A 277,017-nucleotide genomic window follows, 5' to 3' on the forward strand; every position below is an offset into this window, starting at 1 on the left:
TTACCAAGACAGTTGTTTCCTTTCAAGACTGGAATTTTTTTCCATTTTTTTTTCAAACATTGATTGTGGAACGTATTGCAGTTTGACTGATAGTATGTGAGATGGTAAAAAGTATTATCGGCAACGCCAACGAGAATAAGTTGGGATTTACACCTCATCAAGAAGTGATGTCACTATTGGAGATATGCGTTGTTTTATACTACGTAGAAATACTATGGTTTACTGAATATTCACTAAGCTTTAGTACAGCAATGTCGTGCTAAATTCGAAGAAGATGGTCAATGAGGGACGATAAAAATTGATGTGGAAAACTGCGACGTATTTTATTACATAATATAGCGATTTGGGTAACGTACATTTTTATTGGATTCAGTTATTATTTTATGATACCCTGTCAAATAACGCAAAAATATTGGACATTTTTTTTTCAATTTTTATTTTGTGAATTGAAGCGAGTCAAAGCTTCGTTACTTTCGAAAAACGGCTTGAAGTTTAAAAAGCGCAATTTATATTACTGCAAGATAGGAAAAGTTCCACAAATTTGGACATTTTTGCACTTAATGAAAACAGTAAAGTAATATAAGGAATATAAATAAAAAATTCATTTCATTAGAAATTTTAATACTGCGGGATGTTGGATTGATATTTGCTATTTCAGCAAAGAGTGACAGCTTTCCCTGGGTCAGCAGAATTTCTTTTTGTTTTAGCATACTTTTCTGGTGTGTCTTCTAACAAATTTCCTTGGGTTTACAAATCGAAGAGATTTTGAATTATGTCTATGATGGTCTAAAATGTTGACGAAGCGCCAAGTCTGTTTTTGATTAGTATCGTCCTTGTCATCATTTTAGCGAAGAAAACGTGTACTTACACTGGCTCGCACGGAGCTAGTAGAATATGTGCTCACAAATAAAAATATACATATGTATGCAATTTTTTTTAATCCAAACTTTCATATTCATAGAATAAACTGCTATCAATAGCAATCACTAGTATTTCTACCTAATCCGCATAAAAAACGAAAATGCGGTACTTGAGGATGTCCTTATCTTCTTTTTAAGACCCTTATATTTCAACCACCATTTAAATATTTTCTTTTAATTAGCCACATTTGTTCTTGATCGGGTTATATAGAGGAGTCAATATATAATTATGAAACGATATGGAGCTATTTTCACATGGTAGTTTGGCATCCGTCATCAAAATTCCACTAGATCGGCTCAAGAAGTGAAATCTGGGGACCGGTACCAAATTTCAACCGGGTCGAATGAAATTTGTTCATCCAAGATGTTGTGGTTCGGTTAATATGGGGACAATATATAATTATGATCCCAATTATTGCATGGTTGTTAGAATGCAAATATTGACATCACGTAGTAAATTTCAACAAATTTTTTAAAAAATTTTCTATAAGAATAAAATGTTGACAAAATTTTATATATAAATAAAATTATGACAAAATTTTATATATAAATAAAATTATGACAAAATTTTCTATAAAATTTTGATCGAAGTTCTTTAGGAAAAAAATTTCTGCAAAATTTTCTATAGAGATAACATTTTTTTTTGAGTGTTGTTGACCTATTTTATGGTTATTCTGATTATTAATTTTGTTCGGCTTGAGGTCATAGAAACAATCGATTATTGATTTGTTTTAATATTTATTTCCAATATTTCGGTTAGTGCCACTAACCATCTTCAGTGATTTTGAATGTGAGTTCGTGTGATGCTGTTCGTTGTGCTAGTCACCGTACACTGACAAAATTTCTATAGAAATAAAATTTGACAAAATTTTCTATAGAAATAAAATTTTGACAAAATTTTCTTAGAAAAAAAATTTTGAGAAAATTTTCTATAGAAATACACTTTTGAATTTGTTTTTCTAGAAATACCAATTTGAAAAAAAATCTATTCAATAAAGTTTTCAAACCAAATCTATAGAAATAAAATAAAATTTGAGAAGAATTTTTTAGAACGAAAATTAAAATTATATACATTTACCACTCAAGGCATATTTATATATGATATTGCAAATACTGAAAAAAAACTTCTAAAATAAAAAAATATATATATTTTCATACCCTGCCAACATTTTTTGAATTTGGGGACTCTTTTGAGAATCCCCACTACGTCGAAAACAATCATATACGACATCAAAAACTCGTCGGAAAAGCGCCGTCACTATTGAGAAGTTGTACCACGCCAAGTTACTACAAAAATGTTTCGCATGAGTGCAATTATTAGGTGCCTTTATAGATCAATTTAGAACGACGCCAATAAGGGACCCTCCAAACAATCAGAAAAAGTGCATTTTAAGATAGTTGTAAAAGAATCATTGTGGTCGAGTAAAACACGTTTGTTTAGATATTTATTAATTTGATTAAACAATTACAAATTCTTAAAAATATAACATTTATACCACTATCACATTACATTTAACATAATTTTTGGCATTAATGATGATGTTGAGTTACAAGTAGCGAGTTACATGTTGCTGCGTCTATCAACCAGTGTTTTTATTCCATGGAGGCAGCGTGTCTGTAAAATATCTGAAAAACAATCACTTTATTCCATTTGGAAAATCACCAAATTGTTCACCAATATACCTTTCACAATTTTAAGCGTATAATCTATGTTTTCAGAGCTTTATTTTCGTTTTTATTTAATTAAAATATAACAAGCTGGTTGCGCTTGGCGTTTCACAAAAAAAAATGGCTTTTTTAACAGTAGGGATGGCAAATTACTTGCATGTACTTTTTGATGTACCTTTTCATGATGGTTGAAGTGACATTTACGAGTCTGTGGTAACGATGAGGTTGAAATGGAACTTTGAAATGCTGGCAGGGTACTAACCTTAAATACTTAATTTTCAAAATAAGTTTTTTTTATAGATTTTTGATAAAATGTTCTTCGTTCATAGATTTCTTCGTTCTACACGCTCACAAAAAATCGCTTCTGTAACATATACTCCCAAACATATTTTGCTTCAAGCATATATATTTTTGGGTATTGCCCAAACATTTATATGTTTGATCTCTTCCAATATATAATATGTTTGAAAGCATATTGGTCTAAACAATATATGTTTGGGTAGTCTAAGTTCCAAACATTTTGTATTTTTGCATCCAAATTCAATAATGTTGTCTTCCAAAAAACAATATGTTATTAGATCCAGTCCTCTATAGTACTAGCGGCATGTGTAAAATTTCATCGAAATCGGTTCAGATGTAGATATAGCTCCCATATATATCGCCCGATTTTAAAAAAATTGCCCCTAATAACCTTATGTTTGACCATAGAGGCCTCATTTCTTAACTGATCTTACTCAAATTGTGCACAAGGTAACCCGCAAAATATAATGCAAATTGGTTCAGATTACATATATCTTCCATATATATGCATCGCTCGATTATCCCAAATTTTGCCATAATACTTTTATTTATTAACCAATGTTACTGAAAATTCAAATTTTTATGTACCAGCCGATCGTATTTATACGTACTTGTAGCTCTTACATAAGAATATTGCTACACCCTCAAAAAAAATCGCTTCTCTAACATATGTTCCAAACATATTTTGCAGGAAGCACATATATTATTGGATACCGCCGAAACATTAATATGTTTGTTTTATGTGAGCATATTATATGTTTGGAAGCATTTTGAGTCCAAAAATAGTATATGCTTGGAAGAATTCCCCAAAGAAGATTATGTTCATTCCCTCACATAATTTTCACTTCCACGAAATTTTTGAGTCCTTCGCATCTTTTTCTGCAATACAAATATGCTGTTTTTTTCAAATGTCTATTCTCTTTATTCCGAATACTCATTCTACTATTCAAATTAAATAATATTTAGACTTAAGCATACCAAATTTTTGGCCTTATTATAAAACAGTTTTCCGAAACAACATACAAGCGGTTTCACAGAAATTGCTCTCATTTCATTCTCTCGCTGTGTTATGTTGATATCTTTTTATTCCACCCTCCCGGTTTCCATCTCTATTTCTTTCTCTATACTAACTCTCTCTCACTTTGCCGCTCTCTGAATAAAGTATCACAACATATATATGTTTACTCGAAATTTGTAAATTTGTATATGTTTACATTCACACATATTATTTTTATGAAACATATATGCCCCAAACATAATATATTCTAACATATTAACATATGTGTCCCAAACATTTTGTGTTAGTTTAGGAACATTACATGTTTGCACTTAAATATATTGTGTTTAAAAATTGTGCCCGAAACACATTTTCTTTATATCGGAACATATGAAAAACATATTTTTCTAACAGTGTAGATTTTTACAAATTTGGATTTATTGCCAACACTAATTGAGCGATTTTCTCTTTTTTAATAATGGGCTCAATATTAGTGGCATACTAACCCCGTAGGTGCAATATCAACTACAGCCAGTGTTGCTACACGCTCACAAAAAATCGCTTCTGTAACATATACTCCCAAACATATTTTGCTTCAAGCATATACATTTTTGGCTATTGCCCAAACATTTATATGTTTGATCTCTACCAATATATAATATGTTTGAAAGCATATTGGTCTAAACAATATATGTTTGGGTAGTCTAAGTTCCAAACATTTTGTATTATTGCATCCATATTCAATAATGTTGTCTTCCAAAAAACAATATGTTATTATGTGACCATATAATATGTTTGGAAGCATTTTGCACCCAAAAATATTATATGCTTAAAAAAATTCTCCCAAACAATATTGTGCTCAAAATTTTATTTATTTATTTATATATTTACAATCATAATGAATTATGAAAATAAACAGGTAATATAGGTGCTAACAACATAGGTTTTCGACCTGAATGCTCAAAATTTTGTTTCTGCCCAATTGTATATTCCCCGACATCTTTCTCACTTCCACGAGATTTTTTAGTTCTTAGCACCTTTTTCTGTAATACAAACATTGTAGAAGAAATTATTCAATTTTATGATTTTTTATTATTTTAATTTTACCTTTTGCCGGACGGGGATTCGAACAGCGGACCACACAGTTTGTAAGGATCAAAGAATTAGCTGATCAATTGCCCAAGGAAAAATAAAATGTTAATTTTGTAATAACAAGCAACAACCACCAACTTAATTCAATATCGCTCCCTGTTAAATAGCGCTCCAAGCTACTAAACACATATATGTTTATAGGCTATTTCTAAATTAATATATGTTTGCATCCAAGCATATTATATTTACAAACATTTTATGTCCCAAACATAATATGTTCTGACATATTAACATATATGTTCCAAACATGTTATGCTAGTTTATGAACATTATATGCTTGCACTCAAAAATATTGTGTTTAAAAATTTGTGTTCCAAACATATAATGTTTATAGCCAAACATATGAAAAACAGTCTTTTTCATCCGTGTATGTTCTTCGTTCATAGATTATTTTTCTCGCCAGTGGCAACCGTGGTTACAAACGATATGACAAAGTTAGTATACTGGGTACTTAGTATATCCGAATACACACACTCATAGAAAAAAGTCTGCTAAAAACAGCAGTCGATGTCTTCTGTTATATTTTGAACAACAATTTATAAAATTTTTAGGTTATAAATTTTCCCCAAAGCATATTTAAGAACCAAAAGTAGTTTTTGGTATATTTTTGCACCGTAATATACTTACAAGCTCCTAAATACGATCAGCAAACATTTTGTTTGCTATTATGCCTCAATTCGATAAATATTCAGATTTTTGGTCACATACTATAGATATTCATAAAATATTGTTTTAATTATGTTAGGATAGCTCCTAAGTTGACATTTTTATTTGTTTTAGCCAAAATAAAATATGTTTTAGAGTAATCGAGCTTCAAAAATAGCAGGAAATGTTTGCTGTTTCAGCAAACAGTGACTGCTGTCCCTTTTTCAGCAGACTTTCTGCTGTTTTAGCAGACTTTTCTGCTGTCCCTACTAACAAATTTCTTTGGGTGCAGAAAAAGTTCACCAAACTATTTCAAATTTAACTGCAAACTTAATTAAAAAACAAGTAAGTAAAGTCTCAAGGCCGGCCGGGGCCAACTATATTATACGCTTCACCACTATGTAGACCAAAATTTGTGTTACCATCTCAACTCCTTCAATTTTGTTGGGAGTTGTTATGAAGGTGTATATCCTCATATACAAATACTTATATTTCAACCGATTTGGAGACAATTTTTTATACTTCTACAAATTCTCTAGAATTTAAATTTCAATCAGATAACGTCCGTCCTGCACTGAAAAAATATTGTCGTGAGGTCAAAGATTTCATGTCTTTAAAATACGAATGCAAATTTTGCTTAGCATAGAAGACGCATTTCTCTAATATAAAGTTTTTGTCCTTGTCCAAAAGTCGATAAGCTTTTCAATAAAGTCGTATTGTCCTTATAATTAAGTGATTTGACTTAAAAATGGGTATCATAAGAAAGAAAATATGTTTGGACAAAGGTCAACTTGACTGTAATAATTCAGAAAAATTCTTTACAAATAATGAAATTGTCAATTAGTGTGGGTAATAAATCCAAATTTCTAAAAATAGGGCAATATATGTAAGTGCTACATGTAAGTCAAATGTACTAATGCATGTATAAAATAAGGAACTTATGGCCAAATTTTGCAAAATCGGGTGATACATATATATGGGAGCTATATCTAAATCTGAACCGATTTCAATGAAATTTGGCACGCTTAAAGGGTGGTTAATTGGATTACTTTGTGGCAAATTTGGCGCCGATCGGGTTGTAATTGAACGCAATCTGATCCCATTTATCGAAATCGGACGATACATTTATATGGGAGCCATATAAATGTATCTTTCGATACATTTATGGGATCTAAAATCAATATTTCTGGTAGGCGCATTTTTTGGCAGATCAAAGTTATTATACCCCAGCAAAAAAAGCGTCGACAAAACAGTATGTTCTTTTTGGATCTGGAAGTGGTGCAAAATTCACGCAGAAGCGATGAATTTAACATGGGCTTGTCATAGGACGGAAGTCCTCCATTTCAACAGCCGGTGCACTGAATTTGCATCACTTTTTTAAGTGTGATCCGAATTCAATGTTTTAGATGTCAATTAAAAAATTCTGTGATATTTTGTCAAATAAATAATTTTTACAATTTTTTTATAATTTTTAATGGATTCTAATGCTTGTATGAAACGTTTCACCTCAAATATTTTCAAAAATGCACAATTTTTTCAGATTGGATATAGCATTTTTTTCGCCAAAATTTAAATAATTTGTACCATTTTATGAATTCTTAAACTGTTTTTAACCAATTTGAAACAAAAAAAGTTAAAATTACCCATTAAAAATATGAAAAAGTACACTCAAAAAAAAGTGAACTCACTATTTCACTAAAGCCAATTTAACTATATTTTAGTTCATGAACTTATTATATTTGGTGAAAGTTTCATTTACTCTAATAATTTTTTGCGTTAAATGAACTAAAAGACGGGAAAAAATTATACACAAGTTAAGGATAGAGATTTACTAAATTCGTATTTGTCATAAAATAGTTCATTATTTCTTCAAATTTGTAAATTTTACTACAAAAGCGTCCATTATGAACTTCGTATGTCACTAAAGATATTCTTGCAATTTTGAACTCCAATTTTTTCCTTAAAACTACAAAATTTTCTTTAAAAAGGGAAAAAAATTATTTATGTCTAATAAATTTTCTTGAATTTTTCGAAAAATATTTACTTATTTTTGTGATATCGGCGCGATGCCAGCGCTTGTAATACTGTTTAGTTAAAAATTTCTAAAAATATTTAAAATTTTTTAAAATTAATCAAAAGTTTTCTTCCTGGTGGGTTCACTGTTTTTTCAGTGTATGTTATAAAAAATTGAATGAAAAGAACTTCCTATGTAGTTAAAATAAAGAACATCCTTGGTAGTACATCTTCTGGAAGTGCTTTTAAATTTGTGCCTTTGGAATGTTATGTGGAAAGTTATCGTAACACACAAAACCACACCCAGAAAAAAGTGACCCCTTCTTTAAGTTAAAATGAACTCATTGTGAAGAAAGTTGAACTTCGTATAGCGCCAAAGACATTTTTATTTGTTTGAATGATGTGATTTTCGTAGAAATTACGTAGAATGCATTCCGTATATTAGTTAACATTTTCCTATATTTATGTACCACTATACTACAGAATGAAAAAATGTAACTGAATTGAATTCATATATGGAATGATTTTATTGAACTTTTTTCATTCATTTGGACAAATCTTACATATTTGTGGTAAACCTTTTACTTCAAATTTAGATCTGCTTACCTTCGTTTTTAAATACAATTTTATGTATTTATATAAGCAATTTTTTCTTCAATAAAAGACATGTTTTATTAATATATTAAATATATTTATTTAGAATCAACAGCATCGACTGGCCTTGAAATATTAAAACACATTTTTTCTTCTTGTAGTACCTTTCACTTTGAATAATTTGCTGCCTAGCAATTTTGTCAACCTTTTACAATTTCAATACCTACAAATATAAACAAAAAAATCCAAAACCAATTTTTTCACAAAAGGTTAGCGTCACTGAATATTACCTGATAATTGAAGATTCCAAAATGAAGTCGAATGAAGGGGTTGTTATTCTGGTGGTGTTTTCTTTTTTATAAACCAATTTTCAAAAAACGAAAATTTTTCTCACTAATTTAAAATAACAAATATTTTATATATTTTTATGTGATTTTCGTAGAAATTACGTAGAATGCATTCCGTATATTAGTTAACATTTTCCTATATTTATGTACCACTATACTACAGAATGAAAAAATGTAACTGAATTGAATTCATATATGGAATGATTTTATTGAACTTTTTTCATTCATTTGGACAAATCTTACATATTTGTGGTAAACCTTTTACTTCAAATTTAGATCTGCTTACCTTCGTTTTTAAATACAATTTTATGTATTTATATAAGCAATTTTTTCTTCAATAAAAGACATGTTTTATTAATATATTAAATATATTTATTTAGAATCAACAGCATCGACTGGCCTTGAAATATTAAAACACATTTTTTCTTCTTGTAGTACCTTTCACTTTGAATAATTTGCTGCCTAGCAATTTTGTCCACCTTTTACAATTTCAATACCTACAAATATAAACAAAAAAATCCAAAACCAATTTTTTCACAAAAGGTTAGCGTCACTGAATATTACCTGATAATTGAAGATTCCAAAATGAAGTCGAATGAAGGGGTTGTTATTCTGGTGGTGTTTTCTTTTTTATAAACCAATTTTCAAAAAACGAAAATTTTTCTCACTAATTTAAAATAACAAATATTTTATATATTTTATTTGTTTTTATAATATTATTTTACTATATTATTTTTTAACAATCACTCCGTATACCATAAAAACGCGATTCCAACTAAAAAAACAACCCACGCGCAAACATATCGATTACATCAAAGACAGGTATCGATTACAGGTAGATAAAAGAAATGTAGGAAATTTTCCTATATTCTAACAAGTGTGTTTCCTTAAGTTTTGAAAGGATTGAATACTTCTTAGTACGAATGAACTAAAATATTTTTCTATGCCAAGTGTTATTCGTACGTATGATAAGCTTTCTATAATAAAGGAAGTCAGTATTATCGTTTTATAAGAAATTTTACTAAATTTGAGGAAACTTGGTTTTAGTTCGGTTTTTGTTTATTTTTATGAATGCTTTGTTATCAGTGAATAAAATTTTCTTTTTCAGTAGTAAATTTTTATATCCAGCGAAGAAAACAGTATTAGTAAAATTCCAAGCCCTATTCTAGTTAATGAACAATCCCTAACTGCATTCAGTTTAGGATTTTTTTACTGAAACAAGTAAATTTTATTATTTCACACAAAATATTAACTGAGTGGAAATAAAATGACTAAACTAAATTGATGAACATTTTTTCCTTTAAGGTGAGTATTAAGTTCGAGTTTTTCGCTCAAGTGAAAACTAAATCAGTAAGAAAAATGCATGAAATTATACGTATTTGTTGCAAATTTTATTATAACTTGATGGGGAAAAGCCCAAAGCAAATTTTCACAAAGTTTGTATTCCTTAAAATGGATTATTAAAGAAAAGTAACCGTGAAAAAATGACGTTTTTAGCGGCTAAACTCGAACTTAATACCCACCTTTAGTTTCGAAGACACTTTTTTCTGGGTGCAATTAAACGATAAAAAACTAACTGATAGTTTCAATTTTGGATTAAAATAAAATAACCTCTTGGGTAAGGAGAGGAAGCGGATATTAAACGCATGCAACTCATGTTGACGACAACGGATACCCTCAAATCATAAAATTAAGCTCTTCTTTTCACACTCGAAGTTTTGTTTTTTTTTTTGTTCCCCTTTATAAAAACCACACCTTTGTAGATTTATTTATCCGTTATTCTTTTGTCAATGAGGTTGATGCTCAGTCCCACAATTCTCCCACAATTTTTTTGTGGTGAACACTGTTAAGCTATGTTGAATTGAGTTGAACGCTAGACCACAAGCAATGTATGCTCTTATTTAATGTAAGCTTGTGTGTGTGAAGAAATAAAAATCTTATTTTTTTTTCTACCCCAATAACAGCTTATGGTTGATGTTGTATTTCTAGTAAATAATGCAAAATTTCATACGCACTAGAACTACTTCCACAAAAGTACAGCACGTAAGTGATCTAACAGTTATGTATTGGACAAAATGAATTTCTCCATTAACAACAAAACAAACTTACATGTAAATAGGATTTATTCAAATTATTTGGCGAGTATGTTTGTCATGGGTATAGTTTTTAACACTGTTATACAGTCCACAAAAGAAATAAAAAAGCACACACAACACTACAAAAATAGCAAAGATTCATAACACACAACACGAACTTTACGGCACGAGCATAGCAACCGAACTGTTGGTTTAATTTTTGGATAATAATAAAATAACCTGTTGTGCAGGAGAGGAAGCGGATACTAAACGCATGCAACCAGTGGTGCCAACTGTTTTGGGCTGAAAATCGTCAATTTTTTAAATATTCTTCGTCAAAATCGTCAATTTGTCCCAAAAAATTCGTCAAAAAATCGTCACCCATAAAATAGCTGAAAAAGGAACAAATTAAAAGTTTTATTAAAAAAAACATTAATAATTCCGTTTAACCCTCTCATTAAGTCATCTAGTTTCGAGTTTTTTAAACGAAGATTAATTGAATTAAATTTTTAATTAAAAGTAATATTAGCTTTTGTTTTTTAATGGGCTTTCAAGGTCACTTTAAAATGCGAATAAAGCAAGAATTGAATTATTCCATTATTTCCATCCAACGTTTCGCTGGGATTATTTCCAGCCTCATCAGGGATGATTTATTTATTGGATCTGGCAACAACATATGGAATTACATTAGAGCTTAGCCTATATTCTGTTATTTTCCATAAAAGTTTAACTTACATTCAATTTTCGTCAATTACTTATGCAAAAAAATAATATTTCTGATTGTGACTACATGTACTACAAACAAAATTTTCTTGACAGAAAAATGTCCTATTCTCCAAGCGAATTTAAATCCTTATTACCGCATTTTAGGTTTATTTATATTGATTGCTTTGAAATTTCTTTCTACATTGGAGATGGTTGGGAACGATTTATATGTAGAAATTGTCATATTTTGAGATTAAAAAAGCTTGTTTACATTACAACTTATGAAATTCGTCAACTTATAACTACATCGCTTTGAAAAATCGTCAAATCGTCATAAAAAACGTTAAAAAGAAACACTTATGTCGAGCATTTTAAAAAATCGTCATCTCATAACTACGTTGTTTAAAATCGTCGTCAAATCGTCAAAGGCAAAATTTACCATCAAAAATCGTCAAAATGACGAAAAATCGTCAGAGTTGGCACCGCTGCATGCAACTCATATTGATGGTAACGGAAGCTCTCTCAATGTTTGTTTGTTTTCTTTTTTTTTGTCGGTAGAGAACATAAAGTTGAGCTCTACTTTTCTCACTCGCATTTTTGGGTTTTGTTCCAGTGTTGCCAGGTGATTTTTGAATCTTCCCCCCAAATCTTAAGAAAAAAAACCCCTAAATTGGTCTAGACTCAATAAACACTAACGTTTGAAAAATGCTAAATTTCAACAATTTCTCAAACATTTTTTCAAAGGATTAGGGTAATATTCAAGTTGAGAAATTGTTGAGAAAATTCTCAACAAAAAACAGACATTACCCTCAACAGTGAAATTCAACACATTACCAATAATATCTCAAGTGTTATCCTCAAATTGAAATGCATCGCTACTCAATAATTTGTCAAACAATTTTCGATGCGAGTCAAATTCAAAACTAACATCGTTGCAAATACTTTTCAACCTAAATTTGTATGAATGATATCCCCACTTCAAATTGAAAGTCAAAGCCAAAATTCTATGAATTTTGTATAATTTATTCATTTTTATCGAAATAAAATATATAATAATACACTACCCCTGCCAGCATTTCAAAGTTCCATTTCATCCTCATCGCTACCACAGACTCGTAAATGTCACCACAACCATCGCGAACTGTGATGGGGGAGCATATCAAAAAGTACAAAATGTACATGAAAGTATTTTGCCATCACTACTGTTAGAAGATCCATTTTATTTTTTGTGAAACTCCAAGCGCAACCATCTTGTTATATTTTATTTAAATAAAAACGAAAATAAAGTTCTGAAGACATAGATATTACGCTTGTGAAAGGTATATGGTGAACAATTTTCGACTTTCCAAATAGAATAAAGTGATCGTTTTTCAAATATTTTTCGAGGCACGCTGTCTCCATCGAAAATAAACAAACTGGCTGATAGACGCTGCAATATGTAACTTGCTACTTAAAACTCAACATCATTCTTTTATAAATGCAAAAAATTATGTTAAATGTGATGAGATAAACCGAAAAATGTTATATTTATAAGAAATTATAAATGTTTAATCAAATCAATAAATATCTACACAATCGTGTTTTACTTGACCACAATGATTCTTCTACAATTACCTTAAAATGCACTTTTTCTGATAGTTTGCAGGGGTTCTTATTGGCGTCCTTCGAAATTGATCTAAATAGGCACCTAATAAGTGCACTGATGAGAAACTTTTTCGTAGTAACTTGGCGTGGTACAACTTCTCAATAGTGACGGCGCTTTTCCGAAGAGTTTTTGATGTCGTATATGATTGTTTTCGACGTAGTGGGGATTCTCAGAAGCGCCCCCAAATTCAAAAAATGTTGGCAGGGACACTACATAATACACTACAATACCAATTGATAAATAATAATCTTATTAAACATATCAACAAATAAGAACAAAAAAAAAAACAAACAACAAAACTTTAAATATCTTAAACATAATTAGTAAACACTTTTGCATTGATAATTCGATTTCCTTCCTTTTGGTGTCATAAAACAGCATTAAAATTTATTAACATGCGGGCAATTTGAAATTAGGAACGTACTGGATCGCGTGTTAGAATTGATTTCCAGCAGAAGGAATTCACAAAATATCCATTTTAAACTGATAATAGCATATGAATTAAACTGACGATGGATGATGATCATCCAGAAGTTGTTGATTTCAACAATTTGTTGTTTTTAACAATTTTAATTGGTTGCACTTGTAACGTTTCTGGAAACTTTTTCTTGTCGATAAGCCACTCATTTTTCATTGGTCAGCTTCTTAATGTTTGCAAGAATGTAGCATCCAAAGATTTTAGTTTTCTGCGAAGAGATTTAAATTTTGTGACTTCTCTAAAATTATGATTTAATTTTTCATATTGACGTACCAATTATTATAAAGTATTTGAAGCAGTTCCAGTTAATTGTCCATCATTTTTTCATCGGTCAGCTTTTTAATGTTTTCAAGAACGTACAATCCATAATTTTAGTTTTCTGCAAAGAGATATACATTTAGTGACTTCCTTAAAGTTTTATTTCATTTAAAGTTTTATTTATTTTCACTTACCAATTTTTATAAACTATTTGGTTATTTGTCTAAAATTTTCCATTTTTATACCCACCACCATAGGATGGGGGGTATATTAACTTTGTCATTCCGTTTGTAACACATCGAAATATTGTTCTAAGACCCCATAAAGTATATATATTCTGGGTCGTGGTGAAATTCTGAGTCGATCTGAGCATGTCCGTCCGTCCGTCTGTTGAAATCACGCTAACTTCCGAACGAAACAAGCTATCGACTTGAAACTTGGCACAAGTAGTTGTTATTGATGTAGGTCGGATGGTATTGCAAATGGGCCATATCGGTCCACTTTTACGTATAGCCCCCATATAAACGGTCCCCAAAATTTGGCTTGCGAGGCCTCTAAGAGAAGCAAATTTCATCCGATCCGGCTGAAATTTGGTACATGGTGTTAGTATATGGTCTCTAACAACCATGCAAAAATTGGTCCACATCGGTCCATAATTATATATAGCCCCCATATAAACCGATCCCCCGATTTGGCTTGAGAGGCCCCTAAGAGAAGCAAATTTCATCCGATCCGGCTGAAATTTGGTACATGGTGTTAGTATATGGTCTCTAACAACCATGAAAAAATTGGTCCACATCGGTCCATAATTATATATAGCCCCCATATAAACCGATCCCCCGATTTGGCTTGCGAGGCCCCTAAGAGAAGCAAATTTCATCCGATCCGGCTGAAATTTGGTACATGGTGTCAGTATATGGTCTCTAACAACCATGCAAAAATTGGTCCACATCGGTCCATAATTATATATAGCCCCCATATAAACCGATCCCCCGATTTGGCTTGCGAGGCCCCTAAGAGAAGCAAATTTCATCCGATCCGGCTGAAATTTGGTACATGGTGTCAGTATATGGTCTCTAACAACCATGCAAAAATTGGTCCACATCGGTCCATAATTATATATAGCCCCCATATAAACCGATCCCCCGATTTGGCTTGCGAGGCCTCTAAGAGAAGCAAATTTCATCCGATCCGGCTGAAATTTGGTATGTGATGTTAGTATATGGTCTCTAACAACCATGCAAAAATTGGTCCACATAGGTTCATAATTATATATAGCCCCCATATAAACCGATCACCAGATTTGACCTCCGGAACCTCTTGGAAGACCAAAATTCATCTGATTCAGTTGAAATTTGGTACGTGATGTTAGTATATGGTATCCAACAACCATGCAGGAATAAGAAGTTTTAACATACCACAACCCAAGTAATTCGATTGTGGATGACAGTCTTTCGTAGAAGTTTCTACGCAATCCATGGTGGTGGGTACATAAGATTCGGCCTGGCCGAACTTGCGGCCGTATATACTTGTTTTTATTTCTTGCAATTGACCACGAACTTCGTTGCACAAATAAGTATTGAAAACCACATGGTTTTTTCGTTGCATTTTAGGGTAGTGTTTTGTCAAAGTTTTCTCATATTATCTTCAACACCTTTTCAAAGATTTCGTCAACATTTTGGCAAATTGGAAGTAATTCACAAACAATTTGAAGATGTATTGAAGATGAGCTATTTCAAGTCAAGTTGAATTTATGTTGAAAATTATATTTACCCTCAAACTGAAAAGTTGTTGCATTTGAAAAATGCTCATCCCGTGTTTATTGGGGAGTTTTTTTTTTTGAAAAACCCCCAAAAATTTAAGAATGTAAAAAAATTCGTGAAAAAAATCCTGTAGTGATACATTTTAAAAATTTAATTGAATAAAAATATATAATAATACGATATCAATTTAAAAAGCAGGTAAAACAAAAAAAATTAATGTATAAATATTTTAAATCAAATTTTAAAAATCGGTTTACAAAGTAAAAAAATAAACGAAATTCAGTAAATATATACATTATTAAAATTTTAAATCGTTTGTCGTTGCAGTCTACAAATTGTAGGTGTTAAATTATGAGACCCATACACTCAAAAAAAAGTGAACTCTCTATTTCACTAAAGCCAATTCAACTTTATTTTAGTTCATGGAATTATTATGTTTGGAGAAAGTTTCCTTTTCTCTAATAATTTTTTGCGTACTTTAGTTAAATTAACTAAAAAATGGGGAAAAAAATATACACAAATTAAGTAAAAAGTTTTACTAAATTCGTATTTCTCACAAAATAGTTCATTATTTCTTTTAATTTGTAAATTTTATTATAAATGTGCCCATCATGTCACTAAAGACATTCTTGCAATTTTGAACTCCAATTTATTCTTTCAAACTACATGAAAGTATTTTGCCATCACTACTGTTAGAAGATCCATTTTATTTTTTGTGAAACTCCAAGCGCAACCATCTTGTTATATTTTATTTAAATAAAAACGAAAATAAAGTTCTGAAGACATAGATATTACGCTTGTGAAAGGTATATGGTGAACAATTTTCGACTTTCCAAATAGAATAAAGTGATCGTTTTTCAAATATTTTTCGAGGCACGCTGTCTCCATCGAAAATAAACAAACTGGCTGATAGACGCTGCAATATGTAACTTGCTACTTAAAACTCAACATCATTCTTTTATAAATGCAAAAAATTATGTTAAATGTGATGAGATAAACCGAAAAATGTTATATTTATAAGAAATTATAAATGTTTAATCAAATCAATAAATATCTACACAATCGTGTTTTACTTGACCACAATGATTCTTCTACAATTACCTTAAAATGCACTTTTTCTGATAGTTTGCAGGGGTTCTTATTGGCGTCCTTCGAAATTGATCTAAATAGGCACCTAATAAGTGCACTGATGAGAAACTTTTTCGTAGTAACTTGGCGTGGTACAACTTCTCAATAGTGACGGCGCTTTTCCGAAGAGTTTTTGATGTCGTATATGATTGTTTTCGACGTAGTGGGGATTCTCAGAAGCGCCCCCAAATTCAAAAAATGTTGGCAGGGACACTACATAATACACTACAATACCAATTGATAAATAATAATCTTATTAAACATATCAACAAATAAGAACAAAAAAAAAAACAAACAACAAAACTTTAAATATCTTAAACATAATTAGTAAACACTTTTGCATTGATAATTCGATTTCCTTCCTTTTGGTGTCATAAAACAGCATTAAAATTTATTAACATGCGGGCAATTTGAAATTAGGAACGTACTGGATCGCGTGTTAGAATTGATTTCCAGCAGAAGGAATTCACAAAATATCCATTTTAAACTGATAATAGCATATGAATTAAACTGACGATGGATGATGATCATCCAGAAGTTGTTGATTTCAACAATTTGTTGTTTTTAACAATTTTAATTGGTTGCACTTGTAACGTTTCTGGAAACTTTTTCTTGTCGATAAGCCACTCATTTTTCATTGGTCAGCTTCTTAATGTTTGCAAGAATGTAGCATCCAAAGATTTTAGTTTTCTGCGAAGAGATTTAAATTTTGTGACTTCTCTAAAATTATGATTTAATTTTTCATATTGACGTACCAATTATTATAAAGTATTTGAAGCAGTTCCAGTTAATTGTCCATCATTTTTTCATCGGTCAGCTTTTTAATGTTTTCAAGAACGTACAATCCATAATTTTAGTTTTCTGCAAAGAGATATACATTTAGTGACTTCCTTAAAGTTTTATTTCATTTAAAGTTTTATTTATTTTCACTTACCAATTTTTATAAACTATTTGGTTATTTGTCTAAAATTTTCCATTTTTATACCCACCACCATAGGATGGGGGGTATATTAACTTTGTCATTCCGTTTGTAACACATCGAAATATTGTTCTAAGACCCCATAAAGTATATATATTCTGGGTCGTGGTGAAATTCTGAGTCGATCTGAGCATGTCCGTCCGTCCGTCTGTTGAAATCACGCTAACTTCCGAACGAAACAAGCTATCGACTTGAAACTTGGCACAAGTAGTTGTTATTGATGTAGGTCGGATGGTATTGCAAATGGGCCATATCGGTCCACTTTTACGTATAGCCCCCATATAAACGGTCCCCAAAATTTGGCTTGCGAGGCCTCTAAGAGAAGCAAATTTCATCCGATCCGGCTGAAATTTGGTACATGGTGTTAGTATATGGTCTCTAACAACCATGCAAAAATTGGTCCACATCGGTCCATAATTATATATAGCCCCCATATAAACCGATCCCCCGATTTGGCTTGCGAGGCCCCTAAGAGAAGCAAATTTCATCCGATCCGGCTGAAATTTGGTACATGGTGTCAGTATATGGTCTCTAACAACCATGCAAAAATTGGTCCACATCGGTCCATAATTATATATAGCCCCCATATAAACCGATCCCCCGATTTGGCTTGCGAGGCCTCTAAGAGAAGCAAATTTCATCCGATCCGGCTGAAATTTGGTATGTGATGTTAGTATATGGTCTCTAACAACCATGCAAAAATTGGTCCACATAGGTTCATAATTATATATAGCCCCCATATAAACCGATCACCAGATTTGACCTCCGGAACCTCTTGGAAGACCAAAATTCATCTGATTCAGTTGAAATTTGGTACGTGATGTTAGTATATGGTATCCAACAACCATGCAGGAATAAGAAGTTTTAACATACCACAACCCAAGTAATTCGATTGTGGATGACAGTCTTTCGTAGAAGTTTCTACGCAATCCATGGTGGTGGGTACATAAGATTCGGCCTGGCCGAACTTGCGGCCGTATATACTTGTTTTTATTTCTTGCAATTGACCACGAACTTCGTTGCACAAATAAGTATTGAAAACCACATGGTTTTTTCGTTGCATTTTAGGGTAGTGTTTTGTCAAAGTTTTCTCATATTATCTTCAACACCTTTTCAAAGATTTCGTCAACATTTTGGCAAATTGGAAGTAATTCACAAACAATTTGAAGATGTATTGAAGATGAGCTATTTCAAGTCAAGTTGAATTTATGTTGAAAATTATATTTACCCTCAAACTGAAAAGTTGTTGCATTTGAAAAATGCTCATCCCGTGTTTATTGGGGAGTTTTTTTTTTTGAAAAACCCCCAAAAATTTAAGAATGTAAAAAAATTCGTGAAAAAAATCCTGTAGTGATACATTTTAAAAATTTAATTGAATAAAAATATATAATAATACGATATCAATTTAAAAAGCAGGTAAAACAAAAAAAATTAATGTATAAATATTTTAAATCAAATTTTAAAAATCGGTTTACAAAGTAAAAAAATAAACGAAATTCAGTAAATATATACATTATTAAAATTTTAAATCGTTTGTCGTTGCAGTCTACAAATTGTAGGTGTTAAATTATGAGACCCATACACTCAAAAAAAAGTGAACTCTCTATTTCACTAAAGCCAATTCAACTTTATTTTAGTTCATGGAATTATTATGTTTGGAGAAAGTTTCCTTTTCTCTAATAATTTTTTGCGTACTTTAGTTAAATTAACTAAAAAATGGGGAAAAAAATATACACAAATTAAGTAAAAAGTTTTACTAAATTCGTATTTCTCACAAAATAGTTCATTATTTCTTTTAATTTGTAAATTTTATTATAAATGTGCCCATCATGTCACTAAAGACATTCTTGCAATTTTGAACTCCAATTTATTCTTTCAAACTACAAAAATTTCTTTAACAAGTGAAAAAAATTAATTATGTCTAATAAATTTTCTTGAATTTGTCGAAAAATATTTACTTATTTTTGTGATATCGGCGCGATGTCAGCGTATGTAATACTGTTTAGTTAAAATTTTCTAAAAATATTAAAAAATTTCTAAAAATAACTAAATGTTTTCTTCCTGGTGGGTTCACTGTTTTTTTCAGTGTAGGTTAGGTGGCAGCCCGATGTATCAGGCTCACTTAGACTATTCAGTCCATTGCGATACCACAGTGGTGAACTTCTCTCTTATCACTGAGTGCTGCCCTAATCCATGTCAAACTCAAAGACATGGGACCTCTTTTTTTATAGCCGAGTCCGAACGGCATTCCACATTGTAGTGAAACCACTTAGAGAAGTTTTGAAGCACTCAGAAATGTCGCCAACATTAATGAGGTGGGATAATCCAGCGCTGAACCATTGCACCACGGTGGCTCCCTAAGACCCATAATTGAATGAAAATTTAACTCTAAAAATGCTTTCAGCTGCTAAGTTAAAATACATTTATTTAACTCCCAATAAACACATGATGAGCGTTTTCAAATGCAACAACTTTTCAGTTTGAGGGTAGATGTAATTTTCAACATAAATTCAACTTGACTTGAAACAGCTCATCTTCAATACATCTTCAAATAGTTTGCGAACTACTTTCAATTTGCCAATATGTTGACGAAATCTTTGAAAAGGTGTTGAAGATAACATGAGAAAACTTTGGCAAAACACTACCCTAAAATGCAACGAAAAAACCATGTGGTTTTCAATACTTATTTGTGCAACGAAGTTCGTGGTCAATGGGAAGAAATAAAAAACGTGGAAAATTTCAGACAAATAACTGAATTTACTCCAAATAGTTTATAATACTAGGTAAGTGAAAATAAAAAATGAGATAAAACTTTAAGGAAGTCACTAAATGTATATCTATTTGCAGAAAACTTAAATTATGGATTCTACGTTCTTGAAAACATTAAAAAGCTGACCGATAAAAAAATCTTGGACAATTAAATGGAACTGCTTCAAATAGTTTATAATAATTGGTAAGTCAATATGAAAAATTAAATCAACACTTTAGAGAAGTCACTAAATTTAAATCTCTTTGCAGAAAACAAAAATCTTTGGATGCTGCATTCTTGCAAACATTAAGAAGCTGACCAATGGCTTATCGACAAGAAAAAGTTTCCAGATACGTTTTAAAGTGCAACAAATTAAAATTGTTAAAAACAGCAACTTCTGTATGAAAATCTGCATCACATTATCAATTTAATTTACATCCTATTATCAGTTCAAAATGGATATTTTGTGAATTCCTTCTGCTGGAAATCTATTCTAACACGCGGTCCAACACGTTCCTAATTTCGAATTGCCCGGATATTAATAAATTTTAATGCTGTTTTATGGCACCAACAGGAAGGAAACCGAATTATCAATGCAAAAGTGTTTACAAATAATGTTTAAGATATTTAAAGTTTTGTTCTTATTTGTTGATATGTTTTATAAGATTGTTATTTTTCAATTGGTATTGTTGTGTATTATGTTGTGTAATGTGTTATTATTTATTTTATTTTGACGAAAATGAATAAATTATACAAAATTCATAAAATTTTGGCTTTGACTTTCAATTTGAAGTGGGTATATATCACTCATACAAATTTTGGTTGAAAAGTATTTGCAGCGATGTTAATTTTTAATTTGAATCGCATCCAAAATTGTTTGTGAAGTTATTGAGTAGCGATGCATTTCAATTTGAGGATAACACTTGAGAAATTATTGCTAATGTGTTGAATTTTACTGTTGAGGGTAATGTCTGTTTTTTTTTGAGAACGCAATTTTCTCAACAATTTATCAACTTGAATATTACACTAATCCTTTGAAAAAATGTTTGAAAATTTGTTGAAATTTAGCATTTTTCAAACGTTTGTGTTTATTGGGTTGTGACAAATATTAAAAAATTAAATTAAAAAGAAGCAATTGAAAAGGATTATAAAAATAATGGTAAAGCTTACTTGCTTATATTTAGGAACTTGGGTTGATTTCCTGCATCTTTCTCCCCCAAATTCATGTCAGAATTGTTCCAAATTTGGTTGAAAATTGCTCCACTTTATTAGTCTAAAGGCGTTTTCGTTTCGCAAAAAATATGTTGCCTTGGTGTTACACTACTTTTTTCCTCATTGTATTTTTGCCCAAATGATAGTGACATTCCAAAATTATTGCATATTAATAATAATGTGAGGGATAAAATACCCAAAATCTATAACAGTGTCCTTCATATTTTGCAATAAAATTCGAGAATGTTGCACCTTTTTTCCCAATCGAAATCTCCATAAGATTTTTTTTACCCCCAAAAATCCCCCTAAATAAATGTTACCTCTAAAAATCCCCCTAAACGTGCAAACACACCCTAAAGCGATCCCTATATTTCAATTCTGGCTCTCTAATTACCGCGCGAAAGTCCATAAAATTATATACGTATGTTTTTTTTTTCAAATATAAACCACGTATGGATTAACTTAAAATTTAGAAGACGATTTTAAGAAGATACCTTGCCGTCGGCAAGTATTACCACAACCCAAGTATTCGATTGTGGATGACAGTTTTTAGTAGAAGTTTCTACGCAATCCATGATGGAGGGTACATAAGATTCGGCCTGGCCGAACTTACGGCCGTATATACTTGTTATATTTATTTTTATACCCTCCACCATAGAATGGGGGTATATTAACGTTATCATTCCGTTTGTAACACATCGAAATATTGCTCTAAGACCCCATAAAGTATATATATTCTGGGTCGTGGTGAAATTCTGAGTCGATCTGAGCATATCCGTCCGTCCGTCTGTTAAAATCACGCTAACTTCCGAACGAAACAATCTATCGACTTGAAACTTGGCACAAGTAGTTGTCATTGATGTAGGTCGGATGGTATTGCAAATGGGCCATATCGGTCCACTTTTACGTATAGCCCTCATATAAACGGACCCCCAAATTTGGCTTGCCGATCCTCTAAGATAAGCAAATTTCATCCGATCCGGCTGAAATTTGGTACATAGTGTTGGTATATGGTCTCTAACAACCATGCAAAAATTGGTCCACATCGGTCCATAATTATATATAGCCCCCATATAAACCGATCCCCAGATTTGACTTGCGGAGCCTCTAAGAGAAGCAAATTTCATCCGATCCGGCTGAAATTTAGTACATGGTGTTAATATATGGTCTCTAACAACCATGCAAAAATTGGTCGAAATCGGTCCATAATTATATATAGCCCCCATATAAACCGATCCCCAGATTTGACCTCCGGAGCCCCTTGGAAGAGCAAAATTCATCTGATTCGGTTGAAATTTGGTACGTGATGTTAGTACATGATATTTAACAACCATGCCAAAATTGGTCCATATCAGTCCATAATCATATATAGCCCCCATATAAACCGATCCCGAGATTTGGTTTTGGAGCCACTTGGAGGAGCAAACTTCATCCGAGTCAGTTGAAATTTGGTACATTGTGCTAGTATATGCCCGTTAGCAACCATGCCTAACTAGGTCCATATCGGTTTATAGTTATATATAGCCCTCAAATAAATAGATCTCCAATCACACAAAAATTGGTCTATATCAAGTTCATATTTGTATATAGCCCACATATAAGCGACCCCCATATTTCAATTCTGGCTCTCTACACGCTCACAAAAAATTGCTTCTGTAACATATACTCCCAAACATATTTTGCTTCAAGCATATACATTTTTGGGTATTGCCCAAACATTTATATGTTTGATCTCTTCCAATATATAATATGTTTGAAAGCATATTGGTCTAAACAATATATGTTTGGGTAGTCTAAGTTCCAAACATTTTGTATTTTTGCATCCAAATTCAATAATGTTGTCTTCCAAAAAACAATATGTTATTATGTGAACATATAATATGTTTGGAAGCATTTTGCACCCAAAAATATTATATGCTCAAAATTTTGTTTCTGCCCAATTGTATATTCCCCCACATCTTTCTCACTCCACGAGATTTTTTAGATCTTAGCACCTTTTTCTGTAATACAAACATTGTAGAAGAAATTATTCAATTGTATGATTTTTTTATTTTAATTTTACCTTTTGCCGGACGAGGATTCGAACAGCGGACCACACAGTTTGTAAGGATCAAAGAAGTAGCTGATCAATTGCCCAAGGAAAAATAAAATGTTAATTTTGTAATAACAAGCAACAACCACCAACTTAATTCAATATCGCTCCCTGTTAAATAGCGCTCCAAGCTACTAAACACATATATGTTTATAGGCTATTTCTAAATTAATATTTGTTTGCATCCAAGCATATTATATTTACAAACATTTTATGTCCCAAACATAATATGTTCTAACATATTAACATATATGTCCCAAACATGTTATGCTAGTTTATGAACATTATATGCTTGCACTCAAAAATATTGTGTTTAAAAATTTGTGTTCCAAACATATAATGTTTATAGCCAAACATATGAAAAACAGTCTTTTTCATCCGTGTACGTACCGTGCAAAAGGCCGTATCGATTCGTATATATTTGTACCTGTTTTGTCTAATATATACCACGCATGGACTAAATCACATTTTAGAAAACGATGTTAAGAAGCTTTAAGAATCCACAACCCAATTAATTCGATTGTGGATGACAGTCTTTCGTAGAAGTTTCTACGCAATCCATGGTGGAGGCTACATAAGATTCGGCCTGGCCGAACTTACGGTCGTATATACTTGTTATACTTTATTATGATTGTAAATCTTGTAATTAATAAATAAATGTAAGGACTATCGTAGCACATTAAAAACAATATTAAGAAAATGTCTTGTATTTGCTCAAGAATTTGAATTGTTCCTTTCTTTCAGAATTACCATATAAAGATTTCCCCTTTAAATTAAATTCGATTTTCGACTTTGGTATGCCTGGTTTAGTACATTTTTAAGTCGGCTTATCCCAAAATTCTTACTAATTATTTATTAGATTAAATTTTAGATTCTATTCGGTGTCTTACAAAGTCAGTCCTGGTGATGATGTCACACTTTTCAACAACACCAATCGACATGATAAATTTTCATATTGCATGAGATAGAAAACACAGACCCAGCAAAAAAACCGCCAACAAAATTTATTGTATGAGACAACCTCCATTGCTTGATAAACAACAAGTACACCACAAATGTGGTTTCCCTGATTTGTTAGTGATTATTTTTTAAATTATTCCGCTTTTGTTTTGAGTTTCTAAGTTTGCACATGCGATTTGTGAAAAAGATTCGTCATGTTCGTGGCAATTGATTGTTTAGTTCACGTCGTGCCTTTCCTCCGCAAAATACGCATTACCAATAGACGGACAAATTAAGGAGTGAATAGTGTTAGTTGTAATGTAATTTTTTTTTTCGGAAAATTTTTGGATTTTAATAGTGAATTCATAATTAAAAAATCCATAATAATAATATAATAATAGTCAATTATACAAAATCCTAAATGGTATAATTTGCAATAAGTACCTTAACTAATTGGGGAGTGAATTGAACTTTTTATGCCTTAGACCATGCCAATCGTTACTTGTATATAAATAAACGTACAATTTCACTTTTATATAAATAAATGTACAATTCTACTCTACTTTATTAAATTATGTATTTCACAAAAGGAGATATTTAATTCATTTTGAATAAGATATTCTCCATATAAGAACAACAAAAAATAACAGCCCCAGGTCTTCTCGCAATGTTTATCGGTATGGATATTAGAGTGAACCGAATAAACATAGAATGTGATTACTCAAACATGTACTGAAAAAAATATAGCCACAAACCAACAGATTTTATGTCCTTCAAATACGAATGCTATTGCCCAGCAAAAAATGGGAGAGAGGCAGTACCAACTGCTTACAAAACAACCGAATCAGCGCCGATTTTTGTGGGTGATGTCCCGATTTAGAGCAGCTTCTACATAGCGCTGATATAATTGCTCATTTTAATAGAAATATTGCTCCAAAATGATATATAATCTTGACTATAGCATTGTTGACGTGCATCTATCATGCATCTATACTGCATGAATTGGTTGCAATAAGGTAAACGAATCATAAACTACTTTGATTACTCGTTTACGTTATTGCCACCGATTCATGCAGTGTGGATGCACCGCCTACTTTATTGTATACCAAAAAGCGCAACTAAACTCTTACTGCTCTTTTTGCTGGGTTTGGCGATCTATGGAAGACGCATTTCTCCGATACACTCAAAAAAATGTGAAATGTCATTGAATTATTCTGTTTTGAGAAGGTTTCCTTGACTTTGATTTTTTTTGCGTACGTTAGTTAAATGAACTAAAAAATTGTGTAAAAAAGTTAATAATGCCCACCAAATTTATAAATTTTACAACAAATGTGTCCATCGTATGGTGTTAAAAACATTTTTGAAATCTTTAAACTCCAATATTTTCCTTCAAACTACGAAATTTTCTTTAACAAGTAAATAAAATTCATTTCTTATTTTTGTGATAACGGGGTGTAATCTGCGTTGTAATACAGTTAAAATTTCTAAAATTAACCTAAATTATCTAAAATTAAGTAAAATTTTTCCTTTTTGGTGGGTTGACTGTTTATTTGAGTGTACAAAAATGTTTACCCGATCAAAAGTCGATAAAAGTTTCATTGGCGGTTTTTGGTATTTTGGGTAATTACGTTTGGGTAATTCGATTTTAAAACGGTTATCTACACACAAAAAAATTTCACAAAAATTTTTCCAATTAAAATTTTAATTGAGTTTTAAAAAATATTCAATTAAAAATTTAATTGATTCAACAAATTTTTTAATTGAAACAAAAATCAATCACAAAAATAATATTATCAATTAATTTTTTAATTCGATCAATTAACTTTTTAATTGGATCAATTAACTTTTTAATTGACCTTCAATTAATTTTTTAATTGATACTATCATTTCTGTGATTGAAGACATTTCAATTAAAAATTAATTCGATCAATTAATTTCGTAATTGAATCAGAAAAAAAAATTTTTGTGTGTACTGGGTGGCTGATATGCATTGCAGCAAAGTTCAGCGCTATATTTTTTAAATTCTACACTCAACATACAGTGACCTCACCAGGAAGGAATATTTTGGATAATTTTAGAAAAATTATGTTAATTTTGGAAAAATTACAAACGTAGGTGACACGCCGATTTCATAAAAATAAGTAAATGTTTTTCGACAAATTCAAGAACATTTATTAGACATAATTATTTTTATACCCTCCACCATAGGATGGGGGTATATTAACTTTGTCATTCCGTTTGTAACACATCGAAATATTGCTCTAAGACCCCATAAAGAATATATATTCTGGGTCGTGGTGAAATTCTGAGTCGATCTGAGCATGTCCGTCCGTCTGTTGAAATCACGCTAACTTCCGAACGAAACAAGCTATAGACTTGAAACTTGGCACAAGTAGTTGTTATTGATGTAGGTCGGATGGTATTGCAAATGGGCCATATCGGTCCACTTTTACGTATAGCCCCCATATAAACGGCCAAATTTGGCTTGCGGGGACTCTAAGAGAAGCAAATTTCGTCCGCTTCGGCTGAAATTTGGAACATAGTGTAAGTATATGGTCTCTAACAACTATGCAAAAATTGGTCCACATCGGTCCATAATTATATATAAACCGATCCCACTATTTGGCGTGCGGGGCCTATAAGAGAAGCAAATTTGATCCGATCAGGCTGAAATTTGGTACATGGTGTTAGTATATGGTCTCTAATGACCATGCAAAAAATGGTCCACATCGGTCCATAATTATATATAGCCCTCATATAAACCGATCATCAGATTTGAACTCCGGAGCCTCTTGGGAGACCAAAATTCATCTGATTCAGTGGAAATTTGGTACGTGGTGTTAATATATGGCCTCAAACACCCATGCAAAAATTGGTCGAAATCGGTCCATAATTATATATAGCCCCCATATAAACCGATCCCCAGATTTGACCTCCGGAGCCCCTTGGAACAGCAAAATTCATCCGAATCGGTTGAAATTTGGTACGTGATGTTAGTATATGATATCCAACAACCATGCAGGAATTGGTTCATATCAGTCCATAATTATATGTAGCTCCCATATAAACCGATCCCCAGTGCCTTTTGGAGAAGCAAAATTCATCCGATCTGGTTGAAGTTTGTTACGTGTATGATATTTAACAGCCATACCAAAAGTGGTCCATATCAGTCCATAATCATATATAGCCCCCATATAAACGCATCCATTCCAACTAGGTCCATATCGGTCTATAGTTATATATAGCTCTCAGATAAATCGATCCCCAATCACACCCTCATATTTCAATTCTGGCTCTCTAAGTACCTTTTTTGTCTAATATGTACCACGTATAGACTAAGTCACAATTTAGAAAACGATGTTAAGAAGCTTTAAGATACCACAAACCAAGTAATTAGATTGTGGATGACAGTATTTCGTAGAAGTTTCTACGCAATCCATGGTGGAGGGTACATAAGATTCGGCCTGACCGAACTTACGGCCGTATATACTTGTTTTCTCTTGTTAAAGGAAACAATTGGAGTTCAAAATTTCAAAAACGTCTTTAGTGCCATACGAAGTACAAAATTTACAAATTTTAAGAAATTCTGAACTATTTTGTGGGAGACACGAATTTAGTAAATCTGTATGCTTCATTTGTGTACAGATTTTTTCCTCTCTTTTAGATCTTTAACGAACGCAAAAAATTTTTAAAGCCAAGGAGAATTATTAAAAACAAAATAATTCAATGAACTAAAATATTAGTAAATTGGCTTTAGTACCACATAATCGTACACACAAAAAAAATTTTTCTGATTCAATCACGAAAATAATTGTTCGAATTATTTTTTTAATTGAAATGTCTTCAATAACGAAAATGATAGTATCAATCACAGTTTTAATTGGGCATAAAAAACATATGATTGTAAAATTAACTGGTTTGATAATTTCAACTAATTTTTTAATTGATTCAATTAAAAATTTAATTGATGGTGTTTGCAAAACATAATTAATTTTTTTTAAATTAAAAACGTAACTATTTTCTAATCTGACTTTTGTTTTTAGTTTGAAATTGATTGTTTGAAATAAGTTTTTATTTAAAAATTAAAAAATTTCCATCCCTTTTTTTAAGTGACTTAGTCTTTCAAGTTTGACAAAAAAGTTAATTGTATCAATTAATTTTTCAATTAAAAATTTTAAAATTTTTAATCATTAACTTTATTAACTTAATGCTTCTATCTTGATTAAAAAGTAAATTGTATCAATTAATTTGTTAATTAAACATTTTTCAATTTTTTTCTGTGTAGGGTTCACTTTTGTTTGAGTGTACTTACGCACTCTCAAAAGCAAAATTTAAAATGTTACATGCGTCTCAATGATAAGTCACTACAATGAGGCGATTTTTCATGAGACACGAGATTTTTCGTGAGTGGGAGTCTTAAAAAGTTTTTATGCGTGAGTAGCGATACTGTTTTCGTTTGTAAGCGTGAGCGTAATTCCTACCAAAACAAGTAAGGAAAGTCTAATGTCGGGCGTGGCCGACTATATTATACCCTGCACCACTTTGTAGATCTAAATTTTCGATACCATATCACATCCGTCAAATGTGTTGGGTGCTGGACAGAATTTGATAGACTTCTACAAAATCTATAGACTCAAAATTTAAGTCGGCTAATGCACTAGGGTGGAACACAAGGTTAGTAAAAAATAAATATGGGAAACATTTAAATCTGAAGAAATTTTAAGGTAACTTCGCAAAAGTTTATTTATGATTTATCGCTCGATATATATGTATTAGAAGTTTAGGAAAGTTAGAGTCATTTTTACAACTTTTCGACTAAGCAGTGGTGATTTTACAAGGAAAATGTTAGTATTTTGACCATTTTTGTCGAAAAACATATATATAGGAGTTATATCTAAATCTGAACCGATTTCAATGCTAATTCTACTCCCTGTGCAAAATTTCAATTAATCGGAGTTAAAAATTGGCCTCTGTGGTCATATGAGTGTAAATCGGGTGAAAGCTATATATGGGAGATATATCTAAATCTGAACCGATTTCAACCAAATTTGGCACGCATCGCAACAATGCCAATTCTACTCCCTGTGCAAAATTTCAACTAAATCGGAGCAAAAAATTGGCCTCTGTGGTCATATGAGTGTAAATCGGGCGAAAGCTATATATGGGAGCTATATCTAAATCTGAACCGATTTCAACCAAATATGGCACGCATAGCTACAATGCCAATTCTAATCCCTGTGCAAAATTTCAATTAAATCGGAGTAAAAGATTGGCCACTGTGGTCATATGAGTGTAAATCGGGCGAACGATATCTAAATCTGAACCGATTTCAATAAAATTTGGCACACTTGACTATAGTACTAATTGATCTTCTTTTGCAAAATTTTAAGCAAATTAGGGTAAAACTCTGGCTTCTGGGGCCATATAAGTCCATATCGGGCGAAATATATATATGGGAGCTATATCTAAATCTGATCTGATTTCTTCCAAAATCAATAGGGATCTATTCTGAGCCAAACACATACTTGTGCCAAATTTGAAGTCGATTGGACTAAAACTGCGACCTAGACTTTGATTACAAAAATGTGTTCACGGACAGACGGACATCGCTATATCGACTCAGGAGCCCACCCTGAGCATTTTTGCCAAAGACACCATGTGTCTATCTCGTCTCCCTCTGGGTGTTGCAAACATATGCACTAACTTATAATACCCTGTTCCACAGTGTGGCGCAGGGTATAACAAGTATATACGACCGTAATTTCGGCCAGGCCGAATCTTATGTACCCTCCACCATGGATTGCGTAGAAACTTCTGCGAAAAACTGTCATCCATAATCGAAATGAATTACTTGGGTTGTGGTAATACTTACCGATGGCAAGGTATCTTAAAACTTCTTATCATCGTCTTCTAAATTGTAAGTTAGTCCATAAGTGGTATATATTAGACAATAAGAGGTATATGTAGGTAAGTCTACAAATAATTTAGAACCGTTATGGACTTTTGCGCAGTAATTAGAGAGCCAGAATTGAAATAGGGGGTTCGTTTTGTATGGGGGCTATATACAATTATGATATGGACCAATTTTTGTGTGATTTGGGATCGGTTTATCTGAGGGCTATATATAACTATAGACCGATATGGGCCTAGTTTGGCATGGTTGTTAACGGCCATATACTAACACAATGTATAAAAATTCAACTGAATCGGGTGAAATTTGCTCTTCCAAGATGCTCCGAAACCAAATCTGGGGATCGGTTTATATGTGGGCTATATTTGTTTATGAACCTATATGGACCAATTTTGGCATGGTTGTTAAAGAACATATACTAACATCACGTACCAAAATTTAACAGGATCGGATAAATGTTACTTCTTCAAAAGGCTCCGGAGGTCAAATCTGAAGATCGGTTTATATGGGGCTATATATAATTATGGACCGATGTGGACCAATTCTTGCATGGTTGTTAGAGACCATATACTAACACCACGTGCTAAATTTCAAGTGGATCGGATGAATTTTGCTCCTCCAAGTGGCTCCGGAGGTCAAATTTGGGAATCGGTTTATATGGGGGTAATATATAATTATGAACCGATATGGACCAATTTTTGCATGATTGTTAAAGAGCATATACTAACACCACTTACCAAATTTCAACCGGATCGGATGAAATTTGCTTCTCTAAAAGCCTCCGCAAGCCAAATCGGGGGGTCGGTTTATATGGGGGCTATACGTAAAAGTTTTCCAATATGGCCCATTTGCAATACCATTGCACCTACATTAATAACAACTACTTATGCCAAGTTTCAAGTTGATAGCTTGTTTCGTTCGGAAGTTAGCGTGATTTCAACAGACGGGCGGACGGATATGCTCAGATCGACTCAGAATTTCAGCACGACCCAGAATGTATATACTTTATGGGGTCTTAGGGCAATATTTAGATGTCTTACAAACGAAATGACAAAATTAATATTCCTATTGTGGATCGTAACTACATTTTGATTTTTTTTTTTGTCAACCACACCCAGAAAAAAGTGTCTTCGAAATTAAAGGAAAAAATGTTCATCAATTTAGTTTAGCCATTTTATTTCCATTCAGTTAAATTTTTTCGTCAAATAATAAAATTTACTTGTTTCAGTAAAAAAATCCTAAACTGAAAGCAGTTAGGAATAGTTCATTAACTAGAATAAGGCATGTAATGTTACTAATACTGTTTTCTTCGCTGGGTATAAGAATTTATTACACACAAAAAATATCACCAAAATATTTCCAATTAAAAAGTTAATTGAAGTTGAATGTTTTTTCAATTAATAAATTAATTGATACAATTAACTTTTTAATCAAGATAGAAACATTAAGTTAATTAACTCAATGATTGAAAATTTTAAAATTTTTAATTAAAAAATTAATTGATACAATTAACGTTTTAATCAAATTCGGAAGACAAAGTCAGTTAAAAAAAGTGATGAACATTTCTTAATCCAAATCAAAACTCTAAGCCAATTCAGAAAGTAATTGAAAATAGTTACCTTTTTAAATAAAAAATTAATTGGGGTTTGCATTCAAAATCAATTAAATTTTTAATTGAATCAATTAAAAAATTAATTGAAAATTGCTAATGACATCAATTAATTTTTTAATCAAGAATTTTTTCTATGCCCAATTAAAACTGTGATTGATACTATCATTTTCGTGATTGAAGACATTTCAATTAAAAAATTAATTGGATCAATTAATTTCGTGATTGAATCAGAAAAAAATTTTTTGTGTCTACTGAACAAGAAAATTTTATTCACTGATAACAAAGTATTCGTAAAAATAAACAAGTATATACCGCCGTAAGTTCGGCCAGGCCGAAGCTTATGTACCCTCCATCATGGATTGCGTAGAAACTTCATCTAAACACTGCCATCCACAATCGAATTACTTAAGTTGCGGTAACGCTTGCCGATGGCAAGGTATCTTAAAACCTCCTAACACCATCTTCTAAATTGTATGTAAGTCCATACGTGGTATATATTTAATCAAAAAAGATCGGTCGGTAGACATAAAATTTTGACAAAATTATCTACAGAAATAAAATTTTAACAAAATTTTCTATAGAAATAAAATTTTCACAAAATTTTCTATAAAAATACAAATTTTGACAAAATTTTCTATAGAAAGAAATTTTTGACAAAAATTTCCACAGAAATAAAATTTTAACAAAATTTTCTATAGAAATAAACTTTTGACAAAATTTTCTATAGAAATAAAATCTTGGTAGATTATTTTTGGCTCGAGTGGCAACCATGATTATGAACCGAATAAAATTTGAACAAAATTTTCTATAGAAATAAAATTTTGACAAAATTTTCTATAGATATAAAATGTTGACAATGATGAAAATTTTATTATGAACCGAATAAAATTTTAACAAAATTTTCTCTAGAAATAAAATTTTGACAAAATTTTCTATAGAAATAAAATTTTGACAATTTGAACCGGATCGGATGAATTTTGTTCCTCCAAGAGGCTCCGGAGGTCAAATCTGGAGAATGTTTTATGTGGGGGCTATATATTTATAATTATGGACCGATATGGACCAATTCTGGCACGGTTGTTAAATATCATATACTAACACCATGTTCCAAATTACAACCGGATTGGATGAAATTTGCTATGGGGGCTATATATATTTTATATTTTATATGGGGGCTATATATAATTATGAACCGATGTGAACCAATTTTTGCATGGTTGTTAGAGACCATATACCAATGCCATGTACCAAATTTCAGGCGGATCGGATGAAATTTGCTTCTCTTGGAGACTTCGCAAGCCAAATCTGGGGATCGGTTTATATGGGGGCTATATATAATTATGAACCGATGTGGACCAATTTTTGCACGGTTGTTAGAGACCATATACCAATACCATGTACCAAATTTCAGCCGGATCGGATGCAATTTGCTCCTCGTTGAGGCTTCGCAAGCCAAATCTGGAGATCGGTTCATATGGGGTCTATATATAATTATGGACCGATGTGGACCACTTTTTGCATGATTGTTAGGGACCATATACCAACACCATGTACCAAATTTCAGCCCGATCGGATGAAATATGCTTCTCTTAGGGGCTCCACAAGCCAAATCTGGGGATCGGTTTATATGGGGGCTATATATAATTAAGGACCGATATGGACCAATTTTTGCATGGTTGTTAGAGACCATATACCAACATCATGTACCAAATTTCAGCCGGATCGGATGAAATTTTCTTCTCTTTGAGGTTCCGCAAGCCAAATCTGGGGATCGGTTTATATGGGGGCTATATATAATTATGGACCGATGTGGACCACTTTTTGCATGATTGTTAGAGACCATATACCAACACCATGTACCAAATTTCAGCCGGATCGGATGAAATATGCTTCTGTTAGAGGCTCCACAAGCCAAATCTGAGGGACCCTTTATATGGGGGCTATACGTAAAAGTGGACCGATATGGCCCATTTTCAATACCATCCGACCTACATCGATAACAACTACTTGTGCCAAGTTTCAAGTCGATAGCTTGTTTCGTTCGGAAGTTAGCGTGATTTCAACAGACGGACGGACGGACGGACGGACGGACGGACATGCTTAGATCGACTCAGAATTTCACCACGACCCAGAATATATATACTTTATGGGGTCTTAGAGCAATATTTCGATGTGTTAAAACGGAATGACAAAGTTAATATACCCCCATCCTATGATGGAGGGTATAACAAAAAGCGAACTAAAACCAAGTTTCTTAAAATTTAGTAAAGTTTCTTATAAAATGATAAATTTATTTATTTACATTCCTACTATGAAGTATTCAATCCTTTCAAAACTTAAGGAAACACACTTATTAGAATATAGGAAAATTTCCTACATTTCTTTTATCTACCTGTAATCGATACCTGTCATCGATATGTTTGCGCGTGGGTTGTTTTTTAGTTGGAATCGCGTTGTTATGGTATACGGAGAGATTGTTAAAAAAAAATATAATATAATAAAAAACAAATAAAATATATAAAATATTTGTTATTTTAAATTAGTGAGAAAAAATTTCGTTTTTTGAAAATTGGTTTATAAAAAAAGAAAACACCACCCCTTCATTCGACTTCATTTTGGAATCTTCGATTATCAGGTAATATTCAGTGACGCTAACCTTTTGTGAAAAAATTGGTTTAAGATTTTTTGTTTATATTTGTAGGTATTGAAATTGTAAAAGGTGGACAAAATTGCTAGCGGCAACTTATTCAAAGTGAAAAGTACTAGAACAAGAAAAAAATGTGTTTTAATATTTTAAGGCCAGTCGATGCTGTTGATTCTAAACAAATATATTTAATATATTAATAAAACATGTCTTTTATTGAAGCAAAAATTGCCTACATAAATAAATAAAATTCTATTGAAAAACGAAGATAAACAGTTCTAATTTTGAAGTAAAAGGTTTACCACAAATATGTAAGATTTATCCAAATGAATGAAGAATGTTCAATAAAATCATTCCATATATGAATTCAATTCAGTTAAATTTTTTCATTCTGTAGTATAGTGGTACATAAATATAGGAGGATGTTAACTAATGTATGCAATGCATTCTACCTAATTTCTACGAAAATCATATCGTTCAAACAAATAAAAATGTCTTTGGCGCTATACGAAGTTCAATTTTCTTCACAATAAATTCATTTTAACTTAAAGAAGAGGTCACTTTTTTCTGGGTGCAGTGACTGATTTTCTTTTCTTCAGCAGACTTCTTCCCCATTTAGCAGTTTTTTCTGCTGTGCCAGACATGAAATTTCTTTGAGTGAACAGTTTTTGAAAATGTTTCGTCTATGGACTAAGTACTTATTGTACCACCGTCGTATTTACCATTTGCAATTCGAATTAACTTTAATGAGGCAAATATGTATACTAATGTGACTCATTGAAGTGTATGCACTTTTTTCGTGAGGTCGTGCAAGAGGCGTGGGTTGTAGCATGCATTTCTTCAGTCCAGCATGACTCACGTCACGAAAAAATCCTCTTTTGCAATAAAAATTATTCAAAAATTATTTATTTTCGCATGTAAAATAAAAATTTTAAATACTTATGTAAAAAATTTACTGATTCAAAGGTCTGATATTGACCATTTCAAATTTTTGTAGTTCGTGTCCACATGGGGTTTCCCCACTTTTCGTTATTCCCAGTAGTTGTGTTGACTTGACAAGACTTTTTAGACCAAAACATACAAAAACTTGAATGCAAACTATGACGTATCTGAACAGGCATTTCACCTCCCCATTAGCAATGACCATTGTCATGTCGGTTTGTAATTTATTGGCTTACAACATTAACTTGTATTCTTGCTGTGAATGCAAAAGAGAGCAGTTTCTCTTTTAGCCAAATTGTACTCTTTTATATAGTGGTAGCATATAGTGTAGGGTGGGTCGACCAGTACCAAAAAAATAATATAACTTGAAGGCCCGTACTAGGTTTGTTGTTCGAAGTGAATTGAATTTCGCGGTTAGTAATTAACTAAGTTTAAAGAAAATATAAAAATCTTTTTTCCTACATTAACCCTCTAATGCTCATTTCCGCCTTTAGGCGGGCTTCGTAAAATCAGGAAGCTCTTAGTAAAACACACCTTAAGACAACAAAAATGGGTAAAATAAAAAGAAAACTTAATAAAATCTGTTCAAGAGGCTTTGCAGCATATACTGAATTTTACCGCATACATTTTTCTTGTTTCGTTTTCTTGTTTTTGTGTCGTTAACATTGAAAATTTAATTAGCTGGCAAAAAAATTGGGGCATTAGAGGGTTAAAAAAGCATGACTGGTTCCAAAGAGCTTGTCTTTACACCAGCGTTGCCAATTTAGCTTTTTTCCCGCTAGATTTGGCTTTTTTTGAAGACGTTTAGCGGGGAAAAAATGCATTTAGCTTTTAGCTTTTTTTCTGGCTTTTTTTCATGACCCTTTTAGCTATTTTTGGCTTTTTTTATTTTCGACATGTTCCTATTGAAATATGGATAAAACTTCCTTTTTATCTAAGCCTTGCTGCCAGAATAACATTTCAAAGCTCAATTGAAACATTAATAATTATTCCAGCGATTAGGCGTGCATTTTTGCAGCAAATACACCTTGTTGTAAAGTTTTTTCCTCGTATTCATAAAAGTTATCGTAGACTTTAAATCTACTATTACCATACAAATTCCTTATATAAACTGTCAGTAAATTATTATGACTATTAGCATTTGACTCGTTTATCCTTTTTATGTTATTATAATATTCTAAAGTTATTATGATATTACTAAATTAAAATAGTAGATGTGAATTGATTTGTACACTGAAAAAATATTGTCGTGATGCCAAAGATTTCATGTCCTTAAAATACGAACGCGAATTTTGGTTATAATAGCATTTGTGAATTTCTCTTATATAAACTGTTTTCCTCGTCCAAAAACCGATAAAGTCGTTTTGTCCTTATAGTTAAGTGAATTAACTTAAAAATGGGTATCTTTTCATGAAAGATGGCTAGGGTCAATTCTAAAAAATTCTTAAAATTAATGAAATAGTCTTTAAATTTGTGGAGTTTTTGTATCTTGACCACAAACCAAAATAGCATTCAAAAATAAATTTTATTTTAAAAACGTATACATAGAATAATTTCTACTTAAAGTCGGAATCAATACCAAAATCATTAGTGTACAAAATCTTTGGAACCGAACATAGAAATAAATAAGGAAATAAAGTTTTGAATGTGGTATTATTTTTTTAATAATCGAAAAATGCAATAAAAAAAATTCGTAGTGATAGGATTAAAACAAATCTGCTATTTATTAATGGAATGGATTTACATTTACGAAAATTGGACAACAATAGGTTTGTTTGGGAAATTTTCGAATAAAAGTTATTCAGTATAAACTTGCAAGAAAGTTAGAATGAGTTTTATTCTCTTGGGTAATATTAGGAGAAGTGTACACGTTCACGAATTTATCATTAATTCAGTTAAAACGAAATATATTGATATTTTCTAATGCAGTTATATGTGACATTGTGCAATATATCGCACATTGGACTTGTTGATGATTAACCTGCTGATAATTGTAAGTTTATTGGGAAAAATGTTTTTACTAGGAAATATAAACGAAGGACTTCCAGTAAAAATTTGTGATAGTAAACAAAATGTATCGAGTTAGCAAACAGAGCTAATATGACTTAGATTTTCTTACAGTCTCACAGAAATGGAATTAAAATGAATACAATTAAAATTATATGCATTTTAAGTGAAATAAAGCCTTTAAGTTTGTTAAATTTCAATCAAAAATGTGACTTTTGATACAAAAAAATTTAGCTTTTTTTCTAGCTATTTTTTTTTAAATTTTTTAGCTTTTTTTGGCTCGTTTTTTTGACAAATCTAGCGGTTTTTGGTTAAACAATTCTGGCAACGCTGCTTTACACTAATAATTTTGGTATTGATTTCGAGCCAAAGAAGCGGATAATTGAAGTAAGGACAGCTTTAAGACACAAATCTCTTTTAAATTTGAGTTTTGCGTATTTGGTATAACATAAAAACTAAAAACCAATTGTTTTTCACCAGCTGCAATTTTTTTTATCAAATATTTGTTTGAAAAGATTGTTTTTTATGCACTCAACAAAAAGTGATCTCTCTATTTTACTAAAGCCAATTTAACTTTATTTTAGTTCATGGAATTATTATTTTTTTTGCGTACGTTAGTTAAATTAACTAAAAAACGGGGGGAAATTATACAAGAATTAAGTAACATATAAAGATTTACCTACTGTCCCCTAAATTCCCCAAAAAAAATTCCCCTACAATTTGCCCTACAATATTTTTCGTTAAATTTTAAACAAAATTTACAAAACAAAAATGGTTCTATGTGCTTTATTATCTTAAAATATATGAAAATGTAACGTGCATTACGTAAAAATAAATTTGTATTAACACCGCGGTTGTCACAGTTGGCAGAATAGTGGATTTTTTTCTGTTTGGTAGATTGGTAGATCAAATCTCTATAGAAATAAAATTTTGGAAAAAGTTTATATAAAAATAAAATTTTGGAAAAAGCTTCTATATATTTTTGTTTGAGAAAAAATTCTATGGAAATAAAATTTTGAGAAAAAATTCCATAGAAATAAAATTTTGAGAAAAAAATTTATAGAAATAAATTTTTGAGAAAATTTCCTATAGAAATAAAATTGTGACAAAATTTTATAGAAATAAAATTAAAAAAAAAAAAAACAATTATGTAGAAATAAAATGTTTTTTCTATAGAAATTGACCAAATTTTGTATAATAATAAATTGTTGACATAATTTTCTACAGGAATAAAATTTTGACAAAATTTTCTATAGAAATATTTGTTAGATTTTCTTCAAATTTTGGTACACTCAAAAAAAAGTGAACTCTCTATTTCACTAAAGCCAATTTAACTTTATATTAGTTCATAGAATCATTATGTTTGGAAAAAGTTTACTTTACTCAAATAATTTTTTGCGTACGTTAGTTAAATGAACTAAAACACAGGAAAAAATTATACAAAAATAAAGCATAAAGGTTTCCTAATTTCGTATTTCTCACAAAATATTTCATTATTTCCTTAAATTTGTAAATTTTACCAAAAATGTGTCCATCATGAACTTCGTATGGCACTAAAGACATTCTTGCAATTTTGAACTCCAAGATTTCTCTTAAAACTACAAAATTTTCTTTAACAAGTGCAAAAACTTAGTTATGTCTAATAAATTTTCTTGAATTTGTCGAAAAATATTTACTTATTTTTACCATATCGGAGTGATGCCAGCGCTTGTAATACTGTTTAGTTAAAATTTTCTAAAAAAAATCAAAATTTTCTAAAATTAATCGAAAGTTATCTTTCCTGGTGGGTTCACTGTTTTTTCAGTGTAGATTTTTTTGGGCACGAGCGGTTAACGTGGTGATCTCACATTGTTAAATATCAAGCATTGCATATCAAGTCGCTACATTGTGCCCCTACGTCTGTACAAGACGCTAAATATTAGAAAAAAACCTAAATGTAGGGAATTTCCATTACTTCTGCCTACACTTCTTTGATGCAAATTTGATGGGGGAATAGCCCAAAACACTTTTTCATAAAGTTTATATTCTTTAAAATGGAAAACTCAAATTCGAAAGATAATTGTGTCTTGAAAGTATCTTCAATTCTCCGTTTCTTTGGCTCGGAATAAATACCAAAATCATTAGTGTAAAGACAAAATCTTTGCTGTTTTCAGTTCATGCTTTCGCACTCACGAAATTATGAGGAAAATTCCCCTGCATTGCTTTCGGATACTATGACTCTTTTCTTATTTATGATCTATTAGTAAGTGTACGATTGTTTCAAGATCATTTACACAGCATCGTTTAGAAATTAAGAGAAATATAAAAACACAACCGTATTTTAAGAGGTCTTCTGTTTTTATTCTCTTTTTACATTCAATCGCTGAAGAATCAGTGAATCCCCAATAATGCTACAAAACGTTCTCAAAAGTAAATAGAAGGCAATCATCTCGTGGAACACAACAGAGAAGATCAGTTGTGAAAGTTGACTAATATTGGCTGTGTGGATTTTTCAATTTTCGGATAACGTAAAACGCAAAGCACATAAACAAAGAAAAATAATAGAAAAAAACATATTCACAAGCCGGGAGATGTTTGTGCAAATACCATTATAGTATATGGTTAATCAAAAAAAGAGCAACAACAAAACATTGTCTTGGCGTCTTGAAATTCATAAAATAAGAAAGTTGTTGATAAAAGATATTCTAAACAAAACGATTAATAAATAATACATTAAATTAAAAATAAAACGATATAAACTAAAATCAGCTCCAACATCTATAGATATTTTGAGAAATTTTGTATTTTGTTCTGTATCACATTGCCTGCCATTGCCCATCATCACAATCCATAAATGGAGTTAAATACAGCCAATTCAAAGGTGGACAACTTCAAAGCAGCTCAGCCACACATTACGTTAGAGATGAATGAGACCAAATCGAATTTAGAATTTGGCAATCCAACAGATACAAATCTCAATCACAAGGTAAGTCTCAATTGTATCTAATTTCAGATATTTACAAATTAATTTACAGTGTTATTGTGTCATGGGAGCATGAACAATTCTTATTTTCTATCCATTTCATATGTAATATTTGTAGAGACACTATAATGAACAATTACTTGAGGTTTTTGCTATGACTAACTGTTTGAGTTCGAGTTTCAAAACGGTACCCAAAGTTTGTTATGCTAATCTATTATTGAAAAAATATTTAATAGAAATTAAAAATTATACAGTGAGTTAATTTGCATTGGACAATACCAAATAACATTGGGGAAATCCCCTTATGAAATAGTTCACGTATGGCAGATTATTGCCAGTATTTTCCTGGCTCTTATTCCCAAATTAGAACACTTCCGCACCCAAAAATCCCCAATTTGAATTGAAATTCCTCAACAAAACAAAAAAAAAATCCCCAATAGCTCCTTGACAAGTTTTTATGAAAAAATAGATAAAAAATCTTAATAATTTAAAACATAAATTTTTTGTTATGGCAGTTTGTGAGTTACAATGAGATCAAGATTTCAAAGCAAACAAGTATAAACGGCCGTAAGTTCGGCCAGGCCGAATCTTATGTACCCTCCACCATGGATTGCGTAGAAACTTCTACGAAAGACTGTCATCCACAATCGAATTACTTGGGTTGTGGTATCTTAAATCGTTTTCTAAATTGTGAGTTAGTCCATACGTGGTATACATTAGACAAAAACAAGTAATTACGGCCGTAAGTTCGGCCAGGCCGAATCTTATGTACCCTCCACCATGGATTGCGTAGAAACTTCAACGAAAGACTGTCATCCACAATCGAAATACTTGGGTTGTGGTATCTTAAAACTTCTTAACATATGGGAGCTATATATAATTATGGGCTGATAGGAACCAATTCCTGCATGGTTGTTAGATACCATATACTAACATCACGTACCAAATTTCAACCGAATGGGAAGAATTTTGCTCTTCCAAGGGGCTCTGGAGGTCAAATCTGGGGATCGGTTTATATGGGGCCTATACATAATTATGCACCGATTTCGACCAATTTTTGCATGGGAGTTTGAAGACATATATTAACACCACGTACCAAATTTCAACTGAATCAGATGAATTTTGGTCTTCCAAGAGGCTCCGGAGGTCAAATCTGGTGATCGGTTTATATGGGGGCTATATATAATTATGGACCGATGTGGACCAATTTTTGCATGGTTGTTAGAGACCATATACTAACACCATGTACCCAATTTCAGCCGGATCGGAAGAAATTTGCTTCTCTTAGAGGCCTCGCAAGCCAAATCGGGGGATCGGTTTATATGGGGGCTATATATAATTATGGACCGATGTGGACCAATTTTTGCATGGTTGTTAGATACCATATACTAACACCATGTACCAAATTTCAGCCGGATCGGATGAATTTTGCTTCTCTTAGATTGATCGCAAGCCAAATTTGGGGGTCCGTTTATATGGGGGCTATACGTAAAAGTGGACCGATATGGACCAATTTTTGCATGGTTGTTAGAGACCATATACGAACACCATGTACCAAATTTTAGACGGATCGGATGAAATTTGCTTCTCTTAGAGCAATCACAAGCCAAATTTGGGGGTCCGTTTATATGGGGGCTATACGTAAAAGTGGACCGATATGGCCCATTTGCAATACCATCCGACCTACATAAATAACAACTACTTGTGCCAAGTTTCAAGTCGATAGCTTGTTTCGTTCGGAAGTTAGCGTGATTTCAACAGACGGACGGACGGACATGCTCAGATCGACTCAGAATTTCACCACGACCCAGAATATATGTACTTTATGGGGTCTTAGAGCAATATTTCGATGTGTTACAAACGGAATGACAAAGTTAATATACCCCCATCCTATGGTGGAGGGTATAAAAAGTATGTGTAGGTAAGTCTACAAATAATTACGAATCGATATGGACTTTTGCACGGTACGTAGGGAGCCAGAATTGAAATATGGGGGTCGCTTATATGGGGGCTATATACAATTATAAATTTGATATGGACTAATTTTTGTGTGATTGGGGATCGATTTATCTGAGGGCTATATATAACTATAGATCGATATGGACCTAGTTAGGCATGGTTGTTAACGGCCATATACTAGCACAATGTACCAAATTTCAACTGACTCGGATGAAATTTGCTCCTCCAAGAGGCTCCAAAACCAAATCTCGAGATCGGTTTATATTGGGGGCTATATATGATTATGGACTGATATGGACCACTTTTGACATGGTTGTTAAATATCATATACTACCACCACGTACAAAATTTCAACCAGATCGGATGAATTTTGCTTCTCCAAAAGACACCGGAGGTCAAATCTGAGGATCGGTTTATATGGGTGCTATATATAATTATGGACTGATATGAACCAATTCCTGCATGGTTGTTGGATACCATATACTAACATCACGTACCAAATTTCAACCGAATCGGATGAATTTTGCTCTTCCAAGGGGCTCCGGAGGTCAAATCTGGGGATCGGTTTATATGGGGGCTATGTATAATTATGGACCGATTTCGACCAATTTTTGCGTGGGGTTTGAGGCCATATATTAACACCACGTACCAAATTTCAACTGAATCAGATGAATTTTGGTCTTCCAAGAAGCTCCGGAGATCAAATCTGGTGATCGGTTTATATGGGGGCTATATATAATTATGGACCGATGTGGACCGATTTTTGCATAGTTGTTAGAGACCAAATTTCAGCCAGATCGGATGAAATTTGCTTCTCTTAGAGGCCTCGGAAGCCAAATTTGGGGGTCCATTTATATGGGGGTTATATATAATTATGGACCGATGTGGACCAATTTTTGCATGGTTGTTAGAGACCATATACTAACACCATGTACCAAATTTCAGCCGGATCGGATGAAATTTGCTTCTCTTAGAGGCCTCGCAAGCCAAATCGGGGGATCGGTTTATATGGGGGCTATATATAATTATAGACCGATGTGGACCAATTTTTGTATGGTTGTTATAGACCATATACTAACACTATGTACCAAATTTCAGCCGGATCGGATGAAATTTGCTTCTCTTAGAGGCCTCGGAAGCCAAATTTGGGGGTCCATTTATATGGGGGCTATACGTAAAAGTGGACCGATATGGCCCATTTGCAATACCTTCGACCTACATCAATAACAACTACTTGTGTCAAGTTTCAAGTCGATAGCTTGTTTCGTTCGGAAGTTAGCGTGATTTCAACAGACGGACGGACATGCTCAGATCGACTCAGAATTTCACCACGACCCAGAATATATATACTTTATGGGGTCTTAGAGCAATATATCGATGTGTTACAAACGGAATGACAAAGTTAATATACCCCCCATCCTATGGTGGAGGGTATAAAAACCAGAAAAAACGGTATACCGGTATGAAGTGAGCGTCAAGTCTCGATAGGGAACATTTGTTTTTTTATTTGTTTGATATGACATCTGTGAAAAATATTTAGTATACAACAGAAAACATCATATTTTTTCATCGTGTAAAAATGTCGAGTTTTGTACAAGAAAGTGATGATTTGCGGAAAGCATTAATTTTTTGTTTTCATTTGAAGAAAAGTGCCGTATCGAATGCTTGTCAAGGCATATGGTGATCATACTCTATCAGAAGCAAAAGATGGTTTCAACGTATCAGAACTAATGATATTGATATGAGAAATGAAGAACGTGGAAGACCACCAAAAAAGTTTGAAGACGCCGAATTGCAAAAATTTTATTTCTTTAGGAAATTTTGTCAAATTTTTTTTTCTATAGAAAATTTTACCAAAATTTTATTTCTATAGGACATATATTATTTCTATAGAAAATTTTGCAAAATTTTTATTTCTATGGGAAATTTTGTCAAAATTTTGTATCTATAGGAAATTTTGTCAAAATTTTATTTCTATAGGAAATTTTGTCAAGATTTTATTTTTATAGAAAATTTTGTCAAAATTTTATTTCTATTGAAAATTTTGCCAAAATTTTATTTCTATAGAAAATTTTGCCAAAATTTTATTTCTATAGAAAATTTTGCCAAAATTTTATTTCTATAGAAAATTTTGCCAAAATTATATAGGAAATTTTGTCAAAATTTTGTTTCTATAGAAAATTTTGTCAAAATTTTTTTTCTATACAAAATTTTGTCAAAATTTAATTTCTATAGAAAATTTTGTCCAAATGTTATTTCTATATAAAATATTGTTGAATTTTGTTTCTATAGACAAATTGTGTCAAAATTTTATTTCTATAGAAAATTATACCAAAATTTTATTTCTATAGAAAATTTTGCCAAAATTTTATTTCTATAGCAAATTTTACCAAAATTTTATTTCTATAGAAAATTTTGCCAAAATTTTATTTCTATAGAAAATTTTGTCAACATTTTATTTCTATAGAAAATTTTGCCAAAATATTATTTCTACTGAAAATTTTGCCAACACGAATTCTATCAAACAGTAAAAAATCTACCATTTTTGGTAGTATTCTACCAACTGCGGCAACCGTGGTCTGTGGTGAATATAAAAATAGGAGTGCGGTCATCATATATTTATGAACCAAAATTTATTTTTAAATACTCAAGAATGAAAATTGGGCGATCCATCAATATGAAGGCGTTGTTAAAAATGAGTCGATCTAGGGGGCAATATCTCGACCCAAGTGCTCATGAAATAACTTCACAAAGTAGAAAATTTTCGTAGCTAAGCAGAGTAAAATGCAAATTAGTGCTTGGGCCTCCAAATAAAATTCTGGGTCCGTTTCTAGTTTAAATGCTCCATTTGCTCCATATGTAGGCCGTGGAATAAAGAGGAACCTCTTTTTTAAACATCATTTGAGGGTTTGCTGTAATTGTTTAATCCCTTTTTAAGAATGTGGGAATACAGAATTTCATTTAAACCATTATTTTAAACCTGATTTATTATAATGAAAAGATTTTATAATTTCTGAAAATTCTCCATGAAATCCCCAAGTTCCAAATTTCATCCCCATCCACGAAAAAATTTCTCCAATTTGTGGAAAAATTCCCGAAATTGGTAAAACTGGTCAGGCAGATGTGACTAAGGGGAAATTTGTGTGCACAATTTGGTTCTTATTTAGAAGAAAAGCCTTTTTGTGATAAACGTTGACTCTTTTACAGAATATAAAAAAAAGTTTCAACTAAAATGAAAATAAATGCTAATTGTTAGATTTGTAGTTCGCAACGCACTTTCTTTTGAAGTGGCATCTTTTTGCAATGGCATTGTCTTTCTTATTTGACCCTAGCCGAATTAGAAGGAATGGACTCTGTAATTACACTGAAAGACGAGTTTTCTTTTCTGAGAAACGAACGATTTTAGACAAACAAAGTTTGAATGTAATAAAATACCTTTAAGGGCAAATAAAAAAGTTTTGAGACACTTGTTGCATCGTTTGCCACAGGTCTGGGTTAAATTGCTCTTACAGAAACTAATTTACATTGAAAGAGAATTTCTTTTGTCTAAAATATCGTTCTGCAGGAAAGTATTTTTTCTTTGGGTGTAAAAATTTTAATATTGAAAAACAAAAACAAAATACAAAATATTTTCTTTTACTAATGTGTCGAATATTTTTATAGCTTTCATATTAGTGATATAAAAGTCGAAAATCGGAATTTCGAATAAACGGTTTTTTGCCAAAAAATCGAAGTGAATTTTTTGTAATTTGCAAATTCTATTTTTCGACTATTTTTGAAAAACTGATTTTTGATGTTGGCAAGAGAGGTGAATAGACATTGGGTGAAGCAAATATCTCTACGGTAACTCTTGGACTATGTAATTTAGTCAAAAACTATTTAAAAAAAAAAATAAAATAATACACTGTTAGAAAAATATGTTTTTCATATGTTCCGATATAAACAAAATGTGTTTCGGGCACAATTTTTAAACACAATATATTTAAGAGGAAACATGTAATGTTCCTAAACTAACACAAAATGTTTGGGACACATATGTTAATATGTTAGAATATATTATGTTTGGGGCATGAATGTTTCATAAAAATAATATGTGTGAATGTAAACATATATAAATTTACAAATTTCGAGTAAACATATATATGTTGTGATACTTTATTCAGAGAGCGACAGAGAGAGAGTTAGCATAGAGAAATAAATAGAGATGCAAACCGGGAGGGTTGAATAAAAATATATCAACATAACACAGCGAGAGAATGAAATGAAAGCAATTTCTGTGAAACCGCTTGTATGTTGTTTCGGAAAACTGTTTCATGATAAGGCCAAAATTTTTATATGCTTAAGACTAATTACTATTTAATTTGAATATTAGAATGAGTATTCGGAATAAAGGGAATAGACGTTCGGAACCAAGAGAATAGGCATTTCAAAAAAAACAGCATATTTGTATTACAGAAAAAGATGCGAAGAACTCAAAAATTTCGTGGAAGTGAAAATTATGTGAGGGAATGAGCACAACCTTCTTTGGGGAATTCTTCCAAGCATATACTATTTTTGGACTCAAAATGCTTCCAAACATATAATATGCTCACATAAAACAAACATATTAATGTTTCTGCAGTATCCAATAATATATGTGTTTCCTGCAAAATATGTTTGGAACATATGTTAGAGAAGCGATTTTTTTTAGGGTGTATGTATAGATATAAGGTAAATATGAATGTGTAGTTATCCAGATTAATGTAGCTCAACATTGTTAATAATCGTTTTTTTCTAGTTTAATAAAAAGTCGACTTTTTGATTGTCATTGCAATCCGTAATTGCAGAGTAATGGAATGTCCATGTTGAGAATTTTATAAATAATTAATTTGAGAATATATCAGCGCTCTTCAAAACATTTGAGTTTGTCGTTAAATTCGATATTTATATTCTATTCTATTGTTGTAACAATAATTATCTATCATTATTGGTTTACAGCAATTAACATTTTTAACCTTTCCGATTGTATACAACACATATTGATTGAGCAATTTTTAGATAAGGCACACCCAGAAAAAAATGCGTTCGAAACTAAAGGAAACAAGTATATACGACCGTAAGTTCGGCCAGGCTGAATCTTATGTACCCTCCACCATGGATTGCGAAAGACTATCATCCTCAATAGAATTACTTGCGTTGTGGTTATACTTACCGATGGCAACACCCTCAAAAAAAATCGCTTCTCTAAAATATGCTCCAAACATATTTCGCAGGAAGCACATATATTATTGGATACTGCCGAAACATTAATATGTTTGTTTTATGTGAACATATTATATGTTTGGAAGCATTTTGAGCCCAAAAATATTATATGCTTGGAAGAATTTTCCCCAAAGAAGATTGTGCTCATTCCCACACAAAATTTTCACTTCCACGAAATTTTTTAGTTCTTGGCACCTTTTTCTGTAATACAAATAATTTTGAAGAAATTATTCAATTTTATAAATTTTTTAAACTTTACCCTTCGGCTGGACGGAGAATCGAACCGGGAACCATGCAATTTGTCAGCCAACACACTGTCCACTGGGCTACGTAGCTGTTATAGTCACCAGTAGTCAATTATCGTTATAAGTTACATTTATATAGCATAGTTTGCAGCGCCCACGAGCCCATGCAAACATAACATTATTTAACATAAACATACATTTGTTGGCCACGTGTGGCAGTGGTTAGCATGTCTGCCTTGCATGCAAAGGGTCGTGGGTTCAATCCCTGCTCCGACCGAACCATTTTGTTTTAATTTGCACATTTATATTTATACTATATTAAATTTTTATAATGAGACTTCGAAATGTGGGTTATTAAAGATTTACAGTCAGAAAAGAACAGTGCTTGATATAAACGAAATGGACTGAGGATTTCATTTTTACCTTTAAGGCCGGTATTAAGTTGGCATTATCGCTCAAAAATGTTTTGCCTTCATTCATTTTTTATGAAGATCCCTTTGTAATTTTTGTATATTTTCCACCGTTTTTTTTAATTTCCTTTGCCTGAATATTTTGACTTACTCCTCGTACGTTCCGATTTCTTTTAACGAACTAAGAAAAAAATTTTGCCCATAATGCCAAAATGATAAACAAAACACATGTCCACACATACATAAAATCAAAAACAATGGAAGATGAAGATGGGAAAATGGCAGCAGGGGGTATCAAACCATTGACGGCGTTCGATGCAAACGTGTCGTTTATGATTTTTTGTTCCACAAATTAAACTAAGAATAAAAAGAAATTTATATCAGGGAATGACGTAGAACAATCGGTCAAAAGTTTCTCATTATTATTTACACAAAATTTAACATCATTTGTGAGTTTTTAACAAAAAATATTGCAAATTAAAAATGAACGAACGTGTATGTATCGAACACCGTAAATGCAACTTTTGGTATGACGTCGCCCATTTTCCAATCTTCCTTTTCTATTGTTTTTGCATAAAATGCTGCTCTCAAGGCGAAAACACATGCTGTTTTTTTCAAATGTCTATTCTCTTGGTTCCGAATGTCTATTCTCTTTACTCCGAATACTCGTTCTAATATTCAAATTAAATAATATTTAGACTTAACCATATCAAATTTTTGGCCTTATCATAAAACAGTTTTCCGAAACAACATACAAGCGATTTCACAGAAATTGCTCTCTTTTGATTCTCTCGCTGTGTTATGTTGATATCTTTGCTCAACCCTCCCGGTTTCCATTTCTATTTCTTTCTCTATACTCTCTCTCTCTGTCGCTCTCTGAATAAAATATCACAACATATATACGTTTACTCGAAATTTGTAAATTTATATAGGTTTACATTCACACATATTATTTTTATGAAACATTCATGCCCCAAACATAATATATTCTAACATATTAACATATGTGTCCCAAACATTTAGTGTTAGTTTAGGAACATTACATGTTTGCACTTAAATATATTGTGTTTAAAAATTGTGCCCGAAACACATTTGGTTATATCGGAACATATGAAAACATATTTTTATAACAGTGAAAGTATCTTAAAAAAGTTATGTATAGCTAAGTCTACAAATAATTACGAATCGATATGGACTTTTGCACGGTACGTGGAGAGCCAAAATTGAAATATGGGGGTCGTTATATGGGGGCTACAATTATGAATTTGATATGGACCAATTTTTGTGTGATTGGGGATCGATTTATCTGAGGGCTATATATAACTATAGACCGATATGGACCTAGTTAGACATGGTTGTTAACGGCCGTATACTAGCACAATGTACCAAATTTCAACTGACTCGGATGAAATTTGCTCCTCCAAGAAGCTCCGGAGACCAAATCTGGTGATCGGTTTATATGGGACTGATATGGACCACTTTTGGCATGGTTGTTAATCCTTTCACTACCGATGTCCACTTAGAAGGACATTCGAAAAATACACCAAATTCTATTTTTCCACTTAGCTTCGATTTATTTCTCGATGTTATTTTAAAGTAGAGGCTTTAATCTAAATAATCTATAAATATTTTCCATATTGATGAGGTCTAAAATACATTTTTATAAACTTCTTTGGCAATAAACGGAAAGTACGAAAATTTGAGAAAATTTTTCTACTGTATGTTTCTAGTAAATGGACATTTATACAAAAACTATAGGTGATACCTTTTGGGATTCTTTTTTGTATTTCTTCCCACACTTTGAGGGATATTATAGGCCAAATTTTCGTAAGGCCATTTGGTCACAATTCAAGAATCAAGTTTTCAGAACAAGCTCATAAAGCTCTTGAAGTAATTGAGGTAGGTTTTCAAAATGGCAATTTTTGTTCTACATGCTGTTAGTAGAAGTAAAAACAGAAGAAAAATTAAAGTTTTTTAACATTAGGTTTATTTCGGTAGTGAAAGGGTTAAATATCATATACTAACACTACGTACAAAATTTCAACCAGATCGGATGAATTTTGCTTCTCCAGGAGGCTCCAAAACCAAATCTCGGGATGGGTTTATATGGGGCTAAATATAATTATGGGCTGATATGAACCAATTCCTGCATAGTTGTTGGATACCGTACCAAATTTCAGCCGAATCAGATGAATTTTGCTCCTCCAAGGGGCTCCGGAGGTCAAATCTGGGGATCGGTTTATATGGGGGCTATACAAAATTATGAACCGATTTCGACCAATTTTTGCATGGGTGTTTGAGGCCATATATTAACACCACGTACCAACGTAATTTCAACTGAATCAGATGAATTCAACTGAATCAGATGAATTTTGGTCTTGCAAGAGGCTCCGGAGGTCAAATCTGGGGATCGGTTTATGTGGGGGCTATATATAATTATGAACCGAAGTCGACCAGTTTTTGCATGATTGTTAGAGATCATATGCTTACACCATGTACCAAATTTCAGCCGGATCGGATGAAATTTGCTTCTCTTAGAGGATCCGCAAGCCAAATCTGGGGATCGGTTTATATGGGGGCTATATATAATTATGGACCGATGTGGACCAATTTTTGCATGGTTGTTAGAGATCATATGCTAACACCATGTACCAAATTTCAGCCGGATCGGATGAAATTTGCTTCTCTTAGAGGATTCGCAAGCCAAATCTGGGTGTCCGTTTATATGGGGGCTATACGTAAAAGTGGACCGAAAAGTAGCCCATTTGCAATACCATCCGACCTACATCAATAACAACTACTTGCGCCAAGTTTCAAGTCGATAGCTTGTTTCGTTCTGAAGTTAGCATGATTTCAACAGACGGACGGACGGACATGCTTTGATCGACTCAGAATTTCACCACGACCCAGAATATATATACTAGATTTCCAATTTCAGACAAATTGGATAAAAACTACGGTTTCTATAAGCCCAAGACCCCAAATCAGGAGGTCGTTTTATATGGGGACCATACCAAAACATGGACCGATACTCACCGTTTTCGGCACACCTCTTTATGACCCGAAAATACCTCTAGATTTCCAATTTCAGGCAAATAGGATAAATACTTCGGATTCTAGAAGTCCAAGAAGTAAAATCGGGAAATCGCTCTATATGGGGGCTATACCAAAATATGGACCGATACTCACAATTTTTGGCACACGTATTTGTGGTCCTACAATACCTCTAGATTTCCAATTTCAGGTAAATTGATTAAAAACTGAGGTTTCTATAAGCCCAAGAAGTAAAATCGGGAGATCGGTCTATATGGGGGCTATACCAAACTATGGACCGATACTCACAACTTTTGACACACGTATTTGTGGTCCTACAATACCTCTAGATTTCCAATTTCAGACAAATTGGATAAAAACTACGGTTTCTATAAGCCCAAGACCCCAAATCGGGAGATCGCTCTATATGGGGGCTATACCAAAATATGGACCGATACTCACAATTTTTGGCACACGTATTTGTGGTCTTACAATACCTCTAGATTTCAAATTTCAGGTAAATTGATTAAAAACTGAGGTTTCTATAAGCCCAAGAAGTAAAATCGGGAGATCGGTCTATATTTGGGGCTATACCAAACTATGGACCGATACTCACAATTTTTGGCACACGTATTTGTGGTCCTACAATACCTCTAGATTTCCAATTTCAGATAAATTGAATAAAAACTGAGGTTTCTATAAGCCCAAAAGTAAAATCGGGAGATCGGTCTTTATGGAGGCTATACCAAAATATGGACCGATACTCACCGTTTTCGGCACACCTCTTTATGACCCGAAAATACCTCTAGTTTTCCAATTTCAGGCAAATAGGATAAATACTTCGGATTCTAGAAGTCCAAGAAGTAAAATCGGGAATCGCTCTATATGGGGGCTATACCAAAATATGGACCGATACTCACAATTTTTTGGCACACGTATTTGTGGTCCTACAATATCAAAACCTGGACTATATCAAAATCTGGACCGATATAGCCCATCTTCTAGTCCCTAACCTATGGGGACTATATCAAAACCTGGACCGATATAGCCCATCTTCGAACTTGACCTGCCTGCAGACAAAAGACGAATTGTGTGTCGTCGGAGAAGAAAATACTTTCTTCAGGAACGAAATTTTAGACAAACGAAATCTCCCTTTGTTATAAAGTATTTTCTTAAAAAACAAATAAACCCGAATTTGTGACAAATGTTGCAACGATGGTATTTATTTAATGATTTTTATATATTTCGATTGTGAAATTTTCAAAATCAAGATAAAACATAGTTTGTCTAAAATTGCGTTCCTGAGAACAGAAAACGGTTCTTTCAGTACACGTTCGAGCAATTGTAGCAACTCTTTGGCTCTTACCAGTCTAAATTGATAGTAATACATATCAGCCACCCTGTATGTATTTTTTATCAAAGAAATTAATATAAAGGGTGATTTGTTAAGAGCTTGATAACTTTAAAAAAAAAAAAAAACGCATAAAATTTGCAAAATCTCATCGGTTCTTTATTTGAAACGTTAGATTGGTCCATGACATTTACTTTTTGAAGATAATTTCATTTAAATGTTGACCGCGGCTGCGTCTTAGGTGGTCCATTCGGAAAGTCCAATTTTGGGCAACTTTTTCGAGCATTTCGGCCGGAATAGCCCGAATTTCTTCGGAAATGTTGTCTTCCAAAGCTGGAATAGTTGCTGGCTTATTTCTGTAGACTTTAGACTTGACGTAGCCCCACAAAAAATAGTCTAAAGGCGTCAAATCGCATGATCTTGGTGGCCAACTTACCGGTCCATTTCTTGAGATGAATTGTTCTCCGAAGTTTTCCCTCAAAATGGCCATAGAATCGCGAGCTGTGTGGCATGTAGCGCCATCTTGTTGAAACCACATGTCAACCAAGTTCAGTTCTTCCATTTTTGGCAACAAAAAGTTTGTTAGCATCGAACGATAGCGATCGCCATTCACCGTAACGTTGCGTCCAACAGCATCTTTGAAAAAATACGGTCCAATGATTCCACCAGCGTACAAACCACACCAAACAGTGCATTTTTCGGGATGCATGGGCAGTTCTTGAACGGCTTCTGGTTGCTCTTCACTCCAAATGCGGCAATTTTGCTTATTTACGTAGCCATTCAACCAGAAATGAGCCTCATCGCTGAACAAAATTTGTCGATAAAAAAGCGGATTTTCTGCCAACTTTTCTAGGGCCCATTCACTGAAAATTCGACGTTGTGGCAGATCGTTCGTCTATTCATGATGAAATGTCAAAGCATACTGAGCATCTTTCTCTTTGACACCATGTCTGAAATCCCACGTGATCTGTCAAATACTAATGCATGAAAATCCTAACCTCAAAAGAATCACCCTTTATTTTGTTTCTATAAATATATATCGTTTTACGATATATAAACAATTTTTACGTTTCTAATTTTTACCCTTACTCTATATTAATAAATATTTACTTTAATTTGTTTATAATTACAGGCCATTGAATCTTTTCCCCCGGAGGATATTGACTTTATTGATGGTCGCGTACCAAAAATTCCCAAAGCCAGTAAGTAGCATTCAAATCTCACTATTATCCTCCCATCCCATTGCCCTTGTAATTACGCTAGCTTCTCCGTTTTTTATTACTGCACCTTAAATCCCCTTTCGCTTGGCCAGTTTCCGAAGCTGACGAAGATGAATATGATGATCGTCCTTTCGCTGTAGGTCCTCGAATGGGCGTTGATGATGGATTGTTGCCGAATGGTGGTGCACCAGATGTTAATGAGCGCATTTCCACTAAACCTTCTAGACGTCCTAGTTTTAGTTTTCCCGGCTATGATGGACCTGGTTTTGTGACCATTAATGGTGTAGAGACTCCAATACCAGACGTAAATGCCTATCAGCACAAAAAGACTTTGGCTCAAGGCATGATGGATTTGGCCCTTCTTTCGGCCAATGCCAATCAACTGCGTTATGTTTTGGAATCGTATACTCGACATCCTTATTACTATCCCAGTTTGGTATTCATATCACTGAGTATTATCTTTCAGGTGAGTATACAGATTGGAAGAAATAACTATCAAAGCTAATTAATATTCTCTCCATGTATCTAGATCGCTGTTGGAGTTGGTCTCATATTGAATAGCAAATACAATATCAAAAATGACAAGGACATTTGCCGTGCGAATAAGGTCAATAACTACACTGTTATAGGAATTTTCATAGTAACAGTGGTTAATGTTTTCATATCTGCCTTTGGTGTTGCCGAGCCATCGGAGCGAAATACTTAAACACACACACCCATGTTCGAATATCCACTTCAATTCCACTTCCACTTCCACTATTCACGTCAAATCCACGAACGTGAACATTTGGTGTTATTAATTCCACGTTCCTTTTTGAACTTTTCTGTAACCAGCTGGGCTGAACAAATCACCCAAAAATTCACTAAACCGGAAATCAAAATAAATGGAATCAATAGACTTATTTTAATTTATTATTGTTTAATTAAAAATGACGCAGTTTTAATAAAACTAATGTATTAAATCTAAAACATTTCAAATTTGTTACGCGAGTACTTGTTTTTTAGTGGAAATACATCCATCTTGGACATAATTCAACTTTCACCAAGACTTTGGCAAGTGAATTGATTTCACGGAAATTCCGGTGAAAGTGGACTGTAGACATCAAAATAGTGGAATTGATTCACATTCACCTGGAAGTGGATTTGCGAACATGGGCAACAATTCCAAATTAATTATTTTATAAGAATACTCTCTATGCCATAAGTGTATAAAATTGTGATTATTTTTCGCTTAAGTTTTAAGACAAGTATGATTTACAATTATGTTTTAAGAATCGTAATACTCTTGTAAAAGAAAAATCCCAACGATTTTTGGTAGAATCTCATTTGAATAAACGTTGCATGTGTAACGTTATAACTGTTCAATTGTATTTGTATGTATAAGGTTAAACGTTTTTATACCCTCCACCATACACAGAAAAAAATATTTTTGTCTTCAATCACGAAATTAATTGAACCAATTAATTTTTAATTGAAATGTCTTTAATCACAAAAATGATAGTATCAATCACCAATGTCAATTAAAAAATAAATTGTTCCAATTAAAAATTCAATTGATACAATTAATGTATGTGATTGATTTTTGTTTTAATTAAAAAATTTGCTAAACCAATTTTATTTTTAATTGTATATTTTAAAAAAATCAATTAAAAGTTTAATTGGAATTTTTTTTTGGTGATATTTTTTCTGTGTAGAATGGGGAGGCTATATCGGGGCTATATAAATAAAATAAATAAATAAAAACTTAGTTTAATTCGCAACGTGTCACTATTTTTTTCAAAAATATATATAATTTTTATACCCTTCGACACACTGTGGAACAGGGTATTATAAGTTAGTGCATATGCTTGCAAACCCAGAAGGAGACGAGATAGACCCATGGTGTCTTTGGCAATAATGCTCAGGGAGGGTCCCTGAGTTGATGTAGTCATTTTCGTCTGTCTGTCCGTCCTTCCTTCTGTATGTGAACTCATTTTTGTGTTAACCCTTTCACTACCGATTTCCACTACAGAGGACATTCGAAAACGACTCCAAACTCTAACTCCCTACTTAGTTTCGATTTATTTCTCGATGCTATTTTAAAGTAGAGGCTCTTAAAGGGTGATACGGTCAAAATTTGGTCAATATAAACTTGACGTATTTCTTTCAATTTTGCATTTAAAAAACCTGAACACCCCTCATTTTGAAGGTGTGTGTGTGTGTATAATGTTGTTCCTATTTTGATTTTGGAATTCACTCTTCAGTTGTCAAAATGCCGTCCAAGCAGAAGAGCAGCGTATCAAAATTTTGCTCGCGCATCGCGAAAATCCGAGCTACTCGCACGCAAAGTTCGCTAAAAAATGCCAAATCAACCGTTACAAATGTAATTAAAGTGTTTGGGGAACGTTTGTCGACAGCCAGGAAGTCTGGATCGGGGGGGAAATCGAAAACCGGAAGCCGCTGAGACGACAAAGAGAGTTGCCGGTAGTTTCAAGCGAAACCCTAACCTCTCTCTCCGAGATGCCGCAAATAAGCTGGGTGTATCGTCTACAACCGTGCATCGAGCCGGACTATCGACTTACAAGAAGGTACACAGAATATAATATTATAATTTTTGAGCTAACAATAAATTGTTGTTACAGAAAAATGTTAAGTTCAACAAAATTTTTGTTGATATAACAAAATGTTTGTTGATATAACAAAATTGGTTGCTAAAGTGACTAAAATCGTAATTGTATTTACAAATTACATTGTTAGCTCAAATTTAAACATAATTTTAATTGTATTGACAATCAAATTAATTGATATTTTTTTTGTGTAGTGACTCCAAATCGCGATGATAAACAAAATACGACGGCCAAAGCGCGATCCCGCAGGCTGTACACGACGATGCTGACGAAGTTTGACTGCGTGGTCATAAGCGTAGGAAGGCCTCTGGGGAGAGGGCTTAGACCCCCCCAGAAAAAATGTAGCCCCCCCAGAATTTGAAAACCTATTTACGATTTTACATTTTTATAAAAATTAAATAAGTATATACAACCGCACAAAGTTCCGCTAAAGACTTTCATGCACAATCGAATTACTTGGGTTGTGGTAGAAGTTGCCGATGGCAATGTTTGAAGTCTGATATTTATGAAATAGAGCTGTGATTGAACTTATGGTTTAGTTGAATAACTAACAGCCTGTTTCTGTATGTCAATCGATCGACTGAAATGCATAGAAACAGCTGTTTTTTGGTTATAAATTCAGCTGTTTGTTTCCATTTTAGTCGATCCACAGAGCTCATTCGACATACAGAAACAGGCTGTAAAGCTCCTTTATTATATTGTTTAGTCTGGTTTAGTCATCTTAATTAAAAAAAAAAATTGGTATTAAAACTATTCTTTCATAAATTAATATCTTAATAATGCTGCAAAAAAGCGTCGCCAAAAAAGAAGTGAAAATGTTCTTCTTGGGTCCGGAAGTGGTGCAAAATTGGCGGAGAAGCGATGAATGTAATAGGAACTCGTCATTGAACGAATGGCCACCGTTTCAACAGCCGTTGCAATAAATTTGCATCACTTCTTACGGTGTGATCCGAATTCAGAGTTTTGAATGTGAGTTAAAAAATTGTGTGATATTTTCCCAAATACATTTTATTTATTCGTTTTTTATTTGATTTTTGGTCGACCTTTTGTTAGAATTATATAAATATTTATAAAGACCTCGAGCTTCAAGAAACATTAATTTATAATAATTTTTATATTTTTTTATGACTTTTAATGCATTCTAACGCTAAATTATCGATTTTTTTATAATGGATTTAGCATTTTTGTGGCAAAATTTGAATAATTTTTACCATTTTATTTATTCTTACTCTTTTTTTAAACTATTTGAAAAAAGAAAACAAAAATTACGCATTAAAATATAAAAAAACTGAAGTAAAAAACTTCCTGTGTAGTTAATATAATTAACTTCTTTGTGAGGACATTTTTGGATGTGCTTTTAAAGTTTTGCCTTTAAAACAAATCCCAAATTTGTTGCTGTGAAAAGTGTGGAACTACTTTTAGTTGCTTTATTATATATTATTTTGATGTCTATTTTTGTATTCTTTTTTATGAAATAAAACAATAACTGAACCAATAAGTTCAGTCTATAAATGTTTAGCTAGGGGGGCTATAGCCCCCCCCCTAGGAAAATTGTCTAGCTACGCTAATGTGCGTGGTAATGGACGACGAAACCTACGTCAAAGCCGACTACAAGCAGCTTCCGGGACAGGAGTTTTATACGGCAAAAGGAAGGGGAAAGGTAGCACATATTTTCAAGCACATAAAACTGTCAAAGTTCGCAAATAAATATCTGGTTTGGCAAGCCATCTGTACCTGTGGCTTGAAAAGCAGCATTTTCATAGCTTCCGGGAATTTCAACCAAGAAATTTACGTGAAAGAGTTTTTGAATAAACGTCTGCTGCCTTTCCTGAAGAAACACGGTTGTTCCGTACTGTTTTGGCCGGATTTGGCATCTTGCCATTACGGTAAAAAGGCCATTGAATGGTACGCCGCCAACAACATGCAGGTGGTTCCCAAGGACAAGAACCCTCCCAACACGCAAGAGCTCCGCCCAATTGAGAAATACTGGGCTATTGTCAAGCGGAACCTAAAGAAGACCAAACAAGTATATACGGCCGTAAGTTCGGCCAGGCCGAAGCTTATGTACCCTCCATCATGGATTGCGTAGCAACTTCTTCTAAACACTGCCATCCACAATCGAATTACTTAAGTTGCGGTAACGCTTGCCGATGGCAAGGTATCTTAAAACCAAGGTATCAAAAAAGATCGATCCAATACGTATATAATTCAGTTTGACAAAGTAGACATAAAATTTTGACAAAATTTTCTACAGAAATAAAATTTTAACAAAATTTTCTATAGAAATAAAATTTTCTATAGAAATAAAAATTTTGACAAAATATTCTATAGAAAGAAAATTTTGACAAAAATTTCTACAGAAATAAAATTTTAATAAAATTTTCTATAGAAATAAACTTTTGACAAAATTTTCTATAGAAATAAAATCTTGGTAGATTATTTGTGGCTCGAGTGGCAACCATGATTATGAACCGAATAAAATTTGAACAAAATTTTCTGTAGAAATAAAATTTTGACAAAAGTTTCTATAGAATTAAAATTTTGAAAATGATGAAAATTTTATTATGAACCGAATAAAATTTTAACAAAATTTTCTCTAGAAATAAAATTTTGACAAAATTTTCTATAGAAATAAAATTTTAGTAGATTATTTTTGGCTCTAGTGGCAACAATGATTATGAACCGATATGGACCAATTTTTGTGTGATTGGACCAATTTTGGTATGGTAGTTAGCGACCATATACTAACACCACGTTCCTAATTTGAACCGGATCGGATGAATTTTGCTCCTCCAAGAGGCTCCGGAGGTCAAATCTGGAGAACGTTTTATATGGGGGCTATATATAATTATGGACCGATATGGACCAATTCTGGCACGGTTGTTAAAGATCATATACTAACACCATGTTCCAAATTTCAGCCGGATCGGATGAAATTTGCTTCTCTTTGAGGCTCCGCAAGCCAAATCTGGGGATCGGTTTATATGGGGGTTATATATAATTATGGACCGATGTGGACCAATTTTTGCATGGTTGTTAGAGACCATATACCAACATCATGTACCAAATTTCAGCCGGATCGGATGAAATTTGCTTCTCTTTGAGGCTCCGCAAGCCAAATCTGGGGATCGGTTTATATGGGGGCTATATATAATTATAGACCGATGTGGACCAATTTTTGCATGATTGTTAGAGACCATATACCAACACCATGTACCAAATTTCAGCCGGATCGGATGAAATTTGCTTCTCTTTTAGGCTCCGCAAGCCAAATCTGGGGATCGGTTTATATGGGGGCTATATATAATTATGGACCGATGTGGACCAATTTTTGCATGGTTGTTAGAGACCATATACCAACACCATGCACCAAATTTCAGCCGGATCGGATGAAATTTGCTTCTGTTTTAGGCTCCGCAAGCCAAATCTGGGGATCGGTTTATATGGGGGCTATATATAATTATGGACCCATGTGAACCAATTTTTGCATGGTTGTTAGAGACCATATACCACCACCATGTACCAAATTTCAGCCGGATGGGATGAAATATGCTTCTGTTAGAGGCTCCACAAGCCAAATCTGAGGGTCCCTTTATATGGGGGCTATACGTAAAAGTGGACCGATATGGCCCATTTTCAATACCATCCGACCTACATCGATAACAACTACTTGTGCCAAGTTTCAAATCGATAGCTTGTTTCGTTCGGAAGTTAGCGTGATTTCAACAGACGGACGGACAGACGGACGGACGGACATGCTTAGATCGACTCAGAATTTCACCACGACCCAGAATATATATACTTTATGGGGTCTTAGAGCAATATTTCGATGTGTTACAAACGGAATGACAAAGTTAATATACCTCCAACCTATGATGGAGGGTATAAAAACTGCTAAGGACGAGCAGCAGTTCAAGGCAAACTGGCTTTCTGCGGCGAAGAAGGTGGATAAGGTGGCTGTACAAAATCTGATGGCAGGTGTCAAGCGTTAGGCCCGGCAATTCGGATTTGGAAAAGCGAAAGCCTAACTGAATATTTTTCCTGAATTTTATACTAATTGAACTTGAAAAAGTCCGTTTATATGGGGGCTATACGTAAAAGTGGACCGATATGGCCAATTTGCAATACCATCCGACCTACATAAATAACAACTACTTGTGCCAAGTTTCAAGTCGATAGCTTGTTTCGTTCGGAAGTTAGCGTAATTTCAACACAATGAAAACATTACACTGAAGCTGGGAGTCGAACTAGGGCTGTTTGGCTTCTTTTTAATTTTCTACATAGTAAATGTCTAACATACTTAAAGGCTACTTAGATTTGATTTCAATCTATGTTTTTAATATCCCAAGGCACGAAAACGCTATATTGAAAATTTTTAGAATTTTTCATAATAATAACCCAGCAAAAAAAGCGTCGCCAAAAAAGTAATGAAAATGTTCTTTTTGGATCCGGAAGTGGTGCATTTCAACAGCCGTTGCACTGAATTCGCATGACTTCTTTAGATGTGATCCGAATTAAATGTTTTGGATGTGATATTTTGTCAAATAAATAATTTTTATAATTTTTTATAATTTTTAATGGATTGTAACGTTTGTCGGAAACGTTTGACCTCAAATATTTTCATAAATTCACAATTTTTTCAGATTGGAATTAGAATTTTCGACAAAATTGTAATGATTTGTAACATTCTATGAATTCTTACTCTGTTTTTAACCTATTTGAAAAAAAGTTAAGATTACCCATTAAAAGTATGAAAACCCCATGTTATAAAAAATTGAATTAAAAGAACTTCCTGGGTAGTTAAAATAAAGAACATCATTGGGAGTGCATCTTCTGGAAGTGCTTTTAAAGTTGCTGGGAATTAGAAATTTTTTGTTCAAAAGTAATTTGCAATTTTCCCCCAGAGAAACATGCATTTGAAAAACGTCTGAATGAAACGCGTTTTTAAATTGTTGAAGCTGTGGAAAGTGGTGTGGCAAATGTCGGATTAGCTACAACGTGTCGGCATACAAAATACTAACCACGTCGATTTAGATGTATGTATTTATAGCACCGATTTTCATATGGTTACGTGAAATCAAACTGCTACGTCTACAACCATTATGCTTCATGCATATATATGTATTTTCCGAATTGGTCCAAACAAACATATTATGTTTCACCATAGGCATAGACTGGTAGAAAAAACACTTTTAATAAAAATTTCCTTGTATGTATACATTTTTAAGGCGCAAAGTAGTTACTTCCATATATTGCCCTAAGACCATATAAAGTATATATATTATGTGTCGTGGTGAAATTCTGAGTCGATCTATCCATGTCCGTCCGTCACGCTAACTTCCGAACGAAACAAGCTATTGACTTGAAACTTGGCAAAAGTAGTTGTTATTGATGTAGGTCGGATGGTATTGCAAATGGACCATATCGTACCACTTTAACATATAGCCCCCATATAAACCGAACCTCAGATTTGGTTTGCGGAGCCTCTTAGAAAAGCAAATTTCATCCGATTCGTTTGAAATTTGGTACGTGGTGTTAGTAGATGGTCTGCAACAATCATGCAAAAATTGGAGCAAGCCAAATCTGTGGATCGGTTTATATGGGGGCTTTATATAATTATGGACTGATATAAACCAATTCCTGCATGGTTATTAGAGACCATATACCAACACCATGTACCAAATTTCAGCCGGATCGGATGAAAGTTGCTTCTCTTTGAGGCTCTGCAAGCCAAATCTGGGATCGGTTCATATGGGGGCGGATCGGATGAAAGTTGCTATTCTTTGAAGCTCCGCAAGCCAAATCTGGGGATCGGTTTATATGGGGGCTATATATAATTATGGTCCGATGTGGACCAATTTATGCTCGGTTGTTAGAGACCATATACTTACATTACGTACCAAATTTCAGCCAGATCGGATGAAATATGCTACTCTTAGAGGCTCCACAAGCCAAATCTGGGGATCGGTTTATATGGGGACTATATATAATTATTGGCCGATATAGACCAATTTTTGCATGGTTGTTAGAGACCATATAGTACCACCACGTATAAAATTTCAACCGGATCGGATGTATTTTGCACCCCCAATAGGCTCCGGAGGTCAAATCTTGTGATCGGTTTATATGGGGGCTATATATAATTATGGGCCGATGTGGACCAAGCCAAATCTGTGGTCCGTTTATATGAGGGATATACGTAAAAGTGATCCGATATAGCCCATTTGCAATACCATCCGACCTACATCAATAACAACTACTTGTGCCAAGCTTCAAGTCGATAGCTTGTTTCGTTTGGAAGTTAGCGTGATTTCAACAGACGTATAGACGGACATGCTTAGATCGCCTCAAAATTTCACCACGACCCAGAATATATAGGGGTGGTTTAGTCTGCCCCGCTCGATTTTCTACTTCACTTATTTGTTTTTTGGCCATTTTGATTTGCATGCACGCACATCTTTGTTTGTGGTACCCGTTTACCCCTCAATGAACTTTGTTTGCCTTCAAGGAATAATTCTAACAATAAACGAAAACTTCTTTGGTCTAAAATTTAGTTTCTTCGAAATATAAATACAAGGTGGACGGTTCTCGTTGGATAATATTTAAAGCGTATATTTATATCGAAGGTTTTTTTATCTGGATCTTATTTCGATTTACAAACTCAGTTAAGGTTGGCTGATAAGTCCCCGGTCTGACACATAGATGGCGTCGCTAGTATTAAATGCATATTATTTTTCTATAGTACCAACCTTCAAATGATTCGTGTCAAAATTTGACGTCTGTAATTAGTTTGTGAAATAGAGCGTCTTTTGTGAAGCAACTTTTGTTATTGTGAAAAAAATGGAAAAAAGGAATTTCGTGTTTTGATAAAATACTGTTTTCTGAAGGGAAAAAATACGGTGGAAGCAAAAACTTGGCTTGAGTTTCCAGACTCTGCCCCAGGAAAATCAATAATAATTGATTGGTATGCAAAATTCAAGTGTGGTGAAATGAGCACGGAGGACGGTGAACGCAGTGGACGCCCGAAAAAGGTGGTTACCGACGAAAACATCAAAAAAATCCACAAAATGATTTTGAATGACCGTAAAATGAAGTTGATCGAGATAGCAGAGGCCATAAAGATATCAAAGGAACGTGTTGGTCATATCATTCATCAATATTTGGATATGCGGAAGCTCTGAGCAAAATGGGTGCCGCGCGAGCTCACATTTGACCAAAAACAACAACGTGTTGATGATTCTGAGCGGTGATTGCAGCTGTTAACTCGTAATACACCCGAGTTTTTCCATCGATATGTGACAATGGATGAAACATGGCTCCATCACTACACTCCTGAGTCCAATCGACAGTCGGCTGAGTGGACAGCGACCGGTGAACCGTCTCCGAAGCGTGGAAAGACTCAAAAGTCCGCAGGCAAAGTAATGGCCTTTGTTTTTTTGGGATGCGCATGGAATATTTTTCATCGATTATCTTGAGAAGGGAAAAACCATCAACAGTGACTATTATATGGCGTTATTGGAGCGTTTGAAGGTCGAAATCGCGGCAAACGGGCCCCATATAAAGAAGAAACAAGTATATACGGCCGTAAGTTCGGCCAGGCCGAAGCTTATGTACCCTCCACCATGGATTGCGTAGAAACTTCTACTGAAGCCGATGGCAAGGTATCTTAAAACTTCCTAATACCGTAATATATACCACATAGTCCATACGTGGTGTATATTAAACGAGAAAAGGCCGATTAAATACGTATATAATTAAGTTTAAAGTTTCTATAGAAATAAAATTTTGACAACATTTTCTATAGAAGTAAAATTTGGAAAAAAAAAATCTTTAGAAATAAAATTTTGATAAAATTTTCTATAGAAATACAATTTTGGCAAAATTTTCTATACAAATAAAATTTTGACAAAATTTTCTATACAAATAAAATTTTGACAACATTTTCTATAGAAGTAAAATTTTGACAAAATTTTCTATACAAATAAAATTTGGAAAAAATTTTCTATAAAAATAAAATTTTGACAAAATTTTCTATAGAAATAAAATTTTGACAAAATTTTCTATAGAAATAAAATGTTGACAAAATTTTCTATAGAAATAACATTTTGACAATGTTTTCTATAAAACTAAAATTTTGGTAGATTATATTTGACTCGAGTGGCAACCATGATTACGAACCGATATGGACCAATTTTTGTGTGATTGGGGATCGGCTATATATAACTATAGACCGATATGGACCAATTTTGGCATGGTTATTAGCGGCCTTATACCAACACCACGTTGCAAATTTCATCCGGATCGGATGAATTTTGCTCCTCCAAGAGGCTCCGGAGATCAAATCTGGGGAACGGTTTATATGGGGGCTATATATAATTATGGACCGATATCGACCAATTCTTGCGTGTTTGTTCTCATTCTAACACCATGTTCCAAATTTCCACATTCTAACACCATGTTCCAAATTTCAGCCGGATCGGATGAATTTTGCTCCTCCAAGAGTACAAATCTGGGGATCGATTTATATGGGGGCTATATATAATTATGGACCGATATGGACCAATTCTTGCATGGTTCTTGGAGACCATGTACTAACACCACGTACCAAATTTCAACCGGATCGGATGAATTTTGCTCCTCTAAGAGGCTCCGGAGGTCAAATCTGGGGATCGGCTTATATGGGGGCTATATATAATTATGAACCGATATGGACCAATTTTGGCATGGTTGTTAGAGACCATATACTAACGCTATGTACCAAATTTCAGCTGGATCGAATGAAATTTGCTTCTCTTAGGGGATGCGCAAGGCAAATTTGGGGGTCCGTTTATATGGGGTCTATACGTAAAAGTGGACCGATATGGCCCATTTGCAATACCATCCGACCTACATCAATAACAACTACTTGTGCCAAGTTTCAAGTCGATAGCTTGTTTCGTTCGGAAGTTAGCGTGATTTCAACAGACGGACGGGCAGACGGACATTCTCAGATCGACTCAGAATTTCACCACGACCCAGAATATATAGGGGTGGTTAGTCTGCCCCGTTCGATTTTCTACTTCACTTACTTGTTTTTTGATCATCTTGATTTGCATGTACGCACATCTTTGTTTGTGGTACCCGTTTACCCCTCAATGAACTTCGTTTGCTTTCAAGGAATAATTCTAACAATAAACGAAAACTTCTTTGATCTAAAATTTCGTTTCTTAGAAATATAAATAGAAGGTGGGCGGTTCTCGTCGGATAATATTTAATGCATTCTTCACGTATATTTATATCTAAGGTTTTCATATCTGGATCTTATTTCGATTTACAAACTAACTTATCTCAGATTTTAGTTTTTTGCCGTCTTTTAAAAATTCAAGATTATTTTACTGTAAATAAAAAAATTCCAAATACCAAAAATTTAGACTTAAATCTAATTAATGAAAATAATATATTCATGGCGTAGACGATAGGAGGTTGTCAAAAGTCAAAATTTGCAATGGATTAATTAATTTCATCGCATCGATAGGGTTGGGCTTGGTTTGGGATATCATATTGTCGGTTCGGCGCATCTCTACCTCATCCCCCATCATACTTTTATAAAAGAGATTACCACTACATCGTATCGTGTCCAGACAGTAGATTTTATTTTTCAGTGTTATACAGATCAATTAAATATTACATAAAGATAAATTTTCTTCAATTTACTGCTTTGTTTATTTATGGTCGTTTTCATAGAACACCGAGAGAAAAATATTAGCAACTGTTATCAGAAATGTACAGGCAAAAGTAATGTTGTTAACTCTGGATGCTTTTGAGACATCCGTCGCTTCATTAACATTCACACGGCTATTACAAATCAGACTAATGCCAACTATCACCTGGAAAGACATAAGAAAAAGATTTAATGTCGTATATGTAATGATTGTTTTAATCTTATAGAGAAATTAAGATAAAACAAGTAAGGAAAGTCTAAAGTCGGGCGGGGCCGACTATATTATACCTTGCACCACTTTGTATTTAGATCTAAATTTTCGATACCATATCACATCCGTCAAATGTGTTGGGGGCTATATATAAAGGTTTGTCCCAAATACATACATTTAAATATCACTCGATCTGGACAGAATTTTATAGACTCCTACAAAATCTATAGACTCAAAATTTAAGTCGGCTAATGCACTAGGGTGGAACACAATGTTAGTAAAAAACAAGTAAGAAAAGTCTAAAGTCGGGCGGGGCCGACTATATTATACCCTGCACCACTTTGTAGATCTAAATTTGGGAAACATTTAAATCTGAAGCAATTGTAAGGAAACTTCGCAAAAGTTTATTTATGATTTATCGCTCGATATATATGTATTAGAAGTTTAGGAAAATTAGAGTCATTTTTACAACTTTTCGACTAAGCAGTGGCGATTTTACATGGAAAATTTGGTATTTTGACCATTTTTGTCGATATCAGAAAAACATATATATGGGAGCTATATCTAAATCTGAACCGATTTCAACCAAATTTGGCACGCATAACTACAATACTATTTCTACTCCCTGTGCAAAATTCCAACTAAATCGGAGTTAAAAATTGGCCTCTGCGATCATATGAGTGTAAATCGGGCGAAAGCTATATATGGGAGATATATCTAAATCTGAACCGATTTCAACCAAATTTGGCACGCATAGCTACAATCCTTTTTCTACTCTCTGTGCAAAATTTCAACTAAATCGGAGCCAAAAATTGGCCTCTGTGGTCATATGAGTGTAAATCGGGCGAAAGCTATATATGGGAGCTATATCTAAATCTAAACCGATTTCAACCAAATTTGGCACGCATAGCTACAATGCTAATTCTACTCCCTGTGCAAAACCTCAACTAAATCGGAGTAAAAAATTGGCCTCTGTGGTCATATGAGTGTAAATCGGGCGAAATATATATATGGGAGCTATATCTAAATCTGAACCGATTTCAACCAAATTTGGCACGCATAGCTACAATGCTAATTCTACTCCCTGTGCAAAACCTCAACTAAATCGGAGCAAAAAATTGGCCTCTGTGGTCATATGAGTATAAATCGGGCGAAAGCTATATATCGGCGATATATCTAAATCTGAACCGATTTCAACCAAATTTGGCATACATAGCTACAATGCTAATTCTACTCCCTGTGCAAAATTTCAACCAAATTGGGGTAAAACTCTGGCTTCTGGGACCGTATTAGTCCATATCGGGCGAAAGATATATATGGGAGCTATATCTAAATCTGAACCGATTTCAATAAAATTTGCCACACTTGACTATAGTACTAATTGTTCTTCTTGTGCAAAATTTTAAGCAAATTATGGTAATACTCTGGCTTCTGGGGCCATATAAGTCCATATCGGGCGAAATATATATATGGGAGCTATATCTAAATCTGAACCGATTTCTTCCAAAATCAATAGGGATCTATTCTGAGCCAAAACACATACTTGTGGCAAATTTGAAGTCGATTGGACTAAAACTGCGACCTAGACTTTGATTACAAAAATTTGTTCACGGACAGACGGACAGACGGACATGGCTATATCGACTCAGGAGCCCACCCTGAGCATTTTTGCCAAAGACACCATGTGTCTATCTCGTCTCCTTCTGGGTGTTGCAAACATATGCACTAACTTATAATACCCTGTTCCACAGTGTGGCACAGGGTATAAATATTTTAATCTTAGAGCACAATGTGATTAGGATATAAGAACACCTGCTTTCTGGAAAAGTTGGCAAAGACGGGTATAGTCTATTGTACGGTTCCTTGGTTTTCGGCGTGTACCAGTTGAGCAAGGTTGATGAAATTGACACTTTTGTACTTTTTTTGATACTATTTGAGTAAAAAGTGTTATTGTGTTACACCCGCGACACATTTGTTACCTTCTTTAAGTTCATAGTCCAAGAAACAGTGATACGTTTTACTTGTAGGAGAGGAGTCACTGCAGGCAGTATCGAAACCGTAATTGGTGTCGCTGGGTGATAATATGCGGACACTCCCACTTCTATACGCGGTTAAAAAAAAAAAAAAAACATAAATACGAGTGTGATCGTCCAGTATATTCTCGTAGTCATTTACGACAATATACAGTGAAAGCTCCGAGTAGTTGACATCCACAGTCACCAAAATTTTGTCCACATTTAGGAGTTGTCAAATTTTGAGAGTTTAATTTGAATGCAAACGTCTCACGAAAGTTGTCCGCTTTTCAGAGTGTCAATGTTTGAGAGTTTTCACTGTACTACAAAATAGTAGAGTAGCCTAAGCACTTATGGAACGACCCACGAGAGGACTATGAGAATATACTACACGATAGTAGTTTGCACATGAGATTTTCTAACAACAAACGGTGAGGCTAAGTACTTATGGGACGATTCTCAAATATTAATACGACTTACCTGAAAGAAGATGCTTATTCCAATAAATGACAGGTTAGCAATGTAGTAAGGATGTTTTGTCTCTGCATCAAGTATGGCTCGTAATTGATTTACATTCGCGGTTAGCAAAGCCAAGTCCATCATTCCTTGACCAAAAGTTTTCTTCTGCTGATATGTATGAAACTCTGATTTCGACTTGGCTTTATCTATTCCTTTCGTCCTTTTCTTTCCACTTTTTAGAGTTTTGATGGCATCGTCGCTAACTTTCACTGAAATTTAGTGAAAATAGTACATTTTACTTGCTATAATACATAGAGCAGATCGAGTCATAAAAAGCTTTGTATTATTAACGAAGTTTGTCACTAAAATTGAGCCAACGAAATAATTTCATAAATACAATGAAACGTTACGTTAATTTAATGATTTTTCTACTAAAAGGACATTGCATACTATAAATAATTACAATTATTCACAATTACTTGTGTTGTGGTAATGGATTGGAACTACATAACATCGCCGTACCCCCAAGAATACCGTATGCTTGAGAATAATGACTTACCATTATTGGACGGTTTCGGTTACCATGTACTAATAGAAAATGTTTCATAATAATAATAATTTCATAATAAATTGCCTTTAGAATTGTTGAACCATCGACATTATTTCCAAAAAACAATGAACTTTTTTTGAAATTTTCTTGGAGTGTACATCAGTTTTTCATGAGTACACCGAAAGAATTCTCTTCGTTAATTTTACGAAGAATTCTTCATTAACTATTCTCCCTGAATTCTTCATTAAAATAACGAAATTTTCATTCATTTTCGTAAATTTTACGAAGAACATTTTACGAATATACGAAACTTCTACGAAACATTCTACATTAACTTTTCTTCGTAAAAAGTTCGTACTTTTAACGAAACTTTCTTCACATTTCATGAATTTTGTGAAGAAGTTTTTACGAATATTTTACGAAACATTCTGCGTTAAAATTTCTTCATAAAAAGTACGAAACATTTTCTTTGAAATAACGAAGAAGTTTCATTGAAGTTGTAAAATTTCCGTTCGCGGCATTAAATTGTCTTTTATAATGTGCTTGAGTGCATTCCTTTATTCTATTTTTTTATGCAAGTCTATGCTACTTCTCATTTGGGTGATAGCGCGATATGAATAAAAGTGAAGCAATAAAACTAAAAATTATTCAAAAACTTAAGATGTAAAGTAGTGATGTCATTTTTCACACTTGCAACTACAACCAAATGCACTTTCGACTATAATTTTTTTCTAAAAGTTCGAACATTTTTCAGAAAAAAGTACGAAAGTTTTTCATAAAAAGTACGAACATTTTTCATAAAAACTACGAAAATTTTTCATAAAAAGTACGAAACATTTTCATAAAAAGAACGAAATTGTTTCATAAAAAGTACGAATATTTTTCATAAAAAGTACGAAGATTCTTCATAAAAAGTACGAATTTTTTTCTTACAAACTACGAAAATTTTGGAAGAACTTTTCTTCGTAAAAAGTACGAAATATTTCGTACTTTTAATGAAAAGTTTCTTTGGTTGTAAAACAATGACAAATTTCGTACTTTTAACGAAATTTTTCGTTCTTTTTACGAAGAAAATTCTTTCGGTGTACTACATAGAAAGAAATTTCCATTAACATGTAGCCAATGAAAGTTCTGCATTTGGACCCACATGAATTACTGTTTTGCTATTTTCATATTCTTTTTACTGGAGTTCATGAATTTATATTGATTTTTATTATTATTATCTGAATTAGAATTTATTAAGTGGCAACCATTGAGATCAGCTTCTAGTGGGCAACACTGCCAATAGAGATCAGTTGCTAGTGGATACGAGTGGGAGAATTGGCAACAATCGGAAGGGTATAAAAGGCGAACAACAGTTGAGTCAGATCTCCTGTAGCTCCTGGTCCTCCGTGGTGCAATGATTAGCATGCCCGCCTTGCATACACAAGGTCGTGGGTTCGATTCGGTCGAATACCAAAAAGTTTTTCAGCGGTGGATTATCCCACCTCAATAATGCTGGTGACATTTTTGAGTATTTCAAAGCTTCTCTAAGTGGTTTCACTGCAATGTGGAACGCCGTTCGGACTCGGCTATAAAAAGGAGGTCCCTTGTCATTGAGCTTAACATGGAATCGGGCAGCACTCAGTGATAAGAGAGAAGTTCACCACTATGGTATCACAATGGACTGAATAGTCTAAGTGAGCCTAATACATCGGGCTGCCACCTAACCTAGCGTATTGACGCCGTGACACTAAGTAGTTCTATTGTACTAGTGAAGTGTGAGAGTCCTTACTTTTAGTCTTCTATGTATCCCGGGCACAAGGTTGTGGTATTACAACTTCTCTCTGCCCGGTGGAATAACGGTGACAAGTATTTTGTGCCACGTTGTCATCGCCAGCGGCATCGCCGCCACACAAAATCCTGCCGCCGTTATGGCCAGCACTACCGCCAAAGGAAATCCTGCTATATCTCCTTAAATATGCGTCCTAAAGCGAAAAGGACCTTACTTCGTTTTTTATATAAAAAACTTATTTTGGCCATAAATATGCGTCCTAGAGCCAAAATGAAGTTAATTCGTGACCACCCGCAAAAACTAAAATTTCGATGAAAATCCTTAAAAAATCAAAATTTTTAGATGAAAAATTTTGTTTGGCCAAATCTCCTTAAATATGCGTCCTAGAGCGAAAAGGAGGTGGATTCGTGACCACTCCCAAAAAAATCAAAATTTCTATGGAAATCCTTAAAAATCCAAATTTTTATATTAAAAACTTCGTGTGGCCACATCTCCTTAAATATGCGTCTTAAAGCCAAAAGGACCGTAATTCGTGAGCACCCCCCAAACAAAAACAAATTGAAGATCCTCAAAGAATCTAAGTGTCTATATAAAACACTTACTTTGATCATATCTCCTTAAATATGCGTCCTAGAGTCAAAAGCAGTTTAATTCGTGACCACCCCAAAAAACTAAAATTTCGATGAAAATCCTCAAAAAATCCAAAATTTTATAGGAAAACTTTTTTTTGGCCATATCTTAAATATGCGTCCCCAAGGAAGAAAATCCTCCAAGAATCAAAATTTTTATATAAAACAAAAAAGAAAATATTTTGGCCATATGCGTCCTAGAGCGAATAATTGGGTAATTCGTGACCACCCCCAAAAAACTTAAAATTTCAATAGAAATCTTTAAAAAATCCAAATTTTTATATGAACAAATTATTTTGGCCATATCTCATTAAATATACGTCCTAAGACAAAACGATCTTAATCCGTGACCACCGCCTAAAAAAATCCAAAATTTTTATGAAAACCTTATTTTGGCCATACCTCCTTAAATAAGCGTCCTAGAGCCAAAAGCAGGTTAGCTCACGACCACCTCCCAAAAATATAAAAATTTCGATGAAAATCTGCAAAAAAATCCAAATTTTTATATGAAAAACCTTTTTTGGCCATATCTCCTTAAATACGCGCCCTAGAGCGAAAAGGAACTTAATTCGTCCACGTAAACACCACTGCTAACCGCAGTCACTCACCACAACAATGCCGCCAACCCCTTGTTGCCGTTTTGGTTGCCCTAAAGACGTACAATGCGTTACCCGTATTCTTTTGGATACATTTTCCGTAACGACCCTGGCCCCCAGAGCTAACTCAGTATTCAAATAAAACATGTCGTTGCAGCGTGTTTAACTAAAAGCTTCCCGTTTGAATGGAGACTATCTAATGACGGGATTGGACATTAGTGGGTTAATCGAAAAATAATTACATTATCAAAAAGTTTCATTGTATTTATGAAATTGTTTCGTTGGTTCCGTTTAGAGGTGTGTGCGTGACTGAAATTTCACTCACATCCACGAAGCAAAATGTTTATTCACGCACGCTTACGCACGATACGTGTGGTAGCCAATCCCACTCACGCACATTCACGAAATGAAAACAAGTACTCACGCACGCTCACACAGGAACTACTTTTAAAGACTCACACTCACGCATGTCTCACGACATTTTCCAAACGGAAATCAGCAAAGGTAACAAAATTCAAAAATAGAATATAGTTCGAGAGCTAAATTAATTTCAATTTACATACGATTGATTTTTTCACGTGAGCGTGATTTTGCAGACATTTTATTCACGCACACTCACGAACCGATTTTATTTCTCACGCACGTTTTCATTCATTTTAGTCCCATTCACGCACATTCACGAGTGTTCCTTCAAATTTTGTTCACGACTCACGTGATTCACGCGTGAATCACGCGTGAATCACGCGTGAATCACGCGTGTCACGAAAATTTCGTGTCACGCGCACACCTCTAGTTCAGTTATAATTACAAAATTCGAAACCTTTTCTGCTACAGGTGTTGTTTATTATTCATACGCAGTAGAGATGTGCACGTGACACGAAATTGTCGTGACTCACGAAAATTTTCGTGATTCGTGCGTGAGTCGTGAGTCACGCTCATGACAACAGCGTGAGTGTGCGTGAGCGTGATTAACAAACCAACATGTCGTGCGTGAGCGTGAGTCACGAAAATAATATCTTCGTGAGTGTGCGTGAGTAACGAATTACACTCACGAAAATATTTCTGCTCAACAACATAAAACGCTTAAGAGTTAAATTCAATAACAATTTTAGTGACACCTGGGATGTTAAGAGTTTAATAACACTCTCGATTTTAATAATGCTCATGTTTTCAGACACTTCGGTAAGGTAAATTAATCATAAAATTATTCGTGAGTCACGATATTTTTCGTGAATCACGATATTTTTCGTGAGTCACGATATTTTTCGTGAGTCACGGTATTTTTCGACGTTTTCGTGCGTGAGTGTGCGTGAGTACAAATTTTCTTTTCGTGAGTGTGCGTGAGCGTGAGTCCTACCAAAAAAGTTCGTGCGTGAGTGTGCGTGAGTATGATTTTTCAGTCGTGAGTGTGCGTGAGCGTGAGTAAAATATTACTCACGTGCACACCTCTAATACGCAGTCTTACAAAACCTTATATATCCCTGAGTTTTTGTTTATTTTGAATTAAACGCACCATTAGCTGAGAAAAAACAACATCTCGTGGGAGAGGGATCAGATTCCCTTCTTTGTGTGGGTGGCGGTGAAACAAGAAGGTCTGAAAATAGAGAGTTTGAATTAGACGGCTATTGATACGAGTTCTGCAAGTACATACAATGACAAAAACATGTTTGGATATGATCAGTAAAGAATTCAATGGATGATAGCACAAGGGAAAAAAGTGCACTTTTTATACCCTCCATCATAGGATGGGGGTATATTAACTTTGTCATTCCGTTTATAACACATCGAAATATCGCTCTGAGACCCCATAAAGTATATATATTCTGGGTCGTGGTGAAATTCTGAGTCGATCTAAGCATGTCCGTCCGTCCGTCCGTCCGTCTGTTGAAATCACACTAACTTCCGAACGAAACAAGCTATCAACTTGAAACTTGGCACAAGTAGTTGTTATCGATGTAGGTCGGATGGTATTGAAAATGGGCCATATCGGTCCACTTTTACGTATAGCCCCCATATAAAGGGACCCTCAGATTTAGCTTGTGGAGCCTCTAATAGAAGCAGATTTCATCCGATCTGAAATTTGGTATATGCTGTTGGTATATGGTCTCTAACAACCATGCAAAAATTGGTCCACATCGGTCCATAATTATATATAGCCCCCATATAAACCGATCCCCCGATTTGGCTTGCGGAGTCTAAAAGAGAAGCAAATTTCATCCGATCCGGCTGAAATTTGGTATATGCTGTTGGTATATGGTCTCTAACAACCATGCAAAAATTGGTCCACATCGGTCCATAATTATATATAGCCCCCATATAAACCGATCCCCCGATTTGGCTTGCGGAGTCTAAAAGAGAAGCAAATTTCATCCGATCCGGCGGAAATTTGGTACATGGTGTTGGTATATGGTCTCTAACAACCATGCAAAAATTGGTTCACATCGGTCCTTAATTATATATAGCCCCCATATAAACCGATACCCAGATTTGGCTTGCGGAGCCTCAAAGAGAAGAAAATTTCATCCGATCCGGCTGAAATTTGGAACATGATGTGTGTATATGGTCTCTAACAACCATGGACAAATTGGTCCATATCGGTCCTTAATTATATATAGCCCCCATATAAACCGATCCCCAGATTTGGCTTGTGGAGCCTCTAAGAGAAGCATATTTCATCCGATCCGGCTGAAATTTGGTACATGGTGTTGGTATATGGTCTCTAACAACCGTGCAAAAATTGGTCCACATCGGTCCATAATTATATATGGCGCCCATATAAAACGATCCCCACATTTGGGTTGCGGAGCCTCAAAGAGAAGCAAATTTCATCCGATCCGCCTGAAATTTGGTACATGATATTGGTATATGGTCTCTAACAACTATGCAAAAATTGGTCCACATCCGTTCATAATTATATATAGCCCCCATTTTACCCGATCCCCAGATTTGGCTTGCGAAGTCTCCAAGAGAAGCAAATTTCATCCAATCCGGTTGTAATTTGGAACATGGTGTTAGTATATGATCTTTAACAACCATGCCAGAATTGGTCTATATCGGTCCATAATTATATATAGCCCCCATATAAAACATTCTCCAGATTTGACCTCCGGAGCCTCTTGGAGGAGCAAAATTCATCCGATCCGGTTCAAGTTAGGCACGTGGTGTTAGTATATGATCACACAAAAATTGGTCCATATCGGTTCATAATCATGGTTGCCACTAGAGCCAAAAATAATCTACCAAAATTTTATTTCTACACCCTCAAAAAAAATCGCTTCTTTAACATATGTTCCAAACATATTTTGCAGGAAGCACATATATTATTGCATACTGCCGAAACATTAATATGTTTGTTTTATGTGAACATATTATATGTTTGGAAGCATTTTGAGCCAAAAATATTATATGCTTGGAAGAATTTTTCCCAAACACGATTGTGCTCATTCCCTAACATACTCGTAATTTTCACTTCCACGAAATTTTTTAGTTATTGGCACCTTTTGCTGTAATACAAATAATGTTGAAGAGATTATTCACTTTTATAAATTTTTTAAATTTTACCTTTCGCCTGCACGGAGAATCGAACCGAGGACCATACACTTTGTAAGCCAACACACTATCCACTGGGCTACGTAGCTGTTATAGTCACCAGTAGATAATTATCGTTTTAAGTTACATTTATATAGCATAGTTTGCAGCGCCCACGAGCCCATGCAAACATAACATTATTTAACAGAAACATACATTTGTTTTCCACGTGGAGCAGTGGTTAGCATGTCTGCCTTGCATACAAAGGGTCGTGGGTTCAATCCCTGCTCCGACCGAACATTTTTTTTTTTTTTTTTTTTTAAATTAAAACATTTATATTTATACTATATTAATTTTTTTAAATGAAACTTCGAAATGTGTGTTTTTAAAGATTTATAGTCAGTAACAGTGCTTGATATAAACGAAATTGACTGATTTTTGGATAAAATATTATTTTTTATTGCAAAAATAACAACTTAAAAAAAACTGTTTTTGTACAAAACTTTAAAATTTGGAAGGAAATCAAAAACTAACAAAAGAAGAACGTGGAGTCGAGTATAAACATACATACATAATTTTATAATATAAACATAAATTTATTTAGGAGTGAACATTTTTTTACTAGCATTTAACACCATCGCTCTAAAATTCCTTTTATTTTTCTTTAATAATTCATTTTAAAGAAAATAAACTTTTTAAATTGTTTTAGCTGTAAAACTCGAACTTAATGCCCGCTTTTATATTTGATGGTGTCCGTCAACTCCTCGTGGACTACTTTTTAATAAAGAGGGACTAAAGTTTGTTTTTTACATTTTACTGTGTAATTTTTCACTATTTCCTCCTTATTTCATTTTACTGTCCCAACTCTAAAAAGAGTATAGTGCCCTTTCGTTATTTTTATGAAGATCCGTGATTTATTTTAACGAAAAATTGTGCCCATAATGCCAAAATGATAAACAAAACACATGTTCACACATACATAAAATGCTGCTCTCAAGGCGAAAACATATGCAGTTTGTTTTTCAAATGTCTATTCTCTTGGTTCCGAATGTCTATTCTCTTTATTCAAATTAAATAATATTTAGACTTAAGCATATCAAATTTTTAGCCTTATCATAAAACAGTTTTCCGAAACAACATACAAGCGGTTTCACAGAAATTGTTCTTTTTTCATTCTCTCGCTTTGTTGTGTTGATATCTTTCGTCAACCCTCCCGGTTTCCACCTCTATTTCTTTCTCTATACTCTCTTTTTGTCGCTCTCTGAATAAAATATCACAACATATATATGTTTACTCGAAATTTGTTAATTTATATATGTTTACATTCACACATATTATTTTTATGAAACATTCATGCCCCAAACATAATATATTCTAACATATTAACATAGATGTCCCAAACATTTAGTGTTAGTTTAGGAACATTACATGTTCGCACTTAAATATATTGTGGTTTAAAATCGTGCCCGAAACACATTTTGTTTATATCGGAACATATGAAAAACATATTTTTCTAACAGTGTATAGAAAATTTTGTCAAAATTTTATTTCTAGAGAAAATTTTGTTAAAATTTTATTCGGTTCATAATAAAATTTTTATCATTGTTAAAATTTTATTTCTATAGAAAATTTTATCAAAATTTTATTTCTATAGAAAATTTTGTTCAAATTTTATTCTGTTCATAATCATGGTTGCCACTCGAGCCAAAAATAACCTACCAAGATTTTATTTCTATAGAAAATTTTGTCAAAAGTTTATTTCTATAGAAAATTTTGTGAAAATTTTATTTTTATAGAAAATTTTGTTACAATTTTATTTCTGTAGAAAATTTTGTCAAAATTTTATGTCTACTTTGTCAAACCAAGGCCGTAGCCAGGATTTTAATTCGGGGGGGGGGTATTCAACTTAAAAAAAAAAGATTCATATAATCATGTGTAGAAAATTTTATTTATGCATAGGTATGTATACAATATTTTTATAATATTAAATTGAGCCGACGGGCTTTTTGGGCAGCAAATAAATCAATTACTTCTTCAGTCGGCACATTTATTCGGCGATGAACCGACATTAATGCCAATCCATTGAGTCTACTCTCGCTAGTCGAATTTCTAAGATACGTCTTTAATCTCTTCATTGTTGAAAATGAAAGTTCGGATGAGTACGTAGTAACTGCAGAGATGGAAAATGCAGTACTATAGTACTTTTTTAAATACTTTTTCACCCCGGTCAGTACCGTAGTACCCCCGCGAATGATTTAGTACCTTTTGTGTAGACATTTTTGAGTCGATATCAGATTTATGGTACAAAAGCTTTGACAAAATATTTTAATATTTTGAGAAAGTCTTTATCAACCTTATTTGCTAATAGTCTTTTACAAATATGGCAAAACAAACATGTTCATGTGGGAAGAAAATCTCGATTTTGTAAAAGACATAGTCAAAAACCGGATTTTATTGAACTTCAAGAATGTTTTAGTCGAAAAAAGAATGTGATTCTATATTATCGATTTTTTATTTCGGTAGAAAATGTTGTCAAAATTTTATTTCTATATAGAATTTTGCAAAATTTTATTTTTATAGAAAATTTTGTCAAAAATTTATTTCAATTGAAAATTTTGTACAAATTTTATTTCTATAGGAAATTTTTGCAAAATTTTATTTCTATAGAAAAAATTTTGCAACATTTTTTTCTACAGATTTTTTTTGCAAAATTTTATTTCTATAGAAAATTTTTGCAAAATTGGGGTTTGATCCCCCTCATCCCCCCCTGAATACGGCCTTGTGTCAAACTGAATTATATACATATTGGATCGATCTTTTTTGATTTAATATATACCACGTATGGACTTACATACAATTTAGAAGATGGTGTTAGGAGGTTTTAAGATACCTTGCCATCGGCAAGCGTTGCCGCAACTTAAGTAATTCGATTGTGGATGGCAGTGTTTAGATGAAGTTTCTACGCAATCCATGATGGAAGGTACATAAGCTTCGGCCTGGCCGAACTTACGGCCGTATATACTTGTTTTGTGTTGATTTGAAATTTATAGCAAATTTTTACTAATTTTAGGTCGCTGAATCCAAATCCGCTACAATAACTTGAAAACGGTTCACGATATAAAATAACAAGTATATACGGCCGTAAGTTCGGCCAGGCCGAAGCTTATGTACCTTCCATCATGAAATGGCGCAAAACCTGCGAAAAGAACCTGCCTAATTCAGCGATGGAAGCACTTGGAGAGTGCAATAAAGAGATATTTCCAAACGTGCATATTTTTTAAAAATTTTGGTCACTTTACCAGTTACTCAGGGATGGAAAATACAATTTTTAAAAAAGTACAAAGAAGGTATTTTTTGAGCGGAAAGGTACTTTTTACTAAATTTCACAAACATTTCACTGGAAAATTATTGTCAAGAGACTAAATTTTAAAGAAAATAAAATTTTGACAAAATTTTCTATATAAATAAAATTTTGCAAAAATTTTCTATAGAAATAAGATTTGTACAAAATTTTCAATTGAAATAAAATTTTGACAAAATTTTCTATAAAAATAAAATTTTGCAAAAATTCTATATAGAAATAAAATTTTGACAACATTTTCTACCGAAATAAAAAATCGATAATATAGAATCGCATTCTTTTTTCGACTAAAACATTCTTGAAGTTCAATAAAATCCTGTTTTTTACTATGTCTTTTACAAAATCGAGATTTTCTTCCCACATGAACATGCCTGTTTTGCCATATTTGTAAAAGACTATTAGCAAATAAGATTGATAAAGACTTTCTCAAAATATTAAAATATTTTGTCAAAGCTTTTGTACCATAAATCTGATATCGACTCAAAAATGTCTACACAAAAGGTACTAAATCATTCGCGGGGGTACTACGGTACTGACCGGGGTGAAAAGTATTTAAAAAAGTACTATAGTACTGCATTTTCCATCCCTGCAGTTACTACGTACTCATCAATGGATTGGCATTAATGTCGGTTCATCGCCGAATAAATGTGCCGACTGAAGAAGTAATTGATTTATTTGCTGCCCAAAAAGCCCGTCGGCTCAATTTAATATTATAAAAATATTGTATACATACCTATGCATAAATAAAATTTTCTACACATGATTATATGAATCTTTTTTTTTAAGTTGAATACCCCCCCGAATTAAAATCCTGGCTACGGCCTTGGTTTGACAAAGTAGACATAAAATTTTGACAAAATTTTCTACAGAAATAAAATTTTAACAAAATTTTCTATAGAAATAAAATTTTCACAAAATTTTCTATAGAAATAAACTTTTGACAAAATTTTCTATAGAAATAAAATCTTGGTAGGTTATTTTTGGCTCGAGTGGCAACCATGATTATGAACAGAATAAAATTTGAACAAAATTTTCTATAGAAATAAAATTTTGATAAAATTTTCTATAGAAATAAAATTTTGACAATGATGAAAATTTTATTATGAACCGAATAAAATTTTAACAAAATTTTCTCTAGAAATAAAATTTTGACAAAATTTTCTATAGAAATAAAATTTTGGTAGATTATTTTTGGCTCTAGTGGCAACCATGATTATGAACCGATATGGACCAATTTTTGTGTGATCATATACTAACACCACGTGCCTAACTTGAACCGGATCGGATGAATTTTGCTCCTCCAAGAGGCTCCGGAGGTCAAATCTGGAGAATATTTTATATGGGGGCTATATATAATTATGGACCGATATGGACCAATTCTGGCACGGTTGTTAAAGATCATATACTAACACCATGTTCCAAATTACAACCGGATTGGATGAAATTTGTTTCTCTTGGAGACTTCGCAAGCCAAATCTGGGGATCGGGCTATATATAATTATGAACGGATGTGGACCAATTTTTGCATAGTTGTTAGAGACCATATACCAATATCATGTACCAAATTTCAGGCGGATCGGATGAAATTTGCTTCTCTTTGAGGCTCCGCAACCCAAATGTGGGGATCGGTTTATATGGGCGCCATATATAATTATGGACCGATGTGGACCAATTTTTGCACGGTTGTTAGAGACCATATACCAAGACCATGTACCAAATTTCAGCCGGATCGGATGCAATTTGCTCCTCTTCGAGGCTTCGCAAGCCAAATCTGGAGATCGGTTTATATGGGGTCTATATATAAATATGGACCGATGTGGACCAATTTTTGCATGGTTGTTAGAGACCATATACCAACATCATGTACCAAATTTCAGCCGGATCGGATGAAATTTACTTCTCTTTGAGGCTCCGCAAGCCAAATCTGGGGATCGGTTTATATGGGGGCTATATATAATTATGGACCGATGTGGACCAATTTTTGCATGATTATTAGAGACCATATACCAACTCCATGTACCAAATTTCAGCCGGATCGGATGAAATATGCTTCTCTTAGAGGCTCCACAAGCCAAATCTGGGGATCGGTTTATATGGGGGCTATATATAATTAAGGACCGATATGGACCAATTTGTCCATGGTTGTTAGAGACCATATACACACATCATGTACCAAATTTCAGCCGGATCGGATGAAATTTTCTTCTCTTTGAGGCTCCGCAAGCCAAATCTGGGGATCGGTTTATATGGGGGCTATATATAATTATGAACCGATGTGAACCAATTTTTGCATGGTTGTTAGAGACCATATACCAACACCATGTACCAAATTTCCGCCGGATCGGATGAAATTTGCTTCTCTTTTAGACTCCGCAAGCCAAATCGGGGGATCGGTTTATATGGGGGCTATATATAATTATGGAACGATGTGGACCAATTTTTGCATGGTTGTTAGAGACCATATACCAACACCATATACCAAATTTCAGCCGGATCGGATGAAATATGCTTCTATTAGAGGCTCCACAAGCTAAATCTGAGGGTCCCTTTATATGGGGGCTATACGTAAAAGTGGACCGATATGGCCCATTTTCAATACCATCCGACCTACATCGATAACAACTACTTGTGCCAAGTTTCGATGTGTTATAAACGGAATGACAAAGTTAATATACCCCCATCCTATGATGGAGGGTATAAAAACCCTTTTGCTCATTAAACATTTGCGAGGTGATTATATTCCATCTATGGGCGCGGATCCAAAAATAACATTTTCATAGCTTTTTTGGCCACGCTGTTTTTGCTAGGTATTTCAAAGGCAAAATCAACTTTTCGAAATAATCTAAAAAAATCGTAAATAATTTAAGCAATAGTTAGTTTTTTGTTTGTGATCCATTGTGCATCTTTAGCTTGGTTTCGGTGATCATATCCAAAGTGGTTTTTACTTTGTGTGTTGTTGATGTTACAATTAAATGTTATATAAAACCATATTTACCGTTAGCATTCGGCTCAGGAATCTCAGTCTCAATTACAGCCTGAAAATATAAAATATAATAAATTCTATGTACATTTTAGGTAATAAACTACAAATAACCTCAAAAACATCGACCAATTTTACCGGTCGATGCTCATATATGGAATCTATATCAAAATCTATATCAAAAAATATGGCATACATAGTAAAATTATGAACCTAAAATACCCTTAGATTTAAAATTTCATCGAAGGAAAATTACGGCTTCCATGCCCCCAAGGAGTCCACTCGGGGGGATCGATCTACTTGGGGGCTATTTGAAACTTGAACTTGAACATACCAAATTTGAAGCCTAAAATACTTCTAGACATGTCGGATGAAAATTGCGACTTTCATGCTCTCAAGAAGTCTCATCGTGATATCGGTCTATATGTGGGCTATATCAAAACATGGACCGATATATACCAAATTTAGCATAGATCATTAGGACCTAAAATATCTCTGGCTTTTCATGAAATCGGATAAAAATTGTGGCTTCCATGACCTAAAGAAATCAAATCGAGAGATCGGATTATATGGGGGAAATATTGGAACATGGATTGATATAGCCCAACTCGAACCTGCCGATATTGATGACTGTAGCGTGATAGACGGACATTGCCAGTTTTGTTTTAGAAATGGAATGATTTTTATACCCTGAACCATTATAGAGATTAGGGTAGTACAAAGTAGTGCTTATATTTGTAACGCCATGAAGGAGACATGATAGACGTATGTTGTCTTTGGTATGTTGTCAGAGGCTGCCCACAGTTAATCTAGTCATGTCAGTCTGTCTGTGAACACATTTTTGTAATAAAGTTGGCGTTAAATTTGTCACAAAGTAATCCAATTGACTACCCTTTAAGTGTGCCAAATTTCATATAGTACTTACTGTATATGCAAAAAATCGTCGAAATCGGTTCAGATTTAGCTATAGCTCCCATATATATGTATCGCCCTATTTTCCCAAATTTGGCCATAAAACCCTTATTTATAAACCGATCTTACTCAAAGTTGGCCTACTCTAATATTCCATAGTACTTACTATATGCGCCAAAAATCATGGAAATCGGTTCAGATTTAGATGTAGCTCCCATATAAAGGGTGATTCTTTTGAGGTTAGGATTTTCATGCATTAGTATTTGACAGATCACGTGGGATTTCAGACATGGTGTCAAAGAGAAAGATGCTCAGTATGCCTTGACATTTCATCATGAATAGACTTACTAACGAGCAACGCTTGCAAATCATTGAATTTTATTACCAAAATCAGTGTTCGGTTCGAAATGTGTTTCGCGCTTTACGTCCGATTTATGGTCTACATAATCGACCAAGTGAGCAAACAATTAATGCGATTGTGACCAAGTTTCGCACTCAGTTTACTTTATTGGACATTAAACCAACCACACGAATGCGTACAGTGCGTACAGAAGAGAATATTGCGTCTGTTTCTGAGAGTGTTGCTGAAGACCGTGAAATGTCGATTCGTCGCCGTTCGCAGCAATTGGGTTTGTGTTATTCGACCACATGGAAGATTTTACGCAAAGATCTTGGTGTAAAACCGTATAAAATACAGCTCGTGCAAGAACTGAAGCCGAACGATCTGCCACAACGTCGAATTTTCAGTGAATGGGCCCTAGAAAAGTTGGCATTTTGAGGGAAAACTTCGGAGAACAATTCATCTCAAGAAATGGACCGGTAAGTTGGCCACCAAGATCATGCGATTTGACGCCTTTAGACTATTTTTTGTGGGGCTACGTCAAGTCTAAAGTCTACAGAAATAAGCCAGCAACTATTCCAGCTTTGGAAGACAACATTTCCGAAGAAATTCGGGCTATTCCGGCCGAAATGTTCGAAAAAGTTGCCCAAAATTGGACTTTCCGAATGGACCACCTAAGACGCAGCCGCGGTCAACATTTAAATGAAATTATCTTCAAAAAGTAAATGTCATGGACCAATCTAACGTTTCAAATAAAGAACCGATGAGATTTTGCAAATTTTATGCGTTTTTTTTTAAAAAAAAGTTATCAAGCTCTTAACAAATCACCCTTTATATGCATTGACCGATTTTCCAAAAAGTTCTCATAATAGCCTTATTTATTAACCGATCTTACTGAAATTTAGCACAAAGTAACTTTCTGTGGTACCAACCAAACCTGCAAAACATCATCCGAATCGGTTCAGATTTAGATGTACCTCCCATATATATGTAGCGCCCGATTTTGAAAAATTTCCCCTAATAACCTTATTTTGACCATCATTTATTAATTTTCGACGTCATTTAGTACCGGATCTTACTTTAATTTAGCACAAGGTAACCTTCTGGAAAATTACCTAACCTGGAAAATTTCAGCCAAATCGGTTCAGATGTAGATATAGCTCCCATAAAGGGTGATACGGTCAAAATTTTGTCAAAATTTTGATACGCTGCTCTTCTTGCTTGGACGGCATTTTGACAACTGAAGAGTGAATTCCAAAATCAAAATAGGAGCAACATACTACACACACACACACACCTTCAAAATGAGGGGTGTTCAGATTATTTAAATGCAAAATTGAAAGAAATACGTCAAGTTTTTATTGACCAAATTTTGACCGTATCACCCTTTATATGTGCATCGCTAGATTTTCCCAAATTTTGGCCATAAGACGCTTATTTATTAACTAATGTTACTCAAATTTCTAATATTGAAGTATTAGCCGATCATAGTTAGACTTACATGTAGCTCCTACATACATATATATTCCCCAAGTTTAAAAAAATTTTGATTTATTAACCACACTAATTTAGCGATTTCCTCTTTTTTTAATAATGGACTCAAAATTAGTGGCATACTAACTCTGTAGGTTCAGAACCAAGTATATCTCCTAATATCAGACATTTTTGTTCAGATTGTGATACAACTCCCATGGACATGTACCCCTTAATGTTCTTAAATATGGAAATGTCGTTTATAGTCCAAACCTATAACAATAATACCCCACAAATGGTTATGTTTACTAATTCAATAGGGGTGGTTTAGGGTATGATATAGTCGGCCCCGCCCGACTTTCAACTTTACTCACTTGTTTAATAATGGAAGCAATATTAGTGGCATACAAACTCTGTAGGTTTAGAATCAACTATAGCTCCTAATATCAAACATTTCTGTTCAGATTGTGATAAAACTCCCATAACTATGGAAATGCGGGTTATCTCCCAATCCTATACCACTCATACCCCACAAACAATGTTCACGAACTCAGTAGGGGTGGTTTAGGGCATGATATAGTCGGCCCGCCCGACTTTCTACTTTACTCACTTGGTTTTTAATTGGATCAACTATTTTTATACCCTCCACCATAGGATGGGGGGTATATTAACTTTGTCATTCCGTTTGTAACACATCGAAATATTGCTCTAAGACCCCATAAAGTATATATATTCTGGGTCGTGGTGAAATTCTGGGTCGATCTGAGCATGTCCGTCCGTCCGTCCGTCTGTTGAAATCACGCTAACTTCCGAACGAAACAAGCAATCGACTTGAAACTTGGCACAAGTAGTTGCTATTGATGTAGGTCGAATGGTATTGCAAATGGGCCGTATCGGTCCACTTTTACGTATAGCCCCCATATAAACGGACCCCCAAATTTGGCTTGCGAGGCCTCTAAGAGAAGCAAATTTCATCCGATCCGGCTGAAATTTGGTACATGGTGTTAGTATATGGTTTCTAACAACCATGCAAAAATTGGTCCACATCGGTCCATAATTATATATAGCCCCCATATAAACCGATCCCCCGATTTGGATTGCAGAGCCTCTAAGATAAACAATTTTCATCCGATCCGGCTGAAATTTGGTATATGGTGTTAGTATATGGTCTCTAACAACCATGCAAGAATTGGTTCACATCGGTCCATAATTATATATAGCTCCCATATAAACCGATCCCCCCATTTGGCTTGCGGAGCCTCTAAGAGAAGCAAATATCATCCGATCCGGCTGAAATGTGGTACATGGTGTTAGTATATGGTCTCTAACAATCATGCAAAAATTGGTCCATATCGGTCCATAATTATATATAGCCCCCATATAAACCGATCACCAGATTTGACCTCCGGAGCCTCTTGGAAGACCAAAATTTATCTGATTCAGTTGAAATTTGCTACGTGATATTAATATATGGCCTCAAACACCCATGCAAAAATTGGTCGATATCGGCCCATAATTATACATAGGCCCCATATAAACCGATCCCCAGATTTGACCTCCGGAGCACCTTGGAAGAGCAAAATTCTTCCCATTCGGTTAAAATTTGGTAAGTGATGTTAGTATAGGGTATCCAGCAACCATGCAGGAATTGGTTCCTATAAGTCCATAATAATATATAGCTCCCATATAAACCGATCTCCAGATTTGACCTCCGGTGCCTTTTGGAGAAGCAAAATTCATCCGATCTGGTTGAAATTTGGTACGTGGTGGTAGTATATGATATTTAACAACCATCTGAGTTGAAATTTGTGGATGACAGTCTTTCGTAGAATTTTCTACGCAATCCATGGTGGAGGGTACATAAGATTCGGCCTGGCCGAACTTACGGCCGTATATACTTGTTTTAATTGACTTTCAATTGATTTTTTAATTGATACTATCATTTCTGTGACTGAAGACATTTCAATTAAACATTAATTGGATCAATTCATTTGGTGATTGAAGAATACATTTTTTTTGTGTGTAGTTCATTCATACTATTATTTTGGGAGTTCTTACGGAAATTTTCTTCTACTTTAGTTACGATCATTTAACTTTATACCCACGTTTAGTTCATAGATTTTTGAGACATACTTGGGATAAAAAAATTCCTTTGGGGTTTGGAAATTTTCGAAAAAATAACAAAATTTAACTACAAATTAATGTTTATTTTTGAAATAAAAATATGTTAAATCTAGCACTTGTAGTTAAGCTACGGACTTTTGTGTGTGTGTGTGGCAAATTCTAAATTTCAGTAGTTTTAAAAGTGCACATTTTAATAATTGTTAAACGTTTTTAAATTGTTTTTATACCCATGGTGATGGGTGATGGGGGTATAATAAGTTTGTCATTCCGTATGTAACACATCGAAATATCGACTTCCGACTATATAGAGTACATATTCTTGATCAGGGAGAAATTCTAAGACGATATAAGCATGTCCGTCTGTCTGTCTGTTGTAATCACGCTACAGCCTTCAATAATTGCGCTATCGTCCTGAAATTTGGCACAGATTCGTTTTTTGGTTGCACACCCAGAGAAGGAATATGATCACCTCAAACATGTTTTAAGAGCAAAATGTTATTTTTGGGTGGTGACCATGTAACATGGTTTTCGCAACCATGTTATTTCCTCGGAAATCATGTATCTGATTTCGGCCAGCAGGTTATATTTGACGGGAAAATAACATTTTAGTGACAAACATGTTACATGGTCAGCATACAAAAATAACATTTTGCTCTTGAAACATGTTTGAGGTGATCATATTCCTTCTCTGCGTGCAGACAGATCAAGTTCGAAGATGGACTATATCGGTTCAAGTTTTGATATAGTCCCCATATATATCGATTTCTCGATTTGGGATCTTGGGCTTATAAAAAACGTAGTTTTTGTCCAATTAGCCTGAAATTGAAAATCTTAATAGAGGTACTTGAGGACCATAAAGAGGTGTGCCGAAAATGGTGTCCATCGGACTATGTTTTGGTATAGCCCCCATATAGACCGATCTCCCGATTTTGCTTCTTGGGCTTCTAGAAACTGTATTTACTATCCGATTTGCCTGAAATTGGAAATTTAGAGATATTTGGGGACCTTAAAGAGGTGTGTCGAAAATGGTCCGTATCGGTTCATGTTTTGGTATAGCCCCCATATATAGACCGTTCTCCCGATTTTGCTTCTTGGGCTTCTAGAAACTGTATTTACTATCCGATTTGCCTGAAATTGGAAATTTAGAGATATTTGGGGACCTTAAAGAGGTGTGTCGAAAATGGTCCGTATCGGTTCATGTTTTGGTATAGCCCCCATATATAGACCGTTCTCCCGATTTTGCTTCTTGGGCTTCTAGAAATTGTATTTAATATCCGATTTGCATGAAATTGGAAATTTAGAGGTATTTGGGGACCTTAAAGAGGTGTGTCGAAAATGGTCCGTATTGGTCCATGTTTTGGTATAGCCATGGGTGCTATACCAAGAACATAGACCGATCTCCCGATTTGGTTCTTGGGCGTCTAGAAACTGTATTTTCTATCCGATTTTCCTCAAATTGAAAATCTAGGGGTATTTTAGGACCATAAAGAGGTGTGTCGAAAATGGTCCGTATCGGACTATGTTTTGGTATAGCCCCCATATAGACCGATCTCCCGATTTTGCTTCTTGGGCTTCTAGAAACTGTATTTACTATCCGATTTGCCTGAAATTGGAAATTTAGAGGTATTTGGCGACCTTAAAGAGGTGTGTCGAAAATGATTCGTATCGGTCCATGTTTTGGTATAGCCCCCATATATAGACCGTTCTCCCGATTTTGCTTCGTGGGCTTCTAGAAACTGTATTTACTATCCGATTTGCCTGAAATTGGAAATCTAGAGGTATTTTGGGACCCGAAATATGTGTGCCAAAACTGAGGTGTATCGGTCCATTTTTTGATATAACCCCCATATAGACCGATCTCTCGGTTTTACTTCTTGGGCATCTAGAGACTATAATTTCTAGCCGATTTGCTTGAAATTGAAAATCTGCAGGTATTTTAAGATCACAAATAGGTGTGTCGCAAATGGTGCCTATTGGTCCATATTTTGGTATAGCCCCCATATAGACCGATCTCCCGACTTTATTTCTTGGGCTTCTAGAATCCGTAGTTTTTATCCAAATCGCCAGAAATTAGAAATATAGACGTATCTTAGGACCATAAAGAAGTGTATCGAAAATGGTCCGTATCGGTCCATGTTTTGGTATAGGTTAGGTTAGGTTAGGTTAGGTTAGGTGGCAGCCCGATGTATCAGGCTCACTTAGACTATACAGTTTATTGTGATACCACAGTGGTGAACTTCTCTCTTATCACTTATCCATGTTAAGCTAAGGGACCTCCTTTTTATAGCCGAGTCCGAACGGCGTTCCACATTGCAGTGAAACCTCTTAGAGAAGCTTTGAAACCCTCAGAAATGGCACCAGCATTACGGAGGTGGGATAATCCACCGTTGAAAAACTTTTTTGTGTTCGGTCGTAGCCATTGCCGTATCTAGACATTTTTAACCAGGGGGGCTATAGCCCCCCTATCTATACTACAGTAACAATATATAATGGAAATTCATATATAGGTTTTCACATTCAAGGGGGGGTGGCTAATTTTTTTTTGGAGGGGGCTAAGCCCTCCCCCCAGAGGCCTTACTACTCTTATGGTCGTAGCAGGAATCGAACCCACGACCTTGTGTATGCAAGGCGGGCATGCTAACCATTGCACCATGGTGTTTTGGTATAGCCCCTATATAGACTGATCTCTCGATTTTACTTGTTCGGCTTCTAGAATTCGTAGTTTTCACCAATTCGTCTGAAAGTGGAATTCTAGAGGTATTTGAGGAACATTAAGAGGTGGTGAGTATTGTTTTGGTATAGGCCCCATATAGATCTAACTCCCGAATTTATTTCTAGGACTTCAAATCAAGGCGTTATTTCATCATATACACGACATGCTTATGATTTCTCTAAAACTCAAACAAAATTGGTTCTCATAAATCCAGAATATGAGCTGGTCTTCATAGGTGGAATCTTTAATTTTTTTCTTCGGGAAGCGTACTGGTTGAACTGATTTGCTTGGGATAAGATTTGTCATCAAACCCGTAAAAATGCTATATATTATCAAGTAACCCGCTACGACGATGAGTTTTCAAAGTAAACTATTATATTTGATTCATGGTGATGGGTATTTAAGATTCGGCCCGGCCGAACATACTACTGTATATACTTGTTTGTTTTTTTTCTTAAAGTCGAAAGACAAATTTTCAAACACTTAAATCGGAAAGTCAAATACAAACTTTTGCCAATTTGGAAAAAGTCGAAAATTCTGATTACAATTACTAGTGAAGATTTTAAAGAGCTTCTGTCGATCTCAGGGTTAGTCTTACTTATAATATTTCCTGGATGTTTCTAAAAATCCATATTTGTCATAATACCTAAGGGCTTTGTTGGAAAATAGTAAAAGAAAATAAACAAGTAAGGAAAGTCTAAAGTCGGGCGGGGCCGACTATATTATACCCTGCACCACTTTGTAGATCTAAATTTTCGATACCATATCACATCCGCCAAATGTGTTGGGGGCTATATAGGTTAGGTTAGGTTATGTGGCAGCCCGATGTATCAGGCTCACTTAGACTATTCAGTCCATTGTGATACCACAGTGGTGAACTTCTCTCTTATCACTGAGTGCTGTCCGATTCCATGTTAAGCTCAATGACAAGGGACCTCCTTTTTATAGCCGAGTCCGAACGGCGTTCCACATTCCAGTGAAACCACTTAGAGAAGCTTTGAAACCCTCAGAAATGTCACCAGCATTACTGAGGTGGGATAATCCACCGCTGAAAAACTTTTTGGTGTTCGGTCGTAGCAGGAATCGAACCCACGACCTTGTGTATGCAAGGCGGGCATGCTAACCATTGCACCACGGTGGCTCCTTGGGGGCTATATATAAAGGTTTGTCCCAAATACATACATTTAAATATCACTCGATTTGGACAGAATTTGATAGACTTTTACAAAATCTATAGACTCAAAATTTAAGTTGGCTAATGCACTAGGGTGGAACACAATTTTAGTAAAAAACAAGTAAGTAAAGTCTAAAGTCGGGCGGGGCCGACTATATTATAGCCTTTACCCCTATGTAGGCCAAACTTTGTGTTACCATCTCAACTACTTCACATTTGCTGGAAGCTATATAAAGGAGACAATTTTTTTACTTCTACAAAATCTCTAGAATTAAAATTCTAGAATCTAGAATTAAAAATTAAAAAATCGGCTAACGCTATCCAGTTAATTGGAGGAAACTTCCATTGAAATTGGGTCTAAAATGTGTAACAGTCTACCATATTTCCCCAACTCTGGTGTACGTATATAATCTGAACCGATTTTGACTAAATTTGACATGTATAGTTAGAATAATAATTCTGCTATCTATGCGAAATTTCACATAAATGGGAGTATAACTTTGGCCCCGCTGGTCATATGAGTGCAAATCGGACGGAAGATATATATGGGAGCCATATCCAAATCTGAACCGATTTCAACCAAATTTGGCACAATTACCGATACTACTAAACGTACTCCTTATGCGAAATTTGAAGCAAATCACGGCAAAACCCTGGATTTTGAGGCCATATAAGTTCAAATCGGACGAAAGATATATATGGGAGCTATATCTAAATCTGAATCGATTTTGACCATATTTGGCACATACAATAGTATCGTTAAAAGTACCGCTTGTGCAAAATTTGAAGTAAGTCAGGGCAAAACTCTGGCTTTTGAGACCATATAAGTCCAAATCGGGCGAAAGATATATATGTGAGCTATATCTAAATCTGAACCGATTTTAACAAACTTTGACACACTTAACTATACTATTAAACGTACCTCTTGTGCAAAATTTGAAGCAAATCACGGCAAAACTCTGGCTTTTGTGGCCATATAAGTTCAAATCGGACGAAAGATATATATATGGGAGCTATATCTAAATTTGAACCGATTTCAATCAAATTTATCAAGCATTGGTAGAATGTCAATTCTACCCTCTAATTTTTCTAATTTTTAAAACTTTTCGACTAAGCAGTGGCGATTTTACAAGGAAAATGTTGGTATTTTGACCATTTTTGTCGAAATCAGAAAAACATATATATGGGAGCTATATCTAAATCTGAACCGATGGCTGATATTTTGCAAGTTTTTCGAGACTCAAAAAATATTCGGATGTACGGAATTAGAAGAAGATCGGTTGATATACACGCCAATTATGACCAGATCGGTGAAAAATATATATGGCAGCCATATCTAAATCTGAAGCGTTTTTCTCCAAAATCAATAGGGATCGTCTTTGAGCCGAAACAGGACCCTATACCAAATTTTAGGACAATCGGACTAAAACTGCGAGCTGTACTTTGCACACAAAAATACATCAACAGACAGACAGACATCGCTAAATCGACTCAGAAGTTAATTCTAAGCCGATCCGTATACTATAAGGTTGGTCTATGATTACTCCTTCTTGGCGTTACATACAAATGCACAAACATATTATACCATGTACCACAGTAGTGGTGAAGGGTATAAAAATTGCACACACATACATACCTCTTGGATAGCTTCCTTTTTACGACCCAAACCAGTAGAAACACTCAATTCCATTTCCAATATTACGTGCTATATCGATCGATAGTCACTGACTTATGAATTCAATTCTGTAAAAACTGGCATGACAATATCATCGTTTAGTTTTCACAACCGCAAATAATATTTTCGTATTAAGTGTGGCTGATATGCAGCAGTGCTGCCGCTACTACTTCAATCGAAGTATTTTGCTTCATTTTCACAAAATTTACTTCGTCACTCCTTCTTCCAAAAATCTGCTTCACTTTTTGTTCTGCTTCAAATTTTTAAATTTTTCCCCATATTACCTAATTGATTTTCCTATTCCTTTAATTACGATGAACATAGCGATTTAAATCATTGAATTATTAACCGATGTGGACCAATTTTTGCATAGTTGTTAGAGACCATATACTTACACCATGTACCAAATTTCTCTTAGAGGCTCCGCAAGCCAAATCGGGGGATCAGTTTATATGGGGGCTATATATAATTATGGACCGATGTGGACCAATTTTTGCATGGTTGTTAGAGATCATATGCTGAAACCATGTACCAAATTTCAGATGGATCGGATGAAATTTGCTTCTCTTAGAGTCCCCGCAAGCCAAATTTGGGGGTCCGTTTATATGGGGGCTATACGTAAAAGTGGACCGATATGGCCCATTTGCAATACCATCCGACCTACATCAATAACAACTACTTGTGCCAAGTTTCAAGTCGATAGCTTCTTTCGTTCGGAAGTTAGCGTGATTTCAACAGACGGACAGACGGACGGACATGCTCAGATCGACTCAGAATTTCACCACGACCCAGAATATATATACTTTATGGTGCCTTAGACCAATATTTCGATTTGTTACAAACGGAATGACAAAGTTAATATACCCCCATCCTATGGTGGAAGGTATAATAAAATGAATTCTATTGTTTTGTTTTCAAAAATGTATGCTACTTCAATTTTATTCAATCTACTCCACTTTTTTCCAAAATCTACTTCACTCAATTTTTCACTAGCGGCAGCACTGATATGCAGTGCAACCAATTTCAAGTTGCTTTTATTTATAAACCAGACGAGCGGCAGCCATCTATTTATTGCAGTGACAATTCATTTTATTGTCTACAAGCTTACAACAGCATTTGTATTGCACTCGGTAATAAAGTGATTCGTAATTGAATTCAAGCGTGATTGCTTCATATTTGGCTGGAAAACCACAAGTGGTTATCGTTAAAGCCCTCCAACATTTAAATGTGAATAAATCTTTTGTTTATCCTAACATTGCTTGTTATTGTCATATTGACAGTGTTGCATCGCGTCCAAAAAGTGCACGAAAAAAACGGTTACAGCATCAGAAATGATCCGACAAGTGAAGGCCAGATCAAAGTCCTTTAAAACGTGTTAACGAAAACTTAAATTTCCACAATCAGACTGAACTTCAAGTAGATATTAGGCTATGTTACAAGTGAAAACGTCTTAAAAAAATTGTTAAAAACATCTCATATTTTTGAACGGTTTTTGCTTTGTAGATGCAAAGATGCAAAAAGTCAACAAATTTAAAGACGATTTCATGAATTTTGAAAAAAAATTTCAGAAGTATTAAAGCCAAGTTGACCATAGTCAAACAAAACTGTCTTTCGTGTAAAAATATAAATTTTTATGTCGAATGACAAAACGACTTTATTTAAAAGTTTATCGACTTTTGGACAAGACAAAACAAAACAAGTATAAACGGTCGTAAGTTCGGCCAGGCCGAATCTTATGTACCCTCCACCATGGATTGCGTAGAAACTTCTACGAAAGACTGTCAACCACAATCGAATTACTTGGGTTGTGGTATCTTAAATCGTTTTCCAAATTGTGAGTTAGCCCATACGTGGTATATATTAGACAAAAAAGGTACACGCAAAAAAATAATTATTTCCTCCCAAACGAAATTTTAGACAAACAAAGTTCGTTTCTCATTTGCTTTTCGCAGCAAGGAAGTGTATTTGGAAGAAAAGTATATACTTTTTGTGATAAACGTTTATTCTTTTCCAGGATGTAAAAACAATTTCATAAAGACAAACTCAAAAAAAAAAAAACAAACATTGTTTTCTTGCTAATTGCATTTTCCCTCACATCTTTCTCACATCCACGAGGTTTTTTAGTTTTTAACACCTTTTCTTGTAATACCAACAATGTAGCAGAAATTATACGATTTTATAAATTTTTAACATTTTTTTACTTTTCGCCTGGACGGAGAATCGAACCGCGGACCATGCACTTTATAAGCCAACACACTAACCACTGAGCTATGTACCTGTTATGGTCATCAATAGATATTTATCCATTTTTATAGCATAGCTTGCGGCGCCCACGAACCGAATAAACAAAGTTTATTTAACAGAAACAAACATTTAGTTTGGCACCGTGGAGCAGTGGTTGCTACGTCCGACTTGCATGTCAAGGGTCGTGGGTTCGAGCCCTGCTTCGACCAAAGATTTTTTTTTGTTTTTTTTTTTACATATATTCCAGATATGTTCGGAAGATTCCGAAAAAATGTTCAACGTTACATTGTACTATACTAAATTTTGAACTGTAAAATGTGTCTTATTAAAGACTTAAAGTCAGAAACGAATCGTGTTTGATATAAACGAAATGGACTGTGTTGTTGTTTCAAAAATAACTTTTTTTTATTGAAAAAATAAAAATTTTGTAACAAACGAATTTTTTTGGTGATAAAAGCTTAAAATTTTCGAAGCAATTCAAAAAACTCTAACAAAAGAAAAACGTTTTCGGTACACGTTTTCCAAACGTTTTTTTTTCTTTGCGTGTATGTGTAGGTAAGTCTACAAATAATTACGAATCGATATGGACTTTTGCACGGTACGTAGGGAGCCAGAATTGAAATATGGGGGTCGCTTATATGGGGGCTATATACAATTATTGATATGGACTAATTTTTGTGTGATTGGGGATCGATTTATATATGATTATGGACTGATATAGACCACTTTTGGCATGGTTGTTAAATATCATATACTACCACCACGTACAAAATTTCAACCAGATCGGATGAATTTTGCTTCTCCAAAAGGCACCGGAGGCCAAATCTGGCGATCGGTTTATATGGGTGCTATATATAATTATGGACTGATATGAACCAATTCCTGCATGGTTGTTGGATACCATATACTAACATCACGTACCAAATTTCAACCGAATCGGATGAATTTTGCTCTTCCAAGGGGCTCCGGAGGTCAAATCTGGGGATCGGTTTATATGGGGGCTATATATGGTTATGGATCGATTTCGACCAATTTTTGCAAGGCCATTAGAGACCGTATATTTACACCATGTAACAAATTTCAGCCGGATCGAATGAAATTTGCTTCTCTTAGAGGCTCCGCAAGCCAAATCGGGGGATCGGTTTATATGGAGGCTATATATAATTATTGACCGATGTGGACCAATTTTTGCATGGTTGTTAGAGACCATATACTAACACCATGTACCAAATCTCAGCCGGATCGGATGAAATTTGCTTCTCTTAGAGGCTCCGAAAGCCAAATCGGGGGATCGGTTTATATGGGGGCTATGTATAATTATGGACCGATGCGGACCAATTTTTGCATGGTTGTTAGAGACCATATACTAACACCATGTACCAAATTTCAGCCGGATCGGATGAAATTTGCTTCTCTTAGAGGCTCCGAAAGCCAAATCGGGGGATCGGTTTATATGGGGGCTATATATAATTATGGACCGATGTGGACCAATTTTTGCATGATTGTTAGAGACCATATACTAACACCATGTACCAAATTTCAGCCAGATCGGATGAAATTTGCTTCTTTTAAAGGGTCTGCAAGCCAAATTTTGGGGTCCGTTTATATGGGGGCTATACGTAAAAGTGGACCGATATGTCCCATTTGCAATACCATCTGACCTACATCAATAACAACTACTTGTGCCAAGTTTCAAGTCGATAGCTTGTTTCGTTCGGAAGTTAGCGTGATTTCAACAGATGGACGGACGGAGGGACGGACGGACGGAAGGACATGCTCAGATCGACTAAGAATTTCACCACGACCCAGAATATATATACTTTATGGGGTCTTAGAACAATATTTCGATGTGTTACAAACGGAATGAGAAAGTTAATATACCCCCATCCTATGGTGGAGGGTATAAAAATTTATATCAGAGAAATGCGTCTCAAAAATGAGACTGGACGAAAGTAATTGCAACCCGTTATTTCAGGCTCACTTACGATTCAGTCCACTGTAATACCACAAGTTGTAAACTTCTTTCTTATCAATGAGTTCTACCAGATTCCATGTTCTGGTCAATGACAACACGGAGAGAAGTAATAAGATCACCCCAAACATGTTTTATGTTAAGAGCAAAATGTTATTTTTGAGCGGTGAACAAGTATATACAGCAGTATGTTTGGCCGGGCCGAATCTTAAATACCCACCACCATGAATCAAATACAATAGTTGACTTTGAAAATTCTTCATCGTAGCGGGTTACTTGATAATATATAGAATTTTAGGGGATTTGATGACAAATCTTCTCCGAAGCAAATCAGTTCTACTAGTACGCTTCCCGAAGAAAAAATTTAAAGATTCTATCTATGAAGACTAGATCAGATTCTGGATTTATGAGAACCAATTTTGTTTGAGTTTTAGAGAAATAATAAACAAATCGTGTATATGATGAAATAACGCCTTGATTTGAAATCTTAAATCTGTAGATTTTTTCCGCCATTATTATACCCTCCATCATAGGATGGGGGTATATTAACTTTGTCATTCCGTTTGTAACACATCGAAATATTGCTCTAAGACCCCATAAAGTATATATATTCTGGGTCGTGGTGAAATTCTGAGTCGATCTAAGCATGTCCGTCCGTCCGTCCGTCCGTCTGTTGAAATCACGCTAACTTCCGAACGAAACAAGCTATAGACTTGAAACTTCGCACAAGTAGTTGTTATCGATGTAGGTCGGATGGTATTGAAAATGGGCCATATCGGTCCACTTTTACGTATAGCCCCCATATAAAGGGACCCTCAGATTTGGCTTGTGGAGCCTCTAACAGAAGCATATTTCATCCGATCCGGCTGAAATTTGGTACATGGTGTTGGTATATGGTCCCTAACAACCGTGCAAAAATTGGTCCACATCGGTCCATAATTATATATAGCCCCCATATAAACCGATCCCCAGATTTGGCTTGCGGAGCCTAAAAAAGAAGCAAATTTCATCCGATCCGGCTGAAATTTGGTACATGGTGTTAGTATATGGTCTCTAATAACCATGCCAAAATTGGTCCACATCGGTCCATAATTATATATAGCCCCCATATAAACCGATCCTCAGATTTGGCTTGCGGAGCCTCAAAGAGAAGAAAATTTCATCCGATCCGGCTGAAATTTGGTACATGATGTTACTATATGGTCTCTAACAACCATGCAAAAATTGGTCCATATCGGTCCATAATTATATATAGCCCCCATATAAACCGATCCCCAGATTTGGCTTGTGGAGTCTCTAAGAGAAGCATATTTCATCCGATCCGGCTGAAATTTGGTACATGGTGTTGGTATATGGTCTCCAACAACCATGCAAAAATTGGTCTACATCGGCCCATAATTATATATAGTCCCCATATAAACCGATCCCCAGATTTGGCTTGCGGAGCCTCAAAGAGAAGCAAATTTCATCCGATCCGGCTGAAATTTGGTACATGATGTTGGTATATGGTCTCTAACAACCATGCAAAAATTGGTCCACATCGGTCCTTAATTATATATAGCGCCCATATAAACCGATCCCCAGATTTGGGTTCCGGAGCCTCACAGAGGAGCAAATTTCATCCGATCCGCCTGAAATTTGGTACATGATATTGGTATATGGTATCTAAAACCCATGCAAAAATTGGTCCACATCGGCCCATAATTATATATAGTCCCCATATAAACCGATCCCCAGATTTGGCTTGCGGAGCCTCAAAGAGAAGCAAATTTCATCCGATCCGGCTGAAATTTGGTACATGATGTTGGTATATGGTCTCTAACAACCATGCAAAAATTGGTCCACATCGGTCCTTAATTATATATAGCGCCCATATAAACCGATCCCCAGATTTGGGTTCCGGAGCCTCACAGAGGAGCAAATTTCATCCGATCCGCCTGAAATTTGGTACATGATATTGGTATATGGTATCTAAAACCCATGCAAAAATTGGTCCATATCGGTCCATAATTATATATAGCCCCCATATAAACCGATCCCCAGATTAGGCTTGCGGAGCCTCAAAGAGAAGCAAATTTCATCCGATCCGGCTGAAATTTGGTAGATGATGTTGGTATATGGTCTCTAACAACCATGCAAAAATTGGTCCACATCGGTCCATAATTATATATAGACCCCATATAAACCGATCTCCAGATTTGGTTTGCGAAGCCTCAAAGAGAAGCAAATTGCATCCAATCCGGTTGTAATTTGGAACATGGTGTTAGTATATGATCTTTAACAACCGTGCCAGAATTGGTCCATATCGGTCCATAATTATATATAGCCCCCATATAAAACGTTCTCCAGATTTGACCTCCGGAGCCTCTTGGAGGAGCAAAATTCATCCGATCCGGTTCAAATTAGGAACGTGGTGTTAGTATATGGTCGCTAACAACCATACCAAAATTGGTCCAATCACACAAAAAGTGGTCCATATCGGTTCATAATCATGGTTGCCACTAGAGCCAAAAATAGTCTACCAAATTTTATTTCTATAGAAAATTTTGTCAAAATATTATTTCTATAGAAAATTTTGTCAAAATTTTATTTCTAGTGAAAATTTTGTTAAAATTGTATTCGGTTCATAATAAAATTTCCATCATTGTCAAAATTTTATTTCTATAGAAAATTTTATCCAAATTTTATTCGGTTCATAATCATGGTTGCCACTCGAGCCAAAAATAATCTACCAAGATTTTATTTCTATAGAAAATTTTGTCAAGAGTTTATTTCTATAGAAAATTTTGTGAAAATTTTATTTCTATAGAAAATTTTGTTAAAATTTTATTTCTGTAGAAAATTTTGTCAAAATTTTATGTCTACTTTGTCAAACTGAATTGTATACGTATTGGATCGATCTTTTTTGATTTAATATATACCACGTATGGACTTACATACATTTTAGAAGATGGTGTTAGGAGGTTTTAAGATACCTTGCCATCGGCAAGCGTTACCGCAACGTAAGTAATTCGATTGTGGATGGCAGTGTTTAGAAGAAGTTTCTACGCAATCCATGGTGGAGGATACATAAGCTTCGGCCTGGCCGAACTTACGGCCGTATATACTTGTTTAAATTAATACGATGAGTAAAATCTGGAAATTTTACTTTCAGTTTCGAGCAATTTTCATTATAAGTACGCCTGTTATACCCTGAAAGAAGTGTTTTCTTTTCTGAGGAACGAAATTTTAGACAAGCAAAGTTTTCTTTTGATACAAATTTTAGAGACAATCGTTGAATCGTTTATCAAAAATTCGGATTAGTTTGCTCTAAATGAAAATACTTTATACGAAAGGGGAATTTCGTTTGTCAAAAATTTCATTCCGGAAGAAAATATTTTTTCATTGGGTGTACCCTCAAGAAGTGAATTCGGTCTATATCAATGTTAAATGGACCGGTAAAATAAGAGCGATACAGATTTTTTTAGGGTCTAAAATTCCAGTATATTTACATTTTTGTGCATACCGGATAAAAACTACGGTTTCTAGAAGCCCAAGGAGTTAAATCTGGAGATCGGTCTAAAACATGGGTCGACACATACCATATTTGGCTGACCTATTTGTGGTCAGCCGGATTCCACAAGTCCTAGAAATAAATTCGGGAGTTAGGTCTATACACGCAAAAAAATAATTCTTTCCTCCCAAACGAAATTTTAGACAAACAAAGTTCGTTTCTCATTTGCTTTTCGCTGCAAGGAAGTGTATTTGGAAGAAAAGTATATACTTTTTGTGATAAACGTTTGTTCTTTTCCAGTATGTAAAACAATTTCATAAAGACAAACTAAAAAAAACATTGTTTTCTTGCTAATTGCATTTTCCCTCACATCTTTTTCACATCCACGAGGTTTTTTTAGTTCTTAACACCTTTTCCTGTAATACCAACAATGTAGAAGAAATTATACGATTTTATACATTTTTAATTTTTTTTTTTACCTTTCGCCTGGACGGAGAATCGAACCGCGGACTAGAGGTGTGCACGTGAGTAATATTTTACTCACGCTCACGCACACTCACGACTGAAAAATCATACTCACGCACACTCACGCACGAACTTTTTTGGTGGGACTCACGCTCACGCACACTCACGAAAAGAAAATTTGTACTCACGCACACTCACGCACGAAAACGTCGAAAAATACCGTGACTCACGAAAAATATCGTGACTCACGAAAAATATCGTGATTCACGAAAAATATCGTGACTCACGAATAATTTTATGATTAATTTACCTTACCGAAGTGTCTGAAAACATGAGCATTATTAAAATCGAGAGTGTTATTAAACTCTTAACATCCCAGGTGTCACTAAAATTGTTATTGAATTTAACTCTTAAGCGTTTTATGTTGTTGAGCAGAAATATTTTCGTGAGTGTAATTCGTTACTCACGCACACTCACGAAGATATTATTTTCGTGACTCACGCTCACGCACGACATGTTGGTTTGTTAATCACGCTCACGCACACTCACGCTGTTGTCATGAGCGTGACTCACGACTCACGCACGAATCACGAAAATTTTCGTGAGTCACGACAATTTCGTGTCACGTGCACATCTCTACCGCGGACCATGCACTTTGTAAGCCAACACACTAACCACAGAGCTATGTAACTGTTATGGTCATCAATATATAAATATCCATATAAGTTATATTTATATAGCATAGCTTGCGGCGCCCACGAACCGAATAAACAAAGTTTATTTAACAGAAACAAACATTTAATTTGGCGCCGTGGAGCAGTGGTTGCTACGTCCGACTTGCATGCCAAGGGTCGTGGGTTCGATCCCTGCTTCGACCAAAGTTTTTTTTTAACATATATTCCACACTGAAAAAAATATTGCCGTGAGGTCAAAGATTTCATGTCTTTAAAATACGAATGCAAATTTTGCTTAGCATAGAAGACGCAGTTCTCTAATATAAAGTTTTTCTCCTTGTCCAAAAGTCGATAAACTTTTCAATGAAGTCGTATTGTCGTTATAATTAAGTGATTTGACTAAAAAATTAGTATCATAACATGAAAGAAAACATTTTTGGGCTAAGGTCAACTTGACTTTAATAATTCAGAAAAAAATCTTTAAAATTAATGAAATTGTCTTTATATTTGTTGTCTTTTTGCATCTTGACAAAGCAAAAAATCGTTCAAATATAGGACACGTTTTTTAACACTTTTTTTTAAAGACTTTTTTACTTGAAACATAGCATAATTTCTACTGGAAGTCGAGTCTGGATTTGGAAAATAAAGTCCTCGTTAACCCGTTTTTAAAGGACTTTGATGGCATATGAAGAAAACAAGCTGAAGAAAAGAATAATTAAAATTTGCTTCCTAGAAGCAAGTACACAAAACCCAACTTTAAAAGAGAATTGTGTCTTAAAAGTATCCTTATTTGTATTCTCCGCTTCTTTGACTCGGAATCAATCCCAAAATTTTTAAAGTAAAGACAAAATCTTTGGAACCGAGCATGCTTTTTTTCAGTGCAGATATGTTCGGAAAATTCCGAAAAAATGTTCAACATTACATTGTAGTATATTAAATTTTGAACTGTAAAATGTGTCTTATTAAAGACCCAAATCAGAAAAGAACAGTGTTTGATATAAACGAAATGGATTGTGTTGTTGTTTCAAAAATAACTTTTTTTTATTGAAAAAATAAAAATTTTGTAACAAACGAATTTTTTTGGTGATAAAAGTTTAAAATTTTCGAAGCAATTCAAAAAACTCTAACAAAGGAAAAACATTTTCGGTACACGTTTTCCAAACGTTTTTTTTTCTTTGCGTGTATGGAGGCTATACCAAAACATGGACCTAAGAGGTGGTCCATGTTTTAGTATAGCTATATGTTCCTCAAATACCTCTAGATTTCCAATTTCAGACGAATTGGCTGAAAACGACGAATTCTAGAAGCCCAAGAAATAAATTCGGGAGATCAGTCTATATAGGGGCTATACCAAACCATGGACCGATACGGACCATTTTCGACACACCTCTTTATGGTCCTAAGATACCTCTAGATTTCTAATTTGCGGCAAATTGGATAAAAACTACGGATTCTGGAGGCCCAAAAAATAAAGTCGGGAGATCGGTCCATATGGGGGCTATACCAAAACATGGACCGATAGGCACCATTTGCGACACACCTATTTGTGATCTTAAAATACCTCTAGATTTCCAATTTCAAGCAATTCGGCTAGAAAATATAGTCTCTAGACGCCCAAGAAGTAAAATCGGTAGATTGGTCTACATGAGGGTTATACCAAAAAATGGACCGATACACCTCAATTTCGGCACACCTATTTGTGGTCCCAAAATACCTCTAGAATTCCAATTTCAGGCAAATTGGGTAATAAATACAGTTTGTACAAGCCCAAGAATAACAAGTAAGGAAAGTCTAAAGTCGGGCGGGGCCGACTATATTATACCCTGCACCACTTCGTAGATCTAAATTTTCGATACCATATCACATCCGTCAAATTTGTTGATGGCTATAATAAAGGTTTGTCCCAAAGACATACATTTAAATATCACTCGATTTGGACAGAATTTGATAGACTTCTACAAAATCTATAGATTCAAAATTTAAGTCGGCTAATGCACTAGTTAGTAAAAAAATATGGGAAACATTTAAATCTGAAGCAATTTTAAGGAATCTTCGCAAAAGTTTATTTATGATTTATCGCTCGATATATATGTATTAGAAGTTTAGGAAAATTAGAGTCATTTTTACAACTTTTCGACTAAGCAGTGGCGATTTTACAAGGAAAATGTTGGTATTTTGACCATTTTTGTCGAAATCAGAAAAACATATATATGGGAGCTATATCTAAATCTGAACCGATTTCAACCAAATTTGGCACGCATAGCAACAATGCTAATTCTACTCCTAATTCTACTTCAACTAAATCGGAGCAAAAAATTGGCCTCTGTGGTCATATGAGTGTAAATCGGGCGAAAGCTATATGGGAGCTATATCTAAATCTGAACCGATTTCAACCAAATTTGGCACGCATAGGTACAATGCTAACTCAACACCCTGTGCAAAATTTCAACTAAATCGGAGTTAAAAATCGGCCTCTGTGGTCATATCTGTGTAAATCGGGCGAAAGTTATATATGGGAGCTATATCTTAATCTGAACCGATTTTAACCAAATTTGGCACGCATAGCTACAATGCTAATTCTACTCTCTGTGCAAAATTTCAACTAAATCGGAGCAAAAAATTGGCCTTTGTGGTCATATTTGTGTAAATCGGCCTAAAGCTATATATGGGAGCTATATATAAATCTGAACCGATTTCAACCAAATTTGGTACGCATAGCTATAATGCTAATTCTACTCCCTGTGCAAAATTTCAATTAAATCGGAGAAAAAGATTGGCCACTGTGGTCATATGAGTGTAAATCGGGCGAACGATATATATGAGAGCTATATCTAAATCTGAACCGATTTCAATAAAATTTGGCACACTTGACTACACTACTAATTGTACTCCTAGTGCAAAATTTCAACCAAATTGGGGTAAAACTCTGGCTTCTGGGACCGTATTAGTCCATATCGGGCGAAAGATATATATGGGAGCTATATCTAACTCTGAACCGATTTCAATGAAATTTGGCACACTTGACTACAGTACTAATTGTTCTTCTTGTGCAAAATTTTAGGCAAATTAGGGTAAAACTCTGGCTTCTGGGGCCATATAAGTCAATATCTGGTGAAATATATATGGGAGCTATATCTAAATCTGAACCGATTTCTTCCAAAATCTATTCTGAGCCAAAACACATACTTGTGCCAAATTTGAAGTCGATTGGACTAAAACTACGACCTAGACTTTGATTACAAAAATGTGTTCACGGACAGACGGACATGGATATATCGACTCAGGAGCCCACCCTGAGCATTTTTGCCAAAGACACCATGTGTCTATCTCGTCTCCTTCTGGGTGTTGCAAACATATGCACTAACTTATAATACCCTGTTCCACAGTGTGGCGCAGGGTATAAAAACAAATATATACGGCCGTAAGTTCGGCCAGGCCGAAGCTTATGTACCCTCCACCATGGATTGCGTAGAAACTTCTTCCAAACTTTGCCATCACCGATCGAATTACTTGAGTTTGCCGATGGCAAGGTATCTTAGAACCTCCTAACACCGCCTTTTAAATTGGAAGTAAGTCCATACGTGGTATATATTAAATCAAAAAACATATGCACTAACTTATAATACCCTGTTCCACAGTGTGGCGCAGGGTATAAAGACCGATTAAATACGTATATAATTCAGTTTGACAAAATTTTCTATAGAAATAAAGTTTTTACAAAATTTTCTATAGAAATAAAATTTTAAGAAAATTTTCTATAGAAATAAAAAACAAAACACGAATGAAATAAAATTTTGACAAAATTTTCTATTGAAATAAAATTTTAGTAGATTATTTTTGGCTCGAGTGGCAACCATGATTATGAACCGATATTTTTGTGTGATTGGAGATAGGCTATATATAAATATAGACCGATATGGACCAATTTTGGTATGGTTGTTAGCGGCCATATACTAACACCACGTTCCAAATTTGAACTGGATCGGATGAATTTTGCTCCTCCAAGAGGCACCGGAGATCAAATGTGGAGAACGGTTTATATTGGGGGCTATATATAATTATGGACCCATAGGGACCAATTCTGGCACGGTTGTTAGAGATCATATACTAACACCATGTTCCTAATTTCAACCGGATCGCATGAAATTTGTTTCTCTTAGAGGCTCCGAAAGCCAAATCTGGGAATCGGTTTATATGGGGGCTATATATAATTATGGACCGATGTGGACCAATTTTTGCATGGTAGTTAGAGACCATATACCAACACTATGTACCGAATTTGAGCCGGATCGGATGAAATATGCTTCTCTTAGAGGCTCCGCAAGTCAAATCTGAGGGTCCGTTTATATGGGGGCTATACGTAAAAGTGGACCAATATGACCCATTTGCAATACTATCCGACCTACATCAATAACAACTACTTGTGCGAAGTTTCAAGTCGAAAGCTTGTTTCGTTCGGAAGTTAGCGTGATTTCAACAAATGGACGGACGGACGGACGGACATGCTCAGATCGACTCAGATTTGACCATGACCCAGAATATATATACTTTATGGGGTCTTAGAGCAATATTTCGATGTGTTACAAACGGAATGACAAAGTTAATATACCCCCATCCTACGGTGGAGGGTATAATAAGCAGCAACAACTAGGTAACCAGATCTCACTACAATTTCTATTTTTTCTATATTTGTATATTTCTATCACCTCATTACATTGCGGTAAATTATAATGACTAACTGACAATGCCAATAATAAATACTTCTCGGTAATTTGTTATGATTATTCTCAAAATGTAATGAAGTCGACCGATATGCCTTAACCCTCTAATGCCCAATCCCGCCTTTAGGCGGGCTTCATTTAATAAGGAAGCTTTTAGTAAAACACTCCTTAAGACAACAAAAATGGGTAAAATAAAGAGAAAACTTAGTTTAAACGGTTCAAAAGGCTTTGCAGCATATACTGAATTTTACCGTATAAATTTATCTTGCTTAGTTTTCTTGCTTTTGTGTCGTTAACATTGAAAATTTAATCAGGTGACAAAAAAATTGGGGCATTAGAGGGTTAAGGTTAGGTTAAAGTGGCAGCCCGATTAAGTTTCAGGCTCACTTAGACTATTCAGTCCATTGTGCCTTAAGAAAATGCAATAAATTATGTGACGTATTTTTTCGTGATCGATAAACTCAAAAACTACTTGTCTGGTTTTGACCAAATTTAATATCTAATGGGGACTATATCATAGTAGGAGGACAATATCAAAGACTGATATATATCAAATTTAGTACAGTTTTTTAAGGATCTAAAATACCTCTAGCAAAAGGGATTAGCGGCGTCCATATGGTCAAGAATTCAAATCGGTTTATATGCAGTAATAGAAAATATTACGTTCCAAAATCATAACAAAATGAATTGGAAACGTTCTCGAAAACTCAAAACAGTATGTTCACGGTTTCGGCGTTCACGATTTGATGAACGGCTTTCGGGATTCTTTGGCCATGAAAAGTCTTAAAATATTCGTTAGAAGTTTTTATGGCAACTCCGCCGGTGGTGCAATGGGCTAAGGCGACTGTTAACGGGTATGGAGCAGACAATCCAGGTTCGAGTCACGGTAGCGAAACTTTTGGTTTTTATAATTTTTTATAACCTGCACCACAGGGAGGGGGCGGGGTATATTAACATTGTCATTCCGTTTGAAACACATAGAAATATTGGTCTAAGATCCCATAAAGTATATATATTCTGTGTCGTGGTGAAATTCTGAGTCGATCTAGCTATGTCCATCCGTCCGTCTGTCCGTCTGTGGAAATCACGCTAACTTCCGAACGAAACAAGCTATCGACTTGAAACTTGGCACAAGTGCCCAGCAAAAAATCGTCGCCAAAAGAGTAGTGAAAATGTTCGTTATGGATACGGAAGTGGTGCAAAATTGGCGCAGAAGCGATGAGTTTAACATGGGCTTATCATAGGACGGATGTTCACCATTTCAACATTCGTTGCACTGAATTTACATCACCTCTTAAGGTGTAGTCCGAATTCAATGTTTCCGATGTGACTTATAAAATTGTTTCATATTTTGCCAAATTAATAATTTTGAACAATTTTTAATGCATTCTAACGCTTGTCTAAAATGTTTGACCTCAAATATTTGCAACAATGTGCAATTTTTCTAGAATGGATTTAGAATTTTTTTTCGACAAAATTTTAATAATTTGTACCATTTTATTAATTCCCCCATATAAACCGATCCCCAGATTTGGCTTGAGGAGCCTCTAAGAGAAACAAATTTCATCCGATCCGGTTGAAATTTGGAACATGGTGTTAGTATATGATCTCTAACAACCGTGCCAGAATTGGTCCATATCGGTCCATAATTATATATATAAACCGTTCTCCAGATTTGACCTGCGGAGCCTCTTGGAGGAGCAAAATTCAACCGATCCGGTTCAAATTTGGAACGTGGTGTTAGTATATGGCCGCTAACAACCATACCAAAATTGGTCCATATCGGTCTATAATTATATATAGCCGATCTCCAATCACACAACAATTGGTCCATATCGGTTCATAATCATGGTTGCCACTCGAGCCAAAAATAATCTACTAAAATTTTATTTCAATAGAAAATTTTGTCAAACTGAATTATATACGTATTTAATCGGTCTTTTTATACCCTCCACCATAGGATGGGGGTATATTAACTTTGTCATTCCGTTTGTAACACATCGAAATATTGCTCCAAGACCCCATAAAGTATATATATTCTGGGTCGTGGTGAAATTCTGAGTCGATCTGAGCATGTCCGTCCGTCCGTCCGTCGCGTCTGTTGAAATCACGCTAACTTCCGAACGAAACAAGCTATCGACTTGAAACTTGGCACAAGTAGTTGTTATTGATGTAGGTCAAATGGTATTGCAAATGGGTTATATCGGTCCACTTTTACGTATAGCCCCAATATAAACGGACCCCCAAATTTGGCTTGCGATTGCTCTAAGAGAAGCAAATTTCATCCGATCCGGCTGAAATTTGGTACATGGTGTTAGCATATGGTCCCTAACAACCATGGAAAAATTGGTCCATATCGGTCCACTTTTACGTATAGCCCCCATATAACCGGACCCCCAAATTTGGCTTGCGATTGCTCTAAGAGAAGCAAATTTCATCCCATCCGGCTGAAATTTGGTACATGGTGTTAGTATATGGTCTCTAACAACCATGCAAAAATTGGTTCATATCGGTTCATAATTATATATAGCCCCCATATAAACCGATCCCCCGATTTGGCTTGCGGAGCCTCTAAGAGAAGCAAATTTCATCCGATCCGGCTGAAATTTGGTACATGGTGTTAGTATATGGTCTCTAACAACCATAATTATGGACCACATCAGTCCATAAATATATATAGCCCCCATATAAACCGATCCCCCGATTTGGTTGCGGAGCCTCTAAGAGAACCAAATTTCATCCGATCCGATTGAAATTTGGTACATGGTGTTGGTATATGTATATATATAACCGATCCCCAATCGCACAAAAATTGGTCCATATCGGTTCATAATCATGGTTGCTACTCGAGCCAAAAATAATCTATCAAAATTTTATTTTTATAGAAAACATTGTCAAAATGTTATTTCTATAGAAAATTTTGTCAAAATTTTATTTCTATAGAAAATTTTGTCAAAATGTTATTTCTATAGAAAATTTTGTCAAAATTTTGTTTCTATAGAATTTTTTTTTCCAAATTTTATTTCTATTGAAAATTGTTTCCAAATTTTACTTCCATAGAAAATGTTGTCAAAATTTTATTTTGTCAAAATTTTATTTCTATAGAAACTTTAAATTTAATTATATACGCATTTAATCGGCCTTTTTATACCCTCCATAGAATGGGGGGTATATTAACTTTGTCATTCCGTTTGTAACACATTGAAATATTGCTCTAAGACCCCATAAAGTATATATATTCTGGGTCGTGGTGAAATTCTGAGTCGATCTAAGCATGTCCGTCCGTCCGTCCGTCTGTTGAAATCAAGCTAACTTCCGAACGAAACAAGCTATCGACTTGAAATTTGGCACAAGTAGTTGTTATTGATGTAGGTCGGATGGTATTGCAAATGGGCCATATCGGTCCACTTTTACGTATAGCCCCCATATAAACGGACCCCCAAATTTGGCTTGCGATGCCTCTAAGAGAAGCAAATTTCATCCGATCCGGCTGAAATTTGGTACATGGTGTTAGTATATGGTCTCTAACAACCATGCAAAAATTGGTCCACATCGGTCCATAATTATATATAGCCCCCATATAAACCGATCCCCCGATTTGGATTGCAGAGCCTCTAAGAAAAACAAATTTCATCCGATCCGGCTGAAATTTAGTACGTGATGTTAGTATATGGTCTCTAATGACCATGCAAAAATTGGTCCATATCGGTTCATAATTATATATAGCCCCCATATAAACCGATCACCAGATTTGAACTCCGGAGCCTCTTGGAAGACCAAAATGCATGTGATTCAGTTGAAATTTGGTACGCGATGTTAATATATGGCCTCAAACACCCATGCTAAAATTGGTCGATATCGGTCCATAATTATATAGGCCCCATATAAACCGATCCCCAGATTTGATCTCCGGAGCACCTTGGAAGAGCAAAATTTTTCCATTCGGTTGAAATTTGGTACGTGATGTTAGTATATGGTATCCAACAACCATGCAGGAATTGGTTCCTATCAGTTCGTAATTATATATAGCTCCCATACCGATCCCCAGATTTGACCACCGGTGCCTTTTGGAGAAGCAAAATTCATCCGATCTGGTTGAAATTTGGTACGTGGTGGAACTATATGATATCTAACAACCATGTGAGTTCAGTCAGTCAGTCTTTCGTAGAAGTTTCTACGCAATCCATGGTGGAGGGTACATAAGCTTCGGCCTGGCCGAACTTACGGCCGTATATACTTGTTTAATTTAATAAATATATACCACGTATGGACTTACTTACATTTGAGAGGACGGTGTTAGGAGGTCTTAAGATACCTTGCCATCGGCAAGTGTTACCGCAACTCAAGTAATTCGATTGTGGATGGCAGTGTTTAGAAGAAGTTTCTACGCAATCCATGGTGGAGGGTACATAAGCTTCGACCTGGCCGAACTTACGGCCGTATATACTTTTTTTTTTTGATTTTTAATGCATTCTAACGCTTGTCTAAAACGTTTGACCTCAAATATTTTCAAAAATTTGCAATTTTTCTAGAATGGATTTATTTTTTTTTTCGACATAATTTAAATAATTTGTACCATTTTATTAATTCTTACTCTCTTTTTAACCTTGTTAAAAAAAAATAATTTAAATTTGTTTATTAAAAATATGAAAAAGCGAGTTTTAGAAAATTGAATCCAAAGAACTTTCTGTGTAGTTAAAATAAAGAACATCTTTGGGAGGGCATTTTTGGAAGGGCTTTAAAAGTAGTGACTTTAGAAGAACTTCCAATTTTTTTTTGCTGGTTGTTATTGATATAGGTCGTATGGCATTGCAAATGGGCCATATCGGACCACGTTTACGTATAGCCCCCATATAAACCGAACCCCAGATTTGGCTTGCGGAGGCTCTAGGAGGAGCAAATTACATCCGATCCGGTTGAAATTTGGTTTGTGGTGTTAGTATAACAGGTTTGCTTATAAGTCCCCGGTCTAACAAAGAAAAACACATTTTTTTGTCAAAATTCATTTTTATTATTCAACATAGTTCCCTTTAAGAGCGATACAACGATTATAACGACCTTCCAATTTTTTGATACCATTGTGGTAGTACTCCTTCGGTTTTGCCTCAAAATAGGCCTCAGTTTCGGCGATACGGTGGGTGGGGAAGCAATTCGAAGCCCAATTCATGAACTTTTGCCATCGTTCTCAATGACTTGTGGCACGGTGCGTTGTCTTGGTGGAACAACACTTTTTTCTTCTTCATATGGGGCCGTTTTGCTTCCATATAATAGTCACTGTTGATGGTTTTTCCCTTCTCAAGATAATCGATAAAAATTATTCCATGCACATCCCAAAAAACAGAGCCCATTACTTTGCCAGCGGACTTTTGAGTCTTTTCACGTTTTGGAGACGGTTCACCGGTCGCTGTCCACTCAGGCGACTATCGATTGGACTGAGGAGTGTAGTGATGGAGCCATGTTTCATCCATTGTCACATATCGACGGAAAAACTCGGGTGTATTACGAGTTAACAACTGCAAACACCGCTCAGAATCATCAACACGTTGTTGTTTTGGTCAAATTTGAGCTTGCGCGGCACCCATTTTGCACAGAGCTTCCGCATATCAAAATATTGATGAATAATATGACCAGCACGTTCCTTTGATATCTTTGAGGTCTCTGCTATCTCGATCAACTTCATTTTACGGCCATTCAAAATCATTTTGTTGATTTTTTTGATGTTTTCGTCGGTAACCACTTCTTTCGGGCGTCCACTGCGTTCACCGTCCTCCGTGCTCATTTCACCACGCTTGAATTTTGCATACCAATCAATTATTGTTGATTTCCCTGGGGCAGAGTCCGGAAACTCATTATCAAGCCAAGTTTTTGCTTCCACCGTATTTTTTCCCTTCAGAAAACAATATTTTATCAAAACACGAAATTCCTTTTTTCCATTTTTTTTTTCACAATAACAAAAGTTGCGACGCTCTATCTCACAAACTAATTGACTTACAGACGTCAAATTTTGACACGAATCATTTGAAGGTTGGTACTATATAAAAATAATATGCATTTAACACTAGCGACGCCATCTATGTGTCAGACCGGGGACTTATCAGCCAACCTGTTATGACCTCTAATAGCCATGCAAAAATTGGTCCATAATTATATATAGCCCCCATATAAACCGATCCCCAGATTTTGCATGCGGATTCTCTTGTAGGAGCAAATTTCATCTGATCCGGTTGAAATTTTGTACGTGGTGTCAGTATATAACGAAACATAGACCTATATAGCCCATCTTCGAACTGGATTTCGGTACGATAGCTTTATTATAATAGCTTGTAGTGTGACTACAACAGACAGACAAACAGATGGACATCGTTATATCCACCTGAGAAGGAATGTGATCACCTCCTAGAGCAAAATGTTATTTTTGGACGGTGAACATGTAACATGGTTGTCGCAATCATGTTATTTTCTTGGACATTATATATTAGATTTCGACAACCATTCTACGGTTGGCGAGAAAACAACATGTTTGCTGCGTGCTAACGCTTGCGGAGTTATTTCCACCGTGTGGTCTGTATTGGGTATCCTAAACAGGCTGCTTGATAAAAAAGAAAATGCATTTTTCCTTTGTGTTTTATTAACAGCTTTAGCTTTTATTACAAAAAAAAATTAAATCAAAGCGAACTATAAAAATAACTACCATTACTATGTATGTGTATGTTCGAATGCACGTGATGGTGTATTTGTTTGTTTGAATGCCTAAGTGGTGTCACACTTATGCATTTCGATTTGGTATCTAAGAGCTAATATCACAATTCATAAGAGTGAATCTGCAGATGTTTTAGGGGTGGGGGACGTGAATGTGGGTGGGTGGGTGTCGATGGGTGTGGTGTTAGGTTGATATATATGGGCAAGAGGTCATCTCTTTCTGTCATTAAACCATCTAAGTAAGTAAAATGTGTTATGTGAAGGGTCGGGTTTGAGGGTGGGGTTTTTGTGTGTATTTTGGGTTTGATATCTAAAATTACAAGTTTATTTGTTGTGAACATTTTGTATTCTGGAATTCTGAAGAGAATTTTGCGAGGAAATGCAAACGAAGATTATTGCACTTTATTCTTCTCCTGTTGCTGTGTAGGTGTTTTCGTCGCCTCTATCATTTCGAAATCACATATCAATGAGAAATGATCCGAGGGATACTGGAAGCTTGGTGTGCGATTCAAACCAATTTCTTCACCATGCGGAAATTCTAGACAGTTTTTAACCTGCAAGTAAAGCGATACAAGTTTGTATTAAACAAGGGTAGCAAAATAAACTTTATAATGTTGAGTAATAAAATTCAAAATAAAAACTCCTCTATAGGGTTAGTAGGAAAAATAGGTTTCCCTATTTCAAATATAAACTTTTAAATACAAACACTCAAAAATATATTTACGTGATATTAAAGATTATGCAACCTAAATTTAAGGATGCGAAATTTTCAAAATATTAAGGACAAATTTCTTTAAAATATGAAAAAATATGAAATATGAATATGAAATTTTAATTCAAATAAAGTTTATAATATTTGGTTCCAAAAATTTCTTTTAATTAAATTTAGGATTTGCGTCCCTCCGTTAAAGTCGCATGTCTTTGAACTAAGGCTAATTTTCCTTAAAGTAAAGAAACGCATTTTTGATTTAAAGAAATCGAGCTTTAATTAACTGTAATATTGAAATTTTAGATTTAAGATAAAACCCCTTCAAATATAGGCTAAAACTTATTTTGAGGATTTACCATCTTTGGTTTAAAGTTTTTATACCCTCCACCATAGGATGGTGGTATATTAACTTTGCCATTCCGTTTGTAACACATCAAACTATTGCTCTAAGACCCCATAAAGTATATATATTCTGTGTCGTGGTGAAATTCTGAGTCGATCTGAGCATGTCCGCCCGTCCGTCCGTCTGTTGAATCACGCTAACTTCCGAACGAAACAAGCTATCGACTTGAAACTTGGCAGAAGTAGTTGTTATTGATGTAGGTCGGATGGTATTGCAAATGGGCCATATCGGTCCACTTTTACGTATAGCCCCCATATAAACGGACCCCCAAATTTGGCTTGCGGAGCCTCTAAGAGAACCAAATTTCACCCGATCCGGCTGAAATTTGGCACATGGTGTTAGTATATGGTCTCTAACAACCATGCAAAAATTGGTCCACATCGGTCCATAATTATATATAGCCCCCAAATAAACCGATCCCCCGATTTGGCTTGCGGAGCCTCTAAAAGGAGCAAATTTCATCCAATCCGGATGAAATTTGGTACATGGTGTTAGTATATGGTCTCTAACAACCATGCAAAAATTGGTCCATATCGGTCCATAATTACATATAGCCCCCATATAAACCGATCCCCCGATTTGGTTGCGGAGCCTCTAAGAGAACCAAATTTCATCCGATCCGATTGAAATTTGGTACATGGTGTTGGTATATGTATATATATAACCGATCCCCAATCGCGCAAAAATTGGTCCATATCGGTTCATAATCATGGTTGCTACTCGAGCCAAAAATAATCTATCAAAATTTTATTTTTATAGAAAACATTGTCAAAATGTTGTTTCTATAGAAAATTTTGTCAAAATTTTATTTCTATAGAAAATTTTGTCAAAATTTTATTTCTATAGAAAATTTTGTCAAAATTTTATTTCTATAGAAAATTTTGTCAAAATTTTGTTTCTATAGAAACTTTTTTTCCAAATTTTATTTCTATTGAAAATTGTTTCCCAATTTTACTTCCATAGAAAATGTTATCAAAATTTTATTTTGTCAAAATTTTATTTCTATAGAAACTTTAAATTTAATTATATACGTATTTAATCGGCCTTTTTATACCCTCCACCATAGGATAAGGGGTATATTAACTTTGTCATTCCGTTTGTAACACATTGAAATATTGCTCTAAGACCCCATAAAGTATATATATTCTGGGTCGTAGTGAAATTCTGAGTCGATCTGACCATGTCCGTCCGTCCGTCTGTTGAAATCACGCTAACTTCCGAACGAAACAAGCTATCGACTTGAAATTTGGCACAAGTAGTTGTTATTGATGTAGGTCGGATGGTATTGCAAATGGGCCATATCGGTCCACTTTTACGTATAGCCCCCATATAAACGGACCCCCAAATTTGGCTTGCGGAGCCTCTAAGAGAGCCAAATTTCACCCGATCCGGCTGAAATTTGGTACATGGTGTTAGTATATGGTCTCTAACAACCATGCAAAAATTGGTCCACATCGGTCCATAATTATATATAGCCCCAAATAAACCGATCCCCCGATTTGGCTTGCGGAGCCTCTAAAAGGAGCAAATTTCATCCAATCCGGATGAAATTTGGTACATGGTGTTAGTATAGGGTCTCAAACAACCATGCAAAAATTGGTCCACATCGGTCCATAATTATATATAGCCCCCATATAAACCGATCCCCACATTTGACTTGCGGAGCCTCTAAGAGAAGCAAATTTCATCCGATCCGGCTGAAATTTGGTACATGGTGTTAGTATATGGTCTCTAACAACTATGCAAAAATTGGTCCACATCGGTTAATAATTATATATAGCCCCCATATAAACCGATCCCCCGATTTGTTTTGCGGAGTCTCTAGGAGAAGCAAATTTAATCCGATCCGGCTGAAATCCTAAGTTTAATTTTATTGATCCTAGATTTAAAGCCAGATAGGTCGCTAAAAATGTCTTTATTTTAAAGAAGCCGCATCTTTGGCTCAGAATCAATACCAAAAGCCTTAAGGGAAGGTCAAAATTTTTGGATCCAAGTAAACAGATTTATATACGGCATTTTATTTGCAATATTTTATCATTTAAATTCCTTCCCATTCTATATCCAAGTGATATTGCAAGATCGTGTTGTAACCTATCGAGATATTTGCATTAGTGGCTCGTGTAAATTGCTCCAAAAATAGGATCACGGTGCTTCGAAATATGTCTATGACATCGCGTAGATTAAATATAGTGACAACCAGATTTCAGGCCCACATAGATTATTCAGTCCATTGTGGTAACAAAGAGGTGAACTTCTCATCCCTGAATGCTGCCCGATTCTCTATTTTTCTCAATGACAAGGTACATCCCTGGGGTTGAACCAATAACGCTTTGTATGGAGCGGGTATTCTAACCATTGCACTGCGGTGTCTCCCGACTTATTCTACACTTCCTATGCCTCCTTATACTGTCAGAGTAAAGCAGAGCTCAATAGGGTATTTTCCCCACTTACTAATCCAATCCCGTTCCCTTGGCTGTCGTTTCGCTAGATAGTAGATAGCGACATTAGGAATCTCGTTTTCATGCGTTTTTTTTTGTGTTGGAGAAGGTGCATCCCGGGGAGCCTTCTCCGTTTGGACCAAGTCGGGATAGAGGGAAACCCCAGATTCACCACCGTTCGGTTTCGGTAAGGTGTAACCGGTGCTTGAAATATGTGCACTGTAAGGATTGCTCGGCTTAACATTGCGGGAATGAAGTCATACTGACTACGTGGCAGAATGCTGTGCTAACGACAGCAGCAGTGGGTCATCAGACTATAGACTTTATGAATCGGAAGAGAATCAGGGTCGCAGTGATTCAAGAAACGAAGCTGAATGCCACCTGTAACTTGCTCCATTGTGATGGATACAATGTGCTACGCAAGGATCGCACAAGAAGTGGAGGTGGTGGCTTGGCTTCCATATTACACTGTTGCGTGCAGTGTAGACCTATTCCGCTTGTGCCAGACACAGTGACCCCTAGTTGGAATGTATAGGGATAGCAGTCAAGTCAGGGGTTGCTAGATACAACGTGCACGTATAAACCGCCGGTTGGTAGCTGTGCTCCAGGTTATATCCCAAACATTGAGAGGCTTTTGTGTGGGCATAATCGATTGGTGCTAGAAGACTTTATCACCATGACTTTTGACATTCTCTCCTAGGTAATGACCAAACCACCATCTCGTGGATAAACAACCACCATCCAGGAATGTACGGGTTGGTCTACGAGTACATCATCTAGAGCGCGAAATCCAGCGCTACAACCAGGCAGAGCTGAGCGGGATTCATAAGAAGCTACAAGGTTAATCCTGTTCTCGAAGTCCGACCACCGTCCATAGCACCGGAGGAAAAAGAACTCCCATGGCAGACTAGTGAAGTTTTGGCCCAATTAAGATCAGCCAGGTACAGCCACCTCAATTCCCATCTATCAGTGATTGATAGCAGCTTAGTTGACGTGTGTCCCATCTGAAACCAAGGGTGTCATCTTTTCTCTTGCCCAGCTAAACCTACCCGACTCACAACCAGATCACTCTGGACACATCCCACCTTAGTCGCAGAGTTTCTTGATCTGGATACAAGCTGAAGTATCAAAGGGCATAACATAAAATCGGATGAAATCACAACAAACTGTTACAACAACAAGCTGAGCGGTAGAAACATGGGTTTCAAGTCGCTTGCCGTCAGCACTTGGATGCGGACAAAGAAACCTTATAGATTACCAATAAAGGTATTGCCACATTAGACAAATATTTATCCAAAATGAGTGTCCAACTTTTTTCCAGGACCATTTTCGAAATATTTGGATATCATTTTTGAAAAATACTCCTATGGTCATATTATATACCCAATATGAGCTACAACTGTTTGCTGATTTGACTGGGGCGACGAATTCTTTTTTTTGTTTCTCACAAATAGTTGACCAGTGTTACCGTACCGTAAGGCAATTGGCCGGTCAGTGGTACATGCTAAAAGAATAAAAGTTATATACCTTTAAGTGATCCTTTGTGTAGAAAATATAATCTATTGTATGACACTCCTCGCCATCCTCTCGTATTTTCCATGTTGTATACGGTGGTTCGTTCTGTATTGATTTTTGAATTTTTTCACAATCGTTGGAATCATGATCCGTGATGCTCTTGTTATTGCACTCATCGCTGTCATTCCGTATATCGGCGTAGGCACTGCCTAATTTCAAAAATTCGCAATTCAATATAGTTGAATATACTGGCTCTGTGGGTTCAGCATTAAAATCGCCACATATGATGAGGGCTCGATCACCGGCAAATGGTTTCACAAATCGTATCAAATCTCGTCCCTGTTCGTTGCGCAATTTCGAAAGCAATGAACCATGGCGAGCCTTCAAATGTGTGGTGCAGACACAAATTTCACGTCCTGTCTGCTTAATAGCCAGATTGACTGCAATGGCTACCTGATTGCTCTGGACGCGCCAGACTTCCAAAATGCGTGTATCGAAATTGCGCAATTCAAATTTGTCACGTTTGAAAAATATGGCACAACCATCTGGTCCATTGTTATCTTCGATATACAGACATGGTGAGTCTGGTTTGGGAAAGAATATTCCTTCGTAGTTTTGGCTGCCCAAAATTGTTTGTAGAAATTTGAAATGGTCTACTTCCTACAAATGAAAAAATTAATGATATAGTCTATGGTCAAGAAGCCAAGGAGGAAATTCAATTGTCACTCACCTGTAGACACAAAATGTCTGGATTATTTTGCAATATCTCTTGTACTATAAGAAATTTTCGATTTTCCCAAGTCAAAGCCTCATCGGGACATCGGATAAAGCCATCATTGTTCTGACCCAAAGCTGAAAAATTAAGATGACAAATATTTAGAAAATAAAACGCTATGCGAATTTAAGGTGAAATGCATAAATGAAAATCATTACTAGTCGCTACACTGAAAAAAATATTTAGGTTATATTAAAGATTACACAACCTAAATTTTAGGATGCGAAATTTACAAAATATTAAAGAAAAATTTCTTTAAAATAATGCAATTTTAATTAAAATAAAAAAAATGCAATTTTAATTAAAATAATCTTTGCTTCAAAAAAATTTTTTTCATTAAATTTAGGACACAAATTTTGTAAATTTGCGTCCCTCCGTTAAAGTCGCATGTCTTTGAACTAAGGCTAATTTTCCTTAAAGTACATAAACGCCTTTTTGGTTAAAAAAATTGTCCTTAAATTAACTGAAATGTTGAAACTTTAGATTTAAGATAAAAACGCTTCAAATATAGGCTAAAACTTATTTTGAGGATTTAGTGTCTTTGGTTTAAAGTTTGTTTGTTTTTTGGAATTAAGAAAGCATTTTTTACTTTGAAGTATTCGTTATAATTTGGATTTTTAAACTGTTATTTGTTTGTACGTGAGTACCTTTATTAATAAACCGCGAAAAGAGAATGGAAATTTGATAAACGAGATCTGTATCCTAATTTTAATTTTATTGGTCCTAGATATCAAGCCAGATAGGTCGGTAAAAAATTTCTTTATTTTAAAGAAGCCGCATCTTTGGCTCGGAATCAATACCAAAATCCTTAAGGGAAGATTAAAATCTTAGGATCCAAGTTTTGATTTACGGAGCGTCTTGGAAGATCAAAACTCATCTGATCTGGTTGAAATTTCTTGATGTAAGGATGGACACTCTCCATAAACCGGTTAGGGAAAAAATTGAAATTTTCAGTTAGTCTCGTAAGCCGGTTTTTGACCAACGGTTAGCCGGTATTCTGAATTTTAATGAACTTTCTATCTACTTTTTTCTTCCTAAAGTTGATTTTTTTGTAAAGAGGTACTGCAGATCCGAGATCCTGGGATTTTCGGGACGGGATTAAAATCGAATCCAGAGATTTTTTTTTTGCATCCCGCGATTTTTCGGAATCCCGTAAAAATCCTCATTTCTTACATTTGCGGCTTTTTAGGATAATTTATTAATAAATTGAGTCTTCATTGTGGATTGTTTTTACTTCAAACATTTAAAGAATCCCGAAAATTTCGTGATCCCAGGATAATTTATTAATAAATTGAGTCTTCATTGTGGATTGTTTTTACTTCAAACATTTAAAGAATCCCGAAAATTTCGTGATCCCAAAAAAAAAAAAAAAAAAAAATCTAGGAAAATCCCGGGATTATGTATTTTGAAATCCCGAATCCAACAACAACACGTTTATACTGTTGCTACGACAATTTCGCATTCTTCGTAAAATTGTGTATCTTGTGACTAAAAAAATATATTTTCAAAAGAAAATGTGTTTTGTCTAAAATCGCATTTTTTCAGTATATCAATGGTCTATATCGGTCCATAATTAGCCCGAATCTAAAACGATCCCCAGATTTGTCTTACGGAGCCTCTTGGAAGAGCAAATTTTATTCTATCCAGTTGAAATTTGGTGTGTGATGACAGTATATGCTGTATATATTCATCCAGAAGGAATATAACAACCTCAAACCTGTTTCGTCAGCATATATTTTTTTTGGGCGGGAAACATGTAACATGTTTGAATTTTTTAATTAAAATAAAAATCAACCGAAAAATTAAATGTCAATCAATCTGTTAAACTTTTAATTGGCTCAAATCGAATATTTTTTTTACTTTGGTGATTGATTTTTCGGTGATTAAAGAAATTTCAATTAAAAATTAATTGGTGATTGTAGACAAAAACAAGTATATACGACCGTAAGTTCGGCGAGGCCGAAGGTTATGTTCCCTCCACCATGGATTGCGTAGAAATTTCTACTGAATCGAATTACTTGGGTAGCTGTAACACTTGCCGATGGCAAGGTATCTTAAAACTTCCTAAGACCGTCTCCTAAATTGTAAGGTAGTCCATACGTGGTATATATTAAACTAAACAAGTAAGGAAAGTCTAAAGCACCACTTTGTAGATCTAAATTTTCGATACCATATCACATCCGTCAAATATGTTGGGGGCTATATATAAAGATTTGTCCCAAATACATACATTTAAATATCACTCGATCTGGACAGAATTTGATAGACTTCTACAAAATCTATAGACTCAAAATTTAAGGGTGGAACACAATATGGGAAACATTTAAATCTCAAGCAATTTTAAGGAAACTTCGCAAAAGTTTATTTATGATATATCGCTCGATATATATGTATTAGAAGTTTAGGAAAATTAGAGTCAATTTTACAACTTTTCGACTAAGCTGTGGCGATTTTACAAAGAAAATGTTGGTATTTTGACCATTTTTGTCGAAATCAGAAAAACATATATATGGGATCTATATCTAAATCTTAACCGATTTCAACCAAATTTGGCACACAAAGCTACAATGCTAATTCTACTCCCTGTGCAAAATTTCAACAAAATCGGAGCAAAAAATTGGCCTCTGTGGTCATATGAGTGTAAATCGGGCGAAAGCTATATATGGGAGCTATATCTACATCTGAACCGATTTCAACCAAATTTGACACGAATAGCTACAATGCTAATTCTACTCCCTGTGCAAAATTTCAACTAAATCGGAGTTAAAAATTGGCCTCTGTGGTTATATGAATGTAAATCGGGCGAAAGCTATATATGGGAGCTATATCTAAATCTGAACCGATTTATATAAAATTTGGCACACTTGACTACACTACTACTAGTGCAAAATTTCAACCAAATTGAGGTAAAACTCTGGCTTCTGGGACCGTATTAGTCCATATCGGGCGAAAGATATATATGGGAGCTATATCTAAATCTGAACCGATTTCAATAAAATTTGGCACACTTTACTATAGAACTAATTGTTCTTCCTGTGCAAAATTTTAAGCAAATTAGGGTAAAACTCTGGCTTCTGCGGCCATATAATCCATATCGGGCGAAAGATATATATGGGAGCTATATCTAAATCTGAACCGAGTTCTTCCAAAATCAACAGGGATCTATTCTGAGCCAAAACACATACTTGTGCCGAATTTGAAGTCGATTGGACTAAAACTGCGACCTAGACTTTGCTTACAAAAATGTGTTCACGGACAGACGGACATGGCTATATCGACTCAGGAGCCCATCCTGAGCATTTTTGCCAAAGACACCCTGTGTCTATCTCGTCTCCTTCTGGGTGTTGCAAACATATGCACTAACTTATAATACCCTGTTCCACAGTGTGGCGCAGAGTATAAAAAGGCCGATTAAATACGTATATAATTAAGTTTGACAAAATTTTCTATAAAAATAAAATTTTGACAAAAGTTTCTATAGAAATAAAATTTTGACAAAATAAAATTTTGAGAACATTTTCTATAGAAGTAATATTTGGACAAAATTTTCTATAGAAATAAAATTTTGACAACATTTTCTACAGAAATAAAATTTCGACAAAAATTTTCTATAGAAATAAAATTTTGACAAAATTTTCTATAAAAATAAAATTTTGACAAAACTTTCTATAGAAATAAAATTTTGACAAAATTTTCTACAGAAATAAAATTTCGACGAAATTTTCTATAGAAATAAAATTTTGACAAAATTTTCTATAGAAATATAATTTTGACAAAATTTTCTATAGAAATAAAATTTTGACAAAATTTTCTATAGAAATAAAATTTTAACAAAATTTTCTATAAAAATAAAATTTTGACAAAATTTTCTATAGAAATAAAATTTTGACAAAATTTTCTATAGAAATAAAATTTTGACAAAATTTTCTATAGAAATAAAATTTTGAAAACATTTTCTGTAGATATAAAATTTTGGTAGATTGTTTTTGGCTCGAGTTGCAACCATGATTATGAACCGATATGGACCAACTTTTGTGTGATTGGGGATCGGCTATATATAACTATAGGCCGATATGGACCAATTTTGGCATGGTTATTAGCAGCCATATACCAACACCACTTTCCAGATTTCAACCGGATCGGATGAATTTTGCCCCCCCAAAGAGGTTCCGGAGGTCAAATCTGGGGATCGATTTATATGGGGGCTATATATAATTATGGACCGATATGGACCAATTTTCGCATGGTTGTTAGAAATTTGACAAAATTTTCTATAGAAATAAAATTTTGACAAAATTTTCTATAGAAATAAAATTTGACAAAATTTTCTATAGGAATAAAATTTTGATAAAATTTTCTATAGAAATAAAATTTTGAAAACATTTTCTATAGAAATAAAATTTTGGTAGATTGTTTTTGGCTCGAGTTGCAACCATGATTATGAACCGATATGGACTAACTTTTGTGTGATTGGGGATCGGCTATATATAACTATAGGCCGATATGGACCAATTTTGGCATGGTTATTAGCAGCCATATACCAACACCACTTTCCAGATTTCAACCGGATCGGATGAATTTTGCTCCTCCGAGAGGCTCCGGAGGACAAATCTGTGGATCGGTTTATATTGGGGCTATATATAATCATTGGCCGATATGGACCAATTCTTGCATGGTTGTTAGAGACCATATACTAAAACCACGTACCAAATTTCAACAGGATCGGATGAATTTAGCTCCTCTAAGAGGCTCCGGAGGTCAAAACTGAGGATCGGTTTATATGGGGGGCTATATACAATTATGGACCGATATGGGCCAATTTGTGCATGGTTGCTATGTACCATGTACCAAATTTCAGCCGGATCGGATGAAATTTGCTTCTCTTAGAGGCTCCGAAAGCCAAATCGGGGAATCGGTTTATATGGGGGCTATATATAATTATGGATCGATGCGGACCAATTTTTGCATGGTTGTTAGAGACCATATACTAACGCTATGTACCAAATTTCAGCCGGATCGGATGAAATTTGCTTCTTTTAGAGGGTCTGGAAGCCAAATTTTGGGGTCCGTTTATATGGGGGCTATACGTAAAAGTGGACCGATATGGCCCATTTGCAATACCATCATACCTACATCAATAACAACTACTTGTGTCGAGTTTGAAGTCGATAGCTTGTTTCGTTCGGAAGTTAGCGTGATTTCAATAGACGGGCGGACGGACATGCTTAGATCGACTCAGAGTTTCACCACGACCCAGAATATATATACTTTCTGGGGTCTTAGAGCAATATTTCGATGTGTTACATGTGTTATCCTATGGTGGAGGGTATAAAAAAATAATTTTCGCTGTACATGTATTCAATTAATTTCGTTTCAGTTTCAATTTCGTTTAAATGTTTCACTTTAAAATTTTGTTAGTTTGAAGAATCTGGGCGATAATGTTCCATGTAGCAGATAGTGGCGTTGAGTTTTATTGCACATGTCGGCATTTATGTTCAAAAATTCCAAATATAGGTTATCAAATTTCCGAATAAGAGATTACATAAAAAACAAAGCACAATGCACTGTATGTTAATGACTTCAGTTGATCAAGTAATCAGTTTTCATTTGCATCCACTTATGAAGAGATTATTTGTGAATCACAATTTATGCCATCAGCCTTTATGGAACCTGTTGGTTTACTTTGTCCATTCATATAACATATAGTAGGGATCGGCTGCTTATAAAGACCTTATAAATTATTATGGCATCAATGTGAACGAAATATCATAAATCAAAATATTAATTTGAGGCATAACAACAATATCTTCACACTTCAGTTTGTGGCTAACAATGAAAATATTGCAATATGTACACTGAAAAAAAAAATATTGTCGTGAGGCCAAAGATTTCATGTCCTTAAAATACCAATGCAAATTTTGCTTAGCTTAGAAGACGCATATAAAGTTTTTTTCCTTGTCCAAAAGTCGATGAACTTTTCAATGAAGTCGTATTGTCCTTATAATTAAGTGATTTGAAACAAAAATGGTTATCATAACATGAAAGAAAAAATTTTCTGGCTAAGGTCAACTTGACTTTAATAATTCATAAAAATTCTTTAAAATTAATGAAGTTGTCTTTAAATTTGTTGTCCTTTTGCATCTTGACTACAAAGCAAAAAAGCGTTCAAAAATATGACATGTTTTTAAAGACGTTTTTTACTTGAAACATAACATAATTTCTTCTGGAAGTGGAATAAAGTTGTCGTTAACTCATTTTAGAGGACTTTGATAACATATGAAGAAAAAAGCTGAAACAAGTATATAAGGGCATAAGTTCGGCCAGGCCGAATCTTATGTACCCTCCACCATGGATTGCGTAGAAACTTCTATGAAAGACTGTAATCCACAATCGAATTGCATGGGCTGCGGTAACACTTGCCGATGGAAAGGTATCTTAAACCTTCTCAACACCGTCTTTAAATTGTAAGTTAGTCCATACGTGGTATATATTGGACACAAAAGTAAGTAAGTCTGCAGATAATTACAAACCGGTAATTAGAGACAGAATTGAAAAATGGGAGGTGGCTTTGTATGGGGACTATATACAATTATGAACCGATATGGACCAATTTTTGTGTGATCGATTTATCTGAGGGCTATATATAACTATAGATCGATCTGGACCTAGTTTGCATGGTTGTTAGCGGTCATATACTAGTACAATGTACCACATTTCAACTGAATCGGATGAAATTTCCCGCTCCAAGAGGCTCCAAAAACAAATCAGGGGACCGGTTTACATGGGGGCTATATATAATTATGGACCGATATGTAACAATTTTGGCATGGTTGTTAAAGCCCATATGCTAATACCACGTATCAAATTTCAAGCGAATCGGATCAATTTTGCTCATCCACGAGGCTCCGGAAGTCAAATCTGGGGATCGGTTTATATGGGGGCTATATATAATTATGGACCGATGTGGACCAATTTTTGCATGGTTGTTAGATACCATGTACCGAATTTCAGCCGGATAGTATGAAGTTTGCTTCTCTCCGCAAGCTAAATATGGGGATCGGTTTACATGGGGACTATATATGATTATGGACCGATATGTACCAATTTTGGCATGGTTGTTGGAGACCATCTACTAACACCACGTACCAAATTTCAACCGGATCGGTTGGATTTTGTTTCTCCAAAAGTCTCCGGAGGTCAAATCTGGGGACCATTTCATATGGGGGCTATACATAATTACGGACCGATACGGACCAATTTTTGTATGGTTATTAGATACTATATACTTACACTACATACCAAATTTCAACTGTATCGGATGAAATTTACCCCTCCAAGAGGCTCCGGAGGTCAATTCTGGGGATCGGTTTATATGGGGGCTATATATAATTATGGTCCGATGTGGACCAATTTTTGTGTGGTAATTAGAGACTATATTCTAACACTACATACCAAATTTCAACCGGATCGGATGAAATTTACTCCTCCAAGAGGCTCCGGAGGTCAAATCTGGGTATCGGTTTATATGGGGGCTATATATAATTATGGTCCGATGTGGACCACTTTTTTGCTTGGTTATTAGAGACCATATACCAACACCATGTACCAAATTTCAGCCGGATCGGATGAAATTTGCTTCTCTTAGAGGATCCGCAAAGCAAATCTGGGGATCGCTTTATATGGGGGCTATATATAATTATAGACTGATATGGACCAATTTTTGCATGGTTCCTAGAGACCATTTGCTTACACCATGTACCAAGTTTCAGCCAGAGCGGATGAAATATGCTACTCTTGGAGGCTCCGCAAACCAAATCTGGGGTCGGTTTATATGTGGGCTATACGTGGTCCGATATGGCCCATTTGTATACCATCTGACCTACATCAATAACAACTACTTGTGTCAAGTTTCAAATCGATAGCTTATTTTGTTCAGAAGTTAGCGTGAGTTCAACAGACGGACGGACGTGACTCAGAATATATATACCTTATGGGGTCCTACAGCAATATTTCTATGAGCTACAAACGGAATGACAAAGTTAATATGTACAATGTTAGTTCCAGAAGAAAAAAGTCGTAGCCTATATTTGAAGTATTTTCATTTTAAATCTAAAGATTCAATAATTCTGTTAATTTAAGGACGATTTCATTAAACCAAAAATGTAATTCTTTACTTTAGGGAAAATGTGACTTAGTTCAAAGACATACGGCTTTATCGAAAGGACGCAAATTTATAAAATTTGTGACCTAAATTTAATAAAAAAAAATGTTGAAGCAAAGTCTATAAACTTTATTTTAATTCAAATTTCATTATTTTAAAGAAATTAGTACTTAATATTTTGTAAATTGCGCATCCTAAAATTTAGGTTACGTAATATTTTATATCACGCAAATATTTTGTTTAGTGTAGAACTTGGCCGAAACGGTTGTTCTGGCCGAACCCAAAAATTGTTTTATATTGTAATTTATATTGTAATTAATTTTTAATTTTACACACTTTTTAGTATAAACAAGTAAGGAAAGTTTAAAGTCGCACGGGGCAGACTACACTCAAAAAAGGTTTACTTGGAACCAAAGATTTTAACCTTCCCTTATGGATTTTGGTATTGATTCCGAGCCAAAGATGCGGCTTCTTTAAAATAAATTTTTTAGCGACCCATCTTGCGTTAAATCTAGGACCAATAAAATTAAAATTAGGATACAGATCTCATTTATCAAATTTTCATTCTCTTTTCGCGGGTTATTAATAAAGGTACTTACGTACAAACAAATGTCAGTTTAAAAATCCAAATTATAAATGATACTTTAAAGCAAAAAAATGTTTTCTTAATTCCAAAAAACTTTAAACCAAAGGCGCTAAATCTGCAAAATAAGTCTTAGCCTATATTTGAAGCGTTTTTGTCTTAAATCTAAAGTTTCAATATTTCAGTTACTTTAAGGACAATTTCTTTAAATCAACAATGTGTTTCTTTACTTTAAGGAAAATTAGCCTTAGTTCAAAGACATGCGAATTTAATGAAAAAATATGGGACCTTTCTCTAAATCTGAGACAATTTTGACCAAATTTGGCAAAAATTGCAAAAAATTTAACTGTACTCCCTGTGCAAAATTTCAAAAATTTTTGGAATGAAACTTCATGGCCTTCATGGTCATATGCATCTAAATCGGTCGAAAGATATATATGGGAGTTATATCCAAATCTGAGCCGATTTCAACCAAATTCGGCATGCGTATTTAGAATGATAATTTTAGTCCCTGTACAAAATTTAAATCGGAATAAAAGTATGGTCTCTGTGAGTGTAAATTGGGCGAAAGTTATATCTAAATATGAACCGATTTAAATCAAACTTGGCATGTATATTTAGAATGTTAAATCCACTCCCTGTACAAAATTTTACATAAATCGGAGTAAAAGTATGTCCTCTGTGGTTATATATATGTAAGTCGGGCTAAAGCTATATCAAAATCTGGACCGATTTCAATTAAACTTGGCATACACAGTTAGAATTGCCATTCTACTCTCTGGTGTACAAAAATATGGATGCAGAATTAAGTCGTTTTTTTAAATTCTGTTTCGTTTCTGGCGGGAGCCACCGTGGTGCAATAGTTAGCATGCCCGCCTTGCATACACAAGGTCGTGGGTTCGAGTCCTGCTTCGACCGAACACCAAAAAGTTTTTCAGCGGTGGATTATCCCTCCTCAGTAATGCTGGCGGCATTTCTGAGGTTTTAAAGCTTCTCTAAGTGGTTTCACTGCAATGTGGAACGCCGTTCGGACTCGGCTATAAAAAGGAGGTCCCTTGTCATTGAGCTTAACATGGAATCGGGCAGCACTCAGTGATAAGAGAGAAATTCACCAATGTGGTGTCACAATGGACTGAATAGTCTAAGTGAGCCTGATACATCGGCCTGCCACCTTACCGAACCTAACCTTCGTTTCTGGCAGGCTGTAAGGAGGAATATTACTAAGCGTAGGCATCTCTTGCAGTGACACGAAAGTCGTGAGTCATGACAATTTCGGTAGTGTGCGTGAGTAAAATTTTTCTTTTCGTTAGTGTGCGTTAGCGTGAGTCCTACAAAACAATATCGTGCGTGAGTAAAATATTACTCACGTTCACACCTCTACTCAATATACTACCATAAAATAATTTTTATTATGGTTCTAGATATATTCACGGAGAATGCAGCAGATACATCATCCGGTGATGAAGAGACTAACGATGTGGACGTGTATCCAAACTCTGTTAATGAATGTGTAGGGATAAGACTCCTAATTTTGTACTTTAAAATTGTACTTTTTTGTACTTTGAAATTGTTATGAACTAAAATGAAGAAATTCATTCAATAAATTCATATATTTCATATTATTGCTCTTACGAAATAAGTCGCTAATATATTGGGTGTATATTTCATTTTGAGTTTTAGGGATTTATTTCAATTTTTTGAGGTGTAATTTCATAAAATATTTTTGGGATTTATTTCATAATGAAATGAGTCATAAAATTCTATAAAATTGCTCCTGAATGCTTATTTCGTGATAATTTAATTTTATTTTTATTTATTCATATACTTATCCAAATAAAGCCTCGGCATTGGATAATAACATAGAAGTAATGTTCATAAATTTCAGCCATATAAAATCGCATAACAATTTTGTTACAAAATTCTCATTTTATGGTAAATAAAACGTAATACATAAATTTAGGAATGATACTTACTTTGGGACAATAGATTCCACTGTAATAACCGAATATGATTTGGATCCGATGGTGCACTGCAGACTGTAAAAATAAAAGAGAACAGGATAGTAACTCATTACAAATAAGAAGAAGAGGACGCCATATAGATTTGGGCTATATGGCGCAGATTAATAACGCGAGGAACATCTAAATCATTTAGATAACTTAGACCAATAGATAGCAGCAGAATCCAAAGGAAAATTTATAAAAAATATAATTGTGAATAGGTAAAATTTTTAATACATAATGCGATTAATTAGCAATAAAAGAAAAATTATAATGCATTGTATATCAATAAAATCATGTAAGTACACCCTCAAAAAAAAAAAAAAAAAAAAAAAAACAAGTACATACGGCCGCAAGTTCGGCCAGGCCGAATCTTATGTACCCACCACCATGGATTGCGTAGAAACTTCTACGAAAGACTGTGATTTAGTCCATACATGGTATATATTAGACAAAAAAGTTATGTATAGTTAAGTCTACAAATAATAACGAATCGATATGGACTTTTTGTACGTAGAGAGCAAGAATTTAAATATGGGGGTCGCTTATATGGGGCCTATATACAATTATGAACTTGATATGGACCAATTTTTGTGTGATTGGGGATCGATTTATCTGAGTGCCATATATAACTATAGACCGATATGGACCTAGTTAGGCATGGTTGTTAACGACCATATACTAGCACAATGTACCAAATTTCAACTCACTCGGATGAAATTTGCTCCTCCAAGAGGTTCCAAAACCAAATCTCGGGATCGGTTTATATGGGGCTATGTACAATTATGGACTGATATGGACCACTTTTGGCATGGTTGTTAAATATCATATACTACCAAATTTCAAGCTGATCGGATGAATTTTGCTTCTCCAAAAGGCACCGGAGGTCAAATCTGGGGATCGGTTTATATGGGAGTTATATATAATTATGGACTGATAGGAACCAATTCCTGCATGGTTGTTGGATACCATATACTAACATCACGTACCAAATTTCAACCGAATGGCAAGAATTTTGCTCTTCCAAGGGGCTCTGGAGGTCAAATCTGGGGATCGGTTTATATGGGGCCTATATATAATTATGGACCGATATCGACCAATTTTTGCATGGGAGTTTGAGGCCATATATTAACACCACATACCAAATTTCAACTGAATCAGATGAATTTTGGTCTTCCAATAGGTTCCGGAGGTCAAATCTGGTGATCGGTTTATATGGGGTTATATATAATTATGAACCGATGTGGACCAATTTTTGCATGGTTGTTATAGACCATATACTAACATAACGTACAAAATTTCTGCCGGATCGGATGAAATTTGCTTCTCTTAGCGGCCTCGAAAGCCAAATCGGGGGATCGGTTTATATGGGGGCTATATATAATTATGGACCGATGTGGACCAATTTTTGCATGGTTGTTAGAGACCATATACTGACACCATGTACCAAATTTCAGCCGGATCGGATGAAATTTGCTTCTCTTAGGGGCCTCGCAAGCCAAATCGGGGGATCGGTTTATATGGGGGCTATATATAATTATGGACCGATGTGGACCAATTTTTGCATGGTTGTTAGAGACCATATACTAACACCATGTGCCAAATTTCAGCCGGATCGGATGAAATTTGCTTCTCTTAGAGGCCTCGCAAGCCAAATTTTGGGGTCCGTTTATATGGGGGCTATACGTAAAAGTGGTCCGATATGGCCCATTTGCAATACCATCCGACCTACATCAATAACAACTACTTGTGCCAAGTTTCAAGTCGATAGCTTGTTTCGTTCGGAAGTTAGCGTGATTTCAACAGACGGACGGACGGACGGACGGACATGCTCAGATCGACTCAGAATTTCACCACGACCCAGAATATATATACTTTATGGGGTCTTAGAGCAATATTTCGATGTGTTACAAACGGAATGACAAAGTTAATATACCCCCCATCCTATGGTGGTGGGTATAAAAACTCGCTTCTCTAACATATGTTCCAAACATATTTTACGAGAAGCACATATATTATTGGATATTGCCGGAGGCATTGTGAGTCCAAAAATATTATATGATTATATGATATTATATGATTGGAAGAATTTTCTCCCAAAAAAAAATATTTCTCCCTAAATTTCTGATTCCCTCACATCATTCTGACTTCCACGAGATTTTTTAGTTCTGTAATACAAACAATGTAGAGGTGTGCACGTGACACGAATTTGTCGTGACTCACGAAAATTTTCGTGATTCGTGCGTGAGTCATGCTCATGACAACAGCGTGAGTGTGCGTGAGCGTGATTAACAAACCAAAATGTCGTGCGTGAGCGTGAGTCACGAAAATAATATCTTCGTGAGTGTGCGTTATTACGAATTACACTCACGAAATATTCCTGCTCACCAACATGAAATGCTTAAGAGTTAAATTCAATTACAATTTTAGTGACACCTGGGATGTTAAGAGTTTAATAACACTCTCGATTTTAATAATGCTCATGTTTTCAGACACTTCGGTAAGATAAATTAATCATAAAATTATTCGTGAGTCACGACATTTTTCGTGAGTCACGATATTTTTCGTGAGTCACGGTATTTTTCGTGAGTCACGGCGTTTTCGTGCGTGAGTGTGCGTGAGTACAAATTTCCTTTTCGTGAGTGTGCGTGAGCGTGAATCGTACCAAAAAATATCGTGCGTGAGTATGATTTTTCAGTCGTGAGTGTGCGTGAGCGTGAGTAAACTATTACTTACGTGCTCACCTCTACACTCAAAAAAAAAGTGAACTCTCTATTTCACTAAAGCCAATTTAACTTTATTTTAGTTCATGGAATTATTATGTTTGGAGAAAGTTTGATTTACTCTAATAATTTTTTGCGTACGTTAGTTAAATGAACTAAAAAACTGGAAAAAATTATCCTCAAATTAAGCAAAAAGATTTACTAAATTCGCGCTTCCCACAAAATAGTTCATTATTTCTTTAAATTTGTAAATTTTACCAAAAATGCGTTCATCATGAACTTCGTATGTCACTAAAGACATTCTTGCTTTTTTTTAACTCCAAGTTTTTCCTTCAAACTACAAAATTTTCTTTAACAAGTGAAAAAAATTAATTATGCCTAATAAATTTTCTTGCATATGTCGAAAAATATTTACTTATTTTTGTGATATCGGCGACATGTCAGCGTTTGTAATACTGTTTAGTTAAAATTTTCTAAAAATATTCAAAATTTTCTAAAATTAACCTAAAATTTTCTTCCTGGTGGGTTCACTGTTTTTTCAGTGTACTATAGACCGACATGGACCAATTTTTGCATGGCTCTTAGCGGCCATATACTAGCGCAATGTACCAAATTTCAACCGAATGGGATGAATTTTGCTCCTTAAAGAGGTTCCGGAGGTCAAATCTGGAGATCGGTTTCTATGGTGGCTATATATAATTATGGACCGATATGGCAATTTTTGCATGGTTGTTAGATACCGTATGCCAACACCACGTACCATATTTCAACCGAATGGGATGAAGTTTGCTCCTCCAAGAGGTTCCGGAGGTCAAATCTGAGGATCGGTTTATATGGGTGCTATATATAATTATGGACCAGTTTTTGCATGGCTGTTAGAGATCATATACTAACACCACGTACCAAATTTCAACCGGATCGGATGAATTTTCCTCCTCCAAGAGACTTCGGAGGTAAAATCTGGGGATCGGTTTATATGGTGGCTATATGTAATTATGGGCCGATATCTACCAATTTTTGCATGGTTGTTAGAGATCATATACTAACACCACGTACCAAATTTCAACCGGATCGGATGAAATTTTCATCTCTAAGAGGCTTCGCAAGCCAAATCTGGGGGTCGGTTTATATGGGGACTATAAGTAAAAGTAGTCCGATATGACCCATTTGCAATAACATCTGACCTACATCAATAACAACTACTTATGCCAAGTTTCAAGTCGATAGCTTGTTTCGTTCGGATGTTAGCGTGATTTCAACGGATTTGACAAAAACTATAAAATTTTTTGTGTTATGTGGCTATTAGTAAAATATTTTAGTTAAAATTTAAGCCGATAGCCTTCGTAGCTAGTGTATATTATAGTTTTTAGAATTGTAATAAATAAATAAATTTTAGTTAAATTTTCTGAAATAAACCCACATTTGATTTCATTGTGGGGTCAATTTTTTGTGGATGTATGGTGCAGAGTTTTTCAAAATACATACCTCTTGATATCGAATTCAATTTCAGACAACGCAAACCATCAGTGAAATCTTGAGATATTATCGAATTCATTGGTTTCAAAAAATAACGACTCAGCAGTGGTGGCTGATTTTCTCCACGCAATTGTTTGACGTGCTGCAACAGCTCCGGTGTACTAAGACCTTTGGGTACATCCAATCCATCGTCCTGTGTATCATTATTATTGATTTTAGGGGCCGAATTGAATGATCCCATTCTGTGAAAAAAAAACAACAATGAGAAAAAATTTTAATTTTAGAAATTTTAATAGTACAAAGAATTAAACAAAAAATGTCAAAATTCTCAAACATAGGCTAGCAAATATAACAAACATATTCTCAGGCATCAGTTCATCCTTTATTCATTTACTGTTTTCAACAAAAAACAACTAGCATTTGATAAACATTAACAAAAACAAAGCAATTTGGCCATACAAAAAAAAAAAAAAAACAACCACAAAAACTCAACGATGATCTATATTCTAGCAATTTTGAAGGGTAATACTCACAGAGGTGGTGATTTAAAGAAAAGCTTTTTTATGTACAGGGTTATCAAAAACAAAGTGTGACTGTGACGTACTGACACTAAGCCTGCCGTAGATGACATTTCACTGAAAGTACACACACAATTATTCGAAACGATTTTATTCATTAATTGTTGGCGATGAATCGTCGATGGATCGATCAATGCAAATGCGAGTGTTTAATCAACAATGTATTATCAATAGGGCTGTCATTCGCGATTAATCCCGTCCCGGAATCCCGGAATTTATCCCGAATCTAGGGATTTTTTATTTTGAATCCCAGGATTTTTCGGGATTCCGAACCAATAATCTAAATTTGTTAAATTTGCACCTTTTTAGGATTTGTGTTTTCATTCAGTTTAAACGACCCTTAGACCAGAGTCTATAATTTTTTGGTGCTGTAGATAGCTTTTACACAGAATATTTAAAGAATCCCGAAAAACCCCGGATTCCAGGATTCAATATTTTGAAATCCCGAATCAAGGGATTTATAAAAATCGATCTCGAATGACAGCCATGATTGCCACTAGAGACAAAAATAATCTACCAAAATTTGTAGAAAATTTTACCAAAAAACTAGCAATCAAAAAAAAAAAAAAATTTAACATTTTCTATAGAAAATTTTGCTAAAATTTTATTTCTATAGTAAATTTTGTCAAAATTTTTATTTTTATAGTAAATTTTATCATCATTTTATTTCTATAGAAAATTTTGTCAAAGTTTTATTTCTATAGAAAATTTTGTCACAATTTTATTTCTATAGAAAATTTTATCAAAATTTTATTTTTATAGTAAATTTTGTCAAAAAAATATTTTTATAATAAATTTTATCAACATTTTATTTCTATAGAAAATTTTGTCAAAATTTTATTTCTATAGAAACTTTTGTCAAAATTTTTTTTTTTGTATAGAAAATTTTGTAACAATTTTATTTCTATAGAAAATTTTGTCACAATTTTATTTCTATAGAAAATTTTGTCACAATTTTATTTCTATAGACAATTTTGACAAAATTTTATTCCTATTGTAAATTTTGTCAAAATTTTGCTTCTATAGTAAATTTGGAAAATTTTATTTCTATAATAAATTTTGTCAAAATTTTCCTTCTATATTAAATTTTGTCAAAATTTTATTTCTATAGAAAATTTTGTCACAATTTTATTTTTATAGACAATTTTGACAACATTTTATTCCTATTGTAAATTTTGTCAAAATTTTTCTTCTATAGTAAATTTTGTAAAATTTTATTTGTATAGTAAATTTTGTCAAAATTTTACTTCTATAGAAAATTTTGTCAAAATTATATTTCTATAGACAAGTTTGACAAAATTTAATTCTATAGTAAATTTTTTCAAAATTTTATTTATATAGAAAATTTTGCCAACATTTTATTTCTATAGAAAATTTTGTCAAAATCTTATTTCTATAGAAAATTTTGTCACAATTTCATTTCTATAGAAAATTGCGCCAAAACTGTATTTCTATAGACAATTTTGTCACAATTTTATTTCTAAAGAACATTATTTCACAATTTTATTTCTATAGAAAATTGTGTGAAAAATTGTATTTCTATAGAAAATTTTGTCAAAATTTTATTCCTATTGTAGATTTTGTCAAAATTTTACTTCTATAGAAAATTTTGTCACAATTTCATTTCTATAGAAAATTGCGCCAAAACTGTATTTCTATAGACAATTTTGTCAAAATTTTATTGCTATAGAAAATTTTGTCACAATTTTATTTCTATAGAAAATTATTTATTTCTATATAAAATTGTATTTCTACAGAAAATTTTGTCAGCATTTTATTTCTATATAAAATTTGTGAAGTACCTCTTTGTTGGAGAGGAATATATTGCAAAATCTACCAAACCATCAAGAATTCTACTAATCTACCAAGCAGTAAAAAATCTACCATTTGTGGTCGAATTCTACCAACTGTGGCAACCGTGATAACAGCCCTAATTATCAATGTAACCGCTCGCTCAATTAGTATCAAATTCGTCGCGAATAATAAAGATTTTGTTATTGATTAATTGTCGATATGGTCATTGTTTCGTTGAAATTATTTTCAAGTCGCTTAGTTGACGGTTATAATCTAATTTGCAAGCCATAGAAAAAAATTGAAACCCGAACTAAACTTTTGGTGTTAAATCATATTTTAGACAGTTAACGAAAAACGAAAATAATTTAATTTCCTCTTTTAGAGCAAATAATTTTCATAGTGTTAATAAAGTTCTTTTTCTATGGTTAAATAAAATTCGTTGAAGATAAATTTGGTGATGGTGTTTAAAACAGTCGTTTGGATCTCCAATTAATTGCAAATGCGCTGACAAAAATATTGTCCTAATATGAAATATTTTGTAAACTAAATTTTAGGATACACAATTTACACAACATTAAGGACCAATTTCTTTATAGTGCCTAGATTTAATACTAGATAGCTCCCTAAAAAATGTCTTTATTTATTTTTTTTTTAGTGTCGGCTTGTCATACGCTGAGAACAAAAATGTTGTCTTTACACTAATTATTTAGATATCGGCAAAGAACCGAGCCAAAGAAGTGGATAAAAAAGGGAATTCTAAAGTCGGGAGGGCCGACCAGATTATACCCTTCATCACTTTGCAGACCAAAATTTTTGATACCATCTCAAATCCTTCAAATTTGTTGGGAGCTATATAAAGGGCCAGCAAAAAAATCGTTGCCAAAAAGTAGTGAACATTTTCTGTTTGGATCCAGAAGTGGTGCAAAATTGGCGCAGAAGCGATGAATTTAATATGGGCTTGTCATAGGACGGATGCCCACCATTTCAACAGCCGTTGCACTGAATTTGCATCACTTCTTAAGGTGTGATTCGAATTCAGTGTTTTGGATGTGAATTAAAAAATTTTGTAAAATTTTTCTAAATAAATAATTTTTATAATTTTTAATGCATTCTAACGCTTGTCTGAAACGTTTGTGGACAAACTTCATAGTTTGCCAAACATTTTTATGTATTTTTATGACTTGTATATCTTGAATTGTTATGAATTTGAATTGTATAATAATGAATTTGATTATATTGTAATTATCGAGTTTTATGAATTTCTCTATTTTGAATTGCTATTACTAAAAAGTCGCTGAATTGATATCGATAACGTCTATTGTGAATATTAGCTTTATAAAATTTAGTACAATAAGCTATCCATTCCTTAAGATCCTTACTTTCTTTCACTTCTGCATCAACTACACAACGGTGAGCATCATACTTCTTCTCTATCACTTTCCCTACAATTAATTATCTAATAAATAAAATTTTAATTTTGTACATTCAAAACTGAAACCTCCACTTTGTTATTTCTACTCATTTTCCGGTTGGGTTTCACGTCATCAACATTTTGTTTATTATTTCTCATTACTTGGAGAAATAATAAAACAAAATATACATGCAACCTTATACAGTCCACTCATCTCATACAGGGGATCCCATCTATCACATTGGTTCTCAACTGTCATTTTGCAATGACCTCAAATATTTTCAAAAATTCACAATTTTGCTAGAATTTTCGACAAAATTTTAATAATTTGTACCATTTGATTAATTCTTATTCTGGTTTTAAACCATTTGAAAAATAGAGTTAAAATTTTCCATTAAAAATATGAAAAAAACGATTTTAAAACAAGTAAGGAAAGTCTAAAGTCGGGCGGGGCCGACTATATTATACCCTGCACCACTTTGTAGATCTAAATTTTCGATACCATATCACATCCGTCAAATATGTTGGGGGCTATATATAAAGGATTGTCCCAAATACATACATTTAAATAGCACTCGATCTGAACAGAATTTGATAGACTTCTACAAAATCTATAGACTCAAAATTTAAGTCGGCTAATGCACTAGGGTGGAACACAATTTTAGTAAAAAAATATGGGAAACGTTTAAATCTGAAGCAATTTTAAGGAAACTTCGAAAAAGTTTATTTATGATTTATCGCTCGATATACATGTATTAGAAGTTTAGGAAAATTAGAGGCATTTTTACAACTTTTCGACTAAGCAGTGGCGATTTTACAAGGAAAATGTTGGTATTTTGACCATTTTTGTCGAAATCAGAAAAATATATATATGGGAGCTATATCTAAATCTGAACCGATTTCAACCAAATTTGACACGCATAGCAACAATGCTAATTCTACTCCCTGTGCAAAATTTCAACTAAATCGGAGCAAAAAATTGGCCTCTGTGGTCATATGAGTGTAAATCGGGCGAAAGCTATATATGGGAGCTATATCTAAATCTGAACCGATTTCAACCAAATTTGGCACGCATAGCTACAATACCAATTCTACTCCCTGTGCAAAATTTCAACCAAATTGGGGTGAAACTCTGGCTTCTGGGACCGTATTAGTCCATATCGGGCGAAAGATATATATGGGAGCTATATCTAAATCTGAACCGATTTCAATAAAATTTGGCAAATTTGACTATAGTACTAATTGTTCCTCTTGTGCAAAATTTTAAAAAAATTAGGGTAAAACTCTGGCTTCTGGGGCCATATAAGTCCATATCGGGCGAAATATATATATGGGAGCTATATCTAAATCTGAACCGATTTCAACCAAATTTGGCATGCATAGCAACAATGCTAATTGTACTCCCTGTGCAAAATTTCAACTAAATCGGAGCAAAAAATTGGCCTCTGTGGTCATATGAGTGTAAATCGGGCGAAAGCTATATATGGGAGCTATATCTAAATCTGAACCGATTTCAGCCAAATTTGGCACACATAGCTACAATACCAATTCTACTCCCTGTGCAAAATTTCAACCAAATTGGGGTAAAACTCTGGCTTCTGGGACCGTATGAGTCCATATCGGGCGAAAGATATATATGGGAGCTATATCTAAATCTGAACCGATTTCAATAAAATTTGGCACACTTGACTATAGTACTAATTGTTCCTCTTATGCAAAATTTTAAGAAAATTAGGGTAAAACTCTGGCTTCTGGGGCCATATAAGTCCATATCGGGCGAAATATATATATGGGAGCTATATCTAAATCTGAACCGATTTCTTCCAAAATCAATAGGGATCTATTCTGAGCCAAAACACATACTTGTGCCAAATTTGAAGTCGATTGGACTAAAACTGCGACCTAGACTTTGATTACAAAAATGTGTTCACGGACAGACGGACATGGCTATATCGACTCTGGAGCCCACCCTAAGCATTTTTGCCAAAGACACCATGTGTCTATCTCGTCTCCTTCTGGGTGTTGCAAACATATGCACTAACTTATAATACCCTGTTCCACAGTGTGAAGCAGGGTATAACAAGTATATACGGCCGTAAGTTCGGCCAGGCCGAAGCTTATATACCCTCCACCATGGATTGCGTAGAAACTTCTACTGAAGACTGTCATCCACAATCGAATTACTTGGGTTGCGGTAACACTTGCCGATGGCAAGGTATCTTAAAACTTCCTAATACCGTAATATATACCACATAGTCTATACGTGGTATATGTTAAACTAAAAAAGGCCTATTAAATACGTTTATATGTTAATTAAGTTTGACAAAATTTTCTATAGAAATATAATTTTGACAAAAGTTTCTATAGAAATAAAATTTTGACAAAAGTTTCTATAGAAATAAAATTTTGAAAAAAATTTCTATAGAAATAACATTTCGACAAAATTTTCTATAGAACTAAAATTTTGTCAAAATTTTCTACAGAAATAAAATTTTGACAAAATTTTCTATAGAAATAAAATGTTGACAACATTCTCTATAGAAGTAAAATTTGGACAAAATTTTCTATAGAAATAAAATTTGACAATAATTTTATATAGGGATAAAATTGACCAAATTTTCTATAGAAATAAAATTTTGACAAAATTTTCTATAGAAATACAATTTTGGTAGATTATTTTTGGCTCGAGTGGCAACCATGATTATGAACCGATATGGACCAATTTTTGTGTGATTGGGGATTGGCTATATATAACTATAGATCGAAATGGACCAATTTTGCATGGTTATTAGTGGTCCGAAATGGACCAATTTTTGCATGGTTGTTAGAGACCATATACTAACACCACGTACCAAATTTCAACCGGATAGGATGAATTTTGCTCTTCTAAGAGGCTCCGGAGGTCAAATCTGGGGATAGGTTTATATGGGGGCTATATATAATTATGGACCGATAGGGACCAATTTTTGCATGGTTGTTAGAGACCATATACTAACATCACGTACCAAATTTCAGCCAGATCGGATGAAATATGCTACTCTTATAGGCTCCGCAAGCAAAATCTGGGGGTCCGTTTATATGTAGGCTATACGTAAAAGTGGACCGATATGGCCCATTTGCAATACCATCCGACCTACATCAATAACAACTATTTGTGCCAAGTTTTAAGTCGATAGCTTGTTTCGTTCGGAAGTTAGCGTGATTTCAACAGACGGACATGCTTAGATCGACTCAGAATTTCACCGCGACCCAGAATACATATGGGGTCTTAGAGCAATATTTCGATGTGTTACAAACGGAGTGACAAAGTTAATATACCATTAAATTAATATTACATTAAAAGAAATTCCTGTGAGAGTCACAAAACATTCGATTATACGAAATTAGAAGAATGTCGGTTGCTAAATACGTAATTTATGACCGGATTGGTTAAAATATATATGGCAGCTATAACTAAATCTGAACAGATTTTTTTCTAAAATCAATAGGGATCGTCTGGGAGCCGAAAAAAATATCCTATGCCAAATTTGAGGACGATCGGACTTAAACTGCGAGCTGGACTTTGCACACAAAAATACATCACGGATAGACAGACAGACGGACATAGCTAAATCGACTCAGAATTTAATTCTAAGGCGATCGGTATACTAAACGATGGGTCTCTGACTTTGCCTTGTCGGCGTTACATACAATGCACAGACTTATTATACCCTATACCACAGTAGTGGTGAAGAATATAAAAATCTAAACTATAACAGATAAAAAAAACTAAAAAAACTTTAAACCAAGCATACAAAACCCTCAAAATAAGTCTCAGCTTATATTTGAAGCGTTTTTATCTTAAATCGAATGATTCAATATTTCAGTGAATTTAAGGACGATTTCTTTAAATCAAAAATGTTTTTCTTTACTTTAAGGATTTTTTTTGCCTTACTTCAAAGACACACAACTTCAACGGAGGGACATGAAATTCCAAAATTTTGTGTCCTACGTTTATTAAAAAAAAAATTTGAAGTAAATATTATAAACTTTCGCTTAATTAAAATTTTATTATTTTAAAGAAATTTGTTCATCCTAAAATTGTGGTTTCATATTAGGCCAATTAGTTTTTCCAGTATAGAATCGAATTAGCCACACTCAAAAAAAAGTTTTTTGAGTGTGGCAGGAAGATTTTGACCTTCCTTTAAGGATTTTGGTAACGATTCCGAGCCAAAGATGCGGGTTCATTAAAATAATAAAATTTGTTTGCGACCTATCTGGCTTTAAGTCTAGGATCTATAAAATTAAAATTAGGATACAAATCTACTTCATCGAATGTTCATTCTATTTTTCCGGTACATTAATAAAGTTATTCACGTACAAACAAATGCCAGTTTAAAAATCCAAATTATGATGGATACTTCGAAGTAAAAAATATTTCCCTAATTCCAAAAAAAACTTTAAACCAAAGATGCTAAATCCTCAAAATAAGCCTTAGCCTATATTTGAAGCGTTTTTATCTTAAATCTAAAGATTTAATATTTGAGTTAATTTAAGGACGATTTTTTAAATCAAAAATGTGTTTCTTTACTTTAGGGAAAATTTGCCTTAGTTTAAAGACATGCAACTTTAACGGAGGGTTGCGAATTTGCAAAATATGTGTCCTACATTTATTAAAAAAAATTTTTTTAAGTAAAGATTATAAACTTTCGCTTATTTAATAAAATTTATTACTTTAAAGAAATTTGTCCATCCTAAAATTTTGGTTTCATATTAAGTCAATTAGTTTTTCCAGAATAGAATGGAATTAGCCATATATATGAAGAATTACCTTGTCAGCATTACTCGTTGCAAATATCCTTTCCGATCATTTTTACACGGAGGCTTTGCCTTCCGTGGAAATTCAAATGTGGGTTCCATCCTTCGGAATGCAGGCAATAGGAACAAGATTCTAAAGATTTCAATAAGGCGCGAAAAATCTCGATTTCTTTTACGATTCACTTTTACTTTTTACGCCGTGTAAATAATGAATGAACAATCACAAAAATAAATTTACAATGTGTTAATGGGCTGTTTGCGGCGAAGCAGCAAAATACCACTTCTGCTTTTTGTTTTGCTTTAAGCGAACAGATGCGACTAAGTGAACCGTTCTTGGATGTGGTTTGGGTAGAACTGAATTTGTTCAAGCGATCAAAATATTAGAACGGGAACTGACAGAGTACAGACTTGGTTTGGTTTGGAGTTTCGTCTTTTGTTCATGTTTCGTTTCAGTATCGGATGCTGTCTTATGTTGATTGAATACCCTACATGGCGGCTTAGTACTGTGTACCATAACTCACATCGTTTGTAACTAAGATGTACATTTTTTACATTTTAATGCATTTTGACAACAAAGCAAAAAAGCATTGAAAACTAGGATATGTTTTCAATAATTTATTTCAAGGACGAAACATACCAGACGAAACTACTTGAAGTCGAGACGGAATTTGGAAATTTAAGTTGTCGTTGAGATATTTTTAAAGGTCTCTGATATCCCTATCCCGACTTTTATATCCCTAATGAAAACATTTCAATTAGGCCAAAGATTTCATTTTTAAAGGTCTCTGATAGCACAGAAAAAGAATGAAAAAAGCTGACAAAAAAAAAAAAAACTAATAATTTAAACGTTGTGTTTAAACTCAAATTTAAAAGAGGATTATGTCTTAAATGTGTCATTAGTTCAGTTATCTGCCTCTTTGACTCGGAATCAATACCAAAATCATTAGAGTAAAGACAAACTCCTTTTTTCAGTGTAGCGGAACCCTATCGGGCAACGCGAGAAATTTACTTTTTCGAATTTTTGTTTTAAATGTCGATTTTTAGTTTATTTTTATGATCACAAAACATCAACGGCAACTCTATTCAGCAAAAGGTCACTTAGTCGAAAAGTCAATTTTCGACTTTTGTATCCCTAATGAAAACATTTCAATTAACACTGAAAAAAATATTGTCGTGAGGCCAAAGATTTCATGTCTTCAAAATACGATTGCAAATTTTGCTCAGCATAAAAGACGCATTTCTCTAATATAAAGTTTTTTTCTTTGTCCAAAAGTCGATAAACTTTTCAATGATGTCATATTGTCCTTATGATTTGACTGAAAAATGGGTATCATAACATGAAAGAAAAATTTTTTGGGGTAAGGTCAACTTGAGTTTAAAAATTCAGAAAAAAAGAATTGTGTCTTAAAAGTATCCTTACTTGTATTCACCGCTTCTTTGGCTCGGAATCAATACCAACATTTTTAAAGTAAAGACAAAATCTTTGGAACCGGGCCTTCTTTTTTTTTCAGTGAAAATAAATAAGTACCCAGCAAAGTAAAAAAATTTGGAAGTTCTTCTAAAGGCACAACTTTAAAAGCACTTTCAAAAAATGTCCTCGAAAAATGTTCTTTATTTTAACTACTGTTCTATGTAAAATTCATTGGAGATGATCCAAGTTTACACTACTACATTCTTGGAAGCTCCTTTTTACTGGGATACTAAAATTTAACAGGATCAGATTATAATTGTTCCTCCAGAAGGTCCTAGAGGTGAAATCTTGGGGATCGGTTTATATGGGGGCTATATACGAATATGGAAGCCATATAGTGGCATCTTGTACTAAATTTCGAGCGGATCGGATGAAATTTGTTCCTACTAGAGACATAGGACAAATCTGGGGATTTGTTTATATGGAGGTTAACAGGTTGGCTGATAAGTCCCCGGTCTAACAAAGAAAAACACATTTTTTTTGTCAAAATTCGTTTTTATTATTCAACATAGTTCTCTTCAAGAGCGATACAACGATTACAACGACCTTCCAATTTTTGGATACCATTTTGGTAGTACTCCTTCGGTTTTGCCTCAAAATAGGTCTCAGTTTCGGCGATCACCTCTTCATTGCAGCCAAATTTTTTCCCTGCAAGCATCCGTTTGAGGTCTGAGAACAAGTAAAAGTCGCTGGGGGCCAGATCTGGAGAATACGGTGGGTAGGGAAGCAATTCGAAGCCCAATTCATGAATTTTTGCCATCGTTCTCAATGACTTGTGGCACAGTGCGTTGTCTTCGTGGAACAACACTTTTTTCTTCTTCATATGGGGCCGTTTTGCCGCGATTTCGACCTTCAAACGCTCCAATAACGCCATATAATAGTCACTGTTGATGGTTTTTTCCCTTCTCAAGATAATCGATAAAAATTATTCCATGCGCATCCCAAAAAACAGAGGCCATTACTTTGCCAGCGGACTTTTGAGTCTTTCCACGCTTCGAAGACGGTTCACCGGTCGCTGTCCACTCAGCCGACTGTCCACTCAGCCGACTGTTGGACTCAGGAGTGTAGTGATGGAGCCATGTTTCATCCATTGTCACATATCGACGGAAAAACTCGGGTGTATTACGAGTTAACAGCTGCAAACATCGCTCAGAATCATCAAAACGTTCTTGTTTTTGGTCAAATGTGAGCTCGAGCGGCACCCATTTTGCACAGAGCTTCCGCATATCCAAATATTGATCAATAATATGACCAACACGTTCCTTTGATATCTTTAAGGCCTCTGCTATCTCGATCAGCTTCATTTTACGGTCATTCAAAATCATTTTGTGGATTTTTTTGATGTTTTCGTCGGTAACCACCTCTCTTTCGGGCGTCCACTGCGTTCACCGTTCGCCGTGCTCATTCCACCACGCTTGAATTTTGCATACCAATCAATTATTGTTGATTTCCCTGGGGCAGAGTCCGGAAACTCATTATCAAACCAAGTTTTTGCTTCCACCGTATTTTTCCCCTTCAGAAAACAGTATTTTATCAAAACACAAAATTCCTTCTTTTTCCATTTTTTTCACAATAACAAAAGTTGCTTCACAAAAGACGCTCTATCTCACAAACTAATTGACTTACAGACGTCAAATTTTGACACGAATCATTTGAAGGTTGGTACTATATAAAAATAATATGCATTTAATACTAGCGACGCCATCTATGTGTCAGACCGGGGACTGTTATATATAAATATGGATCAGGCATTTGCAATCATGGTTGCCACTCGTGCCAGAAATAATCTGCCAAAATTTGAAGAAAATTTTGCCAAAAATCTATAAAATTAAAAAAAAATATTTTGAGGTTTTAATTGGGGTTAGTATGAACATTTTTTTCTGTTTCTTCCAGTATTTGCAATATTATGTATTATGATCTCTCCTATTTTTGAACATATCCCTTGAATTGTAAAGGGTGATTCTTTTGAGGTTAGGATTTTCATGCATTAGTATTTGACAGATCACGTGGGATTTCAGACATGGTGTCAAAGAGAAAGATGCTCAGTATGCTTTGACTTTTCATCATGAATAGACTTACTAACGAGCCACAACGTCGAATTTTCAGTGAATGGGCCCTAGAAAAGTTGGCAGAAAATTCTGGTTGAATGGCTACGTAAATAAGCAAAATTGCCGCATTTGGAGTGAAGAGCAACCAGAAGCCGTTCAAGAACTGCCCATGCATCCCGAAAAATGCACTGTTTGGTGTGGTTTGTACGCTGGTGGAATCATTGGACCGTATTTTTTCAAAGATGCTGTTGGACGCAACGTTACGGTGAATGGCGATCGCTATCGTTCGATGCTAACAAACTTTTTGTTGCCAAAAATGGAAGAACTGAACTTGGTTGACATGTGGTTTCAACAAGATGGCGCTACATGCCACACAGCTCGCGATTCTATGGCCATTTTGAGGGAAAACTTCGGAGAACAATTCATCTCAAGAAATGGACCGGTAAGTTGGCCACCAAGATCATGCGATTTGACGCCTTTAGACTATTTTTTGTGGGGCTACGTCAAGTCTAAAGTCTACAGAAATAAGCCAGCAACTATTCCAGCTTTGGAAGACAACATTTCCGAAGAAATTCGGGCTATTCCGGCCGAAATGCTCGAAAAAGTTGCCCAAAATTGGACTTTCCGAATGGACCACCTAAGACGCAGCCGCGGTCAACATTTAAATGAAATTATCTTCAAAAAGTAAATGTCATGGACCAATCTAACGTTTCAAATAAAGAACCGATGAGATTTTGCAAATTTTATGCGTTTTTTTTTTAAAAAAAAGTTATCAAGCTCTTAACAAATCACCCTTTAAATGGGTAGAACTTTAAAGATTTTAATGATTTTTAGCTTGCACCAAAAAGGGGAAAAACTATTTACGAAACATTAAAGATTATTCAACCTTAATATTAGATTACGCAACTTACACAATATTAAGGACAAATTTCTTTAAAATAATGCAATTTTAATTAAAAGAATGTTTATAGTCTTTGCTTCACAAATTTTTGTGATTAAATTTAGGACAAACTTCTTGGAAATTTTTTGTTTAAAAAGTAGTATGTCTTTGAAATAAGGCAAGATTTCCTTAAAGTAAAGAAAACCATTTTGGATTTAAAGAAATCGTCCTTAAATTAACTGAACTATCGAATCTTTAGATTTAAGATAAAAACGATTCAAATATAGGCTAATACTTATTTTGAGGATTTAACATCTTTGGTTTAAATTTTTTTTTGGAATTAAAAAACATTTTTTTACTTTGAAGTATCTGTTATAATTTGGATTCATAAGCTGGCATTTGTTTGTACTTGTATAGATTTATTAAACTAGCGCGAAAAGAGAATGAAAATTCGATAAATGAGATCTGTATCCTAATTTTTATTTTATTGATCCTAGATTTAAAGCAGATAGGTCGTTTTGGCTCGGAATATACCAACATCCTTAAGGGAAGGTCAAAATCCAAGTAAACTTTTTTTGAGTGTACTTCTACAAAAAGGGATATCTTACTCATAATGATGACTTTAATAGTATGACCTATTAAGAACATTAAAATTTTTAAAGATATTGAATTTATGGAAAATTTCTCAAAATTTCATTTCTATAAAAAACTTTCTCAAAATAATATTGAAAAAAAAATATATATTGGGAACAAAAAAATAAAATAGCTGGAAAGGACGTGAATTTATTAGTCTAACAAAAATGTCAACAAAAAAAAAAAATCAAAAATAAAACTAATATTTTCTCAAAATTTTATTTCTATAGAAAATTTTGTCAAAATTGTAGTTTTACAGAAAATTATTTAAAAATTGTGTTTTTATAAAAAATTTTATTGGCTTTGGTGTCATAGAGGGTACACTTTGGGGTTGATTTCAACATACGGATTTACGGGTTTCGCTAGGTTGTATCACCGCGATCGAGAATATATCTATGCACTCAAAAAAAAAAACGAAAAAGTTTACTTGAATTCAAAGATTTTGACCTTCCCTTGACCTGGTATTGATTCCGAGCCAAAGATTCGGTTTCTTTAAAATAAAGAAATTTTTAGCCACCTATCTGGCTTTAAATCTAGAACCAATAAAATTAAAATTATGATACAGATCACATTTATCAAATTTTCATTCTCTTTTCGCAGTTTATTAATAAAGGTACTCACGTACAAACAAATGCCAGTTTAAAAATCCAAATTATAACGGATACTTCAAAGTACAAAATGTTTTCTTAATTCCAAAGAAAAAAAAAACAAACAAACTTTAAACCAACGACGCTCAATCTTCAAAATAAGTCTTAGCCTATATTTGAAGCGTTTTTATCTTAAATCTAAAGTTTCAGTATTTCAGTTAATTTAAGGACAATTTCTTTACATCAAAAATATGTTTCTTTACTTTAAGGAAAATTTGCCTTAGTTCAAAGACATGCGACTTTAACAGAGGGACGAAAATTTAAAAAATTTGTGTCCTCAATTCAATGAAAAAAAAAAATTTGAAACAAATATTATAAACTTGATTTTAATTAAAATTTCATTATTTTAAAAAAATTTGTCCTTAATATTTTGTAAATTTCGCATTCTAAAATTTAGGTTGCCTAATCTTTAATATCACGTAAATATTTTTTTCAGTGTACACTGTATAGGGTCTGAGACCAATATTTCGATGTATTACAGATGGAATGACAAAGTTAGGATGGCGTCGAGGATATAACAATTTAGTCATTTATTTGAAATTAAACTTAATTCTCCATGAAGATGTAATTCTCCTCCTGATGCTAGTCTTACTGATGGTACACTCAAAAACAGAGAGAAAATTTTTTGATTAATTTTAGAAAATTTTTGAAACGAAATATTATTAGACGTAAGTATTTTTTTTTCACTTGTTAAAGAAAATTTTGAAGTTTGAAGCAAAAAATTGGAGTTCAAAATTGCAAAAATTTCTTTAGTTCCATACGAATTTCAAGATGGGCGCATTTTTGGTAAAATTTACAAATTCTGAACTATTGTGTGGGTGACACGCATTTCGTTAACCTTTTTGCTTCATTTGTGTAAAAATTTCCCGCCTTTTTTGGGTCATTTTGAGTAACGTACATAAAAAATGATTAAAGTCAAGGCAACTTTCTCAAAGCTTTAGTGCCAAATAGGGTTCACCTGTTTTCGAGTGTAGCGGCAAAATTCAACACCATTGCCAACACAAATTTGAGTATTTTGTTTTGTTTTGTCTCCATTAGCTAGGTCGTGTGCGTTTTGTTTTGTCAAATTTTTAATCTCACGTGCGTTATTGTCAACTTCGCATGTAGCGACGAAAGTTTTTCGTTTTTTTTTTTTTTTGTTTTTTTACTTTTACACATCCGACAAAAAAGTGCAACAACAAAAAATAAATAAATAAATAACAAATGCATAACAATGATGTAGAATATACATATCTACACTGCAAATAAAGAATTTGACATCTTCATTAACGAAACAATGCATTTGGGACCTCTTGTTGATCCCGTAGTGAATGTTATCGTTTTCATAATAAGATTCTGTCATTTCTGAATCATCAATCGAATATTTGATAAGTGTAAAGGCTTTGTTCGGATTTACTTTGAAAATTGATAATATTTATTGTAATTGCATAAGTTAGGGATTTTTCTTGAAGTATTGTTTTGAAAACAATAGATTCTTGAAATACATTTTTGTGTAAAATTCGTTTCCTGCCTTCATTTTGTCCTTTTTCGAATTTCTCTCGATAATTTTCTAAAAACGCTAAATTTTCGAGCAAGTTTATCTTGCTTACGAACCCAGCAAAAAGTTCTGGAAGTTCATCTAAAGGCACAACTTTAAAAGCACTTCCAAAAGTGTCCTTCCAAAGATGCTCTTTATTTCCAATACACAGGAAGTTCGTTCAATCCAATTTTTTATAACTTGCTTTTTTCATATTTTTAATGGGTAATTTTAGTTTTTTTGTTAGTTAGTTAGTAAGAATTAATGAAGTGGAACAAATTATTCAAATTTTGTCGATAAAAATGTTAAATCTATTCTAGAAAAGTTACCAATTTTTGAAAATATTTGAGGTCAAGCGTTTCAGACAAGCTTAGAATGCATCAAAAATTAATAAATAATTATAACACGTATATACGGCCGTAAGTTCGGCCAGGCCGAAGCTTATGTACCCTCCACCATGGATTGCATAGAAACTTCTACTGAAGACTGTCATCCACAATCGAATTACTTGGGTTGCGGTAACACTTGCCGATGGCAAGGTATCTAAAAACTTCCTAACACCGTCTTCTAAATTACAAGGTAGTCCATACGTAGTATATATTAAACTAAAAAAGGCCGATTAAATACGTATATAATTAAGTTTAAAGTTTCTATAGAAATAACATTTTGACAACATTTTCTATAGAAGTAAAATTTGGAAAAAATTTTCAATAGAAATAAAATTTTGACAACATTTTCTATAGAAGTAAAATTTGGAAAAAATTTCCTATAGAAATAAAATTTTGACAAAATTTTCTATAGAAATAAAATTTTTACAAAATTTTCAATAGAAATAAAATTTTGACAAAATTTTCTATAGAAATAAAATTTTGACAAAATTTTCTATAGAAATAAAATTTTGACAAAATTTTCTAGAGAAATAAAATTTAGACAAAATTTTCTATAGAAATAACATTTTGACAATGTTTTCCATAAAACTAAAATTTTGGTAGATCATTATTAGCTCGAGTGGCAACCATGAATATGAACCGATATGGACCAATTTTTGTGTGATTGGGGATCGGCTATATATAACTATAGACCGTTATGGACCAATTTTGGCATGGATATTAGCGGCCTTATACTAACACCACGTTGCAAATTTCAACCGGATCGGATGAATTTTGCTCCTCCAAGAGGCTCCGGAGATCAAATCTGGGGAACGGTTTATATGGGGGCTATATATAATTATGGACCAATATGGACCAATTCTTGCGTGTTTGTTAGAGACCACATTCTAACACCATGTTCCAAATTTCAACCGTATCGGATGAATTTTGCTCCTCCAAGAGGCTCCGGAGGACAAATCTGGGAATCGATTTATATGTGGGCTATATATAATTATGGACCGATATGGACCAATTTTTGCATGGTCATTAGAGAACGCATACCAACACCATGTACCAAATTTCAGCCGGATCGGATGAAATTTTCGTTTCTTAGAGGCTCCGCAAGCCAAATCGGGGGATCGGTTTATATGGGAGCTATATGTAATTATGGACCGACATGGACCAATTTTTGCATGGTTGTTAGAGACCATATACTAACACCATGTACCAAATTGCAGCCGGATCGGATGAAATTTGCTTCTCTTAGAGCGATCGCAAGCCAAATTTGGGGGTCCGTTTCTATGGGGGCTATACGTAAAAGTGGACCGATATGGCCCATTTGCAATACCATCCGACCTACATCAATAACAAATACTTGTGCCAAGTTTCAAGTCGATAGCTTGTTTCGTTCGGAAGTTAGCGTGATTTCAACAGACGGACGGACGGACGGACATGCTCAGATCGACTCAGAATTTCACCACGACCCAGAATATATATATATTCTGGGGTCGTAGAGCAATATTTCGATGTGTTACAAATGGAATGACAAAGTTAATATACCCCCATCCTATGGTGGAGGGTATAAAAATTATCTAGTTGGAAAAATATTCTTTTTTTTTAATTCACATCCAAAACATTGAATTCAAATCACACATTATGAAGTTTTGCGAAATCAGTGCAACGGCTTTGACAAGGCCATGTTAAATTCATCGCTTCTGCACGAATTTTACACCACTTCCTGATCCAAAAAGAACATTTTCACTACCTTCTTGGCGACGCTTTTTTTCTGGAATATTTGTGATATGATCGTAATATGACACCAAGGCATAACATTCCATTTAATTCTCGTGATGTTCATTATTAGTATGAATGAGAAAATAAAGAACACAGTTTCAGATATCAAAAACAGCAATTTTTTTATCAAATCAAATTCTAGTAATTGCAAAACATCTTCAAAAGAAATTCCATGAAATTTTTTTTGTGAAATTTAATTGTCCAAATTGCGTACTTTCTAATACTTGTCCAAAAGGACAGCATCGAAAGTGGAAATAATTGATGGGGGATTCCGGGATGCGCTTTAAAAGAAATGTTTGTGGAACAACTTCTATTTTTTTGCTTGGAATTTATTTTGTTTTTTCGTAACAGGTTGGCTGATAAGTCCCCGGTCTGACACATAGACGGCGTCGCTATTATTAAATGCATATTATTTTTATAAAGTACCAACCTTCAAATGATAAAGTACCAACCTTCAATGATTCGTGTCAAAATTTGACGTCTTTAAGTCAATTAGTTTGTGAGATAGAGCGTCTTTTGTGAAGCAACTTTTGTTATTGTGAAAAAATGAAAAAAAAGGAATTTCGTGTTTTGATAAAATACTGTTTTCTGAAGGGAAAAAATACGGTGGAAGCAAAAACTTGGCTTGATAATGAGTTTCCGGACTCTGCCCCAGGGAAATCAACAATAATTGATTGGTATGCAAAATTCATGCGTAGTGAAATGAGCACGGAGGACAGTGAACGCAGTGGACGTCCGAAAGAGGTGGTTACCGATGAAAACATCAAAAAAATCCACCAAATGAATTTGAATGACCGTAAAATGAAGTTGATCGTAATAGCAGAGGCCTTAAAGATATCAAAGGAACGTGTTGGTCATATCATTCATCAATATTTGGATATGCGGAAGCTCTGTGCAAAATGGGTGCCGCGCGAGCTCACATTTGACCAAAAACAACAACGTGTTTGTGATTCTGAGCGATGTTTGCAGCTGTTAACTCGTAATACACCCGAGCTTTTCCGTCGATATGTGACAATGGATGAAACATGGCTCCATCACTACACTCCTGAGTCCAATCGACAGTCGGCTGAGTATACAAATTATATTTTGACAAAATTTCCTAAAGACATAAAATGTTGACAAAATTTTCTATAGAAATAAAATGTCCAATCGACAGTCGGCTGAGTGGACAGCGACCGGTGAACCGTCTCCGAAGCGTGGAAAGACTCAAAAGTCCGCTGGCAAAGTTTTTGGGATGCGCATGGAATAATTTTTATCGATTATCTTGAGAAGGGAAAAACCATCAATAGTGACTATTATATGGCGTTATTGGAGCGTTTGAATGTCGAAATCGCGGCAAAACGGCCCCATATGAAGAAGAAAAAAGTGTTGTTCCACCAAGACAACGCACCGTGCCACAAGTCATTGAGAACGATGGCAAAAATTCATGAATTGGGCTTCGAATTGCTTCCCCACCCACCGTATTCTCCAGATCTGGTCCCAGCGACTTTTTCTTGTTCTCAGACCTCAAAGGGATGCTCGCAGGGAAAAAATTTGGCTGCAATGAAGAGGTGATCGCCGAAACTGAGGCCTATTTTGAGGCAAAACCGAAGGAGTACTACCAAAATGGTATCAAAAAATTGGAAGGTCGTTATAATCGTTGTATCGCTCTTGAAGGGAACTATGTTGAATAATAAAAACGAATATTGACAAAAAAAATGTATTTTTCTTTGTTAGACCGGGGACTTATCAGCCAACCTGTTATAAAAAAAAACGGAAAAGAAAAATTGCAAAAAATCTTTGTGAAAAATTGGTTGTATGAGATGTACTAGAAAGTTGTTCATAATTTTATAGGCTTCATTTCTTTCCTCGAATGTTTGGAAAGGAAAAAAGTGGTAATTTTTGACATTTTTGGGGTTTTGAGCATGAAGATTAACATTTTCCGACTTACCCTCATTTTCATGAAGCTCCGTTAGTGCTACGTTAGCTAACGAACTTTTAAACCGTGATATCTACATATCTGTCATCTTGCGTATATATTTCATATGCCAGTTAGACACTTAACTGCAGAAAATTTTGCAGTTAAAGTTAACCGTAGAAAAGATAATTCCATTTTGCTTTCTGTTAACTGACAGTTAAAGCCTAACGGAGCTACATGAAAATGGTCGTTAATATGTTTGTTGATCGAGTCAAGAACTGCAACTTTGCTGAAGACTACAAAAAATCACAGCAATTTTTTCAGGAGAAAATTGCAAAAAAGTGCTCAAAATCGAATATGGCCACAAAACTATAGAGACTCATTAAAAACGAATGGCAACCAATCAAGCAAAATTCAGATATTACTTCTTTTTCTCATCGAGTACTTTCGGCTTGGATAAGTGATTTTTTGTTTGGAGCAAAAAAGTTGAATATTACGTCTGGAGTTATAAAAAAACGGGTTTCTCGAAAGTCGGTATTACCGGACTCCTCTCCAAAACCGGTGGACGGTGTTGAAACAAATAACCGGTACAACCGGTTCAGCCGGTTTTCATGAAAGTACGTAAGTTTAAAAGGAAAATCTGATTTTAATTTCACAAAAAATCAACGGAAACAAGTATATACGGCCGTAAGTTTGGCCAGGACGAATCTTATGTACCCTCCACCATGGATTGCGTAGAAACTTCTACTAAAGACGATCATCCACAAATAAATTACTTGGGTTGCGGCCGATGGCAAGGCATCTTAAAACTTCTTAACATCATCTTCTAAATAGTAAGTTAGTCCATGCGGGATATATAGTAGACAAAAGAAAGGTCGATTAAATATGTATATATAAATATGTATATATACAATTATGAAGACGAGTCTACCAAAAATGACAGATTTTTTACTAATTGGTAGATTTTTAGAATTCTTCATATTTTGGAAGATTTTGCAAAATATTCCTCTCCAACTATGAAATGTTTCATAAATTTTCTATAGAAGTAACATTCTGACAAAATTTTCTACAGAAATAAAATTCTGACAAAATTTTCTATAGAAATAAAATTTTGACAAAATTTTCTATAGAAATAAAATTTTGACAAAATTTCCTAAAGACATAAAATGTTGACAAAATTTTCTATAGAAATAAAACGTTGACAAAATTTTCTATAGAAATAAAATTTTGATAAAATTTTCTATAGAAATAAAATTTTGACAAAATTTTCTATAGAAATAAAATGTTGACAAAATTTTCTATAGAAATAAAATTTTGACAAAATTTTCTGTAGAAATAAAATTTTGACAAAATTTTCTATAGAAATAAAATTTTGACAAAATTTTCTATGGCAATAAAATTTTGGTAGATTATTTTTGGCTCGAGTGGCAATCGTGATTTTTCTGTGATTGAGGATCGGTTTATTTGGGGCTATATAAAATATAGATCGATAATGACCAATTTTGACATGGTTGTAATCGGCCATACACTAGCGAAATGTACCAAATTTCAACCGGATCGGATGAATTTTGCTCCTTCAAGAGGCTCCGGTGGTCATATATGGGGATCGGTTTATATAAGGGTTATATATAATTATGGACCGATATAGACCAATTCTGGCATGGTTGTTAGAGACCATATACTAACACCACGTACTAAATGTGAACCGGATCGGATGAATTTTGCTCCTCCAAGAGGCTCCGGAGGTCAAATATGGGGATCGGTTTATATAAAGGTTATATATAATTATGGACCGATATGAACCAATTCTGGCATGGTTGTTAGAGACCATATACCTACACCATGTACTAAATTTCAACCAGATCGGATGAAATTTGCTTCTCTTAGAGGCTTTGCAAGTTAAATCTGGGATCGGTTTATATGGGGGCTATTTATAATTATTAACCGATGTGGACCATGGTTGTTAGAGACTACATACCAACATCATGTTCCAAATTTCAACCGTATCCGATGAAATTTGCTTCTCTTAGAGGCTCCGCAAGCCAAATCTGGGGATCGGTTTATATGGGGGCTATATGTAATTATGGACCGATGTGGACCAATTTTTGCATGGTAGTTAGAGACCATATACTAACATCACGTACTAAATTTCAACCGGATCGGATGAATTTTGCTCGTCCAAGAGGCTCTGCAAGCCAAATCTGAGCGTCGGTTTATATGGGGGCTATACGTAAAAGTGGTCCGATATGGCCCATTTGCCATACCATCCGACCTACATCAATAACAACTACTTATGCCAAGTTTCAAGTCGATAGTTTGTTTCCTTCGGAAGTTAGCGTGATTTCAACAGACGGACGGACGGGCATGCTTAGATCGACTCAGAATTTCACCACGACCCAGAATATATATACTTTATAGGGTCTTAGAGTAATATTTCGATGTGTGACAAACGGAATGACAAAGTAAATTTACCCCCATCCTATGGTGGAGGGTATACAAATAATTGAAAGTTGGGCACAATTTCTTGTACGTTGCAACTATTTGGAAGTATTTTTATTGCAGTTAAATGAAAAAAAAAAACAGATACAATGTATGCCTCAATTTGGCCTTAAATTGGCAATTTTACAATGAAAATATAAAAACCGAAAGCCGAACACCGGTCCACCGAAATCACGAAAACCGATGATCGGTGTAAGACGATAAACCGGTACACCGGTTTTGATCGCTCTAATTATGTCACAGCGTTTTGTTAACACTGAGGGTGTTATGGCAAAATGTAGGGAAATCGGTGGTACACATGTATGGAAACTATATGTAAATCTGAACCGATTTGAATGTTTTTTTTTTGCAGTTTTGTAAATTGACAAAGAGGAAATGTGACATTCTTCTTTCTAACATGAATAAGCATTTTCTTCTTGTTTAGGTAATATAACTTATTGTAGATTCATTTAACATGGAACTTGGATAATATATTTTGGATAAATAACCGTCATTTACCATTTCGTTTTTGCTGTAAGGAAGAAAAGTATAGAGTTTTTGTGATGTGAAAACAATTCGTAAACCCTTTGACTACCGATGTCCACTTAGGAGGACATTCGAAAACGACAACAAAAATCTCTATTTCCCCACTTAGTTTCGATTTATTTCTCGACGTTATTTTAAAGTAGAGGCTTTAGTCTAAATAACCTATAAATATTTTCCATATTGGTGGGCAATACAATTCATTTTTATAAACTTATTTAACAATAAACGAAATATCGAGACCATTTCTCTACTATATGCCTCTAGTTAATGGATATTCATACAGAAAAAAATATCACGAAAATTTTTCCAGTAAAAGTTTTAAATGAGTTTTAAAAAATATTCAATTAAAATTTTAATTGATTCAACAAATTTTTTGATTGATACAAAAATCTCTCACAAAAATTTATAGTATCAATCAATTTTTTAATTGACTTTCAATTAATTTTTTAATCGACTTTCAATAATTTTTTTAATTGATACTATCATTGTCTTCAATCGTAGAAGATATTTCAATTAAAAATTAATTGGATCAATTAATTTAGTGATTGAAAACAAAAAATATTTTTTTGTGTGCATACAAAAAATATAACAATTATTTATTCGGATACTTTTTGGTATTGTTTCTCACACTTCGTATGATGTTATAAGCCCTTCTTCCGTAAGGCCATTTGGTCACAATTCAAGAATCAAGTTTTCTGAACAAACTCATATAGCTCTTAAAGTAATTGAGGTAGGTCCTCGAAATAATAATTTTTGCCTTACATACTGCGAGTACAAGTAAAAACAGAAAATTTATTAGCCAAATTATTATTTTTCACTTATAACAGAAAATTTCGGAATTTGAAGGAAAACAAGTATATACGGCTGTAAGTTCGGCCAGGCCGAAGCTTATGTACCCTCCACCATGGATTACGTAGAAACTTCTACTGAAGACTGTCATCCACAATCGAATTACTTGAGTTGCGGTAACACTTGCCGATGGCAAGGTATATATTAAACTAAACAAGTATATACAGCACTAAGTTCGGCCGGGCCGAATCTTAAATACCCACCACCATGAACCAAATATTAGGGTTTCCTTTGAAATTTCAGGAGGGCTTGAGGACTTGAGGATATTCCCGAAGATAAATTTAAAGATTTCATCTATGAGGACTATATCAGATTCTGGATTTATAAGAACAATTTTTGTTTGAGTTTTAAAGGAATCATTAACATCTCTTGTAAGTGTGCAAGAAAATTATAAAATAAAGTCTTGATTTGAAATCTTAAATCTATAGAAGTAAAATCTGGAAATTTTACATTGAGTTTCAAGCAATTTTCATGATCAGTGCGCCTTCTACACCCTCAAGAAGTGAAGTCGTTTTATATGGAGGCATTACCAAATGGACCGATAGAAACTTAATCCTATACACGTTTTTGTGAGCCTAAAATACCAGAATATTTACAATTTCAGGCAAATCAGATAAAAACTACGGTTTCTAGAAACCCAAGGAGTTAAATCGGGAGATCGTTCTTATGGGGGCTATACTAAAATATGGACCGATACTCACCGTTTTCGGCACACCTCTTTATGACCCGAAAATACCTCTAGATTTCCAATTTCAGACAAATTGGATAAAAACTACGGTTTCTATAAGCCGAAGACCCCAAATCGGGAGGTCGTTTTATATGGGGACCATACCAAAACATGGACCGATACTCACAATTTTTGGCACACGTATTTGTGGTCCTACAATACCTCTAAATTTCCAATTTGGGGTAAATTGAATAAAAACTGCGGTTTCTATAATCCCAAGAGGTAAAATCGGGAGATCGGTCTATATGGGGGCTATACCAAAATATGGATCGATACTCACAATTTTTGGCACACGTATTTGTGGTCCTACAATACCTCTAGATTTCCAATTTCAGGTAAATTGACTAAAAACTTCGGTTTCTATAAGCCCAAGAAGTAAAATCGGGAGATCGGTCTATATGGGGGCTATACCAAAACATGGACCGATAATCACCATTTTTGGCACACCTCTTTATGGTCATAAAATACCTCTAGGTTTCAAATTTCAGGCAAATTGGATAAAAACTACGATTTCTATAAGCCCAAGACCCCAAATCGGAAGGTCGGTTTATATGGGGACTATATCAAAACCTGGACCGATATAGCCCATCTTCGAACATGACCTGCCTGCAGACAAAAGACGAGTTTGTGCAAAATTTCAGTACGATTGCTTCATTATTGAAGACTGTAGCGTGATTACAACAGACAGACAGACAGACGGACAGACGGACATCGTTATATCGTCTTAGAATTTCTCCCTGATCAAGAATATATATACATTATATAGCCGGAAATCGATATTTCGATGTGTTACAAACGGAATGACAAACTTATTATACCCCCGTCACCATTCTATGGTGGTGGGTATAAAAAGGCCGATTAAATACGTATATAAATAAGTTTAAAGTTTCTATAGAAATAAAATGTTGACAAAATAAAATTTTGACAACATTTTCTATAGAAGTAAAATTTGGAAAAAATTTTCTATAGAAATAAAATTTGGAAAAAATTTTCTATAGAAATAACATTTGGAAAAAATTTTCTATAGAAATAAAATTTTGACAAAATTTTCTATAGAAATAAAATTTTGACAAAATTTTCTATAGAAATAAAATTTTATACCCCCGTCACCATTCTATGGTGGTGGGTATAAAAAGGCCGATTAAATACGTATATAAATAAGTTTAAAGTTTCTATAGAAATAAAATGTTGACAAAATAAAATTTTGACAACATTTTCTATAGAAGTAAAATTTGGAAAAAATTTTCTATAGAAATAAAATTTGGAAAAAATTTTCTATAGAAATAACATTTGGAAAAAATTTTCTATAGAAATAAAATTTTGACAAAATTTTCTATAGAAATAAAATTTTGACAAAATTTTCTATAGAAATAAAATTTTGACAAAATTTTCTATAGAAATAAAATTTTGACAAAATTTTCTATAGAAATAAAATGTTGACAAAATTTCTATAGAAATAAAATTTTGACAAAATTTTCTATAAAAATAAGATTTTGGTAGATTATTTTTGGCTCGAGTGGCAACCATGATTATGAACCGATATGGCCAATTTTTGTATGATTGGGGATCGGCTATATATAACTATAAACCGATATGGACCAATTTTGGCATGGTTATTAGCGGTCTTATACTAATACCACGTTGCAAATTTCAACCGGATCGGATGAATTTTGCTCCTCCAAGAGGCTCCGGAGGACAAATCTGGGGGATCGATTTATATGGGGGCTATATATAATTATGGAACGATTTGGACCAATTCTTGCATGGCTGTTAGATACCATATACCAACACCATATACCAAATTTGCTTCTCTTAGAGCAATCGCAAGCCAAATTTGGGGGTCCGTTTATATGGGGGCTATACGTAAAAGTGGACCGATATAGACCAATGTTTGCATGGTTGTTAGAGACCATATACTAACACCATGTACCAAATTTCAACCGGATCGGATGAATTTTGCTCCTCCAAGAGGCTCCGGAGGACAAATCTGGGGATCGATTTATATGGGGACTATATATAATTATGGAACGATATGGACCAATTCTTGCATGGCTGTTAGATACCATATACCAACACCATATACCAAATTTGCTTCTCTTAGAGCATTCGCAAGCCAAATTTGGGGGTCCGTTTATATGGGGGATATACGTAAAAGTGGACCGATATGGACCAATGTTTGCATGGTTGTTAGAGACCATATACTAACACCATGTACCAAATTTCAACCAGATCGGATGAATTTTGCTCCTCCAAGAGGCTCCGGAGGACAAATCTGGGGATCGATTTATATGGGGACTATATATAATTATGGAACGATATGGACCAATTTTTGCATGGTTGTTAGATACCATATACCAACACCATATACCAAATTTGCTTCTCTTAGAGCAATCGCAAGCCAAATTTGGGGGTCCGTTTATATGGGGGCTGTACATACAAGTGGAGCCCCCCCCCTCCTATGGTGGTGGTATAAAAATTGGAGTTAAAAATAGCAGAAATGTCTTTAGTGACATACGAAGTTCAAGATGGGCGCATTATTGGTAAAATTTACAACTATAAAGAAATTCTGACCTATTTTGCGGGAGACAAGAATTTAGTTATTCTTTATTCAGTTAACCCATCAGGAAAGAAAATTTTAGTTAATCTTAGAAAATTTTAACTAAACGCAGATGTCACGCCGATTTCACAAAAATATGTAAATCATTTTCGACAAATTCAAAAACAAGTTTTTAGGCAAAATTATTATTTTTCATTTATTAAATAAAATTTCGGAATTTGAAGCAAAAAATTCGAGTTAAAAATAGCAAAAATGTCTTGACAAAATGACAACAATTTAGTTAATCTTTATTCAGTGAACCCATCAGCAAAGAAAATTTTAGTTAATCTTAGAAAATTTTAATTAAACGCAGATGTTAAGCCGATTTCACAAAAATAAGTAAATAATTTTCGAAAAATTAAAAAAAATTTTTATACAAAATTATTATTTTTCACTTATAAAAGAAAACTTCGGAATTTGAAGGAAAAAATTGGAGTTAAAAGTAGCAAAAATGTCTTTAGTGACATACGAAGTTGAAGATGGGTACATTATTGGTAAATTTTACAAATATAAAGAAATTCTGAACTATTTTGTCGGAGACACGAATTTAGGTAATCTTTATTCTTCATTTGTGTACAATTTTTCCTCGGTTTTAGTTAATTTAACTAACGTACGCAAAAAATTATTAATGTCATGGAAACTTAAAACGTAATAATTCCATGAACCAGAATAGAATTAAATCGGCATTAGTGGAATAAAGGGTTCACTTTTATTTTTGAGTGTTCTAACATTAGGTTTCTTGCGGTAGTGAAAGGGTTAAAGACTAACAAAACAATTTGATAATTCATATAAATTTAATTTCGTTTAATTCTCAGCGCTTTTTTCTGTAACACAAACAATGTAGAAACAATTATTCGATATTGTAATTTTTATTGTTTTGATTTCAGCTTAACTTTTTGAATTTTACTATTCGTGTAGGCGGAGAATCGAACCGCGGACCATACAGCATGTAAGCAAACACCATCCCACATAACACACAATTATCGATATAGCCATCAATGGAAATGAAACATACACCTAAACAGTTCTATTTATAGACCAGATTGTTGGGTTCTATTCTGATCCAAAAATGAAACTTGTGCCTAATTTGAAGTCGATTGGACTAAAACTGTGACTGTCGAAGTTTGATTAAACTACAAATGTGTTCACACACAGACGGAAATAGCTATATCGATTCAGGGCCCTATCCTGAGCACTACTACCAAAGACACATGGTGGTCTATCTCGTCTCCTTCTGGGTGTTGCAAACATATGCACTAACTTATAATACCTTGTTCCACAGTGTGGGGCAGGGTATAAAAATAATGGAAAATCTAAAGCCAAGCGATGATTCAGAAATTCGGGAAATTACGCGCGAGGCCATTTCCACAAACAATGACGCATTACAAATTGTTCCTAAGGGCGTTGCAAAAAAAAAAATCTTTCAATTACAAATATCAGATAAAACTAAGAAAAGAAAAAAAAAACAAACGAATAATATGTATTTTCTTTTGCATAAGAAAAAATTGACTGACTGACACAGAGAGTAGTCTGAACAGATACGATTTGACATATTTACATATGAATTTGCATTGCATAGAAATTATTTGTTGACAGAATCTTTAATTGTTTATTCAGTATTGATTGGCAAATTTCCATATATTGAACGATGCATAGACTCGGTCGTCGTATGACCAGGGCTATGATTTTCAATTTCGATTTCACTTCGAAACTCAATCACGTGGAAACGGTATGAATTGTTGAAATATTCATTTTTTCGGATGCTTAACTCTCACAAAAAAAAAAATAAATAAAAAACAAAAAAAACACAAATCAAATCTATTTCAATTTTATATTTGGTCATAAATTTGTTATTATTTGGTCAACCCTTTGCCTAATAAAGGCGGAGTAGTGACAAAGGTAGTGTTCCAGGGTCTCATCATCACCAAAACATTCTCCTACATGTGTACTATCCTCTGCTGCTCCTATTCGCCACAGGTGTGCTTTCAATTGTGGGCGCCCGGCAATTATTCCAACGGTCCTCCAGACAATCGTTCTACTCTCCTTGAGTAATTATCCAGACTTTTTCTTGCCTGAGTCACGCCATAGTATTTTCGTCTCCCATGTCCATTCATTCAGGGGCCAAATCACCGCAGTCGAAATCGAGTACTTCATCATCGTATGTAATTTACGCGGATCACCGCAGTCGTTATCGAATTGTTTCTACTCGAAGTTGAACACGATAGGTAGCATGCTATCGAAAACGAAGTATGTAGTGATTTTCAAGCAGAAAAAAGGTAAACAAAAAGAAAAAAGTTGGTGAAAATGTAATTATTATTCTATTTTGGCAAAATACATTTAATAAAATATAATATTACTTGCATTTAGGGAAACCGATCAAAGAAAGGAATGCTCAGTAGCCGCTTCAAAAAAACTTATTTTTTCAAGAACTCTTTTTAAATCTATGGATGTTAAAAACACTTACTCCAAAATAGAATCACTTACTCTAATTCAGGCAATGCTAAAGGACTGCTTTTGTCACCAATATTTTTCCTTATTAATGCCCCTTTGTACTCATCCTCTGAAGCCGAAGACGAGGAAAACCAAAAAATACTTGGATTCATAATATATTTTTACACATATATTTTAACACACAAAAGCAACATAAATATCTCAAAAATATCCTAATTTGATAACAAAAAATTATTTTGAAATTCTACTCTCTTCCAATTTCGTATTACCATATGTTTCGTATTACCATATGTTACAGACTTTTTCTTGCCTGAGTCACGCCATAGTATTTTCGTCTCCCATGTCCATTCATTCAGGGGCCAAATCACCGCAGTCGAAATCGAGTACTTCATCATCGTATGTAATTTACGCGGATCACCGCAGTCGTTATCGAATTGTTTCTACTCGAAGTTTAACACGATAGGTAGCATGCTATCGAAAACGAAGTATGTAGTGATTTTCAAGCAGAAAAAAGGTAAACAAAAAGAAAAAAGTTGGTGAAAATGTAATTATTATTCTATTTTGGCAAAATACATTTAATAAAATATAATATTACTTGCATTTAGGGAAACGGATCAAAGAAAGGAATGCTCAGTAGCCGCTTCAAAAAAACTTATTTTTTCAAGAACTCTTTTTAAATCTATGGATGTTAAAAACACTTACTCCAAAATAGAATCACTTACTCTAATTCAGGCAATGCTAAAGGACTGCTTTTGTCACCAATATTTTTCCTTATTAATGCCCCTTTGTACTCATCCTCTGAAGCCGAAGACGAGGAAAACCAAAAAATACTTGGATTCATAATATATTTTTACACATATATTTTAACACACAAAAGCAACATAAATATCTCAAAAATATCCTAATTTGATAACAAAAAATTATTTTGAAATTCTACTCTCTTCCAATTTCGTATTACCATATGTTTACAGCAATGTAAAAAAAGTAGTAGACAAAATAAATTTCGATCGAATGCGGTGATCCAAAAATTTAATGCGATCGAAATGTTTCTCTATACGAAACAGAACTCGATGACGAATGCGGTGATTTGGCCCCAGCTCATATACTGCCATCATGTAAAAAATTTGATGGCAAGATCGACTCATAATTTCACCACGATCCAGACCGATATTTCGATGCGTTACAAACGGAATGACAAAGTTAGTATTCCCCCATACTATGGCGAAGGGCATAAAAATCATTTAAATTGTGAAAAGTTTAATATGAAATGAACGAATTTTCACCTGATTTGTAAGAAGTTAAATACAATTTGAATTAGGTTTAAATTGGTTCGAATATCGTTTTATTTCCAGAGAAAATAAAAGGATCTAAAATTTTAGATTTTTTTTTTATTTTCTTCTTCATGGTTTCAAGTGAATTACGTGACGTGGATTAAAATAAAGTTATTCGTGATGGAATTCAAGCGTGATAGTGTGATTGCTTTATGTTTGGCCAAAAGTGGCTATCGTTAAAGGCCTCCAGAATTTAAATGTGAATAAATCTTTTGTTTCTTGTTACCTTTATACTGGCAGTGTTGTATCGCCTTCAAAAAGTGCACAGTAATAACCCCAGAAATGATCCGAAAAGTGATCGAAATCCATACCACAGGGTTAGAAAACTTTCTCGTGAGGTGAACTTGTCGCGAAAAATCGGACTGAAGCCATTGAATTTCTAGAAAGTGATAGAACTAGCCGATGTGCAAAAAAGCCAAAGCCAAGGAGTTGATTAGCTAGCAGCAGAGCGGTCAGTTATAGAATTTGGTTTTCTCCGATGAGAAGTCATTCCAAATTGAGCGATTTGTGAACAAACAAATTGTTCGACTTTAGAGATCAGTTGAAAATTTACATTTGATTGGCCATCAGAACTCAAGTGTGGCATCGCCGTTACTGTCGATGGTCGCTTCCAGCCCGTACACGCAAAACAAAAACGCTTGGAAAACGTGTACCGAAAACGTTTTTCTTTTGTTAGAGTTTTTTGAATTTCTTCGAAAATTTTAAACTTTTATCACCAAAAAAAAAAAAGAAAATCATTTGATACAAAATTTTTATTTTTTTATACCCTCCATCATAGGATGGGGGTATATTAACTTTGTCATTCCGTTTGTAACACATCGAAATATTGCTCTAAGACCCCATAAAGTATATATATTCTGGGTCGTGGTGAAATTCTGAGTCGATCTAAGCATGTCCGTCCGTCCGTCCGTCCGTCCGTCTGTTGAAATCACGCTAACTTCCGAACGAAACAAGCAATCGACTTGAAACTTGGCACAAGTAGTTGTTATCGATGTAGGTCGGATGGTGTTGAAAATGGGCCATATCGGTCCAATTTTACGTATAGCCCCCATATAAAGGGACCCTCAGATTTGGCTTGTGGAGCCTCTAATAGAAGCATATTTCATCCGATCGGGCTGAAATTTGGTATATGGTGTTGGTATATGGTCTCTAACAACCATGCAAAAATTGGTCCACATCGGTCCATAATTATATATAGCCCCCATATAAACCGATCCCCAGATTTGGCTTGTGGAGCCTCTAAGAGAAGCATATTTCATCCGATCCGGCTGAAATTTGGTACATGGTGTTGGTAGATGGTCTCTAACAATCATGCATAAATTTGTCCACATCGGTCCATAATTATATATAGCCCCCATATAAACCGATCCCCAGATTTGGCTTGTGGAGCCTCTAAGAGAAGCATATTTCATCCGATCCGGCTGAAATTTGGTACATGATGTTGGTATATGGTCTCTAACAACCATGCAAAAATTGGTCCACATCGGTCCATAATTATATATAGACCCCATATAAACCGATCTCCAGATTTGGCTTGCGAAGCCTCAAAGAGAAGCAAATTGCATCCGATCCGGCTGAAATTTGGTACATGATGTTGGTATATGGTCTCTAAGAACCATGCAAAAATTGGTCCACATCGGTCCATAATTATATATGGACCCCATATAAACCGATCTCCTGATTTGGCTTGTGAAGCCTCAAAGAGAAGCAAATTGCATCCGATCCGGCTGAAATTTGGTACATGGTATTGGTATATGGTCTCTAACAACTGTGCAAAAATTGTTCCACATCGGTCCATAATTATATATAGCGCCCATATAAACCGATCCCCAGGTTTGGGTTGCGGAGCCTCAAAGAGAAGCAAATTTCATCCGATCCGCCTGAAATTTGGTACATGATATTGTTATATGGTCTCTAATAACCATGCAAAAATTGGTCCACATCGGTTCATAATTATATATAGCCCCCATATAAACCTATCCCCAGATTTGGCTTGCGGAGCCTCAAAGAGAAGAAATTTCATCCGATCCGGCTGAAATTTGGTACATGGTATTGGTATATGGTCTCTAACAACCGTGCCAGAATTGGTCCATATCGGTCCATAATTATATATGGCCCCCATATAAAACGTTCTCCAGATTTGACCTCCGGAGCCTCTTGGAGGAGCAAAATTCATCCGATCCGGTTCAAATTAGGAACGTGGTGTTAGTATATGGTCGCTAACAACCATACCAAAATTGGTCCAATCACACAAAAATTGGTCCATATCGGTTCATAATCATGGTTGCCACTAGATCCAAAAATAATCTACCAAAATTTTATTTCTATAGAAAATTTTGTCAAAATTTTATTTCTATAGAAAATTTTGTCAAAATTTTATTCGGTTCATAATGAAATGTTCATCATCGTCAAAATTTTATTTCTATAGAAAATTTTGTCAAAATTTTATTTCTATAGAAAATTTTGTTCAAATTATATTCGGTTCATAATCATGGTTGCCGCTCGAGCCAAAAATAATCTACCAAGATTTTATTTCTATAGAAAATTTTGTCAAAAGTTTATTTCTATAGAAAATTTTGTTACAATTTTATTGCTGTAGAAATTTTTGTCAAAATTTTCTTTCTATAAAAAATTTTGTGAAAATTTTTATTTCTATAGAAAATTTTGTGAAAATTTTATTTCTATAGAAAATTTTATTTCTGTAGAAAATTTTGTCAAAATTTTATGTCTACTTTGTCAAACTGAATTATATACGTATTGGATCGATCTTTTTTGATTTAATATATACCACGTTTGGACTTACATACAATTTAGAAGATGGTGTTAGGAGGTTTTAAGATACCTTGCCATCGGCAAGCGTTACCGCAACTTAAGTAATTCGATTGTGGATGGCAGTGTTTAGAAGAAGTTTCTACGCAATCCATGATGGAGGGTACATAAGCTTCGGCCTGGCCGAACTTACGGCCGTATATACTTGTTTTTCAATAAAACATTATTTTTGAAGCAAAAACACAGTCCATTTCGTTTATATCATGCACTATTCTTTACTGGCTTTAAGTCTTTCATAAGACACATTTTAAAGTTTCATAGTAAAAATTTAATATAGTAATAAAGGGTGATACGGTCAAAATTTGGCCAATATAAACTTGACGTATTTCTTTAAATTTTGCATTTAAAAAACCTGAAAGCCCCTCATTTTGAAGATGTGTGTGTGTGTAGAATGTTGCTCCTATTTTGATTTTGGAATTCACTCTTCAGTTGTCAAAATGCCGTCCAAGCAGGAAGAGCAGCGTATCAAAATTTTGCTCGCGCATCGCGAAGATCCGAGCTACTCGCACGCAAAGCTGGCAAAATCGCTAAAAGTTGCCAAATCAACCGTTACAAATGTAATTAAAGTGTTTGGGGAACGTTTGTCGACAGCCAGGAAGTTTGGATCGGGGGGAAATCGAAAACCGGAAGCCGCTGAGACGACAAAGAGAGTTGCCGGTAGTTTCAAGCGAAACCCTAACCTCTCTCTCCGAGATGCCGCAAATAAGCTGGGTGTATCGTCTACAACCGTGCATCGAGCCAAAAAACGAGCCGGACTATCAACTTACAAGAAGGTAGTGACTCTAAATCGCGATGATAAACAAAATACGACGGCCAAAGCGCGATCCCGGAGGCTGTACACGACGATGCTGACGAAGTTTGACTGCGTGGTAATGGACGACGAAACCTACGTCAAAGCCGACTACAAGCAGCTTCCGGGACAGGAGTTTTATACGGCAAAAGGAAGGGGAAAGGTAGCAGATATTTTCAAGCATATAAAACTGTCAAAGTTCGCAAAGAAATATCTGGTTTGGCAAGCCAACTGTACCTGTGGCTTGAAAAACAGAATTTTCATAGCTTCCGGGACTGTCAACCAAGAAATTTACGTGAAAGAGTGTTTGAATAAACGTCTGCTGTCTTTCCTGAAGAAATACGGTTGTTCCGTACTGTTTTGGCCGGATTTGGCATCTTGCCATTACGGTAAAAAGGCCATGGAGTGGTATGCCGCCAACAACGTGCAGGTGGTTCCCAAGGACAAGAACCCCCCAACACGCCAGAGCTCCGCTATTGTCTGGGCTATTGTCACGCGGAACCTAAAGAAGGCCGAAAAAAACTGCTAAGGGCGAGCAGCAGTTCAAGGCAATCTGGCTTTCTGCGGCGAAGAAGGTGGACAAGGTGGCTGTACAAAATCTGATGGCAGGTGTCAAGCGTGAGGCCCAGCAATTCGGATTTGGAAAAGCGAAAGCCTAACGGAATATTTTTTCTGAATTTTATACTAATTGAACTTGAAAAAGAAATTCAATTTGATTTTTTAAATAAACGATTTCACCGATTTACACGCGTTTTCCCTTGACCAAATTTTGACCGTAATACCCTTTATGTAATGTTGAACATCTTTTCTTTTCATCTTCCGAACATATATGAAATATATGTAAAACAAAAAAAAAAAAAAACAAAAAAAACTTTTTGGTGTTCGGTCGAAGCAGGGATCGAATCCACGACCCTCGGTATGCAAGGCGAACGTACTAACCATTGCTCTATGGTGCCCAACTAATTGTATGTTTCTGTTAAAAAAATTTGTTTAATTGGCACGTGGGCGCCGAAAACGATGCTATGTAAAGATAACTGTTTGACTGTTGATGACAATAACAGCTACGTAGCCCAGTGGATAGTGTGTTGACTTACAAACTGTAATGTCCGCGATTTGATTCTCCGTCCAGGCGAAAGGTAAAATTTAAAAAAAATTGCAAAATCCTATAATTTCTTGTTCAAATTGTTTGTATTACAGGAAAAGGTGTCGGAGTCGAGGCTGATGAAAAATGTTGGAGTCGGAGTCGAGCAAAATTGGCTCGTCTCCACAGCCCTAGTAAATGTGAAGAATATAAAGAGTCATTAAAAATTAACCTCCAGATGCGAAAAACAGAGTACCTCCACCCAATGTAAATTTCTCTGCAGACTAGCTATATTTGCAATACTTCTACATCATATGTTGGGGATCTAGACTACATTTTTGGGAGCTCCATCTGAACATATTAGCACATATTTTGTACGATATTCATCGTTAGCCATCTATTGTATCGAAAGGAGAATTTCTAGTGATTGTGAGAGAATGGTCACTTGTACATTTCAATCACAAAATAATAACGATTTTCAGAATGAAGGATAATACAGATAGAAAATAAATTTAGTATGTCTTCTTCTCTCAAAACTATTTGTCAGATACAAAGTTTCGAATTTGATTTTAATTTACCTTGGTATGGGAACTGCAACACGACGGGTAATTGTATTCGATCTCACAATCAACCGTGATGATTTCAATAAGAATTCCATGATTATGCTAATTCTTCTAATTGTAATAATAAATAAGTTTATTTTATCTTCTTCTTCTTCTTCGTAATAAGTTTTTATATAAATAAGCAATAAGTATAGATATGTAGGGTTACTGTTGTTGTTGTTGTGACTTTGATAATAAATTAATAATAATACTATTGCACACAAATTTTACAATGGGCTATGTAAAGCAGCATGGTGCACTGTTATGTTAATTGTGTTTCTATAGACATCGATAAAATCATAATGTCAAACAAACGAGTTTGTGTTAAATGTTCCTGAAAATGAAAACAATAAAAACAACATTAAAATTTTTAGAAAAAAAATATATATATATTTCTTTTAATCAGTTTACCATTGTAATGTTGCTTCGATTATGTTTAATCAACACTGAAAACTAAATTGACTTAATTGGATTATGCAACCTACGTTTTAGGACAAAGAAATTTACATTTTTGTGTTTTTTTAATAAGTAAATTTTAATTAAAAGAAATTTGATAATCTTGGCCTTTTGACTTTTTTCATTATATATCAAAGATTCGTTGCGAATGTGCTTTAGAATAGGGTAAAACTTATCTTGTATCTTTGGTTCATTTTTTTTTAATTAGCAAAATATGTTTTAGGTGTGTTAACATATAATTTAGATTATACCCTAAACCACATAGTGGTCAGGGTATAATAACTTTGATCTGCCAAAAAATGTGCCTACCAGAAATATTGATTTTAGACCCCATAAAATATATGTTATACCGATCGACTCATAATCACCTCCTGAGTCGATCTAGCACTTGGTGTCCGTCCTTGCGTCCGTCTGTCCATGTATTTGCTGTTCGCAGGATTCCGGTTGCAATTATTAACTGATTTTGATGAAATTTGGTACAGGGTGTTTTCTAGGTAAAAGGACGAACGCTATTGAATTTGGAAGAAATCGGAAATTTAAATATAGCTCCCATATATACACAGTCTCACACAAGTTTACATACGGTTAAAAATTTATATTTTCTTTAAATAATAAAATTTTAAAAAATATACATATATATCCTTTAGTTTTAATAAATTAATTTGAACAAGTATATACGGCCGTAAGTTCGGCCAGGCCGAAGCTTATGTACCCTCCATCATGGATTGCGTAGAAACTTCTTCTAAACACTGCCATCCACAATCGAATTACTTAAGTTGCTGTAACGCGTGCAAGGTATCTTAAAACCTCCTAACACCATCTTCTAAATTGTATGTAAGTCCATACGTGGTATATATTAAATCAAAAAAGATCGATCCAATACGTATATAATTCAGTTTGACAAAGTAGACATAAAATTTTGACAAAATTTTCTACAGAAATAAAATTTTAACAAAATTTTCTATAGAAATAAAAATTTTGACAAAATTTTCTATAGAAAGAAAATTTTGACAAAAATTTCTACAGAAATAAAATTTTAACAAAATTTTCTATAGAAATAGACTTTTGACAAAATATTCTATAGAAATAAAATCTTGGTAGATTATTTTTGGTTCGAGTGGCAACCATGATTATGAACCGAATAAAATTTGAACAAAATTTTCTATAGAAATAAAATTTTGACAATGATGAAAATTTTATTATGAACCGAATAAAATTTTAACAAAATTTTCTCTAGAAATAAAATTTTGACAAAATTTTCTATAGAAATAAAATTTTGACAAAATTTTCTATAGAAATAAAATTTTGGTAGATTATTTTTGGCTCTAGTGGCAACCATGATTATGAACCGATATGGACCAATTTTTGTGTGATTGAACCAATTGTTGTATGGTTGTTAGCGACCATATACTAACACCACGTTCCTAATTTGAACCGGATCGGATGAATTTTGCTCCTCCAAGAGGCTCCGGAGGTCAAATCTGGAGAACGTTTTATATGGGGGCTATATATAATTATGGACCGATATGGACCAATTCTGGCACGGTTGTTAAATATCATATACTAACACCAAGTTCAAAATTACACCCGGATCGGATGAAATTTGCTTCTCTTTAGGCTTCGCAAGCCAAATCTGGAGATCGGTTTATATGGGGTCTATATATAAGTATGGACCGATGTGGACCAATTTTTGCATGGTTGTTAGACACCATATACCAACATCATGTACCAAATTTCAGCCGGATCGGATGAAATTTGCTTCTCTTTGAGGCTCCGCAAGCCAAATCTGGGGATCGGTTTATATGGGGGCTATATATAATTATGGACCGATGTGGACTTATTTTTGCATGATTGTTAGAGACCATCTACCAACACCATGTACCAAATTTCAGCTGGATCGGATGAAATTTGCTTCTCTTAGAGGCTCCACAAGCCAAATCTAGGGGTCGGTTTATATGGGGGCTATATATAATTATGGACCGATGTGAACCAATTTTTGCATGATTGTTAGAGACCATCTACCAACACCATGTACCAAATTTCAGCCGGATCGGATGAAATATGCTTCTCTTAGAGGCTCCACAAGCCAAATCTGGGGATCGGTTTATATGGGGGCTATATATAATTATGGACCGATGTGGACCAATTTTTGCATGGTTTTTAGAGACCATATACCAACACCATATACCAAATTTCAGCCGGATCGGATGAAATATGCTTCTCTTAGAGGCTCCACAAGCCAAATCTGGGGATCGGTTTATATGGGGGCTATATATAATTATGGACCGATGTGGACCAATTTTTGCATGGTTGTTAGAGACCATATACAAACACCATGCACCAAATTTCAGCTGGATCGGATGAAATATGCTTCTCTTAGAGGCTCCACAAGCCAAATCTGGGGATCGGTTTATATGGGGGCTATATATAATTATGGACCGATGTGAACCAATTTTTGCATGGTTGTTAGAGACCATATACAAATTTCAGCCGGATCGGATGAAATTTGCTTCTCTTAGAGGCCTCGCAAGCCAAATTTGGGGGTCCGTTTATATGGGGGCTATACGTAAAAGTGGACTGATATGGTCCATTTGCAATACCATCTGACCTACATTAATAACAAATACTTGTGCCAAGTTTCAAGTCGATAGCTTGTTTCGTTCGGAAGTTAGCGTGATTTCAACAGACGGACGGACGGACGGACGAACGGACATTCTCAGATCGACTCAGAATTTCACCACGACCCAGAATATATATACTTTATGGGGTCTTAGAGTAATATTTCGATGTGTTACAAACGGAATGACAAAGTTAATATACCCCCATCCTATGATGGAGGGTATAAAAACAAAGTAGTTGTTAATTTTCAAGAAGATTTTTTTGGTGTGGGTTCTAAACAACAACAAGAAACAGGTTTCGTTAAGTGGTAAAAAACTTAAGGGTATGTAAACTTGTGTGAGACTGTGTATGTATCGCCCGATTTCGACAAATGGGGTTACGTTGCGCTTTTTTACTAACCGATTATCGTCAAATTTGGCACAAAGTAATCTGTTTCATCATCCTTCCAGTGTGCAAAATTCCATCGAAATCGGTTAATATTTAGATATAGCTGCCATATATATGTATCGCCCGATTTTCCCAAATTTGGCCACAAAACCCTTATTTATTACCCGATCTTACTCAAATTTAGCAAAAGATAACCTTTCGTAGTATCAACCAAACCTGCCATATATCATTCAAATCGGTTCAGATTTAGATATAGCTCCCATATATATATAACGCCCGATTTTCACAAATCTAGCCATAAAACCATTATTTATAACCCGATCTTACTCAAATTTAGCAAAAGGTAACCTTCCGTAGTATCAATCAAACCTGCCAAATATTGTCAAAATCGGTTCAGATTTAGCTATAGCTCCCATATATATGTATAACACGATTTTGAAAAATTTGTCCCTAATAACCATATTTTTGACTATAGAGGCCTCATTTATTATCAGATCTAACTCAAATTTAGCACAAGGTAACCTTCTATGGTATCAATCAAACTTGCCAAATATTACAAAAATTGGTTCAGATTTAGATATATCTCCCATATATATGCATCGCTCGATTTTCCCAAAGTTTGCCATAATACTCTTATTTATTAAACAACCATAAGCGTAGGAAGGCCTCTGGGGAGGCGGTTTAGACCCCCCAGAATTTGAAAATCTATTTACGATTTTACATTTTTATAAAAATTAAACAAGTATATACTCGTACAACGCACAAAGTTTCACTAAAGACTTTCATGCACAATCGAATTACTTGGGTTGTGGTAGAAGTCTGATATTTATGAAATAAAGCTGTGGTTGAAGTTATGATTTAGTTGAATAAAAAATAGTAATTGATATTAAAACTATTCTTTCATAAATTAATATCTTAATAATGCTGCAAAAAAGCGTCGCAAAAAAGAAGTGAAAATGTTCTTTTTGGGTCTGGAAGTGGTACAAAATTGGCGGAGAAGCGATGAATGTAATATGAACTTGTCATAGAACGAATGTCCACCGTTTCAACAACCGTTGCAATGAATTTGCATCACTTCTTAAGGTGTGATCTGAATTCAGTGTTTTGAATGTGAATTAAAAATTTTGTGATATTTTCCCAAATAAATAATTTTTATACTTTCAAACGCTTGTTTGAAACGTTTTCCCTCGAATATTTTCAAATATTATCGATTTTTCTATAATGGATTTAGCATTTTTGTGGCAAAATTTGAATAATTTGTACCATTTTATTTATTCTTACTCTTTTTTTAAATTATTTGAAAAAAGAAAACAAAAAATGACGCATTAAAATATAAAAAATGAAGTAAAAAAAACTTCCTGTGTAGTTAAAATAGTTAACTTCTTTGTGAGGACATTTTTGGAAGTGCTTTTAAGACACACCGCCTTTAGAACAACTCCCAATTTTTTGCTGGGAAAAGTGTAGAACTACCCTACGGGAAATGGATCAACCACAGAACTGGTACAGGACTAGTCCCTGGTGTGTATGGACCAGTCCCAGTTCTGATCAAAACGTATGGAAGGGACCGTCCACTTTAACATGGGTTTTTCATTGACGTAGTAAACTTACATTTTAGGACGCGTCTTGGACTCATCCCAAAGGACACGTCCTGGGACAATTTAGCAGGAGTAACCCATAAACAGGTTCTCAGGAGCCAGTCTCGGACAAACTCTTAGAAATCTCTTTCAATTTGGGCTCCTAATCGAACCCGAAATGAAAAAAAAAAAACTTTTGAAATATGTCGAACAAAAGGTTATTCCGATAATTTTATTTCACTAACCTCCATTTTTAGGAAGCTCCGTTAGTGCTACGTTAGCTAACGAACTTTTAAACCGCACTATGGACATGCCTGTCATCTAGTCTATATATTCCATATGCCAGTTAGGAACTTAACTGCTAAACATTTTTCAGTTAAAGTTAACCGGAGAGAAGATATTTCGATTTTACTTTCTGTTAACTGGGAGTTAAAGTCTAACGGAGATACATGGAAATGGCCGTAAATGTGAAAATTGCAACTAACTGGAGCACAAGTACCAGTTCTGTGATAGGTCCGTCAGTGGCAATTTGCACCAATTTCCCGTAGGGTACTTTTAGTTGCTTTATTATAAATTGATTGTCGAGTTATTTCGATGTCTATTTTTTATTCAATTTTATGAAATAAAACATTAGTTGAACCTATAAGTTCAGTCTATAAAGTTTTAGCTAGCCATGTCCGTCTGTCCGTGAACACAGAGGCAAATTTTTAACTCCGATTTAGTTGAAATTTTGCACAGGGAGTAGAATTAGCATTGTAGCTATGCGTGCCAAATTTGAAATCGGTTCAGATTTAGATATAGCTCCCATATATAGCTTTCGCCCGATTTACACTCATATGACAACAGAGGCCAATTTTTTGCTCCCATTTAGTTGAAATTTTGCACAGGGAGTAGCATTAGCATTTTAGCTATGCGTGGTAAATTTGGTTGAAATCGGTTCAGATTTAGATATATCTCCCATATATAGCTTTCGCCCGATTTACACTCATATGACCACAGAGGCCAATTTTTAACTCCGATTTAGTTGAAATTTTGCACAGGGTGTAGAATTAGCATTGTAGCTATGCATTGAAATCGGTTCAGATTTAGATATAGCTCCCATATATATGTTTTTCTGATTTCGACAAAAATGGTCAAAATACCAACATTTTCCTTGTAAAATCGACACTGCTTAGTCTAAAAGTTGACTCTAATTTTCCTAAACTTCTAATACATATATATCAAGCGATAAATCATAAATAAACTTTTGGGAAGTTTCCTTAAAACTGCTGCAGATTTAAATGTTTCCCATATTTATACCCTTCACCACTACTGTGGTACAGGGTATAATAAGTTTGTGCATTTGTATGTAACGCCAAGAAGGAGTAATCATAGACCAACCTTTTAGTATACGGATCGGCTTAGAATTAAATTCTGAGTCGATTTAGCGATGCCCGTCTGTCTGTCTGTCCGTCTGTCTGTCCGTCTGTCTGTCTGTCTGTCTGTCTGTCTGTCTGTTGATGTATTTTTGTGTGCAAAGTACAGCTCGCAGTTTTATTCCGATTGTCCTAAAATTTGGTATAGGGTCCTGTTTCGGCTCAAAGACGATCCCTATTGATTTTGGAAAACATCGGTGCAGATTTAGATATAGCTGCCATATATATTTTTCACCGATCTGGTCATAATTGGCGTGTATATCAACCGATCTTCCTCAAATTCTGTACATCCGAATATTTTATGAGTCTCGAAAAACTTGCAAAATATCAGCCAAATCGGTTCAGATTTAGATATAGCTCCCATATATAGCTTTCGCCCGATTTACACTCAAATGACCAGAGAGGCCAATTTTTTGCTCCGATTTAGTTGAAATTTTGCACAGGGAGTATCATTAGCATTGTAGCTATGCGTGCCAACTTTGGTTGAAATCGGTTCAGATTTAGATATAGCTCCCATATATAGCTTTCGCCCGATTTACACTCATATGACCACAGAGGCCAATTTTTTGCTCCGATTTAGTTGAAATTTTGCACAGGGAGTAGAATTAGCATTGTAGCTATGCGTGCCAAATTTGGTTGAAATCGGTTCAGATTTAGATATATCTCCCATATATAGCTTTCGCCCGATTTACACTCATATGACCGTAGATGCCAATTTTTAACTCCGATTTAGTTGAAATTTTACACAGGGAGTAGAATTAGCATTGTAGCTATGCTTGCCAAATTTGGTTGAAATCGGTTCAGATTTAGATATAGCTCCCATATATAGCTTTCGCCCTATTTACACTCATATGACCACAGAGGCCAATTTTTAACTCCGATTTAGTTGAAATTTTGCACAGGGAGTAGAATTAGCATTGTTACTATGCGTGCCAAATTTGGTTGAAATCGGTTCAGATTTAGATATATCCCCCATATATAGCTTTCGCCCGATTTACACTCATATGTCCACAGAGACCAATTTTTAACTCCAATTTAGTTGAAATTTTGCACAGGTAGTAGAATTAGCATTGTTACTATGCGTGCCAAATTTGGTTGAAATCGGTTCAGATTTGGATATATCTCCCATATATAGCTTTCGCCCGATTTACACTCATATGACCACAGAGGCCAATTTTTAACTCCGATTTAGTTGAAATTTTTCACAGGGAGTAGAATTAGCATTGTAGCTATGCGTGCCAAATTTGGTTGAAATCGGTTCAGATTTAGATATATCTCCCATATATAGCTTTCGCCCGATTGACACTCATATGTCCACAGAGGCCAATTTTTAACTCCGATTTAGTTGAAATTTTGCACAGGGAGGAGAATAAGCATTGTTGCTATGCGTGCCAAATTTGGTTGAAATCGGTTCAGATTTAGATATAGCTTCCATATATATGTTTTTCTGATTTCGACAAAAATGGTCAAAATACCAACATTTTCCTTGTAAAATCGCCACTGCTTAGTCGAAAAGTTGTAAAAATGACTCTAATTTTCCTAAACTTTTAATACATATATATCGAGCGATAAATCATAAATAAACTTTTGCGAAGTTTACTTAAAATTGCTTCAGATTTAAATGTTTCCCATATTTTTTTACTAACATTGTGTTCCACCCTAGTCCATTAGCCGACTTAAATTTTGAGTCTATAGATTTTGTAGAAGTCTATCAAATTCTTCCAGATCGAGTGATATTTAAATGTATGTATTTGGGACAAACCTTTATATATAGCCCCCAACACATTTGACGGATGTGATATGGTATCGAAAATTTAGATCTACAAAGTGGTGCAGGGTATAATATAGTCGGCCCCGCCCGACTTTTGACTTTCCTTACTTGTTTAATAATGGAAGCATTAGTGGTATACAAACTCTGTAGGTTCAAAATCAACTATAGCTCCTAATATCAGACATTTCTGTTGAGATTGTGATTAAACTCCCATCCTTAAATATGGAAATGCGGTTTTTCCCAAAACCTATTAGGGTTTGGTCACAAAACCTCTCTGCGGAGCCTCTTGGACGAGCAAAATTCATTCGAACCAGTTAAAATTTGGTACATGGTATTAGTATATGGTCTCTAACAACCATGCATATAGCCCCCATATAAACCGAGCGGAGCGGAGCCTCTAAGAGAAGCAAATTTCATCCGATCCGGTTGAAATTTTGTACATGGTGTTAGTATATGGTCTCTAACAACCATGCAGGAATTGGTCCATATCAGTCCATAATTATATGTAGCCCCCATATAAACCGATCCCCAGATTTGACCTCCTGAGCCCCTTGGAAGAGCAAAATTCAGCCGATCCGGTAGAAGTTTGGTACATTGCGCTAGAATATGGCCGCTAACAACCATCCCAAAATTGGTCCATATCGGTCTATAGTTATATATATCCGATCCCCAAAAATAATCTTCCCAAATTTTATTTCTATAGAAAATTTTGTCAAAATTTTATTACTATAGAAAATTTTGTCAAAATGTTATTGCTATAGAAAATTTTGTCAAAATTTTATCAAAATTTGTCAAAATTTTATTTCTTTAGAAAATTTTGTCAAACTGAATTATATACGTATTTAATCGACCTATTTTTTGTTTAATATATACCCTGTATGGACTAACTTACAATTGAGAAGACGGTGTTAAGAAGTTGTAAGATACCTTGCCATCGGCAAGTGTTACCGCAATTCAAGTAATTCGATTGTGGATGACAGTCTTTAATACAATTTTCTTTGCAATCCATGGTGGAGGGTACATAAGATTCGGCCGAAATTACGGCCGTATATACTTGTTTATTTATTTATTTACTAATTCCTTGTTTATTTGTATTTATAATGTCGTGCAAGCAAACTTTTTTATACACTATATTTTGGTTCAATTTCAATAATATATAATCATTTTATATTTACGTCGTGCCCATCAAATGTACACGCGCAGACATCATGTAACTGCAAATAAAAATAAATTATACAATATAGAAAAATGTAGAACAAAAAACAGGTACATTTTTTCAATTACACTTCCCTTCTTGTATGTTCACATAAAACCACGTACCACTTATGGTAGTTTAGGTTAGATATAGTGGCAGCCTGATATTTTAGGCTCACTTAGACTATTCAGTCCATTGTGATACCACAGTGTTGAACCTCGCTCATATCACTGAGTGCTGGCCGATTCTATATTAAGCTCAAATGACAAGGGACCTCCTTTTTCTAGCTGAGCCCGAAGCTTTGAAACACTCAGAAATGTCACCAGCTTTACTGAGTTACAGCATGTAGAACAAAAATTGTAATTTTGAGGACATACCACAATTAGTTCAAAAGCTATATGAGTTTATTCTGAAAATTTGATTCTTGAGTTGTGACCAAATGGCATTACTCAAATAAGCGGAATTTGGCCTATAATATCTATCGAAGTGTAAGAAAAAATGCAAAAATGCCCCCCTGCATAAGATTTGGCCAGGTCGAATATTATGCAGCCTCCAACGAGGATAATGTGATATGAGAAGAAATATTATCACCTCAAATATCTTTCAAGATCTTTAGGTTGTTTTCGAATGGGGAACATACAACATTGTCGGAAAAATTTTGTTATTCTCCTGAAATCAGATACATAATTTACAAGCAAATAGCATAATTTCGATAAACATGTTATATGTTCCCCGTTCAAAAATAACATTATACTCTTGAAATATGTTTTAGGTAATCATATGCCTTCTCTGGCTATACAAAAGTTCTATTAAAGACTGTCATCCACAAATGAATTACTTTGGTTATGTAAAGAGTTGCCCATGGCAAGGTATCTTAAAACTTACGGGTAACGACCGAACACATTTATAAGGTTTCTGGAAACGTGATCATTTGGTGAAAATAGAGTTGCTCATTTATTGTCACCTGGTGGGGTTAGGTTAAGTGGCAGCCTGATGTATCAAGCTCACTTAGACTATTCAGTCCATTGTGATACCACATTGGTGAACTTCTCTCTTATCACTGAGTGCTGCCCGATTCCATGTTGAGCTCAATGATGATTTTAATATAATATGTGTGGATGCAAACATATATTAATTTAGACATTACCTATAAACATATATGTGTTTCGAAAGAGAGACCGAGAGTGTATGCTGCAAGTAAAACAAGTATATACGGCCGTAAGTTCGGCCAGGCCGAAGCTTATGTACCCTTGGATTGCGTAGAAACTTCTACTGAAGACTGTCATCCACAATCGTATTACTTGTGTTGCGGTAACACTTGCCGATGGCAAGGTATCTTAAAATTTCCTAACACCGTAATATATACCACATAGTCCATACGTGGTATATATTAAACTAAAAAAGGCCGATTAAATACGTATATAATTAAGTTTAAAGTTTCTATAGAAATAAAATTTTGACAAAATAAAATTTTGACAACATTTTCTATAGAAGTAAAATTTGGAAAAAATTTTCTATAGAAATAAAATATGGAAAAAATTTTCTATAGAAATAAAATTTGGAAAAAATTTTCTATAGAAAAACAATTTTGACAAAATTTTCTATAGAAATAAAATTTTGACAAAATTTTCGATAGAAATAAAATTTTGACAAAATTTTCTATAGAAATAAAATTTTGACAAAACTTTCTATAGAAATAAAATTTTGACAAAATTTTCTATAGAAATAAAATTTTGACAAAATTTTCTATAGAAATAACATTTTGACAATGTTTTCAATAAAAATAAAATTTTGGTAGATTATTTTTGGCTCGAGTGGCAACCATGATTATGAACCGATATGGACCAATTTTTGTGCGATTGGAGATCGGCTATATATAACTATAGACCGATATGGACCAATTTTGGCATGGTTATTAGCGGCCTTATACTTCAAATTTCAACCGGATCGGATGAATTTTGCTCCTCCAAGAGGCTCCGGAGATCAAACCTGGGGAACGGTTTATATGGGGGCTATATATAATTATGGACCGATATGGAACAATTCTTGCGTGTGTGTTAGAGACCACATTCTAACACCATGTTCCAAATTTCAACCGGATCGGATGAATTTTGCTCCTCCAAGAGGCTCCGGAGAAAAAACCTGGGGAACGGCTTATATGGGGGCTATATATAATTATGGACCGATATGGACCAATTTTGGCATGGTTGTTAGAGACAATATACTAACACCACGTACCAAATTTCAATCGGATCGGATGACTTTTACTCGTCTAAGAGGCTCCGGAGGTCAAATCTGGGGATCGGTTTATATGGGGGCTATATATATAATTATGGGCCGATGTGGACCAATTTTTGCATGGTCATTAGAGAACATATACCAACACCACGTACCAAATTTCAGCCGGATCGGATGAAATTTGCTTCTCTTAGAACAATCACAAGCCAAATTTGGGGGTCCGTTTATATGGGGGCTATACGTAAAAGTGGACCGATATGGTCCATTTGCAATACCATCCGACCTACATCAATAACAACTACTTGTGCCAAGTTTCAAGTCGATAGCTTGTTTCGTTCGGAAGTTAGCGTGATTTCAACAGACGGACGGAATTTCACCACGACCCAGAATATATATATATATATATATATATATATATATATATATATATATATATATATATATATATATATATATATATATATATATATATATATATATATATATATATATATATATATATATATATATATATATATATATATATATATATATATATATATATATATATATATATATATATATATATATATACTTTATGGGGTCTTACAGCAATATGTCGATGTGTTACAAACGGAATGACAAAGTTAATATACCCCCCATCCTATGGTGGAGGGTATAAAAACTAACTATTCTCTTTCATTGATAGGCTAAGATGTTTCCGAACCGCTCTCGTATGTTACAGAAGCGATTTTTTTTGAGTGTGTAGGGTTCCTAAGTTATCAGTACATGGGCGCGGACATTTTGAAATTTTAACCTGTTTTCTTTGGGTAAGTGAATAACGGTCACTAGACAAAAATTCTGTATTAATCTTTTTTTTTTTTTTTTGATTTTTGCACGTGAAGAGGGACCTCCCTCTCGCCCGACTTTTGCTAAATTGATGTACCATATTATTGAAAAACACAATTTAGTGTTTCTTTCTTTATTGAAATTAGATGTGACACAAATGAGTTTATTTGAAAGACTTAAAAAAATGCAAAGCATACTATGAATACATACAAGAAAAAAATACTATTTTGATATCATAGCCTACTTAAACGATTATTACAAATATTGATAGAAAGTGTTCATTGTACAAAGTGGATATAAAATTCAACATTCCCCCTCAATGAACATTTTCTCTCAAAATAAATTGTTTATTGAATTAATCAAAATCTCTTATTCTAGCAAAGTCCTAACATTTTAGTAAATTTATTATGTGATATCTTCGGAAGATTCTTAGTAAGTATATCCGCTATATTTTCATTACTTGGACAATAATTTAAATTGATTTCTCCACGCTGGTAAACATCTCGGATATGATGATATTTGATGTCAATATGTTTACTTCGATTGTGATAAACAGGATTCTTGACAAGATTAATTGCGCTCATATTGTCCACATTCATTGTGATGGCTTTTGGACATTGAATTTTCATCTCATTAAACAATTTCTTTAAATATGTTACCTCTTTACATGCGGAAGACATAGACATGTATTCAGCTTCAGTACTGCTGAGTGCAACTGTATCTTGCTTTTTCGATTCATACGAAACTACTGCTCCTGCCATTATGCAAACATATCCTGTATATGACTTCCTGTCAGTACAATCGCCACCCCAATCCGCATCTGTGAAGCATACAATCGGACTACCCGTTTTCTTAAATTTTATGGCCATATCTTCCGAAGCATGAAGATATTTTAGAACTCTTTTAGCTGCGCTCATGTGCTCACTGTGAGGATTGTTATTTCTTTGTGATAATTTACTCACAGAATGTAAAATATCTGGCCGTGTATTTAATGCAATATACATTAAAGATCCAATGAGAGATTGATACTGCACTGCATCAGCTAATTTGCAACTTTCGTTATCGCACTTGATTTGATGTCTGGGATCTAGTGGTGTTGAAATTGGTCGACATGTTTCCATTTCAAAATTCTTCAATAATTTCCGTATCTGCGATTTCTGTTTTACTGAAATATCGCCCAATTCTCCTTTGCGTTCTATTTCGAGACTTAGAAAATATTTTGCCGCTCCTTTGTCCACTACCTTGACATGTTTCGCAATACCATTCTTTATATCTTGCATGTCATCCAAATTTGAACATGCTATTAAAAGGTCATCGACATAGACTGCTATAATGTTCATTCTATTTTCTTTGTGCATAGTATATACACAAGGTTCACTTTCACACTGTTGGAATCCAATACCTTTCAAAATATTATCCAACTTGAAATTCCATTGCCTGCCTGATTGTTTCAGCCCGTAAATGGCTTTCTTTAGCTTTAAAACATGATTGGGAAATTTGTTATCGATGAATCCTTCTGGTTGTGACATATAAACTTCTTCATTCAGTTCACTATTTATATATGCTGATGATACATCCATTTGATGAAGGTGTAATTTATATTCTACTGCCAAGGCAAAGATTATACGTATGGTTTCATGTCTAACCACTGGTGAAAATGTTTCCATATAATTTATTCCAAAAATTTGAGAACAACCTTTTGCTACTAATCTGGCCTTGAACCTCTCTATATTATCGTCCTTATCCTTTTTCAGTGCAAATACCCATTTATTACTTACAACTTTTTGATTATTTGGTTTCTTTACAAGCTGCCATGTATCATGCTCTAGTAGTGACTGATATTCCTTTTGCATTGCTGCCCACCACTCCTGTTCATATGGGCCTTTTAAAGCATCTTCAACTGTATCTGGAATTTGAACCTCTTCTGCGCGTAGTACATTTAAAGTATTAAATACTTTTCGTGGTCTGCGAGGTTTTCCAGTTCGGACAATTTTTGGCCTTCCTCTACCTCTCGTAGCTACTTGCAAATTCTGAGGAGTTTCGTCTTCGTTATCTTCAAACGATTCATACTCACTCTCAATGTGAACATCATGAACTTCATTGTTTAAATTTATTTCTTGAATTTCTTCCTTTTCAATCACTGGATTTTCAGAACTAGTTGCTGATACTTCCTCTGTACAAATTGAAATTTCTTTGTCTTGTTCAGGTATATTTTCGACAAAATACACGTCGCGGCTAACTATAATTTGCCGTCGTTCCTTATCAAATAAACGATATGCTTTTGAGGTATCCGCATAACCCACCATTACACATTTACGTCCTCTTGGTTCAAATTTGGTCTTCTGACGTTTATTTAAAGCTACTGCTAAAGAACCAAATACTTTTAAATGTCCAACTGATGGCTTCTTACCATAAAAGACTTCAAATGGTGTACTTCCTGGAAGTGATTTTGATGGAGACCTGTTTCTAAGATATGCTGCAGTGTAAACTGCTTCTGCCCACAGGTTTTCTCCTAGATTTGCTCCTATCAGCATACTTCTGGCCATCTCAATCAGAGTTCGGTTAAACCTTTCAGCAACGCCATTTTGCTGTGGCGTATATGGTACCGTAAGCTGACGAACTATTCCATGTTTCACAAGGTATTGATCAAAACGCTTGTTGAGAAACTCAGTGCCATTATCGCTTCTTAAAATTTTGACCTTCTTGCCCATCTGTTTTTCAATCATGACATGAAATTCTTGAAATTTATTGAAGACTTCATCCTTACTTTTAAGGAAATAAACAAATACGTATCTTGATTTGTCATCAATAAATGTTACCATATATCTTGATCCGCCAATAGATGTCGTTTTCATGGGACCACAAACGTCTGCGTGGATGACTTCGACAATATCCTTTGCTCGATTTTCTGAATCTCCGAATGGTCTTTGAACACTTTTGCTTCTCATACATACCGTGCAATTTAAATCATTAGGAATTTCGATTTCCAATCCTCGTACCAACTGTTTTGATTTCAGCTCTCTTAGGCTTCCAAAATTTAAATGTCCATAACGACAATGCCATTTCATGGCTTCTTCTACAGACTTTTTTGATGCAAATAATGTTGACTCCTTCTGTTTACAGATAAACATTTCGTCGACTTTCTGAGCTTTCAAAACTAACTCACCTTTGTTATTCAAAATTTCTGCTCCTTTTCTGCTGAAATTCACACTGTGACCATATGCAATCGCCTTCGACACGGACAGGAAATTACATTGCAATTCAGGAACAAACAGCACATTCACCAGAGTTACATTACGATCTTTATAATGTAAATTGATTGTTCCAATACCTTCCGCCTGAATGCTGTTGTTTCCTGGAAGAACTATATTTTCTTGATGGGTTTTAAATTCGGAAAATAAATCTCGTTTGCAACACATGTGCGACGAAGCACCACTGTCAACACACCAACTTGTTTTGCTCAGAAATTCTTGACCATTTGCCGCTGAAAACAAAGCATTTTCTTCTCCTTTTCCTTCGTTCGGTTTCAATGCCCCTTTTCTGCATTCAGATGCATAATGCCCCATTTTCTTGCATTTGAAACATTTAATGCCTTTCTTAAAAATTGATTGAGATTCGTTGGACTTTTCCTTGTAATTATTTCTATTAAATTTCTCTGGCTTTTGCACTTCCTTACTACGCCTCGATGCAAATGCATGTCCAGTTACATTATTTTCTTGATCTTGAGTCTTTCTTCGTTCTCCTTCTTCAAGCAACTTAATTTTCAATGCCGACAAGGAAGGTAGACTATCCCTAGCCTCTAATGCAACGACCAAATTCTCGTACGAATCCGGTAAACTGGCTAAAAGCATAATTGCAAACAGCTCTTCCTGAAGTTCTACGCCAACTTCGGCTAGTTTTTCCACGTTTGCACTAAAATGACAAATGTACTTCTGCATACATTCACCTTCCGTCATTTTCATAGCTAAAAGTCTCTTGAATAATGATACTTTCCGGGCGGGACCCTTTGGCCGATGTACATCTTTAAGTATTTCCCATGCCTCTCTAGCTGTTTTACAGCTTTTTATATGCTGCAGCTGAATAGAAGACACACACAAAACAATCGTAGCTAATGCTTTCTCATTCTTGATTTTCAGTTGCGCTGCAATTCCGGCATCTTGGGTTCCAGGCACATCTTCGGATATAACATTCCACAAATCTTGAAACACGAGAACATTCTTGATTAACACACTCCATGTGTCATAATTGGTTTCATCCAATTTCTCGATATTGAACATGGAATTCATTGTTAATTTTCTTTTATACAAAACGATTTAAAAACGCGAAGAAAATTCACAAAAACAATATTTCACAGTTCTGCCTGTCTGGGCTCATAACCTATTGAAAAACACAATTTAGTGTTTCTTTCTTTATTGAAATTAGATGTGACACAAATGAGTTTATTTGAAAGACTTAAAAAAATGCAAAGCATACTATGAATACATACAAGAAAAAAATACTATTTTGATATCATAGCCTACTTAAACGATTATTACAAATATTGATAGAAAGTGTTCATTGTACAAAGTGGATATAAAATTCAACACATATAAAGCTTAACTATTTCAATTTACGTGCAATTTACATGATACTTAGAGGAAGGTCACGCCATAAATTTATCTTGAATTAACTTGAAATTTTCTCTGGTAGTGCCTTCTTAAACGGCAAAATATGAAAATATTTTAAATTTTAAAATATTTCTCTAATAAACAGTAGTTTCGTTTTGTTATTGTTTGAAAAAAAAAATATTTAAAACTAATTGTATGTACTTAAATTAGCAATACATTGATTTATTTTTATTTAACTTTAGCCGTTGGTGCGAATTTGCGAAAGAAACGATAACACAAAGAAATAAATCCCATAAACTTCCTTGAACCATCAGAGCAAAGGCAAATGTATTGAAATCGATTCGAATTGAAATGAGTCAAAGTGCCAGAAGTTATTCGCAATTGAAGTAGTTGCAAAACCACCATACAAAACAATCAAAATAAGTACATCAGAGAGTTAATGAAAACTTCTCAACATTGAGATATTCTTAGACGGTAGTTATCGTTGTCATTCTCCAAGCCCCAAATTGCTTAACTGACTGTTGCTGGCTGGACCACCTCGGCCACCACCAATAATTGACGTACAATCGATCCATGTATTTCTTTTCCCATCCATAAATGACGCAGATGCTCCAATTACGTTTGACGATAAGTTCGAAGCGAAAACAAGTTTGAATCATAAACATTTATAAAAATGGATCGATCAAGAAAAAAATCTATTTAAGTCCATTCAAACAAATATATGTATATAAAATCAAACAATAATAATTCCATTAAAGTTAAACAGCAGCATTATTTTATTAAACCGCACATTGGTGGAATTTATGTTTTAATTAAATAAAATTCATACCAGATATTATGAGGTATCCTATTTTTAACTACACATGTAAAGATATGCAAGTTTAGTTACAACAAATAAAAGTGTACACAGAAAAAAAATATTTTTTGTCTTCAATCACGAAATTAAATGATCCAATTAATTTTTAATTGAAATGTTTTCAATCGCAGAAATGATAGTATCAATCACCAAAGTCAATTATCATTAACCAATTAAATTTTTTATTAAATATTTTTTGAAATGCAATTCACGAAAATTTTTATACCCACCACCATAGAATGGTGACGGGGGTATAATAAGAAATATCGATTTCGACTATATAAAGTATATATATTTTTGATCAGGGAGAAATTCTAAGGCGATATAACGATGTCCGTCTGTCTGTCTGTCTGTTGTAATCACGCTACAGTCTTCAATAATGAAGCAATCGTGCTGAAATTTTGTACAAACTCGTCTTTTGTCTGCAGGCAGGTCAAGTTCGAAGATGGGCTATATCGGTCCAGATTTTGATATAGTCCCCATACAATTGGAAATCTAGAAGTATTTTAGGACCATAAAGAGGTTGCAGAAAATTGTGAGTATCGGTCCATATTTTGGTATAGCCTCCATATAGACCGATTTCCCGATTTTACTTCTTGGGCTTCTAGAATCCGAAGTTTTTATCCTATTTGCCTGAAATAGGAAATCTAGAAGTATTTTCGGGTCATAAAGTGGTGTGCCGAAAACGTTGAGTATCGGTCCATATTTTAGTATAGCCCCCATAAGAACGATCTCCCGATTTAACTCCTTGGGTTTCTAGAAACCGTAGTTTTTATCTGATTTGCCTGAAATTGTAAATATTCTGGTATTTTAGGCCCACAAAAACGCGTATCGGATTAAGTTTTTATCGGTCTATTTGGTAATGCCTCCATATAGACCGACTTCACTTCTTGAGGGTGTAGATGGCGCACTGATCATGAAAATTTTACTTCTACAGATTTAAGATTTCAAATCAAGACGTTATTTTATAATTTTCTTGCACACTTACAAGAGATGTTAATGATTTCTCTAAAACTCAAACAAAAATGGTTCTTATAAATCCAGAATCTGATATAGTCCTCATAGGTGAAATCTTTAAATTTATCTTCGGGAAGTGTCCTCAAGCCCTCCTGAAATTTCAAAGGAAACCCTAATATTTGGTTCATGGGTGGGTATTTAAGATTCGGCCCGGCCGAACTTAGTGTTGTATATTTTTAGTTTAATATATCCACGTATGGACTAACTTACAATTGAGAAGAAGGTGTTAAGAAATTTGAAGATACCTTGCTATTGGCAAGTGTTATCACAACTCAGTGTTATCGATTGTGGATGACAGTCTTTAGTACAAGTTTCTATGTAATCCATGGTGGAGCGTACATTAGATTCGTCCTGGCCGAACTTACGGCCGTATATACTTGTTATGGAACATTTTGTCAACATTTTATTTGTACAGAAAATTTTGTCAAAAGTTTATTATTATACAAAATTTTGTCAAGATTTTATTTCTATAGAAAATTCTGTCAAAATTTTATTTCTATAGAAAATTTTGGTAAACTGAATTATATACGTATTTAATCGGCTTTTTTTGTTTAATATATACCCCGTAGGTACTAACTTAACATACAATTGAGAAGACGGTGTTAAGAAGTTTTAAGGTACCTTGCCATCGGCAAGTATTACCGCAACCCAAGTAATTCGGTTGTGGATGACAGTCTTTAGTACAAGATTCTATGCAATCCATGGTGCCGAACTTATGGCCGTATATACTTGTTTATGTATATACTGAGAAATGGGCGAACACAGAAAATAATATTGTAATTTTTGAGCTAACAATAAATTGTTGTTACAGAAAATTTTTAAGTTCAACAAAATTTTTGTTGATATAACAAAATGTTTGTTTATATAACACAATTGGTTGCTAAAGTGACTAAAATCGTAATTGTATTTACAAATTACGTTGTTAGCTCAAATTTAAACATAATTTTAATTGTATTGACAATCAAATTAATTGATATTTTTTTTGTGTGAAAGATAATGGTCTTGGTGTAAATCCAGCAAAGACAGAACTAGTCATGTACTGCAAAGATCGCAAAACTCCCACGGTTAGGCCCATTTCCTTAGGGGGTACTGAAATTCCCTTTGGCGAGTGTGCAAAATACCTTGGCGTTATTTTGGACAGGAAGCTGAATTTTAGGCTTAATATTAAAGAGAGGGCGAGAAAAGCCACGGTAGCTTTGTACTCGTGCAAAAAGGCAATAGGGAAAAAGTGGGGACTAAAACCAAAAATTGTGCATTGGCTATACACGGCAGTGGTTAGACCTACAATGCTATATGGTGTTGTAGTCTGGTGGCCGGCACTTCAGAAACCGACTTGTTTAGATAAAGTTCAGCGTATGGCGAGCTTATGTATCTCAGGCGCATTTAGTAAGGCAGGAACAGACTCCCTTAAAAAAAAGTTTGAAACTCTAATTCCCAACAGTGAGTGTACACAGACCCCGGGGAATAAAAGATATATAGATTTCTATACTGATGGCTCCAAATTGAATGGACAAGTGGGGTTCGGAGTGTATTCTAAAGATCAGGAAATTCGAATAGCGAAAATATTACCTAATCACTGTAGTGTTTTTCAGGCTGAAATATTGGCAATAAGAGAGGAGGTGAATTGGCTAAGAAGTAATGTTCCAATAAATATTGGCATTAATATATACTCAGACAGTCAACCTGCAATAAAATCCTTGGACTCTGTGTTCCTCAACTCGAAAACGGCCATCTACTGCCGCAAATCTCTCAACGAGATGGCTGAGCAGTACAATATTCACTTAATATGGGCGCCTGAACATACCGGGTAACTGCGAAGCAGATGAGTTAGCAATTCTAGGAACTACCTTACATATTCCAGGGGAACTAGAATCTGTTGGTATGCCTCTGGCCACCTGCAAGCTCTTACTGCGTGAGAAGGCTGTTATGATGGCCAATATTCGATGGGAGAATTGCAAGGGTTGTAACGACACCAAGCAAATATGGACCCATTTAAACTTAAACCGCAAACTAGATATGCTAGTGTTCTCAAGGCGTCAGATAGCACTCCCGATATCTGCTATAACAGGTCGCTGCCTGATAGGCGAAGTTGCAAAAACTATAGGTGCGAAGTATAATGACTATTGTATGAGCTGTCATGATGCGGAGGAAAAGGAATCAATAAATCACCTCTTGTGTGAGTGTCCTGCTTTTTGTGTAAGGCGTAAGCGAATTTTAGGAGCATATAGCTTTAGATTACTGGCGGACCTGGAAAACGTTAACTTAAGCAGTTTGTTAATGTTTTTGGAGCAATCTGGTTGGTTCCACAAAAGTAAATAATAGAGAAGGTTCAGTGGTTAAGACTAGAAGTGCCCATATGTAATAGGTACCTTTTAGTTAAATGTGGTATCACAATGGACTGAATAGTCTAAGTGAGCCTGAAATTTAATCGGGCTGCCACGTTAACCTAACCTAACCTATCCTAACCTACTTGTTTATGTTAACCTGATATTAATGCAGGCTGGTTCTTCATCCAAATTAATTACTTTACATATTGTTATTACAATTTTAATACGAGCTTATTAGACATGAAGGATTGAGGAATTGATTGATTATGAAGCTATTGAAAAAAGTCTAACTAGAAATATGTTTCTTTGCTGGCTAATGCAAGTTTCCATAGTGTTTAGTGTAGATCTGGCGGAATGAGATAATTTAATTTGGGTTTTATATGCTAATTTCCTAAGGAAATTACATACGAGAATTATTCCATCCAAATTTACCCATTTTTCACCACCACAGTGTATCATCTTCTCACATAGCTACTATTGCTTAATCTTTTCTTTTGATTTCGGTTTGTTACTACACTAATGCAACAACAAATCGAATTTTTATTTTTGCAATATTTTGTTCCAAAATCACAGCCCATTTTGGCTATTTCAAGCACAGTTTTTTTTCTGACATTAAGTCTTCAATAAGACGCATTTTGAAGTTTCATAGTAAAAATTTAATATGTAATGCCGAACAGCTTTTCGAAATCTTGTGCACATTTTAGGAATATATATAAAATTACTTTCCAAAAGTTTGAAATTCGAAAATTTTAAATTTTGACTATTTTCAATCATAAATTGCGAATATCTCCAAAACGGTTTGAGATAGAAAGTTGATTCAAACGGCACAAATGAGTACTAACCTAGCACAAATTGGCACAACGTTCAGATTTTTGAAATTCGAAAATTTTAAATTTTGACTATTTTCAATCATAAATTGGCATTTTTTAAAAAAAGTTTTTGCGAATATCTCCAAAACGGTTTGAGATAGAAAGTTGATTCAAACGGCACAAATGAGTACTAACCTAGCACAAATTGGCACAACGTTCAGTTTTTTGAAATTCGAACATTTTAAATTTTGACTATTTTGGCATAAATTGGCATTTTTTAAAAAAAAGTTTTTGCGAATATCTCCAAAACGGTTTGAGATAGAAAGTTGATTCAAACGGCACAAAATAGTACTAACCTAGCACAAATTGGCACAACGTTCAGTTTTTTGAAATTCGAAAATTTTAAATTTTGACTATTTTCAATCATAAATTGGCATTTTTAAAAAAAAAGTTTTTGCGAATATCTCCAAAACGGTTTGAGATAGAAAGTTGATTCGAACGGCACAAATGAGTACTGAACTAGCACAAATTGGCACAACATTCAGTTTTTTGAAATTCGAAAATTTAAATTTTGGCGTTTTTCAAACACATATTTTTGAACTTTTTTAAAAATTTAATTTGGCTGTTTCTCGGAAACGGCTTGAGATAGAAAGGTGATCTCAACGGCACAACTTAGCACAAGTCGATAACGGTTTAATACAATATTAAAAATTTCGAAATTCGAAAATGGCGATTCTGGAAATTTTTCGAAATTTTAGAATTTCTCGAAAACTATAAGAGATAGAATTTTTATTTAAACGGCACAATAATGTACTCGGCTAGCACAACTCAGCACAACTGTCAAAATGTCGAATTTCGAAAATGGCGATTCTGGCAAAAATTTTGTTGAAAAAAGTTTTTTCGAAATATCTCGGCTATTTGATAAAATTTAAAAAAACAAATTGCAGCACAAATCGGCACAAACCTAGCACAATCCAGCACAACTTTCAAATTTTCGAAATTCGAAAATGGCAATTCTACTTTCTTGGACATATGATTCTGTTAAAAAAAAGTTCTTTACATAGACTCGTGGGCGCCTAAAACTTTGCTCTCTAAATATTACTGTTTGACAGTATGTGTTGCTTGTGTGTTGGTGGCTATAGCGGTAATTGTCTGTTGATGACAGCTACGTAGCCCATTGGATAGTGTGTTGGTTTACCAACTGTATAGTCCGCGGCGAAAGGTAAAATTTAAAAAAAATATAAAATTAAATAATTTCTTCTACATTGTTAGTATTACAGAAAAGTGTGCTAAGAATTATACAAACCTCGTGTAAAAGAGAAACATGTGAGGGAAGATACAATTAGCCATAAAAATATTTGTTTTTTTTTTTTGTGTGTTAGTCTTTATGAATTTGTTTTTATATCCCGAAAACAGAATCAACGTTTATCACAAAAATAATATACTTTTCTTTCAAACAAACTTCCTTACAGCGAAGTGTAAATGGGAAAAGTTATTTGTTTGTTAGTCTAAAAATTCGTTTGGGAGAAACGAATATTTTTTGCGTGTAGATGTAGTTGAAAAAGTTACTTCTACAAATTCACTGTTGCTTTGTGTAGTCAGTTTTGGGTTACATCCCACCAACAATTGCACACTACCAACTTTTATAAATTCTTAAACTATTTACGATTTTATTAAACTGATAATAATACACGTTGGCTTTTAAATGTTTTTGGCTTGTTTGCGATATGTGATCAATTACCTTACAAGATACAACAGCAATTCACGTGGGGGCTCAAAGTCATCTTGGTAGACAGTCGACCCAATGTCTGGTTTGTTTTCAGTCTGGTGACTGGTGACGGATGTTTCAGCTTTTGTAACGGCATCGATGGCGGACGTACCTTTTACATGTGACTGTTGGTTTTTTGGTGGCATGAGACCAGTTTCGGTGGTGGTGCCTCCACAAAAACCGGTGTTGTCGCTTTTGCCAGCAGTCTCATGCTCATGTTCATCGGCAGACGAAATGGCATTAGCATTATCCAATTCAATTTCCCGTTTTCGAGCGGCTAGACGTTGTTTTATTTGTGTCGTTGAGGTCATTGCCGAGGTCTTGGCAAGCGCTTCCGCTATTTCGAATTTCTCACGAAAATCCTTGAGCATGGCCAGCTCATGGGGATCAACAATGGGGCGTTGGGTTTCAGCGTTGGTCTTTTCGTTCGACGGGGACTCTTTGATGTTGTCGGATGGTGGCAGGGGAGATACAGATGGTGTTGGTGGTGGTACAACTATGTTGGCCACAATCTCCAATAAATCTTTGGGTGGTCGTCTCTTGTAAGCTGCACCTTCATTATCATTGCCATTGTCGTCATCATCATCATCATCGTCGCTGCTAAACAATTCCTCGTAGTTACTATTTTGCATCAGGATATCCTTTAAAAATTGCTTTCTTTGTATGGCTATTGTAGCTGGCTTTGGCCTTTGTGGAAGTTGTGGCGAGAGTAATATCTCTTGTGATTTTTTGGATGGCCTAGGCGGAGCCTGATCTACAACATCTTTTTGAGGTAGTGGTGGGGCTTCGTCCTTTTTCAAAGGTCTAGGAGGTAGCATTGGAGGTGTTTCAAGCATTGTGTTTTGAACATAATCCTCCAGGATTTTACGATTTTCCCCTGTCCTTTCAGAGTTTGGAATCAAGCCAGCCAAACTTAGACGCAGACGACATTCGTCGGTACATAAACGTCGGCACATTTCGTTAATGGCCAAGGGTCGAGCTGCCAAATCACTGGGTGCTGAACCCACACAGGTTTGACAGGGTGTATAGAAAGTCGAGTTACCAATCAACGAAATGTATTCATCCGAATTGGCCTTGCGACGATCCCCATCATCTTGCTGATTACTACTGGCATAACTGCTGCTGCATTCTGATATGAGAATTTCATAATCTTGCTCCAATGCATCCAGATCATCATCGTTATCTGGGCAGTTTTGAGGATTTTTCACATCCTCTGATTTGGACGGCGTATCATTTATGGGAAAGAATTCTGGTGGTTTTTCCCAATGCGTTGGTGATAAAGAGCCATCATTTTCCGATAGTCGACCTCCGGCATCACTTCGTATATTTTCCGATTGCTGTAAGGAGGATGGTGTGTAATTCAATAGCAACGAGGTAATGGGCATGGATTTACCCAAAGTATCGGAGCGACGATGACCACGCGACTTAAGCACATTTGAACCGAACGAATCTTGGTGAGATTGCATTTTTCTGATTTCCCGTTGACTTTTTTCGATTTGTTAACTTAGTGTATCAGGAGGTGGCGAATGGAATTCTGAATGCGCTTAGAATGGGTCTAGAATTTCATATTTTATGTGATTTGAGAATGTTGCGATAATGAGTTCACATTTGATGGTTGATGTTTTTTTGTAACACTCTTCAAAATTTTTCACATTTCATAAAGTGTGATGTTTTGTTTTAATATTTAATGTTCTAAAAATATATACATAAATACTAAAGTATTTTCTCACAACCACTTTTCTTAAAATTGAATGAAATTTATTATTTATTTCAATATTATACACAGAAAAAAAGTAAACAACATTATGAACAAAAAAATGAACTATCTCGTGCGAAAATTTAACTAAATTGTATTAAAAATTGTGAGATTCTTTAAATTAAAGAAAAATTTCCGAAATTTTTGGATTTTTAATTACCATTTACGAAATGCATCTTTTCGAAAAACAAAAATGAACTACAAATAAAGAAAAAATCTTAGGCGCCATATCATTCCCATTTTATCCACACTGTAGTTCATTCTTACTATTTTTGAGAAGTGTACTAAAAACTTCTGTTTGAGTGAGAATTGAACTAATTTGTATGTCATTGAAATTTTACTGCCATTTAGTTTATAAAAATTTTGAGGCATATTTGGAATAAAGAAAAAATCATTGGGCTGGGGAAAATGTCTTACAAAATTTTAAAAATAAACTAAAACAAAATAAAATGTTTGTAATAAATATGTACTAATATTTAGCATTAGATTTACAACAGACGTTTTTTTTTTCTGTGTAGAAAAATAATGAAGCATACTAAAGCATTTTCCATACTTATTTAAATTGAATGAAATGTTGGAAACGCTCATCCATATATAGTTACAAAAATATTTTTCGTCTTCAATCACGAAATTAATTGATCCAATTAATTTTTAATTTGAAATGTCTCCACTCAAAGAAATGATAGTATCCGTCACCAAAGTCACTGAAAAATGTATTTGTTCCAATAAAAAAAAAAAAAAAATAATAATTGATACAATTAATTTTTATACCCTGCGCCACACTGTGGAACAGGGTATTATAAGTTAGTGCATATGTTTGCAACACCCAGAAGGAGACGAGATATACACATGGTGTCTTTGGCAAAAATGCTCATGGTGGGCTCCTGAGTCGATATAACCATGTCCGTCTGTCCGTGAACACATTTTTGTAATCAAAGTCTAGGTCGCAGTTTTAGTCCAATCGACTTCAAATTTGGCACAAGTATGTGTTTTGGCTCAGAATAGAACCCTATTGATTTTGGAAGAAATCGGTTCAGATTTAGATATAGCTCCCATATATATCTTTCGCCCGATATGGACTTATATGGCCCCAGAAGCCAGAGTTTTATACTAATTTGATTAAAATTTTGCACAAGAAGAACAATTAGCACTATAGTCAAGTGTGCCAAATTTTATTGAAATCGGTTCAGAGTTAGATATGGCTCCCATATATATCTTTCGCCCGATATGGACTAATACGTTCCCAGAAGCCAGAGTTTTCACCCAATTTGGTTGAAATTTTGCACTAGGTGTACAATTAGTTGTTTGCCAAATTTTATTGAAATCGGTTCAGATTTAGATATAGCTCCCATATATATCGTTCGCCCGATTTATACTCATATGACCACAGTGGCCAAGTGGCACAGGGAGTAGAATTAGTATTGTAGCTATGTGTGCCAAATTTGGTTAAAATCGGTTCAGATTTAGATATAGCTCCCATATATATGTTTTTCTGATTTCGACAAATATGGTCAAAATACCAACATTTTCCTTGTAAAATCGCCACTGCTTAGTCGAAAAAAATGACTCTAATTTTCCTAAACTTGTAATACATATATATCGAGCGATAAATCATAAATAAACTTTTGTGAAGTTTCCTTAAAATTGCTTCAGATTTAAATGTTACCCATATTTTTATACCCTCCATCATAGGATGGGGGTATATTAACTTTGTCATTCCGTTTGTAACACATCGAAATATTGCTCTAAGACCCCATAAAGTATATATATTCTGGGTCGTGGTGAAATTCTGAGTCGATCTAAGCATGTCCGTCTGTTGAAATCACGCTAACTTCCGAACAAAACAAGCTATCGACTTGAAACTTGGCACAAGTAGTTGTTATCGATGTAGGTCGGATGGTATTGAAAATGGACCATATCGGTCCACTTTTACGTATAGCCCCCATATAAAGGGACCCTCGGATTTGGCTTGTGGAGCCTCTAAGAAAAGCACATTTCATCCGATCCGGCTGAAATTTGGTATATGGTGTTGATATATGGTCTCTAACAACCATGCAAAAATTGGTCCACATCGGTCCATAATTATATATAGCCCCCATATAAACCGATCCCCAGATATGGCTTGCGGAGCCTAAAAGATAAGCAAATTTCATCCGATCCGGCTGAAATTTGGTACATGGTGTTGGTATATGGTCTCTAACAACCATGTAAAAATTGGTTCACATCGGTCCATAATTATATATAGCCCCCATATAAACCGATCCCCAGATTTGGCTTGCGGAGCCTCAAAGAGAAGAAAATTTCATCCGATCCGGCTGAAATTTGGTACATGATGTTGGTATATGGTCTCTAACAACCATGCAAAAATTGGTCTATATCGGTCCTTAATTATATATAGCCCCCATATAAACCGATCCCCAGATTTGGCTTGCGAAGTCTCCAAGAGAAGCAAATTTCATCCAATCCTGTTGTAATTTGGAACATGGTGTTAGTATATGATCTTTAACAACCGTGCCAGAATTGGTCCATATCGGTCCATAATTATATATAGCCCCCATATAAAACATTCTCCAGATTTGATCTCCGGAGCCTCTTGGAGGAGCAAAATTCATCCGATCCGGTTCAAATTAGGCACGTGGTGTTAGTATATGGTCGCTAACAACCATACCAAAATTGGTCCAATCACACAAAAATTGGTCCATAACTGTTCATAATTTTATTTCTATAGAAAATTTTGTCAAGATTTTATTTCTATAGAAAATTTTGTCAAAATTTTATTCGGTTCATAATAAAATTTTCATCATTGTCAAAATTTTATTTCTATAGCAAATTTTGTCAAAATTATATTTCTATAGAAAATTTTGTTAAAATTTTATTCGGTTCAATCATGGTTGCCACTCGAGCCAAAAATAATCTACCAAGATTTTATTTCTATAGAAAATTTTGTCAAAAGTTTATTTCTATAGAAAATTTTGTTAAAGTTTTATTTCTGTAGAAATTTTCTTTCTATAGAAAATTTTGTCAAAATTTTTATTTCTATAGAAAATTTTGTGAAAATTTTATTTCTATAGAAAATTTTGTTAAAATTTTATTTCTGTAGAAAATTTTGTCAAAATTTTATGTCTACTGAATTATATACAAACTGAAAACTGAATTATATACATATTGGATCGATCTTTTTTGATTTAATATATACCACGTATGGACTTACATACAATTTAGAAGATGGTGTTAGGAGGTTTTAAGATACCTTGCCATCGACAACCGTTACCGCAACTTAAGTAATTCGATTGTGGATGGCAGTGTTTAGATGAAGTTTCTACGCAATCCATGATGGAGGGTACATAAGCTTCCGCCTGGCCGAACTTACGGCCGTATATACTTGTTTTTACTAACATTGTGTTCCACCCTAGTGCATTAGCCGGCTTAAATTTTAAGTCTATAGATTTTGTAGAAGTCTATCAAATTCTGTCCAGATCGAGTGATATTTAAATGTATGTATTTGGGATAAACCTTTATATATAGCACCCAACACATTTGACGGATGTGATATGGTATCGACAATTTAGATTTACAAAGTGGTGCAGGGTATTATATAGTCGGCCCCGCCCGACTTTAGACTTTCCTTACTTGTTTTTATTATTCATTTTTGTTTCAACTAAAAAATTTGTTGAACCAATTAAATGTTTAATTGAATATTTTTTGAAATTCATTAAAAATTTTAACTGGAAAATTTTGGGTGATTTTTTTGTGTAGATGAAGTGTATGAACACCATCATAGCGATAATTGGTAATTGGTAATTTAATTGATTCAATTAATTTTTGTGATTGAATTCTGTTTTAATTCAAACAGGAATTGATCCAATTAAACATTTCAAAACTTTGGAAGTTCTTCTAAAGGCACAGCTTTAAAAGCACTACCAAACATGGCCTCCCAAAAATGTTCTTTATTATAACTAATTTTTTTATTTTAACTTTTATTTTAATTTAGATTTTTATAAGTAGCTTTTTTTCATATTTTTAATTTGTAATTTATTTTTTTTTTGTTTCAAATAGGTTAAAAACAGAGTAAGAATTAATAAATTTGTTGAAAAAAATGCTACATCCATTCGATAAAAATTGTCCATTTTTGAAAATATTAGAGAGATCATAAGTTCCAGACAAGCTTTAGAATGCTTTAGAGTGCATTAAGAATTGTACAAAATTATAAAAACTATTAATTTGGCAAAATATCACAAAATTGTTTAATTCACACCGAAAAAAAAATACGGATTTCACCTTAAGAAGTGATGCCCATGTTAAATTCATCGACAATTCTGCACCACTTTTGGATCCAAAAAGAACATTTTCATTACTTTTTTGGCGACGATTTTTTTTTTGCTCACACAAATATATTCAATCACGAAATTAATTGATCCAATTAATTTTTAAATGAAATGTTTTCAATCACAAAAATGATAGTATCAATTACCACAGCCAATTAAAAAATTAATTTGTCCAATTAAAAATTTAGTTGAAACTATTAATTCTTGTAATAGATTTTTGTTGAATTCATTATCAATTCAACTTTTAATTGAATATTTTTGAAAATTCAATTAAAATTTTAATTGGAAATATTTTGGTGAAAATTTTTGCTGTGCTGGGACGTTTTAGACATTACGCGTTTTTGGCATTTTAATTTGTTATACATAATTAAATTCCATTTAATTATAACGGCAGTTTATATGGCGCATTTTTTTTATTTTGGAATTACTATAGCAGTGAAGTGCTTTCAAAATACATTTAAATTTCATTCAATTCTAAGGTTGGTGGTAACACATATGATCACTTTTTAATTTGAAAACACATAAGGGGGACTTTTTGCAAAATTTCACTTTTTTAAATTAGTTAATTAATTATTAACTTTACATTCTACATTATAGATTGTCTTAAATATCACAAATCTTGGTTACCCGAAGTTTTAATAAATGACTATAGGGGAATGCACTAAAATAAAAAAGAATTAGAAGTTGTATCATTTATAGTGGTTCACATTTTTCCCCTGCTATATATATTTTTTTATTAAATCAAATGTTATGGGGGTCCACTAACCGAGATTAGATGCCATCTGAAAATTTTTTTTTCAAAACCATTCTATTTTTGTTTTCTTTTATCTTAAATTTGGTTGATTCGAACATGGACTAAATCGCGTGTCCAAGATATTTTGTTAATTGAACATGGAATAAACCGAATGATTTAAACAAATGAAGCGTATGCGTTCACTCAACTGATGTTTAGAACATGAAACTAGTAAATCTGTGAGACAATTAGTGTTCCTTATTTATATGTGGCTACAAGCGAGGCTATCTACACAAAAACGCCAACAGACGGACGCATAGTCAGACTTTAACAAACCTCTCACAAAACCAGACATCAAGTGTTACTTGTTATTGCTGCTGCTTATGGCTGCACTTAAAGGGGATATGTTTGTAGTTTGTGATACCCCTTAAATGTTTTATGTGCCAGACAAGAACTCGCCAAAAACACAAAAAGTTCGAGCAGCGAAATAAACAATCGGTCGTTTGGGATGACAGCTATTCAAGCACTCTGATCGATTTACCACTACTGCCCTCCTTCTCGGCACCATAGTATGGTATCAGTCATACTTATGGGGCTGCGCCTGCGTACACCAACCACATGCAAGTTCTATGGCGACAGCTTTAACAGAGTAATTTCCAAATAGAATGTCATGCAAAACAAACTATTGACAAATGGACGGACGGACGGACAGACTGAGAATCAAACCTGGCTGGAAGTGCCTGTTATACAGTAAATAAGCGTTCTTCCGCCTCAGGCCTGCTGACAGGCTGGTTGACACAACAAAGTGATTCTGGTGGTGTGAGTCAACAAGTAAATTAACAATTGTTTCCATTCGATACAACAACAAAACGAAAACAAACAGTATTTCTAAAAAACTATTGATTTAATAACGAACATTAAGGCAATCAACATTTACTCTAGGCGATTTGACAATTTTCTCTCACTTAGCTAATTAATTGAATTGAACTGTATTTATTTATTTATTTTCAAAATGTTTTAATGTTTACCATGGAACAATGTGAATCCTAAACTTTTGCCGATAGGAAATCCCTAAAGCTAAGTAAGTCTTCATTAATGAACAGAACATTTTGTCACAATTGTATTTCTATAGAAAATTTTTCCCAAAATTTTATTTCTGTAGCAAATTTTGTCGAAATTTTATTTCTGTAGCAAATTTTGTCAAAATTTTATTTCTATAGAAAATTTTGTCGAAATTTTATTTCTGTAGAAAATTTTTGTCAACATTTCATTTCTATAGAAAATTTTGTGACAATTTTACTTCTATAGAAAATTTTGTCAAAATTTTATTTCTATAGTAAATTTTGTCAACATTTTATTTCTATAGCAAATTTTGTCAAAATTTTATTTCTATGGAAAATTTTGCCAAAATTTTATTTCTATGGAAAATTTTGCAAAAAATTTGTTTTTATAGACAATTTTGTCAAAATTTTATTTCTATAGAAAATTTTTGTCAAAATTTTATTTCTATAGAAAATTTTGCCAAAGTTTTATTTCTATAGTAAATTTTGTCAAAATTTTATTTCTATAGAAAATTTTGCCAAAATTTTATTTCTATAGAAAATTTTGTCAAAATTTTATTTCTATAGAATATTTTTGTCAAAATTTTATTTCTATAGAAAATTTTGTCCACATTTTATTTCTATAGAAAATTTTGTCAAAATTTTATTTCTATAGAAAATTGTGCCAAAAAATTTTTTTATAGAAAATTTTGTCATATTTTTATTTTTATAGAAAATTTTGTCAAAATTTTATTTGTATGGAAAATTTTGCCAAAATTTTATTTCTGTGAAAAATTTTGCCAAAAATTTATTTTTATAGAAAATTTTGTCAAAATTTTATTTCTATAGAAAATTATGTTAAAAATTTTATGCTATAGAAAACTTTATCAAAATTTTATTTCTGTAGAAAATTTTGCCAAAATTTTATTTCTGTAGAAGATTTTGATAAAATTTTATTTCTTTGGAAAATTTTGTCAACATTTTTTTTTATAGAAATTTTTGTAAAAAATTTATTTCTATAGGATGTTTTGTCAAAATTTTATTTCTATAGAAAATTTTGTCAAAAAATTATTTCTATAGCAAATTTTGTCAACATTTTATTTCCATTCGTTTTGTTTTGTTATTGTTGGTTTTGTTTTTTAAGTATTGTTGTTGTTTTTTTTATTTCAGCTTAAAACCATACATTGACTAAACTACAAGTGTAGCTTAACCAACAGAGGAAAAGAATGTTTGTCAAATTTATTTGGGCAAAGCCCTATAGACTGCAAGATGGTTGGATGGACGCACGTTTCGGAATTACCACATTCCTCATCAGCATCCTCTACTTGCAGCGAAACTATCAACCAATTATCAGAATAAATTCAGGCAGTTCATTAAACCCAACAATGAACCACACTTGAACCTTCCGAAAAAAGGTTTTGTATGATAGCCGGCTTATGCCGAAATAAATTCGAAACAAACTATCATACAAAACCTTTTTTCGGAAGGTTCCAGTGTGGTTCATTGTTGGGTTTAATAAACTGTCTAAATTTATTCTGATAATTGGTTGATAGTTTTGCTGTAAGTAGAGGATGCTGATGAGGAATGTGGTAATTCCGAAACGTGCATCCATCCAACTATCTTGCAGTCTACAGAGCTTTGCCCAAATAAATTTGGCAAACATTCTTTTCCTCTGTTGGTTAAGCTACACTTGTAGTTTAGTCAATGTATGGTTTAAGCTGAAATAAAAAAAAAACAACAACAAAATTTTATTTCTCTAGAAAATTTTGTCAACATTTTATTTCTATAGAAATTTTTTGTCAAAATTTTATTTCTGCAGAAAATGTTGTCCAAATTTTATTTCTATAGAAAATTTTGTCCAAATTCTATTTGTATAGAAAATTTTGTTAACATTTTATTTCTATAGAAAATTTTGTCAAAATTTTATTTCTATGGAAAATTTTGCCAAAAATTTATTTTTATACACAATTTTGTCAACATTTTATTTCTATAGAAAATTTTTGTCAAAATTTTATTTCTATAGAAAATTTTGCCAAAGTTTAATTTCTGTAGAAAATTTTGTCCAAATTTTATTTCTATAGAAAATTTTGTCAACATTTTTTGTCTATGGAAAATTTTGCCAAAATTTTATTCCTATGGAAATTTTTGCCAAAAATTTATTTCTGTAGAAAATTTTGTAAAAATTTTATTTCTATAGAAATTTTTTGTCAAAATGTTATTTCTATAGAAAATTTTGTCCACATTTTATTTTTATAGAAAATTTTGTCAAAAAATCATTTATATAGCAAATTTTGTCAAAATTTTATTTCTATAGAAAATTGTGCAAATTTTTTTTTATAGAAAATTTTGTCAAATTTTTATTTTTATAGAAATTTAGTCAAAAATTTATTTCTATGGAAAATTTTGCCAAAATTTTATTTCTGTGGAAAATTTTGTCAACATTTTTTTTTCTATAGAAAATTATGTTGAAATTTTTATGCTATAGAAAATTTTGTCAAAATTTTATTTCTGTAGAAAATTTTGCCAAAATTTTATTTCTATAGAAAATTTTGTCAAAATTTTATTTCTATAGAATATTTTTGTCAAAATTTTATTTCTACAATTAATGAATTGTTGATTGAAAATTTTGTCCACATTTTATTTCTATAGAAAATTTTGTCAAAATTTTATTTCTATAGAAAATTGTGCAAAAAAATTTTTTTATAGAAAATTTTGTCATATTTTTATTTTTATAGAAAATTTTGTCAAAATTTTATTTGTATGGAAAATTTTGCCAAAAATTTATTTTTATAGAAAATTTTGTCAAAATTTTATTTCTATAGAAAATTTTGTCAACATTTTTTGTCTATGGAAAATTTTGCCAAAATTTTATTCCTATGGAAATTTTTGCCAAAAATTTATTTCTGTAGAAAATTTTGTCCAAATTTTATTTCTATAGAAAATTTTGTCAACATTTTTTGTCGATGGAAAATTTTGCCAAAATTTTATTCCTATGGAAATTTTTGCCAAAAATTTATTTCTGTAGAAAAATTTGTCAAAATTTTATTTCTATAGAAATTTTTTATCAAATTATTTCTATAGAAAATTTTGTCAAAAAATCATTTATATAGCAAATTTTGTCAAAATTTTATTTCTATAGAAAATTGTGCAAATTTTTTTATAGAAAATTTTGTCAAATTTTTATTTTTATAGAAATTTTGTCAAAATTTTATTTCTATGGAAAATTTTGCCAAAATTTTATTTCTGTGGAAAATTTTGTCAACATTTTTTTTTCTATAGAAAATTATGTTGAAATTTTTATGCTATAGAAAATTTTGTCAAAATTTTATTTCTGTAGAAAATTTTGCCAAAATTTTATTTCTGTAGAAAATTTTGCCAAAAATTTATTTCTATAACAAATTTTGTCAACATTTTATTTCTATAGAAAATTGTGCAAATTTTTTTTATAGAAAATTTGGTCCAAACTCTATTTGTATAGAAAATTTTGTCCAAATTTTATTTCTATAGAAAATTATGTTGAAATTTTTCTGCTATAGAAAATATTGTCAAAATTTTATTCCTGTAATGTCAAAATTTTACTTCTACAGAAAATTTTGGCTAAATTTTATTTCTTTAGAAAATGTTGTCAACATTTTATTTGTTTAGAAAATGTTGTAAAAATTTTATTTTTATAGAAAATGTTGTCGAAATTTTTCTGGTATAGAAAATTTTGTCAAAATTTTACTTCTATAGAAAATTTTTGTCAGAATGTTACTGCTATAGAAAATTGTTGTCAACATTTTATATATATATGACAAAATTTTCTTTGACTATTCAGTCCATAGTGATACCACAGTGGTGTACTTAGGGCATGTGCTGAAAGTAGGGTACCCCTTTTTGGTCATATATGTTAGGGGAGGGGGACCTCCCCCTTGCGCGCCGTTTTGAAAATTGGAACAAAATTATTTGATTTGCTTGTAATTTTCAGGTAAGGTTGAAGGGGGCCTCCAGACAAAGAACGGCTACTTTATTTGAAAATATTTGGTTGGCCTTTTTTAAAGTACAGTGAAATAAAAATTCTCTGAATTACTGAAAATTTACGAAAAAACTGGATGGGGTTATGAAATTTATATCAGGTTCCTCTCCTTAAGTACATACAGTGGAACAATTAAACTTTTACAATTTACTTGAAATTTACGGAGAACGTTAAGAGAGGTTATGCAATTAATATCGGATACCTGATTTTGTGATATTTGGACGGGAAGAGGGTTCTTGCCTGTATCTTGCTTGTTGAAAATTGGGCTTATAATTTACTTGACATTTTCTGCGACGTTTTTACAAGATACGCTACAACATTTTTCGATATTCGGCCGGGGTCTTTGGCTCGGAATCAATGCCAAAAAACCTTAAGAGAATCGATGATGTACCTCATTTTTTGATATCTGGTCGGAGAAGAAGTTCTCTGATTTGCTTGACATTTTCGGGGAAGGTTGGGGGTAACCTCTAGACAAAGATCTGCTACAATATTTTTGATGTTTGTTCGGAGAAGAGGATCTTCCCATTGCCAAACCTTTTTTAAGTACACGTATATTGACCTAATATTAAGGGTTATGTAACTTACATTTTAGGATAAGCAAGTTACACAACATTAATGACAATTTTCTATAAAATAGGAAATTTTAACCAACAGAAGGTTCATAATTTTTGCTTCAAAAATTTTGTTCTTTAAATTTGGGACACAAATCTTTGCGTCCCTTTGTTAGTTGGATTCAAGTAAACTTTATTTTATAGTAAAAAAAATAAACTTCTCCGACGTAAAACGAAATGGAATTGATACTTTATTTTTTATATCTGGTCGGGGACCACCCCATTGCATGACATTTTGAAACTTGAATAAAAGTTCTTCGATTTTCTTGAAATTCATTTTTGATATTTAATCATGGAATGAGAAGAATAAAAATTTGGAGTTTCTCGGGTACGTTATTGATATCTGGTTGGTGGCGGGTACCTCCTCATTTTTTAAAAGTGAAATAAGAGGAGCTTTATTTTCCGATATTTGTTCGGGAACGACATTTTCCCCGTGTCCGACATTTAAAAAAAATGTTATTGCGCTAAATATTTTAAAGAACTTTAAAATATACACTTTGTCTGATTTATTTCACAGGAAGCATATAGTGTTTTTATTCAGTTAAAATAGGATACTTTTGGACCTTAGTAGGACTTCCCCTGGTCCAACTTTTTATTTTTTTTCGTTTGATAACTTAAATATTTTACATTAAGTTTTCTAAAATAAAAAACATGTTTGTTAATGGTGTTTTTATTTCTTTCTGGACTATTGAATTCATTCATCACAAATCGGATCAAATTTACATATAGTTCGTATACACCGATAATAACAGAAGTAAATTGTTTTATGGGCACAATGAAGTACAAGGAAACAAATAAAACGTTTGCAAAATGGGTATGGCAAACGATGTCCATTAAGGATCCAAGACTAAAAGATATTAAGTCCAAAAAGGTAGTGCACCTGCGAAGAAGTGGTCCTCTAATTTATTAAAAATCAAACTGATCGAAGATAGATAAACAAATATGTCGGAATTTTAAATATTTACGAGTTATTGTGGGCGTTACTTTGTTTTCACTTATTGTTTGACTTGCACAAACATTAAAAATATATGTTTAAATATTAACAATTAGAAAATCAATATATACCAATGCCTACGCAAAATATTTTTTTTTGTCATTATGCACTGAACAAAACTCTCGACTACACCGAAAAAATATATTGTCGTGAGGTCAAAGATTTCATGTCTTTAAAATACGAATGCAAATTTTGCTTAGCGTAGAAGACGCATTTCTCTACTTTAATATGACTTTGATTTGACTTAAAAATGGGTATCATAACATGAAAGAAAAAAATTTTGGGCTAATGTCAACTTGACTTTAATGATTCAGAAAAATTCTTTAAAATTAATGGAATTGTCTTTAAATTTTTTTTGCATCTTGACTACAAGGCAAACAATCGTTTAAAAATAGAACATATTTTTCCACACTTTATATTAAAAACGATTTTACTGGAAACATAAAATAATTTGTACTGGAAGGCGAGTCTGAATTTGGCAAATAAAGTTGTCGTTAACTCGTTATGAAAGGACTTTGATAGTATATGAAGAAAACAAGTTGAAAAAAAAAATTAAAATTTTCTTCCTAGGAGCAAGTACACAAAACCCAAATTTAAAAGACCATTTTGTCTTAAAAGTATCCTTACTTGTATACTCCGCTTCTTTGGCTCGGAATCAATACCAAAATTGTTAAAGTAAAGACAAAATCTTGGGAAACGGGCATGCTTTTTTTCAGTGTGAGTGAGCATATTTATTCAATTAGAATAATTTAATTCAATCCTATAATCCAATACACAGTGTTCCAAAGAACAAAACCAAAACAGTAAATACCTAACTTTAGACGCAAAAAACTAATTCTTTCCTCCCAAACGAAATCTTCACTGAAAAAAAAAACATGTCAGGTTCCAATGATTTTGTCTTTACACTAATTATTTTTGTATTGACTTCGATCTTCGAGAAGCGAAGCGGGGCAGACTACATTATTCCCTGCACCACTTTGTAGATCCACATTTTCGATATCATACCATATTTGTCCCAAATACATACATTTAATTATAACTCGATCTGGACAAAATTTGTTAGACTTCTATAAAATCTATAGACTTAAAATAAGTCGGCTAATGCCCTGGGGTGGAACACAATGTTAGTAAAAAACAAGTATATACGACCGTAAGTTCGGCCAGGCCGAATCTTATGTACCCTCCACCATGGATTGCGTAGAAACTTCTACGAAAGACTGTCATCCACAAATTTCAACTCACATAGTTGTTAAATATCATATACTACCACCACGTACCAAATTTCAACCAGATCGGATGAATTTTGCTTCTCCAAAAGGCACCGGAGGTCAAATCTGGGGATCGGTTTATATGGGATCTATATATTATTATGGACTGATAGGAACCAATTCCTGCATGGTTGTTGGATACCCTATACTAACATCACGTACCAAATTTAAACCGAATGGGAAGAATTTTGTTTTCCAAGGTTCTCCGGAGGTCAAATCTGGGGATCGGTTTATATGGGGCCTATATATAATTATGGACCGATATCGACCAATTTTTGCATGGGTGTTTGAGGACATATACCCAGCAAAAACTAGGTAACCACATCTCATTACAATTGACATTACCGGGAGTAAAGCTGTCATTACACGTTGCATTACATTGCGGCGAGTTATAATGACTAACTTGTAATGACAAAAATAAATACTTCTCTGTAATTTTCGAATTGTTATTCTCAAATTTTTAGGCAGTTGTAGTTAACGAATTAATAAAATAGAATAAATGTTGGTACCGTTAGGTGTAATTATTAACATAATCGAGCACTTACATAAAAAATCAAAAAGAATATGTAATGTAACGGTAATTCTGAAAAATTTTCCGTTAAGAAATTTTTATCACAAATATTTCGTAATAATTGTGTTTAATGACATTATCATATTATGTTTTAAATAAATGCTTTTTTATACCTCATTCACATTACACTTCCAAAATGCACTTAAACTAAATTTCAAATGCCATTTGCCTTATAAAAACGAGACTTAAAATCCACTTTTAGTAGATTTCGAACCTTATGTGAATTGGCTATTGGATATATTATAACGTAATTCACGAATCCAACTCCCTTAAACAACCTACATTTATTTATATTTTAAGTGTGAAATTAATTGGCGTGTAATCTTATTTAGATTATTTATTAGATTTTTTGTTTATTTATACAATATTCGTTTCTATTCAAGTAGTTCTCCTATTACAGCATCACTCGCCTTATTTTGATCCATTGTAATCGGCGATAGAAATCAATATTTTCGAGATTTGGTTGCCTGAGACAATAAGTGGCTATTTTGCAAGCTTTAATGTATCTACGAATAAGTCATTACATATTAGGTGATTATATGCTTTAAATGCACTACTTATTTTATGGTCGAAAGTATGCCTGGAGAGAAGTACTTTCCTTCTAGGACATGCGTATATAAATGTAATCCGAAGCGATGCCAATTAATAAGTGGTTATTAATTTTTAAATAGGCTTACCTACAAGATTACCGGGTAATGAGAGTTTTTGCTGGGTATTAACATCACGTAACAAATTTCAACTGAATCAGATAAATTTTGGTCTTCCAAGAGGCTCCGGACGTCAAATCTAGTGGTCGGTTTATATGGGGGCTCTATGTAATAATGGACCGATATGGACCAATTTTTGCATGGTTGTTAGAGACCATATACTAACACCATGTACCAAATTTCAGCCGGCTCGGATGAAATTTGCTTCTCTTAGAGGCTCCGCAAGCCAAATCGGGGGCCGGTTTATATGGGGGCTATATATAATTATAGACCGATATAGACTAATTTTTGCATGGTTGTTAGAGAACATATACTAACACCATGTACCTAATTTCAGCCGGATCGGATGAAAATTGTTTCTCTTAGAGGCTCTGCAAACCAAATCGGGGGATCGGTTTATATGAGGGCTATATATAATTATGGACCGATGTGGACCAATTTTTGCATGGTTGTTAGAGACCATATACTAACACCATGTACCAAATTTCAGCCGGTTCGGATGAAATTTGCTTCTCTTAGAGGCTCCGCAAGCCAAATCGGGGGATCGGTTTATATGGGGGCTATATATAATTATGGACCGATGTGAACCAATTTTTCCATGGTTGTTAGAGACCATATACTAACACCATGTACCAAATTTCAGCCGGATCGGATGAAATTTGCTTCTGTTAGAGGCTCTGCAAGCCAAATCGGGGGATCGGTTTATATGGGAGCTATATATAATTATGGACCGATATGGACCAATTTTTGCATGGTTGTTAGAGACCATATACTAACATCATGTACCAAATTTCAACCGGATCGGAAGAAAATTGCTTTTCTTAGAGGCTCCGCAATCCTAATCGGGGGACCGGTTTATATGGGGGCTATATATAATTATGGACCGATGTGAAGCAATTTTTGCATGGTTGTTAGAGACTATATACTAACACCATGCACCAAATTTCAGACGGATCGGATGAAAATTGTTTCTCTTAGAGGCTCTGCAAGCCAAATCGGGGGATCGGTTTATATGGGGGCTATATATAATTATGGACCGATTTGAACCAATTTTTGCATGATTGTTAGAGACAATATACTAACACCATGTACCAAATTTCAGCCGGATCCGATGAAATTTGCTTCTCTTAGAGGCCTCGCAAGCCAAATTTGGGGGTCCGTTTATATGGGGGCTATGTACCTAATTTCAGCCGGATCGGATGAAAATTGTTTCTCTTAGAGGCTCTGCAAACCAAATCGGGGGATCGGTTTATATGGGGGCTATATATAATTATGGACCGATGTGGACCAATTTTTGCATGGTTGTTAGAGACCATATACTAACACCATGTACCAAATTTCAGCCGGTTCGGATGAAATTTGCTTCTCTTAGAGGCTCCGCAAGCCAAATCGGGGGATCGGTTTATATGGGGGCTATATATAATTATGGACCGATGTGAACCAATTTTTCCATGGTTGTTAGAGACCATATACTAACACCATGTACCAAATTTCAGCCGGATCGGATGAAATTTGCTTCTGTTAGAGGCTCTGCAAGCCAAATCGGGGGATCGGTTTATATGGGAGCTATATATAATTATGGACCGATATGAACCAATTTTTGCATGGTTGTTAGAGACCATATACTAACATCATGTACCAAAGTTCAACCGGATCGGAAGAAAATTGTTTCTTTTAGAGGCTCTGCAAACCAAATCGGGGGATCGGTTTATATGGGGGCTATATATAATTATGGACCGATGTGGACCAATTTTTGCATGGTTGTTAGAGACCATATACTAGGTTAGGTTAGGTTATGTGGCAGCCCGATGTATCAGGCTCACTTAGACTATTCAGTCCATTGTGATACCACAGTGGTGAACTTCTCTCTTATCACTGAGTGCTGCCCGATTCCATGTTAAGCTCAATGACAAGGGACCTCCTTTTTATAGCCGAGTCCGAACGGCGTTCCACATTCCAGTGAAACCACTTAGAGAAGCTTTGAAACCCTCAGAAATGTCACCAGCATTACTGAGGTGGGATAATCCACCGCTGAAAAACTTTTTGGTGTTCGGTCGTAGCAGGAATCGAACCCACGACCTTGTGTATGCAAGGCGGGCATGCTAACCATTGCACCACGGTGTCTCCCTAGAGACCATATACTAACACCATGTACCAAATTTCAGCCGGTTCGGATGAAATTTGCTTCTCTTAGAGGCTCCGCAAGCCAAATCGGGGGATCGGTTTATATGGGGGCTATATATAATTATGGACCGATGTGAACCAATTTTTCCATGGTTGTTAGAGACCATATACTAACACCATGTACCAAATTTCAGCCGGATCGGATGAAATTTGCTTCTGTTAGAGGCTCTGCAAGCCAAATCGGGGGATCGGTTTATATGGGAGCTATATATAATTATGGACCGATATGAACCAGTTTTTGCATGGTTGTTAGAGACCATATACTAACATCATGTACCAAAGTTCAACCGGATCGGAAGAAAATTGCTTTTCTTAGAGGCTCCGCAATCCTAATCGGGGGATCGGTTTATATGGGGGCTATATATAATTATGGACCGATGTGAAGCAATTTGTGCATGGTTGTTAGAGACTATATACTAACACCATGCACCAAATTTCAGACGGATCGGATGAAAATTGTTTCTCTTAGAGGCTCTGCAAGCCAAATCGGGGGATCGGTTTATATGGGGGCTATATATAATTATGGACCGATTTGAACCAATTTTTGCATGATTGTTAGAGACAATATACTAACACCATGTACCAAATTTCAGCCGGATCCGATGAAATTTGCTTCTCTTAGAGGCCTCGCAAGCCAAATTTGGGGGTCCGTTTATATGGGGGCTATACGTAAAAGTGGACCGATATGGCCCATTTGCAATACCATCCGACCTACATCAATAACAACTACTTGTGCCAAGTTTCAAGTCGATAGCTTGTTTCGTTCGGAAGTTAGCGTGATTTCAACAGACGGACGGACGGACGGACGGACGGACATGCTCAGATCGACTCAGAATTTCACCACGACCCAGAATATATATACTTTATGGGGTCTTAGAGCAATATTTCGATGTGTTACAAACGGAATGACAAAGTTAATATACCCCCCATCCTATGGTGGAGGGTATAATATGGGAAACATTTAAATCTGAAGCAATTTTTAGCCAACTTTGCAAAAGTGTATTTATGATATATCGGTCGATAAATATGTACTAGAATTATAGGAAAATTTGAGTTGCTTTAGCACACTCATTCACACACGCCATTGAACACGATGCATCAAAGCGTCAAATTCAAATGTTTCTGATATGAACTTAATATGACACCACAGCATGACATTCTAACTACTTCCTGAGATGTTCTTTATTACTATGAATGAAAAAATAAAGAACGCTGGTTCAAATCTCACCAGCGGCAATTTTTTTTAATAAATATTTTTCTAAAAAATATTGTTTTATGCTTTACATCGTTTTTATTGTGTTTTTCGGCATACATTTTTATATAAATATATTTTTCCCATTAAAACTCTAAAGAAATTAAAAACTATCATAATTTACAAAACCTTATCAAAAGAACTTCCATGGAAGTGAAAAAGCCAAACGGCACAGGTTCAAATCCCAGCGGGGATGATTTTTATACCCTTCACCACTACTGTGGTACAGGGTATAATAAGTTTGTGCATTTGTATGTAACGTCAAGAAGGAAAAGTCTGAGACCCATCGTTTAGTATACCGATCGTCTTAAATTAAATTCTGAGTCGATTTAGCGATGTCCGTCTGTCTGTCTGTCTGTCTGTCCGTCTGTCTGTCTGTATTTTTGTGTGCAAAGTACAGCTCGCAGTTTTAGTCCGATTGTCCTAAAATTTGGTACAGGGTCCTTTTTCGGCTCAAAGACGATCCCTATTGATTTTGGAAAAAATTGGTTCAGATTTAGATATAGCTGCCATATATATTTTTCACCGATCTGGTCATAATTGGCGTGTATATCAACCGATCTTCCTCAAATTTCGTACATCCGAATATTTTATGAGTCTCGAAAAACTTGCAAAATGTCAGCCAAATCGGTTCAGATTTAGATATAGCTCCCATATATAGCTTTCGCCTGATTTACACTCGTTTGCCCACAGAGGCCAATTTTTTGCTCCGATTTAGTTGAAATTTTGCACAGAGAGTAGAATTAGCATTGTAGCTATGCGTGCCAAATTTGGTTGAAATCGGTTCAGATTTAGATATAGCTCCCATATATATGTTTTTCTGATTTCGACAAAAATGGTCAAAATACCAACATTTTCCTTGTAAAATCGCCACTACTTAGTCGAAAAGTTGTAAAAATGACTCTAATTTTCCTAAACTTCTAATGCATATATATCGAGCGATAAATCATAAATAAACTTTTTCGAAATTTCCTTAAAATTGCTTTAGATTTAAACGTTTCCCATATTTATCCCCTGCTCCACACTGTGGAACAGGGTATTATAAGTTAGTGCATATGTTTGCAACACCCAGAAGGAGACGAGATAGACACATGGTGTCTTTGGCAAAAATGCTCAGGGTGGGCTCCTGAGTCGATATAGCGATGTCCGTCTGTCCGTCTGTCCGTGAACACATTTTTGTAATCAAAGTCTAGGTCGCAGTTTTAGTCCAATCGACTTCAAATTTGGCACAAGTATGTGTTTTGGCTCAAAATAGATCCCTATTGATTTTGGGAGAAATCGGTTCAGATTTAGATATAGCTCCAATATATATCTTTCGCCCGATATGGACTAATACGGTCCCAGAAGCCAGAGTTTTACTCCAATTTGGTTGAAATTTTGCACAGGGAGTAGAATTAGCATTGTAGCTATGCGTGCCAAATTTGGTTGAAATCGGTTCAGATTTAGATATATCTCCCATATATAGCTTTCGCCCGATTTACACTCATATGACCACAGAGGCCAATTTTTAACTCCGATATAGTTGAAATTTTGCACAGGGAGTAGAATTAGCATTGTTGCTATGCGTGCCAAATTTGGTTGAGATCGGTTCAGATTTAGATATAGCTCTCATATATAGCTTTCGCCCGATTTACACTCATATGACCACAGAGACCAATTTTTTTGTTCCGATTTAGTTGAAATTTTGCACAGGGGGTAGAATTATCATTGTAGCTATGCGTGCCAAATTTGGTTGAAATCGGTTCAGATTTAGATATATCTCCCATATATAGCTTTCGCCCGATTTACACTCATATGACCACAGAGGCCAATTTTTAACTCCGATATAGTTGAAATTTTGCACAGAGAGTAGAATTAGCATTGTTGCTATGCGTACCAAATTTGGTTGAAATCGGTTCAGATTTAGATATAGCTCCCATATATATGTTTTTCTGTTTTCGACAAAAATGGTCAAAATACCAACATTTTCCTTGTAAAATCGCCACTGCTTAGTCGAAAAGTTGTAAAAATAACTCTAATTTTCCTAAACTTCTAATGCATATATATCGAGCGATAAACCATAAATAAACTTTTGCGAAGTTTTCTTAAAACTGCTCCAGATTTAAATGTTTCCCATATTTTTATTTTTTACTAACATTGTGTTCCACCCTAGTGCATTAGCCGACTTAAATTTTGAGTCTATAGATTTTGTAGAAGTCTATCAAATTCTGTCCAGATCGAGTGATATTTAAATGTATGTATTTGGGACAAACCTTTATATATAGCCCCAACACATTTGACGGATGTGATATGGTATCGAAAATTTAGATCTGCAAAGTGGTGCAGGGTATAATATAGTCGGCTCCGCCCGACTTTAGACTTTCCTTACTTGTTTTTTTTATTTTTGTTATTTTTTGTTTACTTTTTTATTGGTTTGATATTGTTTTTTGCGAAGTTTAATTGTCCCAAACTTAAATTTTCACTTAAAACGGCCTAATTCCGTACTTTCTATGTTCAAAATGATTGCATCAGAAACGGAAGTGAAAACAAGTACTCTCCACCATGGATTGTGTAGAAACTTCTATGAAAGACTGTCATTCACATTCGAATTACTTGGGTTGCGGTAACACTTGCCGATGGCAAGGTATCTTAAAACTTCTTAACACTGTCTTCTCAATTGTAAATTAGTCCACACGGGGTATATATTAAACAAAAAAAAATTCCGAATAAATACGTATATAATTCAGTTTTACAAAATTTTCTATAGAAAAAAAAATTTGACAAAATTTTCTATAGAATTAAAATTTTGGTAGATTTTTTGGGATCTGCTATATATAGCTATAGACCGATATGGGCCAATTTTGCATGGTTGTTAGCGGTCATATACTAGCGCAATATACCAAAATTCACCACGTACCAAATTTCAACCGAATCGGATGAATTTTGCTCCGCCAAGAGCTCCGGAGGTCAAATCTGGGGATCGGTTTATATGGGGGCTACATATAATTATGCACCGATATGGACCAATTCCTGCATGGTTGTTAGAGACCATATACTACCACTACGTACAAAATTTCAACCGAATCGGATGAATTTTGCTCATCCCTGATGCTCCGGAAGCCAAATCGGGGGATCGGTTTATATGGGGGCTATATATAATTATGGACCGATGGGGACCAATTTTTGCATAGTTGTTAGAGACCCTATGCTTACACGATGTACCAAATTTCAGCCTGTTCGGATGAATTTTGTTCCTCCAAGAGGCTCCGGAAGTCAAATATGGGGATCGGTTTATATAAGGGCTATATAATTATGGACCAATTCTGGCATGGTTGTTAGAGACCATATACTAACACCACGTACCAAATTTCAACCGAATCGGATGAATTTTGCTCATCCATGAGGATTCGGAGGCCAAACCGGGGGATCGGTTTATATGGGGGCTATATATAAATATGGACAGATGTGGACCAATTTTTGCATGGTTCTTAGAGACCATCTACTAACACCATGTACCAAATTTCAACCGGATCGAATGAATTTTGCTCTCCAAGAGGCACCGCAAGCCGAATCAATAACAACTACTTGTGCCAAGTTTCAAGTCGATAGCTTGTTTCAGTCCGAAGTTAGCGTGATTTCAACAGACGCACGGACGGACATGCTTAGATCGACAAAGAATTTCACCACGACCCGGAATATATATACTCTATGGGGTCTGAGAGCAATATTTCGATGTGTTACACACGGAATTACAAAGTTTATATACCCCCCATCCTATGGTGGAGGGTATAAAAAATCTATAGGGGATCCCGGGATGCACGTTAAAAGAAATGTTTGTGGTTTTTTCCAAAAGGACTGCATCGGAAGTGGAAAAAACTTGATGGGGGGTTCCGGGATGCGCTTTAAAAGAAATGATTTTGGTGGAACAACTTCCAATTTTTTTTTGCTGGGATATACTAACACTATGGCCATTTTGATCAAAAGTATATCTGATTTTCGATCAGAATCAGTAGCAATACTTTTTAGAAAAAGTAGAGTATGTTTATGTTATAAAAATATGTGGCGAGAATAACATAAAATAAATTAAAGTACTTACAAACAATTACAATTAATTCATACCATCATGACATCTCAATCTTTTACAAGTCATACAAAATAATATTAGCTATCAATACTAAAAAATCAAACAAGCTGACGCGTCAAATATGTAGCTGTTATAAAATTGCCAATATTCAGGATACTTCGCTCATATTATACACTGGAAACACTTGTGCATTTTGGTGCAATGTATCTATCAATCGTTAGTCATTTTATGGCATAACGTAATTAACATACTAAACATCAGCCTCAAGTACACTTTCATTTCACTCGATTTTTCTGGCATTTTGTGTGTGCTTTACTATATTTCCGGTAAAACAAAAAAAAAAGTAAAAAACAATTGTAGAACAAATGAAAAATTGCTTTGTAATGAACACAAAATTTCAAAAGTAGAGATGTGCATGTGCGTGAAGTACCACTCACGATTATTCACAGCACATTCACGATATGTGTGGTAACACCACCCAGAAGGAATATGACCGCCACAAACATGTTTTAAGAGCAAAATTTTATTTTTGGTTGGTGACCATGTAACATATTTGCCGCCACCATATTGTTTTCTCGATAATTATGTATCAGACATACATGTTATATTTGGCGAGAAAACAACATGTTTGCGCCAAAACATGTTACATGGTCACGCATTGAAAAGCCGTACTCATCCACCACTCACGACAATTCCCGTGACTCACAATTCTTGTTTGTCAGGTCACGTTTGAGTAAATGGTACAAAATTACACAACTAGAATATGGTTTGTCAGTCAGATTAATGTCAGTTGTTCTTTTGAATGGAAGTGATTAGCATTCAAGAAATATTATTAACGATTTTATATTTTTACTCACGCACAACATATTTAGTTTGAGTTCCTTTCATGCACATTCATGGAAGTTGCTTTGAATTTTGTTCACGATTCACGTAATTCACGCTTGCCACGAGAATTTCGAGTCACGCCCACATCTCTAATCAAAACATTACAAACATTCGTATTACTCCAATTGGTTGTTCAATACAATAGTTGTGAGCTTTTCAATAATAATACCTCCTAAAAGTAAACTATACATTTTGAATGTAATAGAATCATATTGGATTTTGACCAGCGTTGCCACATCGTGGAATCAACATTTTTTCCAAAATTCCCACTAGCGGACAATTTTTCCAATTGAAAGAAGAAAAAACATTTAAAAGCTAACAAATGGATTTTTTTGATTGATTTTTTTTCAGGATTTAGATAGGATTTTTGATTCATTTTTGGGTATAGTTCAGGAGATATAAGCGAAACAAGTTTTCCATAAAAAATTTCTTTTTTTGGATGATTTTGATAAAATGTTTGGTTATTTTTTAACAGAAAAGAATGCGGCAAAAACCCATAATATAGTATTTTAAAAATAAATTTTGATAAAAGTGTGAATACGATAAGAATTCAAACATTTTTCAAACATTTGAGTTGGAGAATGGTAACTCAAATTTTTGAAATGAAATCAATACAATGCAAATGAACCAAATTCTATTTGGTCCGACTATTGGTGCAAATTTAAAACTTAACAAGTATATACGGCCGTAAGTTCGGCCAGACCGAATCTTATGTACCCTCCACAATGGATTGCGTAGAAACTTCTACTAAAGACGGTCACCCACAATCGAATTACTTGGGTTGCGGCCGATGGCAAGACATCTTAAAACTTCTTAACATCATCTTCTAAATTGTAAGTTAGTCCATGCGGCATATATATTAGACACAAGAAAGGTCGATTCAGTTCTTGACCGATATATATATACACTGTTAGAAAATATGTTTTTCATATGTTCCTATATAAACAAAATGTGTTTCGGGCACGATTTTAAACCACAATATATTTAAGTGCGAACATGTAATTTTCCTAAACTAACACTAAATGTTTGGGACATCTATGTTAATATGTTAGAATATATTATGTTTGGGGCATGAATGTTTCATAAAAATCATATGTGTGAATACAAACATATATAAATTTACAAATTTCAACTAAACATACATATGTTGTGATATTTTATTCAAAGCGACAGAGAGAGTATAGAGAGAAATAGAGATGGAAACTGGGAGAGTTGACGAAAGATATCAATATAACACAGCAAAAGAGTCAAAAGAGAACAATTTCTGTGAAACCGCTTGTATGTTGTTTCGGAAAACTGTTTTATGATAAGGCCAAAAATTTGATATGTTTAAGTCTAAATATTATTTAATTTGAATAAAGAGAATATACATTCTGAACCAAGAGAATAGACATTTGAAAAACAAACAGCTTATGTTTTCGCCTTGAGAGCAGCATTTTATGTATGTGTGGACATGTGTTTTGTTTATCATTTTGGCATTATTTTTTTCTTGGTTCGTTAAAAGAAATCAGGGGTCTTCATAAAAATAACGAAAGGGCACTATACACTTTTTAGAGTTGGGACGGTAAAATGAAATAAGGAGGAAATAGTGAAAAATTACACAGTAAAATGTAAAAAAACAAAGTTTAGTTTCACTTTATTAAAAAGTAGTCCACGAGGAGTTGACGGACACCATCAAATATAAAAGCTGGCATTAAGTTCGACTTTTACAGCTAAAACAATTTAAAAAGTTTATTTTCTTTAAAATGAATTATTAAGGAAAAATAAAAGGAATTTTAGAGCGATGGTGTTAAATGCTAGTAAAAAACTGTTCACTCCTAAATAAATTTATGTTTATATTATAAAATTATGTATGTATGTTTATACTCGACTCCACGTTCTTCTTTTGTTAGTTTTTGAATTCCTTCCAAATTTTAAAGTTTTGTACAAAAACAGTTTTTTATTACAAGATTGTTATTTTTGCAATAAAAAATAATATTTTATCCAAAAATCATTCAATTTCGTTTATATCAAGCACTGTTACTGACTATAAATCTTTAATAACGCACATTTCGATGTTTCATTTAAAAAAATTAATATAGTATAAATATGAATGTGTAAATTAAAAAAAAAAAAAAAAAAAATTCGGTCGGAGCAGGGATTGAACCCACGACCCTTTGCATGCAAGGCAGACATGCTAACCACTGCTCCACGTGGCAAACAAATGTATGTTTCTGTTAAATAATGTTATGTTTGCATGGGCTCGTGGGCGCTGCAAACTATGCTATATAAATGTAACTTAAAACGATAATTATCTACTGGTGACTATAACAGCTACGTAGCCCAGTGGATAGTGTGTTGGCTTACAAACTGTATGGTCCTCGGTTCGATTCTCCGTGCAGGCGAAAGGTAAAATTTAAAAAAATTATAAAAGTGAATAATTTCTTCAACATTATTTGTATTACAGAGAAAGGTGCCAATAACTAAAAAATTTCGTGGAAGTGAAAATTACGAGTATGTTAGGGAATGCACAATCGTGTTTGGGAAAAATTCTTCCAAGCATATAATATTTTTGGCTCAAAATGCTTCCAAACATATAATATGTTCACATAAAACAAACATATTAATGTTTCGGCAGTATGCAATAATATATGTGCTTCCTGCAAAATATGTTTGGAACATATGTTAAAGAAGCGATTTTTTTTGAGGGTGTAGGGATGAAATAATTACGAACCGCAATGAACATTTGTGCGGTAATTATAGAGCCAGAATTGAAATATGGGGGCCGCTTTATATGAGGCTAATACACACTTATGAACACGAGCCTAACAAAAATGTTAGATTTTTTACTGTTTGGTAGATTGGTAGAAATCTTGATGCTTTTGAAGATTTTGCAAAATATTATTCTCCAACTAAGAGGTCCTTCATAAATTTTCTATAGAAATAAAATTTTGACAAAATTTTCTACAGAAATAAAATTCTGACAAAATTTTCAATAGAAATAAAATTTTGACAAAATTTTCTACAAAAATAAAATTCTGGCAACATTTTCTATAGAAATTATATTTTGACAAAATTTTCTATGGAAATATAAAATTTTTACAAATTTTTCTATGACAATAAAATTTTGGTAGATTTTTGGCTCGAGTGGCAATCTTGATTTTTCTGTGATTGGGGATCGGTTTATCTGGGGGTTATATATAATTATGGACCGATATGGACCAATTTTTGCATGGTTGTTAGATACCATATACCAGCACAATGTACCAAATTTCAACCGGATGGGATGAATTTTGCTCCTTCAAGAGCCTTCGGAGGTCAAATCTGGGGATCGGTTTATATGGGGGCTTTATATAATTATGTACCGATATGGGCCAATTTTTGCATGGTTGTTAGAGACCATATACTAACACCATGTACCAAATTTCAGCCAGATCGGATGAAATTTGCTTCTCTTAGGGGCTCCGCAATCCAAATATGGGGATTGGTTTATACGGGGGCTAGATATAATTATGGACCGATATGGACCAATGTACCAAATTTCAGCCAGATCGGATGAAATTTGCTTCTCTTAGACGCTCCGAAAATCAAATCTGGGGATCGATTTATATGGTGGCTAAACGAAAAGTGAAGCGATGTGGCCCATTTGCAATACCATCCGACCTACGTCAATAACAACTACTTGTGCCAAGTTTCAAGTCGATAGCTTGTTTCGTACGGAAGTTAGCGTGATTTCAACAGACGGGCGGACGGACGAACGGGTGGACATGCTTAGATCGACTCGGAATTTCACCACGACCCAAAATATATATACTTTATGGGGTCTTAGAGCAATATTTCGATGTGTTACAAACGAAATGAAAAAGTTAATATACCCCCATCCTATGGTGGAGGGTATAAAAATATTTTGCACCATCTTTGCTTGGATCGCTCCAATATGGCAATGCTGATTTGGAAATAGCCTGGACTTTACTCTTTCCGATATAAAAAAGTTCAATGTGATGATCGTATTTGTGGGGACAAACTGATATACAAATATGCACACAGTCAGTTTATTTGTCACCATAGCAGAAATTCAGCTTGCCATGGAATTTCTGTGATAAACATATGTATATTTGTTCTTTTATTAACCTGCAAGTCAGCACGTATTTCCAGCGCATATTTAGTTCTTACCCTGAAGCACTAAACTACGGACATACCCTTTATGTAACCAAAATTAAAACACAGAGCATAAAATCAGTTATCCAATATTTTACCAAGTTTACTAATTGTAACCCACTAAGAACTCGATAGAAAACCGAAACAAAATCTTATTTCCGTTATTTTTTTATACCCTCCATCATAGGATGGGGGGTATATTAACCTTGTCATTCCGTTTGTAACACATCGAAATATTACTCTAAGACCCCATAAAGTATATATATTCTGAGTTGTGGTGAAATTCTGAGTCGAGCATGTCAGTCCGTCCGTCCGTCTGTTGAAATCACGCTAACTTCCGAACGAAACAAGCTATCGACTTGAAACTTGGCATAAGTAGTTGCTATTGATGTAGGTCGGATGGTATTGCAAATGGGCCATGTCGAACCACTTTTACGTATAGCCCCCATATAAACCGATTCTCAAATTTGGCTTGCAGAGCCTCTTGGAGGAGCAAAATTCATCCGATCCGCTTGAAATTTGGTATTTGGTGTTAGTATATGGCCTACAACAACCATGCAAAAATTGGTCCATATCGGTTCATAATTATATATAGCGTCCATATAAACCGATCCCCAGATTTGACCTCCGGAGCCTCTTAGAGGAGCAAAATTCATCCGATTCGGTTGAAATTTATTACATTGCGCTAGTATATGGCCGCTAACAGCCATGCAAAAATATCGGTCCATATCGGCCATAACTAATCTTCCAAAATTTTATTTCTATAGAAAATTTTGTCAAAATTTTATTACTATAGAATGTTTTGTCAAAATTTTATTACTATATAAAGTTTTGTCAAAATTTTATTTCTGTAGAAAATTTTGTCAAAATTTTATTTCTATGGACTAACTTATAATTTAGAAGACGGTGTTAAGGATTTTTGAAGATACCTTTCCATCGGCAAGTGTTACCGCAACCCAAGTAATTCGATTGTGGATGACAGTCTTTAGTAGAAGTTTCTACGCAATCCATGGCGGAGGGTACATATATATTTTACATCGAAATATCGATTTCCGACTATATAAAGTATATATATATTTGTGATCAGGGAGAAATTCTAAGACGATATAGCCATGTCCGTCTGTCAGTCTGTCTGGCTGTCTGGATGTCTGTCTGTTGTAATCACGCTACAGTCTTCAATAATAAAGCAATCGTGCTGAAATTTCGCACAAACTCGTCTTTTGTCTGCAGGCAGGTCAAGTTCGAAGATGGGCTATATCGGTCCAAGTTTTGATATAGTCCCCATATAAATCGACCTCCCGATTTGGGGTCTTGGGCTTATAAAAACCTTAGTTTCTATCCAATTTGGGATTGGGAATCTAGAGGTATTTTATGACCACAAAGAAGTGTGCCAAAAATGGTGAGTATCGGTCCATGTTTTGGTATAGCCCCCATATAGACCGATCTCCCGATTATATTTCTAGGGCTTCTAGAATCGATAGTTTCTATCCAATTCGCCTGAAATTGGAAATCTAGAGGTATTTTAGCACCATAAAGAGGTGTGCCAAAAATGGTGACTATCGGTTATGTTAAGGTATAGCCCCCATATAGACCAATTTCCCGATTTTACTTCTTGGGCATCTAGAATCCGTAGTTATTATTCAATTTGGTTAAAATTTGAAATCTAGAGGTATTTTAGGACCATAAAGAGGTGTGCTAAAAATGGTGAGTACCGGACCAGGTTTTGGTATATCCCCCATATAGACCGATCTCCCGATTTGGGGTCGTGGGCTTATAGAATCCGTAGTTTTTATCCAATTTGCCTGAAATTGGAAATCTAGAGGTATTTTAGAACAATAAAGAGGTGTGCCGAAAATGCTGCGTATCGGTCCATGTTTTGGTATAGCCCCCAAATATAGACCGATCTCCATTTTTTACTTCTTGGGCGTCTAAAATCTGTAGTTTTTATCCAATTTACCTGAAATTAGAAATCTAGAGGTATTTTAAAACCCTAAAGATGTGTGCTGAAAATAATGAGTATCGGACCATGTTTTTATATAGCCCCCATATAGACTGATCTCCAAATTTTATTCTTGGGTTTATAGAAACCGTAGTTTTTATCTAACTTGCCTCAAATTGGAAATCTAGAAGTATTTTAGGACCATAAAAATTTATGCCGAAAATGGTGAGTATAGGTCCATGTTTTGATATAGCCATCAGATAGACCGATCTCCCGATATTACTTTTTGGGCTTCTAGATTTATAAGAACCATTTTTGTTTGAGTGTTAGAGGAATCATAATCTGGAAATTTTACATTCAGTTTCAAGCAATTTTCATGATCGGTGTGCCTTCTATATCGGTCTATATGGCGGTTCTAGAATCTAGACCTCAAATCGTAGGGCCTTTTTATAAGGGGGCCATATCAAAACCTGTACTGATATACAATATTATCAGCACACTTATTTATAGTCCTATAAACAACTACAGATTTTCAATTTGAGTCAAATTTGATAAAAACTACGGTTTCTAGAAGCCCAAGAAATAAAATGGGGAGATCGGATATATCAAAACATACACTGATACTCACCATTTTTGGCAAACCTCTTTATGGTCCTAAAATAGCTCTAGATTTTTAATATCAGGCAAATTGGATAAAAACTACGGTTTCTAGAATCCCAAGAAGTAAAATCGGGAGATCGGTCTATATGGGTGCTATATGAAAACATGGACCGATACACGTCATTTAGGGCACACGTATTTGTGGTCCTCAAATACCTCTTGATTTCCCATTTTAGGCAAATTGGATAAAAACTACACCCTCAAAAAAAATCGCTTCTCTAACATATGTTCCAAACATAATTTGCAGGAAGCACATATATTATTGGATGCTGCCGAAACATTAATATGTTTGTTTTATGTGAACATATTATATCTTTGGAAGCATTTTGAGCCCAAAAATATTATATGCTTGGAAGAACTTTCCCCAAAGAAGATTGTGCTCATTCCCTAACATAAATTTCACTTCCACGAAATTTTTAGTTCTTGGTACCTTTTTCTGTAATACAAATAATGTTGAAGAAATTATTCAATTTTATAAATTTTTTAAATTTTACCTTTCGCCTGGACGGAGAATCGAAACGAGGACCATACAGTTTGTAAGCCAACACACTATCCACTGGGCTACGTAGCAGTTATAGTCACCAGTAGACAATTATCGTTATAAGTTACATTTATATAGCATAGTTTGCAGCGCCCACGAGCCCATGCAAACATAACATTATTTAAAAGAAACATACATTTGTTGGCCACGTGGAGCAGTGGTTAGCATGTCTGCCTTGCATGCAAAGGGTCGTGGGTTCAATTCCTGCTCCGACCGAACCAATTTTTTTTTTAATTTAGACATTTATACTAAATTAAATTTTTATAATGAAACTTCGAAATGTGGGTTTACAGTCAGAAACAGTGCTTGATATAAACGAAATGACTTTTGAATAAAATATTATTTTTTTTTTTTTTTGCAAAACTAACAATTTTATAACAAAAAACTGTTTTTGGTATAAAAGTTTGAAATTTTGGAAGAAAATCAAAAACTCTAACAAAAGAAGAGTATAAACATAGATAAATAATTTTATAATGTACACATAAATTTATTTAGGCGTGGACCGTTTTTTACTAGCATTTAACAACATTTTAAATGCCTTTAAAACTTTTCGTGTTTTGTACTTAATTTCATTTTTACCTTTAAGGCCGTTAAAAAATGTGTGTCCATAATGTCAAAATGATAAACAAAACACTTGTCCACACATACACGCAGAGAAGGAATATGATCACCTCAAACATGCTTCAAGAGCAAAATGTTATTTTTGTATGGTGATCATGTAACATTTTTGTCACTAAAATGTTATTTTCTCGTCAAATATAACCTGCTTGCCGAAATCAAATACATGATTTCCAAGAAAATAACATGGCTGCGAAAACCATGTTACATGGTCACCACCCAAAAATAACATTTTGCTCTTAAAACATGTTTGAGGTAATCATATTCCTTCTCTGGGTGTACATAAAATTCTCCTCTCAAGGCGAAAACACATGCTGTTTTTTTCCAAATCTCTATGCTCTTGGTTCCGAATGTCTATTCTCTTTACTTCGAATACTCTTTCTAATATTCAAATTAAATAATATTTAGACTTAAGCATATCAAATTTGTGGCCTTATCATAAAGCAGTTTTCCGAAACAACATCCAACCGTTTCACAGAAATTGTAAACATATATATGTTTACTCGAAATTTGTAAATTTATATATGTTTACATTCAACATATTATTTTTATGAAACATTCATGCCCCAAACAAAATATATTTTAACATATTAACATATGTGTGCCAAACATTTAGTGTTAGTTTAGGAACATTACATGTTGGCACTTAAATATATTATGTTTAAAAATTGTGCCCGAAACACATTTTGTTTATATCGGAACATATGAAAAACATATTTTTCTAACAGTGTATGGATTCTAGAAGCCCAAGAAGTAAAATCGGGAGATCGGTCTATATGGGAGCTATACCAAACGATGGACCGATAATCACCATTTTAGGCACACCCCTTTGCGGTCCTGAAATACCTTAGATTTCCAATCTAAGGCAAATTGGATAAAAACTATAGATTCTAGAAGCGAAAGAAGTAAAATCGGGAGATCGGTCTATATGGGGGCTATATGAAAACATGGACCAATACACGCCATATTCGGCACATGTATTTGTGGTCCTAAAATACCTCTTGATTACCCATTTTAGGCAAATTGAATAAAAACTATGGATTCTAGAAGCCCAAGAAGTAAAATCGCGAGATCGGTCTATATGGGGGTTATACCAAACCATAGACCGATAATCACCATTTTCGGCACACCTGTTTACGGTCTTACGATACCTGTAGATTTAAAATTTCAGGCAAATTGGATAATAACTACGGATTCTAGAAGCCCAAGAAGTAAAATCGGGAGATCGGACTATATGGGTGCTATACCAAAACATCAACTGATAGTCACCATTTTTGGCACACCTCTTTATGGTGCTAAAATACCTCTAGATTTCCTATTTCAGGCGAATTGGATAAAAACTACGGATTCTAGAAGCCCAAGAAGTAAAATCGGGCGATCGGTCTATATGGGGGCTATACCAAACCATGGACCGATAATCACCATTTTCGGCATACCTCTTAGCGGTCCTAAAATACTTCTAGATTTCCAATTTAAGGCAAATTGGATAAAAACTACGGATTCTAGAAGCCAAAGAAGTAAAATCGGGAGATCGGTCTATATGGGGGCTATACCAAAACGTGGACCGATACACGCCATATTCGGCACAAGTATTTGTGGTCCTAAAATACCTCCTGATTTCCCATTTTATGCAAATTGGATAAAATCTACGGTTTCTAGAAGCCCAAGAAGTAAAATTGGGAGATCGGTCTATATCAAAACATGGACTGCTACTCACCATTTTCGGCACACATTTTTACTGTCCTAAAATACCTCTATATTTAAAATTTCAGACAAATTGGGTAAAAGCTACGGTATCTATAAGGCCAAGAACCCAAATCGGAAGGTCGGTTTATATGGGGACTATATCAAAACCGATATAGCCCATTTTCGAAATTGACCTGCCTGCAGACAAAAGACGAGCTTGTGCAAAATTTCAGCATGATTACTTCATTATTGAAGACTGTAGCGTGATTACAACAGACAGACAGCCAGACAGCCAGACGGACAGACGGACATGGTTATATAGTCTTAGAATTTCTTCCTGATCAAGAATATATATACTTTATATAATCGGAAGTCGATATTTCGATGTTACAAACGGAATGACAAACTTTATATACCCCCATCACCATTTTATGGTGGTGAGTATAAAAATGTTGGGTGTTGGGTACACGCCCAGCAAAAAATACTTCAGCAGTAAGAATTTAGTTGCACCTTTTGGTATACAATAAAATAGGAAGTGTATCCACACTGCATGTATCGGTGGCAATAACGTAAACGAGTGATCAAATTAGTTTATGATCATTCGTTTATGTTATTGCAACCAATTCATGCAGTATAGATGCATGAAAGGTAGTGCTGTTTTCCTTCATACCAATAAAAATATTGCTCACTTCTGAGCAATATTGTTATTGAAATCAGCAATTATATAAGCGCTATGTAGAAGCTGCTATAAATCGGGACATCGCCCATCGGGACATCAGCGCTGATTCGGTTGTTTTGTAAGCAGTTGGTACTGCCACTCTCCCTTACAATCCTGATGAAATAGTGCTCCATTTTTGCTGGGCGTTAATGATTGCTTATCGACTTACATATTTTACATATAACTAAATATTCGCATGTTTGCACAGTACAAACAACTTTTTTGTTTTCAAAAATTACGAAAATATATATATGCTTGAAGTCAAAGACGTATCCGTTTGTCAAAAAATCTATATTTTCTTCAAATTTTTTGTTGGTCTAAAATTTCATTAAGATGAAGAATCATTTTTTAATAATTACTACGAATCTCACAAATATACCAGCAAAGATTATGTTTTGCTTTGTAGATTCTATACATATCGTACCTAGACATCAGTTTTCGAGTGTTTTGTTTTCTTTTATTAGTTTTTTTAAGAATAGGCATTTAATAAAATGACCCCCCCCCCAATTTTTTTATCACGCAATATTTAACGTGAAACTATTTTTGAACTAATCAGCTGTTTTGTACAAAAATAAATTCGTAATGTTTATCGGTTTTACATTTTGATGACCATTGTACTCAATTCGTTGAGCATATTATTTTTGAAGAGTCTGCGACGTCACACTATGTGAGTATGTACACGCACAAAAATTATTTCTTTTCTTCGATAAAAAAAAATCTCTCTGATGACCTACAAAAATTATTTTTATACCCTCCGCCATAGGTTGGGGGTATATTAACTTTGTCATTCCGTTTGTAACACATAGAAATATTGCTCTAAAACCCCATAAAGTATATATATTCTGGGTCGTGGTGAAATTCTGAATCGATCTAAGCATGACCGTCCGTCCGTCTGTTGAAATCACGCTAACTTCCGAACGAAACAAGCTAACGACTTGGCACAAGTAGTTGTTATTGATGTAGGTCAGATGGTATTGCAAATGGGCCATATCAGTCCACTTTTACGTATAGCCCCCATATAAACGGACACCCAGATTTGACCTCCGGAGCCCCTTGGAAGAGCAAAATTCATCTGATTCGGTTGAAATTTGCTACGGTATCCAATAACCATGCAGGAATTGGTTCATATCAGCCCATAATTATATTTAGCCCCATATGAACCCATCCCGAGATTTGGTTTTGGAGCCTCTTGGAGAAGCAAAATTCATCCGATCTGGTTGAAATTTGGTATGTGGTGTTAGTATATGATATTTAACAACCATGCCAAAAGTGGTCCATATCAGTCCATAATCCCCCATATAAACCGATCCCGAGATTTGGTTTTAGAGCCTCTTGGAGGAGCAAATTTCATCCGAGTCAGTTTAAATTTGATACATTGTGCTAGTATATGGCCGTTAACAACCATGCCTAACTAGGTCCATATCGGTCTATAGTTATATATAGCCCTCAGATAAATCGATCCCCAATCACAGAAAAATTGGTCCATATCAAGTTCATAATTGTAGCCCCCTTTTAAGATACCGATTGTGGATGACAGTCTTTCGCAGAAGTTTCTACGCAATCCATGGTGGAGATTCGGCCTGCCGAACTTACGGCCGTATATACTTGTTTTTTTTTTCTAATGTTTGGCGAACATCCCCTTACACGTGAAGAAATTGTCCTCCCAACCATAAAAAATCAAAGTTGTTTTGATTTTATGCCAACATATCCCCGCAATACGCGAACATGGTCTTATACTACCGGATTTGTCGCCGCAACGTGTTGTGCCGCAGGGTTTATCCGATTGTATAAGGTCCCCTTTAGCCAATACTTTTTTACCTGTTTACATACCGAGACAAAAAACGACTTGTCTTTCGCCTCAATGTCTGCGATATACAGCGGATGGTGGTAGGACTTCATATATACAAAAAAAATATCTGATTCAATCACGAAATTAATTGATCCAATTAATTTTTTAATTGAAATGTCTTCAATCACAGAAATGATAGTAGCAATTAAAAAATTAATTGAAACTGAGTTAAAAAATTAATTAAAAGTCAATTAAAAAATTAATTGATACTATTAATGTTTGTGATTGTGATTTTTGCGAATCGTACGAAAATTTCCATCTGCTTTAGTTCATATTGAACTTATGTGTACGATCATTGAACCTTATACCCACGTTTAGTTCATAAAATTTTTCAAGCATACTTCAAAAAGGAAAATTTCATTATTAAAAAAAAAAAAATTAAATTAAATTTAACTACAAACTAATATTTTTTTACCATAAATTTAAGTTCAATTTAGTGTTAGTTTAACTCAGGGATCCGGAGCGGTCCATTTTTTTCGCTCCGCTCCGCTCCCGCTCCGGAGAAAAAAAAAACCGCTCCGCTCCTCGCTCCGCTCCGAGAAAAAAAAAATCGCTCCGCTCCGCTCCACGCTCCGCTCCGCTCCTCTTCGAGAAAATTATAGTACAAACATTGTATTCAATTGAGTTTTATTTTATTTAGAAAAATCGGGCGGTACATATATGGGAGCTATAGCTAAATCTGAACCGATTTCGATGATTTTTTGCACATATAGTTAGTGCTATAGAAGATTACATTTCGCCAACTTTGAGTAAGATCGCTTGATAAATAAGGGTTTTATGACCTAATTTGACAAAATCGGGCGATACATATATATGGGACCTATATCTAAATCTGAACCGATTTCGATGAAATTTTCAGACTTAAAGGGTGATACAGAAGATTATTTTGTGCTAAATTTGACGACGATCGGTTAGTAAAAAAAGTGCAACGTGACCCCATTTGTCGAAATCGGGCAATACATATATATGGGAGCTATATCTAAATTTGATCCGATTTCTTCCAAATTCAATAACGTTCGTCCTTGTGCCCAAAAAAAACTCCCTGTACCAAATTTCATCAAAATCGGTTAATAATTGCGACCGAAATCCTGTGAACAACAAATACATGGACAGACGGAGGGACGGACGCCAAGCGCTAGATCGACTCAGGAGGTGATTCTGAGTCGATCGGTATATATTTTATGGGGTCTAAAATCAAAATTTCTTGTAGGCACATTTTTTGGCAGATCAAACTTGTTATACCCTAACCACTATGTGGTTTAGGGTATAATGACTTTAAAACAATGTGTTGAAATATTTTATCAATTTTGAAGATTTTTTCAGAAATATTAAATCCATTTTGACTTCATTAAAGGAAGCATTCTAGGAAGCATATGTTAATTTTTCATTTTTTAGATTTTTTCGTCAGTTGTTATCATAATCCTTTAAAAACGAGTTAACGAGTTATTTTTTTTCCATATTAAGACTTGACTTCCAGTAGAAATTATGCTATGTTTCAAGTAAAAAGCGTCTTTAAAATAAAGTGTTGAAAAACATGTCTTATTTTTTAACGATTTTTTGCTTTGTAGGCAAGATGCAAAAAGGAAACAAATTTAAAGACAATTTTATTAATTTTAAAGAATTTTTCTTAATTATTAAAGTCACGTTGACCTTACCTCAAAAATTTTATCTTTCATGTTATGATACACATTTTTAAGTAAAATCACTTAATTATAAGGACATTACAATTTCATTCAAAAGTTTATTGCCTTTTGGACAAGAAAACAAGTATATACAGCACTAAGTTCGGCCGGGCCGAACCTTAAATACCCACCACCATGAACCAAATATTAGGGTTTCCTTTGAAATTTTAGGAGGGCTTGAGGACTTGAGGACACTTCCCGAAGATAAATTTAAAGATTTATCCTATGAGGACTATATCAGATTCTGGATTTATAAGAACCATTTTTGTTTGAGTTTTAGAGGAATCATTAACATCTCTTGTAAGTGTGCAAGAAAATTATAAAATAACGTCTTGATTTGAAATCTTAAATATGTAGAAGTCAAATCTGGAAATTTTACATTGAGTTTCAAGCAATTCAAGTGAAGTCGGTCTATATGGAGGCATTACCAAATGGACCGAGCCTAAAATACCAGAATATTTACAATTTCAGGCAAATCAGATAATAATTACGGTTTCTAGAAACCCAAGGAGTTAAATCGGGAGATCGTTCTTATGGGGGATATACTAAAACATGGACCGCTACTCACCGTTTTCGGCACACCTCTTTATGACCCGAAAATACCTCTAGATTTCCAATTTCAGGCAAATAGGATAAAAACTTCGGATTCTAGAAGCCCAAGAAGTAAAATCGGGAAATCGGTCTATATGGGGGCTATACCAAAATATGGACCGATACTCACCATTTTCAGCACACCTCTTTATGGTCCGAAAATACCCCTAGATTTCCAATTTCAGACAAATTGGATAAAAAATACGCTTTCTATAAGCCCAAGACCCCAAATCGGGAGGTCGTTTTATATGGGGACCATACCAAAACATGGACCGATACTCACAATTTTTGGCACACGTATTTGTGGTCCTACAATACCTCTAGATTTCCAATTTCAGGTAAATTGAATAAAAACTGCGGTTTCTATAAGCCCAAGAAGTAAAATCGGGAGATCGGTCTATATGGGGGCTATACCAAAACATGGACCGATACTCACCATTTTTGGCACACCTCTTTATGGTCATAAAATACCTCCAGATTTCAAATTTCAAGCAAATTGGATAAAAAATATGATTTCTATAAGCCCAAGACCCCAAATCGGGAGGTCGGTTTATATGGGGACTATATCAAAACCTGGACCGATATAACCCATCTGCGAACTTGACCTGCCTGCAGACAAAAGACGAGGTTGTGCAAAATTTCAGCACGATTGCTTCATTATTGAATACTGTAGCGTGATTACAACAGACAGACAGACGGACATCGTTATATCGTCTTAGAATTTCTCCCTGATCAAGAATATATATACTTTATATAGTCGGAAATCGATATTTCGATGTGTTACAAACGGAATGACAAACTTATTATACCCCCGTCACCATTCTATGGTGATGGGTATAAAAAACTTTATTTTAGAGAAATGCGTCTTCCATGTTAAGCAAAATTTGCATTCTTATTCTAAGGACATGGAATCTTTGACTTCACGACAATATTTTTTTCAGTGTAGAAAACTAAAAAATTAAATATAAATAAGATCGTTTAATTGCCTTTATTTGACGTTCATTACAAACATCTTTGTAGTAATACGGGATGAAATTGATCGAAAGTACTGTTGTTACTTTTACATCACATACTAGATATATATTTTGACATTTGCCGTTTTTGAAAACAATTACTAAAAAACACGTTGTGTTTTCCCCAATGTACGTACGTACAAAAATACATATCGTACATTTTAAACGTTTACTCACACTACGCTAAGTACTAGCTAAATTTGAAATTACCTACACAGTGTAATTTCAAAGTTACACATTTCATTCAAGTAATATTTTATTCGGAGCGGAGCGGTTTTTCATTTGGAAACCGCTCCGCTCCCGCTCCGCTCCGGATTTTAGAAATGCCGCTCCCGCTCCGCTCCCGCTCCGGCAAAAAAAGGGCTTGCTCCGCTCCGCTCCACGCTCCGCTCCGCTCCGCTCCGGATCCCTGGTTTAACTTAACGGACTTTTTTCTGTGTAATCTATGTAGTGCTCGTCTGACTCTTTATACATTTTGTCGTTTTCATAAAAAAATATTTTTTTTCTGCGTATATAATTGGTGAGAGGCCCATTAAAATCTTTCGATTCAATGTAAGAATTATTTTTTCATACATTTATTTTTGTTTTATTTGTTTACATGAGAGATCTAGCCAAAAATAAACACAATTCAATGACACCATGTAGTTCCGATATTAGCTGCCAAGTTACTAAATGTAAGCACACTAACGATTTCTGAGAGCCGGAAGGAAATGTGAGTGATGTACAACACTCTGTCAGGTAATAATAGTGGTAAGTGGCGGATGCTGGATGACCACAAACATCTACAGTGATGGAAACAAGTATAAATGGCCGAGATTTAAATACGCATCTTCATGGAACGCATAGAAAAATTTTCTTTGAAAACACCTCCTCTTAACGGATTATAATATTTCGGATGGAAATCGCGAATTCTATATTCTCAAGTAGTCAAACCGGTCTTTATGGGGCTATGAGTCTATGTCTTTGAGTCTCAGCGCGAGAGCTTTATTGAAGGCTGTAGCGTCATTACAAAAAACAGACGCACGTCATAGAAAAACAAGTAAGGAAAGTCTAAAGTCGGGCGGGGCCGACTATATTATACCCTGCACCACTTTGTAGATCTAAATTTTCGATACCATATCACATCCGTCAAATGTGTTGGGGCTACACTCAAAAAAAAGTGAACTCTCTATTTCACTAAAGCCAATTTAACTTTATTTTAGTTCATGTAATTATTATGTTTGGAGAAAGTTTCGTTTACTCTAATAATTTTTTGCGTACGTTAGTTAAATGAACTAAAAAACGCGAAAAAATTATACTCAAATTAAGTAAAAAGATTTACTAAATTCGCACTTCCCACAAAATAGTTCATTATTTCTTTAAATTTGTAAATTTTACCAAAAATGCGTTCATCATGAACTTCGTATGTCACTAAAGACATTCTTGCATTTTTTAACTCCAAGTTTTTCCTTCAAACTACAAAATTTTCTTTGACAAGTGAAAAAAAATGAATTATGCCTAACAAATTTTCTTGCATTTGTCGAAAAATATTTACTTATTTTTGTGATATCGGCGACATCTCAGCGTTTGTAATACTGTTTAGTTAAAATTTTCTAAAAATATTCAAAATTTTCTAAAATTAACCAACAATTTTCTTCCTGGTGGGTTCACTGTTTTTTCAGTGTATATATAAAGGTTTGCCCAAATACATACATTTAAATATCACTCGATCTGGACAGAATTTGATAGACTTCTACAAAATCTATAGACTCAAAATTTAAGTAGGCTAATGCACTAGGGTGGAACACAATGTTAGTAAAAAAAAATATGGGAAACATTTAAATCTGGAGCAATTTTAAGAAAACTTCGCAAAAGTTTATTTATGATTTATCGCTCGATATATATGAATTAGAAGTTTAGGAAAATTAGAGTCATTTTTACAACTTTTCGACTAAGCAGTGGCGATTTTACAAGGAAAATGTTGGTATTTTGACCAATCAGAAAAACATATATATGGGAGCTATATCTAAATCTGAACCGATTTCAACCAAATTTGGCACGCATAGCTACAATGCTAATTCTACTCCCTGTGCAAAATTTCAACTAAATCGGAGCAAAAAATTGGCCTCTGTGGTCATATGAGTGTAAATCGGACGAAAGCTATATATGGGAGCTATATCTAAATCTGAACCGATTTCAACCAAATTTGGCACGCATAGCTACAATGCTAATTATACTCCCTGTGCAAAATTTCAACTAAATCGGAGCAAAACATTGGCCTCTGTGGTCATTTGAGTGTAAATCGGGCGAAAGCTATATATGGGAGCTATATCTAAATCTGAACCGATTTCCACCAAATTTGACGCGCATAGTTATAATGCTAATTCTACTTCCTGTGCAAAATTTCAACTAAATCGGAGCAAAAAATTGGCCTCTGTGGACAAAGGAGTGTAAATCGGGCGAAAGCTATATATGGGAGCTATATCTAAATCTGAACCGATTTGGCTGATATTTTGCAAGTTTTTCGAGACTCATAAAATATTCGGATGTACGGAATTTGAGGAAGATCGGTTGATATACACGCCAATTATGACCAGATCGGTGAAAAATATATATGGCAGCTATACTAAATCTGAACCGATTTTTTCCAAAATCAATACGGATCGTCTTTGAGCCGAAACAGGACCCTATACCAAATTTTAGGACAATCGGACTAAAACTGCGAGCTGTACTTTGCACACAAAAATACATCAACAGACAGACAGACGGACAGACAGACAGATAGACAGACAGACGGACATCGCTAAATCGACTCAGAATTTAATTCTAAGACGATCGGTATACTAAACGATGGGTCTCAGACTTTTCCTTCTTGGCGTTACATACAAATGCACAAACTTATTATACCCTGTACCACAGTAGTGGTGAAGGGTATAAATATTACCAATATTATCTTTCTAATATTTTCGATTATTAAACAAGTATATACGGCCGTAAGTTTGGTCAGGCCGATGATTATGTACCCTCCACCATGGATTGCGTATAAACTTCTTCTACACACTGCCATCCACAATCGAATTACTAGGGTTGCGGTAACGGTTGCCGATGGCAAGGTATCTTAAAACCTCTTAACACCGTCTTCTAAATTATAAGTAAGTCCATATATTAAATTAAAAAAGACCGATTAAATACGTGTATAACTCAGGTTGACAAAATTTTCTATAGAAATAAAATTAAAAAAAAAAATTCTATAGAAATAAAATTTTGACAAAATTTTCTATAACAATAAAATTTTGACAAAATTTTCTATAGAAATAAAATTTTGACAAAATTTTCTATAGAAATAAAGTTTTGACAAAATTTTCTATAGAAATAAAATGTTGACAAAATTTTCTATAGAAATAAAATGTTGACAAAATTTTCTATAGAAATAAAATTTTGACAAAATTTTCTATAGAAATAAAATTTTGACAAAATTTCCTATAGAAATAAAATTTTGACAACATTTTCTATAGAAATAAAATTTTGACAAAATTTTCTATAGAAATAAAATTTTGGTAGATTATTTTTGGCCCGAGTGGCAACCATGAGTATGAACCGATATGGACCAATTTTTGTGTGATTGGGGATCGGCTATATATAACTATAGACCGATATGGACCAATTTTGGAATGGTTGTTAGCGGCCACATACTAACACTATGTTCCAATTTTCAACCGGATCGGATGAAATTTGCTTCTTTTAGAGGCTCCGCAAGCCAAAAAAAAAAAAATTGGAATTTTTTTGAACCACTATTACACTTTTCTTATAAGACATATTGAAATGCAATGAATCACGAAGCCAAATTATTACCAATAAAGGTGGCTATACTCGAAAACGTATCGAAGAAGCAAAAATTTCCATTAAAACTAATATAAAGTTTGACAGAATTGTTTTTTGTTTTCATATTCATATTCTAAACTTCATCGCTGTTGGTGGGTGAACTTTTTTGATGCTAGCGAAAAAGTAAAAACGTATTTCTTCATAGTTTTTAATGGCCTATTGGACTACAGTATGCCAATTTTGAAATTCGGAAAAATTGTTAAAAAGTTGTAGCCCTAGTATATATATTTTGGGTCGTGGTGAAATTCTGAGTCGATCTAAGCATGTCCGTCCGTCCGTCTGTTGAAATCACGCTAACTTCCGAACGAAACAAGCTATCGACAAGTAGTTGTAATTGATGTAGGTCGGATGGTATTGCAAATGGGCCATATCGCACCACTTTTACGTATAGCCCCATATAAACCGACCAACAGATTCGGTTTGCGGAGCCTCTTGGAGGAGAAAAAATCATCCGATCCGGTTGAAATTTGGTACGTGGTGTTAGTATATGGTATCTAACAACCATGCAAAAAGTGGTCCATATCGGTCCATAATTATATATAGCCCCCATATAAACCGATCCCTAGATTCGGCTTGCGGAGCGTTTTGGAGGAGCAAAATGCATCCGATCCGGTTGAAATTTGGTAAGAGATGTAAGTATATGGTATCTAACAACCATGCAAAAATTGGTCCATACTTATATATAGCCCCCATAGGTTAGGTTAGGTTAGGTGGCAACCCGATGTTTCAGGCTCACTTAGACTATTCAGTCCATTGTGACACCACATTGGTGAATTTCTCTCTTATCACTGAGTGCTGCCCGATTCCATGTTAAGCTCAATGGCAAGGGACCTCCTTTTTATAGCCGAGTCCGAACGGCGTTCCACATTGCAGTGAAACCACTTAGAGAAGCTTTGAAACACTCAGAAATGACACTAGCATTACTGAGGTGAGATAATCCACCGCTGAAAAACTTTTTGGTGTTCGGTCGAAGCAGGAATCGAACCCACGACCTTGTGTATGCAAGGCGGGCATGCTAACCATTGCACCACGGTGGCTCCCTATATAGTCCCCATATAAATCGATCACCAGATTTGAACTCCGGAGCCTCTTGGAAGAGCAAACATCCTCCGATCCGGTTGAAATTTGGAACGTTGTGTAAGTATATGGTCTCTAATAACCATGCAAAAATTGGTCCATATCGGTCTATAATTATATATAGCCCCCATATAAACCGATCCCCAGATTTGACCTCCGGAGCATCTTGGAGGAGCAAAATTCACCCGATCCGGTAGAAATTTGTTACGTGGTGTTAGTATATGGTCTCTAACAACCATGCAAAAACTGGTCCACATAGGTCCATAATTATATATAGCCTGTTGGTTAACTACTCTTGTAGTTTAGTCAACGCAATGGTTTTAAGCTGAGATCAAAACTACAAATATGATTGAATAGCAAACCAACAATAACAAAATTTTATTTCTATAGAAAATTTTCTCAAAATTTTATTTCTATAGAAAATTTTGTTAAAATTTTATTTCTATAGAAAATGTTGTCAAAATTTTATTTCTATAGAAAATTTTGTTAAAATTTTGTTATTATTATAGAAAATTTTGTCAAAATTTTGTTTCTATAGCAAATATTGTCAAAATTTTATTTCTATAGAAAATGTTGTCAAAATGTTATTTCCAAATTTCGTTAAAATTTTATTTCTATAGAAAATTTTGTCAAAATTTTATTTCTATAGAAAATTTTGTCAAAATTTTATTTCTATAGACAATTTTATTTCTATAGAAAATTTTGTTAAAATTTTATTATTATAGAAAATTTTGTCAAAATTTTATTTCTATAGAAAATTTTGTTAAAATTTTGTTATTATTATAGAAAATTTTGTCAAAATTTTGTTTCTATAGCAAATATTGTAAAAATTTTATTTCTATAGAAAATGTTGTCAAAATGTTATTTCTAAATTTTGTTAAAATTTTATTTCTAAAGAAAATTTTGTCAAAATTTTATTTCTATAGACAACTTTATTTCTATAGAAAGATTTTGTCAACCTTAATAATATACGTATCAAATCGGCCTTTTTTGGTTTAATATAAACCCCTTATGGACTTACTTACAATATAGAAGACGGTGTTAGGAAGTTTTAAAATACCTTGCCATGGGTATGTGTTACCGCAACCCAAGTAATTCGATTGTGGATGACAGTCTTTAGTAGAAGTTTCTACGCAATCCATGGTGGAGGGTACACATGCTTCGACCTGGCCTGGTATATACTTGTTTTGTCTAATATTAACTTTCAATTTAGAAGATGATGTTCAGAATTTTAAGATACCTTGCCTTCGGTAATTATTACTACAATCCAAGTAATTCAATTGAGGATGACAGTCTTTAGTAAAAGTTTCTACGCAATCCATGGTGGATGGTACATAAAATTCGGCCTGGCCGAACTTACGGCCGTATATACTTGTTTATAACTCGTTTTTTTCATATTTTTACGGGTATTTTAAAATTTTCTGTTTCAAATAAATTTTGTCGAAAAAAAATGCTAAATCATTTCTAGAAAAATTGCGATTGTGTCGGGTAAGTTCGGGAATGCATTAAAAATTATACAAATTATACAAATTCACTGTTTGATAAAATATCACAAAATTTTTTAATTCACATCCAAAACAGAGTTCGTATCACACCTTAAAAAGGTGATGCGAATTCAGTGCAACGACTGTTAAAATGGTAAACATCCGTCTTATGACAAGCCCATATTAAAGGCATCGCTTATGCACCAATTTTGCACCACGTCCGGATCCAAATAGAATATTTCACTACTTTTTTGGCGAGACATTTTGCTGGGTTCGTACCCATTGAGCCAAAAATGAACTTTGTTGTTGAACAGAGAAGCGCGCGATGAACATTCTTAATAGATCACGCATTTTGATAATGAAATTCAAAAAATTTGCAAGCGTTGTTCGTGAAACACGAAAAATACATCAAAGTTAAAAAAAAAATTAGACGCGAAAGTGAGTACATGAAAAAGTAAGTACGCTTCTTCAGTTTACGGAACATTTCTCACTTCCGTTATTCAATAACTACACGGTTGAAAAAGACTGTTTTTCATATGTTTGGCTATAAACATTATATGTTTGGAACACAATTTTTTAAACACAATATTTTTGAGTGCAAGCATATAATGTTCATAAACTAGCATAACATGTTTGGGACATATATGTTAATATGTTAGAACATATTATGTTTGGGACATAAAATGTTTGTAAATATAATATGCTTGGATGCAAACATATATTAATTTAGAAATAGCCTATAAACATATATGTGTTTAGTAGCTTGGAGCGCTATTTAACAGGGAGCGATATTGAATTAAGTTGGTGGTTGTTGCTTGTTATTACAAAATTAACATTTTACTTTTCCTTGGGCAATTGATCAGCTACTTCTTTGATCCTTACAAACTGTGTGGTCCGCTGTTCGAATCCCCGTCCGGCAAAAGGTAAAATTAAAATAAAAAAAATCATACAATTTAATAATTTCTTCTACAATGTTTGTATTACAGAAAAAGGTGCTAAGAACTAAAAAATCTCGTGGAAGTGAGAAAGATGTGGGGGAATATACAATTGGGCAGAAACAAAATTTTGAGCATTCAGGTCGAAAACCTATGTTGTTAGCACCTATATTACCTGTTTATAATTCATTATGATTGTAAATATATAAATAAATAAATAAAATTTTGAGCACAATATTGTTTGGGAGAATTTTTTTTAAGCATATAATATTTTTGGGTGCAAAATGCTTCCAAACATATTATATGTTCATATAATAACATATTGTTTTTTGGAAGACAACATTATTGAATTTGGATGCAAAAATACAAAATGTTTGGAACTTAGACTACCCAAACATATATTGTTTAGACCAATATGCTTTCAAACATATTATATATTGGAAGAGATCAAACATATAAATGTTTGGGCAATACCCAAAAATATATATGCTTGAAGCAAAATATGTTTGGGAGTATATGTTACAGAATCGATTTTTTGTGAGCGTGTATAATGTTGAGAACTGCAAGTTTAATTAAACATATAAAAATGTAAGTTGATGAGTAAATGGTTGGAATGTACATTAAAAAAAAAAAACATGTCCAGTTCCAAAGAGTTTGCTTTACACTAAAGATTTTGGTATTCATTCCGAGCCAAAGAAGCGGAGAATATGTTTGGGAGTATATGTTACAGAGGTTATTTTTGTTTGAGGTTATATACGGGTTTTGTATATAAATAATTATATGATTGTACTATACAAATAAATTAGAAACATATTTGCTTAGTTGGAGGTAAATATAAGTTCTTTTGGGAAATTCTAATGCAAGTAAATATTCGATTTACAAAGCCTTGGATATCATAATACATACATATATATCTGCACAATTCAAATCGTGACAATATGTACGCTTGAAGCAGAATGTGTTGGAAAGTATATGTCACAGATGCGATTTTTTTGTTTTCGAAGGTGTCGGAATAAACTATATTTTGTGATTGATCCATAGCTATTACATTCAACAACCAAAGTTTTCTTTAATATTCTCCATATTGCAATCATTCTCCACATGCCGTCGTTGTGCTCAAATGCACATTTGTTAGTGCCATACTTTTTCTGATACTGCATTTACAGAAACTCTGGCCTTAGCAACGAAGAATCGCATGTTTGATTTTTGTATTTCAACGCATAAGCAAAGATAATAAATAGCAAGTCCGACAGAAACATTACAATGGTAGTTTTGCTGATTATTTGTATACATACATTTATTTTATTAACCATTTTCATATTGAAGACTTACCATTTCATTTAATTAAATCCGTTAATGGTAGAATACTGCAAATATACAGCAAATTTTTAAGGATTATGAGTTGATATTTATTCCAAATGCCTGTTCATACCAAAATTTAATTCACTTTGTTACAGATTAGTGCCCATATGCACAACAGTTTGTCAAAGAATTTTACGTTAACTTCTTTTTGAATATGAAGGTAATTTTTGTTTTACACATTCTTTTAGACTTTGACTATATGTATTTCATTTATTGAATTGAATTTTCATAATTTATATATTTTATGCAATTTAACACATATTACATATTTGTTTTAAATCTCACAGTATATCTCGGTAATTTAGTTGAACCTTGAACTTCCTACTAACATAGTAACCGATTTCCGTATTAATTTTCAACACCACATTTTCTTGTTGCAAGTGCTTTAGTTGTACACGCGTACCATCATAATTTATTCGAATTCTGTTGTTGTTGAGAGATCATTTCCACCATTTACCACGATCGGAAACAAACTAAACAGAATTAAGAAATAGTCTAATAGCATGGGCAGTGTTAATCACACCCACCATCACCGCCGCCGATCACCACAATACAAATTAAACAGTCTGACTATAACGATTGCGTTTGTTTACTAGGCTATTCTACTACATACTCTCTGGCGCTGACGATCATCTTCGGTTGTGCGTTGCTCATTTTGTTTGTCAACAATCGAGGAACACACACACACACATAATTGTACCCACCCGACCACTCAAATATATGGCAAGATTCAGTTCATACCGGTGCAGAGTGGCAAAGAGCTTTATCATTGACAATTCGGCAAAGAAACAGAGAAAGCCGAAGTGTAACGGGTGATAAGGAAAAAAGCAGCCAGAGTCTATCAAAGAGAAGCGATCATATTCAGAGGTTTCATAGATGTCAAATGAGGAGATTGCCACTTTGTTGGTGCTACGTTAAAGATGTCTGCGAGACGGAAATGGACTTTATAGACATTCAATGGTATTTTACAAAAAATGCAATATCATCCTTAATGTATCATTGATACCAGGTGTTAAAGTTAAATGAAATCCCATAGAAGTCTCACCACAAATATAATTAGTTTCTACACTGAAAAAAAAAATATTTACGTGACATTAAAGATTACGCAACCTTTGGAATTAAGAAACCGTTTTTATACCCTGCGCCACACTGTGAAACAAGGTATTATAAGTTAGTGCATATGTTTGTAACACCCAGAAGGAGACGAGATAGACACATGGTGTCTTTGGCAATAATGCTCAGGGTGGGTCCCTGAGCCGATATAACCATGTCCGTCCGTCCGTCCGTCTGTCTGTGAACACATTTTTGTGATCAAAGTATAGATCGCAATTTAAGTCCAATCGCCTTCAAATTTGGCACATGTTCCTAATTTGGGTCAGGATAGAACCCTATTGATTTTGGAAGAAATTGGTTCAGATTTAGATATAGCTCCCATATATATCTTTCGCCCGATATGCACTAATATGGACCCAGTAGCCAGAGTTTTATATCGATTTGCTTGAAATTTTGTATAAACATAACACTTAGTCGTATAGTCAGGTGTGAAAAATTTGATTGAAATCGGTTCAGATTTAGATATAGCTCCAATATATATCTTTCGCCCGATATGGACTTATATGGCCCCAGAAACCAGAGTTTTGGCCGAATTTGGTTGAAATTTTGCAATAGGAGTACAATTAGTAGTATAGTCAAGTGTGCAAAATTTGATTGAAATTGGTTCAGATTTAGATATAGCTCCCATATATATCTTTCGCCCGATATGGCCTAATATGGTTCTAATAGCCAGAGTTTTGGCCCAATTTGGTTGAAATTTTGCACAGGGAGTAGATTTAGCATTGTTGCTATGCGTGCCAAATTTGATTGAAATCGGTTCAGATTTATATATAGCTCCCATATATAGCTTTCGCCCGATTTACACTCATATGTCCACAGAGGCCTATTTTTTACTCCGATTTAGTTGAAATTTTGCACAGGGAGTAGAATTAGCATTGTAGGTATGCGTGCCCAATTTGGTTGAAATCGGTTCAGATTTAGATATAGTTCCCATATATATGGTTTTCTGATTTCGACAAAAATGGTCAAAATACCAAAATTTTCCCTTTTAAAATCGCCTCTGCTTAGTCGAAAACTTGTAAAAAGGACTGTAATTTTCCTTATCATCAAATACATATATATCGAGCGATAATCATAAAAAAAAAAACTTTTGCGAAGTTTCCTTAAAATTGCTTCAGATTTAAATGTTTCCCATATTTATACCCTGCGCCACACTGTGGAACATGGCATTATAAGTTAGTGCATATGTTTGTAACACCCAGAAGGAGACGAGGTAGACATCTGGTGTCTTTGGCAATAATGCTCAGGGTGGTTCCCTGACCATGTCCGTCTGTCTGTGAACACATTTTTGTGATCAAAGTCTAGGTCGAAATATAAGTCCAATAGCAATAATTAAGAACATACACAATAAATAGAAATAAAATGTTAATATTGTTTGATTTTATTCTGAATTAGTGAAATTCATGTTTATTGCCTAATTTATAAACCAAGTGTATAGATTTTATAGAAGTCTAGAAAATTTTGCCCAGATCGGAAAATGTGGATCTACAAGATGGTGCAGGGTATAATATAGTGGTTCGCGCCCGACTTTAGGTTTTCCTTACTTGTTTACTTTGAAGTATCCGTTATAATTTGGATTATTAAAGTGGAATTTGTTTGTACGTGAGTACCTTTGTTAATAAACCGCGAAAAGAGAATGGAAATTTGATAAATGAGATTTGTATCCTCATTTTAATTTTATTGGTCCTAGATTTAAAGCCAGATAGGTCGCTAAAAAATTCTTTATTTGAAAGAAGCCGTATCTTTGGCTCGGAATCAATACCAGAACCCTTAAGGGAAGGTCAAAGCCTTTGTATCCAATTAAACTTTTTTTGAGTGTACATAAAGAAGCCCCCATAGAAAATTGCAAAAATTGAACAAGCGGGAAGAGATGTAGAAGCCAAAAATTTAACCAATACAAAAGAACACTAGAGTAAAATACATAAAAGAGTTTCGTCCAACATCGTTTTTTTCTGTGATAGACAAAATTTTTGAAAAATTCATACTTAATCAGTTTTCTGAATAACTAATATAATTGAACATTATATGTTTTATGAAAGACTATTTGGATTCAAAAAGGGTTCTGGTACTGAATATACGGTAATCAATGTTGTGAACAACATACATCTTCAAAAAAAAAATCGCTTATGTAACATATACTCCCAAACACATTTTGCTTTGAGTATTGCCCAAACATTTATATATTTGATTGCTTCCAATATACAATATGTTTGAAAGCATATTGGTCTAAACAATATAATATGTTCGGGTAGTCTAAGTTCCAAACATTATGTATTTTTCCATCCAAATTCAATAATGTTGTCTTCCAAAAAACTATATGTTATTATGTGAACATATAATATGTTTGGAAACATTTTGAACCCAAAAATATTCTATGCTTAGAAGAATTTTCTCCCAAAGAAGATTGTGCTCAAAAATTTTTTTCTGTCTAATTGTAAAGGGTGATTCTTTTGAGGTTAGGATTTTCATGCATTAGTATTTGACAGATCACGTGGGATTTCAGACATGGTGTCAAAGAGAAAGATGCTCAGTATGCTTTGACATTTCATCATGAATAGACTTACTAACGAGCAACGCTTGCAAATCATTGAATTTTATTACCAAAATCAGTGTTCGGTTCGAAATGTGTTTCGCGCTTTACGTCCGATTTATGGTCTACATAATCGACCAAGTGAGCAAACAATTAATGCGATTGTGACCAAGTTTCGCACTCAGTTTACTTTATTGGACATTAAACCAACCACACGAATGCGTACAGAAGAGAATATTGCGTCTGTTTCTGAGAGTGTTGCTGAAGACCGTGAAATGTCGATTCGTCGCCGTTCGCAGCAATTGGGTTTGTGTTATTCGACCACATGGAAGATTTTACGCAAAGATCTTGGTGTAAAACCGTATAAAATACAGCTCGTGCAAGAACTGAAGCCGAACGATCTGCCACAACGTCGAATTTTCAGTGAATGGGCCCTAGAAAAGTTGGCAGAAAATCCGCTTTTTTATCGACAAATTTTGTTCAGCGATGAGGCTCATTTCTGGTTGAATGGCTACGTAAATAAGCAAAATTGCCGCATTTGGAGTGAAGAGCAACCAGAAGCCGTTCAAGAACTGCCCATGCATCCCGAAAAATGCACTGTTTGGTGTGGTTTGTACGCTGGTGGAATCATTGGACCGTATTTTTTCAAAGATGCTGTTGGACGCAACGTTACGGTGAATGGCGATCGCTATCGTTCGATGCTAACAAACTTTTTGTTGCCAAAAATGGAAGAACTGAACTTGGTTGACATGTGGTTTCAACAAGATGGCGCTACATGCCACACAGCTCGCGATTCTATGGCCATTTTGAGGGAAAACTTCGGAGAACAATTCATCTCAAGAAATGGACCGGTAAGTTGGCCACCAAGATCATGCGATTTGACGCCTTTAGACTATTTTTTGTGGGGCTACGTCAAGTCTAAAGTCTACAGAAATAAGCCAGCAACTATTCCAGCTTTGGAAGACAACATTTCCGAAGAAATTCGGGCTATTCCGGCCGAAATGCTCGAAAAAGTTGCCCAAAATTGGACTTTCCGAATGGACCACCTAAGACGCAGCCGCGGTCAACATTTAAATGAAATTATCTTCAAAAAGTAAATGTCATGGACCAATCTAACGTTTCAAATAAAGAACCGATGAGATTTTGCAAATTTTATGCGTTTTTTTTTAAAAAAAAGTTATCAAGCTCTTAACAAATCACCCTTTATATTCCCTCACATTTTTCTCACTTCCACGAGTTTTTTTAGTTCTAAGCACCTTTTTCTGTAATACAAACATTGTAGAAGAAATTATTCAATTTTATAATTATACCCTGCGCCACACTGTGGAACAGGGTATTATAAGTTAGTTCATATGTTTGCAACACCCAGAAGGAGACGAGATAGACACATGGTGTTTTTGGCAAAAATGGTCAGGGTGGGCTCCTGAGTCGATATAGCCATGTCCGTCTGTCCGTGAACACATTTTGTAATCAAAGTCTAGGTCGCAGTTTTAGTCCAATCGACTTCAAATTTGGAACAAGTATGTGTTTTGGCTCAGAGTAGATCCCTATTGATTTTGGAAGAAATCGGTTCAGATTTAGATATAGCTCCCATATATATATATATATATATATATATATATATATATATATATATATATATATATATATATATATATATATATATATATATATATATATATATATATATATATATATATATATATATATATATATATATATATATATATATATATATATATATATATAAAGCTCCCATATATATCTTTCGCCCGATATGAACTAATACGCTCCCAGAAGCCAGAGTTTTACCCCAATTTGATTGAAACTTTGCACAGGGAGTAGAATTAGTAGTGTAGTCGAGTGTGCCAAATTTTATTGAAATCGGTTCAGATTTAGATATATTTCCCATATATAGCTTTCGCCCGATTTACACTCATATGACCACAGAGGCCAATCTTTTGCTCCGATTTAGTTGAAATTGTGCACAGGGAGTAGAATTAGCATTGTAGCTATGCGTGCCGAATTTGGTTGAAATCGGTTCAGATTTAGATATATCTCCCATATATAGCTTTCGCCCGATTTACACTCATATGACCACAGATGCCAATTTAGATGAAATTTTGCACAGGGAGTAGAATTATCATTGTAGCTATGCGTGCCAAATTTGGTTGAAATCGGTGCAGATTTAGATATAGCTCACATATAGTTTTTCTGATTTCGACCATTTACCAACATTTTCCTTGTAAAATCCCCACTGCTTAGTCGAAAAGTTGTAAAAATGACTCTAAGTTTCCTAAACTTCTAATACATATATATCAAGCGATAAATCATAAATAAACTTTTGCGAAATTTCCTTAAAATTGCTTCAGATTTAAATGTTTCCCATATTTATACCCTTCACCACTACTGTGGTACAGGGTATAATAAGTTTGTGCATTTGTATGTAACGCCAAGAAGGAAAAGTCTGAGACCCATCGTTTAGTATACCGATCGTCTTAGAATTAAATTCTGAGTCGATTTAGCGATGTCCGTCTGTCTGTCTGTCTGTCTGTCTGTCCGTCTGTCTGTCTGTCTGTTGATGTATTTTTGTGTGCAAAGTACAGCTCGCAGTTTTAGTCCGATTGTCCTAAAATTTGGTATAGCGTCCTGTTTCGGCTCAAAGACGATCCCTATTGATTTTGGAAAAAATCGGTTCAGATTTAGATATAGCTGCCATATATATTTTTCACCGATCTGGTCATAATTGGCGTGTATATCAACCGATCTTCCTCAAATTCCGTACATCCGAATATTTTATGAGTTTTACGAAAAACTTGCAAAATATCAGCAAAATCGGTTCAGATTTAGATATAGCTCCCATATATAGCTTTCCCCCGATTTACACTCATTTGCCCACAGAGGCCAATTTTTGCTCCGATTTAGTTGAAATTTTGCATAGGGAGTAGAATTAGCGTTGTAACTATGCGTGCCAAATTTGCTTGAAATCGGTTCAGATTTGGATATATCTCCCATATAAAGCTTTCGCCCGATTTACACTCATATGATCACAGAGGCCAAAATTTTAACTCCGATTTAGTTGAAATTTTGCACAGGGAGTAGAATTAGCATTGTAGCTATGCGTGCCAAATTTGGTTGAAATCGGTTCAGATTTAGATATAGCTCTCATATATAGCTTTCGCCCGATTTACACTCATTTGCCCACAGAGGCCAATTTTTTGCTCCGATTTAGTTGAAATTTTGCATAGGGAGTAGAATTAGCGTTGTAACTATGCGTGCCAAATTTGCTTGAAATCGGTTCAGATTTGGATATATCTCCCATATAAAGCTTTCGCCCGATTTACACTCATTTGCCCACAGAGGCCAATTTTTTGCTCCGATTTAGTTGAAATTTTGCATAGGGAGTAGAATTAGCGTTGTAACTATGCGTGCCAAATTTGCTTGAAATCGGTTCAGATTTGGATATATCTCCCATATAAAGCTTTCGCCCGATTTACACTCATATGACCACAGAGGCCAAAATTTTAACTCCGATTTAGTTGAAATTTTGCACAGGGAGTAGAATTAGCGTTGTAACTATGCGTGCCAAATTTGCTTGAAATCGGTTCAGATTTGGATATATCTCCCATATAAAGCTTTCGCCCGATTTACACTCATTTGCCCACAGAGGCCAATTTTTTGCTCCGATTTAGTTGAAATTTTGCATAGGGAGTAGAATTAGCGTTGTAACTATGCGTGCCAAATTTGCTTGAAATCGGTTCAGATTTAGATATAGCTCCCATATATAGCTTTCGCCCGATTTACACTCATTTGCCTACAGAGGCCAATTTTTTGCTCCGATTTAGTTGAAATTTTGCACAGGGAGTAGAATTAGCATTGTAGCTATGCGTGTCAAATTTGGTTGAAATCGGTTCAGATTTAGATATAGCTCCCATATATAGCTTTCGCCCGATTTACACTCATTTGCCTACAGAGGCCAATTTTTTGCTCCGATTTAGTTGAAATTTTGCACAGGGAGTAGAATTAGCATTGTAGCTATGCGTGCCAAATTTGCTTGAAATCGGTTCAGATTTAGATATATCTCCCATATATAGCTTTCGCCCGATTTAGACTCATATGACCACAGATGCCAATTTAGTTGAAATATTGCACAGGGAGTAGAATTATCATTGTAGCTATGCGTGCCAAATTTGGTTGAAATCGGTTCAGATTTAGATATAGCTCACATATAGTTTTTCTGATTTCGACAAAAATGGTCAAAATACCAACATTTTCCTTGTAAAATCACCACTGCTTAGTCGAAAAGTTGTAAAAATCACTCTAAGTTTCCTAAACTTCTAATACATATATATCAAGCGATAAATCATAAATAAACTTTTGCGAAATTTCCTTAAAATTGCTTCAGATTTAAATGTTTCCCATATTTTTTTAATAACATTGTGTCCACCCTAGTGCATTAGCCGACTTAAATTTTGAGTCTATAGTTTTTGTAGAAGTCTATCAAATTCTGTCCAGATCGAGTGGTATTTAAATGTATGTATTTGGGACAAACCTTTATATATAGCCCCCAACACATTTAACGGATGTGATATGGTATCGAAAATTTAGATCTACAAAGTGGTGCAGGGTATAATATAGTCGGCGCCGCCCGACTTTAGACTTTCCTTACTTTTTTTTTTTTTTTTTTAATTTTACCTTTTGCCGGACGCGGATTCGAACAGGGGTCCACACAGTTTTAAGCCAGCACACTGTCCACTGGGCTACGTAGTTGTTATGGTCATCAAGAGATAATTATCGTTATAAGTTATATTTATATAGCATAGCTTGCGGCGGCCACGAGCCGATGCAAACATAACATTGTTAAACATACATTTGTTGGCGACGTGCAGCGGTGGTTGGTACGTCCGCTTGCATGCAAAGGGTCCTGGGTTCGATCCCTGCTTCGACCGACACCAATTTTTTTATTATTTTTTTTTTACATATATTATTTTTTTATTGCAAAAATAAAAATTTTGTAACAAAAAAAGGTTTTTGTATACAAGATCTTACTGTTTAATTTTTCACTGTTTCCCACTAATAATAATTTCTACTGAAAGTCTTGTTTTTAACGGACTTTTTATAGCATATGAAAAAAACTGAAAAAGCGAAAAATTAAAATTTGCTTCATAGAGTCAAATACACAAAACCCACATTTAATTTAATTACCTTTGTTTGAATATTTTGACTTACTCGTCCTACGTTCCGATTTGTTTTGACGAAACAAAAAAAAATGTGCCCGTAATGCGAAAATGATAAACAAAACTCATGCTCTTTTTTTCAAATATATTTTATCTTGGTTCCGAATGAATTTTCTCTCCGAATACTCATTTTAATATTTTATTTAAGTATATACAATTTTTGGCGAAGTCTTATATCACAACATATATATGTTTACTCATAATATGTAAATTTATATTCACACATAGTATTTTTCCTATATTTAATGAAATTTTCTTTGTGTATATATATTTGTAATGCACCAATTGCTTACTTTCATTATTTTACTTCCAACATACACTTTGTCTCTCTTTGTAAACACATATATGTTTATGGGCTATTTCTAAATTAATATATGTTTGAATCCAAGCATATTTATTTACAAACATTTTATGTCCCAAACATAATATGTTCTAACATATTAATATATATGTCCCAAACATATTATGCTAGTTTATGAACATTATATGTTTGCACTCAAAAATATTGTGTTTAAAAAATTGAGTTCCAAACATATAATGTTTATACCCAAACATATGAAAAACAGTCTTTTTCGTCCGTGTACCTTTAGTCGAAAGTTTTAATATATCGGTTAATTTAAGATAATTTCTTTAAATGTTTTTCTTTACTTTTAAGAAAATTTGCTTTACTTCATCAACAAACAACGAAATTGTCTCGCCAACGAGTATTCTTTAGGACAATGAAAGTGTTTGTTAATATTATGAAGTATGTATATTATCATCAATCAATAGTAAAATTATTACAATATCGAAATGTTTCATTGTGTTGGTTCAATTTTATTGACAAGTTTCATTATTATTACGAAGTTTTTTCTACGAGTGTATAGAAATCAAAAAAATAGGATTCTTTTATGTATGAAGTTTTACATGATACCATATTATATCAATATATATTGGACCTATTATCGATGTTAGTTTGTTAATATTCGCTTTTATACATATTGAGAACTCTTATCGAACATTATGTCATAGTAGCCGTGGAGATATGCTTTCTAATTTAAATTGTGGGCTAATTACAAGGCTGCCAATGCCGAGATTATAAGGTTTCGTTGAACTTGTTATGACGATAAACTACCATGTCAAACCGCACAGAACGTGTGGTCTAACATAGTGCAGAGAAACAATGAGAACTCACAATCATAGACTATAAACTAACTGACTGATAATCGCAATAGAAAGTATTTCATATTAAAGCATATGGGCGTTTTCAAATATTATAAGCAAGCAGAGGGTATACATGTTGACAAATACTAAGCTCGCTTCGTTTACCTCCGGCGAGAACGAAGCTGTTATATACATAAGGACTCTATGATTGTTTCTAGACTGTTTTCTAACAATACACACAACAAAAAATAAATAAATTAATTTCTTCGTTTTTATACCCTCCATCATAGGATGGGGGTATATTAACTTTGTCATTCCGTTTGTAACACATCGAAATATTGCTCTAAGACCCCATAAAGTATATATATATTCTGGGTCGTGGTAAAATTCTGAGTCGATCTAAGCATGTCCGTCCGTCCGTCCGTCCGTCCGTCCGTCCGTCTGTTGAAATCACGCTAACTTCCGAACGAAACAAGATATCGACTTGAAACTTGGCACAAGTAGTTGCTATTGATGTAGGTCGGATGGTATTGAAAATGGGCCATATCGGTCCACTTTTACGTATAGCCCCCATATAAAGGGACCCTCAGAATTGGCTTGTGGAGCCTCTAACAGAAGCATATTTCATCCGATCCGGCTGAAATTTGGTATATGGTGTTGGTGTATGGTCTCTAACAACCATGCAAAAATTGGTCCACATCGGTCCATAATTATATATACCCCCCATATAAACCGATCCCCAGATTTGGCTTGCGGAGCCTAAAAGAGAAGCAAATTTCATCCGATCCGGCTGAAATTTGGTACATGGTGTTGGTATATGGTCTCTAACAACCACGCAAAAATTGGTCCACATCGGTCCATAATTATATATAGCCCCCATATAAACCGATCCCCAGATTTGGCTTGCGGAGCCTCAAAGAGAAGCAAATTTCATCCGATCCGGCTGAAATTTGGTACATGATGATGGTATATGGTGTCTAACAACCATGCAAAAATTGGTCCATATCGGTCCTTAATTATATATAGCCCCCATATAAACCGATCCCCAGATTTGACCTCCGGAGCCTCTTGGAGGAGCAAAATTCATCCGATCCGGTTCAAATCAGGAAAGTGGTGTTAGTATATGGTCGCTAACAACCATACCAAAATTAGTCCAATCACTCAAAAATTGGTCCATATCTGTTCATAATCATGGTAGCCACTAGAGCCAAAAATAATCTACCAAAATTTTATTTCTATAGAAAATTTTGTCAAAACTTTATTTCTATAGAAAATTTTGTCAAAATTTTATTTCTAGAGAAAATTTTGTTAAAATTTTCTTTCTATAGAAAATTTTGTCTAAATTTTTATTTCTATAGAAAATTTTGTGAAAATTTTATTTCTATAGAAACTTGTGTTAAAATTTTATTTCTGTAGAAAATTTTGTCAAAATTTTATGTCTACTTTGTCAAACTGAATTATATACGTATTGGATCGATCTTTTTTGATTTAATGTATACCACGTATGGACTTACATACAATTTAGAAGATGGTGTTAGGAGGTTTAAAGATACCTTGCCATCGGCAAGCGTTACCGCAACTTAAGTAATTCGATTGTGGATGGCAGTGTTTAGAAGAAGTTTCTACGCAATCCATGATGGAGGGTACATAAGCTTCGGCCTGGCCGTATATACTTGTTTTCAGCTATTTCCTTCATGAACTCTAAAAATAAATGAACGACAACTTAAATTTCCAATTTCAGACTTGACTTGCAATTATGCTAACATATTTCAAGTATATATATATATATATATATATATATATATATATATATATATATATATATATATATATATATATATATATATATATATATATATATATATATATATTGGCACAAGTAGTTCTTATTGATGTAGGTCGGATGGTATTGCAAATGGCCCATATAGTTCCACTTTTACGTATACCCTTCATATAAACGGACCCCCAAATTTGGCTTGCGATGCCTCTAAGAGAAGCAAATTTCATACGATCCGGCTGAAATTTGGTAGATGGTGTTAGTATATGGTCTCTAACAACCATGCAAAAATTGGTTCACATCGGTCCATAATTATATATAGCCCCCATATAAACCGATCCCCCGATTTGGCTTGCGGAGCCTCTAAGAGAAGTAAATTTCATCCGATCCGGCTGAAATTTGGTACATGGTGTTAGTATATTGTCTCTAACAACCATGCAAAAATTGGTCCATATCGGTACATAATTATATATAGCCCCCATATAAACCGATCACCAGATTTGAACTCCGGAGCCTCTTGGAAGACCAAAATTCATCTGATTCAGTTGAAATTTGGTACGTGATGTTAATATATGGCCTCAAACACCCATGCAAAAATTGGTCGATATCGGTCCATAATTATATAGAGGCCTCATATAAACCGATCCCCAGATTTTACCTCCGAAGCACCTAGGAAGAGCAAAATTCTTCCCATTCGGTTGAAATTTGGTACGTGATGTTAGTATCAGGGATCCGGAGCGGAGCAAGCCCTTGTTTTGCCGGAGCGGAGCGGGAGCGGCATTTCTAAAATCCGGAGCGGAGCGGGAGCGGACCGGTTTCCAAATGAAAAACCGCTCCGCTCCGAATAAAATATTACTTGAATGAAATGTGTAACTTTGAAATTACACTGTGTAGGTAATTTCAAATTTAGCTAGTACTTAGCGTAGTGTGAGCAAACGTTTAAAATGTACGATATGTATTTTTGTACGTACGTACATTGGGGAAAACACAACGTGTTTTTTAGTAATTGTTTTCAAAAACGGCAAATGTCAAAATATATCTCTAGTATGTGTTGTAAAAGTAACAACAGTACTTTCGATCAATTTCATCCCGTATTACTACAATGATGTTTGTAATGAACGTCAAATAAATGCAATTAAACGACCTTATTTATATTTAATTTTTTAGTTTTCTACACTGAAAAAAATATTGTCGTGAAGTCAAAGATTCCATGTCCTTAGAATAAGAATGCAAATTTTGCTTAAAATGGAAGACGCATTTCTCTAAAATAAAGTTTTTTTCTTGTCCAAAAGGCAATAAACTTTTGAATGAAGTTGTAATGTCCTTATAATTAAGTGATTTTACTTAAAAATGTGTATCATAACATGAAAGATAAAATTTTTGAGGTAAGGTCAACATGACTTTAATAATTAAGAAAAATTCTTTAAAATTAATAAAATTGTCTTTAAATTTGTTTCCTTTTTGCATCTTACCTACAAAGCAAAAAATCGTTAAAAAATAAGACATGTTTTTCAACACTTTATTTTAAAGACGCTTTTTACTTGAAACATAGCATAATTTCTACTGGAAGTCGAGTCTTAATAAAAAAAATAACTCGTTAACTCGTTTTTAAAGGATTTTGATAACAACTGACGAAAAAAATCTAAAAAATTAAAAATTAACATTTGCTTCCTAGAAGCAAGTACATAACCCCCAAATTTAAAAGAGAATTACGTCTTTAAAGTATCCTTACTTGTATTCTCCGCTTCTTTGGCTCGGAATTAATACCCAAACTGTTAAAGTAGACAAACTCTTTGGAACCGGGCATGCTTTTTTTCATCCACATTTGCTTTACTATTGTACTATATCCTAGCATTCTCTTATTTCTGATATTAGTTCTCGAAAATTTAATTAAAATTATGGATAGTTTCAATTTTGGTTGAAAAATGTGCGCATATACATTTATTATACAATAAAGGGGAAAAAAGCGAAATTAGGTAACACTAGATCTGAGTAAGAATATTCGTAGGTATACCACGGACTGATGTCGATGGAGGTTGTTGCAAACATAAACATACACACACACATTACAAATATAACAAAATCTCTTCTCTACGTCTGTTGCAAAACAAAAAAAAAAACTTTCGGAGAGTAGTTACTTCTACTCTGTGTATAGACTTTCAATTCCAATCAGCGTTGCCGTTTTGGTCCGATCGGACCAAAATTGGTCCAAAAGATTTCTAATTTTTGAATTTGGTCCGATGGTCGGACCAAACGGAATTTGGTCCATTTTCATAAATTTGGTTTCTATCACATATTAATTACTAGATGGTGCACCGCAAAGAATATTGTCGGGAGGCCAAATATTTCACATGCTTAAAATACGAATACTAATTTTGCTTAGAATAGAAGAAGTATTTCTTTGAAATAAAGTTTTTTCCTTGTCGAAAAGTCTCTAAACTTTTCATTGAAGTCTGTTTGTCCTTATAGCTAAGTGATTCGACATAAAAATGTGTATCCTAACATGAATGCAAATTTCGTTTTAATGAAGTCAAAATGGATTTAATATTTCTGAAAAAATCTTCAAAATTAATAAAATATTTCAACACATTGTTTTAAAGTCATTATACCCTAAACCACATAGTGGTTAGGGTATAATAAGTTTGATCTGCCAAAAAATGTGCCTACAAGAAATATTGATTTTAGACCCCATAAAATATATACCGATCGACTCAGAATCACCTCCTGAGTCGATCTAGCGCTTGGCGTCCGTCCGTCCGTCTGTCGATGTATTTGTTGTTCACAGGATTTCGGTCGCAATTATTAACCGATTTTGATGAAATTTGGTACAGGGAGTTTTTTTGGGCACAGGGACGAACGTTACTGAATTTGGAAGAAATCGGATCAAATTTAGATATAGCTCCCATATATATGTATTGCCCGATTTCGACAAATGGGGTCACGTTGCGCTTTTTTTACTAACCGATCGTCGTCAAATTTAGCACAAAATAATCTTCTGTATCACCCTTTAAGTCTGAAATTTTCAGATTTAGATATAGGTCCCATATATATGTATCGCCCGATTTTGTCAAATTAGGTCATAAAACCCTTATTTATCAACCGATCTTACTCAAAGTTGGCGAAATGTAATCTTCTATAGCACTAACTATATGTGCAAAAAATCATCGAAATCGGTTCAGATTTAGCTATAGCTCCCTTATATGTACCGCCCGATTTTTCTAAATAAAATAAAACTCAATTGAACAAATAATACAAATAATACAATGTTTATACTATAATTTTCTCGAAGATGAGCGGAGCGGAGCGTGGAGCGGAGCGATTTTTTTTTCTCGGAGCGGAGCGGTTTTTTTCTCCGGAGCGGGAGCGGAGCGAAAAAAATGGACCGCTCCGGATCCCTGGTTAGTATATGGTATCCAACAACCATGCAGGAATTGGTTCCTATGTGGAACAGTCTTTCGTAGAAGTTTCTACACAATCCATGGTGGAGGGTACATAAGATTCGGCCTGGCCGAACTTACGGCCGTATATACTTGTTTGCTTTGTAATCGCTTCTGTAACATACACCCTAAATACATTTTGCTTCTATCATATATATTTTCAGAATTGGTCGAAGCAAAATATTGTTTGTATTCTTCAAACATATTATGCTTCACCTTGGGGCATATACAGGTAGAAAAAAATTTTAATGAAATTTTCTTTGTGTGGATCTATTTTTAAGGCGCCAATTAGTTACTTCCATTATTTTACTTGCAGCATACGCTCAAGGCTTCTCTTTCTAAACACATATATGTTTATAGACTATTTCTAAATTAATATATGTTTGTATCTACGCATATTATATTTACAAACAGTTTATGTCCCAAAACATAATATGTTCTAACATATCAACATATATGTCCCAAACATGTTATGCTAGTTTATGAACATTATATGTTTGCACTTAAAAATATTGTGTTAAAAAATTTGAGTTCCAAACATATAATTTTTACACCCAAACATATGAAAAACAGTCTTTTTCGTCCGTGTACAGAAAACAAATTTGTTGTTGTATTCGGTTCCATCTATAATCAAAATATAACAGACAACATTTGGTAGACCAACCAATTGTTGTCTGACATCAAATAAAAGAACCAAACAATTATTATTCCACACAATTAAAAATGGTGAGTCTCCACTATCTAATTGTTGTCGTTCTCGAATTTCAACCAAACATTTATCTGCTTGTAGTCAAGATAAGAGACGATGTCTTTAATTTTAAAGAATTTTTCAGAATTATTAAAGCCATATTGATCGTAGTCAAACAAAATGTTCTTTTATATAAAGACACCCCGTTTTAAGTTGAATCACACTTGGACAAGGAAAAAACTTTATATCGGAGAAATGCGTCTTTTATGCTAAGTACAATTTGCATTCGAATTTTAAGGACATGAAATCTTTGGCCTGACGGCAATATTTTTTTCGAGTGAAGTCAACATTGTTCTTTTTATACACTCCACCATAGGATGGGGGTATATTAACTTTGTCCTTTCGTTTGTAACACACCGTAATATTGCTCCAAGACCCCACAAAGTATATATATTCTGGGTCGTGGTGAAATTCTGAGTCGATGTAGTCACGTCCGTCTGTTGAAATCACGCTAACTTCCGAACGAAACAAGCTATCAACTTGAAACTTGGCATAATTAGTTGTTATTGATATAGGTCGGATGGTATTGCCAATGGACCATATCGGACCACTTTTAAGTATAGGCCCCATATAAGCCGACCCCCAAATTTGGCTTGTGGAGCCTCTTAGAGAAGCAAATTTCATTCGATCCGGTTGAAACTTGGTGCGTGGTGTTAATATGTGGTCTGTAATAACCATGCAAAAATTGGTCCATATCGGTCCATAATTATATATAGCCCCCATACCTATCGATCCCCAGATTTGAACTCCGGAGGCTCTTAGTGTAGTAAAATTCATCCGATCCAGTTGAAATTTGGTAAGGGGTGTAAGTATATGGTCTCTAAAAACCATGCAAAAATTGGTCCATATCGGTCTATAATTATATATAGCCCCCATATAAACAAATCCCCCGATTTGACCTCTGGAACCCCTTGAAGGAGCAAAATTTTTCCGATCTGGCTGAAATTTGGTACGTGGTGTTAGTATATGGTCTGTAACAATCATGCAAAAATTGGTCCATATCGGTCCATAATTATATATAGCCCTTATATAAACCGATCCCCAAATTTGACCTTCCGGAACCCCTTGGAGGAACAAAATTCATCCGATTTGGTTGAAATTTGGTATATTGCACTAGTATATGGTCTCTAACAACCATGCCAAAATTGGTCCATATCGGGCTATAGTTATATATAGCCGATACGCAACACACAAAAATTGGTCCATATCGGTTCATATTCATGATTGCCATTCGAGCCAAAAATAAACTAACAAAATTTTATATCTATAAAAATTTTTGTCAAAATTGTATTACTATAGAAAATTTTGTCGAAATTGTATTACTATGGAAAATTTTGTGAAAATTTTATTTCTAAAGAAAATTTAGTTAAAATTTTATTTCTATAGAAAATTTTGTCGAAACTGTATTACTATAGAAAATTTTGTGAAAATTTTATTTCTAAAGAAAATTTTGTTAAAATTTTATTTCTATAGAAAATTTTGTCGAAACTGTATTACTATAGAAAATTTGGTCAAAATTTTATTTCTAAAGAAAATTTTGTTAAAATTTTATTTCTATAGAAAATTTTGTCAAAATTTTATTTCTAATAGAAAATTTTGTCAAAAATTGTTTTCTATCGAAATTTTTGTCAACAGTTGTTTTCTATCGAAAATTTAGTCAAATTTTATTTATATAGAAAATTTTTTCAAAATTTTATTTCTATATAAAATATTTTCAAACTGAATTATATACTTATTTAATCGGCCTTTTTAGTTTAATATATACCACGTATGGACTAACTTATAATTTAGAAGACGGTGTTATGAAGTTTTAAGACACCTTGCCATTGGCAAGTATTACCGCAACCCAATTAATTCGATTGTGGATGACAGTCTTTAGCAGAAGTTTCTACGCAATCCATAAGATTCGGCCAGGCCGAACTTACGGCCATATATACTTTTTTCTATTGGTGTATATACCTGTATACTGATATATAGCTTAGATTCGATAAAGTGGCAGTCCGTTATTTCAGGCTTTTAAGTCCATTGTGATACCACAGTGAAGAACTTTTCTCATATCAATGAAAGCTGCTCGATTCCATGTTTAGTTTGATGAAAAGGCACTTCCGAACCCGAATGGCGTATTACATTATGGTGAAGCTTTAATAAACTCAGATATGCCCACTAGCATTACTGAGAGGTGATAAAAATTGCTGAAAAAAATTTTGGTATTCGGTTCAAACAGTCATTGAACCCTGGGCCCTTTGCATGCAACGCGGGCTTTGCACCAAGTGAATAGCATTGGCTGATGTAACCGAGTATACAATTTTTAATATATTTCGGTGTAAAAATGTGTGTTTGGGACTTAATTTTTGAACACACATTTTTAAGTACATATAATATTCAGAAACTAGTATAAACTGTTTTGGCATATTTGTGTTAATATATTCGAAAATATTGTACTTGGAACATCACATTTCTTAAATAAAATAAACTTCCCTTAAACATAAATAAGTTTAGAAATATCATAGAAAGAGAGAGAGAGAGAAAGCGGGAGGGCGTAGAGAAAGAACTAAAGATAACTACCAGGAGAAATTTGATTTGATTCATGGTACATCGTTTTGCGCTGGCATTCGTACACGTTTTTATACCCTCCACAACAGGCACACATCGAAATATTGCTCTAAGACCCCATAAAGTATATATATTTTGAGTCGATCTAAGCATGTCCGTCCGTCCATCCGTCTGTTGAAATCAAGCTAACTTCCGAACGAAACAAGCTATCGACTTGAAATTCGGCACAAGTAGTTGTTATTGATGTAGGTCGGATGGTATTGCAAATGGGCCATATCGGTCCACTTTTACGTATAGCCCCCATATAAAGGGACCCTCAGATTTGGCTTGTGGAGCCACTAACAGAAGCATATTTCATCCGATCTTGCTGAAATTTGGTACATGGTGTTGGTATATGGTCCCTGACATCCATGCAAAAATTGGTCCACATCGGTCCATAATTATATATAGGCCCCATATAAACCGATCCTCAGATTTGGCTTGCGGAGCCTCAAAGAGAAGCAAATTTCATCCGATCTTGCTGAAATTTGGTACATGGTGTTGGTATATGGTCACTAACATCCATGCAAAAATTGGTCCATATCAGTCCATAATCATATATAGCCCCCATATAAACCGATCCCGAGATTTGGGTTTGGAGCCTCTTTGAGGAGCAAATTTCATCCGAGTCAGTTGAAATTTGATACATTGTGCTAGTATATGCCTAACTAGGCCCATATCGGTCTATATTTATATATATATATATATATATATATATATATATATATATATATATATATATATATATATATATATATATATATATATATATATATATATATATATATATATATATATATATATATATATATATATATATATATATATATATATATATATATATATATATATATATATATATATATATATATATATATATATATATATATAGCCCTCAGATAAATCGATCCCCAATCACACAAAAATTGGTCCATATCAAGTTCATAATTGTATATAGCCCCCATATAAGCGACCCCCATATTTCAATTCTGGCTCGCTACGTACCGTGCAAAAGTCTATATCGATTCGTAATTATTTGTAGACTTACCTACACATACCTTTTTTGTCTAATATATACCACGTATGGACTAACTCACAATTTAGAAAACGATTTAAGATACCACAACCCAAGTAATAATTCGATTGTGGATGACAGTCTTTCGTAGAAGTTTCTACGCTATCCATGGTGGAGGGTACATAAGATTCGGCCTGGCCGAACTTACGGACATATATACTTGTTTGATTTAATATATACCACGTATGGACTTACATACAATTTAGAAGACGGTGTTAGGAGGGTTTAAGATACCTTGCCATCTTCAAGCGTTACCGCAACTTAAGTAATTCAATTGTGGATGGCAGTGTTTAGAAGAAGTTTCTACGCAATCCATAGTGGAGGGTACATAAGATTCGGCCTGGCCGAACTTACGGCCGTATATACTTGTTTTTCCTAATTCTATAAAAGAAGTATAAAAGAATAGTGATTGTTTGCAAAAGCAAACCAATAACATTTTCGTTGTATAGATCTCCAAAGGATTAGTTGAATGCTAATCATGTGTATATTGAAGGGAGTCACCGTGGTGCTAACCATTGCACCACGTGAATAGCATTGGCCCATTTGCAATACCATCCGACCTACATCAATAACAACTACTTGTGCCAAGTTTCAAGTCGATAGCTTGTTTCGTTCGGAAGTTAGCGTGATTTCAACAGACGGACGGACATGCTAAGATCGACTCAGAATTTCACCACGACCCAGAATATATATACTTTATGGGGTATTAGAACAATATTTCGATGTGCTACAAACGGAATGACAAAGTTAATACACCCTCATCCTATGGTAGAGGGTATAAAAAGAAATGAATTTATATTGGCCATGGGGTTTAGGGGGTTTGCAACTGTTGTATTTTAAGCTGAATAGTTCATGAATGTCTGCAGTCTTATTGACGCCAGAGATTTCATGTTTAGGTAGCATAAATATACATTGAAATTCCCTAGACTTGCGTTGTTGCGCAAAATTTTAAGAAATATTGTTATATTGGGTGATAACAAATAATCAAGCAATAACGAACAGATATTATCCAGAAAATGTCAGTTTGAACTGCATCGATTGAAAATTCTGAGGCGTTTTGTCATACATACGTAGCACGAAAAATAATAAACAAGATAATGACACTATGAAGGAAAACAGGCCAAATGAAGTTACTTCCAATAGGATTATGACCGAAACACGAATTAGAGGCATCTTATTATAACCATCATCGTAAAGGGTGATATGGTCAAAATTTGGTCGAGGGAAAACGCGTGTAAATCGGTGAAATCGTTTATTTAAAAAATCAAATTAAATTTCTTTTTCAAGTTCAATTAGTATAAAATTCAGGAAAATATTCAGTTAGGCTTTCGCTTTTCCAAATCCGAATTGCCGGGCCTCACGCTTGACACCTGCCATCAGATTTTGTACAGCCACCTTGTCCACCTTCTTCACCTCAGAAAGCCGGTTTGCCTTGAACTGCTGCAGTTTTTTTGGTCTTCTTTAGGTTCCGCTTGACAATAGCCCAGTATTTCTCAATTGGGCGGAGCTCTGGCGTGCTGGGAGGGTTCTTGTCTATGGGAACCACCTGCACGTTGTTGGCGGCGTATCACTCCATGGCCTTTTTACCGTAATGGCAAGATGCCAAATCCGGCCAAAACAGTACGGAACAACCGTGTTTCTTCAGGAAAGGCAGCAGACGTTTATTCAAACACTCTTTCACGTAAATTTCTTGGTTGACAGTCCCGGAAGCTATGAAAATGCTGCTTTTTAAGCCACAGGTACAGATGGCTTGCCAAACCAGATATTTCTTTGCGAACTTTGACAGTTTTATGTGCTTGAAAATATCTGCTACCTTTCCCCTTCCTTTTGCCGTATAAAACTCCTGTCCCGGAAGCTGCTTGTAGTCGGCTTTGACGTAGGTTTCGTCGTCCCACGCAGTCAAACTTCGTCAGCATCGTCGTGTACAGCCTCCGGGATCGCGCTTTGGCCGTCGTATTTTGTTTATCATCGCGATTTGGAGTCACTACCGATAGTCTGGCTCGTTTTTTGGCTCGATGCACGGTTGTAGATGATACACCCAGCTTATTTGCGGCATCTCGGAGCGAGAGGTTAGGGTTTCGCTTGAAACTACCGGCAACTCTCTTTGTCGTCTCAGCGGCTTCCGGTTTTCGATTTCCCCCCGATCCAGACTTCCTGGCTATCGACAAACGTTCCCCAAACACTTTAATTACATTTGTAACGGTTGATTTGGCAACTTTTAGCGATTTTGCCAGCTTTGCGTGCGAATAGCTCGGATTTTCACGATGCGCGAGCAAAATTTTGATACGCTGCTCTTCTTGCTTGGACGGCATTTTGACAACTGAAGAGTGAATTCCAAAATCAAAATAGGAGCAACATTCTACACACACACACCTTCAAAATGAAGGGTGTTCAGGTTTTTTAAATGCAAAATTGAAAGAAATACGTCAAGTTTATATTGACCAAATTTTGACCGTATCACCGTTTATAGACGTATTAAGTTTTATTGGATTTTTGTACCCTGCTCCACACTGTGGAACAGGGTATTATAAGTTAGTGCATATGTTTGCAACACCCAGAAGGAGACGAGATAGACACATGGTGTCTTTGGCAAAAATGCTCAGGGTGGGCTCCTGAGTCGATATAGCCATGTCCGTCTGTCTGTGAACACATTTTTGTAATCAAAGTGTAGGTGAAGTCCAATCGACTTCAAATTTGGCACAAGTATGTGTTTTGGATCAGAATACATCCGTATTGATTTTGGAAGAAATCGGTTCAGATTTAGATATAGCTCCCATATATATATTTCACCCGATATGGACTTATATGGCCCCAGAAGCCAGAGTTTTACCCTAATTTGCTTAAAGTTTTGCAAAAGAAGAACAATTAGTACTTTAGTCAAGTGTGCCAAATTTTATTGAAATCGGTTCAGATTTAGATATAGCTCCCAAATATATCTTTCGCCCGATATTGACTAATACGGTCCCAGAAACCAGAGTGTTAGCCCAATTTGGTTGAAATTTTGCACAGTGAGTAGAATTAGCATTGTAGCTATGCTTGCCAAATTTGGTTGAAATCGGTTCAGATTTAGATATAGCTCCCATATATAGCTTTCGCCCGATTTACACTCATATCTGTGGTCATATTTTTTGCTCCGATTTCGTTGAAATTTTGCACAGGGAGTAGAATTAGCATTGTAGCTATGTGTGCCAAATTTGGTTGAAATCGGTTCAGATTTAGATATAGCTCCAATATATAGCTTTCGGCCGATTTACACTCATATGACCACAGAGGCCAATTTTTAACTCCGATTTAGTTGAAATTTTGCGCAGGGAGTAGAATTAGCATTGTAGCTATGTGTGCCAAATTTGGTTGAAATCGGTTCAGATTTAGATATAGCTCCAATATATAGCTTTCGGCCGATTTACACTCATATGACCACAGAGGCCAATTTTTAACTCCGATTTAGTTGAAATTTTGCACATGGAGTAGAAGTAGCATTATTGCTATGCGTGCCAAATTTGGTTGAAATCGGTTCAGATTTAGATATAGCTTCCATATATATGTTTTTCTGATTTCGACAAAAATGGTCAAAATACCAACATTTTCCTTGTAAAATCGCCACTGCTTAGTCGAAAAGTTGTAAAAATTACTCTAATTTTCCTAAACTTCTAATACATATATATCGAGCGATAAATCATAAATAAAATTGTTTGAAGTTTCCTTTAAATTGCTTCAGATTTAAACGTTTCCCATATTTTTTTACTAACATTGTGTTCCACCCTATTGCGTTAGCCGACTTAAATTTTGAGTCTATAGATTTTGTAGAAGTCTATCAAATTCTGTCCAGATCGAGTGATATTTAAATGTATGTATTTGGGACAAACCTTTACATATAGCCCCCAACACATTTGACGGATGTGATATGGTATCGAAAATTTAGATTTACAAAGTGGTGCAGGGTATAATATAGTCGGCCCCGCCCGACTTTAGACTTTCTTACTTGTTTTTTATATATTTTGTTATTATTATAGTAAATATATACTTAGATGTGCGCGTGAGTGAAATTTCACTTATACTCCCGCGCATTCACGAAGAAATATTTGTACTCACGAACGCCATGTGGGTAGGAATTCACGTTCACTCTCACGACGAACAAAGTTTTTGCTTCACGTTCCTGCATGATTCACCACAATTTTCGTAATTCACAATTAATGAATTATTAATGAAAATAAACTTGCTAAATGACAACAAATTAGCTGTTTTTTAATTCAACTTAAAGAGAACACTTGTAGCTTTCGATACCGTTACAGTGTTATGAACAAAAACAAAAACAACGCCGACAGTTAGTCTCAAAATACAAAAATATGCCTACAGGCAAATTTAGGGTCGTAAGGGTTAATATTCTATTTAAGTGTATCGAATGTGATCAAAATCGGTTCAGATCCAATAGGCTTCGCAAACCTAAACGTAAGCAGTAGCTACAAGGCTATCGGTTTAATTTAGGAAATGGTGCTACAGTCTACTCTTAAAATGAAGCGCCTAAAAATATGCTATGAAAAAGAAGTTTTAGTTTTCGTATCGAACAGAAACATTGTTTTTTTATATTTGTGGAGGGGGGGCTAATATTAAGAGGCGATGTGTGGACCAGAGAACGGCTGCGATCTACCGCAACCGACCAGTGTATTTAGTAAACACCAACATTTGCAATCTTAAAACACCAATTGGTAAAAACAAATTCAACCACCAATATCCAATGCAACCGACGACTGTCGGTGTTTGTTAGTATGAGTGTTGGTCTCTCGAAAACACCGTAGTACAGCGGTGCCAACTCTGACGATTTATCGTCATTTTGACGATTTTTGATGGTAAATTTGGCCTCTGACGATTTGACGACGATTTTAAACAACGTAGTTATGAGTTGACGATTTTTTATAATTCTCGACACAAGTGTTGCTTTTTAACGTTTTTTATGACGATTTGACGATTTTTCAAAGTGATTAGTTATAAGTTGACGATTTTCATCAGTTGTAATCAGGGATCCGGAGCGGAGCGTGGAGCGGAGCGGAGCAAGCCCTTTTTTAGCCGGAGCGGGTGCGGAGCGGGAGCGGCATTTCTAAAATCCGGAGCGGAGCGGTTTCCAAATGAAAAACCGCTCCGCTCCGAATAAAATATTACTTGAATGAAATGTGTAACTTTGAAATTACACTGTGTAGGTAATTTCAAATTTATCTAGTACTTAGCGTAGTGTGAGCAAACGTTTAAAATGTACGATATGTATTTTTGTACGTACGTACATTGGGGAAAACACAACGTGTTTTTTTAGTAATTGTTTTCAAAAACGGCAAATGTCAAAATATATCTCTAGTATGTGTTGTAAAAGTAACAACAGTACTTTCGATCAATTTCATCTCGTATTACTACAAAGATGTTTGTAATGAACGTCAAATAAATGCAATTAAACGATCTTATTTATATTTAATTTTTTAGTTTTCTACACTGAAAAAAATATTGTCGTGAAGTCAAAGATTCCATGTCCTTAGAATAAGAATGCAAATTTTGCTTAACATGGAAGACGCATTTCTCTAAAATAAATTTTTTTTCTTGTCCAAAAGGCAATAAACTTTTGAATGAAGTTGTAATGTCCCTATAATTAAGTGATTTTACTTAAAAATGTGTATCATAACATGAAAGATAAAATTTTTGAGGTAAGGTCAACGTGACTTTAATAATTAAGAAAAATTCTTTAAAATTAATAAAATTGTCTTTAAATTTGTTTCCTTTTTGCATCTTGCCTACAAAGCAAAAAATCGTTAAAAAATAAGACATGTTTTTCAACACTTTATTTTAAAGACGCTTTTTACTTGAAACATAGCATAATTTCTATTGGAAGTCGAGTCTTAATATGGAAAATAAAATTGTCGTTAACTCGTTTTTAAAGGATTTTGATAATAACTGACGAAAAAAATCTAAAAAAATGAAAAATTAACATTTGCTTCCTAGAAGCAAGTACATAACCCCCAAATTTAAAAGAGAATTACGTCTTTAAAGTATCCTTACTTGTATTCTCCGCTTCTTTGGCTCGGAATTAATACCCAAACTGTTAAAGTAAAGACAAAATCTTTGGAACCGGGCATGCTTTTTTTTTAGTGTAAGGACATTCATATTTGCTTTACTATTGTACTATATCCTAGCATTCTCTTATTTCTGATATTAGTTCTCGAAAATTTAATTAAAATTATGGATACGTCTGTTGCAAAACAAAAAAAAAATTTCGAAGAGTAGTTACTTCTACTCTGTGTATAGACTTTCAATTCCAATCAGCGTTGCCGTTTTGGTCCGATCGGACCAAAATTGGTCCAAAAGATTTCTAATTTTTAAATTTGGTCCGATGGTCAGACCAAACAGAATTTGGTCCATTTTGGTCCATTTTCATAAATTTCACATCACATATTAAATAGTAGATGGTGCACCGCAAAGAATATTGTCGGGAGGCCAAATATTTCACCTGCTTAAAATACGAATTTTGCTTAGAATAGAAGACGTATTTCTCTGAAAAAAAGTTTTTCCTTGTCTAATAGTCTCTAAACTTTTCAATGAAGTCTGTTTATCTTTATAGCTAAGTGATTCGACATAAAAATGTGTATCCTAACATGAATGCAAATTTCGTTTTAATGAAGATAAAATGGATTTAATATTTCTGAAAAAATCTTCAAAATTAATAAAATGTTTCAACACATTGTTTTAAAGTCATTATACCCTAAACCACATAGTGGTTAGGGTATAATAAGTTTGATCTGCCAAAAAATGTGCCTACACACAAAATTTTTTTTTCTGAATCAATCACGAAATTAATTGATCCAATTAATTTTTTAATTGAAATGTCTTCTTCACAGAAATGATAGTATCAATTAAAAAATTAATTGACAGTCAATTAAAAAATTAATTGATACTATTAATTTGTGTGATTGATTTTTATTTCAATTAAAAAATTTGTTGATTCAATTAAATTTTTAATTGAATATTTTTTAAAACTCAATTAAGATTTTAATTGGAAAAATTTTCGTCAAATTTTTTTCTGTGTACAAGAAATATTGATTTTAGACCCCATAAAATATATACCGATCGACTCAGAATCACCTCTTGAGTCGATCTAGCGCTTGGTGTCCGTCCGTCCATCCGTCCGTCTGTCCATGTATTTGTTGTTCACAGGATTTCGGTCGCAAGTATTAACCGATTTTGATGAAATTTGGTACATGGAGTTTTTTTGGGCACAAGGACGAACGTTATTGAATTTGGAAGAAATCGGATCAAATTTAGATATAGCTCCCATATATATGTATTGCCCGATTTCGACAAATGGGGTCACGTTGCACTTTTTTACTAACCGATCGTCGTCAAATTTAGCACAAAATAATCTTCTGTATCACCCTTTAAGTCTGAAAATTTCATCGAAATCGGTTCAGATTTAGATATAGGTCTCATATATATGTATCGCCCGATTTTGCCAAATTAGGTCATAAAACCCTTATTTATCAACCGATCTTACTCAAAGTTGGCGAAATTTAATCTTCTATAGCACTAACTATATGTGCAAAAAATCATCGAAATCGGTTCAGATTTATCTATAGCTCCCATATTTTTTTCTCGAAGAGGAGCGGAGCGGAGCGATTTTTTTTTCTCGGAGCGGAGCGTGGAGCGGAGCGGTTTTTTTTTCTCCGGAGCGGGAGCGGAGCGGAGCGGAGCGGAGCGGAGCGAAAAAAATGGACCGCTCCGGATCCCTGCACCCTTACAAAAAATCGCTTCTGTAACATATACTCCCAAACATATTTTGCTTCAAGCATATATATTTTTGGGTATTGCCCAAACATTTATATGTTTGATCTCTTCCAATATATAATATGTTTGAAAGCATATTGGTCTAAACAATATATGTTTGGGTAGTCTAAGTTCCAAACATTTTGTATTTTTGCATCCAAATTCAATAATGTTGTCTTCCAAAAAACAATATGTTATTATGTGAACATATAATATGTTTGGAAGCATTTTGCACCCAAAAATATTATATGCTTAAAAAAAATCTCCCAAACAATATTGTGCTCAAAATTATATTTATTTATTTATATATTTACAATCATAATGAATTATGAAAATAAACAGGTAATATAGGTGCTAACAACATAGGTTTTCGACCTGAATGCTCAAAATTTTGTTTCTGCCCAATTGTATATTCCCCGATATCTTTCTCACTTCCACGAGATTTTTTAGTTCTTAGCACCTTTTTCTGTAATACAAACATTGTAGAAGAAATTATTCAATTTTATGATTTTTTATTTTAATTTTACCTTTTGCCGGACGGGGATTCGAACAGCGGACCACACAGTTTGTAAGGATCAATGAAATAGCTGATCAATTGCCCAAGGAAAAATAAAATGTTAATTTTGTAATAACAAGCCACAACCACCAACTTAATTCAATATCGCTCCCTGTTAAATAGCGCTCCAAGCTACTAAACACATATATGTTTATAGGCTATTTCTAAATTAATATATGTTTGCATCCAAGCATATTATATTTACAAACATTTTATGTCCCAAACATAATATGTTCTAACATATTAACATATATGTCCCAAACATGTTATGCTAGTTTATGAACATTATAGGCTTGCGCTCAAAAATATTGTGTTTAAAAATTTGTGTTCCAAACATATAATGTTTATAGCCAAACATATGAAAAACAGTCTTTTTCATCCGTGTGGTTGTAATGTAAACAAGCTTTTTTTAATCTCAGAATATGACAATTTATAAAGGGTGATTCTTTTGAGGTTAGGATTTTCATGCATTAGTATTTGACAGATCACGTGGGATTTCAGACATGGTGTCAAAGAGAAAGATGCTCAGTATGCTTTGACATTTCATCATGAATAGACTTACTAACGAGCCACAACGTCGAATTTTCAGTGAATGGGTCCTAGAAAAGTTGGCAGAAAATCCGCTTTTTTATCGACAAATTTTGTTCAGCGATGAGGCTCATTTCTGGTTGAATGGCTACGTAAATAAGCAAAATTGCCGCATTTGGAGTGAAGAGCAACCAGAAGCCGTTCAAGAACTGCCCATGCATCCCGAAAAATGCACTGTTTGGTGTGGTTTGTACGCTGGTGGAATCATTGGACCGTATTTTTTCAAAGATGCTGTTGGACGCAACGTTACGATGAATGGCGATCGCTATCGTTCGATGCTAACAAACTTTTTGTTGCCAAAAATGGAAGAACTGAACTTGGTTGACATGTGGTTTCAACAAGATGGCGCTACATGCCACACAGCTCGCGATTCTATGGCCATTTTGAGGGAAAACTTCGGAGAACAATTCATCTCAAGAAATGGACCGGTAAGTTGGCCACCAAGATCATGCGATTTGACGCCTTTAGACTATTTTTTGTGGGGCTACGTCAAGTCTAAAGTCTACAGAAATAAGCCAGCAACTATTCCAGCTTTGGAAGACAACATTTCCGAAGAAATTCGGGCTATTCCGGCCGAAATGCTCGAAAAAGTTGCCGAAAATTGGACTTTCCGAATGGACCACCTAAGACGCAGCCGCGGTCAACATTTAAATGAAATTATCTTTAAAAAGTAAATGTCATGGACCAATCTAACGTTTCAAATAAAGAACCGATGAGATTTTGAAAATTTTATGCGTTTTTTTAAAAAAAAAAGTTATCAAGCTCTTAACAAATCACCCTTTATGTAGCTTGCTCCCAACCGTCTCCAACATAGACAGAAATTTCAAAGCAATCAATATACATAAACCTAAAATGCGGAATTCCTTTTAAACTTAAACATTGCATGGTATTCTTTTGTCAAAAAAACTATTTAAAACTAAATAATTCTGATTGCTATTACCGATAATAGAAATAATAATAAAAAATTTTACACGAGCGAGTAACAAGGATTTAAATTCGCTTGAAGAATAGGAAATTTGTCTGTCAAGAAAATGTTGTTAATGTAGTACATGAAGTCACAATCAGAAATATTACTTTAAATTAATTAAAAGTTGATTACTTAGTTGGAGAGTTAAACGGCATTTTTTATGGAACTAAAATGAATTAAAGCCTTTTCTTATGGTTTTGTTCGAATAAAATTTTTAATTTATTGCTAAATCTTTTTTTCAGCTGTTTTATGGGTGACGATTTTTTGACGAATTTTTTGGGACGAATTGACGATTTTGACGAAAAATATTTTAAAAATTGACGATTTTCAGCCCAAAACAGTTGGCACCACTGCCGTAGTAAAGCAATCACACAAATTGGTTACCCATATCTCAGCAGTTTGGTATTCTCTTATGTATTACTCTCTCAATTCTCTTGAGCTAATGCCAACCACAGACCTTATAATACATAGATGATCCACTATTCTCTTTAAAAAAATGTGTCAGTTCCAAAAATTAATTTTCTGACATTTCGTTTTGATTTTTTCGTAAAGAGTCAGTCCCAAACATTAATTTTCGTGCATTTGCTTTTGTGTTGTTCGTAAAGAGCAATGCTGCTCAAAATTAAATTTCGTATTTTCGCGATTTTGGTCACAATTTTTTGTTCAAATATGAACTTTTAATATATTAATTTATTTATAAATCCTCTGTTGCATCATAAACGTTCTAATTTTGTGTAAAATTGGCAAACTACAAAAAGGAAAACGAAAGAGATTGTAAGCGTGCTCTTATTTTTCTCGTTTATTCTTAATCTTCGGAACTGTCAAAAATAGTTTGGCACTCATGGCTCATCTATCTAAAGTCTATAGTCTATGAATGCCAACTGCTAGTAATTGTTGTTGTTGAGTGCAATCACACTTAAGTGCCAACCTCGTTTTTTGTTTACCGAGCGTTGTTACGATGTCGATTGGTTTATGATTGCAAGACACTGCATACGAACATTGTTATATATTATTGGTGTTTTTATTCTCGCATTAGTATCAATGTAAAAGAACGCATGGTAATTGGTGTCTTACTCACTGCCACCGACATTTTGTGGGTAAGATTGCAATACGAAAAAAAGCCACCGGTTGCAGTTCTCTGGTGTGGACCAATTTTTGCATGGATCGCATACGCTGAAAAAAATATTGTCGCGAGGTCAAAGATTTCATGTCTTTAAAATACGAATACAAATTTTGCTTAGCATAGAAGACGCATTTCTCTAAAATAAAGTTATTTTCCTTGTCCAAAAGTCGATAAACTTTTCAATGAAGTCGTATTGTCTTTATAATTAAGTGATTTGACTTAAAAATGGGTATCTTAACATGAAAGAAAAAATTTATAGACTAAGGTCAACTTGACTTTAATACTTCAGAAAAATTCTTTAAATTTAATGAAATTGTCTTTAAATTTGTTGTATTTTTGCATCTTGACTGCAAAGCAAAAAATCGTTCAAATATAGGACATGTTTTTCAAAACTTTACTTTAAAGAAGTTTTTTACTTGAAACATAGCATAATTTTACTGGAAGTCGAGTCCTAATTTGGAAAATAAAGTTGCCGTTAACTCGTTTTTAAAAGACTTTGATAGCATATGAAGAAAAAAAGCTGAGAAAGCGAAAAATTAAAATTTGCTTCCTAGAAGCAAGTACACAAAACCTAAATTTAAAAGAGAATTGTGTCTTAAATGTATCCTTACTTGTATTCTCCGCTTCTTTGGCTGGGAATCAATACCAAATTTTTTAAAGTAAAGACAAAATCTTTGGAACCGAGTATGCTTTTTTTCAGTGTACCGGATCGAAATCTCCAAAAGTCAAGTCTTGGATCTTCTTTATATGATACCTATATCTAATTATGGACTGATATAGAATTTTTGAATGATATGTTAAATAATTTGATAGACAACATGTAAAGGGTGATACGGTCAAAATTTGGTCAATATAAACTTGACGTATTTCTTTCAATTTTGCATTTAAAAAACCTGAACACCTCTCATTTTGAAGGTGTGTGTGTGAGTAGAATGTTGCTCCTATTTTGATTTTGGAATTCGCTCTTCAGTTGTCAAAATGCAGTCCAAGCAAGAAGAGCAGCGCATCAAAATTTTGCTCGCGCATCTCGAAAATCCGAGCTACTCGCACGCAAAGGTGGCAAAATAGCTAAAAGTTGCCAAATCAACCGTTACAAATGTAATTAAAGTGTTTGGGGAACGTTTGTCGATAGCCAGGAAGTCTGGATCGGGGGGAAATCGAAAACCGGAAGCCCCTGAGACGACAAAGAGAGTTGCCGGTAGTTTCAAGCGAAACCCTAACCTCTCGCTCCGAGATGCCGCAAATAAGCTGGGTGTATCGTCTACAACCGTGCATCGAGCCAAAAAACGAGCCAGACTCCAAATCGCGATCATAAACAAAATACGACGGCCAATGCGCGATCCCGGAGGCTGTACACGACGATGCTGACGAAGTTTGACTGCGTGGTAATGGACGACGAAACCTACGTCAAAGCCGACTACAAGCAGCTTCCGGGACAGCAGATATTTTCAAGCACATAAAACTGTCAAAGTTCGCAAAGAAATATCTGGTTTGGCAAGCCATCTGTACCTGTGGCTTGAAAAGCAGCATTTTCATAGCTTCCGGGACTGTCAACCAAGAAATTTACGTGAAAGAGTGTTTGAATAAACGTCTGCTGCCTTTCCTGAAGAAACACGGTTGTTCCGTACTGTTTTGGCCGGATTTGGCATCTTGCCATTACGGTAAAAAGGCCATGGAGTGGTACGCCGCCAACAACGTGCAGGTGGTTCCCAAGGACAAGAACCCTCCCAACACGCCAGAGCTCCGCCCAATTGAGAAATAATGGGCTATTGTCAAGCAGAACCTAAAGAAGACAAAAAAAAAACTGCTAAGGACGAGCAGCAGTTCAAGGCAAACTGGCTTTCTGCGGCGATGAGGGTGGACAAGGTGGCTATACAAAATCTGATGGCAGGTGTCAAGCGTGAGGCCCGGCAATTCGGATTTGGAAAAGCGAAAGCCTAACTGAAAGAAATTTAATTTGATTTTTTAAATAAACGACTTGACCGATTTACACGCGTTTTCCCTTGACCAAATTTTGACCGTATCACCCTTTACTAAATTCAAAAATTATCAAATTGTCAAATTGTATCATTTTGTCATTGTCAAATTATAATATCAAATTGTATGAAATTTTCTCCTCAAAAAAGCTCAAGATGTCAAATCTGGGCATCGGTTTATATGGGGGATATACAATTATTAACCGATATGGATCATCCTAAAAAAATCGCAAATATTTTGCTCTTGGAATAGGATCCTGACAACCAAGTTTCTTCTTTGTGTATATATGTATTTGTTTTTCCAATTAATATACCATCTGTGTCCTTACAGAAGATATTCGAATAAAAATGTTCGTAATATATTCTCGTAAATAATGTGCCTAAATGAGTTTATAATGCACAATCAACTTGTGGGGTATCCATGGCAATGAACTTGTATTTCCAATATCATTGAGTTGGTTGGCCCCAGTTTTGTCAATGAAAGAGATTTCTGCCAAAGCTGGGAAACGTTTTATGAATAAATTGAAAACTTTATATTTGCACGAACAATTACATCCAGATCGTGGAAATACGAAATTTAATTTTAAAGATTTTTTCTTTTTATGAACAACTCAAAAGGAAATTACGGACAATTTCTCATACCAGAATGGAATACTTTCGCTCTAGAGGATATAACCATGTCCGTCAGTCCGTCCGTCTGTCTGTGAACACATTTCTGTGATAAAGTCTAGGTCGCAATTTAAGTCCAATCGCCTTCAAATTTGGCACATGTTCCTAATTTGGGTCAGAATAGAACCCTATTGATTTTGGAAGAAATCGGTTCTGATTTAGATATAGCTCCTATATCTATCTTTCGCCCGATATGAACTAATATGGACCCAGCAGCCAGAGTCTTATACCGATTTGCTTGAAATCTTGTACAAACATAACACTTAGTCGTGTAGTCAAGTGTGCAAAATTTGATTGAAATCGGTTCAGATGTAGATATAGCTCCCATATATATCTTTCGCCCGATATGGACTTATATGGCCCCATATATATATATATATATATATATATATATATATATATATATATATATATATATTATATATATATATATATATATATATATATATATATATATATATATATATATATATATATATAATATATATATATTATATATATATATATATATATATATATATATATATATATATATATATATATAATATATATATATATATATATATATATATATATATATATATAAAGGGTGATTTGTTAAGAGCTTGATAACTTTTTTTTAAAAAAAACGCATAAAATTTGCAAAATCTCATCGGTTCTTTATTTGAAACGTTAGATTGGTCCATGACATTTACTTTTTGAAGATAATTTCATTTAAATGTTGACGAGCGGCTGCGTCTTAGGTGGTCCATTCGGAAAGTCCAATTTTGGGCAACTTTTTCGAGCATTTCGGCCGGAATAGCCGAATTTCTTCGGAAATGTTGTCTTCCAAAGCTGGAATAGTGCTGGCTTATTTCTGTAGACTTTAGACTTGACGTAGCCCCACAAAAAATAGTCTAAAGGCGTCAAATCGCATGATCTTGGTGGCCAACTTACCGGTCCATTTCTTGAGATGAATTGTTCTCCGAAGTTTTCCCTCAAAATGGCCATAGAATCGCGAGCTGTGTGGCATGTAGCGCCATCTTGTTGAAACCACATGTCAACCAAGTTCAGTTCTTCCATTTTTGGCAACAAAAAGTTTGTTAGC

The 277,017-nt window shown here is 34.2% G+C and overlaps 3 protein-coding genes and 2 long non-coding RNA genes across 12 annotated transcripts; 2 read left to right on the top strand and 3 right to left on the bottom strand.

The window, feature by feature from the left end:
• Positions 1–2,332: 2,332 nt before the first annotated feature.
• Positions 2,333–2,831, bottom strand: LOC142236324 (uncharacterized). The gene is made up of 2 exons (XR_012721984.1): positions 2,604–2,831; positions 2,333–2,546 (listed from the first exon to the last, which is right to left on the bottom strand). It is a non-coding gene; the product is annotated as an uncharacterized LOC142236324 (long non-coding RNA).
• Positions 2,832–24,891: 22,060 nt separating this feature from the next.
• On the top strand, positions 24,892–55,553 carry LOC142234066 (ninjurin-A-like). 4 transcript variants are annotated; one of them, XM_075305149.1, is made up of 5 exons: positions 24,892–24,967; positions 40,144–40,740; positions 54,109–54,178; positions 54,337–54,662; positions 54,726–55,553. In XM_075305149.1, exons 2-5 carry the CDS (start codon positions 40,609–40,611, stop codon positions 54,900–54,902), a joined length of 705 nt encoding a protein of 234 aa, XP_075161264.1. In that variant the 5' UTR covers positions 24,892–24,967; positions 40,144–40,608; the 3' UTR covers positions 54,903–55,553. The 4 variants fall into 4 exon arrangements, with proteins under 4 accessions (XP_075161264.1, XP_075161262.1, XP_075161263.1 ...); XM_075305147.1 differs by having other exon boundaries at positions 24,896–24,967; positions 54,289–54,662; XM_075305148.1 differs by lacking the exon at positions 24,892–24,967 and adding an exon at positions 25,068–25,083 and having other exon boundaries at positions 54,289–54,662.
• Positions 55,554–66,410: 10,857 nt separating this feature from the next.
• On the bottom strand, positions 66,411–93,062 carry LOC142234068 (ninjurin-A-like). The gene is made up of 5 exons (XM_075305151.1): positions 92,975–93,062; positions 82,618–82,657; positions 74,247–74,327; positions 69,206–69,453; positions 66,411–66,668 (listed from the first exon to the last, which is right to left on the bottom strand). Exons 1-5 carry the CDS (start codon positions 93,026–93,028, stop codon positions 66,504–66,506), a joined length of 588 nt encoding a protein of 195 aa, XP_075161266.1. The 5' UTR covers positions 93,029–93,062; the 3' UTR covers positions 66,411–66,503.
• A 20,130-nt stretch (positions 93,063–113,192) lies between these two features.
• Positions 113,193–243,147, bottom strand: cu (NADP/NADPH phosphatase nocturnin). Of its 5 annotated transcripts, XM_075303820.1 has the most exons (8): positions 242,573–243,147; positions 170,155–170,512; positions 134,598–134,699; positions 134,074–134,306; positions 129,839–129,901; positions 119,077–119,198; positions 118,359–119,006; positions 113,193–113,835 (listed from the first exon to the last, which is right to left on the bottom strand). In XM_075303820.1, the coding sequence occupies exons 2-8, from the start codon at positions 170,232–170,234 to the stop codon at positions 113,674–113,676; spliced, it is 1,410 nt and encodes a 469-aa protein (XP_075159935.1). In that variant the 5' UTR covers positions 170,235–170,512; positions 242,573–243,147; the 3' UTR covers positions 113,193–113,673. The 5 variants fall into 5 exon arrangements, with proteins under 5 accessions (XP_075159935.1, XP_075159937.1, XP_075159934.1 ...); XM_075303822.1 differs by lacking the exon at positions 134,598–134,699 and having other exon boundaries at positions 242,573–243,146; XM_075303819.1 differs by lacking the exons at positions 134,598–134,699; positions 170,155–170,512; positions 242,573–243,147 and adding exons at positions 194,019–195,737; positions 200,893–201,072.
• LOC142233044 (uncharacterized) lies at positions 136,605–137,933 on the top strand. Its single transcript, XR_012721293.1, has 2 exons — positions 136,605–136,974; positions 137,092–137,933. It is a non-coding gene; the product is annotated as an uncharacterized LOC142233044 (long non-coding RNA).
• Positions 243,148–277,017: the final 33,870 nt, after the last annotated feature.

Source organism: Haematobia irritans, chromosome 4 (genome assembly GCF_050003625.1).
Source record: "Haematobia irritans isolate KBUSLIRL chromosome 4, ASM5000362v1, whole genome shotgun sequence".
NCBI lineage: Eukaryota > Metazoa > Arthropoda > Insecta > Diptera > Muscidae > Haematobia > Haematobia irritans.

What these genes read in the sequence shown, in the direction of transcription:
- LOC142234066 (XM_075305147.1), top strand. Translation starts at nt 40,609, where the DNA reads ATGGAGTTAAATACAGCCAATTCAAAGGTGGACAACTTCAAAGCAGCT. An exon ending in ACCAAAAATTCCCAAAGCCA is followed by an intron (nt 54,179 to 54,288) that starts GTAAGTAGCATT and finishes TCGCTTGGCCAG; the next exon opens with TTTCCGAAGCTGACGAAGAT. An exon ending in CACTGAGTATTATCTTTCAG is followed by an intron (nt 54,663 to 54,725) that starts GTGAGTATACAG and finishes CCATGTATCTAG; the next exon opens with ATCGCTGTTGGAGTTGGTCT.
- LOC142234068 (XM_075305151.1), bottom strand. Translation starts at nt 93,028, where the DNA reads ATGGAATTGAGTGTTTCTACTGGTTTGGGTCGTAAAAAGGAAGCTATC. An exon ending in TCCTGAGCCGAATGCTAACG is followed by an intron (nt 74,328 to 82,617) that starts GTAAATATGGTT and finishes CTCTATTTTCAG; the next exon opens with ACCTTCTTGTTTCACCGCCA. An exon ending in TTGTTTTTTCTCAGCTAATG is followed by an intron (nt 69,454 to 74,246) that starts GTGCGTTTAATT and finishes ACTAAATTTCAG; the next exon opens with TGAAAGTTAGCGACGATGCC.
- cu (XM_075303819.1), bottom strand. Translation starts at nt 195,511, where the DNA reads ATGCAATCTCACCAAGATTCGTTCGGTTCAAATGTGCTTAAGTCGCGT. An exon ending in TTGCTGTTGTATCTTGTAAG is followed by an intron (nt 134,307 to 194,018) that starts GTAATTGATCAC and finishes TTTTTTTCACAG; the next exon opens with AATGGGATCATTCAATTCGG. An exon ending in ACACAAAGGATCACTTAAAG is followed by an intron (nt 113,836 to 118,358) that starts GTATATAACTTT and finishes CTTTACTTGCAG; the next exon opens with GTTAAAAACTGTCTAGAATT.